General features: G+C 38.5%; 1 protein-coding gene across 11 annotated transcripts; it reads right to left on the bottom strand.

Annotated features, from left to right (window-relative positions):
• Window positions 1-111,291: 111,291 nt before the first annotated feature.
• CycD (cyclin D) lies at window positions 111,292-285,710 on the bottom strand. Of its 11 annotated transcripts, none has more exons than XR_011417264.1 (5): window positions 284,575-285,709; window positions 246,760-246,981; window positions 203,940-204,114; window positions 111,602-111,868; window positions 111,292-111,543 (listed from the first exon to the last, which is right to left on the bottom strand). XR_011417264.1 is itself a non-coding variant. In XM_002059969.4 (5 exons), the coding sequence occupies exons 1-5, from the start codon at window positions 285,169-285,171 to the stop codon at window positions 159,404-159,406; spliced, it is 1,380 nt and encodes a 459-aa protein (XP_002060005.2). In that variant the 5' UTR covers window positions 285,172-285,706; the 3' UTR covers window positions 158,913-159,403. The 11 variants fall into 11 exon arrangements, 8 of the variants coding, with proteins under 8 accessions (XP_002060005.2, XP_032289165.1, XP_070066982.1 ...); XM_002059969.4 differs by lacking the exons at window positions 111,292-111,543; window positions 111,602-111,868 and adding exons at window positions 158,913-159,643; window positions 159,709-159,854 and having other exon boundaries at window positions 284,575-285,706; XM_032433274.2 differs by lacking the exons at window positions 111,292-111,543; window positions 111,602-111,868; window positions 246,760-246,981 and adding exons at window positions 158,913-159,643; window positions 159,709-159,854 and having other exon boundaries at window positions 284,575-285,710.
• Window positions 285,711-288,358: the final 2,648 nt, after the last annotated feature.

The following is a 288,358-nucleotide window of genomic DNA, read 5'->3' as shown; positions in this document are numbered from 1 at the left end:
ATATCTGGTTCTCACCAGCAATATGGCGATCCGAATTTCGGAGCATGGAAGGAGAGAAGGAGAGATAAAAATAGGCCAATGGAAAGAATATGTAGGGCAAAAAAAAAACGAAGTTAAAGAAAAAAATGCGGAATAAGAATTTGACCATGCGGTTGCACTCTTTTGCCGAAAAAGAAAAAAAAGAAAAAAAAAGAAACTCGCACATAACTAATAAAATTATAAATTATGCGCTTAAGGCAACTTGACTACGCCCATGGCGTTCACAATAGGACTTATTCAGTTTTTTCACTTTTTTTGTTAGCTTAGCTAATTATTCATTTTTCCAGCAAAATAATAACACAAAAAAACAAAAAGGTTCGTTTCGCTTATATGAAAAAAAATGATTTCGCGACCAAGATAAATGTAGCTTGCTTTGACGACGTCAACCACCAGGGAACGATTTCCAACTAATTTTTGGAATTTCGGCGACGGCGATCGTCTCTTACTAATTCGTCTTTCGAATTCCCATTTTCGAGCAGGCTAGAGAGCACGAAACGAAACAACGATATTTGACGATGCGATAAAGCTGGACGCAGCTGATTAAGCTATTTACGACAAGGCGAATTAACGATGACAATTATAGGCGCTCTGCATATTTTGGGCTTCGGCAGGCAAAAAAAAAAAAGAAATGTTTGCCGCTGCTAATTGCAGAAAGTCGAAAGACTATAATATCTCATTATATTTTGTTGATGAGAATATTACGAAGCGCCATACCTGCAATAGACAGGTTGAAATATAAGTGCCTTTTAGTCTTTTGGTTCAACAAAAAAAAACTGTCTAGCAAAAATCTGACTTACCCCTGATTGGGTCTGGCACTTTTTTATTTTTAGTTTTCTCAATTAATTTGCGACCAACTGGCGGCTGAGAAGTGGTTCATCGATGCGGGCACTTAGATATTTTTTGGAATTACTTCTATTAAAAATGATGCTTCCGAAAATACTGTTTCTCAGAGGTTAAACGCGATTGTAAATAGGCGCACTTTCTTACTTTTTTTTTGAGTCAACCTTTACCACGGTGGACCAAAGGTAAAAGAAAGATCTGAGCTCCGATCGGCTTAAGGAAAGCTATTTACAGCGACACCAGGATAGACGCCATTTCCAATTATCAAATTAACATTCCTCTACTATTTTTTTTCTCTTTCACTCGTTACAAGCGATATTACCCCCGGGATGAGCCATATATGGCGAGATCTACTAGGGTAAGCAAGGTACAAAACGTTGGCTGGATTTACATTGTCTATTTTTGGGCTGTTTATTTAAACTCAAACAAATTGTTCTTGCTTCAAGCGCCACTACAAGGAGCACCTACATCAAAAATTTCAAGTCTCTAGCTCGTTTAGGTTCTGAGATCCTTGCGTTCATACATATGGACGGACGGACGGACGGACATGGCTAGATCGACTCGTCGGAGATGCTTCCTTCTGCCCGTTACATACATTTGGATTTCGCACAAATACAATATACCGTTATACCCATTTTTAATGGGTTCAGGGTATAAAAAGTGATGAAAACAGTGGTGATGAAGATATCCAAAATGATTATAACAATGGCGATGAAATTAACACCTATACTTTAATTGAAGGATTTAGCGCCATTAAATTGTTGAGAAGCCATTGCGTTCATCAAAATTGTAATGAATTCTTAACTCATCTCGTTTCTTTGGAAAATACATTTTTTAATTTAAAAATAAATGTGGGAAAATCGCAAAAAAAAGATAACTGATTACTTCTGAGCATTGATGCATGGTATCACTAACCATACAATGTATAGACATACCAAATGGCACTTTTAATCGAAACAAGAAAAATCGAATCGAGGCGACCCCAATGGTACCTGCGACCATTTTAGTGTGCCCAGACACTGCTGAGACTGCTGAGAGTGACAGCCGAACGCCGGCCTCAAAAGCCGAACGTTCAGTATGAAGCCGCATCTCGCTCAGCGCACAACGTCGCGGCTGATGCGTTTTCTTAATATATGTATGTATGCCATTTTTAAATCCTTACAGCCCAAAAACATATGTGTGTATGCATGTGCCTCGCTCATTGCTTTGCGCACTTGCGTCCATCTCTTTCTCCCTCCCCGAGATCTACAAACATTTCTGTTTGTGTTGTGTGGATGTGCGCACAAGTAGATCGCGGCGTTTGTCGCGAGCCAGAGGTTATTTCTTCAATTGTGTGCCTTTTGTGCCTGTGGTAGCAATAGGCACTCACATTTAAAAGCTCTATCATGTATTTCTTCGTCCAGTCAGGCATGATGAGAAGAATTTGATCCAATTTTTTTTTTAATGCACAATTAATTGACCTAAACAAAATATTTATATTTATTTTCTGTTTACTGTAGGGACCTATTTTGCTTAAAATACAAAAATATCTAAGTCGTATTTCTGCAAGGGTAATTCATCGTCGGCTTGTCGAAGAATTTAAGAAAAGACCAAAAATTGATGCACACTCTTTCAAGTAAGCAGTGTTGTGAAATTATTAAAGGGCTTGGCCTGTTCATGTGCAAAATTGCTATTTTCCATGCTTGTTGTAGGCGTAAGGGTACCTGATCGCTGGCGTGTGTGCATGATAACTTTTTGGGTCGTCAAACCACGCACACCGCAGGCATGTCAAAAAAACAAAGACCGTGCCAGTCGCCCGAATTTACGCACCCATTGATAAAAATATCTCTGCCTCACGACAAACCCTTGATCAGCTCATTCGCACACATTCGTGTGCGTTTATATGTGTGTGTGTAGAGTTCGAAATTCACAAATGCCAAAAACTTCAAATTTTGTCAAATTTGCATCGGGCAGGCAGACAGGCAACCAACACGCACACAAGCGCATAAATGCTTCTATTCATACACATAATATGCAAGTATGCGTGTATAGCGAGTCCATAATATTCTGAATGCACACATGGCAGCGCTTGGGTACCCTTACCAACGGTAGCGAGCTAAAATGCAAGAATTTCGCATCGACTGTGCAAACCCTTTCTCTATTTCATATTAGCCGTGCCTTCAAAAGGGTAGAAATGTCTCAGCATTTGAGAAAAATTGAATTTGTGCGCAGTTTTGCTTGTCGGACACATACACACACATTTTAACGATCCCTAAACATAGAGAGAGCATTGAGAGCTGAGAGAGGTGTTAGTTAGAGCGAGATAAAAGTTAACAGCGTTGCCGTTCTATCGCACAAATCATATGGAAGAGAGTGCGCCAATCACTTTCCTGTAGAGTAAGCGGTTTAAAAATACATCATATGTATATCTTACTCCCTTACTCGCGAGTTTGGACCAGATGCCACCGATACATTTTGTGTCTACTTCTGGTACTCATGTCTAGTCTATATGTTGTTTGGTTAGTGATGCAACTCAGCAGTTCAGCCGTTCCTGAACGATACATTCTTATGAGATGTTCAGTACTAAATAAAATAAATAAATAAAAGATAGCGGGATTTTAATTTCACTTTTGATTTGTATCTATTATCAATGGTACACTATAATAAGTAAAAAGTATAACATATATTTTGCAACTGAAAACTTGAAAAATAACTGAACAGAAATATAATCGTTCATGATTGACTGAATAACTGAACTAAGCTAATAGTTCATGACCGACTGAATTACTGAGCAGAATTCATCGTTCATAGCCGACTGAATAACTGAACGAGTGAACTTAATGACAGATTTAGTTCTCGGCCAGAAAATGAACGAGTAAACTTATTCAGCAAATTGAACTAGAAATCCCCACTGTACCAAATACCATGTGAAAAACTACATGAGATTTCAGGACGCTGTAGTCGTGCAGAATTTCTTCTAATTCATAGTTTATTTGTGACACTGCAATGTGCTTAGATCTATGGTTTTATTTCTGAGAATGTAACAACGATAATCTAAAATATACATAACTATTTGTTTCAGTGTATTGCTTCATTCTTAAATTTTTAATTATCTGTCACAATTGCACAATTGGACTAATTTAAATATACCTGCAAGAAGATGAAAGCTCTACTATGCAAAAGGTGTCATTACTAACAAAGCGAATTGTCTACTTCCCACATAAAAATGTGTTTGATATTCTGGGTATTATAAAAGTTTGTACATGCAATATTTATCCCCTATCCTATCCCCTAGCAATTTTGATTCGTTATATTGCTGGTACCTTCGGACGTAATTTACCCTTCGTATGCGTCTAGAGCAGATTTAAAGAGTCATTGCATCAACACAACGACACAATTAATGACCATGGCTGAACCAAGCTGTATCAAGAAGATATTTTAAACTGATATTGGCAAAGTTATATGAAATTGATGACCAACATAAAAACTCTATCAAATTTTTTGAAAATTTGGTCTAAACCTTATTAATATAGAGAAATTTGGACCCAAAGGCAGTTTGGCAATTGGCTTTTTTTCGTTCTTTGATAGTTCGACTTCGAGACTGCTCTCAGCAGGCGTTTAGGCACCTTTTAGCTGAGCTGTCGTTTTCTGGTCGATCCCAAAGAAACAAGAGGAAATGAATGGCCCACATTGTCCAGTCATATTGGCAGCACTGGGGATTCGTGTCATGGATCTGGCCGCTAGCTACCAGTTGGGTAGGCCTCTGTTAGATTTTGGGTCAAAGGTTAGTTTTCTCAAATAAGATTTGAAAATAAACTAATATTTGAATAGAAAAAAGTCTGGGGATCGGAAACGCAAATCTGCAGTTCGTCATATATTTCACACATCAATCGATTTTCGACGGGCTATAACTTGTCCGAAATTGGTTCGACGTCTATTGTGAGCGCTGGTTAAGACTCTATTGCTTATTCGTACGTTCTAGAAGTTGTAAGAAGTTTTAAAGTCAAGTTTGTAATGTATTTAGATGATTTGCGATAAGTCCTTTGCAGACGCAATTCTTCACTCTCTATCGGGTTCTTTAGTCTTGCTTGTAGAATTATGTGTAAAGTGCACCGTAAAATTCGATTAATTAAACATTTTTGACTTTGTGGGGATGCAGCCCAAAATTTTTGGACGCGTTTTGCAACACGTCTTGATTTGTCGCTCTATTCATTCGAGCATTCTGCATTCTTCGCAAATATTGCGACAATTTATCTCCAGGACGATATCAGCTAATTATAGCGCAAATTTTAACTATATGTACACAATGCTTAGAACAAATTTTTATGTAAAATAGCTGTTTTGTTTTATACATAATTCGTTAAAAATGGGTAAAAAGGGCATAATGTATTTGTGAAAATTCAAATGCAGAACAGAGACTTAAAATCACCGTAGACCCTTCAGTGCGCGCGATTTACAAGCTTGTAACATTTTAATGTTGATCCCAGCGACCTCCACTTGGCGCATACTCGTGGGTCTAGGCTATCCTCTCGTTTCACAGCTTCAATGACCAGGCGCCTCGTCATCCTGCGTCTGCGTAAGCCCGCACAAGCCTTCAACATTCTTCGGGTGGCCATCCCATCCAGATGTCGCTGGATTGCGCACCGTAAACAAAATGTTTCAGGCTTTCCGCACCTATAGCAGAATATCTTCCGCTCTTTGGACAGGTAGTCTCTAAAGACATGGTCGAACTGCTTACAATTCCAGCATACTAGCTGGGAAGACGTTCTGCCTCAAACCAAGGCCTCTTCTAGATCTCTAGGTGGGGTTTCCGCACGATGTGGTGTTACGTCAACCGTATCGACCCTAGAATGCCGCACGTGCAGCCATTACCACTTATCGTGCCCATAAGTCAGAAGCAGGAAAAAACCGCGCGGGACCTAATTTCACATGCATTGATATTGCCTTTGTAGAAACTTCAGCCGATACACCAAGTCCTCGATCAAATTTATTGCGTCCTCCCCGTCGAAATTGACCTTCCACCGCTCGAGTTTCAGGTATGCCGTTTCTTGTACGCTGGTATCTTCTTCTTCTTGCTGAAAGTCATCCGCTCTCCGGTCCTCTACTCGGAAGTGGTGATTATTCGGATTACACCAGTTCCTCGCGGCTGAATGCTCCGTGCGTGCCTTGTCTGTGTGTCTTCGGTAGCACCAGCATGAAAATGCCTCGCGCTGAATCCCTTCTCGCTCTTTCGAAATGGCGCCCGTTCCCGGTCCCGCAACGACAGCATCACCGCAGTGTTAAGTTCTTCATCATCTCCATGAAGTTTATTCGCATCTTCTCGTCGATGGGTTCGCTAATGCCAAATAGCAGAGCATGCAGATATGTCTGGTGGGCTTAAGCTATCGCCGCGTTCGCTCCCGTTGTAAGTCCTCGCTAGCTTTTGGGAACTCCAGGTTCCGTGGATGTCTACTTTATCGTGCCGATTCCTCCTCTACCTCTACCAGATAACCCTTCGCCGAGATCTGTCTCTCAGGAAATCCCTGGTAGTTCATTGGCGTTTGCACCAGGCCTCCTGCCGGACGCGGCGATGACAGTGACGACGCTCCGTCAGCGTCAGATGCTCAGTCCGACCCCTGCTCCTCAGCCATACTAATGCCTTATGAAAACTGTACCCCTGTCGTCTAAAAGGCTTACTAGCCTAATATAAGTCGAAACAAAACTTTTTATAAATAGCTCCTGTGCTCCCAGTCGCTGTGCGTTTTCCAAAATAATCAATCACAACTGTGTGTGTTTCAAAGTCTCAGGTACTCCCTATGATTTTCGTAATATGTTTTTGCTTAATAAATGTCGCGTTGTCACGTTGTCTTAACTGATGGCCGACATGAAAAAAGGAGACTCTAGTTTTCCTTCGAGCATGGCACACCCGCCGTTGACCGAATATGTCACGATAATCAGTCATGCAGCAGGTATGGGATCAACGGCCCACATGAAGGCCAAAGGTATTGGAAAGGGCATCCGATCCGCTCTCCTCCTAATCTCCCTATGAGCGAATCGGTTGCTCAATCATGATCGTTCAATTGCGTTATCCCTCCCCAACAATCGATGCGACCAATAATATCAAATGCAACATCACCACGCAGATTATTGTAAACAAACGGACGAAGTGCTTATAAATAATCTGCGTGCGCATTTTCTATATTTTTTCCCCCAGCCGGCTAATTAGAACGCCCAACTCAGGCCACAACCCTTACATTATGCTGACACCACAATCTTGGTCTATCCCAGTATATCCTTGTCATAAAACACACCTAGGGGCTTCCTTTTTACATCTTCTAGCAAGTATGAGTTGTTTCCTATCCGACGGACTACTCTGGCCTTAAGGAATTTCTTAGAAAATTTGGCGTTATAAGCCTTCCCGAAATCGCTCAGTACAAAGTTGCGTCTGTAAGCCCTTTTGGCCTGGTTTACACTGCCGATTAGTTCTTTCGTAAGCCTGGTATAACTGGCTTTGGAATCGCTGTCTAATATTTCGTCTGCTGATTTTAAATGAGAAATCTCATGAGCACCCAGAGATCTGATGAGCCAGGCGGCGCGGCTTAAAGGTAAACAAGCAGTTTAGTAACATGGTCATATTGGTAAACCACGTGGCAGTTAGTGAGCAGTTGTATTGTCAGTGTGCTATTATAATTTAGATTTTTTATCCATCAAAATCAAAGTGTAACTATAGCGAGCATTAAAGATTAGCTCTGCTTTGCTGCATTCAAATTGCTAATCTTTTATTAAGAGCTCATACAGTTCTTTACGCAATGATCAGTACAAATACCGCTTAACAGCTACTAATGTTACACAGCAGGAGGCAGTGTCAGTTAAACGTACGTGCACTGCTTGCATTCCACGAAGCAGCTGCCGATTGATTGAGCAGAGTAATGGTAGTATTGCCGAAACGAACAGAATTTTACGTATCGTGATATAAGTCCCTATTCAGTGGTGGTGAATTACTTTTCTGGATTTACTCTCCGCAGAAGTAATAAAACTTCCAGGTCATCTTAGCAAGGTATGTGAGTAAAAAGTGTCGTGAAGCCTTATTTCAAACTATTTTGACATTGTTCCTTGCCTGTGCTTTCATTCCTTTAATTTTTGTGTCTAAACATTAAATGCCTAATGTTGTGAAAAATGCGAAAGTATCATTACAATAAGCTGATATAGCAATGAAGGCAAGCGATTACTTTAAATTATAATTTAAATTTAAATAATCCCACAGTTTTTAACATTTAAAGATGGCCAAATCCCGCAAAGAGTCCATTAAATGGAGCCCATACTTTGAGATCGCATTATTTGCGTTTTGGAAAGAAAACTTTTGCGGTGCTTATGTAAATCAAAGTAATTCGATCATCTGTTTACTTAAAGAAGCGGTACTTTTCCCACTCACATGTTTCCTACAACCGATGGAACACCAATATGGGACACTTTAAAATGTGATATTTCTTAAGCCAGTGGAGGAACATTATAACCTAAAACAGACATGTCTGTCGTCTCAAACTCTATCCACAGTAGAGCATTAAAATCGAGAGTCCCAAACGAGCACAAGCCCCAAACTCAAATTATAAATATATTTGCTTTCAAATCAAAAGAATCAGGGACACCGCAAGGTCTTAAAAGGTGCGATCGAGGTCCCGCCTAACCGTTGGATATTTTAAACAGCCCGATCGATGACTAATGGACAACTTCCTTTCCTTGTTGCCTACTAGAAAAGTATAACAGACAACCTGGGTGCCAAACTTCAATGCTTCATGAGAGTTTGAAGCCCAATAAGTCCCCGAGCCTGGACCACATAATTTCGTCTTAAATCTCAATACAGGGGATAGAAACATAGCTTGTGTCTTATACCCAAACTCGCAGAGCCCAAAAGATTACTGGCCGATCATACTATCGTGTTATTTGCTAGTAGGTCTCCACCTATGAAGTAAAATCTCACAATTTCAATTCTCAATTTTGCAACAAGCCTATAGGATTGGCAGGTATACTGGAAGAGCTTTGCGTGCTGTTACGTCGGTCGTAGATAATTCGCTTTTACAAAAGAAATAATCACCGGCGAACTCCCAGGCTTGATCCTTGTTGACCAGTTGCTGATATGTAGAACTGTCAAGGCTTCACTGGGATCGTCGAGAATTTCTAGACTTGTAACTTGTAACCAGAGAAAACGGTTTATTTTCGACAGAATCAATAACGGCAAAAGAGAACACACTGGGTCCGAGCAAAAACACTTTTCGTTCTTTTTTTTCGCACATGTTCTTTCACGACCACTGAACAGAAAAAAAACTGCCGAATTGTCTTCTGTGGATATGCATGTTTTTGTTGTTGATTTTTTTTTTCTATTAATTATTTAATGGGCATTTGCTTATAGCTTTAAATATATACATGTACACATATACATCGTGTCCTCTTTCAAGAAAAGACACTTTTCGCTTCCACTTTTTTCGTTTTGCTCTTCGACAGACACTTATTTTCTGTGCGATCGGCCGAATGTGTTATGTTAAGATGTTACTGTTAGACAGAATAGTGTGTATTGCTCAAGCAAACGCACGAACAGAGTACACAAGCGCAACGAATGAACGTGTTCTATGGAAAGCGAAACTGAATCTGCTTCGTTTTTTTATTTTTGTTTTTTTTGTGTGCAGATCGCATTGAAAATAAGTATGGACTGTTATTTGCGACCTCTGCTTGTAACCCGATAGACGGCGCCATTTTACTTCTCTAATGCAACGGAACAGTCAACGAACTGCTATGCTGTATAGTAGCACTAACTTTACAATGCGTACACGGCACGGTTAATTTTTAATAATTATTTAATTCCAAAAACCCGTAATTTTATAGGGACAAAAGTATTGATAATTTTCAACATAATGTAATCTTAAAGAGTATTATTTTTGATATGGTCACACTTTTCTACGCCAAAATGCAAATCTGTAAGCACTGTTATTTGAAAATAAAACAAAATATAAAAAATTGTTGAGGGATAAATTTAATATTTTTTGCCAAAAAAAAAAAGCCGGTAAGAAGTGTGAAACCACGTAGAGTAGCGATAAATTATAATAATTTTACGCAAACACGGCAGATTCTATTAAGAACTTGGCGAGCAATAGGACAGAAGTTAATTAACAATTTGGAGCATAATCCGAAGATTTTCGGAATTTCGGCCGCCCACAAAAGGTTATGGGTCATCATCTCGCAAATATAATATGTAAGATCAAGAAAAACCCATAGATCGTATCATCCCAAATAGTATCACAGGTTAAAGAAGAGACATAATTCAAAGCGCAAATGTAAAATAACAATCAAAACTAAATATAGGCAAATATTGCGCTGTCAATTAATTCTTTGCCAAATGAAAACACAATTCGGAATTGAGCCCGAGCTACCTAGCGGTACTTCAAATTTGAAGAAATTTGAATGCGTGAGTCATTGATATGCAGTGTACGAATGCCTACTAAGCGACTTTGCGTTTTAAAAGTTCACATCTTCCATAATTTAGAGTATTTTGCAATGCCTGGTCAACGAATTAACGAAAATCTAATTCAATAAGTTTATTACACTAAGGGGAAATCCATGTTATATACCACTACAACAAGGGGAAATCGGCTAAAGAATTGGCGGAAATGTGCTCAATTAAGCTAAGAACTATTCATAATATTATAAGCCGCGCCAAAAAGGAAATAGGTTGGAACTTAAGCACTACGGAGGCAGACCTGCGAAACTCACTAAACGCGATCATGCAAAAATTTTAAAACAGATTAACGATCAACCTTAAACTAGCCTCCGACAATTGGACTTTAAAAATGACTGCAATAAGACAGTGAGCCACGAGACAAAACGTAAAGTCTTAAAAGTGCATAAATACTCCTAGGAAGAAGCCACTAGTGTCCGCTGTAGATATTCGGATGCGGCTTAATTTTTCTATTGCCAATGTCAACAAGCTCACAGAGTACTGGGATGACGTTATTTTTTGCGACGAGACTAAAATAATGTTATATTATCATGACGGACCCAGCAAAGTTTAAAGAACGTCCACTCCAACTCTGGAACAAAAGAATATAAAACCAACAGTAAAGTTTGGCAAGCTGTCTGTAATGGTGTGGGGCTGTATATCGTCGAAAGGTGTTGGTGAGCTGCTCATTTTCAATGATGTGATGACGAAAGAGTTTTTCTTGGAAAGAATGAATTGTCAAGGAGTGCAATAAAGTTTGGCTTTGCAGACCCCCAAAACCCCAATAAACAGAGATAGAAGTTTTATCAGGACAATGACCAGAAATATACACAAATAATTTTTGTAAATGTCTTGGCTACCGTATAATTGCAGTAAAGTCATTGACACCGCTGCCCAGAGTCCTGACTTAAACCCAATTGAAAATTTATGGGCTTTCCTGAAGAAGCGCGTGGGGAAACGGAGCCCAACTTATAAAAACACTCTCATCAAGGCCATTCAGGAAGAATGGATAAAAATACCCGAAATGTATGACCTGCATAACCTTATTCAGTCAATGTCTCGACGTCTGCGGGCTGTAATGGATGCTAATGGCCAATATACCAAATATTAGTACTACAAAAGCTACAGTTTCCTAGATTCAGTTATGTATATAGTAATAGTTTGCATCTTGCAAAGAATTAATTGACAGCGCAATATTTGCCTAATTTAAGTTTTAACTGTTATTTTTACATTTGCGTTATGAAATTTGTTATGCTTGTGCCTTATATATAAAAAGAAGAATAATTAGAATAAGTTTAGAAATGCATTTGTCTGCTGATTTTCATTTTGCTAGTAATTGACAAACTGTGTATGCAGTGATGCTGTAATGCTGAAAAAAATATTTATGGTTTGGTTTTATAAATCGCTTTTAATAACCTTACGTCGCCTAACGAGCTCTCTGGGGTGATCAGAGGCGATAAGATGTTTTACTTTTTTTTTTGTTTAATTTGCACCATTGTATAGTATATCTTCCTAGTTATGCACTTGCCTATTTGTTAATTTTATAGAGAGGTCGGCAGACGCAATTGAGTTTGGGGTCGCTCCCTTCCCATCACCGACAGTACTTATACATTTCCTCAATAAATTTGAAAAAGTAAATATATAAAATAATCTATATCGAATATTTTGTGACACAAGCAAATATTTGAAATTTAAAAATTACAAAAAAAATGCATCTCGATTGTAGGTGGAGCTGCCTCTGGACTGAGTCTGTAGGCTGCTGCTCGCCTCTTGCCAAGTATTTCAATTCAAGCCCGAAATCATAAAAAGGAAGGGCGCCTGTCAGACGCGTGCCAATGATGAATTTTCTTTTGCGCCCATGATTTGCCCATTTACACACATTTGGGTGTGTGTGTGTGTGTGATTAGCGCTCGAAATACAAAAATCACAAAAACTTCAAATTTTGTCAAATTTGCACGGGACAGACACACAGACAACCAACAGGCACACAAACGCATAAGTGCTCTACTCATATACAAAATATGCAAGTATGCATGAATTGCAAGTCCACAATAAGCTTAGATACCTTTACCAACGATAACGAGCTAAAATGTAAGAATTTCACAACGATGTGGCAAACCCTTTCATTATTTCATTTCATTTCATTATTTCATAAAATTTAAAATCTAAATATTTTAAAAAGTTTAAAAAGTCTGGTTCGTGTACAGACTTGGCTAAATATTCCATAACCAACCTTTTTGGGTCGGCAAACCACGCACACGAGCACACTTTTCTATATGGATGGAAGCATTAATGCGCATAAATGCTTCTATTCATACACATAATATGCAAGTATGCGTGTATAGCGAGTCCAAAATATTCTAAATGCACACATGGCAGCGCTTGGGTACCCTTACCAACGGTAGCGAGCTAAAATGCAAGAATTTCGCATCGACGTGGCAAACCCTTTCTCTATTTCATATTAGCCGTGCCTTCAAAAGGGTAGAAATGCCTCAGCATTTGAGAAAAATTGAATTTGAGCGCAGTTTTGCTTGTCGGACACATACACACATACACACACATTTTAACGATCCCTAAACATAGAGAGAGCATTGAGAGCTGAGAGAGGTGTTTAGTTCACTCGTTCAGTCGGTCACGAACGATGTATTCTGTACTTCTTGATACTCGCTCACTTGATCATGAACGTTGTATGCAACTCAGCAGTTCAGCCGTTCCTGAACGATACATTCTTATGAGATGTTCAGTACTAAATAAAATAAATAAATAAAAGATAGCGGGATTTTAATTTCACTTTTGATTTGTATCTATTATCAATGGTACACTATAATAAGTAAAAAGTATAACATATATTTTGCAACTGAAAACTTGAAAAATAACTGAACAGAAATATAATCGTTCATGATTGACTGAATAACTGAACTAAGCTAATAGTTCATGACCGACTGAATTACTGAGCAGAATTCGTCGTTCATAACCGACTGAATAACTGAACGAGTGAACTTAATGACAGATTTAGTTCTCGGCCAGAAAATGAACGAGTAAACTTATTCAGCAAATTGAACTAGAAATCCCCACTGTACCAAATACCATGTGAACAACTACATGAGATTTCAGGACTCTGTAGTCGTGCAGAATTTCTTCTAATTCACAGTTTATTTGTGACACTGCAATGTGCTCAGATCTATGGTTTTATTTCTGACAATGTAACAACGGTAATCTTAAATATACATAACTATTTGTTTCAGTGTATTGCTTCATTCTTAAATTTTTAATTATCTGTCACAATTGCACAATTGGACTAATTTAAATATACCTGCAAGAAGATGAAAGCTCTACTATGCAAAAGGTGTCATTACTAACAAAGCGAATTGTCTACTTCCCACATAAAAATGTGTTTGATATTCTGCGTATTATAAAAATTTGTACATGCAATATTTATCCCCTATAGGCTGAGAATTTTGATTCGTTATATTGCTGGTACCTTCGGACGTAATTTACCCTTCGTATGCGTCTAGAGCAGATTTAAAGAGTCATTGCATCAACACAACGACACAATTAATGACCATGGCTGAACCAAGCTGTATCAAGAAGATATTTTAAACTGATATTGGCAAAGTTATATGAAATTGATGACCAACATAAAAACTCTATCAAATTTTTTGAAAATTTGGTCTAAACCTTATTAATATAGAGAAATTTGGACCCAAAGGCAGTTTGGCAATTGGCTTTTTTTCGTTCTTTGATAGTTCGACTTCGAGACTGCTCTCAGCAGGCGTTTAGGCACCTTTTAGCTGAGCTGTCGTTTTCTGGTCGATCCCAAAGAAACAAGAGGAAATGAATGGCCCACATTGTCCAGTCATATTGGCAGCACTGGGGATTCGTGTCATGGATCTGGCCGCTAGCTACCAGTTGGGTAGGCCTCTGTTAGATTTTGGGTCAAAGGTTAGTTTTCTCAAATAAGATTTGAAAATAAACTAATATTTGAATAGAAAAAAGTCTGGGGATCGGAAACGCAAATCTGCAGTTCGTCATATATTTCACACATCAATCGATTTTCGACGGGCTATAACTTGTCCGAAATTGGTTCGACGTCTATTGTGAGCGCTGGTTAAGACTCTATTGCTTATTCGTACGTTCTAGAAGTTGTAAGAAGTTTTAAAGTCAAGTTTGTAATGTATTTAGATGATTTGCGATAAGTCCTTTGCAGACGCAATTCTTCACTCTCTATCGGGTTCTTTAGTCTTGCTTGTAGAATTATGTGTAAAGTGCACCGTAAAATTCGATTAATTAAACATTTTTGACTTTGTGGGGATGCAGCCCAAAATTTTTGGACGCGTTTTGCAACACGTCTTGATTTGTCGCTCTATTCATTCGAGCATTCTGCATTCTTCGCAAATATTGCGACAATTTATCTCCAGGACGATATCAGCTAATTATAGCGCAAATTTTAACTATATGTACACAATGCTTAGAACAAATTTTTATGTAAAATAGCTGTTTTGTTTTATACATAATTCGTTAAAAATGGGTAAAAAGGGCATAATGTATTTGTGAAAATTCAAATGCAGAACAGAGACTTAAAATCACCGTAGACCCTTCAGTGCGCGCGATTTACAAGCTTGTAACATTTTAATGTTGATCCCAGCGACCTCCACTTGGCGCATACTCGTGGGTCTAGGCTATCCTCTCGTTTCACAGCTTCAATGACCAGGCGCCTCGTCATCCTGCGTCTGCGTAAGCCCGCACAAGCCTTCAACATTCTTCGGGTGGCCATCCCATCCAGATGTCGCTGGATTGCGCACCGTAAACAAAATGTTTCAGGCTTTCCGCACCTATAGCAGAATATCTTCCGCTCTTTGGACAGGTAGTCTCTAAAGACATGGTCGAACTGCTTACAATTCCAGCATACTAGCTGGGAAGACGTTCTGCCTCAAACCAAGGCCTCTTCTAGATCTCTAGGTGGGGTTTCCGCACGATGTGGTGTTACGTCAACCGTATCGACCCTAGAATGCCGCACGTGCAGCCATTACCACTTATCGTGCCCATAAGTCAGAAGCAGGAAAAAACCGCGCGGGACCTAATTTCACATGCATTGATATTGCCTTTGTAGAAACTTCAGCCGATACACCAAGTCCTCGATCAAATTTATTGCGTCCTCCCCGTCGAAATTGACCTTCCACCGCTCGAGTTTCAGGTATGCCGTTTCTTGTACGCTGGTATCTTCTTCTTCTTGCTGAAAGTTATCCGCTCGCCGGTCCTCTACTCGGAAGTGGTGATTTTTCGGATTTCGCCAGTTCCTCGCGGCTGAATGCTCCGTGCGTGCCTTGTCTGTGTGTCTTCGGTAGCACCAGCATGAAAATGCCTCGCGCTGAATCCCTTCTCGCTCTTTCGAAATGGCGCCCGTTCCCGGTCCCGCAACGACAGCATCACCGCAGTGTTAAGTTCTTCATCATCTCCATGAAGTTTATTCGCATCTCCTCGTCGATGGGTTCGCTAATGCTAAATAGCAGAGCATGCAGATATGTCTGGTGGGCTTAAGCTATCGCCGCGTTCGCTCCCGTTGTGAGTCCTCAGTAGCTTTTGGGAACTCCAGGTTCCGTGGATGTCTACTTTATCGTGCCGATTCCTCCTCTACCTCTACCAGATAACCCTTCGCCGAGATCTGTCTCTCAAGAAATCCCTGGTAGTTCATTGGCGTTTGCACCAGGCTTCCTGCCGGACGCGGCGATGACAGTGACGACGCTCCGTCAGCGTCAGAAGCTCAGTCCGACCCCTGCTCCTCAGCCATACTAATGCCTTATGAAAACTGTACCCCTGTCGTCTAAAAGGCTTACTAGCCTAATATAAGTCGAAACAGAACTTTTTATAAATAGCTCCTGTGCTCCCAGTCGCTGTGCGTTTTCCAAAATAATCAATCACAACTGTGTGTGTTTCAAAGTCTCAGGTACTCCCTATGATTTTCGTAATATGTTTTTGCTTAATAAATGTCGCGTTGTCACGTTGTCTTAACTGATGGCCGACATGAAAAAAGGAGACTCTAGTTTTCCTTCGAGCATGGCACACCCGCCGTTGACCGGGTATGTCACGATAATCAGTCATGCAGCAGGTATGGGATCAACGGCCCACAGGAAGGCCAAAGGTATTGGAAAGGGCATCCGATCCGCTCTCCTCCTAATCTCTCTATGAGCGAATCGGTTGCTCAATCATGATCGTTCAATTGCGTTATCCCTCCCCAACAATCGATGCGACCAATAATATCAAATGCAACATCACCACGCAGATTATTGTAAACAAACAGACGAAGTGTTTATAAATATTCTGCGTGCGCATTTTCTATATTTTTTCGCCCAGCCAGCTAATTAGAACGCCCAACTCAGGCCACAACCCTTACATTATGCTGACACCACGATCTTGGTCTATCCCCGTATATCCTTGTCATAAAACACACCTAGGGGCTTCCTTTTTACATCTTCTAGCAAGTATGAGTTGTTTCCTATCCGACGGACTACTCTGGCCTTAAGGAATTTCTTAGAAAATTTGCCGTTATAAGGCTTCCCGAAATCGCTCAGTACAAAGCTGCGTCTGTAAACCCTTTTGGCCTGGTTTACACTGCCGATTAGTTCTTTCGTAAGCCTGGTATAACTGGCTTTGGAATCGCTGTCTAATATTTCGTCTGCTGATTTCAAATGAGAAATCTCAGGAGCACCCAGAGATCTGATGAGCCAGGCGGCGCGGCTTAAAGGTAAACAAGCAGTTTAGTAACATGGTCATATTGGTACACCACGTGGCAGTTAGTGAGCAGTTGTATTGTCAGTGTGCTATTATAATTTAGATTTTTTATCCATCAAAATCTAAGTGTAACTATGGAGAGCATTAAAGATTAGCTCTGCTTTGCTGCATTCAAATTGCTAATCTTTTATTAAGAGCGCATACAGTTCTTTACGCAATGATCAGTACAAATACCGCTTAACAGCTACTAATGTTACACAGCAGGAGGCAGTGTCAGTTAAACGTACGTGCACTGCTTGCATTCCACCAAGCAGCTGCCAATTGATTGAGCAGAGTAATGGTAGTATTGCCGAAACGAACAGAATTTTACGTATCGTGATATAAGTCCCTATTCAGTGGTGGTGAATTACTTTTCTGGATTTACTCTCTGCAGAAGTTATAAAGCTTCCAGGTCATCTTAGCAAGGTATGTGAGTAAATAGTGTCGTGAAGCCTTATTTCAAACTATTTTGACATTGTTCCTTGCCTGTGCTTTCATTCCTTTAATTTTTGTGTCTAAACATTAAATGCCTAATGTTGTGAAAAATGCGAAAGTATCATTACAATAAGCTGATATAGCAATGAAGGCAAGCGATTACTTTAAATTATAATTTAAATTTAAATAATCCCACAGTTTTTAACATTTAAAGATGGCCAAGTCCCGCAAAGAGTCCATTAAATGGAGCCCATACTTTGAGATCGCATTATTTGCGTTTTGGAAAGAAAACTTTTGCGGTGCTTATGTAAATCAAAGTAATTCGATCATCTGTTTACTTAAAGAAGCGGTACTTTTCCCACTCACATGTTTCCTACAACCGATGGAACACCAATATGGGACACTTTAAAATGTGATATTTCTTAAGCCAGTGGAGGAACATTATAACCTAAAACAGACATGTCTGTCGTCTCAAACTCTATCCACAGTAGAGCATTAAAATCGAGAGTCCCAAACGAGCACAAGCCCCAAACTCAAATTATAAATATATTTGCTTTCAAATCAAAAGAAGCAGGGACACCGCAAGGTCTTAAAAGGTGCGATCGAGGTCCCGCCTAACCGTTGGATATTTTAAACAGCCCGATCGATGACTAATGGACAACTTCCTTTCCTTGTTGCCTACTAGAAAAGTATAACAGACAACCTGGGTGCCAAACTTCAATGCTTCATAAGAGTTTGAAGTCCAATAAGTCCCCGAGCCTGGACCACATAATTTCGTCTTAAATCTCAATACAGGGGATAGAAACATAGCTTGTGTCTTATACCCAAACTCGCAGAGCCCAAAAGATTACTGGCCGATCATACTATCGTGTTATTTGCTAGTAGGTCTCCACCTATGAAGTAAAATCTCACAATTTCAATTCTCAATTTTGCAACAAGCCTATAGAATTGGCAGGTCTACTGGAAGAGCTTTGCGTGCTGTTACGTCGGTCGTAGATAATTCGCTTTTACAAAAGAAATAATCACCGGCGAACTCCCAGGCTTGATCCTTGTTGACCAGTTGCTGATATGTAGAACTGTCAAGGCTTCACTGGGATCGTCGAGAATTTCTAGACTTGTAACTTGTAACCAGAGAAAACGGTTTATTTTCGACAGAATCAATAACGGCAAAAGAGAACACACTGGGTCCGAGCAAAAACACTTTTCGTTCTTTTTTTTCGCACATGTTCTTTCACGACCACTGAACAGAAAAAAAACTGCCGAATTGTCTTTTGTGGATATGCATGTTTTTGTTGTTGATTTTTTTTTTTTTCTATTAATTATTTAATGGGCATTTGCTTATAGCTTTAAATATATACATGTACACATATACATCGTGTCCTCTTTCAAGAAAAGACACTTTTCGCTTCCACTTTTTTCGTTTTGCTCTTCGACAGACACTTATTTTCTGTGCGATCGGCCGAATGTGTTATGTTAAGATGTTACTGTTAGACAGAACAGTGTTTATTGCTCAAGCAAACGCACGAACAGAGTACACAAGCGCAACGAATGAACGTGTTCTATGAAGAGCGAAACCGAATCTGCTTCGTTTTTTTATTTTTGTTTTTTTTGTGTGCAGATCGCATTGAAAATAAGTATGGACTGTTATTTGCGACCTCTGCTTGTAACCCGATAGACGGCGCCATTTTACTTCTCTAATGCAACGGAACAGTCAACGAACTGCTATGCTGTATAGTAGCACTAACTTTACAATGCGTACACGGCACGGTTAATTTTTAATAATTATTTAATTCCAAAAACCCGTAATTTTATAGGGACAAAAGTATTGGTAATTTTCAACATAATGTAATCTTAATAAGTATTATTTTTGATATGGTCACACTTTTCTACGCCAAAATGCAAATCTGTAAGCACTGTTATTTGAAAATAAAACAAAATATAAAAAATTGTTTAAGGATAAATTTAATATTTTTTGCCAAAAAAAAAAGCCGGTAAGAAGTGTGAAACCACGTAGAGTAGCGATAAATTATAATAATTTTACGCAAACACGGCAGATTCTATTAAGAACTTGGCGAGCAATAGGACAGAAGTTAATTAACAATTTGGAGCATAATCCGAAGATTTTCGGAATTTCGGCCGCCCACGAAAGAAAAACCCATAGATCGTATCATCCCAAATAGTATCACAGGTTAAAGAAGAGACATAATTCAAAGCGCAAATGTAAAATAACAATCAAAACTAAATATAGGCAAATATTGCGCTGTCAATTAATTCTTTGCCAAATGAAAACACAATTCGAAATTGAGGCCGAGCTACCTAGCGGTACTTCAAATTCGAAGAAATTTGAATGCGTGAGTCATTGATATGCAGTGTACGAATGCCTACTAAGCGACTTTGCGTTTTAAAAGTTCACATCTTCCATAATTTAGAGTATTTTGCAATGCCTGGTCAACGAGTTAACGAAAATCTAATTCAATAAGTTTATTTCCACTACCACAAGGGGAAATCGGCTAAAGAATTGGCGGAAATGTTCTCAATTAAGCTAAGAAGTATTCATAATATTATAAGCCGCGCCAAAAAAGGAAATAGGTTGGAACTTAAGCACTCCGGAGGCAGACCTGCGAAGCTCACTAAACGCGATCATGCAAAAATTTTAAAACAGATTAACGATCAACCTTAAACTAGCCTCCGACAATTGGACTTTAAAAATGACTGCAATAAGACAGTGAGCCACGAGACAAAACGTAAAGTCTTAAAAGTGCATAAATACTCCTAGGAAGAAGCCACTAGTGTCCGCTGTAGATATTCGGATGCGGCTTAATTTTTCTATTGCCAATGTCAACAAGCTCACAGAGTACTGGGATGACGTTATTTTTTGCGACGAGACTAAAATAATGTTATATTATCATGACGGACCCAGCAAAGTTTAAAGAACGTCCACTCCAACTCTGGAACAAAAGAATATAAAACCAACAGTAAAGTTTGGCAAGCTGTCTGTAATGGTGTGGGGCTGTATATCGTCGAAAGGTGTTGGTGAGCTGCTCATTTTCAATGATGTGATGACGAAAGAGTTTTTCTTGGAAAGAATGAATTGTCAAGGAGTGCAATAAAGTTTGGCTTTGCAGACCCCCAAAACCCCAATAAACAGAGATAGAAGTTTTATCAGGACAATGACCAGAAATATACACAAATAATTTTTGTAAATGTCTTGGCTACCGTATAATTGCAGTAAAGTCATTGACACCGCTGCCCAGAGTCCTGACTTAAACCCAATTGAAAATTTATGGGCTTTCCTGAAGAAGCGCGTGGGGAAACGGAGCCCAACTTATAAAAACACTCTCATCAAGGCCATTCAGGAAGAATGGATAAAAATACCCGAAATGTATGACCTGCATAACCTTATTCAGTCAATGTCTCGACGTCTGCGGGCTGTAATGGATGCTAATGGCCAATATACCAAATATTAGTACTACAAAAGCTACAGTTTCCCAAATTCAGTTATGTATATAGTAATAGTTTGCATTTTGCAAAGAATTAATTGACAGCGCAATATTTGCCTAATTTAAGTTTTAACTGTTATTTTTACATTTGCGTTATGAAATTTGTTATGCTTGTGCCTTATATATAAAAAGAAGAATAATAAGAAGAAATAGTTTAAATCGGTAAAATATAAGTTTAGAAATGCATTTGTCTGCTGATTTTCATTTTGCTAGTAATTGACAAACTGTGTATGCAGTGATGCTGTAATGCTGAAAAAAATATTTATGGTTTGGTTTTATAAATCGCTTTTAATAACCTTACGTCGCCTAACGAGCTCTCTGGGGTGATCAGAGGCGATAAGATGTTTTACTTTTTTTTTTGTTTAATTTGCACCATTGTATAGTATATCTTCCTAGTTATGCACTTGCCTATTTGTTAATTTTATAGAGAGGTCGGCAGACGCAATTGAGTTTGGGGTCGCTCCCTTCCCATCACCGACAGTACTTATACATTTCCTCAATAAATTTGAAAAAGTAAATATATAAAATAATCTATATCGAATATTTTGTGACACAAGCAAATATTTGAAATTTAAAAATTACAAAAAAAATGCATCTCGATTGTAGGTGGAGCTGCCTCTGGATTGAGTCTGTAGGCTGCTGCTCGCCTCTTGCCAAGTATTTCAATTCAAGCCCGAAATCATAAAAAGGAAGGGCGCCTGTCAGACGCGTGCCAATGATGAATTTTCTTTTGCGCCCATGATTTGCCCATTTACACACATTTGGGTGTGTGTGTGTGTGTGATTAGCGCTCGAAATACAAAAATCACAAAAACTTCAAATTTTGTCAAATTTGCACGGGACAGACACACAGACAACCAACAGGCACACAAACGCATAAGTGCTCTACTCATATACAAAATATGCAAGTATGCATGAATTGCAAGTCCACAATAAGCTTAGATACCTTTACCAACGATAACGAGCTAAAATGTAAGAATTTCACAACGATGTGGCAAACCCTTTCATTATTTCATTTCATTTCATTATTTCATAAAATTTAAAATCTAAATATTTTTAAAAGTTTAAAAAGTCTGGTTCGTGTACAGACTTGGCTAAATATTCCATAACCAAGTCGAACTTCTTTCTGCTTAATTCTCAATGCTATGAGAATTATCTAACTCGTTGTAAAAGGCAAATTACCCAAAATCCGAGACAGATTTATAATTTTGTAAACTTGAAGCGTAAATCTTCAAGTTTGGGATGGATAAAACTAGCAATGACACTGATTCTTACTTACTGACACTGAACTCTTTAGTCTGTCCTAGTACTAATTCTTACCCTTTTACTATTTTTTTCGCTAGTTCAATACCTCCTCCCATTATTTCACACTCCTCTCTCCTATTAGCTATAAACTCTTTAAAATCTTCTTACTCTCCTGGGCCGGACAATATTCCTAGTTGTCTACTCAAGGAGTGCAGTTCTTCCCTTCTTTATCCACTGCTAAAGCTTTTTAATCTATCCCTTGAAACTTCTGTCTTTCCATCTCTCTGGAAAGAATCTTATATACAAGAAAGTCGGGAAGTCTGATATACAAAATTACAGGGGCATTGCAAAACTGTCCGCTATTCCTAAATTATTTGAAAAATTAATCACTTCTAATTTGCAGCATTTCTGCAAATCAGTTGTTTCCCCTGTTCAACATGGATTCGTAAAGAATCGGTCAACTTCGACCAATCTGCTTGAGTTTACGTCCTTGGCAAAAAAAGCTTTCCTTTCGAAAATGCAAACTGATGTCATTTACACTGACTTCAGTAAGGCGTTTGACTCTGTGCACCATGACATTTTACTTTTTAAACTTGACCGAATAGGTTTCCCTCTGTCCCTTTTACTTTGGATTAATTCTTATTTAAAAGGTAGGACCCAAAGAGTAATACTGAGGTTGACTACCTCTAAAAGGGTTCACGTTACTTCTGGTGTTCCTCAAGGTAGTCATCTTGGACCTTTACTCTTTACTCTTATTATAAATGATCTCCCCTCTGTATATTACATACCCGGGTACTCATGTATGCGAACGATGTCAAACTTTTTCTATCATACAATAATCCCATACATCATTCTCGTCTACAAGACGATTTGAACGCTATGCAACTTTGTTGTTCGGCCAATCAATTGCATCTAAATTGTTCAAAGTGTATGTTTATGACATTTAATCGTACTACTCCTTATCTTGTCAGTTATACAATCGACAATATCCCTTTGCAACATATACTAACAGTTAAGGATCTTGGCATTATTTTTGATTTTAAACTCTGTTTCAATCTTCACATAGATACCATCGGTAATGAGGCAAAAGGTGTACTTGGATTCATTAAACGATGGTCTAAATAGTTTAACGATCCTTTTATAACAAAACTTCTGTACATCTCTCATGTTCGCCCTATCCTTGAATACTGCTCTTGCATCTGGTCTCCGCAGTATAAGAATAGCCAGGATCGAATTGAAGCAATTGCTGCTTTTTGCCTTACGAGGTTTAAATTGGGAACTTAATCGTCGGTTGCGATCCTACTCCAGCAGACTGCTTCTTGTCAACCTTCCGTCTTTAACCAACCGTAGGACAATTCTCGGTGTTGTCCTTCGACATAAGTTGATTATTGGCGACATAGATTCTCCTTTTCTGCTAGGGCGTCTTTAATTCTCTGTTCCGGCTAGACCAACCAGAAATTATCGCCCCTTATTCCTATATACGTTCACAACAGACTACCCTATGCACAATCCTTTTCGCGTGCTATGTAAAAACTATAATAGTTTGCATCACGTTTTCTCTTCCGAACTTTCTCTACCCCTAATAAAATCGTTGCTTTCAGGATACCTTCGGAAAGTCGCTGACCATTCCCAGCTATGAGCAGGGGCATAGCTTGTCGGACAGGCTGAAAAATTTTCCCCCACCGGGTCGGTGATTTCCCATTACTTTTCTCTTTGTCCTATCTACTTAACACTCTTTATTTAACTTACATTGCTTAACTTTATTAACAATCTTCTTACTTTCTTTTTTCCTATTTATTGTATTTTCTTTATTAATAAAGCAAATTAAGATTATTTTTAATTTTACTTGAGAACACTCTTTTTCCTACTTACAACCTTCTGCTTTGATGTAGGCTCTAATAGCGTCACTGACAAAATTAGCTGTGAAAAGGGGCACAGCTGGCCGGACTGGCAAATAAAACACCTCCATCGGTTGGTGATGCTATTTAGAAAATTGTATTCTTTTACTAGGCTTTTAGCATATAATTATATTATCTTTTGTATAACCTATTGAATAATGAGGAAGACACTCGTTTGTCGACCACTAATAAATAAACATTACTCGTCCCTTCAAAAGGGAAGAGTAACCGACTTTTGAGAAAAATTGAATTTATGGTAACACAGATAGTAAAACCAAAGCCAATTTAAACACTAAGATGAGTAACGCCATACAACAAAATGCTACTATGCAGCTTGATATTTTGAAAATTGAGAACGAAAACGAAATCTGTAGCATTGCGCTCTCACAGCGAGAGAACGAAAAAGCTAAAAATAGAATTTGCTCACAGCTTCGGCTCTATGAGGGCCGTGCAAGCAATTATATTGGTATGCGTGTGAATATACATACATAACAGCATATTTGAATGTGTTGTTATCCACTGCTCTGGCAAAGTCTCTGGCTGGCAAAGAAGCAATTTTCTTAGTTTCTTAGCACAGATTACGACTTACTCAAAATTTCTGTTGATATATGAATGCATTTTGTGTACTGAGGTTGGCTCCGTACAAAAAAATTTGTATTTTTAAGTCGATGCAAATATTTATGTAATTTGTATACCCTTGCAGAGGGTATTATAATTTTGTCGTGAAATGTGTAACGCATAGAAGGAGACATCTCCGACCCCATTAAGTATATATATTCTTAATCAGCATCAACAGCCGAGTCGATATAGCCATGTCCGTCTGTCCGTCTGTCTCTTTCTATGTGAAGTAGTCCCTCAGTTTTAAAGCTATCTTAATGAAACTTTGCAGAACTCCCTCTTTCTGTTGCACGCAGCACATACGTGAAAACCAGCTGGATCGAACCACTATATCATATAGCTGCCATTGGAACGATCGGTCGAAAATTAAGTTTTTGTATGAAAAAACATTTTGTTTATCAAGACATCTTGACCAAACTCGGCATTTATTAGTTTTACTTTACTCTTCATATATATGCAAAATCCTATTAAGATCGGACCACTATATCATATAGCTGCCATAGGAATGATCGGTTGAAAATTAAGTTTTTGTATGTAAGAAACATTTTGTTTTTCAATATATCTTGACCAAACTCGGCATTTATTAGTTTTACTATGCTCCTCATATATATGCAAAATCCTATTAAGATCGGACCACTATATCATATAGCTTCCATAGGAACGATCGGTCGAAAATTAAGTTGTATGAAAAAACATTTTGCTTATCAAGATATCTTGACCAAACTCGGCATTTACTATTTTCCCGGTACTTCTTAGATAGGGGCAAAGCACTATGAGCATTATGAAAAGGTTGGATCTCCAAGGGTATTAGATCTTTGGCGTGCCGAAGATAGCCCTTCTTTATCGTTTATATTTGAAATTATTAATTAAATTATTATTATTTTTAAGTAATACAAAATAAATTAAGGAAATAAAAGTGCAAATTTGTTGTTTTCAAAGATACATTTAATTAATTTTTATTTTTTTTTTATTTTATTATTTTTTGTTCGAATTATAAAGAACAAAGTACGCAGGGAACACCGCGAGGAAGCCATTATAATTATAATGGGGTCATAACTAAATATGACCTTTTTGTCGACTTTAAATGTAATTGTATTTTTTAGCACTCTTTTATTTCTTAATTGGAGAATATAAATAATATTAATTTAATTTAAAGAAATTATGTAAATATTTGCATCGAAGTAGAAATACATATTTTCTGCGAAACCTACCTCAGTACACAAAATGCATTCATATATCAACACAAATTTGGGATAGGTTATGATCTGCGCTAGAAAACTAACAAAATTAATTTCTTGCCAGCTGAAGCCAGAGCAGTGAATAACAACACATACATACATACTTTAAAGTTCTTATGCATGTATAATTCACGCATACAACCGAAGGTGCACGCACGCTATTGGTTGAGACAAGAACTTTTGTCGAGCATACACTGTCCAAAAATAAAAGTGATATTAATCTATAACACATAGATATGTGTGCTATTTTCTTAACATAGCTATTGCGCAAGAAGCGCCTTGTGTAAAAATTATATAAGTTCTTAAATTTTCTTGTAAAATTAATCGTTAATATCTGGGGTAATATATCATTTAAATAAAGCATGCATTTCATGAATAAAGCACAAGCACTTTCCGTCGATCGTAAGTTCTAAACTTTTGTCGCTCAATGTACTTCGAAAACGAAGCGACGCAAAGCAGCACCGACCAGCTTTGCTGAAGGCAGGCTGGCGACTAACTTCGTAGCTCGTGTCAGCATCAGCAAGCCGCGACTTCGGCATTCGTTCGTCTGGTCTTTGGAGTAAGAACAACCAGTCGGCAGGCATGCCGTACGAAGCCTCAAAGGCCAGATGAAAGGCCAGGCTAGAAATTTTGCGTTGCATTCAAATGTATGGGCGTTACTCATCTTAGTGTTTATATTGTCTTTGCTATGACCCTGCTCATAGCTGGGAATGGTCAGTGATTTTCCGAAGGTATCCTAAATGTGTAACGCAAAGAAGGAGACATCTCCGACCCCATAAAGTATATATATTCTTAATCAGCATCAACAGCCGAGTCGATATAGCCATGTTCGTCTGTCCCTCTGTCTGTTTCTATGTGAAGTAGTCCCTCAGTTTTAAAGCTATCTTAATGAAACTTTGCTGAACTCCCTCTTTCTGTTGCACGCAGCACATATGTGAAAACCAGCTGGATCGGACCACTATATCATATAGCTGCCATAGGAATGATCGGTTGAAAATTAAGTTTTTGTATGAAAAAACATTTGGTTTTTAAATATATCTTGACCAAACTCGGCATTTATTAGTTTTACTTTACTCTTCATATATATGCAAGATCCTATTAAGATCAGACTACTATATCATATAGCTGCCATAGGAACGATCGGTCGAAAATTAAGTTTTTGTATGAAAAAACATTTTCTTTATCAAGATATCTTGACCAAACTCGGCATTTATTAGTATTACTATGCTCCTCATATATATGCAAAATCCTATTAAGATCGGACCACTATATCATATAGCTTCCATAGGAACGATCGGTCGAAAATTAAGTTGTATGAAAAAACATTTTGCTTATCAAGATATCTTGACCAAACTCGGCATTTACTATTTTCCCGGTACTTCTTAGATAGGGGCAAAGCACTATGAGCATTATGAAAAGGTTGGATCTCCAAGGGTATTAGATCTTTGGCGTGCCGAAGATAGCCCTTCTTTATCGTTTATATTTGAAATTATTAATTAAATTATTATTATTTTTAAGTAATACAAAATAAATTAAGGAAATAAAAGTGCAAATTTGTTGTTTTCAAAGATACATTTAATTAATTTTTATTTTTTTTTTATTTTATTATTTTTTGTTCGAATTATAAAGAACAAAGTACGCAGGGAACGCCGCGAGGAAGCCATTATAATTATAAGGGGGTCATAACTAAATATGACCTTTTTGTCGACTTGATATGTAATTGTATGTTTTAGCACTCTTTTATTTCTTAATTGGAGAATATAAATAATATTAATTTAATTTAAAGAAATTATGTAAATATTTGCATCGACTTAGAAATACATATTTTTTGCGAAGCCAACCTCAGTACACAAAATGCATTCATATATCAACAAAAATTTGGGATAGGTCATGATCTGCGCTAGAAAACTAACAAAATTAATTTCTTGCCAGCTGAAGCCAGAGCAGTGAATAACAACAAATACATACATACTTTAAAGTTGTTATGCATGTATAATTCACGCATACAACCGAAGGTGCACGCACGCTATTGGTTGAGACAAGAACTTTTGTCGAGCATACACTGTCCAAAAATAAAAGTGATATTAATCTATAACACATTGATATGTGTGCTATTTTCTTAACATAGTTATTGCGCAAGAAGCGCCTTGTGTAAAAATTATATAAGTTCTTAAATTTTCTTGTAAAATTAATCGTTTATATCTAGGGTAATATATCATTTAAATAAAGCATGCATTTCATGAATAAAGCACAAGCACTTTCCGTCGATCGTAAGTTCTAAACTTTTGTCGCTCAATGTACTTCGAAAAAGAAGCGACGCAAAGCAGCACCGACCAGCTTTGCTGAAGGCAGGCTGGCGACTAACTTCGTAGCTCGTGTCAGCATCAGCAAGCCGCGACTTCGGCATTCGTTCGTCTGGTCTTTGGAAAACGAACAACCAGTCGGCAGGCATGCCGTACGCAGCCTCAAAGGCCAGATGAAAGGCCAGGCTAGAAATTTGGCGTTGCATTCAAATGTATGGGCGTTACTCATCTTAGTTTTTATATTGTCTTTGCTATGACCCTGCTCATAGCTGGGAATGGTCAGTGATTTCCCGAAGGTATCCTAAATGTGTAACGCAAAGAAGGAGACATCTCCGACCCCATAAAGTATATATATTCTTAATCAGCATCAACAGCCGAGTCGATATAGCCATGTTCGTCTGTCCCTCTGTCTGTTTCTATGTGAAGTAGTCCCTCAGTTTTAAAGCTATCTTAATGAAACTTTGCTGAACTCCCTCTTTCTGTTGCACGCAGCACATATGTGAAAACCAGCTGGATCGGACCACTATATCATATAGCTGCCATAGGAATGATCGGTTGAAAATTAAGTTTTTGTATGAAAAAACATTTGGTTTTTAAATATATCTTGACCAAACTCGGCATTTATTAGTTTTACTTTACTCTTCATATATATGCAAGATCCTATTAAGATCAGACTACTATATCATATAGCTGCCATAGGAACGATCGGTCGAAAATTAAGTTTTTGTATGAAAAAACATTTTCTTTATCAAGATATCTTGACCAAACTCGGCATTTATTAGTATTACTATGCTCCTCATATATATGCAAAATCCTATTAAGATCGGACCACTATATCATATAGCTGCCATAGGAACGATGGGTCGAAAATAAGTTGTATGAAAAAACATTTTGCTTATCAAGATATCTTGACCAAACTCGGCATTTACTATTTTCCCGGTACTTCTTAGATAGGGGCAAAGCACTATGAGCATTATGAAAAGGTTGGGTCTGCAAGGGTATTAGATCTTTGGCGTGCCGAAGATAGCTCTTCTTTCTCGTTTATATTTGAAATTATTTATTAAATATTATTATTTTTCAGTAATACAAAATAAATTAAGGAAATAAAAGTGCAAATTTGTTGTTTTCAAAGATACATTTAATTAATTTTTATTTTATTTTTATTTTATTATTTTTTGTTCGAATTATAAAGAACAAAGTACGCAGGGAACACCGCGAGGAAGCCATTATAATTATAAGGGGGTCATAACTAAATATGACCTTTTTGTCGACTTGATATGTAATTGTATTTTTTAGCACTCTTTTATTTCTTAATTGGAGAATAAAAATAATATTAATTTAATTTAAAGAAATTATGTAAATATTTGCATCGACTTAGAAATACATATTTTTTGCGAAGCCAACCTCAGTACACAAAATGCATTCATATATCAACAAAAATTTGGGATAGGTTATGATCTGCGCTAGAAAACTAACAAAATTAATTTCTTGCCAGCTGAAGCCAGAGCAGTGAATAACAACACATACATACATACTTTAAAGTTGTTATGCATGTATAATTCACGCATACAACCGAAGGTGCACGCACGCTATTGGTTGAGACAAGAACTTTTGTCGAGCATACACTGTCCAAAAATAAAAGTGATATTAATCTATAACACATAGATATGTGTGCTATTTTCTTAACATAGCTATTGCGCAAGAAGCGCCTTGTGTAAAAATTATATAAGTTCTTAAATTTTCTTGTAAAATTAATCGTTAATATCTGGGGTAATATATCATTTAAATAAAGCATGCATTTCATGAATAAAGCACAAGCACTTTCCGTCGATCGTAAGTTCTAAACTTTTGTCGCTCAATGTACTTCGAAAAAGAAGCGACGCAAAGCAGCACCGACCAGCTTTGCTGAAGGCAGGCTGGCGACTAACTTCGTAGCTCGTGTCAGCATCAGCAAGCCTCGACTTCGGCATTCGTTCGTCTGGTCTTTGGAAAACGAACAACCAGTCGGCAGGCATGCCGTACGCAGCCTCAAAGGCCAGATGAAAGGCCAGGCTAGAAATTCGGCGTTGCATTCAAATGTATGGGCGTTACTCATCTTAGTTTTTATATTGTCTTTGCTATGACCCTGCTCATAGCTGGGAATGGTCAGTGACTTCCCGAAGGTATCCTAAGAGCAACAATTTTATTATTCTGTTGTGCACGTAGATAGGAATAAGGGGCTTGGTCAAGCTGGAACAGAAGATTGAAGACGCCCTAGCAGAAAAGGAGAATCTATATCGCCAACAATTAACTTATGTAAAAGAACAGCACCAAGAATTATCCTACGGTTGGTTGACGACGGAAGATTAAGAAGAAGCAGCCTGCTGGAGTAGGATCGCAACCGACGGTTAAGGTCCCAATTTAAACCTCGTAAGGCAAAAAGCAGAAATTGCTTCTGAACAAATTCAATACGATCCTGGCTATTGTTAAACTGTGGAGACCAGATGCAAGATCAGTATTCAATGATAGAGCGAATAAGAGAGATGTACAGAAGTTTTATTATAAAAGGATCGTTAAACTTTTTAGACCATCGTTTAATGAATCCAATTACACCTTTTGCCTCATTACCGATGGTATCTATGTGGAGATTGAACCAGATGTTAGAATAAAAAAGAACGCCTGTATCTTTTACTGTTAGTATACTTTACGAAGGCGTATTGTCGATTCTATAACTGACAAGATAAGGTGTGGTACTATTTAATGTCATAAACATACACTTTGAACAATTCAGATGCAATTGATTGGCCAAATACCAAAGCTAAATAGCTCTCAAATCGTTTTATAGACGATAAAGATGTAGGGGATAAGTGAATGATAGAATAAGTTTCACATCGTCCGCAACCATGAGTACACGGGCCTGTGATATAACAGAGGCTAGATAATTTATAACAAAAAAGAGGTTCTAGTCGGCAAATGCCGACTTGAGAATGTCCTGAACCCTCTTATTCCCACACCAAATAAATTAAAAACAAGTAAGAGGTTCCAGTTGAGAGCTCCCGACTAGGGAATACCCCGAACCCTCTTATTCCAATTCCAAATAATTTTGAAAAAAATTTCCCTTGGGAGGGTTCGAACTCGCAACTAACCGCATTACTTGGTGTCGAGTCTACTCAATAGCCACACCAGCAAAAAAAAAAAAAATACTTTCCCCGGTAGGGCTCTAACTCGCGACAGACCGCACCACTTGCTATGCCTCTACTCAGCAGCCATATTAATATTTAAGTACTTATGAGAAGACAAGTAAGAGCATCTACTCGGGAGCTCCCGACTAGGGAATACCCTGAGCCCTCTTATTCCAACACGAAATATGCACTACTTGCTGTCGACTATATTCAACAGCCACACCAGCAAACAAAACAAGTAATAGGTTCTAGTAGGGAGCTCCAGACTAAGGAATACCCTGAACCTTCTTATTCCAACACAAAATAAATTATTAAAAAAAAAATATCCCTTGGCAGGGTTCGAGCTCGCAACTGACCGCATTACTTGCTGTCGACTCTACTCAACAGCTACACAAGCGAAAAAAAAAATAATAATACTTTCCCCGGTAGGGCTCGACCTCGCGACAGACCGCACCACTTGCTATGCCTCTACTCAGCTGCCACACCAAAAATTAAGTACTTATTATTCAAAGAGAATCCAAAATAGCATTACAGAAAAAAGTCGCAATTATCATACATCTAATGTGTGTGTGTACATGTATACAGAAATTCTTAAAGTTTCGCTAGCTGCCCCATCCAATAGCGTAGTTACATATATGTAACTTTGGTTTTTTCTTAACCGATCGTTATGAAATTTTCTACAGTATATCTTATTGTGCCAACAATATTTGTGTATTCTCAAAAAGTCAATTGCATTCAAATTGTGGCTTAAGCTGGTTGGCAATAAAAGTTGGGTTATTAACTTGATTTTTAGCTCTTTGTCGGTAGCGGGGAGGTGGGTATAAAAAAAAGAAGATAATTGACATATATATAATATTATAAAAGCAACATACCATGTTTGGTGACTCTAGCTCTTATTATTTACCCTAGTTGCTTGGAAACGGAGTAAGTTATCATTTATCGGAAACAAACTCGATCTGCGCAGGCAATAGGAGCACCTACATCTAAAATATGAAGTCTCTAGCTCTTATAGGTTCTGAGATCCTTGTGTTCATACATACGGACAGATAAACAGACAGACAGACGGACATGGCTAGATCGACTCGGCGATTGGTGCTGAGCAAGAATATTTATACTTTATGGGGTCGGAGATGCTTCCTTCTGCCTGTTACATACATTTGTACTTTGCACAAATAAATTATGCTCTTATACCCATTTTTAATGGGTTCAGGGTATAATAACCGTACCAATGTTTTTACAGATTCTGATACTAGAGCTCAAATTATAAAAAATCAATAATTTTCTGGCTCAAATTAATATAGGCAACGCTAAAGTTATAATATCATACAAGCCTCCTATCCACAAAATAGACCTTACAAATGTTATAGACAATGTAAACAAATTCGAAATGGTCCTAAACGTTAAAACAGTAAAAACTAAATTGACCCAACTTAAATTACTTACTGCCAAAAAATATATAAAAAAGGGGCTAGTAGACGGTCTTTGTAGAATAATAGGATGTAAAATATTCAAAGAATATCGACGAAGAATAGATTATAAAAACCATAAACCAACAAATTGTATTATGCAAAGAACTAGCATTAAGATTCAAAAATATAGCTGAGCATATTAACCAAGAACAAGAAGTTATAAACAATTTTATAAAAACTTATATATATATGACCTTAAACGAGGAACACAACGAAATACACTTGTTACCTTATTTATCAAGAAATAATATAAATATCGATATTGCATACAATCATATTTATTATATTGCAGAACGCATCTTGCTAACAAAATTAAAAGTTGTTCCAAAATTTATTTTAACAAAAGAAGAACTCGAAATAATTAATAAACTAATAACCAAAACAAAACATTGTAATAAAACAAGAAAAACATATATTTAGATTACTAATAGCCTCTGTCCACTGGTTTAAGAAATGTCACATTTTCAAACTTCACATATTGGCGTTCGTTGTGTGGCAAAAGTATGGCTTCTTTAAAAAATAGCTGATCGAGTTGCTTTAATTTACATAAGCGCCGCAAAGTTTTCTTTCGAGATTTCGCCATGTTTAACTTCTAAAACTGTGGGATTATTTTAATATTTAATTACGGGGCGAATTTACAAATTTTTTAAAAATGTGACATTTTTTAAAGATGTGTGAGATGTGTTTTCTTATGGGGAAATGCACAGGGCGCATTTCACACATTTTGCAAAAGTGTGACATTTTGCAAAATTGTGACATTTTTAGAAATGTGCCATGTCCGTCTGTCTGTCTGTATGTTTCCATGCGAACTAGTCTCTCAGTTTTTGTAATGAAACTTTGAAGAAGTCCCTTTTACTGCAGCACGCAGCACATATGTCCAAACCAGCTAGATCGGACCACTATATCATATAGCTACCATAGGATCGATCGGTCGAAAATTAAGTTGTATGAAAAAACATTCTGTTTATCAAGATATCTTGACCAAACTCGGCATTAACTATTTTCCCTGCGCTTCTTAGATACGGCCAAAGCACTATGCACTATAAGCTTTATAAAATGTTGGGTCTGCAAGGGTATTAGATCTCCGGCTTGCCGATGTTTAATATACGACTATTCAGAATGCAAATATGAAGAAACAAATCAAATGTAAATCAACAACATCATTGAAGGCCTAAGCCTACACAACCTCCACCTACAAGCTTCAATTTACCCTAGACGGGAGCTCCCGACTAGAACCTCTTACTTGTTATAGTTTACACCCGGTTTGGGTTAACCGCTATAATAAAAGGATTAATATAGGAGTATGATGGATTCTTTCAGCCCGATCAGTTTTATTAAAAAGTGTTACGTGCCGAAGAAAATTAAATAAAAAGAAGTAAAAAGCAATCAAGCTGTTGAAAATAAAAAAGTAAACTTTAAATCAATGGAGTTATACTGTATTTATTTTTAATAAATAAAAAAATTTGAACAAATCTGACAGTGGTTGGTAACGAATCCATGAGGTATCCGATTTTATTGGGACAGGATTTTTAGTAAATTAAAATAAACTGTCGTAAATGATTAGAGGGAAACGTAAAGCATGGAATATGTAAGAAATTAAGAACTAATACGAAGAGAGAAAAGGATTTTAATCAAAACCCTCATTTTCGACCGATCGTTCCTATGGCAGATAATGATGTAGCAATCCGATGTAAATAAGATTTTGCAAAAATGAAGGGAGTATAGTGAAATCTTTAAATAACGACTTTAATCAAAATATCTTGAATGACAACAACTTTATTTTTGACCGATCTTTCCTATGGCAGCTATATGATAAAGTGTACTGATCTTGATAGGATTTTGAATATATATGAGGAGCATCGTAAAAGTAATAAATGACGAGTTTGGTTTTCATGTACCAACTTAATTTTCGACCGATCTTAAAAGGATTTTTCATATATATGTGGAGCATAGTAAAACTAATGAATGCCAAGTTTGGTCAAGATATCTAGATAAACAACTTTTTTTTTATACAACAACTTAACATTCCAGCGACCGTTCCTATGGCAGCTATATGATATAGTGGTCCGATCTAGCTGGATTTGACATATATCCTGCGTGCAACAGAAAGAGGGACTTCTGAAAAGTTTCATAAAGATAGCTTAGAAACTGACAGACTGGTTCGCATAGAAACAGACAGACGGGCAGTGGGACATGGCTATATCGACTCGGCTGTTGATACTGATCAAGAATTTATACACTTTATGGGGCGTTAGGCGTTCTAGGCGTTACACATTTCACGACGAAATTTTAATACCCTCTTCAAGGGTATAATCATGTAAATTAAAAAAAAAATGTAGATAGCTTTGAAATGCAAATACTGGAAATTGAATATGATGAAGAAAAATATGAATACCAGATAGCAGAACGGCTATATTTCAAGAAAAATATTAGTGTGGAATTATAAGACCTATTGAATCTGAATATGCCTCTCCCATAGCCCTAGTTAAAAAGAAAATAGGATATTTAAAAATGTGCGTTATCTTTAGACTTCTAAATAAAATAACAACAAAGAAAGAGTATCCGATATTGTAGATAGATGAACTCTTAGATTATACAGTTAATAAAAATATTTTCTCAAAGTAAGATCTCAAGAATGGATTTTACCACGTTTACAGGCATGAGCATTCAACAAAATACACCGCTTTTACAACACCTCTAGGCCAATTTGAATATCTCCGAATGCCATTCTGACTAACAAATGCAAATGCGGTTCATAAATAAGATATTTAACGATATGATAAAGGAAGGTAAATTAATAGTTTGCCTGGACGATATAACAATATCAACAAGTGATTTATACGATAATTTAGAAATATTAAAAGACATTTTTAAGCGATTAGTTCAAAATAAACTGCAACTAAGAGTCGGTGGTCTAGCTTATCGCATCTCGAACGATAGAAGTCACGAGACAGCCTCTGCTGGTGTTAATGAACCATAAGGTCTATGCTCTAAAATAATTAACGGTAAACAGCCTCCCCTTCTTAGCACGTCTAATGGGCAGGTAGAACGCTTTCACAGCACCCTACTGGCAAAAGCCAGATGTTTAAGGTTTCAAAGAGGTATAGTTGACACGGGCGATCATCGAGTATAACAGCTCAATCAACTCAGTGGTTGAGCAGAGGCCTGAGGACATCTTGCTGAACTCTTCGCCGGAAGGTACCCGCGACGTAGGGGTAGGATAGGAGGTGCCCAAATTTAGGAGAACGACAGGGTTAACCATACCGATCACGCACGGGCACATCTTTATATGGGACAGCCACAGATACTTACGTCACAATACCAACCTCACGGACTACAGGACAATAACCGAAGAGAGTATAAAACTAACGGGACTATTTCCACATTCCCATATGAGGATGTGCACTATCGTAAGGTGAGAAGCCTTAACTTCATGGAAACAGCTCTTAAGGTATTTTATGAAAATATAACTCACACATACGCAGTTGGCCACGCAAGCAATAGACAGATTTCCATAAATTCCGAATTTCCAACTGACCAACAGTGTTAACAAAATTATTAAATTCTCAAAAGATAAGCAGGCCGGCACAGGCCACCTTTTTGAGATCCTAAGCACACGCAACAGAATGATAACATAAATAATATAATTATGCTTACATTAACCCTAGAATTAAATATATGTAATAAGCCCAACAATAATTGATCACTATGACTTAATGAAGATTCTCACTGACAAAGTATCATAAATAAGATATTTAGCGATATAGTAAAGGAAGGTAAAGTGAAAGTTTACCTAGAATGGATATTATGATATCAACCAGCGATTTAGGCGACCATTTAAAAATATTAAAAAAAGTTTTGATGCGATTAGTTGAAAATACTCTGTGGACCTAAGTCTAAGTGTAGTTTTGTACAAAATGAGATAAAATATCTTGGTTATATTATCTCAAGCAATGGTATTAAGGCAGACGGAATAAAACTTATAAGTAATTTTACATTACCAAGCAAAGTGCAGGAGGTATTTCCTCATATTTTTGTAAATTTAGTAAGGACTTCTCAATAATTGCAAAACCTCAATATGATTTTACAAAAAAGGATCGAAAGTTTAGTTTTGGCCCCGAACAATTGGAAGCGCTCAATGTAAGAGAAGTAAAAAGTTCTAGTAGTTGAGTTCCTGACTACGGAATTCCCTTGACCCTCTTATTCCAACACCAAATGCAGTTCGCGAAACGCACTCATTTGAAGTAATAAAGATAAACCTAAAAAAAAAAATCCCTTGGCAAGGTTCGAAGTCGCAACTGACCGCATTACTTGCTGACTTCTCGACTCAACAGCCACATCAGCAAAAAAAAATTGAGAAATGAGCGAATTTAAATAGCAGCACAGAAAACAATCGCAATTGCATCAACTATTTTCCCTGTGCTTCTTAGATACGTCCAAAGCACTAAAAGCTTTATAAAATCTTGGGTCTGCAAGGGTATTAGATCTTCGGCGTGCCGATGTTTAATATACGACGATTCAGAATGCAAATATGAAGAAACAAACCAAATGTAAATCAACAACACCATTGAAGACCTAAGCCTACACAACTTTCACCAGCAAGCTTCAATTAGCCGAAAGGACATCATTCACATGAAAATCACCGCGACAAGCCACATTTTTATAGTTTTCACCCTGTTTGCGTTAACCTCTATAATAATAGGCTTAATATGGGTGTATGATGGACTCTTTCAGCCCGATCAGTTTTATTAAAAAGTGTTACGTGCCGAAGAAAGTTAAATAAACAGAAGTAAAAACTGTCGTAAATGATTCGAGGGAAACGTCAAGCGTGGAATATGTAAGAAATCAAGAACTAGTACGAAGAGAAAAAAGGATTTTAATCAAAACCCTCATTTTCGACCGATCGTTCCTATGGCAGATAATGATATAGTAATCCGATGTAAATAAGATTTTGCAAAAATGAAGGGAGAATAGTGAAATCTTAATTTTCGCCCGATCGTTCCTATGGCAGCTATATGATAAAGTGTACTAATCTTGATATGATTTTGTATATATATGAGGGGCATTGTGAAAGTAATAAATGACGTGTTTGGTTTTTGTATAACAACTTAACATTCCAGCGACCGTTCCTATGGCAGCTATATGATATAGTGGTCCGATCTAGCTGGTTTTGACATATATCCTGCGTGCAACAGAAAGAGGGACTTCTGAAAAGTTTCATTAAGATAGCTTAGAAACTGAGAGACTGGTTCGCATAGAAACAGACAGACGGGCAGTGGGACATGGCTATATCGACTCGGCTGTTGATACTTGTTTGTGGGGGTGGCGTCAAATAAGTTCTTTTCAGGGTGGAAGGAAACCAGTGGTTTTTTGTAGTGTCACTTTATTAGCAAATTAATTCAGCTGTATATAAAGAACTCTGAATTTAAAGTGGTTTTCATATTTTTTGGTTGGAGCTATGGAGGTGGAAAGGATACCATAAGGAGATTGCTGAGCTTAGTTGGGATCGTATTAGTTTATTATTAGTCTCTCTCAGTAAGTGAGTCTGTCTCACTCACTGAGTGAGGACCAGTCCATGCTATGTTCAGACTAGCAATGAACAGGCATGAACATTCTCCCCCCTCCCCCCCCCCCCTCCCTGGCAATATGCAGATTGCTAGGACTCCTATTGCGTGCATGTGCCAGAGAGTATCCATCCAAATTTAGAATTTTGAGCCATCGGCAGACCCCCTTGGCTCGGGAGGATAACTGGTAGAATGATGTCTGGGTAGACGTCGGCGCCGAGTACAAAAGGTACTGGAGATGGGCGGAACCAGTCGTTGTCCGCCCAAACTACGTTGCTGAGCGGGTCTTTCATGTCCGCTCTGATAGCTCGTGTTGGAGTTATGCAATTGAGTTGCGGGTTAGCCATCTCGAGATATCTGAGCTGTCTTGGAGCGTCGCACGGCTGTGCACACTCCTGCGCCAATGCGTGTGACGGAAAGGCCATAGGCCTTTGCCACGGTTGCATTAATGCGACTTACTGAACAACATGGATCGATTACGGCCCGAGTTTCAAGGGTCTTTTCCCCGGTGTCGAGGAGCACTATGGCGGTGGGCAGTATACTGACCCCCTTGTGCTGGAGAAGGGATGTAAGCGACGTGCGTATAGTAGAACGTTTCGGGCTTGGGGGTGATGTGCCGCTGGAGGGCGAGGAGCCAGAATCTCTTTTTGTGGGCCTGTTGGCTGACCGAGAGGGTCGAGCGCTACGGGGATCACGCATGTGGAGTAAGGTGTGGTGATCCTTTTAGCAAATATTGCACTTGGCTCTACTGCGACATGACTCCCCTGAGTGCTGATGAGCCAGGCAGTTGCAACAATATTTGTTAATTAAAACGGCTCGGAGGAGCTTCTCGGGCGTAAGCTTAAAAAAACGATGGCACCTGCGTAGCGCATGGATGCCTCTACACATTCGGCATCTAAAGGAGTTCGTTCCTTGGCGTTGGTTTGATCTCACTGTTGACGGTGTAATGCTGGTTCTCCACAGAGGAGTGAACTGGAGAATAAGATGTAGGAGAGGTGTTATTATATGATGGTTTTGTTTTTGAAAGAGGGATTAGTTGCTTTTAAGGGTTAGTCGGTGGTGTTATTTGCCTCAGTAAGAAGAAGGACCAATTTGGCTATTGATCTTCGGATGACCCCACGAGTGGTAATATATGTGCATATATCGAGGGTACACTGTACCAAGAACTCAGCATTAATATAACAGCAACACTTTGTTGTATTAACAAAACCAATTCAAGTGAGCGTGTAATATGATCGCCCACTTATGAACTACGCTAAGTCAGCAATCCCACGCTGACCATTCGTAGCACATATATACATACATGCAAATATGTACATAAGACTCTCTCTCTCCCGATTATGCTGATAAGACAAAATATGTATGAAGCCGCAACGCTGCTGGCGTAACCAAAAAGCTAAAGTCAAACGGCACAGACGTGCCCGTGTGTTGAACTACTTGAAATCGGTAATATTAACTACTAACTAATGGTAATATCCACTACGCGGACCTTGTCATCTGTGCCTGGGCAAGCCAGCTGGACTCGGCCAAGGCGCCATGCATTTATTGGTAGATTGTCTTCCTTGATAATCACCATATCACCGACTTGGAGGTCCCTTGTAGGGGACTTCCATTTATTTCGCTTATGCAGCTCTTTTAAATACTCATGCTTCCACCGGAAGCAGAATTGCTTGTGGAGCGCTTTGAGTCGCTACCAGCGGTTAATCATAGAAATAGCGTCTTCCTTTATTACTGGCTCGTTAATTGACAGAAGAGGGCCGCCAACTAGGAACTGGCCTGGACTAAGAGCCAATAAATCAGTCGGATCTTCCGACATTGGAGACATTAGCCTGGAGTTAAGACAGGCTTGAATTTTGGAGAGAAGCGTCGCGAACTCTTTTGACACCTGCTCCCCACAATCCGCCCATGTGAGGAGCGCCAGGAGGATTGAAATGCCAACACAAGTTTTGATGGCTGTGCTTGGATAAGATGAGCTCCTTGGTCGCTTGCAAGAAATCTCTCGAATGAACGGATGAGGCTCCCACAAATGTTTTCCCATTATCTGAGTTCATCTGTTGGGGAAGGTCACGTGTTGCTATAAATCGCGAAAATGCTGCCAGAAATCTCTCCGTCGTAAGATCTGTGGTGGCTTCTAAATGGATTGCTTTCGGGCTGAAACAAACGAAGACACAACCATAACCCTTGGTAATTTTGCATGCTCGACGAATGTAGCTCTTAATATCGAAAGGTCCGGCAAAGTCTACACCCGTGTGTGTGAAGGGTCGGGAAAAGGTTGATCTCGCCCTTGGGAGCTTGCCCATAAGTTGGGTCTGAAGTCGCCGACGGTGTATTACACAGACCTTGCAGGAATTTATGGTAGATTTCACCAGGACCTTGAGCTTTGGGTTCCAGTATTTGGCTCTTATGAGGCGCAATACCAACTGATTGCCTCCGTGAAAACAAATGAGGTGGTTAAATCGGACCAGGAGCCGTGAAAAATCACAATTGGCCGGAATGATGATGGGGTGTCGCTCATCATAGCCTAACGAGGTTGACGCTTTCACCCGTCCACAGGATCGCAGAATATCCCTTTGATCGATGAAAGGGTTTAATGTGCGAATGCTGCTTGATCCTTGAATTTGCTTCTTATCGAGCAAACAGCTATACTCCTTAGGATAAGCTTGGCGTGGAGTATACTCGTAAGTAGGAACTGAACTCTCGTAAGTTCTTCATTAAGGAGCTCGGCGGGCAGGTGGATCGCTGGATTTCTACAGCGCTGGATAAAGCGACAGACATATGCGATAACTCGCAATGCCTTGTCGAATATGGAGAATCGTTCCAGAAAGTTATGGAAGGGTAGCTGTGAGACATTGCACTTCACTGCGCGTTGTTCAACTGGCCATTGGTTTTGTGGTAATTGTAACCATTCCGGTCCATGCCACCACAAAGTGATGCCCAGTAGGTCCCGAGGATAAATCCCCCGACTAGCTAAGTCAGCTGGGTTATATTCGGATCGAACATGGGACATTTGCCATTGGTTGATGTTATCTTGGCCGGTTAGCCACAGAGGTAGACCATTTGCATGGAGGCTTATCCAACCAGGCAAGAACAATAGTGGAATCTGTCCCATTGAAATTTTCTCTACTCTGGATGGGGAGCTGAGGAATAAGAGCCGTGGTGAGCTCGGATAGAAGAACGGCGCCACACAGCTCTAAGCGTGGTAGTGATTCCGTCTTAACTGGCGCGACTCTCGTCTATGCTGCGAGAAGATGAGTGGAGATGCATCCGTTTATCTCAATGGGCAAATAACGTGCAGCACCATATGCGCGCTGGGACGCGTCGCAGAAGCCGTGAAACTGCACCTTTGCCTGTCGATCCGTCTTGGGATACGGATCTCTTCGAGAGACGGATAGTCGGTTAGGAAGTTGTGCCAACGTTGAACGAGATCTTCCGGCAGAGAATCATCCCACCCCAGTTCTTGGAGCCAGATCTCTTGCATGAAAATCTTTGCTCGAACTTTCACAGGTGCTAGCCAACCAGCAGGATCGAACAATTTCGCAATCTGTGATAGTACTTCACGTTTTGTAAGCGAAGGAGATACCATTTTGGACGGAGCAAAGAAAAACTGGTTAGTTGTGGCTTGCCATCGAGTGCCTAGCGTTTTAGCGAGGCTGGCCTCTTCGATTTCTTAGAAATCCGCACACAGTAAGTGGTCCCTTGGTATTCCTTTTAACACCTCCTTTGTGTTGGATGTAAACTTTCTCACAAGGAACCCAGCTCTGTCGAGTGCCATGCGGGGTTCTGCAGTGGCTGAAATCGCTTGTTGCTTCGTATGTGCCCCTGCTGGAACTTCATCGACATACATAAAATTTTCAATTAGATTGCGTGCGATGGGACATTGTTCTCGTATATCACGTGCAAGTTGATGGAGGAGCTGGATTGCGAGGTATGGAGCACAGTTTATCCCAAAGGTAACTGTATTGAGTTCGAAGTCGCAAAGTTCTTCATTCTCTTTGCGAAATAGTATTCGTTGGTAGGGCGTGTGTCTTGGATCGACCTGGATTTGCCGATACATCTTAGTCATATCGGCATTGAAAACGTAGCGGTAGAATCGCCACCTTAGTATCTGAATCGTCAGATCGGATTGGAGTACTAGTCCCGTGTGTAAAATATCATTTAGACTTTTGCCATTGGAGGACTAGCTGGAGGCGTTAAACACAACGCGAACCTTTGTTGTGTTGCTGTCGGGCTTAAAAAAGGCATGATGCGGCAAGTAAAAATTATTGGGGTTGCTGTTTGGAGAGACTTGTGTCATATGACCCAAGTCGAAATACTCCCGAATCACGGAGTCGTACTGCGCTTTCAAAGGAGGGTTTCTTTTTAAACGATTCTCGTTCTTTAGAAACTGAGCTAGTGCGATAGATATTGAACGTTTTAAGTCTATGTGATTAGGTTCCCGGAAAGGTAGGGTACTTCATATCTGCAATTCTCGTTCCTTGTTGTTGTTCGGATGAAATTACTCTCACAGAAAGAGTCGGAGCAACGTGCCACATATATTAACACGCGAGCCGCCTGTTAGTAGGGACGGTAGGATATATGCGCCAATCAGCACATCTATCTGCGACCTCTTGTGGAAATTAGGGTCAGCTAACTGGAGTTTTGGCAGAGTTGTCAATAAACTTTGGGTGATCGACCATGATGGTAGATTCCCTGCCAAATGTGGTAGGACGTATGCTGATGCCTCGATTTGGATACGGGGCTTTGAGGGAGAGCCAATAGTGAAATGACAGAGCTTGCGAGGCTGGGCTGCAACAGCTTGATTTAATCCTGATACTTGTGCCCGTACGGATTTGTACGGCAGCTTTATCTGGTGGAAGAGTCGCTCGGAAATAAATGTTGCTTCTGATCCCGAGTGGATCAGTGCACTAGCTGTATAATTTACACCCCAATGGCGAACATATATAACAGCCGTGCTTAGGAGAACACCGTGTTAATTGCAACATAATTGTGAACATTCGTTTGTTGGGATGGAGTGGACTGTATGGATTGATTGGAGGGAGCTGTTGCTTGTGGCATCGAGACTACCGTAGGGCCCAATTGTGAAATGTCACTACGATGCAAGAGCGTATTATGACGACCCTTGCACGAAAAACAAAAGTGTGCACTTGTGCAATCCCTTAACTGATGACCCTTAGTGAAACAGTTCAAACAAAGTTTTTGCTGTTTGATGTAAGTTGCCCGTTCGCTGACGGGCATTTGGAGAAATCGTGGGCACAGACGGATAGGGTGATTCTCCCTGGAACACAATTAGCAGGATTGCGGCTTGTTAGCGACCTTATTCTCAAATGAGTTAAGCCTTCTAGTGGAGCTTCTTTGCGAACAATTCTGGAGAGCGTCGGAGTATTTGCGCTTGGCTTAAGCTCTTCTATCGCTTCTAGAGTGCGATAGTGTTCTAAGAGAAAGGCGTTCATCTGAAGCCAAGATGAGATGTCGTTTTTTCTCGAGATAGACTGTTTCCATAAGGAAAGTGCTAATTTGGGTAATTGGGAGGAACATAGGAACACGAGGATACAGTCCCAGTTTTCTATAATAATTTCGGATATCTCCAGAGCTGTTAAGCAACCTTGAATGGTGCTCTGAAGTTCCATAATTGCCGTTCAAGACTCTTGGAAGATTGGCTGCAGGTTAAAAAGAACCTTGAGCTGGCTGTTGACTAACAATTTTCGGTTCTCAAAACGCTCAGTCAGATTGGCCCAGGCTGATCGGAAGCCATCGTTAGTCAACGGTTACTTCGATACAATCGCCTGAGCCTCACCGATAGTTTTCGCATTGAGAAGGAATAATTTCTCGACCTCTGATAACTTTGGATTATTTATGTAAATTGCGGTAAAGAGGTATCGAAATTTGGGCCAAATTATGTAAGTTTAGCGGCGCATCTCTCATATAACGAGTAACAATTGTCGTACTTGGACTGCATGACTGAAATGGTTTCCATTGAACCGTTGAACCGACCTCGTACTCTTTTTCAACCTTGTCCCATAAGGCTCGCACTTGGTCCCGACGGATCTGGCACGTATAGAGAGACGGGTCAGAGCCCTCAGGACTGTTTATTTTTGCCTCAAACTGACTTAGCCTGTCAGTGACAGCAATAAACTTGATTAAGGCCGCTGTCATATTTTGGGCCGTTTTGGTATTAGCTCGCGTGGAAATCGGACTAGATCTTGTGCTAATGGTTGCCTTAGTGCGTCCGACTGCCGTGGTCAGGGATGTTTCGCTTTTAACTTTGGACGGCGGGTGACTGATTTTTATCAGTGTAATAGGCCTCAAACTAAGAGGTGCCTTAACAATTCCCCTTGGCGTGGACGCAGATGATTCGCTTTAACTTTGGACGGCGGGTGACTGATTTTTATCAGTGTAACCCTTGGTAATTATGCATGCTCGACGAATGTAGCTCTTAATATCGAAAGGTCCGGCAAAGTCTACACCCGTGTGTGTGAAGGGTCGGGAAAAGGTTGATCTCGCCCTTGGGAGCTTGCCCATAAGTTGGGTCTGAAGTCGCCGACGGTGTATTACACAGACCTTGCAGGAATTTATGGTAGATTTCACCAGGACCTTGAGCTTTGGGTTCCAGTATTTGGCTCTTATGAGGCGCAATACCAACTGATTGCCTCCGTGAAAACAAATGAGGTGGTTAAATCGGACCAGGAGCCGTGAAAAATCACAATTGGCCGGAATGATGATGGGGTGTCGCTCATCATAGCCTAACGAGGTTGACGCTTTCACCCGTCCACAGGATCGCAGAATATCCCTTTGATCGATGAAAGGGTTTAATGTGCGAATGCTGCTTGATCCTTGAATTTGCTTCTTATCGAGCAAACAGCTATACTCCTTAGGATAAGCTTGGCGTGGAGTATACTCGTTAAGTAGGAACTGAACTCTCGTAAGTTCTTCATTAAGGAGCTCGGCGGGCAGGTGGATCGCTGGATTTCTACAGCGCTGGATAAAGCGACAGACATATGCGATAACTCGCAATGCCTTGTCGAATATGGAGAATCGTTCCAGAAAGTTATGGAAGGGTAGCTGTGAGACATTGCACTTCACTGCGCGTTGTTCAACTGGCCATTGGTTTTGTGGTAATTGTAACCATTCCGGTCCATGCCACCACAAAGTGATGCCCAGTAGGTCCCGAGGATAAATCCCCCGACTAGCTAAGTCAGCTGGGTTATGTTCGGATCGAACATGAGACCATTTGCCATTGGTTGATGTTATCTTGGCCGGTTAGCCACAGAGGTAGACCATTTGCATGGAGGCTTATCCAACCAGGCAAGAACAATAGTGGAATCTGTCCCATTGAAATTTTCTCTACTCTGGATGGGGAGCTGAGGAATAAGAGCCGTGGTGAGCTCGGATAGAAGAACGGCGCCACACAGCTCTAAGCGTGGTAATGATTCCGTCTTAACTGGCGCGACTCTCGTCTATGCTGCGAGAAGATGAGTGGAGATGCATCCGTTTATCTCAACGGGCAAATAAAGTGCAGCACCATATGCGCGCTGGGACGCGTCGCAGAAGCCGTGAAACTGCACCTTTGCCTGTCGATCCGTCTAGGGATACGGATCTCTTCGAGAGACGGATAGTCGGTTAGGAAGTTGTGCCAACGTTGAACGAGATCTTCCGGCAGAGAATCATCCCACCCCAGTTCTTGGAGCCAGATCTCTTGCATGAAAATCTTTGCTCGAACTTTCACAGGTGCTAGCCAACCAGCAGGATCGAACAATTTCGCAATCTGTGATAGTACTTCACGTTTTGTAAGCGAAGGAGATACCATTTTGGACGGAGCAAAGAAAAACTGGTTAGTTGTGGCTTGCCATCGAGTGCCTAGCGTTTTAGCGACACTGGCCTCTTCGATTTCTTAGAAATCCGCACACAGTAAGTGGTCCCTTGGTATTCCTTTTAACACCTCCTTTGTGTTGGATGTAAGCTTTCTCACAAGGAACCCAGCTCTGTCGAGTGCCATGCGGGGTTCTGCAGTGGCTGAAATCGCTTGTTGCTTCGTATGTGCCCCTGCTGGAACTTCATCGACATACATATAATTTTCAATTAGATTGCGTGCGATGGGACATTGTTCTCGTATATCACGTGCAAGTTGATGGAGGAGCTGGATTGCGAGGTATGGAGCACAGTTTATCCCAAAGGTAACTGTATTGAGTTCGAAGTCGCAAAGTTCTTTATTCTCTTTGCGAAATAGTATTCGTTGGTAGGGCGTGTGTCTTGGATCGACCTGGATTTGCCGATACATCTTAGTCATATCGGCATTGAAAACGTAGCGGTAGAATCGCCACTTTAGTATCTGAATCGTCAGATCGGATTGGAGTACTAGTCCCGTGTGTAAAATATCATTTAGACTTTTGCCATTGGAGGACTAGCTGGAGGCGTTAAACACAACGCGAACCTTTGTTGTGTTGCTGTCGGGCTTAAAAAAGGCATGATGCGGCAAGTAAAAATTATTGGGGTTGCTGTTTGGAGAGACTTGTGTCATATGACCTAAGTCGAAATACTCCCGAATCACGGAGTCGTACTGCGCTTTCAAAGGAGGGTTTCTTTTTAAACGATTCTCGTTCTTTAGAAACTGAGCTAGTGCGATAGATATTGAACGTTTTAAGTCTATGTGATTAGGTTCCCGGAAAGGTAGGGTAACAACATATCTGCAATTCTCGTTCCTTGTTGTTGTTCGGATGAAATTACTCTCACAGAAAGAGTCGGAGCAACGTGCCACATATATTAACACGCGAGCCGCCTGTTAGTAGGGACGGTAGGATATATGCGCCAATCAGCACATCTATCTGCGACCTCTTGTGGAAATTAGGGTCAGCTAACTGGAGTTTTGGCAGAGTTGTCAATAAACTTTGGGGGATCGACCATGATGGTAGATTCCCTGCCAAATGTGGTAGGACGTATGCTGATGCCTCGATTTGGATACGGGGCTTTGAGGGAGAGCCAATATTGAAATGACAGAGCTTGCGAGGCTGGGCTGCAACAGCTTGATTTAATCCTGATACTTGTGCCCGTACGGATTTGTACGGCAGCTTTATCTGGTGGAAGAGTCGCTCGGAAATAAATGTTGCTTCTGATCCCGAGTGGATCAGTGCACTAGCTGTATAATTTACACCCCAATGGCGAACATATATAACAGCCGTGCTTAGGAGAACACCGTGTTAATTGCAACATAATTGTGAACATTCGTTTGTTGGGATGGAGTGGACTGTATGGATTGATTGGAGGGAGCTGTTGCTTGTGGCATCGAGACTACCGTAGGGCCCAATTGTGAAATGTCACTACGATGCAAGAGCGTATTATGACGACCCTTGCACGAAAAACAAAAGTGTGCACTTGTGCAATCCCTTAACTGATGACCCTTAGTGAAACAGTTCAAACAAAGTTTTTGCTGTTTGATGTAAGTTGCCCGTTCGCTGACGGGCATTTGGAGAAATCGTGGGCACAGACGGATAGGGTGATTCTCCCTGGAACACAATTAGCAGGATTGCGGCTTGTTAGCGACCTTATTCTCAAATGAGTTAAGCCTTCTAGTGGAGCTTCTTTGCGAACAATTCTGGAGAGCGTCGGAGTATTTGCGCTTGGCTTAAGCTCTTCTATCGCTTCTAGAGAACGATAGTGTTCTAAGAGAAAGGCGTTCATCTGAAGCCAAGATGAGATGTCGTTTTTTCTCGAGATAGACTGTTTCCATAAGGAAAGTGCTAATTTGGGTAATTGGGAGGAACATAGGAACACGAGGATACAGTCCCAGTTTTCTATAATAATTTCGGATATCTCCAGAGCTGTTAAGCAACCTTGAATGGTGCTCTGAAGTTCCATAATTGCCGTTCCAGACTCTTGGAAGATTGGCTGCAGGTTAAAAAGAACCTTGAGCTGGCTGTTGACTAACAATTTTCGGTTCTCAAAACGCTCAGTCAGATTGGCCCAGGCTGATCGGAAGCCATCGTTAGTCAACGGTTACTTCGATACAATCGCCTGAGCCTCACCGATAGTTTTCGCATTGAGAAGGAATAATTTCTCGACCTCTGATAACCTTGGATTATTTATGTAAATTTCGGTAAAGAGGTATCGAAATTTGGGCCAAATTATGTAAGTTTAGCGGCGCATCTCTCATATACAAGTAACAATTGTCGTACTTGGACTGCATGACTGAAATGGTTTCCATTGAACCGTTGAACCGACCTCGTACTCTTTTTCAACCTTGTCCCATAAGGCTCGCACTTGGTCCCGACGGATCTGGCACGTATAGAGAGACGGGTCAGAGCCCTCAGGACTGTTTATTTTTGCCTCAAACTGACTTAGCCTGTCAGTGACAGCAATAAACTTGATTAAGGCCGCTGTCATATTTTGGGCCGTTTTGGTATTAGCTCGCGTGGAAATCGAACTAGATCTTGTGCTAATGGTTGCCTTAGTGCGTCCGACTGCCGTGGTCAGGGATGTTTCGCTTTTAACTTTGGACGGCGGGTGACTGATTTTTATCAGTGTAATAGGCCTCAAACTAAGAGGTGCCTTAACAATTCCCCTTGGCGTGGACGCAGATGATTCGCTTTTAGTCCGGGACGATATTTCCCGTTTGACTTTAAGGGCTGTTGTTGGAGACGGAGAAGTTCTGGAGGTGCTTGCGGACGGAACTGCTAATTGTTGCTTTGTTTCTTCCCCTTTGCCAATTAACATACTAGGTGGAAGCGATTGGGTAGAATAAACGTATGTGCTCGCTCCTGTTAATAGAAGTTGCGATGCTTAAAAACAAAAAAACACTGGAGTCCCGATACAAGCAAGTAATCGAGCTTATAATTCGATTGCAATTGAGAAGAATTAAAATACTTGTACTTCAAATCAAAATTTATTTGATTTGATAAATTTGTTTATAATTTTATTTGTTTTGATAAATTTACAAATATATAATTATTTATAAAACACAGGAAATAATAATAATAAATTTCGATGGAAATTTTCGAAAATTTTAATATGATATTGCTAATTCTTCGAATGCGGTAGCGGATAGCTTATTTTTACTCTCATGTGGTACTCATATAATACCTACTATCGTGGCTGAGTACACCGTTGACAAATGTGGAACCTGGACGTTAATGTGTAGGGATTTTGTACACTTATCATAAACAAATCGGACTATTGTTATTTTTGATTATAATAATTGTGTTTTTATTGCCACGTCTCGGAACAACAATAAGTATATTGGACTGTGTGCAATTGCATACAAAAAACGTTTAGGCAGAATGTGCAGTTTGAAAGCTGTTGGGTTTTACGTGTGTGTGTGTAAGTATGTATGTATGTATATACGCGCATATGCAGGTTGCATTTGCAAATTATAATTATAATATGTGCTGTATTATTTATTTTAAAGAATATTGGATTGTGCACTAAAATATTATATGTGGACACACATAGTACATATGATTTGTGGAATTGTTTATCGGATGTATGTACTATGTGGTTGCACAAATATGTTCGTTTGCACCATACAATAAATAATAAGTCCAGAAATTGAACTCGAGTTTGTGTTTATTTTTATTAAACATTACGAGATATTAATGATGGTGTGTATTCAAACGCATATTGGCAATTATATTCGGATATGTATGTATATGTATGTGTATGTACAATACGTGTTGGTGAACCCGGTTTATGTTTGGGTGTCGGACCAAGAACATGAATTAACAATATCAATTGGGAAACACTATTGTGAAGCAACTTGTCGGATTAAATGCGTAATTAACTCAACCTTTTTTTTTTTGTTTTATCGTTAGGAGAGTGCACGGGTGCGTACGTATGTATATACAAAAAATTTCGAAGTGGATTTACTCTGTAGTTGGAAGTAATTACCACAAAAATTAACTACACGTTTTTTAGTTTGGATCGGATAATATAAACTATATATATAAACTATATATATATATGTACATGTATATATATACAGAAGATCGCATATCATATTTCTTTGGAAAAAAATATGGCGGATACTGCCGAATATATGTATATAGGAATGAAATTTTGTATTTACTTATCATTGCCAAAAAACTTGTGTAGGGGCGACTGGCTGATAATATCCGGCTCGAAGGACCAATGTTTGTGTCAAAAAAGTTTTTTTCAGGGTTTGATGGAAGGAAACCAGTGGTTTTTTGTAGAGTCACTTTATTAGCAAAATAATTCGGCTGCATATAAAGAACTCTGAATTTGAAGTGATTTTCATATTTTTTTGGTTGGAGCTATGGAGGTGGAAAGGAGACCATAAGGAGAGTGCTGAGCTTTGTTGGGATCGTATTAGTGAGAGAGTGTCTCTCAGTGAGTGAGTCTGTCTCACTGAGTGACTCTCTCACACTGAGTGAAGCTCAGTCTATGCTATGTTCAGACTAGCAATGAACAGGCATGAACAATATTGATCAAGAAATAATACACTTTATGGGGTTGAAGATGTCTCCTTCTAGGCGTTACACATTTCACAACAAAATTATTACACCCTCTGCTGGAGTATAATAATGTAAATTAAAAAAAAATGAATATGATGATAAAAATTATGAATACCAGATAGCAGAACGGCTATATTTCAAGCAAAAATATTAGTTTGGAATTATAAGACCTATTGAATCTGAATATGCCTCTCCCATAGCCCTAGTCAAAAAGAAAAGAGGAGATTTAAAAATGTGCGTTATCTTTAGACTTCTAATTAAAATAACAGCAAAGAAAAAGTATCCGATATTGCTGATGTATGAGTTAATAAAAATATTTTCTCAAAGTAAGATCTCAAGAATGGATTTTACCACGTTTACAGGCATGAGCATTCAACAAAATACACCGCTTTTACAACACCTCTAGGCCAATTTGAATATCTCCGAATGCCATTCTGACTAACAAATGCAAATGCGGTTCATAAATAAGATATTTAACGATATGATAAAGGAAGGTAAATTAATAGTTTGCCTGGACGATAAAACAGTATCAACAAGTGATTTATACGATAATTTAGAAATATTAAAAGACATTTTTAAGCGATTAGTTCAAAATAAACTGCAACTAAGAGTCGGTGGTCTAGCTTATCGCATCTCGAACGATAGAAGTCACGAGACAGCCTCTGCTGGTGTTAATGAACCATAAGGTATCTGCTCTTAAATAATTAACGGTAAATAGCCTCCCCTTCTTAGCACGTCTAATGAGCAGGTAGAACGCTTTCACAGCACCCTACTGGCAATAGCCAGATGTTTAAAGTTTCAAAGGGCGATCATCGAGTATAACAGCTCAATCCACTCAGTGGTTGAGCAGAGGCCTGAGGACATCTTGCTTTACTCCTCGCCGGAAGGTGTCCGCGAGGGTAGGGGTAGTATAGGAGGTGCCCAAATTTAGGAGAACGCCAGGGTTACTTACGTCACAATACCAACCTCACGGACTACAGGACAATATCCCAAGAGCATATGAAACTAACGGGACTTTTTCCACATTCCCATATGAGGATGTGCAGCATAGTAAGGTGAGAAGCCTTAACTTCATGGAAATAGCTCTTAGGGTCTTTTATGAAAATAGAACTCACACATACGCAGTTGGCCACTCAAGCAATAGACAGATTTTCATAAATTCCGAATTTCCAACTGACCAACACTGTTAACAAAATTATTAAATTCTCAAAAGATAAGCAGGCCGGCACAGGCCACCTTTTTGAAATCCTAAGCACACGCAACAGAATGATGATAACATAAATAATATAATTATGATTACATTAACCTTAGAATTAAATATATGTAATAAGCCCAACAATAATTGATCACTATGACTGAATGAAGATTCTCACTGACCAAGTATCATAAATAAGATATTTAGCGATATAGTAAAGGAAGGTAAAGTGAAAGTTTACCTAGAATGGATATTATGATATCAACCAGCGATTTAGGCGACCATTTATAAATATTAAAAAAAGTTTTGATGCGATTAGTTGAAAATACTCTGTGGACCTAAGTCTAAGTGTAGTTTTGTACAAAATGAGATAAAATATCTTGGTTATATTATCTCAAGCAATGGTATTAAGGCAGACGGAATAAAACCCATAAGTAATTTTACATTACCAAGCAAAGTGCAGGATATGCAAAGTTATATTGGAGGTATTTCCTCATATTTTTGTAAATTTAGTAAGGACTTCTCAATAATTGCAAAACCTCAATATGATTTTACAAAAAAGGATCGAAAGTTTAGTTTTGGCCCCGAACAATTGGAAGCGCTTTATGTAAAAGAAGTAAGAAGTTCTAGTACTTCAGTTCCTGACTACGGAATTCCCTTGACCCTCTTATTCCAACACCAAATGCAGTTCGTGCAACGCACTCATTTGAAGTAATATAGATAAACTTACCAAAAAAAATACCTTGGCAAGGCTCGAAGTCGCAACTGACCGCATTACTTGCTGACGTCTCCACTCAACAGCCACACCAGCAAAAAAAGGGTATTATTGAGAAATGAACGAATTAAAATAGCAGCACAGAAAACAATCGCAATTGCAAAGCTATTGATAGAATTCGATGCGGACGCGCACGAATGTGTGCGCAGTATGTGTGGTTTTTCCTTAAGTAATCTTAATGAAATGTTGTACAGCACATCTTATAGTAACATAGAATATTCGTACATTAACAAAAAGTGAATTGGCGATAGCTATAAAATAAAATGTATATAATATATATATACTATTCTAGAAGCTACATGTTAAGTTTGCTCACTCTAGCTCTTATTTTTTACCCACCTAGCTCAAGAAACAGGATTTCGATATCGTTTTTTATCGATTACTACTTACGTGTCAAGCTATCGAATACCGGAAACAAACTTGACCTTCTCATGGACTGAGAAGACCCACAGCTAAAATTACAAGTCTCTAACTCTTGTATGTTCTAAGATCCTTGCGTTTATACATACGGACGGACGGACAGACAGACAGACGAACATGGTTAAATCGACTCGGTTATTGATTCTGATCAAGAATATATATACTTTATGGGGCGGAGATTCTTTCTTCTGCTTGTTGTATATATTTGCACATTTTCAATGGGTTCAGGTTATAATAAGAAAAGTTATTAAATGCCCTAATCCTTGCACTATATGACCCAACACACGAAACGGAGCTTCAATGCGACGCAAGTTCAATACGGTTCGGAGCAATATTATAACAATGAAAAAACGACGTCAAATTTCACGCAATTTTCTACCTATTAAAAGAACGACAGAGGCTGAATCTAGATACGAAAACTTCGGGTTGGAAACCTTAGCATTATATACGCTTTAAGAGGGCTAAGGGTATATTTACAGGGTATTACCTTTACAATTTTAACAGACTCTAATGCCCTAACATTGACCCTTTGTTAAAAAACTTAAGCCCACGAATAGCCATTAGAACTAAAAAATTATGATTTTAGATTGGGACATAGGGAAGGCAAAAGAATGTAGTAATATTATACTTGCAATATCACATTGGACGACAGTCTAGTAATATGTCAAGGCAGAGAAAGACAGCATCGAGTATCTCGGCATTATAGTGACTAAAGATGGTACAAAGTCAGAACCGGAAAAGGTAAAAGCCATTCGGCTATACGCTGAGCCGACTACGGTGTTCGGTGTAAGATCTTTTTTGGGTTTGGCAATCCATTACCACTGCTATATCCAAGACTTTGCGGCCATAGCGAAACCAATCTCCGATATCTTGAATGGAGAAAACAGGTTTATTGGCAAGTACAAGTCTAGAAAGATACCAGTATTATTACACAAGGACCAACGCTTTCCATAAACTAAGAAACATTTTAGCGTCAAAAGAAGTTTTACTAATGTAACCAGACTACAAAAAATCAATTGAGACTGCAGACGCCTAAGCCTGCGACATTAGCGCAGTTCTATCACAGAATAGCCGACCCATTACAAAGATATCCCAGTCTTTAAAATATATATACTAACGAGCGACAGTTGCTTGCATTGGACACTGGGTATTGGGCGAAACTTTCTTTATGGGGTTAGGGATATAAACATTCTCACTGACCATCAGCCTCTTACGTTCTCGGTATCTGAGAGCAATCTCAATGCAAGCACTGTAAAGCGCGCATTGATGAAACAGGTGCCAAGCTTTTCTGTAAGACTGGTAAATAAAATCATAAAGCGGAGGCGCTGTCACTCCAGAACGTAAACACCCTGCAGGCAATTGCGATGAGCCAGAATCTGACGCGGCTACGATTCACAGTGAATTGTCATTGTCTCATACAATACGATTGTATTAGAGGAAGCACGCTTTCCTCCAAAGGGGAATTTCAAATTTTTCAGCGAAAAAAACTCACCACATAATAAGGGCACGCCCTCATTGAAACAATACGGCCGGCATTAACCCAATCGTGGATAATGCATAACACTGTACTCTTCCAGCTTTGGCTAGTTTCCAACCCGTGTTTGTAAAGGTCTTTCTAACTGCGAAGTTTTATTTTTACAAAAACTTTGTAGCCGACGTGCTCGACATCAGTAATAGGAAAAACATCTCTAAAGAATACAATCGAGTCCATAGCGCGTTACAGGAGAATGCGAAACAGCTCATGTCGGATTACATTTCCCCTAAAATGACCAAATTGGCTAACGAGGTTTCCTTGAATTGTAAGATTTGTTAAGTATTGACATATTTCCACAGAAAAAAAATGTATCCTCACTTGCGTAAACAAATGCTCAAAGTTCGGTGGTTCAGCCTATCGCATCTCGAACGATAAAAGACACGAGACCGGCTCTGCTGATGATAATGAACATTTGCAAGTTGGCGCAGCCGGTGTATTTCTGCTATTGAATTATTAGGACGTAAGCGTGATAAACGTACCCTTCATAGAACATCTAATGGGCAGGTAAAACGCTTTCGCTCAGTGGTTGAAAAGAAGAAGCAGAAAACAACACAAATGCGTTTAATGCGGGTTTAGTCACTGCTGGTTGCACACAGCGCGACCCAGTTCCGGCAACATGCGCCTACTGCGGTTGTAACCAGAATGGCAGCAATGCAACAGCCGGCTTTGGGTATGCAAAGCAAATCCCTAACATTTTGACCGCGTTGCTATCCAAATGAACACACCACAGAAGGTGTTAATCTGGAATGTCAATGGCATTTCAAGTACAGTACTACAGTACTAGAGCTGGAGGCTCTAGTACAAATACACGCTATCGGAATAATTTTGCTGTCAGAAACTAGAACCAAGGGTCCTACTTTCCTCAGAATTGTTGGCTTCGAGGCGTACTCTGTACACTGGACTCAAAATCGCTCCGCTAGTGGCAGCTGCACTATCCTCGTCCAGAGTAACTTGGTTCACTTTCCTCAATTGAGAATTGCAAATCGTGTTTACCAATATTCGACTGTGAAAGTCTCCACAGATGTGTGGACTTTGGAGCAGACTATTGCAGGCCAAATGAGCAGACGTCGACTGATGACTTCAATGTCATAATCAGCTCAGCTGGAAGCAGATATCTAGTGGGAGGCAACGGGAATGAACATCCCCGGCAGTGGGGCGCAAATAGCAGCAATGCCTTCAACAAGCTAACAGCCTAGTGCATTGTCAAGCGATGGTTCTGGGCATCGGTTCTCCCACAAGATACCCGTACGGCAGCACAGGCATTCCGTGGTGGATAGACTTCACTATCTACCAGGGAATCCCTGTCCAGCTCCTCCCAAGCGCTGACGATTGGGACCTCCCGAGCGTCCACCTGACACTGATAGTTACCCTGAAGAGCAGGGCCAGAGTGGTTAGCGCAATACCAAGGCTGATCAACTAACGCAGTGATCTCGGTGTATTCCAGAGACAGATGAGTGATAGTATTCACCTCAATACTGATATTGGCACTGGACTGGATGTAGAGGACGCCATTAAGCTGCTTAACGCAAAGACGCGCAGCAGCAGCAGCAGCAGAAGCCAACCCCCCCCTCCCCCCTCCCCCCACCATTTGCCAAGCGGCTCGATAGTGCTGGCAATGGACTGCCTACAGGTATAGCCAACATGCTCAGGATCAAAAGGCGATGCACACGCAGGTTCCAGACTCAGCATCTGTGGGACAAGGCGGAGTGGCAACTCAAGGAGGCCCTTCGCAGACACAAAGACGCATCCTTTTCCAGAAGGCATGGACTATACCCATGACTCAGGATACTCGCTTTGGCGAGCAACTAAACACTTGAATCCCCAACTCTAGGGAACCGTTCCCTTTCTTCGTCGCAACGTAACATGCTGCCTTACAGGCGAAGAGCAGGCTGATACCTTCGCTGACCACTTGGAGGAACGGTTGAACGGATGAGACTACCCGAGCATTGGAGACTCCGCTTAAGATGTCACCACCTATCGGCCCTATCCGCGTGGAGTAGGTGATCAACGTCGTCAAAGTCTTTCCCAGGGCTAAAGCACCGGGCCATGATGGAATATGCCACATTACTCTATAGGCCGATCAGTCTCTTTTGGGAAGACTGACTGTCGTCCGACTTGCTTGGCTTATGGATCAAATGGCCATTATTCCAGATCACCGATTTGAGTTCAGGGGTGGGTATGGTATGGTACGTTGAACAGGTTTACAGAGTGATTAACCATATTCTTAAGGCTTACGACGGCAAAGACTATTACTATGGATTCTTTGTAGACGTTAAGCAGGCCTTCGACCGAGTCCGGATAGATTGCTCCAGAAAATCAAGATGAGTCTTCCCGCCCATTTCTTTCCACTTTTGCGCTCCTATCTAATGAGGCGTAAGTTTGAAGTCAAAGTCAGAACAGTAATCTCTCCGATTCACTTTATAAGAGCGGGTGTCCCTCAAGGCAGCGGACTGGCCCCCTTCCTACACAACTTGTACACGGCAGATATCCCACTCCGGATGACCCACATGAGTTCACCACCCCAGGCAAACACTTGATGGCCACATTTGCTGATGATGTTGCAATATTTTACACCACCCACTGTGAGTACGAAGCGACTGATAGGGCCCAGGAATACATCCACTTGCGTGAGAACTGTGCTAGCAGGTAGAACATCAAGCTCAATGCATATTGCATACCGTACAAATCGAAGACAAAACTTTGCCGGGCGCCGAATGACCGGTGCTGACTGATACGTCAGAAATTCTATAAACAATTGCGCATTTACATAAAAAAAACTTTGGATTTTTCTTATCCGATCTATATGAAATTTTCTACAGTATATCTTATTGTACCATTCAATATTTGTGTATTCCCAAAAAGCCAATTGAACATATCATGTTTGGTGTCGATGTCAAATGTCGATATGGATTCTTATCGATTGCTTGGAAACGGAGTAAGTTATCGATTATCGGAAACAAACTCGATCTGCGCAGAGGCACCTACATCTAAAATTTTAAGTCTTTAGCTCTTATAGGGTCTGAGACTCTCGCGCTTATGCATACGGCCAGAAGGACGGACAAACAGACGGACACGGCTAGATCGACTCGGCTATTGATGCTGATCAAGAATATTAATTTTTGGGGTCAAAGATGCTTCCTTCTGCTTGTTACATACATTTGCATTTTGCACAAATACAATATACGCTTATACCCATTTTCAATAGGTTCAGTATATAAAAAAAAAAAACAATAATCCACTGTTCTAGTTAACTGCATTTGTAAATCCAAATATCGGCTAGCATTATCTTCTGCAGGAGATCGCAGACAAAAAGTTACACTTTGGAACTGTCGCGCAATGTGACAATGTCCAAATGACCCGGTTACTGTAATCGTCAAAGGAATAATTATTACCAATGACGCAATCATACACGTCATGGATAGTAACGGGATCGGCCAGCAAATCTCCGGGACCTATTTGCTAACTTTCATCGACAAGGACTCTCTGAACAACACGATGTATGCTAACAACTATTGGGCTATGGCCCAAGTTAATGTTAAGAAACATCTAGAACGACTCAGTTTATCTTTCATTTACGCCGCAACACAAGAAAAATTACTAAGTAGACGAATCCTGAACAGCTGCACCGACCCTGGTCGTGGTTTTCTTACTCTACATAATCATTTACCTTCTTTGGCGCCGTCTGAATTTAATTTCTGAGGATGGCCTTCATTCAGAGTCGTCCTGTCTTGCACACCCTACAAAGTAGCTGATTCGTGCAACATACCAAACGGCGTAACATAACACAGGCATGCATGCGCCGAGTGACCAAGCTTAGAACGGTCTTTGTGAGGTAGTAAACGGGCATTGACGCCTATTACAGTTTATCAATTAAATTAAATTAATTTGTATATATATGTGCCAAAAAATTAATAAAGTGCAGCATTGAAATATGGAATTGGTAAGGTGCGATAGCGAGTGTTATTTAAGTGTATATAAAAAAAAGAATCTAATGATATTAATTCTGAGTTGCAGAAAAAGAAAACCGCACTAAATCTCGGATGACTGCTCCAGATCTCCGGCCTCTGCCTTTAACCTGCAAGGAGGAATGACTTCCCGGAACTAACTCACAGGTTCGATGCTGCCGATGTCTCGCCGCTGCTGCTCCTTGGGTCCGTCCTTCTGGTTTTACGCCGGGAAAAGATATGCCGGATATTCAGCCTGCGGCCTCAACGTGGATCCATTTGTGCCAGAACCAACTCTTTCAATTTGTTCCTTATTTAATGGTGTTTTCTTTAATTGTTTTTTTTTTTTTTTTAGGTTTTGATTGTTAATGTTTGTGTCGGCGAAACTTTCGGAAACTTAACCAATTCATTTCCTCATTGCCGTGGGCAGCATCGAAATCTGCTTACGTATTCGGAGATGTGAAAATTCTTGTAGAATTTGTCTGTCATTCACGGCAACAAATTCACTGTGAGCCATTTTCTTGAAAATTATAGATTGAATGATTGGTTGGAGGAGACCTTTGAAGAAGTGGCTTGGATCGCTTACTTTTCTTTGGAAGAAGGGGCAACCCGTTCACGGCTGAAGTATCTTCTTTTATCAAAGTATGTGGAAGTATTATTGACCTTCTGTGCTGTATTGCCCGAACGGAAAGCCGTTCTTTACTAGCCTTGTTGGTATCAATTAGCATAATTGGCTTCTAAAGAGCCTCAGACTTTGATAACAGCGGAGAAAAATAATCTCAAATATGAGGTGACAACGCAGTGAACAGTGGAACGCTGGAAACGGATGAACAAGTTTAAATTCGAAACAGCACTTGACCAAAGACAATCTGAACACTAATAGCCTCTGTCCACTGGTTTAAGAAATGTCACATTTTCAAATTTTACATATTGGTGTTCCACCGATTGGCGGTAACATGTGGTTGACGAAAGAACCGATTTTTAAAATAAACAGCTGATCGAGTTTCTTTGATTTACATAAGCGCCGTCTTCTTCCAAATCTCAAAAAGTAAGGGCTCCATTTTAGGTACTCTTTTCGAGATTTCGCCATGTTTAAGTCTGTGGGATTACTCTATTTCTAAATTTCTTATTTATTGTTGCCTCTTGCGTTCGTTGATATATCAGCTACTTATGTTTACGATACTTTACCATTTTTCACAACATCCACAGAAATCTCGATTAATCATCGCAATTTACACATTTCTGAAAAATGTGCCTTTTTGAGAGATGTGTGAAATGTGTTTTCTTATGGGGAAACGTACAGGGCGCATTTTACACATTTGTCAAAAATGTGACATTTACTGAAATGTGTTCAGTGGAAAGAGGCTATAAGATGAATAATACATTTGCATGCGATGAAAAATTTCTAGCCTGTCTTCCTAAACTGACATTTACAATTTCGCTTCTTTTGCGAAGTACATTGACCGAAAAAGTTTTGAACTATTACAGGAAAATTTAAGAATAAAATAACTTGTTCACAAGGCAATAATAAATAATGTGTTAAGAAAATATCACACACAGATTGATTTCACTTTTGTTTTCATTCATCAAAAACTCAAAAAAGAAGGGTGCGCGTCAGACGCGAGCGAATAATGTAGTTTCTTTGGCACCCATGATCAGCCCATTCACAGACATTTGTTTATGTATGTGTGTGTCTATGTGTAGAGGTCGAAAATAAGAAATCCCAAAATTTTGTTACATTTGCATCGGGTACAGGCAGGCAGGCAAGCAACAGGCACACAAGCGCATAAATGCTTCTATTCATATTCAAAATATGCAAGTATGAGTGAATAGCGAGTCCAAAATATTTTAAATGCACACATGGCAACGCTTGGGTACCCTTACGAGCGAGCTGAACTGCAAGAATTTCGCATCGACGTGGCAAACCCTTTCTCTATTTCATATTAGTCGTGCCTTCAAAAGGTTAGAAATGCCTCAGCATTTGAGAACAATTGAATTTGTGCGCAATTTTGCTTGTCAAACAAATACACACACACACACACGTATTTAAACGATCCCTAAACATAGAGAGAGCTGAGAGTAAGTGCGAGCGAGATAAAAGTTAACAGCGTTGCCGTTCTATCGCACAAATCATATGGAAGAGAGTGCGCCAAGCACTATCTTACAACCTTACTCGCGAGTTTGGACCAGATGCCTCCGATATATTTTGTGCCTACTTTCCGGTACTCATGTCCAGTCTATATGTTGTTTGATTAGTGGTAGAACCGAAGATGAGAGTACACCCTATTTTTAGCTTTCTTGCTCTCTCGGCTGTGAAAGCGCAATGGTACAATTTTCCAAAAATTAAGCTGCAAAGAAACATTTTGTTGTATGGCGTTACTCACCTATATTGTTTTTGACTTGACACAATAAGACAAAAATAGAACAAGTTAGAAGAACTCAGAAGTATACCTAAACAACTATTTATGGAAAAAGTTATATTTTGTATACAGGAAAACAGATATTTTAAATACGAAGCCAAGATATACAAGTTAACAGAGGCCAACGACACCAACTCCAGCTGCTGATATAGCACTGGGCCGGATGTGCTTACGAGTTAACAGGGATCAGCGAAATGCAGTTTAACACCAACCACAGATGCTGACATAGCTCAGAGCCAGATGTTCTTGCACGACGGCGCAAGCTGTGCATTCTAGCGGCGGTTGTGAAAAGCACTCAATAGCTTAGGTAATTTTGATCAAAATTTTATAAATATAGTTTTAATTCAGCTTTCACAGAGGCACATATGCCCAGTGGTTCTCGCATAAATTAATTCACTCGCTACGGCGTATCGGCCTAGTGTTTTACCCAAATAATAAAATAATCAAAATAAAGTCCTATAACGAAAATCCGCGAGGACTTCTTATTTAAATCTTAATTGGCGCCCAACGTTTTTCGGACAATTTTGTGCTGTAACTATTTTGTGTGCCGTACAGTGTAAAGAACTAATCTACCAGTATGAGACACTTCGCGCTGTGTAATAGCAATACCCAAACTACCAGTGGAAACAATAAAAGCTGTGCCTGATCTACATCAATTTACGTCAGCGGTACAAGTCCAATAAAAATCCATTTGATACACCGAAACCGCTGGAGCTCTTCGGGCAGCGACTTGTCACCAAGCCAGCGCGCAAGCGGGCTTGGGCAGCGAAGTAAACCAATAGACTTCAGAGAGGGATCATAAAAAAGCATTCGCGACTGCAGCGTGGGAAGCAGAAGTTTTAGACGTAGAGCATACAACCCTTGTAGGACTAAATAAAATGTAAGTGGGCCATTATTTGGCACAAACTTTTTTCAATTTGCGTGATTTATTAAAAAAAAATATTCAAAAATACATAAGTGGGAAATTTAAAAATTGCAGTAATTGTGTTACCAACTTACTTTGAGTAACACAATTTTTTCATTCATCAGCAATTTTCAATAAACTCTCCTCTGTTAGCATTCATTTAATTTACTGTTGTTGAGTTGCCCTTGAAATTGTGTTGTCATTATTGTTAACAGTATAGTCCATGAACAGCTCGTTTCTCAGGTACAGAGACCGCTCTGCGAGGGGATCTGAGTCAGACGAATCCACCACCTTAGATAGGGAAGCCATCCCGCAAAAAATCGCTGACAACAGGCTTAAAATAGGAATGGGGCCTGAGAATGTAGAACTGAGGGCTTCCTTAAACGCTCGGATACAAGAATACGCCGGCAGAATATCTGCCAGTAATATAGAAACACCGCCGGTCCAGGCATTTGAGCGGGTGGAAATCAGAAACGACGTCCAATATAATGAACAGCAACAAAGTCAATTTGAGCAACAGAGTGGTAGGTGGAACAAAGGTGGCGGGTCACAGGAACCAATGGACGTCGATCCATCTGTGTCAAAAATTCTACAACCATCGCAATCACCAGCCTACGATAACTCTAGCGCTCATCAAGCCTACAGAAGAACGGCCACGTCTGGGCATTTAAGCCTGATGAAGATTCAGGTTCGTATGCTAGCTCTGCAGCAGCAGCAGAACAGCAAATTGCCGACGACAATGGTAGCGGGTATGACTCAGACACTCAATTTTTTTGGGAAAGCAACCTGCTGCCCTACCTCAGTAGGAGAGTAGCAGGGATCCAGATGAGATTTCTCATCGACACGGGCGCTTCCAAGAATTATATCAGGCCACATAAAAATCTAAAAGGTGTGTGTCTAATAAATTCTTCCTTCTCTACCCATTCGATACACGGCACCACGAAGATCACCCATAAGTGCCTTATGTCTCTGTTCGGCAAAACTGCCACATTTTTTTTTACTCCCAGACCTGCCCACATTTGATGGAATTGTGAGGCTCGACTTGCTCACGCAAGCAGGAGCGTCGCTTTGTCTTTCTTGTGGCGCAGAAACTGAACAAAATGAATTCCACAGGTGCGCGGATGTTAACTTTACCAATGTTGACTGCGCCGACGCGCCCGATGCTGCAAAAGATGCATTCCTAAAGATGCTAAAAAGCAATCATAAGGCCTTCGCGGTTCCGGAAGAAGCACTTCCCTATAATATATCAGTGGTGGCCACTATCAGGACCACTGATGAACAACCAGTTTATGTCCGACTGTACCCCTATCCCATGGGAGCAGCGGAATTCGTTAATAAAGAGATTAAAAGTCTTCTGAAGAACGGTATCATCAAAAAATCTGATTTCCCCTACAAAAACCCCATTTGGGTGGTGGACAAGAAGGGAACAGACACGTTTGGTAACAAGAATATGGGCCTCGTAATAGATTTTCGCAAACTTAACGAGAAAACCATCACAGACAGATAGCCTATACCTTACATTCCAATGATTTTGGGGAATATTGGCAAAGCTAAATACTTTTCGACATCGGACCTAAAATCCGGCTATCATCAAATCACGCTAGCAGAGCATGACCGTGAAAAAACAGCCTTTGCAGGGGGTAAGTACGAATTTTGTCGACTTCCCAGCATCTTCCACAGAACTGTTCACGACGTACTGCGTGAGCACATCTGCAAATCTTGCTATGTCTATGTTGACGATGTCATCGCCTTCTATAAAGTCGAAAATTCTCATGTCCAACATGTAGAGTGGGTCTTAAAGAGCCTGTGCGAGGAAAATATAAGAATCTCCAAGGAAAAATCGGGTTTTTTAAAGAAAAGCGTAGGTTTTCTTGGTTTTGTGGTAACCAGTAATGGACCTACAACGAATCCTGAAAAGTAAAAGCGATTCAGGAGTTCCCGGAACCAAAGAATATATTCGAGATCAGATCATTTTTAGGACTGGCCAGTTACTATCGTTGTTTCATCAAAGACTTTGCCCCAATTGCAAAACCCGTTTCTGATCTTCTAAGGGGCGAGAATGGGCCAGTACATAAACATAGATCACGAAACATCCCGGTAGAGTTCTCTGAACTTCAGCGTCACGTATTCCAAAAGCTACGCAACATTTTGTCATCGGAAAATGTCAAGTTCAGATACCCTGACTTTAAGAAGCCGTCTGATCTAACGCCAGACACTTCAGCTTCCGGCGTAGGGGCAGTGCTTTCTCAAAAGGGTCGCCCCAGCTCAATGATTTTCAGAACATTGAAAGCTCGGAGGTGAACTACGCCACCAACGAGCGAACTTTTGGCTATAGTTTGGGCCCTTAGCAAGCTATGTCACTACCTATATGGGGTAAAAGACATTAACATTGTCACGGACCACCAACCGTTACCTTTTGCCGTTTCTGATTCAAACCCGATCGCCAAAATTAAAAGATGGAAGGCGCGAGTTACCTTCGTGGCCGTGGTCGATGGTAACAAAGTTGTAGGTGAAAAGGTTAAGTTCCCTTGTCCAGCGTTGGTTATATAGATATTAATTATGAATTTGAAAACAAAGACATGCACTTCTGTTCAGTTTGAATAGTAAATGCGATCTAGTTTATTCGACCAAGTGTCGTTCTTAAGTAGCCTAAGTATTACAACATATAAGAGTGTATGTATAAATGTGTGGTTGCCGTTGGTGGGTTCAACACTGATGAGTTGACGTCTCAAGTGGTCGCTAATGTTGATGTTTCTGCATCCTGTTGAAGTGCTGACATTGGTGATTATACAATGTGGGACAATATACTCTGGATCATGTGGTCATCGTCTTATTTGTATGTAGAGGCACGCGACCCCACCAAACGCCACTTCATTCTTTTCCGGGAAAAGAGGCGTCATGAAGTGAGCTTCACTGATCGCACAGCCCTTCTAGATGAACTCCTTGACTTGAGTAATCTAAATGCAGTTTATGCCCTCTATTGCAACCTGCACACACTAGCACAAGTGCAGGATGGCTTAGATCGCATGTTTCCAGGCACAAAATTCTGGCATTGCAAAAACTGAGTTGCAGATGTCTTCAACGTTGATGAACATAATAGAGCATCCACAGAGCAGCTCAAGAAAATATTAAGCAAGTGTTATCAGAATACTATTTCCCTAAAATGGCGAAGTTAGTTAAAGAAATTACGGAAAGTTGTAAAATCTGCTCAGCAGGCAAATACGATAGGCAACCGAAAAGACAAGATCTGGGAGAAATTCCGATCCCTAAGACTCCTGGGGAATTTCTACACATTGATATTTTTTCCACGGACAAAACATTTTTTTTTGACCTGTGGTTATAAATTCTCTAAATTTGCAGTCGTACAACCAATTCAGTCGCGCACTATCGGGGACTTAAAAGCTCCACTACTGCAGCTCATGAATTTTGTTCCACGAGACAGAACAATTTATTGCGACAACGAGCCTTCGATGAATTCTCAAACCATAAAGACCCTGTTGTTAAACAACTACGGAGTCCATATTGTTAATGCGCCGGCGCTGCATAGCACCTCCAATGGCCAAGTCGAGCGCTTCCATAGCACTCTAGCCGAGATTGCACGTTGCCCCAAGCTGGAGAGAAACATCAGTGACTCAGTCGAAGTCACAATGCTAGTCACGATTGAGTATAACAAGACAATACATTCGGTCATCAACAAAAGACCTGTTAATGCCCTCCATGTGCCCACAGGCGAACGTAAAGAGGAAATATCAGCAAAGTTAAGGAGTACGCAAGATGCGCTCCGGGCTAGGCTGATCGATTAGTGACAGAATAGTGTCTTTGAAGAAGGCGAAAAAGTAGTAGTCAACAAAAACCGCAGACATGGTAATAAACTCATGCCCTTATGTGAAGAGCGGATCGTGGAGGCAGATCTTCGCACAAGCGTTCTAATTGGAGGGAGAGTGGTCCACAAGGACAACCTTAAGTAAGGCGAGAGCTGAAATAAAACATCGATTCTATGCATTTTGAATTTAACTATAAGTTTCAACATTTGAGCCACAAGACTTCACCTGTATGTTTTAATATTTACGCCACGTAGAGACACGTAGGGAAAATTCTCAGTTGAGAGTACCTGATCCCGTCCCAGTTAATGAAACTGCCTCAGCCCCGTCAGCTCCTGGCCGCAAAGGTAGACCTGCGCGCAATCTTGCCCAGATTGTTAAAAACAATCATTGTGCCTTCTTTAGATCCTCCAACTCCTGTATTACCTGCAGCCCCATCAGCGCCTACTTTAACGGTAGTTGTCCCTCGTAGGCAAGTTTTTGTGTCTCGACTTTCGTCGGACACCACTTCTGAGCAAATCTTCTGCTACCGTGTCAATAACCAAACTAAATTTCTCCATCCCTCTATAAATATCATTCAAAATAAATGTTTCACATGATATGTTCCGAATTATTTGTGATCCCAAAATTTTGGCTTCCACACATGATTGTTCACGGGTTCAAGCCTAAAAAGCGTAACCAGCCTGTCACCCTTCCAGTCCCTTCAATACAGGGTACCATTTCTGCCCCAAAAAACTAACTTCATCTTCTGACCAAATCTTTATTCATTATCATAGTGTTAGAGGTCTCATTTCAAGGCTTAAAAATCTTTTCATGGCCAGCACTTCCTTCGACTCGGATATAATAGGTTTTATCGAATAACTATATACAAAATAGAAATGATCGGCCGACTGGAGGTGGTGGGGTGTTAATTGCCGTTAAAGCCGCTCTCCAGTCAAAACTTTTTATACCCTGAACCCATTAAAAATGGGTATAAGGGTATATTGTATCTGTGCGAAATCCAAATGTATGTAACAGGCAGAAGGAAGCATCTCCGACCCCATAAAGTATATATATTTTCTTGATCAGCATCAACAGCCGAGTCGATCTAGCCATGTCCGTCTGTCTGTCCGACCGTCCGTCCGGCCATATGTATGAACGCAAGGATCTCAGAACCTCTAAGAGCTAGAGACTTTTGAAATTTTAGATGTAGGTGCTCCTAGTTCCCGCGCAGTTCGAGTTTATTTCCGATAATCGATAGCTTACTCCGTTTCCAAGCAATCGATAAAAATCAATATCGATAGCTTGTTTTTTGGGCAATTTTGGTAAATAATAAGGGATAGAGTCACCAAACTTGACATATAGCTTCTAAAATATAATATATATATGCATTTGATGTTGTAGGAAGAGGGTTCAGGGTATCCCCTAGTCGGGAGCTCCCGACTAGAAACTCTTACTTGTTAGTTTTAGTATGCCTACTGACGCTGAGATTGTCTCAGTTAAGGTGTCTTTTTACTACACGGCATATCTATATGCTCTTATGTCCCTCCTTCTTCTGATATTCAAGTTTATATGAAACATATTACTTGTATTAGAGAACTTTCTTTGCACGTGAAGATAATGAACTATTTATGGTGTTGGGTGATTTTAATTTGCGGAACATCTCTTGGTCATTATTCACTGCCGAAAATTATCTAGTGCCCTCAGGACAGCACGATTTTACAGACTGCATGCTTGATCTTTTGTTGTTTAAAATCAATTCAATTTCTAATCATTTCACTAGAACACTTGACCTTGTATTTGTTAACAACAACTTCTTTAGAGATTGCAATGCTCAATTGTAATCCTTTCATTTCGTGCTCATCAGCCAGTAAGCCCCGCCATTGCTTTCGCAAAGGAAATTATTCATTGCTGAATCACTTTATTTATGCAACCGATTGGCATTTCTTATATGAATTGGTTGATATGAATACTGCTATCAATTTTTGTTGATAACACCCTAAACTGCCTCTTAGATGTGTGTATTCCCGAGTCAATTCCTTCGACTACTTCTTTAATACCACCCTGCTTTACTCCCAGATTGTTTCATCTAAAAAATTTAAAATCCAAATATTTTAAAAAGTTTAAAAAGTCTGGTTCGTGTACAGACTTGGCTAAATATTCCATAGCCAAGTCAAACTTCTTTCTTCTTAATTCTCAATGCTATGAGAATTATCTAACTCGCTGTAAAAGGCAATTTGCCCAAAATCCGAGACAGTTTTATAACTTTGTAAGCTTGAAACTTGTTTGCCATCTTCTTTTTCTTTCGGGATTGATACAGCTTGCAATGACTCTAAATCTGCTAACCTCTTTGCTAATTTTTTCCAATTAACTTACTCTTCAGTCTGTCCTAATGCTTATTCTTACCCTTATACTATTTCTTCCTCTAGTTTTATACCTCCTCCCATTATTTCACACACCTCTTTTCTTATGGCTATAAACTCTTCAAAATCTTCTTACTCTCCTGGCCCGGACAATATTTCTAGTTGTCTACTCAAGGAGTGTAATTCTTCCCTTCTTTATCCATTGCTAAAGCTTTTTAATCTATCCCTTGAAACTTTTGTCTTTCCATCCCTTTGGAACGAATCTTATATCATTCCTCTTCACTAGAAAGGTGATATACAAAATTACGGGGGCATTGCAAAACTATTCCTAAACATGCTATGCCACTTTGGTGTTCGGCCAATCAATTGCATCTAAATTGTTCAAAGTGTATGTTTATGACATTTAATCGTACTACACCTTATCTTGTCAGTTATACAATCGACAATATCGCTTTGCAACGTGTACTAACAGTTAAGGATACAGGCGTTAGTTTTGATTCTTAACTCTGTTTCAATCTTCACATAGATACCCTCGTTAATTGGGCAAAATGTGTAAATGGATTCATTAAACGATGGTCTAAAGAGTTTAGCGATCCTTTTATAACAAAACTTCTGTACATCTTTCTTGTTCGCCCTATCCTTGAATACTGCTCTTGCATCTGGTCTCCGCAGTATAAGAAAAGTCAGGATCGAATTGAAGCAATTGCTGCATTTTGCCTTACGAGGTTTAAATTGGGAACTTAATCGTCGGTTGCGATCCTACTCCAGCAGAATGCTTCTTCTCAACCTTCCGTCGTTAACCAACCGTAGGACAATTCTCAGTGTTGTCCTTCTACATAAGTTGATTATTGGCGACATAGATTCTCCAATTCTGCTAGGGCGTCTTCCATTTTCTGTTCCGGCTAGACCAACCAGAAATTATCGCCCCTAATTCCTATATACGTTCACAACAGACTACGCTATGCACAATCCTTTTCGCGTGCTATGTAAAAATTATAATAGTTTGCATCACGTTTTCTCTTCCGAACTGTCTCTACCCCTAATAAAATCGTTGCTTTCAGGATACCTTCGGGAAGTCGCTGACCATTCCCAGCTATGAACAGGGGCATAGCTTGCCGGACAGGCTGAAAAAATTTCCCCAACCGGGTCGGTGATTTCCCATTACTTTACTCTTTGTCTTATCTACTTAACACTCTTTATCTATCTTACATTGCTTTACTATATTAACAATCTTCTTACTTTCTTTTTTCCTATTTATTGTACTTTCTTTATTAATATAGCAAATTAAGATTATTTTTAATTTTACTTAAGAACACTTTTTTCCTACTTATAATCTTCTGCATTGACGTAGGTTCTAATAGCGTCACTGACAAAATTAGCTGGGAAAAGGGGCACAGCTGGCCGGACTGGCAAATAAAACACCTCCATCGGTCGGTGATGCTATTTAGAAAATTGTATTCTTTAACTCGGCTTTTAGCATATAATTCTATGGTATAATCTATTGAATAATGAGGAAGACACTCGTTTTATCGACCATTAATAAATAAATAAATAAATAAAATAAATAAACATATGTCAAAACCAGCTAGATCGGACCACTATATCATATAGCCACCATAGGATCGATCGATCGAAAATTAAGTTATATATCATTCTAGATATTTTGATTAAGCACGGCATTTAAAGATTTCACTATGCTCCCTTCATTTTTGCAAAATCTAATTAACATCGGACTGCTATATCATTATCTGCCATAGGAACGATCGGTCGAAAATTAGGTTTTTGATAAAAAACCTTTTTTGTTTTTTAAGATATCTTGACCAAACTCGGCATTAACTATTTTCTCTGTGCTTCTCAGATACGGCCAAAGCACTATAAGCTTCATAAAATCTTGAGTCAGCAAGGGTATTAGATCTTCGGCGTGCCGATGTTTAATATACGACGATTCAGAATGCAAATATGAAGAAACAAATCAAATGTAAATCAACAACACCATTGAAGACCTAAGCCTACACAACCTCCACCAGCAAGCTTCAATTAGCCGAAAGGACATCATTCACATGAAAATCTCCGCGACAAGCCACATTTTTATAGTTTACACCCTGTTTGCGTTAGCCGCTATAATAATAGGTTTAATATGGGTATATGATGGACTCTCCCGATCAGTTTTATTAAAAAGTGTTGCGTGCCGAAGAAAATTAAATAAAAAGAAGTAAAAAGTAAACAAGCTGTTGGAAATAATAAAAGTAAACTTAAAATCAATAGAATTATACAGTATTCATCTTTGTTCTTAAATAAAAAAAATTTGAGCAAATCTGACGGTGGTTGGTAACGAATCCGTGGGGTATCCGATTGTATTGGACAAGATTTTTATTCAAAGTAAAAAGAGGGAAACGGATAGAATGGAATATGTAAGAATTCAAGAACTAGTACGAGGAGTAAGTGAAACAAAAGTCGAAGAAAAAGAGTAAGAAAAATAAGTAAAGCAAAAACAAGTAAAAAACGAGAAGGATATCTATCTTCGGAAGACCGAAGATCTAATAGCCTTGCAGACCCAACCTTTTCATAATGCTCATAGTGCTTATGTAAAAAGCAGACTGTGTAAGAAGCGCAGGAAAAATGGTTAATGCCGAGATAGGCCTAGATTTCTTGATAAACAAAAAATGATTTTTATTAAAACCCTAATTTTCGACCGATCGTTCCTATGGCAGATAATGATATAGTCATTCGATGTAAATAAGATTTCGCTATTACTCAAGTGCCATATAAATTATTGTGAGTTATTATAATTAGTCGATTGCAAAATTTACAGATTACAATTTACAATTTACAGCGCCCAAAGTTCGCGTTCTTTCTTTTGTCTGGTCCAAGCTTATAGCACATACACCTGCACATGAGCTGCATTGTATGTGCTTACAGTTCATCATCTACGCAATTTTTTCTGTTCTGATTTATCGCCAGTGTGAAAGAAATAATGCAAGGTGAAAGAACAAAAATTATCCAAGTAAGAAGGGTATTGTTCAAGCGAGCTAAGGGTATTGGGAGGGATTTGAGAGAGCAATTGGTGGGGTCTGTCGCGGGTTCGAGCCCTACAGGGGAAAGTTTTTATTTTGCTGGTGTGGCTGTTGCGAGTTGCGAGTTCGAACCCTGCCAAGGGAACTTTTTTTTTAAATTTATATAGTGTTGGAATAAGAGGGTTCAGGATATTCGCTAGTCGGGAGCTCCCGACTATAACCTCTTACATGATTGGCTTGAGCTCGAGAGCGAGCTCATGAGTGGGGGCAAAATTTGGGATCACTAATGATTGGGAAAATATGTGAAACATTAATTTTAGATGGTGATATTTCATGAAGGATAGTGAAAGTCAATTTGGTTTTTGACACGCGAGTAGAAGATTTGCTAGCAATATAGGCTGAAAATGACTCATAAGTGGTGTCCGACGAAAGTCGAGACACAAAAACTTTCCTACGAGGGGCAGCAACCGTTAATGTAGGAGCTGGTGGGGCTGCCTTTAAAGAGGCACAATGGTTGTTTTTAACAATCTGGACAAGATTGCGCGCAGGTCTACCTTTGCGGCCAAGAGCAAAGAAAGAGTTCTCAGTTGAGAGAGATTGACGTATTTTACTTGTGCTCCAGGATTTTTATACATTTTTGCGCTTTAATGCTGCTTTTTATATCAAAATTTTGGATTGTCGGAGCTTTATTTAAAAAGCTTTTATAAATTGTGCAAAGTGTTACCTGTCGTGCAGCGGAAGTCTGGAAATTATTGCACATATAAAATGCGGCGTCAGTTCCGTGCTGTTGTTATTGCCTGTTGTGATTCTTTTGCTTTGGTGCTCCCCTGTGCAAACACTTGTTTGTGCGTGTGTTCGCTGCATACTTTCTGCTTCTGCATCTCACTCTCGCAAATTTGTTCTATTGCTTTTCGCTCCAAACAAATTTTTTGTGTACGAATAATTCTTTTTTGAGTGTTTACTGGATCTATTTTTGTGCATTGGTTCCGTTTTGCTCTGCGCTCTCTCAACTTTCCTACGCTTGTGATAATTCTGGCGTGCTGTAAGAAACCGTGCACGTTCAAGCAGGCTGATGATGGTCGTGCCCAGATTGCATCGACAAGTAAATTGATTTTTTAAGAATGTATAATTCTGTGAGAAATCAATTCTTAAAATTGAATAATGTGGCTAAGCAGCTCTCGAGTAATTTTGACTTGAGTTTCGAGTTGCTTGGCAAATATAAATTCGAATATCAAACCAATCGCCGGTTGGAGCCTCAACTTTTCCAATTGCCCTCTACGGCTGTTCTGACACCTACGCCTTTCTTGTCCCTTCGTAGCAACTTGGATGCATCTCCAATGTTGTCTTTATCACCTTCTCCAAGCGACTGTCCAATTGCCCCTGTTTCAACCCCCGTAGTAGTCCCAGAAGAGCCCGTACCTGATCCCGTCCCAGTTAATGAAACTGCCTCAGCTCCATCAGCTCCTGTTAGAAACAATCATTGTGCCTCTTTAGCTCCTCCAACTCCTGTATTACCTGCAGCCCCATCAGCGCCTACAGTAACGGTAGTTGCGCCTCGTAGGCAAGTTTTTGTGTCTCGACTTTCGTCGGACACCACTTCTGAGTCATAGGCAGCCTATATTGCTAGCAAATCTTCTGCTAGCGTGTCAATAACCAAACTAAATTTCTTCATTCCTCTTGAAATATCATTCAAAATAAATGTTTCACATGATATGTTCCGATTTATTTGTGATCCCAAAATTTTGGCTTCCACACATGATTGTTAACGAGCTTAAGCCTAACAAGTGAGCGGTTCTAGTCAGGAGCTCCCGACTAGGGGATACCCTGAATCGTCTTCTTCCAACATCAAATGCATATATACATTCTATTTTAGAATCTATATTTCAAGTTTGGGGACTCTAGCTCTTATTATTTACCAAAATTTCCCAAAAAACAGGATATCGATATCGATTTTTTTCGATTGCTTGGAAAACGGAGTAAGTTATCGATTATCGGAAACAAACTCGATCTGCGGAGGCACTAGGAGCACCTACATCTAAGATTTCTCTCTAGCTCTTATAGGTTCTGAGATCCTTGCGTTCATACATACGAACGGACGGACATGGCTAGATTGACTCGGCTATTGATGCTGATCAAATATATATATATACTTGATGGGGTCGGAAATGCTTCCTTCTGCCTGTTACATACATTTGGATTTTGCACAAATACAATATACCCTTATACCCATATTTAATGGGTTCAGGGTATAAAACGCGTAACCAGCCTGTCACCCTTCCAGTCCCTTCAATACAGGGACTGCCCCAAAAAACTAGCTTCATCTTCTGACCAAATTTTTATTCATTATCGTAATGTTAGAGGTCTCATTTCAAAGCTTTAAAATCTTTTCATGGCCAGCACTTCCTTCGATTCGGATATTAGAGCATTTTTAGAAATATGGTTCAACCATATCTGACTTTGAGGTTTTTTCGAATAACTTTATTTTGAATAGAAATGATCGGCCGACTCGAGGTGGTGGGGTGTTAATTGCCGTTAAAGCCACTCTCCAGTAAGAACTTTTCTGTTTTAGTACGCCTACTGACGCTGAGATTTTCTCAGTTAAGGTGTCTTTTCCTATACGGAATATCTATATAACATGCTCTTAAGTCCCTCCTTCTTTTGATATTCAAGTTTATATGAAACATAATACTTGTATTACAAGAAGTTTCTCCACACGTGCTTGATAATGACCTATTTATGGTGTTGGGTGATTTTAATTTGCCGAACAGCTCTTGGTCATTATTCACTGCATGCTTGATCTATTGTTGTTTAACATCAATTCAATTTCTAATCATTTCAATAGAACACTTGACTTAGTATTTGTTAACAACTATTTCTAATGTGTCTAGGTCCCCTCCTTTATCTCTTCCTGAGGATGTCTACCATCCTACTTGGAGATTGCAATGCTCAATTGTAATCCTTTCATTTCGTGCTCATCAGCCAATAAGCCCCGCCGTTACTTTTGCAAGGAAATTTTTTTTTTGCAGAATCAGCTTATTGATGCAACCGATTGGTCTTTTTTATATGACTCGGTTGATATGAATACTGCCATTAATTTTTTTTTTCCAAGTCAATTCCTTCGACTACTTTTTCAAAACCACCCTGGTTTACTCCTAGATTATCACATTTTATAAATGTAGAATCCAAATATTTTAAAAAGTCTAGTTCGTGTACAGAATTGGCTTAATATTCCATAGCCAAGTCAAACTTCTTTCTTCTTAATTCTCAATGCTATGAGAATTAAGGCAATTTGCCCAAAATCCGAGACAGTTTTATAACTTTGTAAGCTTGAAACTTGTTTGCCATCTTCTTTTTCTTTCGGGATTGATACAGCTTGCAATGACTCTGATTCTGCTAACCTCTTTGCTAATTTTTTCCAATTAACTTACTCTTCAGTCTGTCCTAATACTTATTCTAACCTTTATACTATTTCTTCCTCTAGTTTTATACCTCCTCCCATTATTTCACACACCTCTCTTCTTATGGCTATAAACTCTTCAAAATCTTCTTACTCTCCTGGCCCGGACAATATTTCTAGTTGTCTACTCAAGGAGTGTAATTCTTCCCTTCTTTATCCATTGCTAAAGCTTTTTAATCTATCCCTTGAAACTTTTGTCTTTCCATCCCTGGAAAGAATCTTATATCATTCCTCTTCACTAGAAAGGTGATATACAAAATTACGGGGGCATTGCAAAACTATTCCTAACCATGCTATGCCACTTTGGTGTTCGGCCAATCAATTGCATCTAAATTGTTCAAAGTGTATGTTTATGACATTTAATCGTACTACACCTTATCTTGTCAGTTATACAATCGACAATATCGCTTTGCAACGTGTACTAACAGTTAAGGATACAGGCGTTAGTTTTGATTCTTAACTCTGTTTCAATCTTCACATAGATACCCTCGTTAATTGGGCAAAATGTGTAAATGGATTCATTAAACGATGGTCTAAAGAGTTTAGCGATCCTTTTATAACAAAACTTCTGTACATCTTTCTTGTTCGCCCTATCCTTGAATACTGCTCTTGCATCTGGTCTCCGCAGTATAAGAAAAGTCAGGATCGAATTGAAGCAATTGCTGCATTTTGCCTTACGAGGTTTAAATTGGGAACTTAATCGTCGGTTGCGATCCTACTCCAGCAGAATGCTTCTTCTCAACCTTCCGTCGTTAACCAACCGTAGGACAATTCTCGGTGTTGTCCTTCTACATAAGTTGATTATTGGCGACATAGATTCTCCTTTTCTGCTAGGGCGTCTTCAATTCTCTGTTCCGGGCGGACCAACCAGAAAGTATCGCCCCTTATTCCTATATACGTTCACAACAGACTACGCTATGCACAATCCTTTTCGCATGCTATGTAAAAACTATAATAGTTTGCATCACGTTTTCTCTACCGAACTGTCTCTACCCCTAATAAAATCGTTGCTTTCAGGATACCTTCGGGAAGTCGCTGACCATTCCCAGCTATGAACAGGGGCATAGCTTGCCGGACAGGCTGAAAAAATTTCCCCCACCGGATCGGTGATTTCCCATTACTTTTCTCTTTGTCCTATCTACTTAACACTCTTTATCTATATTACATTGCTTTACTATATTAACAATCTTCTTACTTTCTTTTTTCCTATTTATTGTATTTTCTTTATTAATATAGCAAATTAAGATTATTTTTAATTTTACTTAAGAACACTTTTTTCCTACTTATAATCTTCTGCATTGATGTAGGTTCTAATAGCGTCACTGACAAAATTAGCTGGGAAAAGGGGCACAGCTGGCCGGAATGGCAAATAGAACACCTCCATCGGTCGGTGATGCTATTTAGAAAATTGTATTCCTTAACTCTGCTTTTAGCATATAATTCTATGGTATAATCTATTGAATAATGAGGAAGACACTCGTTTTATCGACCATTAATAAATAAATAAATAAATAAAATAAATAAACATATGTCAAAACCAGCTAGATCGGACCACTATATCATATAGCCACCATAGGATCGATCGATCGAAAATTAAGTTATATATCATTCTAGATATTTTGATTAAGCACGGCATTTAAAGATTTCACTATGCTCCCTTCATTTTTGCAAAATCTAATTTACATCGGACTGCTATATCATTATCTGCCATAGGAACGATCGGTCGAAAATTAGGTTTTTGATAAAAAACCTTTTTTGTTTTTTAAGATATCTTGACCAAACTCGGCATTAACTATTTTCCCTGTGCTTCTCAGATACGGCCAAAGCACTATAAGCTTCATAAAATCTTGAGTCAGCAAGGGTATTAGATCTTCGGCGTGCCGATGTTTAATATACGACGATTCAGAATGCAAATATGAAGAAACAAATCAAATGTAAATCAACAACACCATTGAAGACCTAAGCCTACACAACCTCCACCAGCAAGCTTTAATTAGCCGAAGGACATTATTCACATGAAAATCTCCGCGACAAGCCACATTTTTATAGTTTACACCCTGTTTGCGTTAGCCGCTATAATAATAGGTTTAATATGGGTATATGGTGGACTCTTTCAGCCCGATCAGTTTTATTAAAAAGTGTTGCGTGCCGAAGAAAATTAAATAAAAAGAAGTAAAAAGTAAACAAGCTGTTGGAAATAATAAAAGTAAACTTAAAATCAATAGAATTATACAGTATTCATCTTTGTTCTTAAATAAAAAAAATTTGAGCAAATCTGACGGTGGTTGGTAACGAATCCGTGGGGTATCCGATTGTATTGGACAAGATTTTTATTCAAAGTAAAAAGAGGGAAACGGATAGAATGGATATGTAAGAATTCAAGAACTAGTACGAGGAGTAAGTGAAACAAAAGTCGAAGAAAAAGAGTAAGAAAAATAAGTAAAGCAAAAACAAGTAAAAAACGAGAAGGATATCTATCTTCGGAAGACCGAAGATCTAATACCCTTGCAGACCCAACCTTTTCATAATGCTCATAGTGCTTATGTAAAAAGCATACTGTGCAAGAAGCACAGGAAAAATGGTTAATGCCGAGATAGGCCTAGATTTCTTGATAAACAAAAAATGATTTTTATTAAAACCCTAATTTTCGACCGATCGTTTCTATGGCAGATAATGATATAGTAATTCGATGTAAATAAGATTTCGCTATTACTCAAGTGCCATATAAATTATTGTGAGTTATTATAATTAGTCGATTGCAAAATTTACAGATTACAATTTACAATTTACAGCGCCCAAAGTTCGCGTTCTTTCTTTTGTCTGGTCCAAGCTTATAGCACATACACCTGCACATGAGCTGCATTGTATGTGCTTAAAGTTCATCATCTACACAATTTTTTCTGTTCTGATTTATCGCCAGTGTGAAAGAAATAATGCAAGGTGAAAGAACAAAAAATATCCAAGTAAGAATGGTATTGTTCAAGCGAGCTAAGGGTATTGGGAGGGATTTGAGAGAGCAATTGGTGGGGTCTGTCGCGGGTTCGAGGCCTACAGGGGAAAGTTTTTATTTTTGCTGGTGTGGCTGTTGCGAGTTCGAACCCTGCCAAGGGAACTTTTTTCTTAAATTTATATAGTGTTGGAATAAGAGGGTTCAGGATATTCGCTAGTCGGGAGCTCCCGACTATAACCTCTTACATGATTGGCTTGAGCTCGAGAGCGAGCTCATGAGTGGGGGCAAAATTTGGGATCACTAATGATTGGGAAAATATGTGAAACATTAATTTTAGATGGTGATATTTCATGAAGGATAGTGAAAGTCAATTTGGTTTTTGACACGCGAGTAGAAGATTTGCTAGCAATATAGGCTGAAAATGACTCATAAGTGGTGTCCGACGAAAGTCGAGACACAAAAACTTTCCTACGAGGGGCAGCAACCGTTAATGTAGGAGCTGGTGGGGCTGCCTTTAAAGAGGCACAATGGTTGTTTTTAACAATCTGGACAAGATTGCGCGCAGGTCTACCTTTGCGGCCAAGAGCAAAGAAAGAGTTCTCAGTTGAGAGAGATTGACGTATTTTACTTGTGCTCCAGGATTTTTATACATTTTTGCGCTTTAATGCTGCTTTTTATATCAAAATTTTGGATTGTCGGAGCTTTATTTAAAAAGCTTTTATAAATTGTGCAAAGTGTTACCTGTCGTGCAGCGGAAGTCTGGAAATTATTGCACATATAAAATGCGGCGTCAGTTCCGTGCTGTTGTTATTGCCTGTTGTGATTCTTTTGCTTTGGTGCTCCCCTGTGCAAACACTTGTTTGTGCGTGTGTTCGCTGCATACTTTCTGCTTCTGCATCTCGCTCTCGCAAATTTGTTCTATTGCTTTTCGCTCCAAACAAATTTTTTGTGTACGAATAATTCTTTTTTGAGTGTTTACTGGATCTATTTTTGTGCATTGGTTCCGTTTTGCTCTGCGCTCTCTCAACTTTCCTACGCTTGTGATAATTCTGGCGTGCTGTAAGAAACCGTGCACGTTCAAGCAGGCTGATGATGGTCGTGCCCAGATTGCATCGACAAGTAAATTGATTTTTTAAGAATGTATAATTCTGTGAGAAATCAATTCTTAAAATTGAATAATGTGGCTAAGCAGCTCTCGAGTAATTTTGACTTGAGTTTCGAGTTGCTTGGCAAATATAAATTCGAATATCAAACCAATCGCCGGTTGGAGCCTCAACTTTTCCAATTGCCCTCTACGGCTGTTCTGACACCTACGCCTTTCTTGTCCCTTCGTAGCAACTTGGATGCATCTCCAATGTTGTCTTTATCACCTTCTCCAAGCGACTGTCCAATTGGCCCTGTTTCAACCCCCGTAGTAGTCCCAGAAGAGCCCGTACCTGATCCCGTCCCAGTTAATGAAACTGCCTCAGCTCCATCAGCTCCTGTTAGAAACAATCATTGTGCCTCTTTAGCTCCTCCAACTCCTGTATTACCTGCAGCCCCATCAGCGCCTACAGTAACGGTAGTTGCGCCTCGTAGGCAAGTTTTTGTGTCTCGACTTTCGTCGGACACCACTTCTGAGTCATAGGCAGCCTATATTGCTAGCAAATCTTCTGCTAGCGTGTCAATAACCAAACTAAATTTCTTCATCCCTCTTGAAATATCATTCAAAATAAATGTATTACATGATATGTTCCGAGTTATTTGTGATCCCAAAATTTTGGTTTCCACACATGATTGTTAACGAGTTTAAGCCTAACAAGTGAGCGGTTCTAGTCAGGAGCTCCCGACTAGGGGATACCCTGAATCGTCTTCTTCCAACATCAAATGCATATATACATTCTATTTTAGAATCTATATTTCAAGTTTGGGGACTCTAGCTCTTATTATTTACCAAAATTTCCCAAAAAACAGGATATCGATATCGATTTTTATCGATTGCTTGGAAAACGGAGTAAGTTATCGATTATCGGAAACAAACTCGATCTGCGGAGGCACTAGGAGCACCTACATCTAAGATTTCTCTCTAGCTCTTATAGGTTCTGAGATCCTTGCGTTCATACATACGAACGGACGGACATGGCTAGATTGACTCGGCTATTGATGCTGATCAAAAATATATATATACTTGATGGGGTCGGAAATGCTTCCTTCTGCCTGTTACATACATTTGGATTTTGCACAAATACAATATACCCTTATACCCATATTTAATGGGTTCAGGGTATAAAACGCGTAACCAGCCTGTCACCCTTCCAGTCTCTTCAATACAGCGTACCATTTCTGCCCCAAAAAACTAGCTTCATCTTCTGACCAAATTTTTATTCATTATCGTAATGTTAGAGGTCTTATTTCAAAGCTTTAAAATCTTTTCATGGCCAGCACTTCCTTCGATTCGGATATTAGAGCATTTTTAGAAATATGGTTCAACCATATCTGACTTTGAGGTTTTTTCGAATAACTGTATTTTGAATAGAAATGATCGGCCGACTCGAGGTGGTGGGGTGTTAATTGCCGTTAAAGCCACTCTCCAGTAAGAACTTTTCTGTTTTAGTACGCCTACTGACGCTGAGATTTTCTCAGTTAAGGTGTCTTTTCCTATACGGAATATCTATATAACATGCTCTTAAGTCCCTCCTTCTTTTGATATTCAAGTTTATATGAAACATAATACTTGTATTACAAGAAGTTTCTCCACACGTGCTTGATAATGACCTATTTATGGTGTTGGGTGATTTTAATTTGCCGAACAGCTCTTGGTCATTATTCACTGCATGCTTGATCTATTGTTGTTTAACATCAATTCAATTTCTAATCATTTCAATAGAACACTTGACTTAGTATTTGTTAACAACTATTTCTAATGTGTCTAGGTCCCCTCCTTTATCTCTTCCTGAGGATGTCTACCATCCTACTTTGAGATTGCAATGCTCAATTGTAATCCTTTCATTTCGTGCTCATCAGCCAATAAGCCCCGCCGTTACTTTTGCAAGGAATTATTTTTTTGCAGAATCAGCTTATTGATGCAACCGATTGGTCTTTTTTATATGACTCGGTTGATATGAATATTGCCATTAATTTTTTTTTCCAAGTCAATTCCTTCGACTACTTTTTCAAAACCACCCTGGTTTACTCCTAGATTATCACATTTTATAAATGTAAAATCCAAATATTTTAAAAAGTCTAGTTCGTGTACAGAATTGGCTTAATATTCCATAGCCAAGTCAAACTTCTTTCTTCTTAATTCTCAATGCTATGAGAATTATCTAACTCGCTGTAAAAGGCAATTTGCCCAAAATCCGAGACAGTTTTATAACTTTGTAAGCTTGAAACTTGTTTGCCATCTTCTTTTTCTTTCGGGATTGATACAGCTTGCCATGACTCTGATTCTGCTAACCTCTTTGCTAATTTTTTCCAATTAACTTACTCTTCAGTCTGTCCTAATACTTATTCTTACCCTTATACTATTTCTTCCTCTAGTTTTATACCTCCTCCCATTATTTCACACACCTCTCTTCTTATGGCTATAAACTCTTCAAAATCTTCTTACTCTCCTGGCCCGGACAATATTTCTAGTTGTCTACTCAAGGAGTGTAATTCTTCCCTTCTTTATCCATTGCTAAAGCTTTTTAATCTATCCCTTGAAACTTTTGTCTTTCCATCCCTGGAAAGAATCTTATATCATTCCTCTTCACTAGAAAGGTGATATACAAAATTACGGGGGCATTGCAAAACTATTCCTAACCATGCTATGCCACTTTGGTGTTCGGCCAATCAATTGCATCTAAATTGTTCAAAGTGTATGTTTATGACATTTAATCGTACTACACCTTATCTTGTCAGTTATACAATCGACAATATCGCTTTGCAACGTGTACTAACAGTTAAGGATACAGGCGTTAGTTTTGATTCTTAACTCTGTTTCAATCTTCACATAGATACCCTCGTTAATGGGGCAAAATGTGTAAATGGATTCATTAAACGATGGTCTAAAGAGTTTAGCGATCCTTTTATAACAAAACTTCTGTACATCTCTCTTGTTCGCCCTATCCTTGAATACTGCTCTTGCATCTGGTCTCCGCAGTATAAGAAAAGTCAGGATCGAATTGAAGCAATTGCTGCTTTTTGCCTTACGAGGTTTAAATTGGGAACTTAATCGTCGGTTGCGATCCTACTCCAGCAGACTGCTTCTTCTCAACCTTCCGTCGTTAACCAACCGTAGGACAATTCTTGGTGTTGTCCTTCGACATAAGTTGATTATTGGCGACATAGATTCTCCTTTTCTGCTAGGGCGTCTTCAATTTTCTGTTCCGGCTAGACCAATCAGAAATTATCGCCCCTTATTCCTATATACGTTCACAACAGACTACGCTATGCACAATCCTTTTCGCGTGCTATGTAAAAATTATAATAGTTTGCATCACGTTTTCTCTTCCGAACTTTCTCTACCCCTAATAAAATCGTTGCTTTCAGGATACCTTCGGGAAGTCGCTGACCATTCCCAGCTATGAACAGGGGCATAGCTTGCCGGACAGGCTGAAAAAATTTCCCCAACCGGGTCGGTGATTTCCCATTACTTTTCTCTTTGTCTTATCTACTTAACACTCTTTATCTATCTTACATTGCTTTACTATATTAACAATCTTCTTACTTTCTTTTTTCCTATTTATTGTACTTTCTTTATTAATATAGCAAATTAAGATTATTTTTAATTTTACTTAAGAACACTTTTTTCCTACTTATAATCTTCTGCATTGACGTAGGTTCTAATAGCGTCACTGACAAAATTAGCTGGGAAAAGGGGCACAGCTGGCCGGACTGGCAAATAAAACACCTCCATCGGTCGGTGATGCTATTTAGAAAATTGTATTCTTTAACTCGGCTTTTAGCATATAATTCTATGGTATAATCTATTGAATAATGAGGAAGACACTCGTTTTATCGACCATTAATAAATAAATAAATAAATAAAATAAATATACATATGTCAAAACCAGCTAGATCGAACCACTATATCATATAGCCACCATAGGATCGATCGATCGAAAATTAAGTTATATATCATTCTAGATATTTTGATTAAGCACGGCATTTAAAGATTTCACTATGCTCCCTTCATTTTTGCAAAATCTAATTTACATCGGACTGCTATATCATTATCTGCCATAGGAACGATCGGTCGAAAATTAGGTTTTTGATAAAAAACCTTTTTTGTTTTTTAAGATATCTTGACCAAACTCGGCATTAACTATTTTCCCTGTGCTTCTCAGATACGGCCAAAGCACTATAAGCTTCATAAAATCTTGAGTCAGCAAGGGTATTAGATCTTCGGCGTGCCGATGTTTAATATACGACGATTCAGAATGCAAATATGAAGAAACAAATCAAATGTAAATCAACAACACCATTGAAGACCTAAGCCTACACAACCTCCACCAGCAAGCTTTAATTAGCCGAAGGACATTATTCACATGAAAATCTCCGCGACAAGCCACATTTTTATGGTTTACACCCTGTTTGCGTTAGCCGCTATAATAATAGGTTTATTATGGGTATATGATGGACTCTTTCAGCCCGATCAGTTTTATTAAAAAGTGTTGCGTGCCGAAGAAAACTAAATAAAAAGAAGTAAAAAGTAAACAAGCTGTTGGAAATAATAAAAGTAAACCTAAAATCAATAGAATTATACAGTATTCATCTTTGTTCTTAAATAAAAAAAATTTGAGCAAATCTGACGGTGGTTGGTAACGAATCCGTGGGGAATCCGATTGTATTGGACAAGATTTTTATTCAAAGTAAAAAGAGGGAAACGGATAGAATGGAATATGTAAGAATTCAAGAACTAGATCGAGGAGTAAGTGAAACAAAAGTCGAAGAAAAAGAGTAAGAAAAATAAGTAAAGCAAAAACAAGTAAAAAACGAGAAGGATATCTATCTTCGGAAGACCGAAGATCTAATACCCTTGCAGACCCAACCTTTTCATAATGCTCATAGTGCTTATGTAAAAAGCATACTGTGTAAGAAGCACAGGCAAAATGGTTAATGCCGAGATAAGCCTAGATTTCTTGATAAACAAAAAATGATTTTTATTAAAACCCTAATTTTCGACCGATCGTTCCTATGGCAGATAATTATATAAATAATTATTATAATTAGTTGATTGCAAAATTTACAGATTACAATTTACAATTTACAGCGCCCAAAGTTCGCGTTCTTTCTTTTGTCCGGTCCAAGCTTATAGCACATACACCTGCACATGAACTGCATTGTATGTGCTTACAGTTCATCATCTACACAATTTTTTCTGTTCTGATTTATCGCCAGTGTGAAAGAAATAATGCAAGGTGAAAGAACAAAAAATATCCAAGTAAGAAGGGTATTGTTCAAGCGGGCAAAGGATATTGGGAGGGATTTGAGAGATGCGTTGAGGCATAGCAATTGGTGGGGTCTGTCGCGGGCTCGAGCCCTACAGGGGAAAGTTTTTATTTTTGCTGGTGTGGCTGTTGCGAGTTGCGAGTTCGAACCCTGCCAAGGGAACTTTTTTCTTAAATTTATATAGTGTTGGAATAAGAGGGTTCAGGATATTCGCTAGTCGGGAGCTCCCGACTATAACCTCTTACATGATTGGCTTGAGCTCGAGAGCAATCATGAGTGGGGGCAAAATTTGGGATCACTAATGATTGGGAACATATGTGAAACATTAATTTCAAATGGTGATATTTCATGAAGGATAGTGAAAGTCAATTTGGTTTTTGACACGCGAGCAGAAGATTTGCTAGCAATATAGGCTGAAAATGACTCAAAAGTGGTGTCCGACGAAAGTCACGAGAGACACAAAAACTTTCCTACGAGGGGCAGCAACCGTTAATGTAGGAGCTGGTGGGGCTGCCTTTAAAGAGGCACAATGATTGTTTTTAACAATCTGGGCAAGATTGCGCGCAGGTCTACCTTTGCGGCCAAGAGCAAAGAAAGAGTTCTCAGTTGAGAGAGATTGACGTATTTTACTTGTGCTCCAGGATTTTTATACATTTTTGCGCTTTAATGCTGCTTTTTATATCAAAATTTTGGATTGTCGGAGCTTTATTTAAAAAGCTTTTATAAATTGTGCAAAGTGTTACCTGTCGTGCAGCGGAAGTCTGGAAATTATTGCACATATAAAATGCGGCGTCAGTTCCGTGCTGTTGTTATTGCCTGTTGTGATTCTTTTACTTTGGTGCTCCTGTGCAAACACTTGTTTGTGCGTGTGTTCGCTGCATACTTTCTGCTTCTGCATCTCGCTCTCGCAAATTTGTTCTATTGCTTTTCGCTCCAAACAAATTTTTTGTGTACGAATAATTCTTTTTTGAGTGTTTACTGGATCTATTTTTGTGCACCGGTTCTGTTTTGCTCTGCGCTCTCTCAACTTTCCTTCCGGAATTTGTTAATTTCTGGCTGTGTGAGAATATGACGCATTCTTAATGTGCAGCTCTCACTGGGCGTGATTGCGACAAGATCACTGCAATTGCCAAAAAGGACTGTGGCGGCTTGCGTTGGTCGTGCCCAGATTGCATCGACAAGTAAATTGATTTTTCAAGAATGTATAATTCTGTGAGAAATCAATTCTTAAAATTGAATAATGTGGCTAAGCAGCTCTCGAGTAATTTTGACTTGAGTTTCGAGTTGCTTGGCAAATATAAATTCGAATATCAAACCAATCGCCGGTTGGAGCCTCAACTTTTCCAATTGCCCTCTACGGCTGTTCTGACACCTACGCCTTTCTTGTCCCTTCGTAGCAACTTGGATGCATCTCCAATGTTGTCTTTATCACCTTCTCCAAGCGACTGTCCAATTGCCCCTGTTTCAACCCCCGTAGTAGTCCCAGAAGAGCCCGTACCTGATCCCGTCCCAGTTAATGAAACTGCTTCAGCTCCATCAGCTCCTGTTAGAAACAATCATTGTGCCTCTTTAGCTCCTCCAACTCCTGTATTACCTGCAGCCCCATCAGCGCCTACATTAACGGTAGTTGCGCCTCGTAGGCAAGTTTTTGTGTCTCGACTTTCGTCGGACACCACTTCTGAGTCATAGGCAGCCTATATTGCTAGCAAATCTTCTGCTAGCGTGTCAATAACCAAACTAAATTTCTCCATACCTCTTGAAATATCATTCAAAATAAATGTTTCACATGATATGTTCCGAATTATTTGTGATCCCAAAATTTTGGGTTCCACACATGATTGTTAACGAGTTTAAGCCTAACAAGTGAGCGGTTCTAGTCAGGAGCTCCCGACTAGGGAATACCCTGAACCGTCTTCTTCCAACATCAAATGCATATATACATTCTATTTTAGAATCTATATTTCAAGTTTGGGGACTCTAGCTCTTATTATTTACCAAAATTTCCCAAAAAACAGGATATCGATATCGATTTTTATCGATTGCTTGGAAAACGGAGTAAGTTATCGATTATCGGAAACAAACTCGATCTGCGGAGGCACTAGGAGCACCTACATCTAAGATTTCTCTCTAGCTCTTATAGGTTCTGAGATCCTTGCGTTCATACATACGAACGGACGGACATGGCTAGATTGACTCGGCTATTGATGCTGATCAAAAATATATATATACTTGATGGGGTCGGAAATGCTTCCTTCTGTCTGTTACATACATTTGGATTTTGCACAAATACAATATACCCTTATACCCATATTTAATGGGTTCAGGGTATAAAACGCGTAACCAGCCTGTCACCCTTCCAGTCCCTTCAATACAGGGTACCATTTCTGCCCCAAAAAACTAGCTTCATCTTCTGACCAAATTTTTATTCAATATCGTAATGTTAGAGGTCTCATTTCAAAGCTTTAAAATCTTTTCATGGCCAGCACTTCCTTCGATTCGGATATTAGAGCATTTTTAGAAATATGGTTCAACCATATCTGACTTTGAGGTTTTTTTCGAATAAGTTTATTTTGAATAGAAATGATCGGCCGACTCGAGGTGGTGGGGTGTTAATTGCCGTTAAAGCCACTCTCCAGTAAGAACTTTTCTGTTTTAGTACGCCTACTGACGCTGAGATTTTCTCAGTTAAGGTGTCTTTTCCTATACGGAATATCTATATAACATGCTCTTAAGTCCCTCCTTCTTTTGATATTCAAGTTTATATGAAACATAATACTTGTATTACAAGAAGTTTCTCCACACGTGCTTGATAATGACCTATTTATGGTGTTGGGTGATTTTAATTTGCCGAACAGCTCTTGGTCATTATTCACTGCATGCTTGATCTATTGTTGTTTAACATCAATTCAATTTCTAATCATTTCAATAGAACACTTGACTTAGTATTTGTTAACAACTATTTCTAATGTGTCTAGGTCCCCTCCTTTATCTCTTCCTGAGGATGTCTACCATCCTACTTTGAGATTGCAATGCTCAATTGTAATCCTTTCATTTCGTGCTCATCAGCCAATAAGCCCCGCCGTTACTTTTGCAAGGAAATTTTTTTTTTGCAGAATCAGCTTATTGATGCAACCGATTTGTCTTTCTTATATGACTCGGTTGATATGAATACTGCCATTAATTTTTTTTTCCAAGTCAATTCCTTCGACTACTTTTTCAAAACCACCCTGGTTTACTCCTAGATTATCACATTTTATAAATGTAAAATCCAAATATTTTAAAAAGTCTAGTTCGTGTACAGAATTGGCTTAATATTCCATAGCCAAGTCAAACTTCTTTCTTCTTAATTCTCAATGCTATGAGAATTATCTAACTCGCTGTAAAAGGCAGTTTGCCCAAAATCCGAGACAGTTTTATAACTTTGTAAGCTTGAAACTTGTTTGCCATCTTCTTTTTCTTTCGGGATTGATACAGCTTGCCATGACTCTGATTCTGCTAACCTCTTTGCTAATTTTTTCCAATTAACTTACTCTTCAGTCTGTCCTAATACTTATTCTTACCCTTATACTATTTCTTCCTCTAGTTTTATACCTCCTCCCATTATTTCACACACCTCTCTTCTTATGGCTATAAACTCTTCCAAATCTTCTTACTCTCCTGGCCCGGACAATATTTCTAGTTGTCTACTCAAGGAGTGTAATTCTTCCCTTCTTTATCCATTGCTAAAGCTTTTTAATCTATCCCTTGAAACTTTTGTCTTTCCATCCCTTTGGAAAGAATCTTATATCATTCCTCTTCACTAGAAAGGTGATATACAAAATTACGGGGGCATTGCAAAACTATTCCTAACCATGCAATTGCATCTAAATTGTTCAAAGTGTATGTTTATGACATTTAATCGTACTACACCTTATCTTGTCAGTTATACAATCGACAATATCGCTTTGCAACGTGTACTAACAGTTAAGGATACAGGCGTTAGTTTTGATTCTTAACTCTGTTTCAATCTTCACATAGATACCCTCGTTAATGGGGCAAAATGTGTAAATGGATTCATTAAACGATGGTCTAAAGAGTTTAGCGATCCTTTTATAACAAAACTTCTGTACATCTCTCTTGTTCGCCCTATCCTTGAATACTGCTCTTGCATCTGGTCTCCGCAGCATAAGAAAAGTCAGGATCGAATTGAAGCAATTGCTGCTTTTTGCCTTACGAGGTTTAAATTGGGAACTTAATCGTCGGTTGCGATCCTACTCCAGCAGACTGCTTTTTCTCAACCTTCCGTCGTTAACCAACCGTAGGACAATTCTCGGTGTTGTCCTTCTTCATAAGTTGATTATTGGCGACATAGATTCTCCTTTTCTGCTAGGGCGTCTTCAATTTTCTGTTCCGGCTAGACCAATCAGAAATTATCGCCCCTTATTCCTATATACGTTCACAACAGACTACGCTAAGCACAATCCTTTTCGCGTGCTATGTAAAAAGTATAATAGTTTGCATCACGTTTTCTCTTCCGAACTTTCTCTACCCCTAATAAAATCGTTGCTTTCAGGATACCTTCGGGAAGTCGCTGACCATTCCCAGCTATGAACAGGGGCATAGCTTGCCGGACAGGCTGAAAAAATTTCCCCCACCGGATCGGTGATTTCCCATTACTTTTCTCTTTGTCCTATCTACTTAACACTCTTTATTTATATTACATTGCTTTACTATATTAACAATCTTCTTACTTTCTTTTTTCCTATTTATTGTATTTTCTTTATTAATATAGCAAATTAGGATTATTTTTAATTTTACTTAAGAACACTTTTTTCCTACTTACAATCTTCTGCTTTGATGTAGGTTCTAATAGCGTCACTGACAAAATTAGCTGGGAAAAGGGGCACAGCTGGCCGGACTGGCAAATAGAACACCTCCATCGGTCGGTGATGCTATTTAGAAAATTGTATTCCTTAACTCTGCTTTTAGCATATAATTCTATGGTATAATCTATTGAATAATGAGGAAGACACTCGTTTTATCGACCATTAATAAATAAATAAATAAATAAAATAAATAAACATATGTCAAAACCAGCTAGATCGAAATTTAAGTTATATATCATTCTAGATATTTTGATTAAGCACGGCATTTAAAGATTTCACTATGCTCCCTTCATTTTTGCAAAATCTAATTTACATCGGACTGCTATATCATTATCTGCCATAGGAACGATCGGTCGAAAATTAGGTTTTTGATAAAAAACCTTTTTTGTTTTTTAAGATATCTTGACCAAACTCGGCATTAACTATTTTCCCTGTGCTTCTCAGATACGGCCAAAGCACTATAAGCTTCATAAAATCTTGAGTCAGCAAGGGTATTAGATCTTCGGCGTGCCGATGTTTAATATACGACGATTCAGAATGCAAATATGAAGAAACAAATCAAATGTTAATCAACAACACCATTGAAGACCTAAGCCTACACAACCTCCACCAGCAAGCTTTAATTAGCCGAAGGACATTATTCACATGATCAGTTTTATTAAAAAGTGTTGCGTGCCGAAGAAAATTAAATAAAAAGAAGTAAAAAGTAAACAAGCTGTTGGAAATAATAAAAGTAAATTTAAAATCAATAGAATTATACAGTATTCATCTTTGTTCTTAAATAAAAAAAATTTGAGCAAATCTGACGGTGGTTGGTAACGAATCCGTGGGGTATCCGATTGTATTGGACAAGATTTTTATTCAAAGTAAAAAGAGGGAAACGGATAGAATGGAATATGTAAGAATTCAAGAACTAGTACGAGGAGTAAGTGAAACAAAAGTCGAAGAAAAAGAGTAAGAAAAATAAGTAAAGCAAAAACAAGTAAAAAACGAGAAGGATATCTATCTTCGGAAGACCGAAGATCTAATACCCTTGCAGACCCAACCTTTTCATAATGCTCATAGTGCTTATGTAAAAAGCATACTGTGTAAGAAGCACAGGAAAAATGCTTAATGCCGAGATAGGCCTAGATTTCTTGATAAACAAAAAATGATTTTTATTAAAACCCTAATTTTCGACCGATCGTTCCTATGGCAGATAATGATATAGTAATTCGATGTAAATAAGATTTCGCTATTACTCAAGTGCCATATAAATTATTGTGAGTTATTATAATTAGTCGATTGCAAAATTTACAGATTACAATTTACAATTTACAGCGCCCAAAGTTCGCGTTCTTTCTTTTGTCTGGTCCAAGCTTATAGCACATACACCTGCACATGAGCTGCATTGTGTGTGCTTACAGTTCATCATCTACACAATTTTTTCTGTTCTGATTTATCGCCAGTGTGAAAGAAATAATGCAAGGTGAAAGAACAAAAAATATCCAAGTAAGAAGGGTATTGTTCAAGCGAGCTAAGGGTATTGGGAGGGATTTGAGAGAGCAATTGGTGGGGTCTGTCGGGGGTTGGAGCCCTTCAGGGGAAAGTTTTTATTTTTGCTGGTGTGGCTGTTGCGAGTTGCGAGTTCAAACCCTGCCAAGGGAACTTTTTTCTTAAATTTATATAGTGTTGGAATAAGAGGGTTCAGGATATTCGCTAGTCGGGAGCTCCCGACTATAACCTCTTACATGATTGGCTTGAGCTCGAGAGCAATCATGAGTGGGGGCAAAATTTGGGATCACTAATGATTGGGAACATATGTGAAACATTAATTTTAAATGGTGATATTTCATGAAGGATAGTGAAAGTCAATTTGGTTTTTGACACGCGAGCAGAAGATTTGCTAGCAATATAGGCTGAAAATGACTCATAAGTGGTGTCCGACGAAAGTCGAGACACAAAAACTTTCCTACGAGGGGCAGCAACCGTTAATGTAGGAGCTGGTGGGGCTGCCTTTAAAGAGGCACAATGATTGTTTTTAACAATCTGGGCAAGAATGCGCGCAGGTCTACCTTTGCGGCCAAGAACAAAGAGAGAGTTCTCAGTTGAGAGAGATTGACGTATTTTACTTGTGCTCCAGGATTTTTTTACATTTTTGCGCTTTAATGCTGCTTTATATAACAAAATTTTGGATTGTCGGAGCTTCATTTAAAAAGCTTTTATAAATTGAGCAAAGTGTTACCTGTCGTGCAGCGGAAGTCTGGAAATTATTGCACATATAAAACGCGGCGTCAGTTCCGTGCTGTTGTTATTGCCTGTTGTGATTCTTTTACTTTGGTGCTCCCCTGTGCAAACACTTTTTTGTGCGTGTGTTCGCTGCATACTTTCTGCTTCTGCATCTCGCTCTCGCAAATTTGTTCTATTGCTTTTCGCTCCAAACAAATTTTTTGTGTACGAATAATTCTTTTTTGAGTGTTTACTGGATCTATTTTTGTGCACCGGTTCTGTTTTGCTCTGCGCTCTCTCAACTTTCCTACGCTTGTGATAATTATGGCGTGCTGTAAGAAACCGTGCACGTTCAAGCAGGCTGATGATTCTGCACTGCCGGAATTTGTTAATTACTGGCTGTGTGAGAATATGACGCATTCTTAATGTGCAGCTCTCACTGGGCGTGATTGCGACAAGATCGCTGCAATTGCCAAAAAGGACTGTGGCGGCTTGCGTTGGTCGTGCCCAGATTGCATCGACAAGTAAATTGATTTTTCAAGAATATATAATTCTGTGAGAAATCAATTCTTAAAATTGAATAATGTGGCTAAGCAGCTCTCGAGTAATTTTGACTTGAGTTTCGAGTTGCTTGGCAAATATAAATTCGAATATCAAACCAATCGCCGGTTGGAGCCTCAACTTTTCCAATTGCCCTCTACGGCTGTTCTGACACCTACGCCTTTCTTGTCCCTTCGTAGCAACTTGGATGCATCTCCAATGTTGTCTTTATCACCTTCTCCAAGCGACTGTCCAATTGCCCCTGTTTCAACCCCCGTAGTAGTCCCAGAAGAGACCGTACCTGATCCCGTCCCAGTTAATGAAACTGCCTCAGCTCCATCAGCTCCTGTTAGAAACAATCATAGTGCCTCTTTAGCTCCTCCAACTCCTGTATTACCTGCAGCCCCATCAGCGCCTACATTAACGGTAGTTGCGCCTCGTAGGCAAGTTTTTGTGTCTCGACTTTCGTCGGACACCACTTCTGAGTCATAGGCAGCCTATATTGCTAGCAAATCTTCTGCTAGCGTGTCAATAACCAAACTAAATTTCTCCATACCTCTTGAAATATCATTCAAAATAAATGTTTCACATGATATGTTCCGAATTATTTGTGATCCCAAAATGTTGGGTTCCACACATGATTGTTAACGAGTTCAAGCCTAACAAGTGAGCGGTTCTAGTCAGGAGCTCCCGACTAGGGGATACCCTGAACCGTCTTCTTCCAACATCAAATGCATATATACATTCTATTTTAGAATCTATATTTCAAGTTTGGGGACTCTAGCTCTTATTATTTACCAAAATTTCCCAAAAAACAGGATATCGATATCGATTTTTATCGATTGCTTGGAAAACGGAGTAAGTTATCGATTATCGGAAACAAACTCGATCTGCGGAGGCACTAGGAGCACCTACATCTAAAATTTCTCTCTAGCTCTTATAGGTTCTGAGATCCTTGCGTTCATACATACGAACGGACGGACATGGCTAGATTGACTCGGCTATTGATGCTGATCAAAAATATATATATACTTGATGGGGTCGGAAATGCTTCCTTCTGCCTGTTACATACATTTGGATTTTGCACAAATACAATATACCCTTATACCCATATTTAATGGGTTCAGGGTATAAAACGCGTAACCAGCCTGTCACCCTTCCAGTCCCTTCAATACAGGGTACCATTTCTGCCCCAAAAAACTAGCTTCATCTTCTGACCAAATTTTTATTCATTATCGTAATGTTAGAGGTCTCATTTCAAAGCTTTAAAATCTTTTCATGGCCAGCACTTCCTTCGATTCGGATATTAGAGCATTTTTAGAAATATGGTTCAACCATATCTGACTTTGAGGTTTTTTCGAATAACTTTATTTTGAATAGAAATGATCGGCCGACTCAAGGTGGTGGGGTGTTAATGGACGTTAAAGCCACTCTCCAGTAAGAACCCTTCTGTTTTAGTACGCCTACTGACGCTGAGATTTTCTCAGTTAAGGTGTCTTTTCCTACACGGAATATCTATATAACATGCTCTTAAGTCCCTCCTTCTTTTGATATTCAAGTTTATATGAAACATAATACTTGTATTAAAAGAAGTTTCTCCACACGTGCTTGATAATGACCTATTTATGGTGTTGGGTGATTTTAATTTGCCGAACAGCTCTTGGTCATTATTCACTGCATGCTTGATCTATTGTTGTTTAACATCAATTCAATTTCTAATCATTTCAATAGAACACTTGACCTAGTATTTGTTAACAACTACCTTATTTCTAATGTGTCTAGGTCCCCTCCTTTATCTCTTCCTGAGGATGTCTACCATCCTACTTTGAGATTGCAATGCTCAATTGTAATCCTTTCATTTCGTGCTCATCAGCCAATAAGCCCCGCCGTTACTTTTGCAAGGAAATTTTTTTTTTGCAGAATCAGCTTATTGATGCAACCGATTGGTCTTTTTTATATGACTTGGTTGATATGAATATTGCCATTAATTTTTTTTTCCAAGTCAATTCCTTCGACTACTTTTTCAAAACCACCCTGGTTTACTCCTAGATTATCACATCTTATAAATGTAAAATCCAAATATTTTAAAAAAACTGGCTCGTGTACAGAATTGGATTAATATTCCATAGCCAAGTCAAACTTCTTTCTTCTTAATTCTCAATGCTATGAGAATTATCTAACTCGCTGTAAAAGGCAATTTGCCCAAAATCCGAGACAGTTTTATAACTTTGTAAGCTTGATACTTGTTTGCCATCTTCTTTTTCTTTCGGGATTGATACAGCTTGCCATGACTCTGATTCTGCTAACCTCTTTGCTAATTTTTTCCAATTAACTTACTCTTCAGTCTGTCCTAATACTTATTCTTACCCTTATACTATTTCTTCCTCTAGTTTTATACCTCCTCCCATTATTTCACACACCTCTCTTCTTATGGCTATAAACTCTTCAAAATCTTCTTACTCTCCTGGCCCGGACAATATTTCTAGTTGTCTACTCAAGGAGTGTAATTCTTCCCTTCTTTATCCATTGCTAAAGCTTTTTAATCTATCCCTTGAAACTTTTGTCTTTCCATCCCTTTGGAAAGAATCTTATATCATTCCTCTTCACTAAAAAGGTGATATACAAAATTACGGGGGCATTGCAAAACTATTCCTAACCATGCTATGCCACTTTGGTGTTCGGCCAATCAATTGCATCTAAATTGTTCAAAGTGTATGTTTATGACATTTAATCGTACTACACCTTATCTTGTCAGTTATACAATCGACAATATCGCTTTGCAACGTGTACTAACAGTTAAGGATACAGGCGTTAGTTTTGATTCTTAACTCTGTTTCAATCTTCACATAGATACCCTCGTTAATGGGGCAAAATGTGTAAATGGATTCATTAAACGATGGTCTAAAGAGTTTAGCGATCCTTTTATAACAAAACTTCTGTACATCTCTCTTGTTCGCCCTATCCTTGAATACTGCTCTTGCATCTGGTCTCCGCAGTATAAGAAAAGTCAGGATCGAATTGAAGCAATTGCTGCTTTTTGCCTTACGAGGTTTAAATTGGGAACTTAATCGTCGGTTGCGATCCTACTCCAGCAGACTGCTTCTTCTCAACCTTCCGTCGGTAACCAACCGTAGGACAATTCTCGGCGTTGTCCTTCTACATAAGTTGATTATTGGCGACATAGATTCTCCTTTTCTGCTAGGGCGTCTTCAATTTTCTGTTCCGGCTAGACCAATCAGAAATTATCGCCCCTTATTCCTATATACGTTCACAGCAGACTACGCTATGCACAATCCTTTTCGCGTGCTATGTAAAAAGTATAATAGTTTGCATCACGTTTTCTCTTCCGAACTTTCTCTACCCCTAATAAAATCGTTGCTTTCAGGATACCTTCGGGAAGTCGCTGACCATTCCCAGCTATGAACAGGGGCATAGCTTGCCGGACAGGCTGAAATTTCCCCCACCGGATCGGTGATTTCCCATTACTTTTCTCTTTGTCCTATCTACTTAACACTCTTTATCTATATTACATTGCTTTACTATATTAACAATCTTCTTACTTTCTTTTTTCCTATTTATTGTATTTTCTTTATTAATATAGCAAATTAGGATTATTTTTAATTTTACTTAAGAACACTTTTTTCCTACTTACAATCTTCTGCATTGATGTAGGTTCTAATAGCGTCACTGACAAAATTAGCTGGGAAAAGGGGCACAGCTGGCCGGACTGGCAAATAAAACACCTCCATCGGTCGGTGATGCTATTTAGAAAATTGTATTCTTTAACTCTGCTTTCAGCATATAATTCTATGGTATAATCTATTGAATAATGAGGAAGACACTCGTTTTATCGACCATTAATAAATAAATAAATAAATAAAATAAATAAACATATGTCAAAACCAGCTAGATCGGACCACTATATCATATAGCCACCATAGGATCGATCGATCGAAAATTAAGTTATATATCATTCTAGATATTTTGATTAAGCACGGCATTTAAAGATTTCACTATGCTCCCTTCATTTTTGCAAAATCTAATTTACATCGGACTGCTATATCATTATCTGCCATAGGAACGATCGGTCGAAAATTAGGTTTTTGATTAAAAACCTTTTTTGTTTTTTAAGATATCTTGACCAAACTCGGCATTAACTATTTTCCCTGTGCTTCTCAGATACGGCCAAAGCACTATAAGCTTCATAAAATCTTGAGTCAGCAAGGGTATTAGATCTTCGGCGTGCCGATGTTTAATATACGACGATTCAGAATGCAAATATGAAGAAACAAATCAAATGTAAATCAACAACACCATTGAAGACCTAAGCCTACACAACCTCCACCAGCAAGCTTTAATTAGCCGAAGGACATTATTCACATGAAAATCTCCGCGACAAGCCACATTTTTATAGTTTACACCCTGTTTGCGTTAGCCGCTATAATAATAGGTTTAATATGGGTATATGGTGGACTCTTTCAGCCCGATCAGTTTTATTAAAAAGTGTTGCGTGCCGAAGAAAATTAAATAAAAAGAAGTAAAAAGTAAACAAGCTGTTGGAAATAATAAAAGTAAACTTAAAATCAATAGAATTATACAGTATTCATCTTTGTTCTTAAATAAAAAAAATTTGAGCAAATCTGACGGTGGTTGGTAACGAATCCGTGGGGTATCCGATTGTATTGGACAAGATTTTTATTCAAAGTAAAAAGAGGGAAACGGATAGAATGGAATATGTAAGAATTCAAGAACTACTACGAGGAGTAAGTGAAACAAAAGTCGAAGAAAAAGAGTAAGAAAAATAAGTAAAGCAAAAACAAGTAAAAAACGAGAGGATATCTATCTTCGGAAGACCGAAGATCTAATACCCTTGCAGACCCAACCATTTCATAATGCTCATAGTGCTTATGTAAAAAGCATACTGTGTAAGAAGCACAGGAAAAATGCTTAATGCCGAGATAGGCCTAGATTTCTTGATAAACAAAAAATGATTTTTATTAAAACCCTAATTTTCGACCGATCGTTCCTATGGCAGATAATGATATAGTAATTCGATGTAAATAAGATTTCGCTATTACTCAAGTGCCATATAAATTATTGTGAGTTATTATAATTAGTCGATTGCAAAATTTACAGATTACAATTTACAATTTACAGCGCCCAAAGTTCGCGTTCTTTCTTTTGTCCGGTCCAAGCTTATAGCACATACACCTGCACATGAGCTGCATTGTATGTGCTTACAGTTCATCATCTACACAATTTTTTCTGTTCTGATTTATCGCCAGTGTGAAAGAAATAATGCAAGGTGAAAGAACAAAAAATATCCAAGTAAGAAGGGTATTGTTCAAGCGAGCTAAGGGTATTGGGAGGGATTTGAGAGAGCAATTGGTGGGGTCTGTCGCGGGTTCGAGCCCTACAGGGGAAAGTTTTTATTTTTGCTGGTGTGGCTGTTGCGAGTTGCGAGTTCAAACCCTGCCAAGGGAACTTTTTTCTTAAATTTATATAGTGTTGGAATAGGAGGGTTCAGGATATTCGCTAGTCGGGAGCTCCCGACTATAACCTCTTACATGATTGGCTTGAGCTCGAGAGCAATCATGAGTGGGGGCAAAATTTGGGATCACTAATGATTGGGAACATATGTGAAACATTAATTTTAAATGGTGATATTTCATTAAGGATAGTGAAAGTCAATTTGGTTTTTGACACGCGAGTAGAAGATTTGCTAGCAATATAGGCTGAAAATGACTCAAAAGTGGTGTCCGACGAAAGTCACGAGAGACACAAAAACTTTCCTACGAGGGGCAGCAACCGTTAATGTAGGAGCTGGTGGGGCTGCCTTTAAAGAGGCACAATGATTGTTTTTAACAATCTGGGCAAGATTGCGCGCAGGTCTACCTTTGCGGCCAAGAGCAAAGAAAGAGTTCTCAGTTGAGAGAGATTGACGTATTTTACTTGTGCTCCAGGATTTTTATACATTTTTGCGCTTTAATGCTGCTTTTTATATCAAAATTTTGGATTGTCGGAGCTTTATTTAAAAAGCTTTATAAATTGTGCAAAGTGTTACCTGTCGTGCAGCGGAAGTCTGGAAATTATTGCACATATAAAATGCGGCGTCAGTTCCGTGCTGTTGTTATTGCCTGTTGTGATTCTTTTGCTTTGGTGCTCCCCTGTGCAAACACTTGTTTGTGCGTGTGTTCGCTGCATACTTTCTGCTTCTGCATCTCGCTCTCGCAAATTTGTTCTATTGCTTTTCGCTCCAAACAAATTTTTTGTGTACGAATAATTCTTTTTTGAGTGTGTACTGGATCTATTTTTGTGCACCGGTTCCGTTTTGCTCTGCGCTCTCTCAACTTTCCTACGCTTGTGATAATTATGGCGTGCTGTAAGAAACCGTGCACGTTCAAGCAGGCTGATGATTCTGCACTGCCGGAATTTGTTAATTACTGGCTGTGTGAGAATATGACGCATTCTTAATGTGCAGCTCTCACTGGGCGTGATTGCGACAAGATCGCTGCAATTGCCAAAAAGGACTGTGGCGGCTTGCGTTGGTCGTGCCCAGATTGCATCGACAAGTAAATTGATTTTTCAAGAATGTATAATTCTGTGAGAAATCAATTCTTAAAATTGAATAATGTGGCTAAGCAGCTCTCGAGTAATTTTGACTTGAGTTTCGAGTTGCTTGGCAAATATAAATTCGAATATCAAACCAATCGCCGGTTGGAGCCTCAACTTTTCCAATTGCCCTCTACGGCTGTTCTGACACCTACGCCTTTCTTGTCCCTTCGTAGCAACTTGGATGCATCTCCAATGTTGTCTTTATCACCTTCTCCAAGCGACTGTCCAATTGCCCCTGTTTCAACCCCCGTAGTAGTCCCAGAAGAGCCCGTACCTGATCCCGTCCCAGTTAATGAAACTGCCTCAGCTCCATCAGCTCCTGTTAGAAACAATCATTGTGCCTCTTTAGCTCCTCCAACTCCTGTATTACCTGCAGCCCCATCAGCGCCTACATTAACGGTAGTTGCGCCTCGTAGGCAAGTTTTTGTGTCTCGACTTTCGTCGGACACCACTTCTGAGTCATAGGCAGCCTATATTGCTAGCAAATCTTCTGCTAGCGTGTCAATAACCAAACTAAATTTCTCCATACCTCTTGAAATATCATTCAAAATAAATGTTTCACATGATATGTTCCGAATTATTTGTGATCCCAAAATTTTGGCTTCCACACATGATTGTTAACGAGTTTAAGCCTAACAAGTGAGCGGTTCTAGTCAGGAGCTCCCGACTAGGGGATACCCTGAATCGTCTTCTTCCAACATCAAATGCATATATACATTCTATTTTAGAATCTATATTTCAAGTTTGGGGACTCTAGCTCTTATTATTTACCAAAATTTCCCAAAAAACAGGATATCGATATCGATTTTTATCGATTGCTTGGAAAACGGAGTAAGTTATCGATTATCGGAAACAAACTCGATCTGCGGAGGCACTAGGAGCACCTACATCTAAGATTTCTCTCTAGCTCTTATAGGTTCTGAGATCCTTGCGTTCATACATACGAACGGACGGACATGGCTAGATTGACTCGGCTATTGATGCTGATCAAAAATATATATATATACTTGATGGGGTCGGAAATGCTTCCTTCTGCCTGTTACATACATTTGGATTTTGCACAAATACAATATACCCTTATACCCATATTTAATGGGTTCAGGGTATAAAACGCGTAACCAGCCTGTCACCCTTCCAGTCCCTTCAATACAGGGACTGCCCCAAAAAACTAGCTTCATCTTCTGACCAAATTTTTATTCATTATCGTAATGTTAGAGGTCTCATTTCAAAGCTTTAAAATCTTTTCATGGCCAGCACTTCCTTCGATTCGGATATTAGAGCATTTTTAGAAATATGGTTCAACCATATCTGACTTTGAGGTTTTTTCGAATAACTTTATTTTGAATAGAAATGATCGGCCGACTCGAGGTGGTGGGGTGTTAATTGCCGTTAAAGCCACTCTCCAGTAAGAACTTTTCTGTTTTAGTACGCCTACTGACGCTGAGATTTTCTCAGTTAAGGTGTCTTTTCCTATACGGAATATCTATATAACATGCTCTTAAGTCCCTCCTTCTTTTGATATTCAAGTTTATATGAAACATAATACTTGTATTACAAGAAGTTTCTCCACACGTGCTTGATAATGACCTATTTATGGTGTTGGGTGATTTTAATTTGCCGAACAGCTCTTGGTCATTATTCACGGCATGCTTGATCTATTGTTGTTTAACATCAATTCAATTTCTAATCATTTCAATAGAACACTTGACTTAGTATTTGTTAACAACTATTTCTAATGTGTCTAGGTCCCCCCCTTTATCTCTTCCTGAGGATGTCCACCATCCTACTTTGAGATTGCAATGCTCAATTGTAATCCTTTCATTTCGTGCTCATCAGCCAATAAGCCCCGCCGTTACTTTTGCAAGGAAATTTTTTTTTTGCAGAATCAGCTTATTGATGCAACCGATTTGTCTTTTTTATATGACTCGGTGGATATGAATACTGCCATTAATTTTTTTTCCCAAGTCAATTCCTTCGACTACTTTTTCATAACCACCCTGGTTTACTCCTAGATTATCACATTTTATAAATGTAAAATCCAAATATTTTAAAAAGTCTAGTTCGTGTACAGAATTGGCTAAATATTCCATAGCCAAGTCAAACTTCATTCTTCTAAATTCTCAATGCTATGAGGATTATCTAACTCGCTGTAAAAGGCAATTTGCCCAAATCCGAGACAGTTTTATAACTTTGTAAGCTTGAAACTTGTTTGCCATCTTCTTTTTCTTTCGGGATTGATACAGCTTGCCATGACTCTGATTCTGCTAACCTCTTTGCTAATTTTTTCCAATTAACTTACTCTTCAGTCTGTCCTAATACTTATTCTTACCCTTATACTATTTCTTCCTCTAGTTTTATACCTCCTCCCATTATTTCACACACCTCTTTTCTTATGGCTATAAACTCTTCAAAATCTTCTTACTCTCCTGGCCCGGACAATATTTCTAGTTGTCTACTCAAGGAGTGTAATTCTTCCCTTCTTTATCCATTGCTAAAGCTTTTTAATCTATCCCTTGAAACTTTTGTCTTTCCATCCCTTTGGAAAGAATCTTATATCATTCCTCTTCACTAGAAAGGTGATATACAAAATTACGGGGGCATTGGAAAACTATTCCTAAACATGCTATGCCACTTTGGTGTTCGGCCAATCAATTGCATCTAAATTGTTCAAAGTGTATGTTTATGACATTTAATCGTACTACACCTTATCTTGTCAGTTATACAATCGACAATATCGCTTTGCAACGTGTACTAACAGTTAAGGATCCAGGCGTTATTATATTATTATATTATTATATACCCTCGTTAATGGGGCAAAATGTGTAAATGGATTCATTAAACGATGGTCCAAAGAGTTTAGCGATCCTTTTATATCAAAACTTCTGTACATCTCTCTTGTTCGCCCTATCCTTGAATACTGCTCTTGCATCTGGTCTCCGCAGTATAAGAAAAGTCAGGATCGAATTGAAGCAATTGCTGCTTTTTGCCTTACGAGGTTTAAATTGGGAACTTAATCGTCGGTTGCGATCCTACTCCAGCAGACTGCTTCTTCTCAACCTTCCGTCGTTAACCAACCGTAGGACAATTCTCGGTGTTGTCCTTCTACATATGTAAGTTGATTATTGGCGACATAGATTCTCCTTTTCTGCTAGGGCGGCTTCAATTCTCTGTTCCGGCTAGACCAACCAGAAATTATCGCCCCTTATTCCTATATACGTTCACAACAGACTACGCTATGCACAATCCTTTTCGCGTGCTATGTAAAAACTATAATAGTTTGCATCACGTTTTCTCTACCGAACTTTCTCTACCCCTAATAAAATCGTTGCTTTCAGGATACCTTCGGAAAGTCGCTGACCATTCCCAGCTATGAGCAGGGGCATAGCTTGCCGGACAGGCTGAAAAAATTTTCCCCCACCGGATCGGTGATTTCCCATTACTTCTCTCTTTGTCCTATCTACTTAACACTCATTATTTAACTTACATTGCTTTACTTTATTCTTCTTACTTTCTTTTTTCCTATTTATTGTACTTTCTTTATTAAAAATTGAGATTATTTTTAATTTTATTTAAGAACACTTTTTTCCTACTTACAATCTTCTGCTTTTATGTAGGCTCTAATAGCGTCACTGACAAAATTAGCTGTGAAATAAAACACCTCCATCGGTCGGTGATGCTATTTACAAAATTGTATTCTTTAACTAGGCTTTTAGAGTATAATTCTATTATCTTTTATATTATTTATTGAATAATGAGGAAGACACTCGTTTTGTCGACCATTCATAAAAATAAAATTAAAAAAAAAAAGGACACGGGGCTGAGACAGTTTAGATAACTGAGAGCACTACAGGGGATGAAACAGGGGTAATTGGACAGTCGCTCGGAGAAGATGATGACAACATTGGAGATAAATACAGGTTGCTAGGCAGGGAAAAAAGAGGCGTATTTGTCCGAACAGACGTATAGAGCAACTGCAGCCCTTCTTGGCAATTGCAGCGATCTAGACGCAATCACGCCCAGTGGGACAAGGTTTCTTACAGCATGCCATAATTATTACAAGCGTAGGAAAGTTGAGAGAGCGCAGAGCAAAACGAAAACGGTGCGCTAAAATAGAGCCAGTAAAATTTAAAAAAACAATTATTCGTACACAAAAAAATTGTTTGGAGCGAAAATCAATAGCGAAAATTTGCGAGAGTGCGATGCCCAAGTAGAAATATGCAGCAGCGAATACACAAACAGACAAGTTATGCACAGGGGACCACCAAAGAAAAACAATCAAAACCGCCAATAACAATAGCACGGAACTGACGCCGCGTTAATTTAGTGCAATAATTTACAGACTTTCGCTGCACAACAGATAACACTTTGCACAATTTATAAAAGCTTTTTAAATAAAGCACCAAATATACAAAATTTAGAAATAAGAAGCAGGATTAAAGCGAAAAAATATTTAAAAATCTTGGAGCATAAGTAAAACTCGTCAATCACTGTCAACTGAAAACTTGCTCTTTTCGACCCCTACCTTCTTTAAGGAAGAGCAGATATACAACAATATAACTTATTGCGCAAAGGCATTATAGGATCTTCATCCGTATTGGTGGTTTTTAAAAAAACGATGCTCCAAAATAAATATCGGTTAGTTATCGACAATAAAACACTTAATGCTGTAACAATTGTTGCATTTGACGTTATCGGCAGCACCGAGGGTTACTCAGTTGGTTGCGTGCGATATTATCGGCCACGCCGATATCTTTTTGGCATATGGTCGGAGTATGCGGGGTGAAGCTGGGCCCACGGCGGAGCCCAAAATTTTGAAGGGTGGCAACGCCAGACATGCGATCCACGGCGCCAAAAGCGACGATTGCTATTGGCCGCCCGTTTCGCTCTTAAAGGGAATACGAGGAGAGTGGATCGCATGCCCTTGGATATGCCCTTGGCCTTCATTTGGGCCGTTGACCCAAAAAAAATGCAGCTGTGCAGATGAGCAGCAACGGTGCCCGCCTCGCAAATGTATGCGTGTGCCGAAATTCGGTACCGATGGTGTGGCTGCCAAAAATGTCGAGGAGTTCGATTTGTTCAGCGGTTAACGGCGGGCGTGCCAGCTCGAAGTGAGCAAAAAAAGTTGGACATTGCATTTCTGCTTGACAGAGTAAAATTTTTTCCCTTCTGAAAAATTAAGCCGGCACATAATACCAATGGCTTAACAGACGAATAAAAGTTTTGTTTTTGTGTTCTTTGCCATGTAATAAATTTATATAAATCAAACCGCTCGAATCACAAAGAAAATATAATAAAAAAATTAAAAGAGACTTAAAAATTTAAGTGCGACGAGAGACGAACCAAATAAGCCAAAAATTAACGGCTCCGGCACCAAGGAGACCAGCTCGCGCACCAGAGAGGCCCACGAAATATTCAAGGCCAGGATTCAGTGCAGCGGCGCAAACCAGCCATATCCGCGACGCCGCCAGCAAGCGTCGGCGCAAACGTGAAGGCGACGAGACGAGCCACCAACGACCGGGCTCCAACAACGAAGAAGCGGCCACAGGCGAGACCCCGCCCACATCCACCGAGTGAGTCCGTTCCATTGTTTTGCCCACCCTCGTTCGAGCCCCTGGCAGAGTCAGATGAAGACTCCTAATTGCACTCCCTGAAAAGGAGTAGATTTTTTTTTATCGTTAAATTTGGTTAATTTGTATTTATAAAATATATTCATACATACATAGGCACTTACGCCGAGCTTCACTTTAGAGTGCGAACGGTGAGGAAAACTCCAACGGTGATGCATCTGCGCCTGTAAAATATAAAAAAAAAATCTAAAATTAACTCTTGCGCGAACTATGCCCACATACTTACCTAATTTGAATTTACGCATTTATATCGCCCCTTACCACCCCCAGAGAGCTCTTTAGGTAGGGTAAGGTAGAATTAAGCGATTTAATACATACAATACACAATACGTGACATACCCAGTTTTAAGTAATTGTGCGGGCCATTGTTCCTAAATCGGGGCAACGATTGCCTCTAAAGTGCCTCATTGCGCGTTTCTTTTGCGGCGACTAGCAATATCCCTGTAGTGTTTCGTCGCCTGTTCCATTCAGTGTTGTAAAAAAATAAAAAAGATTAATTCTATAAGATAAGAGAAAAATTTAGGAATTAATGTGCTGTGTCAATTAGTATAAATATATGCAGCAGTAATACGCACCTGTGAAGTTAATGAATTATCCGCTTGCATGAGATCCTAAACAGCTGCAAGATAAATGCCATAAGCAATGATTATGATTGTTATACATTTTAAGAAAACGCAACCAATTATACGCACCTATTGAAAGAAATCATGTCCGGCTAAAATAATATTGCTGGGGGAGAGTGGGCATTATGGCCGACACGGGCTAATATAGGCCATCTAGTGGCCAAAATGTGGGAGACGAGTGGAGGTGATCGTCTCATGGTAGGGCGGGTACGCTGGGTCCGGAACCGGGGCCCGATCTGGAAGAGTAAGGTGGATAAATAGTGTTTTTTTGTTAATTTATATTGAGTGTCTTACCTTTGTTGTTTACATTTTCATAGTTACAGCTGTGTATTTTGTTCATGAGTTAGTAGTTCCGAATATTTGTTATCGATTATGCGGTTCATTTTGAGTAGTGTTGTGTGAGTCTGTTTTGCTACAGACGTGTAGCTTTGTTGTTATCGATTGTGCGGACTGCGGGCCAGGGATGGGACCACACCCAGAGAATCCGATGAGCCAGCCGGCGCGGCCCACTGAGAAACAAGCAGTTCCGTAACAATATGGCGCCCAAATTGAAGAAGCACTCGGCTTCTTTGAAGTCGGTGTGTAATCAAAGAAAAATAAATACGATAAAAATGAAGGTACAGAGGAAAGGACTCCCTTGGCTTCAGGACCCACACCGCTGAAGTCTTATGTGGCACGAGTAGGTAGCTCATAATCGCGCAGCGTGTAGTGGAATCCGAGAAGCACGACGGAAGTAGAGGTTATCTGAATATCCATCCATAAGCATGAGGGGTTTTTTTTTGTAGTGGTTGATGGCCGTTCGCATGTTGGCGAAACATTTGCGACTATCCATCGTTCGCCTGGTGGTAGCCGCAACGACAAAGGCATCTCATGGTAAAAAAAATGTGATATTAGGGTAGTTTAGTCAGATGTTATTTATTCAATTAGTTGTTTTTGTCTCATTTTGTGTCAATGTTGGATGTATGCTGGCCGTAGTTATACGAGCTTCGGAGACCGGTGACCCAGGACGATATAGAGCCGAGCCTGCGCCGCATCTGTCACACAGCATATCCCAAGAATGGCCAGAAGAGCGACGGAGACGGATCTTGCCATGGTGTCCATTGACATGGGGTGTTTTCTTGTCGCGGTTGATGACGGTAAGTCACGTTTGCTAGTTGGTGAACGTTCGCGACCGTCAATCGTAGCCTGGTGGTAGCCGCCATGACAAAATAACCTGTGACGAAATGTGATATTAGGGTAGGTCTGACTAGAGTTTGTTTAATGTTTTCTATTTGTTTTGTCCCACTCTGTGTTAACGTTTGGTGTGTGCTGGCCGTAGTTAAATGAGCTTCGGAGGCAGGTGACCCAGGACGATATAGAGCCGATCCTGCGCCGCACCTGTCACACAGCATACTCTAAGGGTGCACAGAAGTGCGACAGAAACCAAATAGCCTTCAAGGTAGCGTTCCTTGCATGCCGTCCGTCAGTCAAACTGACGAACTGAGCATGGGACGAATGCTTAAGTGTTGTCCACTGTCCAGATTATGCGTAGATTATTTAGCCTGTGTTAGGATTTGTCTTCTCTCCCCCAAGTATTTGAAATTAATTAGAAAAAAAAAAAAATTTAATTTTGTGAGTGTTTTTGTGGTCGATGTGTATTAATTTATTATTCTTTATTAGTAAGATTTGTTAGTGGGTGTTTATTTATTTATTAATTTATTAGAAATATTAGTAAAGTTTTTATAAGGGTTGTAAGCCTTGTAGAAGAGAGGGGTACTGTTCTCAGAAGGGATAAGTATGGCTGAGGAACAGGTGTCTGATTGGGCTTCTGACGCTGATGGGGCGTCGGCTCTGCCACCGCCGCGCCCAGCTGGAGGGCTGGTGCGAACGCCAATGAATTTCCGGGGATTTCCAGAGAGACAGATCCCGAAAGAGGGTCACCTGGTAGACTTGGAGAAAGAATTGGCGCAACAGGATAGACCTCCACGGAACCTGGAGTTCCCAAAAGCCCCGAAAGACTCAGTGCTCAAATCGGCGGCAAACGCGGCGATCGCTCAGGCCCACCAAACATATCTGCATGCTCTGCCATCTGGCATCAGCGAGTCCATCCGCGAGGAGATGCGAGCTGGCTTCATGGAAATGATGAAGGGCATCATTGATGTGCTTAGGCCGCCAGGGAGCCAAACCGCCGAGACTAACACTGCGCCGAAGCCGCCAAGACATGTCGAGCCGGGACCGCGAACAGGCGCCATCCCGAAAGAACGGGAAGTGTTCCAGCGCGAGGCATTTCCACCACCGGTGCCACCGAAGCCACGTAGGCAAGGCGCACGAGGGGCGGAGTATTCGTCCAGCAGCCCAGTTTACGTGGCAGATGCTCAGTCGAGGAACTGGCGTAACCCGAATAACCGCCATTTCCGAGTAGAGGACCGGAGAGCGGATGATTTTCAACCGGAGGAGGCGTACGCCAACGTGCGAGAAACTGCGTACATGAAGCTCGAGCGGTGGAACGTCAAGTTTGACGGCGAGGACGCGATGAATTCGGTCGAGGACTTCGTGTTCCGCCTAGAGTTCCTGCAGAGGCAGTATCAGTGCCCGTGGAAGGAGGTCCTGCGCGGTTTCCACCTGCTCCTGACCGGCCGCGCCCGCGAGTGGTACTGGATGCACGTGCGGCATTCTAGGGTCGACAGCTGGATGCAACTGCGGCATGCCCTCTTGGACAGGTTCCGGGGCTACCAGACGGAACACGAGGTAATGCAGGAGCTTCTACAACGAGAGCAACAGGCCAGCGAAGGGGTGGATGATTATATCCACCACATGCGTCAACTCGCCGCGCGATTCCAGAAGCCGCTGAGAGACCGAGAGCTGGTGAGGATTATAAAGCGTGGTTTAAAAGAAAGTCTGGCGAAATATATTTATGCCATGGACGTACTCACCGTGGATGAGCTGCGCCAAGAGTGCCTAGAAGTGGAGAGGCACATGGGTCGCAGAAGCCGGACTGGGTACCTTCAGCCGTCGCGTTGTCCACAAGGAACGAGGCCCGTAGTCCACGAGGTTGAAGTTCCACCGCATCTTACAGAAACGCCACCGGGAGAACTGGAGGAGGCATTCGTGCGAAGCAGGAACTCATCCCGAATTGTATGCTGGAACTGCAGACAGTTCGACCACGTCTTTAGAGACTGCCTGTCCAAGGAGCGGAAAATATTCTGCTATAGGTGTGGAAAGCCGGACACTTTCTGCTCGCAGTGTGAAAACTGTCCGGGAAACCCCAGAGGGAGCGCGGTGATGGCGGGACAGACGCGTTCCGGGACGGCGACCGCGGGAAAGCAGGAGGGGGGCACCTACCAGAGCCAATAATCATTGGAAAGGAGACGGAGATTTGGAATAAGGATCAGGATAAGGCTAATTATAATAATAGTATAAGCAAAGGAGGAACACTTAGGGGCTTACCATACGAAGAACGTGTTCGGGCATACATGTCGGCCCGAAATAGAATTTTTGGTGAGCGACAGCTGGAGGGGATGACGCTAGCCACCCGGAGAATGGTGAAGGCACGTGCGCGCTTCCGCAGACGCAGGATTACCAGGCGCCAGGTCGTCGAAGCGGTGAGACGGGAGGAGAGTATAGACCCACGAGTATTCGCCGAAGTGGAGGTCGCTGGAGCCAAAATGAAAGGGTTGCTGGACACGGGGGCCTCAGTCAGTCTGTTGGGACAAGGATGCCGGGAGTTAGTGGAGAAACTGGGATGGGAAGCGCGGCCATACGAATCGATGGTGAGGACAGCGGCGGGTGCCAATCGCCCAATTTTAGGTCGCGTTGTTCTGCCTGTGAAATACGGGAATAGAACGGAAGATATCGTATTTTACATGTGCCCGGACCTGCGACAGGAACTATACCTGGGAATCGACTTCTGGCGAGCCTTTGAGATCGCACCAGAGCTGCTCGGTCCGGCCAGAAAGTCCGAAACACCACCAGAGGCATCTGAGGTAACGGTAGCGAACCCAGAGGTGGCTTATTACCGGGACGACGACGACTGCGTAACGGATCCGGAAATGTGGGACCTGGACAACGATCAGAGGAGTCAGTTGGAAAGCGTGAAGCGCAGATTTCTCCAATTTGAGAAGGATGGCCTAGGGAAAACTCACCTGCTGCAGCACCGAATTCAGCTGATCGAGGGAGCAGAACCCGTGAAAGACAGACATTATCCGCTGTCCCCGGCCAAACAGGAGATCGTGTGGGCCGAGGTGGATAAGATGCTAAAGTTAGGCATCATCGAGGAGAGTGACAGCCCCTGGAGCAACCGGACGACGGTGGTGATGAGGCCTGGGAAGAACAGGTTTTGCTTAGACGCCAGGAAATTAAACAGTGTAACGGTAAAAGACGCGTACCCGCTTCCATGCATCGAGGGCATCCTATCGCGAATCGACGAGACTCATTTTATCTCTAGCGTCGACCTTAAGTTCGCGTTCTGGCAAATAGAGATGGAGGAGAAGAGCAGGGCGTATACGGCGTTTACTGTACCAGGGAGGCCGCTGTACCAGTTCCGCCACATGCCATTCGGGCTCTGCAACGCCGCTCAACAGCTTTGCAGGCTCATGGACAAGGTAATCCCGGCGAATCTGAGGTCCAACGTATTCGTATACCTGGACGACTTGCTGATAATATCGGCAGATTTTCCAACGCACTTAAAATACTTGGAATTGGTGGCCGAGTGTCTGAGGAACGCGAACCTCACCATAGGCATGGCGAAGTCGAAATTCTGCTTCCGCAACCTAAACTACCTGGGTTTCATCATAGGCGGCGGGACGCTGCGCATGGATCCGGGAAGGGTAGAAGCGATCCGGAACATCCCGAATCCGAGGACGGTCAAGGAACTACGAAGCTTCTTAGGTACGGCGGGGTGGTACCGCCGATTCATAAAGAATTTCGCTGAGATATCGGTACCGTTGACTGATGCCCTTAAGAAGAGAACGGGTAGATTTGTGTTGAGCGACGAGGCCATAGAAGCCATAGAGAGCTTAAAGTTAGCCCTCACCACAGCCCCGGTGTTAGTTCACGCAGATTTTCGAAGACCATTCTTCATCCAATGCGACGCATCTCACTACGGAGTAGGAGCCGTGTTGTTCCAGCTAGACGACGAACAACAGGAAAGGCCGATCGCATTCTTCTCGGCCAAACTCAACAAGCACCAGATCAACTATTCGGTGACCGAGAAGGAATGCCTAGCCGCCAAACTGGCCATACATCGATTCCGGCCGTACGTGGAGATGATGCCGTTCACGGTAATCACCGATCATGCGAGTCTGCAGTGGCTTATGAGTCTCAAAGACTTGAGCGGGAGATTAGCCAGGTGGTCCCTCGAACTGCAAGCGTTCCCTTTCTCCATGCAGTACCGCAAGGGAGCCGACAACGTCGTCGCAGACACATTGTCCCGAAGCGTGGAAGAGGTCGAACTGACCCCGGAAGATCTGTTGGGATTTCAGACCCCGGAGTTCGATTTGTTCAGCGGTTAACGGCGGGCGTGCCAGCTCGAAGTGAGAAAAAAAGTTGGACATTGCATTTCTGCTTGACAGAGTAAAATTTTTTCCCTTCTGAAAAATTAAGCCGGCACATAATACCAATGGCTTAACAGACGAATAAAAGTTTTGTTTTTGTGTTCTTTGCCATGTAATAAATTTATATAAATCAAACCGCTCGAATCACAAAGAAAATATAATAAAAAAATTAAAAGAGACTTAAAAATTTAAGTGCGACGAGAGACGAACCAAATAAGCCAAAAATTAACGGCTCCGGCACCAAGGAGACCAGCTCGCGCACCAGAGAGGCCCACGAAATATTCAAGGCCAGGATTCAGTGCAGCGGCGCAAACCAGCCATATCCGCGACGCCGCCAGCAAGCGTCGGCGCAAACGTGAAGGCGACGAGACGAGCCACCAACGACCGGGCTCCAACAACGAAGAAGCGGCCACAGGCGAGACCCCGCCCACATCCACCGAGTGAGTCCGTTCCATTGTTTTGCCCATCCTCGTTCGAGCCCCTGGCAGAGTCAGAAGAAGACTCCTAATTGCACTCCCTGAAAAGGAGTAGATTTTTTTTTATCGTTAAATTTGGTTAATTTGTATTTATAAAATATATTCATACATACATAGGCACTTACGCCGAGCTTCACTTTAGAGTGCGAACGGTGAGGAAAACTCCAACGGTGATGCATCTGCGCCTGTAAAATATAAAAAAAAAAAAAAAAAAATCTAAAATTAACTCTTGCGCGAACTATGCTCACATACTTACCTAATTTGAATTTACGCATTTATATCGCCCCTTACCACCCCCAGAGAGCTCTTTAGGTAGGGTAAGGTAGAATTAAGCGATTTAATACATACGATACACAACACGTGACATACCCAGTTTTAAGTAATTGTGCGGGCCATTGTTCCTAAATCGGGGCAACGATTGCCTCTAAAGTGCCTCATTGCGCGTTTCTCTTGCGGCGACTAGCAATATCCTTGTAGTGTTTCGTCGCCTGTTCCATTCAGTGTTGTAAAAAAATAAAAAAAATTAATTCTATAAGATAAGAGAAAAATTTAGGAATTAATGCGCTGTGTCAATTAGTATAAATATATGCAGCAGTAATACGCACCTGTGAAGTTAATGAATTATCCGCTTGCCTGAGATCCTAAACAGCTGCAAGATAAATGCCATAAGCAATGATTATGATTGTTATACATTTTAAGAAAACGCAACCAATTATACGCACCTATTGAAAGAAATCATGTCCGGCTAAAATGATATTGCTGGGGAGAGTGGGCATTGTGGCCGACACGGGCTAATATAGGCCATTTGGTGGCCAAAATGAGGGAGACGAGTGGAGGTGATCGTCTCATGGTAGGGCGGGTACGCTGGGTCCGGAACCGGGGCCCGATCTGGAAGAGTAAGGTGGATAAATAGTGTTTTTTTGTTAATTTATATTGAGTGTCTTACCTTTGTTGTTTACATTTTCATAGTTGTTACAGCTGTGTATTTTGTTCATGAGTTAGTAGTTCCGAATATTTGTTATCGATTATGCGGTTCATTTTGAGTAGTGTTGTGTGAGTCTGTTTTGCTACAGACGTGTAGCTTTGTTGTTATCGATTGTGCGGACTGCGGGCCAGGGATGGGACCACACCCAGAGAATCCGATGAGCCAGCCGGCGCGGCCCACTGAGAAACAAGCAGTTCCGTAACACAATTTCGAACCGGAACCCAATCTCTGAAATCGGAGAAATAATCGCAGAGTTGGGCGAAAACAAATATTTTTCTGTCCTCAATATGAAGAGCGATTTGCGTCGAATTCTTAACTTTGCCAAAGATTCATGCAAACATAAAAATAAGTCGTTCACGTAGCCTAGCGAAACAGCTGCAAGCAAGGTTGGCAAGTCTCTCTTGCACTTGTCCTAGCTACTATGAAATGCACATTTTTCTTTTATCTCATCCACTGGTTCTAGTGTTGTTGATCAAGGCGAAGCACAGAAATTGATTTGAGCCACAGCTAAACAACTTTATAAACCAATATATAATTTTCGATTAATGGACGCATTATAACGTGCTGTTCTGAAACATTTTTTTAAAATTCTTGGCCCGATTTTAAAAAACATTGGCAACTCAACATTTGGAGGCCCCGACTAAGTTTAACATACAGTATTGCAGTCCATATAGTCAAATACGGAAGTGCTATTACCCAAGTGCCTTACAAATTATTGTGACATTTTAATTAGTCGATTGCAAAACGCCTCTGTGTGCTGACAATTTACAGCTTCCAAAATTCGCGATCTTTCTTTTGTCCGGTCCTAGCTTATAATACATACACTTGCACATTAGCAGCATTGTATGTGCTTAAAGTTCATCATCTTAACAATTTGTTCTGTTTTATCGCCTGTGTGAATGAAATAATGGAAAGTGAAAAAACAAATGATATGCAGGTAAAGAGGGTATTTTTTCTCAAGTACAAGATGGCTGCATTCTTCAAGCGAGCCAAGGATATTGGGAGGGATTTATCTAAGGAGAAATAAATATCTCATGTGCCGTTGACTTTGAAGTGCACTATTTCTAATGCAGCAAACTCTGACCTTAATGCCGCGCATAACTCGCTTGAAGAGTTGAATTTTAATGTCATCAGTATAAATTTACGCGATGATTTCGACCAGGTGATAGCCATGTTTGAAGCTCGCGTTCGCGTAAATATTCAGTGACGTCAATCTAACGTCCTCAATCTAAAGTGATCGTACGCGCTTGCCCGAGCTCAAACTACCTACATTTTCCGAGTTGGTCATCGATAAGGATACCGAACTGTCGACTATCCGAGTTGGTCATCGATAAGGATACCGAACTGTCGACTATTGAAAAACTGCAGCACCTCCGCTAGTGTCTGGCCCTGCATTGGGATCGGTTCGATCTTTGGAGTTTTCCAAGCCAATTATCGTGGGGCTCTGGATAATATAAATAAAAGATGAAGTAACAAACGTTCTGTTTTTAGACACACATTATTGGACTCAAGAGGGTAGATTCGGAGTCGGCTTGAAAACTGCGTGAGCTGCAGACTTTGGGCAGTTTGAAACAAAGTACAGGATGCATAATAGTGCATACGCTGCAGTTGGACACCCACACTCAGATCAAATAGGAGGAGGGCACAGCCTTTAAAATGGTCTCGACTGCTGATGAGTTCTTCTCATTTCTGGAAAGGCGTAGTCAAAAGCTGGAAAGCGTGCCACACGCCATATCATCTTAAGCGACCACTTCACAGGTGGGCAACTCCAAACATAATACTAACCCTAGCAAAAGGGCACTTGTAGTTGAGACTACCCAAAAGGACAGCAGTTTTTTTGATGCATTTGGTTACGGACTCTACACATGTAAAAAATTTGGATATTTGTCTCCATTCCTTGGACATTAGGAAGTTGAGAAACTAGACCTTTTCTTTTAACTGCCTGAAAAAGGGAGATCAAGCTCGGTTTTACAGCACTAGTTATTCACAAACTTGTGGAGAAAAGCATTATGCCCTGCTGAATCACATGCATTGTCCTGATTCTATGATTCGCTGGTTAGCTGCACATTTCCACATCCTGTTTTGCACAGAGGCTTCAGTTAAGAAAAGCCAATCTTCAGCAAGTGTCACGGATCTCGGAGACATAAGCGTAAGGATTCATATGAAGTCACTATTTTCTGATAATTGAGCCACCTTTGATGCTCTTGTGGCTCGAAAAATAACCGCTAATCAGCCTAGATTTAACATCGATACATCGGATTATAACATCCCTTTAAATATAAGGATGGCTGATCCTGCGTTGAATAAGCCACAACGGGTCAATCTTTTAATGGGAACGAGTCTCTTCTTTGAGCTTTTGTCTGTCGGACAAATTATGCTTTGCAAGCATTACCTCTTCTACAAAAGACTCGTATTGGCTGGGTCGTGACCGGTTGTTTTGAGCGACTGCGCAGTATCTCGTTGATGGCTGGTGGCCTCACTCACAGATGAAAGTTCGAAGAGCCTAAAGGCTAGCAAGGAAGAGTTGGAGTGTAAGCAGCAATTTGTTGCCATCCGGCGAGTATTCAGTGCGACTGTCTTTTTGAAGCGGAGCGCAGAGCTGCTAGGAGAGTCCTTTGGCCAGGTTTATCGTCGATTTCTCAGTCTTAAGGGAAAATTGGGTCGGCATTCGCATCTGACGGAGCAGTACTCGGCCTTCATCAAGGAGTTTCTGGGTCTGAATTACATGTCGTGAGTTAGTGCAGAGTTGAGCGGCTGTTGTAAATATTTCCTCACACATCATTGCGCCTTGAAGGAAGACATCATCACAACCAAGTTTTGTGTTGGGTTTGATATCCCTGCGACGATTAATTCTGAATATTCTCTTAATAATATACTGATGGAGGGCAAACATTCAATCAAGCAAACGTTCAATTAAATTTGTTCAAAATTGTCTCTTAGTACTTCAAACCTCAAGAGTGGCTTTCCAGTCACCAAATAGTCCTCGATGAAGCTGTTCAGGATAGGGAACAATATTTCAAGTTCAATGATAGAAGCGATATCAATAAGCTCTGGGCCTTCTTAGAGATTCTCGATAGACCAATTGCTATTATTATTTTCTGTTATATTCCACTGTTACGCCCTGTAGGCCTTCAAAATTTGCGATGTTACTGTGGAGGCCTATGGATCCGGCATTTACATGGTCGTATATTTTCTTCCAAGTCTCGTCTAGCGCCGTTAAAAACATTTACTGTCCTAAAGCTTGAATTATGTGGGACACGCTGTTGGCTAATTTGGTGCATTAGGTCAAGCTTACAGGCATCCTAGTCAGCCAGCTCCATTTCTGGTGTGAAATGTCTATCCTGGATAAGCAACTGCGACGGACAGAAATCCAGCTAACATCCTTTCCAGAGGCATAGTTTCCGACATCCTAGCTCAATCGGAGCTCTGATTTCATGGCTTATCGTATCCATTAGTTGGTTTCCACAATTGGCTGGTGGCTTGTCTTTCTGAAACTCCCATAATTTAATTTGGAAAAACTCATACGCAAGCGGCTTAGACGCTTGGATGCAAGCGCACAAACTAATTTGGGTCAATGAAGCTTATATTCGTCTATGTGTAAGCTATCACCAGCGTGTCCGACTGGGCAATCGAATGCCGTCTCAACAATGTTGCGACACCTGAAGAAGACGCTGGCAGTGGAGTACCGGCCCTTCAACGGCCAGCCCATAGAAATGTGATCCCTCACATGCGCGCGCTGAGTGGCTGCTGAAGAACGGCACGAAGCACAGAGTCAGTGTCAGTCTGCCCATGCCGCTGCCGGAACGACGCGTCTTCATTACAACTTAAAATATTATTGCAAATTCAGATTTCTCACACCCACGGTACAATCCAGACGGATTGGCGAAAAAATAACAATAATGCAACGGTTTTATCTTAATTTGTACAAATTCATAAAGCTTTTTAGACTTGTACAAAGAGCGAACTTGTGGGATAACATCAGGGAGATTCGTTCTCAAGGAAATGTGTAAAAATCCAGCTCCATCGCATGTCGAGCATGTGATGGAAAGTCTTTCAATGAATCGTCTAAAAACCGTTCGAGCGTTCATCGTGGACCTTTCTTCTATTAATCGGAAGTTCGTACGAGACGGCTATCAAGTGTTACGTTAGCGTCTTGATCTGCTTCACTGGGCACTGCACTTAGAGCTAGCGATGGACCTATCGACTGCAACTTTCTTGAGTTCCCTAAAACGGTCATCACTAATCGTGGCAAACCCAGCCAGATTTTACCCGACAACGCAACAACCTTACTTGGAGCAGAGAACTAGCTGATAGATTTAAAACGTGTCCTGTTTAGTGATCCCCCCATGGAAGCAGTTCAGCAGTTCTATCTCGCCGATGGAAATTTTTCCCCATTGTTTTTCGCACCTTGGAAGTCGGCAGTGGTCGCCATGCACTATTTCTATCATTCTGTCATATTCACCTTGTTTGCCAAATTACATCCATTGCTAACTCAAGACTATTACTCCAGCTTTCCGACAGCGCAACAAACTTAGTTGGAGCGAAGAACATACTGATAGATATAAAACGTCTCCTGCTTAGTGCTCGTCAAGAATGAAAACCTACCTCCTATGCGGTGACCGCTGGGTAGGGTAGTAAGTCTGATTTCTGGCAATGATGGAGTTTCTCGAGTAGCTGATGTAAGGATCACATCTGGAATCATTAGAAGAGCCGTGAACAAGTTGTGTCTCCTGCCTTTTAAGCAGTCTGTTGAAAGTCTGGCTCCCAACGGGGGGAGTATATTGGATTCTGCAGTAGTAGCATCGCATATATGTTTATATATGTTTACATCGGCGATATTATCGCCTTCAGTCAGTCCGATAACGATCACGCCAAACACAATTATCTACATGGCAAGGCGAAATCAGCTATTTAAAACTGAAGTCGGTTTTCTAAGATTTATAATTTCGGCAAACGCCGGAAAACCCAATTCCGAGAAAGTAAGGGCAATACAAAATTTTCCTATGCCCTAAATCTTCAAGGACTTTTTGGGTTTATCCAGTTATTGTATGCGATTTATTCGAGATTAGCAAAAAAAAAGGATCACCAAAAATATTTCTAGCAAAGCAAGTGTAACCCGGACGTATTCAATAAAATTAACACGACGCTCACCTCAAACGATATGATACTAACTTTCCCCAATTTCTAAAGGCAATTTAATTTAACAACCGACGCATCAAACCATCGGAGCAATTTTAGCGCAAATCGGTCTATCAAATACATATCGAGTACACTTTTAAAAGCGGAACAAAATTACGAAAGAAATGAGAGGGAAATGCTGATGTGTGAAAAGGAAGATGACGGCTGCACATAATTCGAAGATCTAGTATTTAAAGCTGTTCACTCCACAGTAAAGGCAAAGACCCACAGGTATTTTTTTCGGAACTAAGTACGCTATACTGTAGCATGTTACATGCAAATAAGCATATGCCCATATTGCAGTGTATACAATATGTTAAGTGGTCATATGCTTAATCTCAATGTTAGAGTATCAAGCGCATTGTTTACATAATACAACTACCGCCAAGTGCCGTAATATGATCAGCCACTTATACATATGTGGACTGGCCTGCAGCGTGAGATCTGCAGCGTAAGCACTATGACGTTTTGACCGTTCGGTCCCAAGCGCATTCCAATGTATGTATATGCCTTCTGCATGTACATATAACAACATATATACAAATACATATGGCATGCTATGTACTCCCGTTCTGCCGATACTTTGAGCGACAGAACTCCAAACTCTAGTATGTACTTTAGGCTAAGTCCATTTTAAATAAAGAGAGACGATTCATTTTGAATCTGACCAACAAGCGGATCAGAGTTTTTTAACATTCCTACAATACCTTCAGGAATTTTAAAATACAAGAATTAAAATCAGGAAAAAAATTAAGAAAAAACAGTGTGAAGATTTGGAATATCATAACAGCAAGAAAAAAATAATAAAACATTGTGTGGACAGGAGGCACAGTGTATGCCAATATAGATAACACATTAGGTGTAAAAATTACATTAAAGAACAGAAAAGGAGTAGTACAACCAAAAATAAAAATATAATATAGTTAAATAATTCACAAAAATAATAATACAACAGAATACAATATTTCACGGGTTATTTTTGCGGACTTGTTTCGGCTTAGCAGTTGCTAAGCCGCATACAGCTAATTCCGATAAAAACAGGCGGTGCGGTTGTACAAAATTGACACATAAAAATATGAAATGGCGTTTTGTAATCTATAAACCGATGAATCGAAACAGTAAGTTCACATCCATTTTCCCCGATCTTGCATTTGAACTTTCAAAGGCCGAAATTGAGCTACAAAGGGGCAAGAAATTGTTGGCCGGTACACCGAACCACAAAAAAGAATGAACAACTAGAAAATAATATTAATAAGTTATTGACTTGTAAGCAAAAGAATCAATGAATGAAAAAAAAGTAGCGAATAACAAAATAGCATCAAAAACAGAATACAGGACTTTTAAAGAAGAAAAAACCACTACAGGAAAGTAAAAACTGCCCACTGTCTCAGAACCTAGAAGATCTAGAGACTTGAAAATTTAGATGTCTGATGAGACTTTTTTCTGTAATGCTATTTTAGTTCGTTTTTTTCTCATAAGTACTAAATTAGTGGTGTGGTTACTGAGTAGAGGCATAGCTCACGAGATCGAGCTCTACCCGTAATGCGGTCAGTGGCAAGTTCGAACACTGCCAAGGGAATTTTTTTTATACCCTGAACCCATTAAAAATGGGTATAAGGGTATATTGTATTTGTGCAAAATCCAAATGTATGTAAAAGGCAGAAGGAAGCAGCTCCGAACCCATAAAGTATATATATTCTTCTTCGATCTAGCCATGTCTGTCTGTCCGTCTCTCCTGCCAAGGGAACTTTATTTTATTAATTTATGTGTTGTTGGAATAAGAGGGTTCAGGGTATTCCTTAGTCGGGAGCTCCCGACTGGAACTTCTTACTTGTTTTATTTTTATTTGGTGTTGGTATTCCCTAGTCGGGAGCTCCCGAGTAGACCCTATTACTTGTTGTCTCGTAATTTCTAATCTGGCTGCTGAGTAGCGGCATAGCAAGTGGTGCGGTCCATCGCGAGTTTTATTTATTTATTTATTTTTATTTATTTTTTTGCTGGTGTAGCTGTTGAGTAGAGTCAACAGCAAGTAATGCGGTCAGTTTCGAGTTCGAACCCTGCCAAGGGCATTTTTTTTTTTTTAATTTTTATGGTGTTGGAATAAGAGGGTTCAGGGTATTCCAACTATTCCGACTAGAAACTCTTACTTGTTTGTGTCTGGCTTACTCGGAACAGCACACCTTGATATCTGTAAAGTGTTAAATAAATAAATGATCAAACTTGTTAAAGTCCTTGTATAGAGTATAAAGATAGTAACATTAAAATTTGTTAGTTTAATACTCATTATTTTTTTTTTTTTTTTTTGTGGTCTGGCTGTTGAGTAGAGTCGAGGGTTCAGTGTATTCCCTAGTCGGGACCTCCCGACTAGATTCTCTTACTTGTTTTATAACTAGCGCCCGCTACATCCTTAGAGCTAATAAATCAAGTAAATAGCCCAACTTTTATTGCCAACTAATGCAAGCCACAATTTAAATGCAATTGACTATTTGAGAATACACAAATATTGTATAGTACAATAAGATATACTGTAGAAAATTTCATGAAGATCGGTTAAGCAAAAACCAAAGTTATATGTAACTGCGCAATTGGATGGGAACTAGCCAATACTTCAGGGATTTCTGTATACATGTACACACACACACATTCAAGCGCGCATGCCTCGCATTCTAACAGCATGGTAGTTGCAACTTTTTCTGTAATGCTATTTTAGTTCGTTTGTTTCTCATAAGCACTTAATTATTGGTGTGGCTGCGGTCAGTTGCGAGTTCGAGCCCTCCCAAGGCAACTTTTTTTTACTTATTTGCTGTTGGAATAAGAGGGTTCAGGGTATTCCTCAGTCGGGAGCTCCCGACTAGAGCCTCTTACTTGTTTTCTCATAAGTACTTAAATATTAATATAGCTGCTGAGTAGAGGCATAGCAATTGGTGCGGTCTGACGCGAGTTCGAGCCCTACCGGGGAAAGTATTTTTTTTTTTGCTGGTGTGGCTGTTGTAATGCGGTCAGTTGCAAGTTCGAACTCTGCCACGGGAGCTTTCTTTTTATACCCTGAACACAATAAAAATGGGCAAAAAGGGTATATTTTATTTGTCCAAAATGCAAATTTATATAACAGGCAGAAGGAAGCACATCCGACCCTATAAAGTGTATATATTCTTGATCAGCATCAATAGCCGAGTCGATCCAGGCATGTCCGTCTGAATGTCCGTCCGTCTGTCTGTCCACTTGTCCATCCGTCCGTATGTATGAACGCAAGGATCTCAGCACCTTTAACATCTAGAGAGTTGAAATTTTAGATGTAGGTCCTCCTGGTGCCTGCGCAGATCGAGTTTGTTTCCGATAATCTATACGAACTCCGTTTCTAAACAATCTGTTTTTTGAGCAAATTAGGTAAATAATAATAAGAGCTAGAGTCACCAAACATGATATGTCGCTTCTAGAATATTAAATATATGTCAAGTATATTTCTTTTATAAATCAAGTTAATAACCCAAGTTTTATTGGCAACCAATTTAAGCCGCAATTTAAATGCAAATGACTTTTTCAGTATACACTGTAGAAAATTTCATAAAGATCGGCTAAGAAAAAACCAAAGTTATATGCAACTGGGCAGTTGGATGGGGCAGTTAGCAAAACTTGAAGAATTTCGGAATACATGTACACATGCGTGTCTGCTTCGCATTCTAACAGCATGGTAATTGCGACTTTTTTCTGTAATGCTATTTAAGTTCCTTTTTTATCATAAGTATTTGATTGTTGTTGTGGCTGCTGAGTATAGAAATAGAGAATAGAGAAAGTATTTTTATACCCTGAACCCATTAAAAATGGGTATAAGAGTATATTGTATTTGAGCAAAATCCAAATGTATGTAACAGGCAGAAGGAAGCATCTCCGACTCCATAAAGTATATATATTCTCGATCAGCACCGATGGCCGAGTCGATCTAGCCATGTCCGTCTGTCTGTCTGTCCGCCTGTCCGTCCGTCCGTCTGTCCGTTGGTATGAACGCAAGGATCTTAGAACCTATAAGAGATAGAGACTTGAAATCTTAGATGTAGGTGCTCCTAGTGCCTGCGCAGATCAAGTTTGATTCCGATAATCGATAACTTACTCCGTTTCTAAGCAATCGATAAAAATCGATATCGATATCCTGTTTTTTTGGGCAATTTTGGTAAATAAAAAGTGCTAGAGTCGCCAAACTTGACATATAGTTTCTAAAATCGAATAAATATAGTGACATATGTACCACACCCACAACATATACTATAAGTACATATACACTCATCTATCCGAATACAGCACATAACATATGTCCACAGCACCTAATGGCAACCCCTTACACATAAGCCCTAGCAACTAAGCGCACCACATATGTAACATGAGACACCCCAATTTGTAAACAATAAACCCCAGAGCCCCAATATTATAAATTCTTGGTGACAATAACAATTCTGGCGTGGGACCGATCATAAAATCGAAAACCATTAGACATATACATCCGCCATAATCCTTATTCCCACCAAATGCCCAATTTGCCAACGCAGCTCAAATTCAGGCTCTTAGTATATTTTTGAAACTCATTAAAAGAATGAGAGTATTGTTAAAAGAGAGCGAGCTCATGATCTTCAGCCCCCAGCCGAGATTGGCTAAGCGTTGACAAAATTATACAAGTTGAGTTTTACTGAAGACGTTAAACCGTCAAGTTGCATCGTGCACAAACTGTAAATTCCAATAAGCCACGCTGGTCTAAATAAAGTTATATTTTTCTTAAACAACGCGTATTGGTTTATGTAATTGGCGCAGCCGGTGGGATGCGCCAGTGATATAAGACCTATAACGGACAATCGTTGCCCCAGGTCTTTAAAGCAAATCGTGGTCGGCGCTGATGATCGACGCGAACGCACAATCATTGGAAAATCGTATCCGCAAAAGAACACACGCGAAACTTGCCGCAAGTGCTCATTGACCTCTCAAGGATTATAAGATCCCAGGTCAAACAAAAACCCGACATTGCAATTTCATTGCAATTATCTAGTACTCTACCAAGCATTGATTCTTTGGACAATCGGAGTTACTAGGTAGTGAATTTTAATTCACAACACAAAAGTGAGTGTGCCCTTGGCCTTGCACATCCTTTGATCCCTGCAAGACACACTCATTGGTAACGCGCGCGAAATAACGCCATACCTAAACAAAAAAAAATTACACCAAGAACAAAAACAACAACAAAAGTGAAAAGTGAACACCATGGCGCAACCAAATGAGCCAGTCTTGAACTAAGCGAGCAACACCTTTCACAAGCACTAGGCCAAATAAGGCAAGTGCCAACATTTAATGGAGCCACCGAGGAGCTAAGCGCCCTATAAGGCGCATCGACTTCATCATGCAGTTATATCCAACGAGGGATATTGGCCAACACAGCGTCCTGTTCGCAGTCATCGAAATGCAAATAGGAGGAGACGCGTAGAGGGTCACGAAGCTATCCCCTGCCAACACCTGGACAGAATTGAGGTCGGAGCTCATCTCACCGGAAGTATTTGTAAGTATTCGTTATAAGTTAATACTAGAAGACAATCAGATGAATACCATGTTGTATACGAATGCATTAAAGAACACAGTTCAAGACGTTATTATGAGGAAGTTACCCGATAAGTTATTTATGACATTGGCTCGTCACGATATAACGACAGTTTCAAAATTAAAACAGGTAGATCAAAGAGAAGGCGTTTACGATGTAGTATTGTTCGATAGAAATAAAAACCCAAACAATCAAACCAATCCAGCTACTTCCTACAAAAATCGAGGTAACACTGAGTACAGGAAAACCCCAATTTTTTATCAATCAACAAAACAACAAAACTATAGTAACTATATACAAAAACCAAAATCCCAAGTTGGCTGTAGTCCACAGATTAACTTAGAATTTAATCCAAATCTAAACAAAGGCAGGGCACAAAACCCTCTTAATTACCAAAATCACCAAAAACATTCATCCGCCCCCAATCCGCCAACAACGCGATAGCGGTAGTGGTCAAATGAAAATGGACACGTCCGAAAATTTTCTTCAAACTGCCTCGGAGTCAGAAACCGAAGAAAAACCAACCCATTTATCGAACTAACCATGAATAATAAAATCCTAAAATGTGTAATATATATGGAGTCGTCTATTAACTTATTGAAAGAAAATGTCCTAAATTTCAACATAAGAACTTGCCAATTGGAAGTTCAAACAATTAAATCGCTGAAGCCCAGCAAACTTTGCCCTACTAATAAGAAATTTTATTTACATAATTTTTCACAAAATTATGACGTGTTATTAGATAGAGATTTCTTAGAGAGTACTCAAGCCCTAATAGACTTCAAAGATAAAAACCATACGAATAAGGGAATATACATTTACCATGCAAGACAATTCGAAAAGCGAATTGCCAGCGAATGAGTCAAAAATTGAGTACCCCGTTCCGCCCCCATCAGATGACGAACAATTTGTGTTCGCCATCAACAACGAACTCTCAGAGTGCAACGCATTCTGCCTTGATCATCTAAACGATGAGGAGAAAGGAAAACTAACAAAAATCTTACATGAATTTGGGGATATTCAAAACCGAGAAGGTGAAAATTTGACCTTTACAAACACGGTTAAACATGTCATCCAAACTACCCATGAAGATCTGGCTTATAAAAAACCATACAAATATGGCCAAGCATTCGACCAAGAAGTCGAAAACCAGATCAAAGATATGATCAAACGAGGGACAATTCGCAAGTCGAAATCCTCTTACTGTTCGCCAATTTTGATCATACCCAAAAAGAGGGATGCATCCGGCAAACAAAAATGTAGAATAGTCATTGACTATCGAAACTTTAATGAATTCACAATTGATGACAAATACCCCATACTAGCAATGGATAGCATACTGGGAAAATGTCAGTATTTTACTACTGACCTCGGTAAGGGCTTTCGCCAAATCCAAATGGATGAAAGTTCAATTCCAAAGACAGCTTTTTCAACTAAAAATGGACATTACGAGTACACTCGAATGCCGTTTGGCTTGAAAAATGCACCTGCAACGTGCCAACGCTGCATGAACAATCTTCTGGAAGATTTAATCTACACAGATTGTCTTGTCTATATGGACGACATAATTGTATACTCCACTTCATTGAAGGAACATATTTTGTTATTGAGGAGGGTAATCACGAAATTAAAAGAAGCCAATTTAAAATTGCAATTAGACAAATGTGAATTCATGAAAAAACAATCAATTTTAGAACTGCGGATTTTACCGAAAGTTCATCCCAAATTTTGCGAAAATAGAAAAACCAATGACGGCAAAACTAAACAAGTAAGAGGTCGGAAGCTTCCGATTAGGGGATACCCTGAACTCTCTTATTTCAACACCAAATTATATAAGCCAACAACACCAATTAATAAAAAAAAGTTCCCTTGGCAGGGCTCGAATTTGCAACTGACCGCATTACTTACTGTCGACTAAACTCAACAGCCACACCAGCAAAAAAAAATAATAATAAACTTTCCCCGGTAGGGCTTGAACTCGCGACAGACCGCACCACTTGCTATGCCTCTACTCAGCAGCCACGCCAATAATTAAGTACTTATGATAAAAAAGGAACTAAAATAACATTACAAATAAAGATGCAATTACCATGCTATTAGAATGCGAAGCAGACGCGCATGAATGTGTGTGTGTACATGTATACAGAAATTCTTAAAGCTGCTGCCCCATTCCATTCGCAGTTGCATATAACTTTGGTTTTTCTTAACCGATCTTTATAATAATTTCTACAGTATATCTTATTGTACCATAGAATTTTTGTGTATTCTGAAAAAATCAATTGCATTTTAATTGTGGTTTAAATTTGTTAGCAATAAAAGTTGCGTTATTAACTTGATTTATAGCTCTGGAGTGGTAGCGGGGAGGTGGCGATAGGTATGAAATGTAAGATACTTGAAATATCTATCATATTCCAGAAGCCACATATCATGTTTGGTAGCTCTATCTTATTATTTACCCAATTTGCTAAAAAAAACAGGATGTGGATATCGATTGCTTGAAAACGGAGTAAGTTATCGATTATCGGAAACAAATTCGATCTGCGCGGGAACTAGGAGCATCTACATCTAAAATTTCAAGTCTCTAGCTCTTATAGGTTCTGAGATCCTTAAGCTCATACATACGGACGGACGGACGGACAGATAGACGGACATGGCTAGATCGACTCGGCTATTGATGCTGATCAAGAATATATATACTTTATGGGGTCGGAGATGGTTCCTTCTGCCTTTTACATACATTTGGATTTTGCACAAATACAATATACCCTTTTAGCCATTTTTAATGGGTTCAGGGTATAAAAAGAGTGCAGTTATAAACATTAAAGATAAACTATACACGGAACAATTTGAAAAGTTAAAATTACTTATAAAGTCCGATCCGATAATTGTATGTCCCAATTTCGAGAAAAAATTCTCACTAACTACAGATGCCAGTAATATTGCTATAGGAGCAGTATTATCACAAGAGCATAAGCCAATCTGCTACGCAAGCAAAACACTAAATGAGCACGAAATTAATTATTCGGCAATAGAAAAAGAAATATTAGCTATTGTCTGGGCCACCAAATACTTCAGGTCCTATCTATTCGGTAGAAAATTCGGGATCCTTAGCGATCACAAGACCCTAGTTTGGTTAAATAACATGAAAGAACCAAATATGAAGCTACAAAGGTGGAAAATCAAGCTAAATGAGTTTGACTACTATATCAAATATGTCCCCGGAAAAGAAAATCATGTAGCAGTCGCTTTATCACGAATTAAAAAAGAGGAAAATCTATTAGGAGAAACTTCAGATAGCATAGCCTCAACCATACACAGTGCGCAAGAAGATAATGAAAACCATATTCCTATCACAGAAAGACCTATTAATTATTATAACAGAAAACTGGAGTTCATAAAAGCTAATATTAACACAGTAGAAACTATACACTACGTTCACAAAATAAAAATTAAAATTTCTTATCAGGAAATGACCAATGAATACGCTAAAGAAATGATTGAAGAATATCTATGCACTAAGTGTAATTTACTTCCAAACTTTAATATTTTCCAAAAGGCCAATGTTGAAATACTCAACCCAAATAACTTATCAAAAGTGATGAAAGAGAACAAGTTATAAAACCTATGCAAAGTTCAAGGAAATCATCTTTAAAAGTCGTAAGGACTTATTGCATCCAGGTATAGAAAAGGTCACAGCCCTTTTTAAAGAAAAATACTGTTACCCTGACCACCAAAAGTTAATGCAAAATATTATAAACGTATGCGAAATATGCAATATATCCTAAACAGAACATAGAAATACTAAACTTTCTTTTCAAACGACTCCAGAAACGTTTAACCCCCGAGAGAGATACGTCATGGATTTTTATATCATTGACAATAGACAGTGCATGGACATTTAATCCAAGTACGCAGCATTAATAGAGATAAACAGCAGAGATTGGCTCGAAACAAAACGAGCAATCCTCCAAATTTTCAACCTAATGGGTAAACCAATAGAAATTAAAGCAGATAAAGATTCAACATTCATGTGCGCAGCACTCCATCTATGGTTACAGTCCGAAAATGTCCAAATAACTATAGCTACTAGCAAAAATGGAATTTCTAGTATTGAGAGATTTCACAAAACAGTTAATGAAAAGCTTAGAATAATTAAGAGCGAGTCCGATCCAGAAAATAAATTATCAAAATTTAAAACGATGCTTTATACGTATAATCATAAGACAAAACATAATACAACTGGTAGAACACCAGCCGATATCTTTATATATGCCGTAACACCCGCATATAATACCCAAGAATATAAACGTAATAAAATAACAAATTCAAACGGAAAACGCCAAGAGTTTAAAATAGACAACAAAACTATAGTAACTATATACAAAAACCAAAATCCCAAGTTGGCTGTAGTCCACAGATTAAGAATTTAATCCAAATCTAAACAAAGGCAGGGCACAAAACCCTCTTAATTACCAAAATCACCAAAAACATTCATCCGCCCCCAATCCGCCAACAACGCGATAGCGGTAGTGGTCAACTGAAAATGGACACGTCCGAAAATTTTCTTCAAACTGCCTCGGAGTCAGAAACCGAAGAAAAACCAACCCATTTATCGAACTAACCATGAATAATAAAATCCTAAAATGTGTAATATATATGGAGTCGTCTATTAACTTATTGAAAGAAAATGTCCTAAATTTCAACATAAGAACTTGCCAATTGGAAGTTCAAACAATTAAATCGCTGAAGCCCAGCAAACTTTGCCCTACTAATAAGAAATTTTATTTACATAATTTTTCACAAAATTATGACGTGTTATTAGATAGAGATTTCTTAGAGAGTACTCAAGCCCTAATAGACTTCAAAGATAAAAACCATACGAATAAGGGAATATACATTTACCATGCAAGACAATTCGAAAAGCGAATTGCCAGCGAATGAGTCAAAAATTGAGTACCCCGTTCCGCCCCCATCAGATGACGAACAATTTGTGTTCGCCATCAACAACGAACTCTCAGAGTGCAACGCATTCTGCCTTGATCATCTAAACGATGAGGAGAAAGGAAAACTAACAAAAATCTTACATGAATTTGGGGATATTCAAAACCGAGAAGGTGAAAATTTGACCTTTACAAACACGGTTAAACATGTCATCCAAACTACCCATGAAGATCTGGCTTATAAAAAACCATACAAATATGGCCAAGCATTCGACCAAGAAGTCGAAAACCAGATCAAAGATATGATCAAACGAGGGACAATTCGCAAGTCGAAATCCTCTTACTGTTCGCCAATTTTGATCATACCCAAAAAGAGGGATGCATCCGGCAAACAAAAATGTAGAATAGTCATTGACTATCGAAACTTTAATGAATTCACAATTGATGACAAATACCCCATACTAGCAATGGATAGCATACTGGGAAAATGTCAGTATTTTACTACTGACCTCGGTAAGGGCTTTCGCCAAATCCAAATGGATGAAAGTTCAATTCCAAAGACAGCTTTTTCAACTAAAAATGGACATTACGAGTACACTCGAATGCCGTTTGGCTTGAAAAATGCACCTGCAACGTGCCAACGCTGCATGAACAATCTTCTGGAAGATTTAATCTACACAGATTGTCTTGTCTATATGGACGACATAATTGTATACTCCACTTCATTGAAGGAACATATTTTGTTATTGAGGAGGGTAATCACGAAATTAAAAGAAGCCAATTTAAAATTGCAATTAGACAAATGTGAATTCATGAAAAAACAATCAATTTTAGAACTGCGGATTTTACCGAAAGTTCATCCCAAATTTTGCGAAAATAGAAAAACCAATGACGGCAAAACTAAACAAGTAAGAGGTCGGAAGCTTCCGATTAGGGGATACCCTGAACTCTCTTATTTCAACACCAAATTATATAAGCCAACAACACCAATTAATAAAAAAAAGTTCCCTTGGCAGGGCTCGAATTTGCAACTGACCGCATTACTTACTGTCGACTAAACTCAACAGCCACACCAGCAAAAAAAAATAATAATAAACTTTCCCCGGTAGGGCTTGAACTCGCGACAGACCGCACCACTTGCTATGCCTCTACTCAGCAGCCACGCCAATAATTAAGTACTTATGATAAAAAAGGAACTAAAATAACATTACAAATAAAGATGCAATTACCATGCTATTAGAATGCGAAGCAGACGCGCATGAATGTGTGTGTGTACATGTATACAGAAATTCTTAAAGCTGCTGCCCCATTCCATTCGCAATTGCATATAACTTTGGTTTTTCTTAACCGATCTTTATAATAATTTCTACAGTATATCTTATTGTACCATAGAATTTTTGTGTATTCTGAAAAAATCAATTGCATTTTAATTGTGGTTTAAATTTGTTAGCAATAAAAGTTGCGTTATTAACTTGATTTATAGCTCTGGAGTGGTAGCGGGGAGGTAGCGATAGGTATGAAATGTAAGATACTTGAAATATCTATCATATTCCAGAAGCCACATATCATGTTTGGTAGCTCTATCTTATTATTTACCCAATTTGCTAAAAAAAACAGGATGTGGATATCGATTGCTTGAAAACGGAGTAAGTTATCGATTATCGGAAACAAATTCGATCTGCGCGGGAACTAGGAGCATCTACATCTAAAATTTCAAGTCTCTAGCTCTTATAGGTTCTGAGATCCTTAAGCTCATACATACGGACGGACGGACGGACAGATAGACGGACATGGCTAGATCGACTCGGCTATTGATGCTGATCAAGAATATATATACTTTATGGGGTCGGAGATGGTTCCTTCTGCCTTTTACATACATTTGGATTTTGCACAAATACAATATACCCTTTTAGCCATTTTTAATGGGTTCAGGGTATAAAAAGAGTGCAGTTATAAACATTAAAGATAAACTATACACGGAACAATTTGAAAAGTTAAAATTACTTATAAAGTCCGATCCGATAATTGTATGTCCCAATTTCGAGAAAAAATTCTCACTAACTACAGATGCCAGTAATATTGCTATAGGAGCAGTATTATCACAAGAGCATAAGCCAATCTGCTACGCAAGCAAAACACTAAATGAGCACGAAATTAATTATTCGGCAATAGAAAAAGAAATATTAGCTATTGTCTGGGCCACCAAATACTTCAGGTCCTATCTATTCGGTAGAAAATTCGGGATCCTTAGCGATCACAAGACCCTAGTTTGGTTAAATAACATGAAAGAACCAAATATGAAGCTACAAAGGTGGAAAATCAAGCTAAATGAGTTTGACTACTATATCAAATATGTCCCCGGAAAAGAAAATCATGTAGCAGTCGCTTTATCACGAATTAAAAAAGAGGAAAATCTATTAGGAGAAACTTCAGATAGCATAGCCTCAACCATACACAGTGCGCAAGAAGATAATGAAAACCATATTCCTATCACAGAAAGACCTATTAATTATTATAACAGAAAACTGGAGTTCATAAAAGCTAATATTAACACAGTAGAAACTATACACTACGTTCACAAAATAAAAATTAAAATTTCTTATCAGGAAATGACCAATGAATACGCTAAAGAAATGATTGAAGAATATCTATGCACTAAGTGTAATTTACTTCCAAACTTTAATATTTTCCAAAAGGCCAATGTTGAAATACTCAACCCAAATAACTTATCAAAAGTGATGAAAGAGAACAAGTTATAAAACCTATGCAAAGTTCAAGGAAATCATCCTTAAAAGTCGTAAGGACTTATTGCATCCAGGTATAGAAAAGGTCACAGCCCTTTTTAAAGAAAAATACTGTTACCCTGACCACCAAAAGTTAATGCAAAATATTATAAACGTATGCGAAATATGCAATATATCCTAAACAGAACATAGAAATACTAAACTTTCTTTTCAAACGACTCCAGAAACGTTTAACCCCCGAGAGAGATACGTCATGGATTTTTATATCATTGACAATAGACAGTGCATGGACATTTAATCCAAGTACGCAGCATTAATAGAGATAAACAGCAGAGATTGGCTCGAAACAAAACGAGCAATCCTCCAAATTTTCAACCTAATGGGTAAACCAATAGAAATTAAAGCAGATAAAGATTCAACATTCATGTGCGCAGCACTCCATCTATGGTTACAGTCCGAAAATGTCCAAATAACTATAGCTACTAGCAAAAATGGAATTTCTAGTATTGAGAGATTTCACAAAACAGTTAATGAAAAGCTTAGAATAATTAAGAGCGAGTCCGATCCAGAAAATAAATTATCAAAATTTAAAACGATGCTTTATACGTATAATCATAAGACAAACCATAATACAACTGGTAGAACACCAGCCGATATCTTTATATATGCCGTAACACCCGCATATAATACCCAAGAATATAAACGTAATAAAATAACAAATTCAAACGGAAAACGCCAAGAGTTTAAAATAGACAACAAAACTATAGTAACTATATACAAAAACCAAAATCCCAAGTTGGCTGTAGTCCACAGATTAAGAATTTAATCCAAATCTAAACAAAGGCAGGGCACAAAACCCTCTTAATTACCAAAATCACCAAAAACATTCATCCGCCCCCAATCCGCCAACAACGCGATAGCGGTAGTGGTCAACTGAAAATGGACACGTCCGAAAATTTTCTTCAAACTGCCTCGGAGTCAGAAACCGAAGAAAAACCAACCCATTTATCGAACTAACCATGAATAATAAAATCCTAAAATGTGTAATATATATGGAGTCGTCTATTAACTTATTGAAAGAAAATGTCCTAAATTTCAACATAAGAACTTGCCAATTGGAAGTTCAAACAATTAAATCGCTGAAGCCCAGCAAACTTTGCCCTACTAATAAGAAATTTTATTTACATAATTTTTCACAAAATTATGACGTGTTATTAGATAGAGATTTCTTAGAGAGTACTCAAGCCCTAATAGACTTCAAAGATAAAAACCATACGAATAAGGGAATATACATTTACCATGCAAGACAATTCGAAAAGCGAATTGCCAGCGAATGAGTCAAAAATTGAGTACCCCGTTCCGCCCCCATCAGATGACGAACAATTTGTGTTCGCCATCAACAACGAACTCTCAGAGTGCAACGCATTCTGCCTTGATCATCTAAACGATGAGGAGAAAGGAAAACTAACAAAAATCTTACATGAATTTGGGGATATTCAAAACCGAGAAGGTGAAAATTTGACCTTTACAAACACGGTTAAACATGTCATCCAAACTACCCATGAAGATCTGGCTTATAAAAAACCATACAAATATGGCCAAGCATTCGACCAAGAAGTCGAAAACCAGATCAAAGATATGATCAAACGAGGGACAATTCGCAAGTCGAAATCCTCTTACTGTTCGCCAATTTTGATCATACCCAAAAAGAGGGATGCATCCGGCAAACAAAAATGTAGAATAGTCATTGACTATCGAAACTTTAATGAATTCACAATTGATGACAAATACCCCATACTAGCAATGGATAGCATACTGGGAAAATGTCAGTATTTTACTACTGACCTCGGTAAGGGCTTTCGCCAAATCCAAATGGATGAAAGTTCAATTCCAAAGACAGCTTTTTCAACTAAAAATGGACATTACGAGTACACTCGAATGCCGTTTGGTTTGAAAAATGCACCTGCAACGTGCCAACGCTGCATGAACAGTCTTCTGGAAGATTTAATCTACACAGATTGTCTTGTCTATATGGACGACATAATTGTATACTCCACTTCATTGAAGGAACATATTTTGTTATTGAGGAGGGTAATCACGAAATTAAAAGAAGCCAATTTAAAATTGCAATTAGACAAATGTGAATTCATGAAAAAACAATCAATTTTAGAACTGCGGATTTTACCGAAAGTTCATCCCAAATTTTGCGAAAATAGAAAAACCAATGACGGCAAAACTAAACAAGTAAGAGGTCGGAAGCTTCCGACTAGGGGATACCCTGAACTCTCTTATTTCAACACCAAATTATATAAGCCAACAACACCAATTAATAAAAAAAAAGTTCCCTTGGCAGGGCTCGAATTTGCAACTGACCGCATTACTTACTGTCGACTAAACTCAACAGCCACACCAGCAAAAAAAAATAATAATAAACTTTCCCCGGTAGGGCTTGAACTCGCGACAGACCGCACCACTTGCTATGCCTCTACTCAGCAGCCACGCCAATAATTAAGTACTTATGATAAAAAAGGAACTAAAATAACATTACAAATAAAGATGCAATTACCATGCTATTAGAATGCGAAGCAGACGCGCATGAATGTGTGTGTGTACATGTATACAGAAATTCTTAAAGCTGCTGCCCCATTCCATTCGCAGTTGCATATAACTTTGGTTTTTCTTAACCGATCTTTATAATAATTTCTACAGTATATCTTATTGTACCATAGAATTTTTGTGTATTCTGAAAAAATCAATTGCATTTTAATTGTGGTTTAAATTTGTTAGCAATAAAAGTTGCGTTATTAACTTGATTTATAGCTCTGGAGTGGTAGCGGGGAGGTGGCGATAGGTATGAAATGTAAGATACTTGAAATATCTATAATATTCCAGAAGCCACATATCATGTTTGGTAGCTCTATCTTATTATTTACCCAATTTGCTAAAAAAAAACAGGATGTGGATATCGATTGCTTGAAAACGGAGTAAGTTATCGATTATCGATCTGCGCGGGAACTAGGAGCATCTACATCTAAAATTTCAAGTCTCTAGCTCTTATAGGTTCTGAGATCCTTAAGCTCATACATACGGACGGACGGACAGATAGACGGACATGGCTAGATCGACTCGGCTATTGATACTGATCAAGAATATATATACTTTATGGGGTCGGAGATGGTTCCTTCTGCCTTTTACATACATTTGGATTTTGCACAAATACAATATACCCTTTTACCCATTTTTAATGGGTTCAGGGTATAAAAAGATTGCAGTTATAAACATTAAAGATAAACTATACACGGAACAATTTGAAAAGTTAAAATTACTTATAAAGTCCGATCCGATAATTGTAAGTCCCAATTTCGAGAAAAAATTCTCACTAACTACAGATGCCAGTAATATTGCTAAGGAGCAGTATTATCACAAGAGCATAAACCAATCTGCTACGCAAGCAAAACACTAAATGAGCACGAAATTAATTATTCGGCAATAGAAAAAGAAATATTAGCTATTGTCTGGGCCACCAAATACTTCAGGTCCTATCTATTCGGTAGAAAATTCGGGATCCTTAGCGATCACAAGACCCTAGTTTGGTTAAATAACATGAAAGAACCAAATATGAAGCTACAAAGGTGGAAAATCAAGCTAAATGAGTTTGACTACTATATCAAATATGTCCCTGGAAAAGAAAATCATGTAGCAGTCTCCTTATCACGAATTAAAAAAGAGGAAAATCTATTAGGAGAAACTTCAGATAGCATAGCCTCAACCATACACAGTGCGCAAGAAGATAATGAAAACCATATTCCTATCACAGAAAGACCTATTAATTATTATAACAGAAAACTGGAGTTCATAAAAGCTAATATTAACACAGTAGAAACTATACACTACGTTCACAAAATAAAAATTAAAATTTCTTATCAGGAAATGACCAATGAATACGCTAAAGAAATGATTAAAGAATATCTATGCACTAAGTGTAATTTACTTCCAAACTTTAATATTTTCCAAAAGGCCAATGTTGAAATACTCAACCCAAATAACTTATCAAAAGTGATGAAAGTGAACAAGTTATAAAACCTATGCAAAGTTCAAGGAAATCATCCTTAAAAGTCATAAGGACTTATTGCATCCAGGTATAGAAAAGGTCACAGCCCTTTTTAAAGAAAAATACTGTTACCCTGACCACCAAAAGTTAATGCAAAATATTATAAACGTATGCGAAATATGCAATATATCCTAAACAGAACATAGAAATACTAAACTTTCTTTTCAAACGACTCCAGAAACGTTTAACCCCCGAGAGAAATACGTCATGGATTTTTATATCATTGACAATAGACAGTGCATGGACATTTAATCCAAGTACGCAGCATTAATAGAGATAAACAGCAGAGATTGGCTCGAAACAAAACGAGCAATCCTCCAAATTTTCAACCTAATGGGTAAACCAATAGAAATTAAAGCAGATAAAGATTCAACATTCATGTGCGCAGTACTCCATATATGGTTACAGTCCGAAAATGTCCAAATAACTATAGCTACTAGCAAAAATGGAATATTTAGTATTGAGAGATTTCACAAAACAGTTAATGAAAAGCTTAGAATAATTAAGAGCGAGTCCGATCCAGAAAATAAATTATCAAAATTTGAAACGATGCTTTATACGTATAATCATAAGACAAAACATAATACAAGTGGTAGAACACCAGCCGATATCTTTATATATGCCGTAACACCCGCATATAATACCCAAGAATATAAACGTAATAAAATAACAAATTCAAACGGAAAACGCCAAGAGTTTAAAATAGACAGTCGATTTTTAGCATCATTCCTTGTAAGATCTAAAACAACTCCATTCGAGAAAAAACAGGAAACCTCAAACAAATAGATGATAAGCATTACGAAGAAACGAATAGAGGTAGAAAAATCACACATTTACAAATCTTAATTTAAGAATCCGAGAAGTCCAACTCCAAAGCTTAGAAATCAACTCAACACAAGCTAAAAATGGCTACTTAATCTTTAAGACAGAAGTAATACACTTACCCGTAAACTACGAATACCATTATCTGTCTGTTAATATAACTAAAACAGAACAAACATATAACATAATCATGAGAGACATCCACAGATAAGATACTTAAAAGAAAAATTAGAATGAGAAATACATGGCATAAGAATAGCAAAACGTAGCAAACGCGGTCTTGCTAACATTATGGGCACAATTTTTAAATATCTATTTGACACATTAGACCAACAAGATATAGAAGACTTAGAATCTAAAATGAATAATATAGCAGAAAATATCGTTCAAGCAAATGAACTTAATCAAGTAATAAAAGCAGTTAATACAGGCATAGAAACCATAAATAACTTAAATCAAGCAGACGAGGAAAACCAAAGGTTAGCACTCCTTATATTCAACCTCCAAGAATACACAGAATACATAGAAGACATAGAGTTAGGTATGCAACTAACTAGATTAGGAATTTTCAACCCGAAATAACTAAAACATGACACTTTACAGAAACATGACACGTTTCAGAAAAATTATTAAATATCAAAACTTCGACTTGGTTAAAAACAGACACCAATCAAATTTTAATCATTTCCCATATTTCACGAGAGATAATCTAAACACCAATCTTTGAGATATAACCTTATCCAGATAACGATAATAATATATTAACAGAAGTCATCCATGACAAATACTTCATACAAAACAAACAAGCCTACACGGCAAATACAAAAGAATTAATTACAAATAAATGCATAACAGGAATTTTGATTTACAATTACATCGAGCCAAATATGCTCATTACTTGGAACCTACCCAAAACACTTTTGAGACAAAATTGCATCAATATAAAAATAATAATAGATGATAACAGCTTTATAAAAGCGTGAAACTGTTCAATCCAATGGGATGAAATAATAATCAGAAATACACTACTAAATTATACACAAACGATTTATGTAAGCAATAATGTAACCAAATTAGAACCACTGTCATACATTCAAGCTAAAGAAATCGTATAAAATCATACAAAAATGTACACCTTTTAAATTGTAACAATAACAACACTTTGCATAATTATAAGCGCTATAATATTATATATATTATCTATACGTTCAAAGCATTACTCCAAAGAATAATTGTAAACAAGTAAGAGGTTATAGTCGGGAGCTCCCGAATAGGGGATACCCTAAACCCTCTTCTTCCATCAAATGCATATATATATTCTATTTTAGAAGCTATATGTCAAGTTTGGTGACCCTAGCTTTTATTATCAACCAAAATTGCCCAAAAACAGGATATCTATATCGATTTTTATCGATTTCTTGGAAACGGAGTAATTTATCGATTATCGGAAACAAACTCGTTCTGCGCGGGAACTAGGAGCACCTACATCTAAAATTGCTTTTAGTATATAATTCTATTGTATAATCTATTGACTAATAAGGAAGACACTCGTTTTGTCGACCATTAATAAATAAATATGAGCTCTCAGCGATGAACCCAGCGACGGCGAGACTCAAATGCCAGGCCACGTGGGATGCCCATTATGGGCTCTGCCGACAGAAGAGACTTCGAAACATCAAGGTCTAACCTGTCTAAATCGATGGCACGCTGTCATGTCGCTCGAACGATAGTTCTGCTGGCAATGGTTAAATGAGTATGTGCTCGGACTCCAAGCTCGGACCAAATAGCACCGTCGCCTGCCAAACGCCATCGTGGACGAGCTGGTGGTCGTCGTTGAGGACGAGCTGCTGCCCTAGCAGTGGCTGATCGGCAGAGTGCCGGCAGTGCACGCAAGAGACGACTGCGTCTTTCGAGTCGCTGAAATTAGAACGACCAGTGGAACGCAATATTATAGCCCTGTCCACAAGTTACCAATGCTGCGCTTTCCAGTTTAATGAAGACAACAAGCCACTCACGGTGGCCGAAGATGACGCATATCTGCGCTTTCAAAAGTATAATTTGAATAAATTTGTAGTCTAGTGTTACTTAAGTTTGGGTGAAGCTCCTCGCTTCGCCATCGTAGCTTAATCTAGCCTTAAGAATGCATGGTCACTTAGTTTTCGAAATTATTGTTCCCTCTTACGCGAATAACCCGTTATTTATACTGCTCCAACAACCCTAAAACACTAATTTTCATACTTCTATTTAAGGCCTTGACATCCGCAAGATAAATTTAAGAAGAGGCGCACGGATAAATATCTCATGTGTGACGGGTCGCCATGGAAAATGATAGGTAAAAGCGAATGGCGACCGACACATATATCAATGTAGATATACTTCTTATAACAAAAATGTATTCAAATATTATTACCTGCTTATTCGATTTTTAATAGCATTGGGTTTTTTCGAGTTTTAATTTTTTATTAAATTATAATATATCTAACTAAATTATTTAAATTATAACAATATTTGACAGCTTTCAAATAACATATACGTTTATATTTCAGTCTCTGTCTTAGTACCCTGAACTTTGTGAAACTGGGAAAAAAAATAAGTATGGTGATTTTGTGCAAATGCATTTAACAAAATGAAGTGGAGAGCAACAGCTAGAGCTTTCAAAGTAAAGCATATTATATATTTGTATAGAAGATAGTTCGGCGCTTATGGCGTATTTGTATAGCTTTGGAAAAGGTAAGATAATGTGTAGAAAAATGAATCTCATATACATTTATTCTTGGTCTTCACCGAGATTCTAACCATTCCAGTCTGCCTGTATGTCCGAGATACAAGAGCTGGGGACTTAACATTTTGAACGTAAGTTCGCCTATTGCCCGTGCTGATCGTGTTTATTTTAAAGGATCGATAAAATGCCACGTTTCCATAAAATTGATTAAACTTGTTAAAGTCCTTGTATAGAGTATAAAGATAGTAACATTAAAATTTGTTAGTTTAATACTCATTATTTTTTTTTTTTTTTTGTGGTTTAGCTGTTGAGTAGAGTCGACAGCATGTAATGCGGTCAGTTGCGAGTTCGAACCCTGCCAAGTCAACTTTTTTTTTTAAATTTACTTGGTGCCACAAGCAAGCAAGCCACAATTTAAATGCAATTGACTATTTGATTATACACAAATATTGTGTGGTACAATAAGATATACTGTAGAAAATTTCATAAAGATCGGTTAAGAAAAAACCAAAGTTATATGTAGCTGCGCAATTGGATGGGAACTAGCCAATACTTCAAGAATTTTTGTATACATGTACACACACACATTCAAGCGCGTCTGCTTCGCATTCTAACAGCATGGTAACTGAAACTTTTTCTGTAATGCTATATTAGTTCGTTTGTTTCTTATAAGCACCTAATATTGGTGTGGCCAGTTGCGATTATGAGCCCTCCCAAGGCAACTTTTTTTTACTTATTTGGTGTTGGAATAAGAGGGTTCAGGGTATTCCGCAGTCAGGAGCTCCCGACTAGAACCTCTTACTTGTTTTCTCATAAGTAGTTAAATATTAATATGGCTGCTGAGTAGAGGCATAGCAATTGGTGCGGTCTGACGCGAGTTCGAGCCCTACCAGGGAAAGTATTTTTTTTTGTTGTTGGTGTGGCTGTTGAGTAGATTCGACAGCAAGTAATGCGGTCAGTTGCGAGTTCGAACCCTGCCACGGGAGCTTTCTTTTTATACCCTGAACACATTAACAATGGGCAAAAAGGGTGTATTGTATTTGTGCAAAATGCAAATTTATGTAACAGGCAGAAGGAAGCATCTCCGACCCTATAAAGTATATACATTCTCGATCAGCACCAATAGCCGAGTCGATCCAGCCATGTCCGTCTGAATGTCCGTCCGCCTGTCCTTCTGTCCGTCCGTCCGCCTGTCCATTGGTATGAACGCAAGCATATTACAACCTATAAGAGATAGAGACTTGAAATCTTAGATGTAGGTGCTCTTAGTGCCTGCGCAGATCAAGTTTGATTCCGATAATCGATAACTTACTCCATTTACAAGTAATCGATAAAAATCGATATCGATATCCTGTTTTTTGGGAAATTTTCAAGTTACTAAAATCGAATATATATAGTGACATATGTACCACACCCACAACATATACTATAAGTACACATACACTCATCTATCCGAATACAGCATATAACATATGTCCACAGCACCTAATGCCAACCCCTTACACATAAGCCCTAGCAACTAAGCGCATCACATATGTGACATGAGACACCCCAATTTGTAAACAATAGACCCCAGAGCCCCAAAATTATAAATTCTTGGTGACAATAACAATTCTGGCGTGGGACCAATCATAAAATCGAATACCATTAGACATAAACATCCGCCATAATCCTTATTCCCACCAAATGCCCAATTTGCCAACGCAGCTCAAATTCAGGCTCTTAGTATATTTTTGAAACTCATTAAAATAATGAGAGTATTGTTAAAAGAGAGCGAGCTCATGATCTTCAGCGCTCAGCCGAGATTGGCTAAGCGTTGACAAAATTATACAAGTTGAGTTTTACTGAAGACGTTAAACCGTCAAGTTGCATCGTGCACAAACTGTAAATTCCAATAAGCCACGCTGGTCTAAATAAAGTTATATTTTTCTTAAACAACGCGTATTGGTTTATGTAATTGGCGCAGCCGGTGGGATGCGCCAGTGATATAAGACCATTAACGGACAATCGTTGCCCCAGGTCTTTAAAGCAAATCGTGGTCGGCGCTGATGATCGACGCGAACGCAGAATCATTGGAAAATCGTATCCGCAAAAGAACACACGCGAAACTTGCCGCAAGTGCTCATTGACCTCTCAAGGATTATAAGATCCCAGGTCAAACAAAAACCCGACATTGCAATTTCATTGCAATTATCTAGTACTCTACCAAGCATTGATTCTTTGGACAATCTGAGTTACTAGGTAGTGAATTTTAATTCACAACACAAAAGTGAGTGTGCCCTTGGCCTTGCAAATCCTTTGATCCCTGCAAGACACACTCATTGGTAACGCGCGCGAAATAACGCCATACCTAAACAAAAAAAAATTACACCAAGAACAAAAACAACAACAAAAGTGAAAAGTGGACACCATGGCGCAACCAAATGAGCCAGTCTTGCAACTAAGCGAGCAACACCTTTCACAAGCACTAGGCCAAATAAGGCAAGTGCCAACATTTAATGGAGCCACCGAGGAGCTAAGCGCCCTATAAGGCGCATCGACTTCATCATGCAGTTATATCCAACGAGGGATATTCGCCAACACAGCGTCCTGTTCGCAGTCATCGAAATGCAAATAGGAGGAGACGCGTAGAGGGTCACGAAGCTATCCCCTGCCAACACCTGGACAGAATTGAGGTCGGAGTTCATCTCAGAGTTTAAAACGCAGACGCCATGCGAAGAGCTCTTAAGAAGAATCTACACTACCCGGATGTATTTGTAAGTATTCGTTATAAGTTTATACTAGAAGACAATCAGATGAATACCATGTTGTATACAAATGCATTACAAAACAAAGTTCAAGACGTTATTATGAGGAAGTTGCCGATAGGTTATTCATGATCAAAGAGAAGGCGTTTACGATGTAGTATTGTTCGATAGAAATAAAAGCGCAAGCAATCAAACCAAACCAGCTACTTCTAACAAAAATCGAGGTAAAATTGAGTACAGGAAAACCCCAATTTTTAATCAATCAACAAAATAACAAAACTATAGTAACTATATACAAAAACCAAAATCCCAAGTTGACTGTAGTCCACAGATAAGTTTAGTCCAAATCTAACCAAAGGCAGGGCACAAAACCCTCTTAATTACCAAAATCACCAAAAACATTCATCCGCCCCCAATCCGCCATCAAAAAGGCAACGCGAAAGCGGTAGTGGTCAAATGAAAATGGACACGTCCGAAAATTTTCTTCAAACTGCGTCGGAGTCAGAAACCGAAGAAGAACCAACCCATTTATCAAACTAACCATGAATAATAATATCCTAAAATCTGTAATATACATGGGGTCGTCTATTAACTTAATGAAAGAAAATGTCCTAAATTTCAACATAAGAACTTGCCAATTGGAAGTTCAAACAATTAAATCGCTGAAACCCAGCAAACTTTGCCCCACTAATCATAAATTTTATTTACATAATTTTTCACAAAATTATAACGTGTTATTAGATAGAGACTTCGTAGAGAGTACTCAAGCCCTAATAGACTACAAAGATAAAAACCATACGGATAAGGGAATATACATTTACCATGCAAGACAATTCGAAAAGCGAATACCAGCGAATGAGTCAAAAATTGAGTACCCCGTTCCGCCCCCATCAGATGACGAACAATTTGTGTTCGCCATCAACAACGAACTCATAGAGTGCAACGAATTCCGCGTTGATCATCTAAACGATGAGGAGAAAGAAAAACTAACAAAAATCTTACATGAATTTGGGGATATTCAATACCGAGAAGGTGAAAATTTGACCTTTACAAGCCCGGTTAACTACCCATGAAGATCTGGCTTATAAAAAACCATACAAATATGGCCAAGCATTCGACCAAGAAGTCGAAAACCAGATCAAAGATATGATCAAACGAGGGACAATTCGCAAGTCGAAATCCTCTTACTGTTCGCCAATTTTGATCATACCCAAAAAGAGGGATGCATCCGGCAAACAAAAATGTAGAATAGTCATTGACTATCGAAACTTAAATGAAATCACAATTGATGACAAATACCCCATACTAGCAATGGATAGCATACTGGGAAAATGTCAGTATTTTACTACTGACCTCGGTAAGGGCTTTCGCCAAATCCAAATGGATGAAAGTTCAATTCCAAAGACAGATTTTTCAACTAAAAATGGACATTACGAGTACACTCGAATGCCGTTTGGTTTGAAAAATGCACCTGCAACGTGCCAACGCTGCATGAACAATCTTCTGGAAGATTTAATCTACACAGATTGTCTTGTCTATATGGACGACATAATTGTATACTCCACTTCATTGAAGGAACATATTTTGTTATTGAGGAGGGTAATCACGAAATTAAAAGAAGCCAATTTAAAATTGCAATTAGACAAATGTGAATTCATGAAACAACAATCAATTTTAGAACTGCGGATTTTACCGAAAGTTCATCCTAATTTTGCGAAAATAGAAAAACCAATGACGGCAAAACTAAACAAGAGGTCTGAAGCCTCCGACTAGGGGATACCCTGAACTCTCTTATTTCAACACCAAATTATATAAGCCAACAACACCAATTAATAAAAAAAAGTTCCCTTGGCAGGGCTCGAATTTGCAACTGACCGCATTACTTACTGTCGACTAAGCTTAACAGCCACACCAGCAAAAAAAAATAATAATAAACTTTCCCCGGTAGGCCTTGAACTCGCGACAGACCGCACCACTTGCTATGCCTCTACTCAGCAGCCACGCCAATAATTAAGTACTTATGATAAAAAAGGAACTAAAATAACATTACAAAAAAAGATGCAATTACCATGCTATTAGAATGCGAAGCAGACGCGCATGAATGTGTGTGTGTACATGTATACAGAAATTCTTAAAGCTGCTGCCCCATTCCATTCGCAGTTGCATATAACTTTGGTTTTTCTTAACCGATCTTTATAATAATTTCTACAGTATATCTTATTGTACCATAGAATTTTTGTGTATTCTGAAAAAATCAATTGCATTTAAATTGTGGTTTAAATTTGTTGGCAATAAAAGTTGCGTTATTAACTTGATTTATAGCTCTGGAGTGGTAGCGGGGAGGTGGCGATAGGTATGAAATGAAAGATACTTGAAATATCTATAATATTCTAGAAGCCACATATCATGTTTGGTGGCTCTATCTTATTATTTACCCAATTTGCTAAAAAAACAGGATGTCGATATCGATTGCTTGGAAACGGAGTAAGTTATCGATTATCGGAAACAAATTCGATCTGCGCGGGAACTAGGAGCATCTACATCTAAAATTTCAAGTCTCTAGCTCTTATAGGTTCTGAGATCCTTAAGCTCATACATACGGACGGACGGACAGATAGACGGACATGGCTAGATCGACTCGGCTATTGATACTGATCAAGAATATATATACTTTATGGGGTCGGAGATGGTTCCTTCTGCCTTTTACATACATTTGGATTTTGCACAAATACAATATACCCTTTTACCCATTTTTAATGGGTTCAGGGTATAAAAAGATTGCAGTTATAAACATTAAAGATAAACTATACACGGAACAATTTGAAAAGTTAAAATTACTTATAAAGTCCGATCCGATAATTGTAAGTCCCAATTTCGAGAAAAAATTCTCACTAACTACAGATGCCAGTAATATTGCTATAGGAGCAGTATTATCACAAGAGCATTAACCAATCTGCTACGCAAGCAAAACACTAAATGAGCACGAAATTAATTATTCGGCAATAGAAAAAGAAATATTAGCTATTGTCTGGGCCACCAAATACTTCAGGTCCTATCTATTCGGTAGAAAATTCGGGATCCTTAGCGATCACAAGACCCTAGTTTGGTTAAATAACATGAAAGAACCAAATATGAAGCTACAAAGGTGGAAAATCAAGCTAAATGAGTTTGACTACTATATCAAATATGTCCCTGGAAAAGAAAATCATGTAGCAGTCTCCTTATCACGAATTAAAAAAGAGGAAAATCTATTAGGAGAAACTTCAGATAGCATAGCCTCAACCATACACAGTGCGCAAGAAGATAATGAAAACCATATTCCTATCACAGAAAGACCTATTAATTATTATAACAGAAAACTGGAGTTCATAAAAGCTAATATTAACACAGTAGAAACTATACACTACGTTCACAAAATAAAAATTAAAATTTCTTATCAGGAAATGACCAATGAATACGCTAAAGAAATGATTAAAGAATATCTATGCACTAAGTGTAATTTACTTCCAAACTTTAATATTTTCCAAAAGGCCAATGTTGAAATACTCAACCCAAATAACTTATCAAAAGTGATGAAAGTGAACAAGTTATAAAACCTATGCAAAGTTCAAGGAAATCATCCTTAAAAGTCATAAGGACTTATTGCATCCAGGTATAGAAAAGGTCACAGCCCTTTTTAAAGAAAAATACTGTTACCCTGACCACCAAAAGTTAATGCAAAATATTATAAACGTATGCGAAATATGCAATATATCCTAAACAGAACATAGAAATACTAAACTTTCTTTTCAAACGACTCCAGAAACGTTTAACCCCCGAGAGAAATACGTCATGGATTTTTATATCATTGACAATAGACAGTGCATGGACATTTAATCCAAGTACGCAGCATTAATAGAGATAAACAGCAGAGATTGGCTCGAAACAAAACGAGCAATCCTCCAAATTTTCAACCTAATGGGTAAACCAATAGAAATTAAAGCAGATAAAGATTCAACATTCATGTGCGCAGTACTCCATATATGGTTACAGTCCGAAAATGTCCAAATAACTATAGCTACTAGCAAAAATGGAATATTTAGTATTGAGAGATTTCACAAAACAGTTAATGAAAAGCTTAGAATAATTAAGAGCGAGTCCGATCCAGAAAATAAATTATCAAAATTTGAAACGATGCTTTATACGTATAATCATAAGACAAAACATAATACAAGTGGTAGAACACCAGCCGATATCTTTATATATGCCGTAACACCCGCATATAATACCCAAGAATATAAACGTAATAAAATAACAAATTCAAACGGAAAACGCCAAGAGTTTAAAATAGACAGTCGATTTTTAGCATCATTCCTTGTAAGATCTAAAACAACTCCATTCGAGAAAAAACAGGAAACCTCAAACAAATAGATGATAAGCATTACGAAGAAACGAATAGAGGTAGAAAAATCACACATTTACAAATCTTAATTTAAGAATCCGAGAAGTCCAACTCCAAAGCTTAGAAATCAACTCAACACAAGCTAAAAATGGCTACTTAATCTTTAAGACAGAAGTAATACACTTACCCGTAAACTACGAATACCATTATCTGTCTGTTAATATAACTAAAACAGAACAAACATATAACATAATCATGAGAGACATCCACAGATAAGATACTTAAAAGAAAAATTAGAATGAGAAATACATGGCATAAGAATAGCAAAACGTAGCAAACGCGGTCTTGCTAACATTATGGGCACAATTTTTAAATATCTATTTGACACATTAGACCAACAAGATATAGAAGAATTAGAATCTAAAATGAATAATATAGCAGAAAATATCGTTCAAGCAAATGAACTAAATCGAGTAATAAAAACAGTTAATACAGGCATAGAAACCATAAATAACTTAAATCAAGCAGACGAGGAAAACCAAAGGTTAGCACTCCTTATATTCAACCTCCAAGAATACACAGAATACATAGAAGACATAGAGTTAGGTATGCAACTAACTAGATTAGGAATTTTCAACCCGAAATTACTAAAATATGACACTTTACAAAAACATGACACGTTTCAGAAAAATTATTAAATATCAAAACTTCGACTTGGTTAAAAACAGACACCAATCAAATTTTAATCATTTCCCATATTTGATCGCAAGGATATCAGAATCTATAAGAGCTAGAGACTTTTTATTTTAGCTGTAGGTGCTCCTAGTGCCTGCGCAGATTGAGTTTGTTTCCGATAATCGATATCTTACTCCGGTTCCAAGCAATCGATAAAAATCGATATCGATATCCTGTTTTTTGGGCAATTTTGGTAAATAATAAGAGCTAGAGTCCCCAAATTTGACATATATTTTCTAAAATAGAATATATATATGCATTTGATGTTGGAAGAAGAGGGTTTAGGGTATCCCTCAGTTGGGAGCTCCTGACTAGAACCTCTTACTTGTTTAATTTGTTTGGTGTTGAAAAAAGAGGGCTTAGGGTATTCCATAGTCGGGAGCTTCCGACTAGAAGCACTTGTTACTTGTTTGTGTCTGGTTCGCTCGGAACAGCACACCTTGATATCTGTAAAGTGTTAAATACTCCTATTAAACGCATTAACACACTATCGACGTGGTCGTTGTGTCTCTTATTGTGTACGTCGGAGTCATAGTGACTCATTCGAACCCAAACAAAATTCTAAGCAAAACCGTTCATCACACAGAATGATTAAAAAATTGTCGAAATAGGTTTCTTTTTGCTTACTATTTTGGCGAATTAGGTTGAACAAATTGTTGATGTTTAAAAAAATGTTATTTTGCATCTAACGTTTGCATCTAGCGTACAGTTTTAAATTATATCCAATATGTCTTTTCTCACATCGCAAGTCACATTATTTTATTGAGACGATTACGATTAACTCCTTTGCTGCCGTCAAAAAAATATTCTTCGCTGAACGTTGTATTGTGGCTTTATTTTTGCGCGTAGTTTTTCTTGTCGATTTATTTCTCGAGTTCTCTTTTATTTTAAAAAAAGATATGACAAATAATTTTGGTAACAATAAGCAAAGCTAACCTAAGAGTACTCGTGAGTCTTCTTCGTGAGCGACTGTGAGAAAGTAAGTTTATGTATTCGTTGTTTTGAATGCAAGCCTCGTCTGCTAACACAAGTTATTAAAAATTTACCAGCAGATCGACTCCGAGCGTTCTGCCCATTCGCTATCCATGGCGTCGATTTGTGTTGCTCACTCAATTAGCACGACCTTTTGAATGCGTCGAAAGCCTACATATAAGTTGTGCATCGCATTATTAGTTTCCTTAGCTTCGTTTTATACTGACTTATCAACAAATACTTTTATAATCGTCGACCGTCGAGAAGTCACGTTGACCATCAATTGCGATAGCGCGATGATTTTAGTCGAAAGTTTCAGGAGTTGCGAGCTCCAATCGAGGAAGACGCCGACATAATTCGTGAAGCCACAGTAAAAAGCGTATGCGACAGGCTAGAGCTTCCAGACGACTCTAGTCGCGGTGGCAGCCGAGCTAAGTTCCAGGCCATATGAGCTCTCAGCGATGAACCCAGCGACGGCGAGACTCACACGCCAGGCCACCTGGGATGCCCATTAAGGGCTCTGCCGACAGAAGAGACTTCGGAACATCAGGGTCTAACCTGTCTAAATCGATGGCACGCTGTCATGTCGCTCGAACGATAGTTCTGCTGGCAATGGTTAAATGAGTATGTGCTCGGACTCCAAGCTCGGACCAAATAGCACCATCGCCTGCCAAACGCCATCGTGGACGAGCTGGTGGTCGTCGTTGAGGACGAGCTGCTGCCCTAGCAGTGGCTGATCGGCAGAGTGCCGGCAGTGCACGCAAGAGACGACGGCGTCTTTCGAGTCGCTGAAATTAGAACGGCCAGTGGAAAGCAATATTATAGCCCTGTCCACAAGTTACCAATGCTGCGCTTTCCAGTTTAATGAAGACAACAAGCCACTCACGGTGGCCGAAGATGACGCATATCTGCGCTTTCAAAAGTATAATTTGAATAAATTTGTAGTCTAGTGTTACTTAAGTTTGGGTGAAGCTCCTCGCTTCGCCATCGTAGCTTAATCTAGCCTTAAGAATGCATGGTCACTTAGTTTTCGAAATTATTGTTCCCTCTTACGCGAATAACCCGTTATTTATACTGCTCCAACAACCCTAAAACACTAATTTTCATACTTCTATTTAAGGCCTTGACATCCGCAAGATAAATTTAAGAAGAGGCGCACGGATAAATATCTCATGTGTGACGGGTCGCCATGGAAAATGATAGGTAAAAGCGAATGGCGACCGACACATATATCAATGTAGATATACTTCTTATAACAAAAATGTATTCAAATATTATTACCTGCTTATTCGATTTTTAATAGCATTGGGTTTTTTCGAGTTTTAATTTTTTATTAAATTATAATATATCTAACTAAATTATTTAAATTATAACAATATTTGACAGCTTTCAAATAACATATACGTTTATATTTCAGTCTCTGTCTTAGTACCCTGAACTTTGTGAAACTGGGAAAAAAAATAAGTATGGTGATTTTGTGCAAATGCATTTAACAAAATGAAGTGGAGAGCAACAGCTAGAGCTTTCAAAGTGAAGCATATTATATATTTGTATAGAAGATAGTTCGGCGCTTATGGCGTATTTGTATAGCTTTGGAAAAGGTAAGATAATGTGTAGAAAAATGAATCTCATATACATTTATTCTTGGACTTCGCCGAGATTCTAACCATTCCAGTCTGCCTGTATGTCCGAGATACAAGAGCTGGGGACTTAACATTTTGAACGTAAGTTCGCCTATTGCCCGTGCTGATCGTGTTTATTTTAAAGGATCGATAAAATGCCACGTTTCCATAAAATTGATTAAACTTGTTAAAGTCCTTGTATAGAGTATAAAGATAGTAACATTAAAATTTGTTAGTTTAATACTCATTATTTTTTTTTTTTTTTGTGGTGTAGCTGTTGAGTAGAGTCGACAGCATGTAATGCGGTCAGTTGCGAGTTCGAACCCTGCCAAGTCAACTTTTTTTTTTTAAATTTTCTTGGTGCCACAAGCAAGCAAGCCACAATTTAAATGCAATTGACTATTTGATTATACACAAATATTGTGTGGTACAATAAGATATACTGTAGAAAATTTCATAAAGATCGGTTAAGAAAAAACCAATGTTATATGTAGCTGCGCAATTGGATGGGAACTAGCCAATACTTCAAGAATTTTTGTATACATGTACACACACACATTCAAGCGCGTCTGCTTCGCATTCTAACAGCATGGTAACTGAAACTTTTTCTGTAATGCTATATTAGTTCGTTTGTTTCTCATAAGCACTTAATATTGGTGTGGCTGCGGTCAGTTGCGATTATGAGCCCTCCCAAGGCATCTTTTTTTTACTTATTTGGTGTTGGAATAAGAGGGTTCAGGGTATTCCGCAGTCAGGAGCTCCCGACTAGAACCTCTTACTTGTTTTCTCATAAGTAGTTAAATATTAATATGGCTGCTGAGTAGAGGCATAGCAATTGGTGCGGTCTGACGCGAGTTCGAGCCCTACCAGGGAAAGTATTTTTTTTTGTTGTTGGTGTGGCTGTTGAGTAGATTCGACAGCAAGTAATGCGGTCAGTTGCGAGTTCGAACCCTGCCACGAGAGCTTTCTTTTTATACCCTGAACACATTAACAATGGGCAAAAAGGGTATATTGTATTTGTGCAAAATGCAAATTTATGTAACAGGCAGAAGGAAGCATCTCCGACCCTATAAAGTATATACATTCTCGATCAGCACCAATAGCCGAGTCGATCCAGCCATGTCCGTCTGAATGTCCGTCCGCCTGTCCTTCTGTCCGTCCGTCCGTCTGTCCATTGGTATGAACGCAAGTATATTACAACCTATAAGAGATAGAGACTTGAAATCTTAGATGTAGGTGCTCTTAGTGCCTGCGCAGATCAAGTTTGATTCCGATAATCGATAACTTACTCCATTTACAAGTAATCGATAAAAATCGATATCGATATCCTGTTTTTTGGGCAATTTTCAAGTTTCTAAAATCGAATATATATAGTGACATATGTACCACACCCACAACATATACTATAAGTACACATACACTCATCTAACCGAATACAGCATATAACATATGTCCACAGCACCTAATGCCAACCCCTTACACATAAGCCCTAGCAACTAAGCGCATCACATATGTGACATGAGACACCCCAATTTGTAAACAATAGACCCCAGAGCCCCAAAATTATAAATTCTTGGTGACAATAACAATTCTGGCGTGGGACCAATCATAAAATCGAATACCATTAGACATAAACATCCGCCATAATCCTTATTCCCACCAAATGCCCAATTTGCCAACGCAGCTCAAATTCAGGCTCTTAGTATATTTTTGAAACTCATTAAAATAATGAGAGTATTGTTAAAAGAGAGCGAGCTCATGATCTTCAGCCCTCAGCCGAGATTGGCTAAGCGTTGACAAAATTATACAAGTTGAGTTTTACTGAAGACGTTAAACCGTCAAGTTGCATCGTGCACAAACTGTAAATTCCAATAAGCCACGCTGGTCTAAATAAAGTTATATTTTTCTTAAACAACGCGTATTGGTTTATGTAATTGGCGCAGCCGGTGGGATGCGCCAGTGATATAAGACCATTAACGGACAATCGTTGCCCCAGGTCTTTAAAGCAAATCGTGGTCGGCGCTGATGATCGACGCGAACGCACAATCATTGGAAAATCGTATCCGCAAAAGAACACACGCGAAACTTGCCGCAAGTGCTCATTGACCTCTCAAGGATTATAAGATCCCAGGTCAAACAAAAACCCGACATTGCAATTTCATTGCAATTATCTAGTACTCTACCAAGCATTGATTCTTTGGACAATCTGAGTTACTAGGTAGTGAATTTTAATTCACAACACAAAAGTGAGTGTGCCCTTGGCCTTGCAAATCCTTTGATCCCTGCAAGACACACTCATTGGTAACGCGCGCGAAATAACGCCATACCTAAACAAAAAAAAATTACACCAAGAACAAAAACAACAACAAAAGTGAAAAGTGGACACCATGGCGCAACCAAATGAGCCAGTCTTGCAACTAAGCGAGCAACACCTTTCACAAGCACTAGGCCAAATAAGGCAAGTGCCAACATTTAATGGAGCCACCGAGGAGCTAAGCGCCCTATAAGGCGCATCGACTTCATCATGCAGTTATATCCAACGAGGGATATTGGCCAACACAGCGTCCTGTTCGCAGTCATCGAAATGCAAATAGGAGGAGACGCGTAGAGGGTCACGAAGCTATCCCCTGCCAACACCTGGACAGAATTGAGGTCGAAGCTCATCTCACCGGAAGTATTTGTAAGTATTCGTTATAAGTTAATACTAGAAGACAATTAGATGAATACCATGTTGTATACAAATGCATTAAAAAACAAAGTTCAAGACGTTATTATGAGGAAGTTGCCGATAGGTTATTCATGATCAAAGAGAAGGCGTTTACGATGTAGTATTGTTCGATAGAAATAAAAGCGCAAGCAACCAAACCAAACCAGCTACTTCTAACAAAAATCGAGGTAAAATTGAGTACAGAAAAACCCCAATTTTTAATCAATCAACAAAATAACAAAACTATAGTAACTATATACAAAAACCAAAATCCCAAGTTGACTGTAGTCCACAGATAAGTTTAGTCCAAATCTAACCAAAGGCAGGGCACAAAACCCTCTTAATTACCAAAATAACCAAAAACATTCATCCGCCCCCAATCCGCCATCAAAAAGGCAACGCGAAAGCGGTAGTGGTCAAATGAAAATGGACACGTCCGAAAATTTTCTTCAAACTGCGTCGGAGTCAGAAACCGAAGAAGAACCAACCCATTTATCAAACTAACCATGAATAATAATATCCTAAAATCTGTAATATACATGGGGTCGTCTATTAACTTAATGAAAGAAAATGTCCTAAATTTCAACATAAGAACTTGCCAATTGGAAGTTCAAACAATTAAATCGCTGAAACCCAGCAAACTTTGCCCCACTAATCATAAATTTTATTTACATAATTTTTCACAAAATTATAACGTGTTATTAGATAGAGACTTCGTAGAGAGTACTCAAGCCCTAATAGACTACAAAGATAAAAACCATACGGATAAGGGAATATACATTTACCATGCAAGACAATTCGAAAAGCGAATTGCCAGCGAATGAGTCAAAAATTGAGTACCCCGTTCCGCCCCATCAGATGACGAACAATTTGTGTTCGCCATCAACAACGAACTCATAGAGTGCAACGAATTCCGCGTTGATCATCTAAACGATGAGGAGAAAGAAAAACTAACAAAAATCTTACATGAATTTGGGGATATTCAATACCGAGAAGGTGAAAATTTGACCTTTACAAGCCCGGTTAAACATGTCATCCAAACTACCCATGAAGATCTGGCTTATAAAAAACCATACAAATATGGCCAAGCATTCGACCAAGAAGTCGAAAACCAGATCAAAGATATGATCAAACGAGGGACAATTCGCAAGTCGAAATCCTCTTACTGTTCGCCAAATTTGATCATACCCAAAAAGAGGGATGCATCCGGCAAACAAAAATGTAGAATAGTCATTGACTATCGAAACTTAAATGAATTCACAATTGATGACAAATACCCCATACTAGCAATGGATAGCATACTGGGAAAATGTCAGTATTTTACTACTGACCTCGGTAAGGGCTTTCGCCAAATCCAAATGGATGAAAGTTTGCAATTAGACAAATGTGAATTCATGAAAAAACAATCAATTTTAGAACTGCGGATTTTACCGAAAGTTCATCCCAAATTTTGCGAAAATAGAAAAACCAATGACGGCAAAACTAAACAAGTAAGAGGTCGGAAGCTTCCGATTAGGGGATACCCTGAACTCTCTTATTTCAACACCAAATTATATAAGCCAACAACACCAATTAATAAAAAAAAGTTCCCTTGGCAGGGCTCGAATTTGCAACTGACCGCATTACTTACTGTCGACTAAACTCAACAGCCACACCAGCAAAAAAATATAATAATAAACTTTCCCCGGTAGGGCTTGAACTCGCGACAGACCGCACCACTTGCTATGCCTCTACTCAGCAGCCACGCCAATAATTAAGTACTTATGATAAAATAGGAACTAAAATAACATTACAAATAAAGATGCAATTACCATGCTATTAGAATGCGAAGCAGACGCGCATGAATGTGTGTGTGTACATGTATACAGAAATTCTTAAAGCTGCTGCCCCATTCCATTCGCAGTTGCATATAACTTTGGTTTTTCTTAACCGATCTTTATAATAATTTCTACAGTATATCTTATTGTACCATAGAATTTTTGTGTATTCTGAAAAAATCAATTGCATTTTAATTGTGGTTTAAATTTGTTAGCAATAAAAGTTGCGTTATTAACTTGATTTATAGCTCTGGAGTGGTAGCGGGGAGGTGGCGATAGGTATGAAATGAAAGATACTTGAAATATCTATAATATTCTAGAAGCCACATATCATGTTTGGTGGCTCTATCTTATTATTTACCCAATTTGCTAAAAAAACAGGATGTCGATATCGATTGCTTGGAAACGGAGTAAGTTATCGATTATCGGAAACAAATTCGATCTGCGCGGGAACTAGGAGCATCTACATCTAAAATTTCAGGTCTCTAGCTCTTATAGGTTCTGAGATCCTTAAGCTCATACATACGGACGGACGGACGGACAGATAGACGGACATGGCTAGATCGACTCGGCTATTGATGCTGATCAAGAATATATATACTTTATGGGGTCGGAGATGGTTCCTTCTGCCTTTTACATACATTTGGATTTTGCACAAATACAATATACCCTTTTACCCATTTTTAATGGGTTCAGGGTATAAAAAGAGTGCAGTTATAAACATTAAAGATAAACTATACACGGAACAATTTGAAAAGTTAAAATTACTTATAAAGTCCGATCCGATAATTGTATGTCCCAATTTCGAGAAAAAATTCTCACTAACTACAGATGCCAGTAATATTGCTATAGGAGCAGTATTATCACAAGAGCATAAACCAATCTGCTACGCAAGCAAAACACTAAATGAGCACGAAATTAATTATTCGGCAATAGAAAAAGAAATATTAGCTATTGTCTGGGCCACCAAATACTTCAGGTCCTATCTATTCGGTAGAAAATTCGGGATCCTTAGCGATCACAAGACCCTAGTTTGGATAAATAACATGAAAGAACCAAATATGAAGCTACAAAGGTGGAAAATCAAGCTAAATGAGTTTGACTACTATATCAAATATGTCCCCGGAAAAGAAAATCATGTAGCAGTCGCTTTATCACGAATTAAAAAAGAGGAAAATCTATTAGGAGAAACTTCAGATACCATAGCCTCAACCATACACAGTGCGCAAGAAGATAATGAAAACCATATTCCTATCACAGAAAGACCTATTAATTATTATAACAGAAAACTGGAGTTCATAAAAGCTAATATTAACACAGTAGAAACTATACACTACGTTCACAAAATAAAAATTAAAATATCTTATCAGGAAATGACCAATGAATACGCTAAAGAAATGATTGAAGAATATCTATGCACTAAGTGTAATTTACTTCCAAACTTTAATATTTTCCAAAAGGCCAATGTTGAAATACTCAACCCAAATAACTTATCAAAAGTGATGAAAGTGAACAAGTTATAAAACCTATGCAAAGTTCAAGGAAATCATCCTTAAAAGTCATAAGGACTTATTGCATCCAGGTATAGAAAGGGTCACAGCCCTTTTTAAAGAAAAATACTGTTACCCTGACCACCAAAAGTTAATGCAAAATATTATAAACGTATGCGAAATATGCAATATATCCTAAACAGAACATAGAAATACTAAACTTTCTTTTCAAACGACTCCAGAAACGTTTAACCCCCGAGAGAAATACGTCATGGATTTTTATATCATTGACAATAGACAGTGCATGGACATTTAATCCAAGTACGCAGCATTAATAGAGATAAACAGCAGAGATTGGCTCGAAACAAAACGAGCAATCCTCCAAATTTTCAACCTAATGGGTAAACCAATAGAAATTAAAGCAGATAAACATTCAACATTCATGTGCGCAGCACTCCATCTATGGTTACAGTCCGAAAATGTCCAAATAACTATAGCTACTAGCAAAAATGGAATTTCTAGTATTGAGAGATTTCACAAAACAGTTAATGAAAAGCTTAGAATAATTAAGAGCGAGTCCGATCCAGAAAATAAATTATCAAAATTTGAAACGATGCTTTATACGTATAATCATAAGACAAAACATAATACAACTGGTAGAACACCAGCCGATATCTTTATATATGCCGTAACACCCGCATATAATACCCAAGAATATAAACGTAATAAAATAACAAATTCAAACGGAAAACGCCAAGAGTTTAAAATAGACAGTCGATTTTTAGCATCATTCCTTGTAAGATCTAAAACTACAACTCCATTCGAGAAAAAACAGGAAACCTCAAACAAATAGATGATAAGCATTACGAAGAAACGAATAGAGGTAGAAAAATCACACATTTACAAATCTTAATTTAAGAATCCGAGAAGTCCAACTCCACAGCTTAGAAATCAACTCAACACAAGCTAAAAATGGCTACTTAATCTTTAAGACAGAAGTAATACACTTACCCGTAAACTACTATTATCTGTCTGTTAATATAACTAAAACAGAACAAACATATAACAAAATCATGAGAGACATCCACAGATAAGATACTTAAAAGAAAAATTAGAATGAGAAATACATGGCATAAGAATAGCAAAACGTAGCAAACGCGGTCTTGCTAACATTATGGGCACAATTTTTAAATATCTAGAACAAACATATAACAAATTCATTAAACAAGCTGAAGAATATGAGACATCCACAGATAAGATACTTAAAAGAAAAATTAGAATGAGAAATACATGGCATAAGAATAGCAAAACGTAGCAAACGCGGTCTTGCTAACATTATGGGCACAATTTTTAAATATCTATTTGACACATTAGACCAACAAGATATAGAAGAATTAGAATCTAAAATGAATAATATAGCAGAAAATATCGTTCAAGCAAATGAACTAAATCGAGTAATAAAAACAGTTAATACAGGCATAGAAACCATAAATAACTTAAATCAAGCAGACGAGGAAAACCAAAGGTTAGCACTCCTTATATTCAACCTTCAAGAATACACAGAATACATAGAAGACATAGAGTTAGGTATGCAACTAACTAGATTAGGAATTTTCAACCCGAAATTACTAAAATATGACACTTTACAAAAACATGACACGTTTCAGAAAAATTATTAAATATCAAAACTTCGACTTGGTTAAAAACAGACACCAATCAAATTTTAATCATTTCCCATATTTGATCGCAAGGATATCAGAATCTATAAGAGCTAGAGACTGAAATTTTAGCTGTAGGTGCTCCTAGTGCCTGCGCAGATTGAGTTTGTTTCCGATAATCGATATCTTACTCCGGTTCCAAGCAATCGATAAAAATCGATATCGATATCCTGTTTTTTGGGCAATTTTGGTAAATAATAAGAGCTAGAGTCCCCAAATTTGACATATATTTTCTAGAATAGAATATATATATGCATTTGATGTTGGAAGAAGAGGGTTTAGGGTATCCCTCAGTTGGGAGCTCCTGACTAGAACCTCTTACTTGTTTAATTTGTTTGGTGTTGAAAAAAGAGGGCTTAGGGTATTCCATAGTCGGGAGCTTCCGACTAGAAGCACTTGTTACTTGTTTGTGTCTGGTTCGCTCGGAACAGCACACCTTGATATCTGTAAAGTGTTAAATACTCCTATTAAACGCATTAACACACTATCGACGTGGTCGTTGTGTCTCTTATTGTGTACGTCGGAGTCATAGTGACTCATTCGAACCCAAACAAAATTCTAAGCAAAACCGTTCATCACACAGAATGATTAAAAAATTGTCGAAATAGGTTTCTTTTTGCTTACTATTTTGGCGAATTAGGTTGAACAAATTGTTGATGTTTAAAAAAATGTTATTTTGCATCTAACGTTTGCATCTAGCGTACAGTTTTAAATTATATCCAATATGTCTTTTCTCACATCGCAAGTCACATTATTTTATTGAGACGATTACGATTAACTCCTTTGCTGCCGTCAAAAAAATATTCTTCGCTGAACGTTGTATTGTGGCTTTATTTTTGCGCGTAGTTTTTCTTGTCGATTTATTTCTCGAGTTCTCTTTTATTTTAAAAAAAGATATGACAAATAATTTTGGTAACAATAAGCAAAGCTAACCTAAGAGTACTCGTGAGTCTTCTTCGTGAGCGACTGTGAGAAAGTAAGTTTATGTATTCGTTGTTTTGAATGCAAGCCTCGTCTGCTAACACAAGTTATTAAAAATTTACCAGCAGATCGACTCCGAGCGTTCTGCCCATTCGCTATCCATGGCGTCGATTTGTGTTGCTCACTCAATTAGCACGACCTTTTGAATGCGTCGAAAGCCTACATATAGGTTGTGCATCGCATTATTAGTTTCCTTAGCTTCGTTTTATACTGACTTATCAACAAATACTTTTATAATCGTCGACCGTCGAGAAGTCACGTTGACCATCCATTGCGATAGCGCGATGATTTTAGTCGAAAGTTTCAGGAGTTGCGAGCTCCAATCGAGGAAGACGCCGACATAATTCGTGAAGCCACAGTAAAAAGCGTATGCGACAGGCTAGAGCTTCCAGACGACTCTAGTCGCGGTGGCAGCCGAGCTAAGTTCCAGGCCATATGAGCTCTCAGCGATGAACCCAGCGACGGCGAGACTCACACGCCAGGCCACCTGGGATGCCCATTAAGGGCTCTGCCGACAGAAGAGACTTCAGAACATCAGGGTCTAACCTGTCTAAATCGATGGCACGCTGTCATGTCGCTCGAACGATAGTTGTGCTGGCAATGGTTAAATGAGTATGTGCTCGGACTCCAAGCTCGGACCAAATAGCACCATCGCCTGCCAAACGCCATCGTGGACGAGCTGGTGGTCGTCGTTGAGGACGAGCTGCTGCCCTAGCAGTGGCTGATCGGCAGAGTGCCGGCAGTGCACGCAAGAGACGACGGCGTCTTTCGAGTCGCTGAAATTAGAACGGCCAGTGGAAAGCAATATTATAGCCCTATCCACAAGTTACCAATGCTGCGCTTTCCAGTTTAATGAAGACAACAAGCCATTCACGGTGGCCGAAGATAACGCAGATTTGTGCTTTCAAAAGTTTAATTTGAATAAATTTGCAATGTAGTGTAACTTAAGTTTGGGTGAAGCTCCTCGCTTCACCACCGTATCTGAATCTAGCCTTAAGAATGCATTGTCACATAGTTGTCGAAATTATATGAAACTTTAATTTAAAAAGCCATAAAATATTTTGGTTTAAAATTGGTTTTTTAAAATTGGCCCCTGATATCTGTCGTAACCTGGCATGTATGCCTTTCAGTCCTAGTTTAAAGGTAACCTTTTAAGTCTAAACTGATTTTATGAAAGCTAGCGACTTTGTCTCTCCAAATGGTTTCTTACCCACTTTACAATATTTATATCTCTTGTCTGTCCTATTCTTTAGCTACGCTCTTGTGTTTTTGCAAGAGAATTCCTTTTTTTTGCCCTTCGTGAGTTAAACTTAAGAATGATATTCGGTAATTATCGAGCATCATATTCCAAAATACACCGTTTGATTAATTGAAATTGACTTAACTGGGTTCACATTCTTTTTGCCACAACCGCTTTATTCTTGTGCTTTAAGAGTAGGCATATAAAATATTAATATTATTAGTATTAGTACTTTGCTTACTCAATAAAGCTATAATAAAATCGTTTTAGCGTCTTGCGGGGCATATATTGTCTTAAATTCCTATATTGTCCCATCTAACGCGAATAACCCGATATATATACTGCTCCAACAACCCTAAAACACTAATTTTCATACTTCTATTTAAAGCCTTGACATCCGCAAGATAAATTTAAGAAATGGCGCACGGATAAATATTAAATGGAAAATAGCTAAAAAGGAATGGCGACAGTGACATATATCAATGTAGATATCCTACTTATAACAAAAATGTATTCATATATTATTACCTGCTTATTAAATTTTTAATAGCATTGGGTTTTTTCGAGTTTTAGGTTTTTATTAAAGTATAATATAACTAACTAAATTATTTTAATTATAACAATATTTGACAGCTTTCAAATAACATTTAAGTTTATATTTCAGTCTCTGTCTTAGTACCCTGAACTTTGTGAAACTGGAAAAAAAAATAAGTATAATGATTTTGTGCAAATGCATGTAACAAAAAGTTGTCGAGAGCAACAGCTACAGCTTTCAAAGTTTCACAAAATTATATTATATATTTGAATAGAAGGTAGTTTGAATTAGTACCGGCAGCTCGGCGCTTATCTGGCTTAAAATTGCCGGTTTCTTAGCAAGTATTCATTTATACGCATATATATATATATATACATTAAAAAATAGTTAATATATGAAATATGTATATGAATAATATGCCCCTCAAAAAACAAAGTTTATCAATAACAAAAAAACAAAAATAGTCTTATGTCCATTGTACGTGTACTAAAAACCATTACTGAATATAATATTTGTTTCCATACTAGTTATAAATGATATATCGCGTTGTAGGTTAGCCTACAAACATACTTATATACAGTTGTCTTTATAAAGCTATACATATATAGACTTTGATAATATATATTTATACTCAGATAAGTCCAGATGACATCCTTCTATCTACGATATAAAAAAATCATGGGAGGCATATATTAATATAAAATAGGAAAAGCGTATAAATTATCTTCAAAGTTTTATTTCATGTAAATCCTTTTTCGTATGTGCCTGCAGTTTACAAGTCTGCGCGATCTTGGGCAAAACGGACATTAGGCGCTTCTGATGGTGCTGATCACTTTGAAGATATGGGCTATTATAATATGCATTAAATGGTTGCTGTTTATCAATGCCGAGAAAATATGGTTGTATTGTATGGCTTTGGTCATTATATAAGACTTCCATTTGTATCGTGCATTGATGCAGTTGATCCTATAAATGAAAGAAAACTTAATTCATTAAAGGAATTTGTTGCTACTTTGTATTGTTAACCAAACCTGTCCCACACTTGTTAAATCCGTGAAAAAGCTGAAGAATATATGTATGTTTTCACACGTACATAGCTGGCATTTAAGTCGATTCATTGCTGCAACAATACTTGATGCCGCTATAGTACTTGCGGTATACTTGGAAAATGTATATTCTGTGAATAGTACAAGAAATTGGTTACATTGGATGGTGTATTTGTATAGCTTTGGAAAAGGTAAGATAATGTGTAGAATAATGAATCTTATATACATTCATTCTTGGTCAATGCCGAGATTCTAACCACTCCAGTCTACCTGTATGTCCAAGATATAAGAGCTGGGGACTTAACATTACATAACAGTTCGCCTATTGCCCGTGTTGATCGTGTTTATTCGATAAAATGCCAAGTTTCCATAAAATTTATCAAAATTGTTAAAGTTCTTGTATAAAGTATACAGATAGTAACATTAAAATTTATTAATTTAAAACTGATTAGATTTAAAAAAGCCGTCAGACTCCCTAGCCACTGTAGTTTTCTTATAGCGGTGACGACTGCAATACAAGAGTCATTCAATGTGTTGACTTAACTCAGAGAAAGCGCATTTGTTCAGTCAAGCGAGCAGCTATCAAATCGCTTTAAATGAAATCATCTTACTCACTATCTGATTACAATTGTCCGAAATCCCTTTAGGAAATGCGTAAGCAGTTTACTTCCTATGGGAAGCGGGCAGGACTGGGAAACCAAATCCCTTCTCAGCGATAAGAAGAACATTAGCAAACCAATAGCCAATATGCCCTAAATCAGAAAAAATTCCATTCTGCGGTTACACAGCCTGGCATCCACAGATAAAGGTAGGATCGGCCGACAAGCCCCACCATCGATGAAATATAAATCAAATAAATATAAATTATAATTGGAAGTACAGCAACAATATTAAGTTTCGCGCTTTTTTCGAATATACGAGTATTCTATGGTACATTAAAATCTCTTCCAGCTTTCTTAAAGAGTGGTTCAGAAACATCAGATATTAAAAAGAACCCACCGCATACTTGTGCGTACATATATTAACACGCGGGTATTCTTGAAAACAAAATTCAATTATTAGTATGGTGATAAGGTATTAAACGATAGCAATTGATTTATTCTCTAAATAGGGGCTAGTTATATACCTAATCAATTTAATTAAATAAAAAAATATGAGATTATATTTATAACTAAAACGACCGCGAAGTTCTTTTTACGTGTTAATGTATGTGTGGATACATATTTCAAGTAAATCAACCAAATGCAAATGTATAAATTAACCACTGACTATTGGTATTTGCTGGATATGTCGCAACTATGTTGCCAGCCGCGATGGTCATGTGACATCATACACGAGGCGCAAACGCTGTATCTCTGAGGACAGCGACGGCGACTCCGCGGCAGCGATGGCGACTCCGCGAGAGCGACGGCGACTCAGGCTAGCTTTGCTCATTGTAACCAAAATTATGTCATAAGTCTAAGTTTGGATACGAATAAAGCGTCGCGTACCGCTCTCTTGCATAAATCACTCTTCTCATTTAACTCAACCGCATTTTTAAATGCATCTGACCAAAACGATATAACTGCATTTATAAATACACTAATTGACGCGTATAAAACCCACAAGTGAAATATAAAATAACTCAAGAAATATATCTACAAGAAAAACTAGCTTTGGTTTGAAGAATGCAGCGAGCATTTCTTAAAAAACCATAGATGACGTTCTTCGCGAGCAGAATGTTTACGTCGAACATGTCATCATATTTTCGGAATACGAGTCGGATCATGTCGGGCATGTCGACTGGGTTTAAAAAAGTCTTTTAGACGCGAACATGCGCGTGGCACACGAGAAGAGACAATTTTTTAAAGAAAGCGTGGAGTACCTCGGTTTTATAGTGACTAAGGATGGTGCGAAGTCAGTTTCAGAATATGTAAAAGCCGACTACAGTATTCGGTGTTAGATTTTGTTGGGTTTGTCAAGCTATTACCGCTGCTTTATCAAAGACATTGCTGCAATAGCAAAACCGATCTCCGACATCCTGAAAGATACCAATACAGTTCAACCAGGCTCAGTCAATCCGTTCCAGAAACTTTAAAAAATTTTAGCAAAAAAAAACTCGCCACATAATAAAGGCACGCCCTAATTGAAACAATAAGGCCGGCATTAACCCTTTTTGAAACAATAAGGCCGGCATTAACCCAATCGTGGATAATGCATTTCACTGTACTCTTCCAGCTTTGGCTAGTTTCCAACCCGAGTTGGTAAAGGCCTTTCTAACTGCGAAGTTTTGTTATTACTAAAACTTTGTAGCCGACGTGCTCGACATCAGACATCCATAGCGTGGTTCAGGAGAATGCGAAACATGTCATGTCGGATTACATTTCTCCTAAAATGACCAAATTGGCTAACGAGCTTTCCTTGAATTGTTTGTTAAATATTGACATATTCCCACAGACAAAAAATGTATCCTCACTTGCGTAAACAAATGCCCAAAGTTCGGTGGTTCAGCCTATCGCATCTCGAACGATAGAAGACACGAGACCGCCTCTGCTGATGATAATAAACATTTGCAAGTTGGCGCAGCCGGTGTATTTCTGCTATTGAATTATTAGGACGTAAGCGTGATAAACGTACCCTTCATAGAACATCTAATGGGCAGGTAAAACGCTTTCGCTCAGTGGTTAAAAAGAAGACTAAGGACATGTTGCTTAACTCTTCGCCGGAATGTACCGGAAGGTACCCTAAGTGTTAGGGGCAAGATATAGGGAATCCAAATTCAGCAGAGCGCCAGGATTAACCAATGGCTACAGAACATTTGGCATGTTATAGCGAACACAGTACGTTCGAACTATAGAGTGGATGACAGAAAGCTGCGTATATTAATTTGCAGCAAGGTCAAAGGCAAAGAACAAGAATGGATGTTCTCAAACCCAATCTTCATGGACAAGACTATAGACGATCTGTTAAACGATATTGGCAACGTGTTCTTGTTCAAGGAGTCGACCATGCTTTACATGTGCAAAATTAGGGTATGAAGGCAACAGCTGCAGCCTTTATAAGATGCAAACAACTAGTCAAGAGAAAAATGAATATGTAAGCTTTTTGAAATTATTTTATTTTACAATGCCAACACCGAAATATCCCCATTTATAAAATGTACGATGGATTCTGGCAGCCCGATCAGTTTTATTAAAAAGTGTAGAGAGTAAACATTCGATCGATGAAGCTATACAGCATTCAATTTTGTTCTCAAATATAAAAATTTGAACAAAACTGACGGTGGTTGGCAGTGAATCCATGGGGCATCCGATTGTATTGGGACGACATTTTTAAATCAAAGTAAATTCAATTTAATTCTCCTAAATGATTCGTGGGCAACGGATAGCATGCAAAATGTAATAAATATAGAAGTGGTACGAAAAGTAAGTGAAACAAATGTAAAAGAAATAATAAGTACAGCATTCACTTCTTGTCTACGAAGTGAACGAACGTTCTCGCGGAATAAATTCAAAAATAGAAATTCGCTGAAAGAACAAAAAATTCAATTTTATTCATACCAGTTGCAGGAGAAAAAGCCCTACCGCGTAGTCATCAAAGGTTTTACCACTCCCGCTCTTACCATCAGGAAGCTGTGCAAGCAGGAGGTCAAGGTGAAGACTGCTCGAAGAAGCCAGGACATGGTGCAATGCCGTTGATATCAGAAGTACGGGCACAAGGCCACATTCTTCAGAAAACAACACAAATGCGTTTAATGCGGGATTAATCACCGCACTGCTGATTGCACACGGCGCGACTCAGTTCAGGCAACGTGCGCCTACTGCGGTGGTAACCACCCTTCCAACTATAAAGGCTGCGATAGGTTCACCGAATATACAAAGCGTGCGGGAGCCCCAAAGCCCACCAAAATGAAAAATCTCCCACTGACTCAAGCGAACCGAAGCGGCAGCAATAAAGTTCATGGGCCCACACCTGTCGATTTCCCCCGTACAGCACCCTCTGAACAAGTAGAAGGGCTTCTTAACGCCGCTGCCTCCAGAAAAAGACTAGCTGCATTCAGCAAAGAGAACAAAACTACCCGCTAGCCAGCGAGAAGGACCAGCGCAAGTTAGACTACATAGATTGCTGAGGGAACAGCAACAGAAGTCTGACTGCGCAACAACAGCAACAGCAGACATCTGGAAACGGGGAAAGACTTTCCTATGCCATCAAGGACATGAGCCGAGCTATCGAAAGAATGGCAGTAATGCAACAGCCGGTTTTGGGTATGCAAAGCAAATCGTTAACATTTTGACCGCGTTGCTATCCAAATGAACACACCACTAAAGGTGTTAATCTGGAATGTCAATGACAATGTCAAGTACAGTACTAGAGCTGGAGGCTCTAGTACAAATACACGCTATCGGAATAATTTTGCTGTCAGAAACTAGAACCAAGGGTCCTACTTTCCTCAGAATCGTTGGCTTCGAGGCGTACTCTGTACACTGGACACAAAATTACTTAGCTAGTGGCAGCTGCGCTGTCCAGAGTAACTTGGTTCACTTCCCTTTATTGAGAATTGCAAATCGTGTTTACCAATATTCGACTGTGAAAGTCTCCACTGATGCGTGGACTTTGGTGCAGTCTATTGCAGGCCAAATGAGCAGACGTCGACTGATGTCATAATCTTCAATGTCATAATCAGCTCAGCTGAAGGCAGATATCTAGTGGGAGACGACGGGAATGCACATCCCCGGCCGTGGGGCGCAAATAGCAGCAATTCCTTCAACAAGCTAACAGCCTAGTGCATTGTCAAGCGATGGTTCTGGCCATCGGTTCTCTCACAACGGTTCTCCCGCTGACGATTGGGACCTCCCGAGCGTCCACCTGACACTGATTGTTACCCTGAAGAGCAGGGCCAGAGTGGTTAGCGCAATACCGAGGCTGATCCACTCACGCAGTGATCTCGGTGCATTCCAGAGACAGATGAGTGATAGTATTCACCTCAATACTGATATTGGCACTAGACTGGATGTAGAGGACGCCATTAAGCTGCTTAAAGCAAAGACGCGCAGCAGCAGCAGCCGAAGCCATCCCCCCACCAGTTGCCAATCGGCTGGATAGTGCTGGCAATGGACAGCCCACAGGTACAGCTTACATGCTCAGGATCAAAAGGCGGTGCACACGCAGGTTCCAGACTCAGCATCCGTGAGCCAAGGCGGAGTGGCGAAGAGCGGAGTGGCAACTCAAGGAGGCCCTTCGCAGACACAAAGACGCATCCTTTTCCAGAAGGTTGGAGAGCATGGACTATACCCATGACTTAGGATACTCGCTCTGGCGAGCAACTAAACACTTGTAGCCCCAACTCTAGAGAACCGATCCCTTCCTTTGTCGCAACGTAACATGCTGCCTTACAGGCAAAGAGCAGACTGATACCTTCGCTGACCACTTGGAAGAACGGTTCACATCCTTCGATTTGGCCTCCCCAGGAGAGCTCGATGAGAATACCCGAGCATTGGAGGCTCCGCTTTAGATGTCACCACCTATCGGCCCCATCCACGTGGAGTAGGTGATTAACGTCGTCAAAGTCCTTCCCAGAGCTAAAGCACAGGGCCATGATGGAATATGCCACACCACTCTGAAGGCCAATGCGCGCGCACCCTTTTATAACGTTGATCTTCAACGCCATATTGAGGACGCAAAACTTCCCTGCCCAGTGAAAGTTAGCGAGGATTCATATGATCCATAAGTCGGGCAAGCCGGACTATGACCCTGAGTCATATGGGCCGATCAGTCTCGTTTGCGAAGACTGACCGTCGTCCGACTTGCTAGGCTTATGGATCAAATGGCCAATATTCCAAATCACCGATTTGAGTTCAGGGTTGGGTATGGTATGGTACGTTGAACAGGTTTACAGAGTGATTAACCATATTCTTAAGGCTTACGACGACAAAGACTATTGCTATGGATTCTTTGTAGACGTTAAGCAGGCCTTAGACCAGGTCCGGATAGATTGCTCCCGAAAATCCTTTCTAATGAAGCGTAAGTTTGAAGTCAAAGTCAGAACAGTATTCTCTCCGGTTCGCTATATAAAGGCGGGTGTCCGTCAAGGCAGCGGACTGGGTCCCCTCCTACACAACTTGTACACGGCAGATATCCCACTCCATATGACCCACATTTATTTATTTATTAATGGTCGACAAAACGAGTGTCTTCCTTATCATTCAATAGATAATACATAAGAATTATATGCTAAAAGCCTAGTTAAAGAATACAATTTTCTAAATAGCATCACCGACCGATGGAGGTGTTTTATTTGCCAGTCCGGCCAGCTGTGCCCCTTTTCACAGCTAATTTTGTCAGTGACGCTATTAGAGCCTACATCTAAGCAGAAGGTTGTAAGTAGGAAAAAGGGTGATCTCAAGTGAAATTAAAAATAATCTTAATTTGCTATATTAATAAAAAAAATACAATAAATAGGAAAAAAGAAAGTAAGAAAATTGTTAATAAAGTGGATAGGACAACGAGAAAAGTAATGGGAAATCAAATTTTTCAGCCTGTCCGGCAAGCTATGCCCCTGTTCATAGCTGGGAATGGTCAGCGACTTCACGAAGGTATCCTGAAAGCAACGATTTTATTAGGGGTAGAGACAGTTCGGAAGAGAAAACGTAATGCAAACTATTATAATTTTTACATAGCACGCGAAAAGGATTGTGCATAGCGTATTCTGTTGTGAACGTATATAGGAATAAGGGGCGATAATTTCTGGTTGGTCTAGCCGGAACAGAGAATTTAAGACGCCCTAGCAGATCGCCAATAATCACCTTATGTAGAAGGACAACACCGAGAATTGTCCTATGGTTGGTTAACGAAGGAAGGTTGAGAAGAAGCAGTCTGCTGGAGTAGGATGGCAAACGAAGATTAGGGTTCCAATTTAAAGCTCGTAAGGCAAAAAGCAGAAATTGCTGCTGAAAAGATTAAATACGATCCTGGCTATTGTTATACTGCGGAGACCAGATGCAAGACCAGTATTCAAGGAAAGGGCGAACAAGAGAGACGTACAGAACTTTTGTTATAAAAGGAGCATTAAAATCTTTAGACCATCGTTTGATGAATTCAAGCACACCTTTTGCCTCATTTACAATGGTATCTATGTGAAGACTGAAAGAGAGTTTAGAATCAAAAATAACGCCTAGATCCTTAACTGTTAGTATACGTTGCAAAGGGATATTGTCGATTGTATAACTGACAAGATAAGGTGTAGTACGATTAAATGTCATAAACATACACTTTGAACAATTTAGATGCAATTGATTGGCCGAACACCAAAGTTGCATAGCGTTCAAATCGTCTTGTAGACGAGAATGATGTAGGGGGTTAGTGTATGATAGAAAAAGTTTGACATCGTTCGCATACATGAGTACACGGACATGTGATATAACAGAGGGAAGATCATTTATAATAAGAGTAAAGAGTAAAGGTCCAAGATGACTACTTTGAGGAACACCAGAAGTAACGTGAACCCGTTTAGAGGTAGTCAAGCTGAGTATTACTCTTTGGGTCCTACCTTTTAAATAAGAATTAATCCAAAGTAAAAGTCACAGAGGGAAACCTATTCGATCAAGTTTAAAAAGTAAAATGTCATGGTGCACAGAGTCAAACGCCTTACTGAAGTCAGTGTAAATGACATCAATTTGCATATTCGAAAGGAAAGCTCCTCTTACCAAGGAAGTAAACTCAAGCAGATTGGTCGAAGTTGACCGATTCTTTACGAATCCATGTTGAACAGGGAAAACAACTGATTTGCAGAAATGCTGCAAATTCGAAGTGATTATTTTTTCAAATAATTTAGGAATAGCGGACAGAAGTTTCAAGGGATAGTTTAAAAAGTTTTAGCAATGGATAAAAAAGGGAAGAACTACACTCCTAAAGTAGACAATTAGGAATATTGTCCGGCCCAGGAGAGTAAAAAGATTTTAAAGAGTTTATAGCTAATAGGAGAGAGGAGTGTGAAATAATGGGGGGAGGTATAGAACTAGCGGAAGAAATAGTATAAGGGTAAGAATTAGTATTAGGACAGACTGAAGAGTAAGTTGATTGGAAAAAATTTTCAAAGAGGTTAGCAGAATCAGTGTCATTGCTAGCTTTATCCATCCCAAGAGAAAAAGAAGATGGCAAACTTGAAGATTTACGCTTCAAGTTTACAAAATTATAAAACTGCCTCGGATTTTGGGCAAATTGCCTTTACAACGAGTTAGATAATTCTCATAGCATTGAGAATTAAGAAGAAAGAAGTTCGACTTGGCTATGGAATATTTAGCCAAGTCTGTACACGAACCAGACTTTTTAAACTTTTTAAAATATTTGGATTTTACATTTTTTAGATGTGATAATATGGGAGTAAACCAGGGTGGTTTTGAAAAAGTAGTCGAAGGAATTGTCTTAGGAATACACACATCTAAGAGGGAGTTTAGGGTGATATAAAAAAAATTAATGGCAGTATTCATATCAACCAATTCATATAAGAAATGCCAATCGGTTGCATAAATAAGCTGATTCAGCAATAATTTCCTTTGCGAAAGCAATAGCGGGGCTTATTGGCTGATGCGCACGAAATGAAAGGATTACAATTGAGCATTGCAATCTCTTAAGTAGGATGATACACATCCTTAGGAAGAGATAAAGGAGGGGAACTAGACACATTAGAAATAAGGTAGTCGTTAACAAATACAAGGTCAAGTGTACTATTTAAATGATTAGAAATTGAATTGATTTGAAACAACGAAAGATTAAACATGCAGTCTATAAAATCGTGCTGTGCTGAGGGCACTAGATAATTTTCGGCAGTGAATAATGACCAAAAGATGTTCCGCAAATTAAAACACCATAAATAGTCCATTATCAAGCACGTTTGAAGAAACTTCTTTAATACAAGAAATACCAGCGATCTTATCGCAATCACGCCCAGTGAGACCTGCACATTTAGCATGCATCATATTCTCACACAGCCAGCAATTAACAAATTCCGGCAGTGCAGAATCATCAGCCTGCTTGAACGTGCACGGTTTCTTACAGCACGACATAATTATTAAATGCGTATGCAAGTTGCGAGAGCGCAGATCAAAACGAAAACGGTACACAAGATAGAGCAAGTAAACACTCTAAAAACAATTATTCGTACACAAACAAATTGTTTGGAGCGAAAAGCAATAGAAAAAATTTGCGAGAGCGCGATGCACAAGCAGAAAGTATGCAGCAAACACACGCACAAACAAGTGTATGCACAGGGGAGCAACAAAGCAAAAGAATCAAAACAGGCAATAACAACAACACGGAACTGACGCCACGTTTTATAAATGCAATAATAAACAGACTTACGCTGCACAACAGATAACACTTTGCACAGTTTATAAAAGCTTTTTAAATAAAGCACAGGGCCATAATGGAATATGCCACACTACTCTGAAGGCCAATGCGCGCGCACCCTTTTATAACGTTGATCTTCAACGTCATATTGAGGACGCACAACTTCCCTGGCCAGTGAAAGTTAGCAAGGATTCATATGATCCATAAGTCGGGCAAGCCGGACTATGACCCTGAGTCATATGGGCCGATCAGTCTCTTTTGGGAAGACTGACCGTCGTCCGACTTGCTAGGCTTATGGATCAAATGGCCAATATTCCAAATCACCGATTTGAGTTCAGGGTTGGGTATGGTATGGTACGTTGAACAGGTTTACAGAGTGATTAACCATATTCTTAAGGCTTACGACGACAAAGACTATTGCTATGGATTCTTTGTAGACGTTAAGCAGGCCTTAGACCAGGTCCGGATAGATTGCTCCCGAAAATCCTTTCTAATGAAGCGTAAGTTTAAAGTCAAAGTCAGAACAGTATTCTCTCCGGTTCGCTATATAAAGGCGGGTGTCCGTCAAGGCAGCGGACTGGGTCCCCTCCTACACAACTTGTACACGGCAGATATCCCACTCCATATGACCCACATTTATTTATTTATTTATTTATTAATGCTCGACAAAACGAGTGTCTTCCTCATCATTCAATAGATAATACAATAGAATTATATGCTAAAAGCCTAGTTAAAGAATACAATTTTCTAAATAGCATCACCGACCGATGGAGGTGTTTTATTTCACAGCTAATTTTGTCAGTGACGCTATTAGAGCCTACATCTAAGCAGAAGGTTGTAAGTAGGAAAAAGGGTGATCTCAAGTGAAATTAAAAATAATCTTAATTTGCTATATTAATAAAAAAAATACAATAAATAGGAAAAAAGAAAGTAAGAAAATGGTTAATAAAGTAAAGCAATGTAAGTTAGATAACGAGTGTTAAGTGGATAGGACAAAGAGAAAAGTAATGGGAAATCAAAATTTTCAGCCTGTCCGGCAAGCTATGCCCCTGTTCATAGCTGGGAATGGTCAGCGACTTCACGAAGGTATCCTGAAAGCAACGATTTTATTAGGGGTAGAGACAGTTCGGAAGAGAAAACGTAATGCAAACTATTATAATTTTTACATAGCACGCGAAAAGGATTGTGCATAGCGTATTCTGTTGTGAACGTATATAGGAATAAGGGGCGATAATTTCTGGTTGGTCTAGCCGGAACAGAGAATTGAAGACGCCCTAGCAGATCACCAATAATCAACTTATGTAGAAGGACAACACCGAGAATTGTCCTATGGTTGGTTAACGAAGGAAGGTTGAGAAGAAGCAGTCTGCTGGAGTAGGATGGCAAACGAAGATTAGGGTTCCAATTTAAAGCTCGTAAGGCAAAAAGCAGAAATTGCTGCTGAACAGATTAAATACGATCCTGGCTATTGTTATACTGCGGAGACCAGATGCAAGACCAGTATTCAAGGAAAGGGCGAACAAGAGAGACGTACAGAAGTTTTGTTATAAAAGGAGCATTAAAATCTTTAGACCATCGTTTGATGAATCCAAGCACACCTTTTGCCTCATTTACAATGGTATCTATGTGAAGACTGAAAGAGAGTTTAGAATCAAAAATAACGCCTAGATCCTAAACTTTTAGTATACGTTGCAAAGGGATATTGTCGATTGTATAACTGACAAGATAAGGTGTAGTACGATTAAATGTCATAAACATACACTTTGAACAATTTAGATGCAATTGATTGGCCGAACACCAAAGTTGCATAGCGTTCAAATCGTCTTGTAGACGAGAATGATGTAGGGGGTTAGTGTATGATAGAAAAAGTTTGACATCGTTCGCATACATGAGTACACGGACATGTGATATAACAGAGGGAAGATCATTTATAATAAGAGTAAAGAGTAAAGGTCCAAGATGACTACTTTGAGGAACACCAGAAGTAACGTGAACCCGTTTAGAGGTAGTCAAGCTGAGTATTACTCTTTGGGTCCTACCTTTTAAATAAGAATTAATCCAAAGTAAAAGTCACAGAGGGAAACCTATTCGATCAAGTTTAAAAAGTAAAATGTCATGGTGCACAGAGTCAAACGCCTTACTGAAGTCAGTGTAAATGACATCAATTTGCATATTCGAAAGGAAAGCTCCTCTTACCAAGGAAGTAAACTCAAGCAGATTGGTCGAAGTTGACCGATTCTTTACGAATCCATGTTGAACAGGGAAAACAACTGATTTGCAGAAATGCTGCAAATTCGAAGTGATTATTTTTTCAAATAATTTAGGAATAGCGGACAGAAGTTTCAAGGGATAGTTTAAAAAGTTTTAGCAATGGATAAAAAAGGGAAGAACTACACTCCTAAAGTAGACAATTAGGAATATTGTCCGGCCCAGGAGAGTAAAAAGATTTTAAAGAGTTTATAGCTAATAGGAGAGAGGAGTGTGAAATAATGGGGGGAGGTATAGAACTAGCGGAAGAAATAGTATAAGGGTAAGAATTAGTATTAGGACAGACTGAAGAGTAAGTTGATTGGAAAAAATTTTCAAAGAGGTTAGCAGAATCAGTGTCATTGCTAGCTTTATCCATCCCAAGAGAAAAAGAAGATGGCAAACTTGAAGATTTACGCTTCAAGTTTACAAAATTATAAAACTGCCTCGGGTTTTGGGCAAATTGCCTTTACAACGAGTTAGATAATTCTCATAGCATTGAGAATTAAGAAGAAAGAAGTTCGACTTGGCTATGGAATATTTAGCCAAGTCTGTACACGAACCAGACTTTTTAAACTTTTTAAAATATTTGGATTTTACATTTTTTAGATGTGATAATATGGGAGTAAACCAGGGTGGTTTTGAAAAAGTAGTCGAAGGAATTGTCTTAGGAATACACACATCTAAGAGGGAGTTTAGGGTGATATAAAAAAAATTAATGGCAGTATTCATATCAACCAATTCATATAAGAAATGCCAATCGGTTGCATAAATAAGCTGATTCAGCAAAGAATAATTTCCTTTGCGAAAGCAATAGCGGGGCTTATTGGCTGATGCGCACGAAATGAAAGGATTACAATTGAGCATTGCAATCTCTTAAGTAGGATGATACACATCCTTAGGAAGAGATAAAGGAGGGGAACTAGACACATTAGAAATAAGGTAGTCGTTAACAAATACAAGGTCAAGTGTACTATTTAAATGATTAGAAATTGAATTGATTTGAAACAACGAAAGATTAAACATGCAGTCTATAAAATCGTGCTGTGCTGAGGGCACTAGATAATTTTCGGCAGTGAATAATGACCAAGAGATGTTCCGCAAATTAAAACACCATAAATAGTTCATTATCAAGCACGTTTGAAGAAACTTCTTTAATACAAGAAATACCAGCGATCTTATCGCAATCACGCCCAGTGAGACCTGCACATTTAGCATGCATCATATTCTCACACAGCCAGCAATTAACAAATTCCGGCAGTGCAGAATCATCAGCCTACTTGAACGTGCACGGTTTCTTACAGCACGACATAATTATTAAATGCGTATGCAAGTTGCGAGAGCGCAGATCAAAACGAAAACGGTGCACAAGATAGAGCAAGTAAACACTCAAAAAACAATTATTCGTACACAAACAAATTTTTTGGAGCGAAAAGCAATAGAAAAAATTTGCGAGAGCGCGATGCACAAGCAGAAAGTATGCAGCAAACACACGCACAAACAAGTGTATGCACAGGGGAGCAACAAAGCAAAAGAATCAAAACAGGCAATAACAACAACACGGAACTGACGCCGCGTTTTATAAATGCAATAATAAACAGACTTACGCTGCACAACAGATAACACTTTGCACAGTTTATAAAAGCTTTTTAAATAAAGCACCGAAAAATTCAACATTTTGAAATAAAAAGCAGGATTAATGCGCAAAAATATATACAAATTTTGGAGCACAAGTAAAACACGTCAATCACTCTCAACTGAGAACTCTCTCGATGAGTTCACCACCCCAGGCAAACACTTGATGGCCACATTTCGGATGATGTGGCAATATTTTACACCATCCACTGTAAGTACGAAGCGACTGATAGGGCCCAGGAATACATCCACTTGCGTGAGAACTGTGCTAACAGGTGGAACATAAAGCTCAGTGCATCGAAATGCCAGGCGGTCAACTACACACTGAGGCGTGGCAGGGTTCTAGCAGTCGGGATAGATGGCAGCCCCCTTCACCCTGGCATAAGCGCCAAGTTTCTTGGAATTGTACTGGATACGAGGCTTACCTTACCATCGACGGCCTTCGCGAGCAGTGCCGCTTTAAGATGGCAAATGCCAACTGGCTACTAAGCCCCAACAGCCCATTGCCACTTCGCTGTAAACAGGCAGTTCACATAGTCGTGGTGGCGCCAACTTGGAGATACGGTATCTAGGTTTGGGGAATTGCATACCGTACAAATCGAAGACAAAACTTTGCCTTGCGCCGAATGACCGGTGCTGACTGTTACGTCAGATGTTCTATAAACAATTGCGCATTTACATAAAAAAAAACTTTGGATTTTTCTTATCCAATCTATATGAAATTATCTACAGTATATCTTATTGTACCATACAATATTTGTGTATTCTCAAATAACCAATTGCAAGTTGGGTTATTATCTTAATTTATAGCTGTGGGGCGGTAGAGGGGTGGTGGCGATAGGTAGATAGATGCTGGACAGATATATAATATTCTAGAGGCAACATATCATGTTTGGTGTCGATGTCAAATGTCGATATAGATTCTTATCGATTGCTTGGAAACGGAGTAAGTTATCGATTATCGGAAACAAACTCGATCTGCGCAGAGGCACCTACATCTAAAATTTAAAGTCTTTAGCTCTTATAGGTTCTGAGACTCTCGCGCTTATGTATACGGCCAGAAGGACGGACAAACAGACGGACACGGCTAGATCGACTCGGCTATTGATGCTGATCAAGAATATTAATTTTTGGGGTCAAAGATGCCTCCTTATGCTTGTTACATACATTTGCGTTTTGCACAAATACAATATACGCTTATACCCATTTTCAATGGGCTCAGGGTATAAAAAAAAAAAACAATAATCCACTGTTCTTAGTTAGCTGCATTTGTAAATGCAAATATCGGTTAGAATTATCTTCTGCAGGAGATCGCAGACAAAAACTTACACTCTGGAACTGTCGCGCAATGTGACAATGTCCAAATGACCCGGTTACTCTAATCGTCAAAGGAATAATTATTACCAATGACGCAATCATACACGTCAAGGATAGTAACGGGATCGGCCAGCAAATCTCTGGGACCTATATGCAAACAACTATTGAGCTATGGCCCAAGTTAATGTTAAGAAACATCTAGAACGACTCAGTTTATCTTTCATTTACGCACTGAGGATGAAAAAGCCGCAACACAGGATAAATTACTAAGTAGACGAGTCCTCTACAGCTGCACCGACCCTGGTCGTGGTTTTCTTACTCTACATAATCATTTACCTTCTTTGGCGCCGTCTAAAGATCAGACGACAAACAGAGCTGGCAGAATCATTAAAATTTAATTTCTGAGGATGGCCTTCATTCAGAGTCGTCCTGTCTTGCACACCCTACAAAGTAGCTGATTCGTGCAACATACCAAACGGCGTAACATGACACAGGCATGCATGCGCCGAGTGACCAAGCTAAGAACGGTCTTTGTGAGGTAGTAAACGGGCATTGACGCCTAGTACAGTTTATCAATTAAATTAAATTAATTTGTATATATATGTGCCAAGAAATTAATAAAGTGAAATATGGGATTGGTAAGGTGCGATAGCCAGTGTTATTTAAGTGTATATATGCATGCAAATGTGCATTGTTCTGGCATGTATTTAATATTTAATTTATTATAATGTTTTTAAATTGAACTATATATTTAGGTATATAAAGGCATAAAAAAATAAAAAAAAATAATCTAATGATATTAATTCTGAGTTGCAGAAAAAGAAAACCGCACTAAATCTCGGATGACTGCTCCAGATCTCCGGCCTCTGCCTTTAACTTGCATGGAGGAATGACTTCCCGGAACTAACTCACAGGTTCGATATTGCCAATATCTCGCCGCTGCTGCTCCTTGGGTCCGTCCTTCTGGTTTTACGCCGGGAAAAGATATGCCGGATATTCAGCCTGCGGCCTCAACGTGGATCCATTTGTGCCAGAACCAACTCTTTCAATTTGTTCCTTATTTAATGGTGTTTTCTTTAATTGTTGTTTTTTTAGATTTTGATTGTTAATGTTTGTGTCGGCGAAACTTTCAGCATCGAAATCTCCTTACGTATTCGGAGATGTGAAAATTCTTGTAGAATTTGTCTGTCATTCACGGCAACAAATTCACTGTGAGCCATTTTCTTGAAAATTATATATTCAATGATTGGTTGGAGGAGACCTTTGAAGAAGTGGCTTGGATCGCTTACTTTTCTTTGGAAGAAGGGGCAACCCGTAAACGGCTGAAGTATCTTCTTTTATCAAAGTATGTAGAAGTATTATTGACCTTCTGTGCTGTATTGCCCGAACGGAAAGCCGTTTTTTACTAGCGTTGTCGGTATCAATTAGCATAATAGGCTTCTAAAGAGCCTCAGACTTTGATAACAGCGGAGAGAAATAACCTCAAATATGAGGCGACAACGCAGTGAACAGTGGAACGCTGGAAACGGATGAACAAGTTTAAGTTCGAAACAGCACTTGACTAAAGACAATCTGAACACTAATAGCCTCTGTCCACTGGTTTAAGAAATGTCACATTTTCAAATTTTACATATTGGTGTTCCACCGGTTGGCGGTAACATGTGGTTGACGAAAGAACCGATTTTTAAAATAAACAGCTGATCGAGTTTCTTTAATTTACATTAGCACCGTAAAGTTCTTCTTCCAAATCTAAAAAATTGCGCTCCCGAAGTAAGGGCTCCATTTTAGGTACTCTTTTCGAGATTTCGCCATGTTTAAGTCTGTGGGATTACTCTATTTCTAAATTTCTTATTTAATGTTGCCGCTTGCCTTCGTTGATATATCAGCTGTTTATGTTTACGATACTTTACCATTTTTCACAACAGCCATAGAAATCTCGATTAATCATCGCAATTTACACATTTCTGAAAAATGTGCCTTTTTGAGAGATGTGTGATATGTGTTTTCCTATGGGGAAACGAACAGGGCGCATTTTATACATTTGTAAAAATTGTGGCAGTTTCTGAAATGTGTCAGAAATGTGTTCAGTGGACAGAGGCTATAAGATGAATAATACATTTGCATGCGATGAAAAATTTCTAGCCTGTCTTCCTAAACTGATTTTTACAATTTCGCTTATTTTTCGAAGTACATTGAGCGAAAAAGTTTTGAACTTTTACAGGAAAATTTAAGAATTAAATAACTTTTTTACAAGGCGCATCTTGTGCAATAACTGTGTTAAGAAAATATCATACACATATTGATTTCACTTTTGTTTTTGGACAGAGTATGCTCAAGAAAAGTTCTTGTCTCAGCCAATGGCGTGCTAGCACCTTTGGTTGTATACGTGATTTACGCATGTATAAGAACTTAAACATATGTATATGTGCCTTGTTATTCACTTCTTTGGCTTTAGCTGAAAGAAATTAATTTAGTTAGTTTATTAGCGCTGATTATGACTTACCCTAATTTTGCATCCACATATGAATGCATGTGGTGTACTGACTCCGTAGAAAATAAGTATTTTTAAGTCGATGCAAATGCTTATAAAACTTGTTTAAATCAAGTTATTAATTAAATTAATATTAGTTTTAAGTAATACAAATTAAATTAGGAAATAAAAGATCATAATTGTTGTCTTGAATATATATTTATAAATTGTATTTTTGTATTGTATAAATCACATAGTAACTAAATTTTGGGTCCAAATTCACATTTATTTATACAAATTAATGTTTGATTTGTATTTCTTAGCACTTTTTTATTTCTTAATGGGAAAGTAAAAATATTATTATTTTATATATTTAACTTAAAAATAAATAATTTTTACGAAACCAACCTCAGTACACAGCATGCATGTCAACTCAAATTTGGGATAGGTCATGATCAGCGCTTAAAAACTAAGAAAGTTATTTCTTTGTCAGCCAGAGACTTTGCCAGAGCAGTGGATAACAACACATTCAAATATGCTGTTATGTATGTATATTCAAACACATACAAACATAATGGCTTGCACGGCCCTCAGTAGAACCGAAGATGAGAGCACACTCTATTTTTAGCTTTCTTGCTCTCTCGGCTGTGAGAGGGCAATGGTACAGATTTCGTTTGCGTTCTCAATTTTCAAAAAATCAAACTGCAAAGAAACATTTTGTTGTATTGTCGTTGACTTGACACAATAAGACAAAAATAGAACAAGTTAGAAGAACTCAGAAGTATACCTAAACAACCATTTATGGTACAAGTTAAATTTTGTATGCAGGAAAACAGATATTTTAAATACGAAGCCAAGATATACAAGTTAACAGAGGCCAACGACACCAGCTCCAGATGCTGATATAGCACTGGGCCGGATGTGCTTACGAGTTAACAGGGATCAGCAAAATGCAGTATAACACCAACCACAGATGCTGACATAGCGCATGGATGTTCTTGCACGACGACAGCGTACGAGGCGCAAGCTACGCATTCTAGCGGCCGTTGTGAAACGGCTTAGGTAATTTTGATCAAAATTTTATAAATATAGTTTTAATTCAGCTTTCACAGAGGCATATATGCCTGGCGGTTCGCGCATAAATTAACTCACTTGCTACGGCGTATCGGCCTAGTGTTTTACCCAAATAATAAAATAATCAAAATAAAGTCCTATAACGAAAATCCGCGAGGACTTCTTATTTAAATCTTAATTGGCGCCCAACGTTTTTCGGACCATTTTGTGTTGTAACTATTTTGTGTGCCGTACAGTGTAAAGAACTAATCTACCAGTACAAGACACTTCGCGCTGTGTAATAGCAATACCCAAACTACCAGTGGAAACAATAAAAGTTGTGCCTGACCTACATCAATTTACGTCAGCGGTACAAGTCCAATAAAAATCCATTTGATACACCGAAACCGCTGGAGCTCTTGAGGCAGCGACTTGTCACCAAACCAGCGCGCAAGGGGGTTTGGGCAGCGAAGTAAACCAGCACCAATAGACTTCAGCGAGGGATCATAAAAAAGCATTCGTGACTGCAGCGTGGGAAGCCGAAGTTTTAGACGTAGAGCATACAATCCTTGTAGGAACAAATAAAATGTAAGTGGGCCATTATTTGGCACAATCTTTTTTCAATTTGCGAGATTTATTTAAAATAATATCCAAAAATACATAAGTGGGAAATATTAAAATTGCAGTAATTGTGTTACCAACTTACTTTGAGTAACACAATTTTGCATTCATCAGCAATTTTCAATCAACTCTCCTCTGTTAGCATTCATATTATTAACTTTTGTTGAGTTGCCTTGAAATTGTGTTGTTATTATTATTAACAGTATAGTCCATGAACAGCTCGTTTCTCAGGTACAGAGACCGCTCTGCGAGCGGATCTAAGTCAGACGACTCCACCACCCTAGATAGGGAAGCCGTCCCGCAAAAAATCGCTGACAACAGGTGTAAAATAGGAATGAAGCCTGAGCAGCTAAGGGCTTTGGTGCGGGCCGGAGTGGCCTCCGCCTTAAAAGCACATAGCGCAGTATTAAAGCAAAGAGATGTAGAACTGAGGGCTTCCTTAAACGCTCGGATACAAGAATTCGCCAGCGGAATATCTGCCAGTATTTTGAGCGGGTGGAAATCAGAAACGACGTCCAATGTAATGAACAGCAACAAAGTCAATTTGAGCAACAGAGTGGTAGGTGGAACAAAGGTGGCGGGTCACAGGAACCAATGGACGTCGATCCATCTGTGTCAAAAATTCTACAACCATCGCAATCACCAGCCTACGATAACTCTAGCGCTCATCAAGCCTACAAAAGAACGGCCACGTCTGGGCGTTTAAGCCTGATCAAGATTCAGGTTCGTATGCCAGCTTTGCAGCAGCAGCAGAACAGCAAATTGCCGACGACAATGGTAGCGGGTATGACTCAGACATTCTCAATTTATTTGGGGAAGCAACCTGCTGCCCTACCTCAGGAGGAGAGTAGCAGAGATCCAGATGAGATTTCTCATCGACACGGGCGCTTCCATGAATTATATCAGGCCGCATAAAAATCTAAAAGGTCTGTGCCTAATACATTCTTCCTTCTCTACCCATTCGATACACGGCACCACGAAGACCACTCATAAGTGCCTTATATCTCTGCTCGGCAAAACTGCCACATTTTTCTTACTCCCAGACCTGCCCACATTTGATGGAATTGTGAGGCTCGACTTGCTCACGCAAGCAGGAATATCACTTTGTCTTTCTTGTGGCGCAGAAACTGAACAAATCGAATTCCACAGGTGCGCGGATGTTAACTTTACCAATGTTGACTGCGCCGACGCGCCCGATGCTGCAAAAGATGCATTCCTAAAGATGCCAAAAAGCATTCATAAGGCCTTCGCGGTTCCGGAAGAAGCACTTCCCTATAACACATCAGTGGTGGCCACTATCAGGACCACTGATGAACAACCAGTTTATGTCCGACTGTACCCCTATCGCATGGGAGCAGCGGAATTTGTTAATAAAGAGATTAAAAGTCTTCTGAAGAACGATATCATCAAAAAATCTGTTTTCCCCTACAACAACCCTATTTGGATGGTGGACAAGAAGGGAACAGACAAGTTTGGTAACAAGAATATCCGCCTCGTAATAGATTTTCGCAAACTTAACGAGAAAACCATCGCAGACAGATAGCCTATACCTTACATTCCAATGATTTCGGGGAATATTGGCAAAGCTAAATACTTTTCGACATCGGACCTAAAATCCGGCTATCATCAAATCACGCTAGCAGAGCATGACCGTGAAAAAACAGCCTTTGCAGTTAACGGGGGGAAGTACGAATTTTGTCGACTTCCCAGCATCTTCCAAAGAACTGTTCACGACGTACTGCGTGAGCACATTTGCAAATCTTGCTATGTCTATGTTGACGATGTCATCGTTTTCTCAAAAGTCGAAAATTCTCATGTCCAACATGTAGAGTGGGTCTTAAAGAGCCTGTACGAGGCAAATATGAGAATCCCCAAGAAAAATCGCGTTTTTTAAGAAAAGCATAGGTTTTCTTGGTTTTGTGGTAACCAGTAATGGACCTACAATGGACCCTGAAAAAGTCAAAGCGATTCAGGAGTTCCCAGAACCAAAGAATATATTCGAGAGCAGATAATTTTTAGGACTGGCCAGTAACTAAACCTATAGTATAGATGAAACGCCTGTTTCATCAAAGAACTTGCCTCAATAGCAAAACCCATTTCTGATCTTCTTAAGGTCTAGAATGGGTCAGTAACTAAACATAGATCGCGAAACATCCCGGTAGAATTCTCTGAGCTTCAGCGTCACGCATTCCAAAAGCTACACAGCATTTTGTCACCAGAAAACGTCATGCTCAGATACTCTGACTTTAAGAAGCCGTTTGATCTAACGACAGACGCTTCAGCTTACAGCATATGGGCAGTGCTTTCTCAAGAGGGTCGCCCCATCTCAATGGTTTCCAGAACATTGAAACCCCCGGAGGTGAACTAATGCCACCAACGAGCGGGAACTTTTGGCTATAGTTTGAGCCCTTAGCAAGCTACGTCACTACCTATATGGGATAATAGTCATTAACATTTTCATAGACCACTAACCGTTAACTTTTGCCGTTTCTGAGTCAAACCCGAACGCCAAAATTAAAAGATGGAAGGCACGCATTGAGGAAACGAATGCGCGAATATTTTATAAGCCAGGCAAGGAGAATTTAGTAGCTGATGCGCTATCGCGACAACAGCTTAACGCTCTTAATCGTCATGCATGATTCCTGCGCTGCCACAGTGCACAGCGAGCTGTATCTGACCTATACAATTGCGTCAACCGAAAGGCCATTTAATTGTTTCCAAAATAAAATTGTCAGTGAAGAGGCATGCGTCCCCACCAAACGCAACTTGATTTTTTTCGGGGACAAGAGGCGTCATGAAGTGAGTTTCACTGATCCCACAGCCCTTCTAGATGAACTCCTTCCTTGACTTGATTAATCACAATGCAGTTAATGCCCTCTAATGCAAGCTGCACACACTAGCACAGATGCAGGATGGCTTAGTTCGCATGTTTCCAGGCACAAAGTTCTAGCACTGTAAAAACCGAGTTGCAGATGTCTTCATCGTTGATGAGAGAAGAGAAATTCTCGTTTCCGAATATAATAGAGCGCATAGAGCAGCTCAAGAAAATGTTAAGCAAATGTTATCAGAATACTATTCCCCTTATTTGGCGAAGTTGGCTAAGGAAATTGCGGAAAGTTGTAGAATCTGTTCAGCAGCCAAATACGATAGGCACCCGAAAAGACAAGAGCTGGGAAAAACTCCGATCCCTGAGACTTCTGGAGAATTTTTTCACATTAATATTTTTTTCACGGACAACAATTTTTTTTACCAGTGTTGATAAGTTCTCTAAATTTGCAGTCGTACAACCAGTCGAGCGCTTCCACAGGACTCTAGCCGAGGTTGTACGTTGCCTCAAGCTGGCGAGAAACATCAGTGACTCAGTCGAAGTCATAATGCTAGCCACGATTGAATATAACAAGATAATACATTCGGTCATCAACAAGAAACAGCAATCTCGGAGTACGAAAATATGGTAAACGAAACAATTGAGCTATGTGAAATGTTTCCGCAGTCACAAATGAGAAAGCTTCTAAGCGTAGATGCGTCCCACCTCAGAGATCTGTTAGAAGCTCTTGGCGTGCACCACAGGGTGGTAGGAAGATTAGATTTATTTGGCACATCAAAATGGCTTGCAGAAAGGTGATGCTGTATTCAGCTGCATAATAATTGGGGTCTGATCAACGACATTAAGTATTTGAATCGCAACAACGTTCAGAGTAAATTCTTCGGCATTGCGGCATCTCCCCTCTGAACGTCACCGGCCACCAAGTCTCACTTACCTTCATCGCTTGAATGGACGAAATTGGAAGCGTCGACAGCGTGGTAAAAGCCTTCTTGTTGGGTTCTGTGTGTTGCACCATAATTTGCATCGAAGTCACCTACCGTCAGTTCACCAAAAAAATGTCATCGGCCAAGGCGATTAAGTAGGTGATCGCCGAGATAGGAGCGGCCTTTAATTAAAAGGTGAGCAGTTAACAGAGGCCAATGACACCAGTTTCAGATGCTGATATAGCTCTGGGCCGGATGTTCTTGCACGACGGCAGCGCACGAGTCGCAAGCTAAGCATTCTACCGGCCGTTGTGAAAAGCATACAATAGTTTAGGTAATTTTGATTAATCTTTTGTAAATTTAGTTTTAATCCGGCTTTCACTCAGGCACATCGGCCCAGCAACTTCCCGAATAAAGTAACTCACTAGCTACGGCGTATCGGCCCAGTGTTTTATAAACCATATAACGTTAATTAATTTTGAAAATCCGCGAGGTCTTCTTATTTAATTCTTAATTTGTACATATATGCAGCCGTTCCGCTGCTGACGTAACCGGCAACGCAGCTATGCGGCCTTAGCCTTGAGTACTTATGTACATAGGCTAAGCGTACTTAAAGACATATTCAATAAAGCATTCTAAAAACCAAACTCAAGCATCACTGACGTACTAGATTCGTTATCTCGTACTCTCGAGATTACACACGATTGCTTGTGTAAATGTAAACAAAAATATGCGATTGCAACACCCTTTGGCAATATTATAGCATATGTGACATCTATTATGTTCGAAAATAGAAAAAGAACATCTCAATGAGCATAGACCAAGAACTCTGAGACTACATTTATATTCCGATGAGAGTGACGACCAGGCTGAAATTGCTGCTGATATAACTATATGGTTTAAATAAAAGCTGTATCCACTCCAAGTCGGAGACTTATACACACAATTTTCAAAAAAGCCAATTGACCTACATAGTTTGGAAAACGAAACATAATAATGGGTACTGCGAGCATTGCTCTTTCATTGATAATTAATAATTTTCATTGACCAATTAATCAATTAAAATTAAAGATCATAATATAGCTATGAAAAATGATTTCACGTGTTTCGGATTCATTCATCAAAAATAGCCAAAATTGCCATGTACCAGGATAGAAAATTACAATTGACGAGCAAATATTCCAAACAAAAGCAAGATGCAGATTCACTCAACACATGTCAAACAAACCAAATTAGTTTGGAATTTAATTTTGGTTAGCATCTGATCTTAAAAATAAATATGCTGCTATTGGGTTCCATTATTTGGGAATGGACGAAAAAATGAATTGAACCGTTTAATTTTTCTGGTAGAAATGTAACGACTGACAACTTTTTTACCTGCTTATCACTAGCATCTACGTTATTGGAGAAACAGTCTACGTTGGTTGGAACTATCCCCACAAACAAAGGGGAATTATCGAAAATTGCTAAGCAAAAAATGCATATTACCTCTATATTGACCTGTAATTTATAGAACTAATAATGCTTCATTGTATGTATATAAAAGTTAGCTAACGAAAAAGGGCATGATGCTGAGTACGAAACATAATTCGGTCAAATGTACTTTGAAAAATATATTCATTTGCAAAAATGCGGCAATCGAAATGTATCCTTAAAAAATATATAATATTTTTTCTGATTATACTTATAAATATTTATGCCATGTTCTTTCCATTGTAAAATGTAAAATATTTAAATTTTCTTTAAAGCAACAGAAGTGTCATTTTGACCGGTTGGTAAAAATTGGTATAGAGGAAATGCTGGTACTTCTATCGTAAATAAGTGAGCTCCAGGGTCCCCACGGGTCTGTCCAACCCACTTCGGTTAATTTGTACAACATATATACAGAAAGCGAATATTGCATTCGCTTGCTGCCTCAAACTCGTGGCCAGCCGAAGACCATTTCTTTAATAACTTCTGTTTCTTAACCGATCTTGATGAAATTATCAACAGTAGATCCAGTTGTACTATAGTGTATTCTGAAAAATGAATTGCATTAAAAGTGTGGCTTATACTGGTGGAAAATACAAACTGGTTTATTTTCATGATTTATAGCTATGGTGCGGTAGCGCGGTGGTGGCGACAGAGGGGTGGCGGCAATAGATATTAAATGAAAGATACTTGATATATATATACTATTCTAGAAGTAACATTTCAAATTTGGTGACTCTAGCTCTTATATCTTACGAAATTTTCTCAAAAAACAAAATGATTTCGATATCGATTTGATCGATTACTTGTGCACGGGGCAAGTTATCGATTTTCAGACAAAAACGTTATCAAAAAAATCGAATTGAACACTTTCCTTCGGACCTATTCCCTCTGATACCAATAAGTTAGCAACCCTTAAATAATTCTTTTTTTTTTTCTTAAACCATTGATTATGATTATTCTCGGTTTATTTTTTTTTCTGTTATCGCGAGTGCACGCTTGTGTCCTGCGCATTTTAAACATATTAATATTGTTAGTTTTAAACTAGTTTTCTTGTGCATTTTTGTTTGTGCGCTTTTGTTTTTGGCTATTTTTTTACACTTGGCCGCTTTGTTACAGTAGAGATCCTTAATAATGGATTATAAAATTGTCTGCTTCAAAAAAGTTGGCCAAAACCATATAACGGATAGCGTAGTGAGGGATGCTATTGCCGAAAGTAATGGTTTGCACTATAGTTGCTAGTCGTGTAGAAAGACTAATTGCGAAATGCGAGCGTTTATGCGTCAGACCAGGGCTGGCTTTATGGTTCTGATTGTTGATTTTCACCAACTAAACTATGAGATCACAGCCCTGGATAAATATGTGACCCAGTACGAGAGAGAACAATTGAATTATCGGAATCGTCCGCTGTCGTAAAAGTTCGTACAAAGCGAAATTAACAATTAAATTTTCAGCGGCTGCTGGATCGTCCGGACTACCGGCTGCTTTGGGTACCACAGCTTATAGTGTTTCCAGTTGTGGCGTCTAAGCCTCTATTGGGCGTTCCGCCGAATATACATTTTTATTTCTGGGCTTGCCCCTGATTTTTCATTGGATGATGTAAAAGCCTTTATACAGGCAAATATTCAAGCCCCAGGTATAACTCAGATATTTTGTAAAGAGTTTTGGTCGGAACATTCAATTCAAAGAATGTAAGGCAAAAAAAATTCGGATTCTACATTGAGCTTCCCGTATCTAGGAAGGAGTATTCATAGCTGTTGAGGTTGCTCTTTCTCCGGAACGCATAGAACTTCCCATTTTGAAAATCAATTGGTGTCTAAGAGTTGTATTTGGAAGTTTCCGTATCTTTATTTCACGTTTCTATATTCCGCATACTATTTAACAAACCCGTCTACCAAAGCCATCTTAACGCTATTAAATCTATCTCATCCTTACTTTTCGATAAGGACCTCTAAGTCGTGCTTAGGAACCTGAATTTCCCAGATGTTAATTGGTCATCGGTAATGAATTCAAATTCTGTTGTCCTTTATTAATGTATCGATGGTCTACATGAAATGTCCTAAAGGCAGGTTAATCAGGTGCGTAATTTAATATTCATAATAGAACTCCTGATTTGATCTTGTTGCTTACACTTCCTGAACACCTTTTTCATAAGTAGGTAGGCCGACTTTATGGAAAGAATTATTTACTATCCTTCTCTATAAGAAAGGGAGTAAGGTCGATTTGGAAAACGTTTATGTAGCTCTATTATTTAACTATTCACCAGTCGTGAAGCGCAGGTCTATAACCACTAATCTTCTTGAGTTTACATCATTAATAATTGATAGTTTTAAGAAAAGAATGAAAACTAAGTAGTCTACACTGACTTAATGCTTCATAATTTATGGCTTCTTGGTTCCCAGTCAATCTTTTAAACTGGATCTCAGAGTCGTTACAGAGCCCAGAAGGTTATTTTCAGAAATTCTTTTTCGAAATCTACTCATGTGATTTTTCGGTGCTCCTCAGGATAGTCATCTTGACCAGCAACTTTTTATCTTTGCAGCAATGACCTTCCCTCGATACTGTCTCTCTTTCGAGTATTAATATACGCTGATGGTGTGAAATGATGCCTTGCATATAAACATATTGCATGCTATATTTTACAAGCCGACACTGATCCGTTTCAGTCTTAGTGTCAAGTCAACATGTTAAATTTAAACTATTCGAAATCTAAGATAATGACTTTCTATAGAAGCCCTCCTCATCTGGTTTCTTACACACTTAATAGCTTACTGCTCAAGCGTGTAAACAGTACTTGTAATAAATTTTAAGGACTAGGTGTCATTCTTGATGATAAACTTAAAATCGACTCTCGTGTTAAAACCGTGATCAATAGGGCAAAAATTTTCTTGGGTTTCATCATGAGATGGTCAAAGGAGTTTTACGATGTGTACACGTCAGCATTTATATTCGGAATTTCCCGTTGGCCTGACTTGTCACGAAAGTCCGCTTAAGTCCGAAAATGACCCTCCTTTATTCAACTATGCGAGTCCTTATAAAGCAAGATTCAAAGGAGCGAAGCTGATGTTTCCGTTCGTAATAGCACAATGATTAAGGACATGAGTATTCATCCATTCTATGCAGCTAGTTTGCTTCTCGCTACGAGAACAACCTGATTGTTGAAATGTACTCGGCATTTGGATAAATTTTTGCAGACTACAGCATATCAATACATGGGCCATCTCCTATCTACTATTTAATTCAGTCCAAATGGCCTCATCTTTTCTGTATTCACTTTGCTCAATTATTAATTATTTTACTCTCTATCTCATATGTAAAAACATATATTGATTGTCAGGAGCATAGTTCGTTGAGTGGGATATGGCTTATGACAGGCTTACTTTTTTCGAAATTTTATTTCATAGATGGGATTGGTTAAGAGGTTGTTTTTTTAATGCCGCTAACCTTTTTTTTTGTTTATGCCAGTGCCGTCCCACTAAGGGTGATGAGCGTGTTATGACAATGGTGAGCGCAATCGAACCAAACAGAGGTCTAGGGATGTTTTTGTTGTTAGAAATTTAAACTTCAGAAATTCTGGTAGTTTGCATACCCATATCCATATTCCAGATTCGTTGCCTACATTTTCTCAATCGTCCTGGATGATGGCAGTATCAGTTCCGCCCTTTCTTATATAGAGCACAAAAGCAGCAGCTGCCGCTTTGCAGTGAAACGAGTTCAATTTGAAGAAATCTTAACGATAGTTAAGAGCACCAAAAGTTTTACCTGAATTGCAGCCCAGCGGATCAAACTGTTCTCAAATGATATCGTAAACTGGTCAAATGCGAGACATAACCCGGCAAATCTCACGCAAGCGCATCGGAAAACGATTGCAATATGAATCATATGTCGTTCAGTTTGTGGCAGTTAACATTTCATTTACAACTGTCGCAAGAAATACGACAAGCGAGCGTTTTGTGATATTTTAAAAAGTATCTTAAAAGATATCTCAAAAGGCTCGCATGAAATATGTGTTGCAAAACTTTTTTTGGTTCCATGCCCATTTTGTTCCCACAGAAATGTTTGCTGCTGTTTTTATACCCTGAACCCATTAAAAATGGGTATAAGGGTATATTGTATTTGTGCAAAATCCAAATGTATGTAATAGGCAGAAGGAAGCATCTCAGACCCCATAAAGTATATATATTCTTGATCAGCATCAATAGCCAAGTCGATCTAGCCATGTCCGTCTGTCTGTCCGTCCGTATGTATGAACGCAAGGATCTCAGAACCTATAAGAGCTAGAGACTTGTAATTTTAGATGTAGGTGCTCCTAGTGCCTGCGCAGATTGAGTTTGTTTCCGATAATAGATAACTTAATCCGTTTCCAAGCAATCCATAAAAATCGATATCGATATACGATTTACAATTAGGCATACTGGGATATACGGCATATTTATGTATGAAAATATAAATGATTTTATACAATCATAAACGAACAATTATCAAGTTTTATCCTGACTACAATAAACTTCTTAAGGCCCAGAGCGAGTGCCAGAAAAATTTGATTGCGCTCTCGCTCCGCCCTAAACCTAACTTACAATAGACTTCAACTTTTTAATCAATTTTATTATTCAATCAAAGATCTGGGGCAACATTGTACATTATGAAAGAGAACACAAGACCACAAAAGAAAAATGATTATTATTATTATAATTATAACTAATGAAGTTTTTCAGAGGTATAAGCTGATGAAAAACGAGGCCATCCATTTAGGATACATGGATTACCAAAGAGCACGTATACAAATAAATTAGTTAAGGAGCTCGTAGGTACCGATCGAACTATTTACTGTCGAAAATTCAAGTAACTCTACAAAACATAATTTCTTATAGTGATAGCAAGTTCTACTCCCTTAAATCGCTGACATTGTGTCTCGTGCATGGTGTCGGCCGGAACATTGTTGCCATTCTACGCTCGCAAAAGCCGCAGACCACTCATCGCAACATGCCACTTATAGGTGCTTGTTTAGTGTTCTTGAAACCTCTTGAAACTATCAGTGTCGCTTCTTGTATAATCTGAAAAGGGTATAGCAAGAGACAAGGCAGATATTTAGGGGGCTCTCGACCATCGCTCGGCAAAGAGATTTCTTCACATAACAAAAATGCAAAAAGAAATAGTATTAAGTACTATTCCTGGTATATAAGTAAAATCAGTAATTAAAGAACACCCAATATTAGGCAGAACGATCGATTTTGTAACATTAGTACTAACACAACAATTAGAACACTATTTTAGGACCTACCGACATTTTTATTGTTTGTTCGCACAGATTAATTAAAAATGTCTATAAATGGAATGGCCGCAAATCGTTACCATTCATAGGAAAAACGTGAGGAGTTTAATAAATCTTTCAAGTGCCTTGTCAAAAGAGCACCTGTCTCAAACGAGACAAAGTTAAACAAGTAGGAGGTTCTAGTCGGGAGCTCCCAACTATGGGATACCCTGAACATTTTCTTCCACCATCATATGTTAAGTTTGGTGACTCTAGCTCTTATTATCTACCGAAATTGCCTAAAAACAGGATATCGATATCGATTTTTATCGATTGCTTGGAAACGGGGTAAGGTTCCGATTATTGGAAACAAGCTCGATCTGCGCAGGCACTAGGAGCACCTACATCTAAAATCTAAATTCAAGTCTGTAGCTCTTATAAGTTCTGAGATCCTTGCGTTCATACTTACAGACAGACGGTCATGGTTAGATCGACTCGGCTATTGGTGCTGATCAAGAATATATATACTTTGTGGGGTCGGAGATGCTTCCTTCTGTCTGTTATACCCGTATACCCATTTTTAATGGGTTCAGGGTATAAAAACTTCTTGTAGATTCTTACAATATCAGCCGTCAACTTATAAGTGACAGTGCAACAAAACTAAAAGATTTGCATTTAACACAGCCCTTTGAAGCATTAAGCACGTTAAGAAAGAGCATTAGACGAATTTTGGAAAGGCATTATATAACAATGTTCCTTCCACATTCTCTTAACACTTCAGCGTCATTCGACGAGAAACAACTTTCCGTGTCAGCTGATACTAGGCCATCACAATGAAGCAAACAGCTATGTTTTCTCAAACTAGCCTCATCGCTCCTACCAGAGTTTGATGGAAAGGCAGAAAGCTTACAAGGCTTCAAAGATGCTTTGAGTCTTATAGACTCACTAAAAGAAGACCATGAAGCAACAGCTGTCAGTCTTATAAAGACAAAACTAAAAGGCCACGCACGAAACTTGATAAGCGATGAAAAAATAATCGCCGAAATTATATCAAAATTATCAAAAACGGTAAGGAGAATCAGCTAAACTCCTAAGCCTGCAAAAGAGCAAAAATCCCAACACTTATACACAAGAAGCTGAGAAATTAGTAAAAGCTCTAGCAGGTGCGTATATTAATGATGGCTTAAATTCAGATTTAGCTACTAAATATAGCACAGCCCAAGCTGTAAAGGCCATGACAAAGAACTGCGCTATAGATAGGGTAAAACTTATCATGCAGGCAGGTATATTCAATAACATGAATTATGCCGTATCTAAATTTGTCGATAGTTGCACAGAAGTAACCGGTCAAACTAATACTATCCTTTATTACCGAAATTTCTCTCCTCGTGGTGGAAACCGCGGCAAAGGTAAATAAAGAGACTGTCTATACAACAGAGGCGCCTACAGAAATAACAATAATAATGGTAATAGAAACAATGATAACAGAGGGCGACTCATATAGAGGCGGCTCAGAGGACCCAGACAGCAAAACCAAATCTGACAAATGAAGATACAGTTCTTATACTAACCCAGGTAACCAGGTAATATCGCAATAGTCCGTATATTAAATACAACTAGCAAAAATATAATAAATTCAAAATCCCAAAATAAAATTTGAGTCACTAGAAAAATGTGAAATCAAAATAAATAACATTAATACCAGCAATAGAACAAATTAAGTCGTAAATAAATTAAAATTCCCCGACTAACTTAAAAACATGCTTACTGATTTATGTACCAAATATTGTGACATATTTGGCCTAGAAACAGAGGCAATTGCAAGTAATAATTTTTACAGACAAAAATTAGGATTATCAGACAAAACACCTGTATCTATTAAAAACAGAAAGCCAGAAATTAACAGGCAAGTCGAAAAAACTAATAAAATATGGTATGGTAGAACCATCTATCTCAGAATTCTATAGCCCACTTCTCTTGGTACCCAAGAAATCTCTCCCAAATTCAAAGAAATACAAGTAAGAGGTTCTTGTCGGGAGCTCCCCACTAGGGGATACCCTGAACCATTTTCTTCTAACATCAAATGAAAATATATATTCTATTTTAGAAGCTACATGTCATGTTTGGTGACTCTAGCTCTAATTATTTACCAAAATTGCCCAAAAACAGGATATCGATATTGATGTTTATCGATTGCTTGGAAACGGGGTAAGGTTTCGATTATCGGAAACAAACTCGAATAGCGCAGGCACTAGGAGCACCTGCATCTAATATTTCTCTAGCTATTATAAGTTCAGTTATCCTTGCGTTCATACATACGGACAGACGGACAGACAGACAGACGGACATGGCTAGATCGACTCGGCTATTGATGCTGATCAAGAATATATATACTTTATGGGGTCGGAGATGCTTCCTTCTGCCTGTTACATACATTTGGATTTTGCACAAATATACAAATATACCCTTAAATACTTTAAAATTAGCGCTACTAATAAAGGTGACACAAATCTTTTGATGAGCCTTCGCAGCGTTCGGTCGTGTTTTTCTCTTCCGTTATGACGTTTCGCATTTGTGTTGAGTGCAATACTGAGGTATCAGCTCTTCGATTTGCGTCAGTTTTTATACCCTAAACCCATTAAAAATGGGTAAAACGGGTATATTGTATTTGTGCAAAATGCAAATGTATGTAACAGGCAGAAGGAAGCATATCCGACCCCATAAAGTATATATATTCTTAATCAGCATCAATAGCCGAGTCGATCTAGCCATGTCCGTCTGTCTGTCCGTTCGTGCGTTTGTATGAACGCAAGGATCTCAAAACCTATAAGAGCTAGAGATTTGAAATAAGATGTAGGTGCTCCTAGTGCCTCCGCAGATCAAGTTTGTTTCCGATAATAGATAACTTACTCCGTTTCCACGAAATCGATAAGAATTGGGCCATTTTGGTGAATAATAAGAACTAGAGTCACCAAACTTGATATATAGCTTCTAAAATAGAATATATGTATTTGTGCATTATATGTTGGAAGAAGAGGGTTCAGGGTATCCCCTAGTCGGAACCTCCCAACTAGAACCTCTTACTTGTTTATCATAAGTACTTAATTATTGGTGTGGCTGCTGAGTAGAGGCATAGCAAGTGGTGCGGTCTGTCGCGAGTTCGAGCCTTAACGGGGAAAGTAACAAACTTGCCAAATCTAGTAAGGCAGCGTGATTATTGTGTCGTGTCTAATGATTCTCACTCTAAAATTGATGATCTTAGTGCTAAAGTCCTAAATCTTGAAAAACTTTATGACGGTCTAAAAGCAGCAATAGAGCAGAATTGTTTTGCCAAAACTGTTCCTAAACTTGCTCCTTAGCATATAATTAATACATTGACTCATCAGCGCGTCGTCGAAAGTGATCGACATTCTGTCTCAATAGCTGCAGGGGGCACCAACCTCGGTCACTTACCCGTCTATGCAGATGAAATGCATGCAGAGATTGAGAGCGAATGTTCCGATTCGAAAAAAATCTAAAGAGGAAACGGGCAAGCAATAACAACAAACTTGGTTGGCGAAGCGCCTAATTGCTCTGAGCTTGAATTAAAGCATAGCTTAAAATACTCACATGTTGGTAAATTCTTAACCAAAACGCAACCAGAGGCGTTGTTGAGATATGTTGCTAATAATCTCAAACTTAATATATCTATGCGCTTACGTGTTTCAAGCTGGTTAAATTAAATGTTGATTTATCATCAATGCGATCTGTCAAACCTCACTGTCAAAAACCCCAGTGATTGACGCCAGTGGCATTAGTAATGCTGTTGTTGTAGCGGCTAATCTAGAATTGCTTTTTCGTGAGACCAGACTACTACGCATTTCGTCATTTCAACAACTTTTTCATCTAATTTCGCTGCACTCGGCTCCCTTCGACAATTGCTGCGCCCAATGGATGACTATCCTGTTGCGTACTACAGCTACTCTTCACTCACGCTCTTTATCAGAGTGCTGCACTTATTTTCAAGTTGCGCTCTCTTCACCGGACTGCGTTTTGACAATCGGCAAGAGGCACTACGATTATCTTATAAGGCCATCACCTCCCATGCGTTCCTCACTTGAAAGATTTGGAATTCTGGATCGCTTTGCTTGGGCTACGATTTGCTGTCTTTTATCGGCGCCAGATGGCCACATGCCGATGTGATTTTAATGTCATAGTACTAGTTGAGACATGGCTCAACTCGGATTTCTATGACGTTGAATATTTTAATACCAGAACCTTTTGTGTCTTTCGTAAAGACAGACACGCTGTGAAACTACAGCGCTCGAGAGGGGGTAGTATTATAATACTTAGCTGTGAGACACATTTCGCTGTGAAACGCTACGGCTAAATTTCGATGACTCTACACTGGAAAAGCGGCAATGGCACTATTTTTATATGTGTCTCATATATACCGCCTAATAGCCCTTTTGACCTATACAAATCGCATGTGGTCAATATTCGCAGCATTCACCCAAGTATGGACGTCCAATGTTCGCTATGTGTTATGGGAGATTTCAACCTTGGCAAACTGACATGGTTGTTCTTCCCTAATTCCACATCCTATCTGCCTTCCAATGCTCATCACCCATACGAAATTGTTGTAATTAATGAATTACGTAGTATGGGCTTATACCAAATTAATATAATTTTCAAGCAATTGCATAAAATATTAGATCTAATACTTCTAAATTTAGACGTTAATTTTAACTAAGGTAAATGTTTAAGCCCTCTAACTAGTAGTGACATGCATCATGTTCCTATCCTATTGTTAGTCAAATTTTATACATGGTTGCCTCTTACACAGTCATATAACATATATGACTATAATCTTACTCACTGCAACTTTAATAAGTATTATCAATAAATGTTTTTTTACTCTCGATTCGCAGAGAATCCTATCGCATAGCAATTTGGATTCCTACTTTGATAACTTCATTTGAACTCTTTCATAATGTTCTGCATGATCATGTCCCACGGAAAAGGCAGGGTTTGCTTGGTTTGCCTTGGTACACAAAGGGTCTTAAAACACTGAAAAACCTACGCAACAAATTTTGTAAGAAATTCTGTAAATATCGGAGACTCTCTGATTGGGAAAGATATTCTCTACATACGCGAGAGTTTGCGTTTTTAAACTAATTTCTCTATAACCAATATATACTCAATATCGAGGATGGGATTAATACTTGCCCAAAAAAGTTCTAGTCGTTTGTCAATTCGAAAAGAATAACCTCATCGATTCTGGTAATTATGACACTTGGAACGCTATCAACTAATTCGGATTCAGATATGCAGATCTCATTGCCTTTCAACAATGTTATAATTGCTCTTTCCTTGGCTCCATTCCTAACATTTTAAATCAAGGAAATATTATATTTTCAAGTGAAGATTTCTATACAGCCGCTAAAAGCCTTAATAGCTCTTCACAATCTGACTGTGATGGTATATCAGCACTTTTACTAAAATCGTGTATAACATCTCTCTATCAGCCTTTACAAATACTTTTCGCAAAATCCCTCACTGCAGAAGTATTTTTAAAAGAGTGGAAAAATCCTACAATTATACCAATTTTTAAAGATTGTAGAAAATGCGATATTCGTAATTATAGGTGCATTGCAAAACTAAGTATTATCTCTAAATTATTTGAGAATGGTCGCCAATAATATCCCCTTTGTAATTTAACCATATATGAATCCTAGACAGCATGGCTTCTCGCCGGGCAGATCTACAGTGACCAATTTAGCGATTTTTACAATGTTTGCATCCAGAGCTTTAAGTGTCGTTGTGAGGTTGATGCAGTGTATACTGACTTTTCTAAAGCCTTCGATAAGGTCAGTCGCGTCGTTCTCATAAGGAAACTGTCTAGGCTGGGGTTTCACTCTTCTTTATTTAGCTGGTTAAAATCTTTTCTGGCTGATCGTTATTATCGCGTACGTGTTAACAATACTTATCGCATCTTCGGGGTTACCCCAGGGGAGTTGTCTTGGTCCGCTTTTATTTAACTTGTTTATTATTGATATATGTAGTTGCTTCCGTTCGTCCGAATATATATTATTTATTTGTTTGCCATCAAATCGCATTTAGCAAATGTGTTTATGGCATTCTGTCTTCCTGTTCCATTAATGGGCAAAAAACGTATTCGTAAGTCAGAAGCGTTGGATTTAGGAGTCATTTTCGACTCTAAGTTATCTATCTATCTTATGCCTAAGTCGTATGCGATGTTTGGGTTAGTTAGGCGCAATTCTACCCAGTTGAAAGACCCTTTTACAAGATTATATTTATATTCGGACTTTGTGCAGTCAATATTAGAGTACGACTCTTATATTTGGAGCCTAGCCGCAATTGTCCACACAAATAGGATTGAAAGGCTACAAAAACAGTTTTTAAAATTTAATCTCCATTGCCTTAACTTTGTTGATCCCTTACCACCATACAGAGCTAGGTGTCGATAACTACATATGTCATCTCTGGAAGATAGGAGAGACCGCCCTTCCCTTCTAGCACGCGTTTACTTCAATGTGCCGAGCAGATCACATAGAACTGCTTATGCAAGCCTATCAACATATCTTCTAAGCTTTATAACAGTCTTCCAACTGAAACGCTCTTTTATCTTTATGCAAATAGTGCTCATATTAAGCATACGGTTTAAAAATTCTTTCTTTAAAACTAATTAGTTTTACATTTTCTTTAAGTTTATATTTTCTGTTTAGTTAGTTAGTTAGTAATTAAATGTAATATTTTAAAGTTGAGATAACCTGAAAGCTACCAGCATTGGTTAATAAATAAATATAAAATATATATAATAATGACGAAAGTCAAATAAAAGCAACACTGTCGAAATACTACGATGATCCTATAGAGGGAGGCCATACAGGGATTAAATGTACCTTGTTAAAAATTAAGGAATACTATTACTGGCCCCAAATGACTAAGAACACTACAAAGTATGTGAAAGCTTGTGTAAAAGCCCCAATGATATTAACGAATACTCCAAATACTCCATTCGATACTGATTTAATAGACACAATCGGTTCGTTACCTCGTACAGATTGATAGAATCAACATAAAAGTAGATGAAGGAAATAAGAAACCCCAATTAGTAAATAAGAACAGGTAATAGTTATTCAACATATTACATTTTAAACCTGATGAGCCACAAAGTAACTATCAATATATAATTACAAACAAAATAAAATAATAATATTTATATATATATATATATATATATATATATGTAATTATATATTGATAGTTACATATATATATATATATTAATAATATATATATATATATATATATATCTATATATATATATATCATGACCTACAGTTTTTTTTATTATACATTCCTTGTACAATTGGGAAAAAGCATATATGGATACATGCATTAAAAATATATTTTTTAAAGTGTAAGTCTAATATTTATAATAATATTTAATAATATTTATAAAAAAATAATAATCATATCTATAAAAAAAATAATGGTTATGCATATACAAATTTGAATATAACAAAAACAAAAAAAAAATATAATAAAAATTTGATTTTTCTTCATTAACTCACTTATCATTCATCAAGACCCCGTTTAGTCTATTGATACCATATATACTTATATATAAATATAACTTTAACTTAACTTTATATATATATATATATATATATATATATATATATATATATATATATATATATATATATATATATATATTTATATAAAGTTAATTGAACAACAACATTGTATTACGTTATTCTTCTTAATGGGGAGGTGTAGTGTGTATATACAGTAACTAACACCCTGTATTTAAATACATACGTATGCGACAATTTCTTGCATACAATAACAAACAAATAACAAACTTAAGGCCAAAAGAGCAAGGCCACTTGAGTTTATTGACTAAGGCTCATATGTCGCAGCGCGGACCGTTAGTACTCTAGCTGGTCGTTTAAGCTGAAGGCGCATATCCCACGCTTGACTTATATACCAAAAGTGCTATATATGTACTCACAAATGCATGCACATACCACACATATGCTCTTTTTTAGTTATGCTCTGCTACGACAGAGCTATACATATACATATACACATATCTTAGGTTTTGAAGAAGACAGCGTTTTGAATAAGGAACATTCAAAAAATTATTATAAACCTGCACTGACGTGCATGAACTTTTTCTCAACACTTCACACACCACTGGCCACTAGCTCGCGTGAGTGCACACCTTTGTTAGCCAGACAAGTAGCGTTGCATTCGAAGCACAGGGTAGACTATTTGCAATGAAGGTTTTCCATTTGCATTGTAATTTGCTAATTCAGACTAGAATATAGTAGAGTCTAACCACTAGAAAAGCTTGTCTTTCGACAGGCAGCTGTAAAAATACAACGGACACTTCCATAATAAGGACAGCGTCACACAACTCTAAACGAGGCAGGAAGATGAGGCTCATAGTATTGACCCTGATTTTTCCTGGATCTAACTATCCCGCTGGTCCGAGCAACTTGCCGAAATCACGTCGTGTTTCGTGTATGCCTGCATTACTTCGAGTTCTATCGGAGGGGGAGAAGAGAAACTCATCGGTGTCTCCTTTCTCTGTTGCTCGGATATTGTGAGCGAACGCCTATGGACAGTTGCTGTATAAGCCGAACTGCAAGGCGACAATTTTAACCTTATAATTACAGAGGTCGCCATCACTATTCCGGTAGAGGATTCTTTGAAATGGAGTGTGATTTGGGTGATGACGTCGGCATTGAAAAATTTCAATATCTGAATGGTTAGATGGGACTAGAGAACTGGTCCTGTGTGTAGGAGATTTACCAAAGTTTTGAAATTGAAAGCGTTTAGTACTACGCGAACGTTTGTGTTGGGCTTTCTGGTTTAAATACACCGTAATGAGGGATATAGAAGTTATGGAAGTCGTTACTAGCAGGGGCTTGACTCATATGATAAAAGTCCAGGAGCCGTACTTGCTCACGGAGTCGTACTACACTTGCAGTAAAATTTCTGTTTAAACAACTTTCTTTTACAGAAACTGAGGGAGTGTTTTGGATCCAGAATATCCCAAACTGATCTGATTAAAATTCTTGAAGGGTAACGTAGCTGTATATCTTCCTATCTTAGCAATTTTGGATTTACGAGTGAAGCTATTTTGGCAGATGAAGGTAGACTCTTGCCAGTGAAGCTTGCAAATCTAAAGTCGTGGTTCTGGACTGACTGGAATTCTTATGGAAAAGCATATTTTCGCGGCATTGAACTTAACTTTTTAATCGCCGAGGACGGTCTCCCTGCCCTTTGTTTTTGTTGGAAAGCTAATATTAGCGACATAACTTCTGAGAGTTGTCTAAGATAAATTGACTTAAACCACTCAATTCTGCATGAACAAGTTAGAAATGAAGTTTCTTAGGATTGAAATTCGTTCAGACACGAACGAAGCTTCCGATCACAAATCGATTAGGGTACGTGCCCTGTAACAAGTGCCCAAATGAACAATCAATTGTGATGTGGCGATCCTAGTCGTAAAAAAATTATTATTGATTTATGAATTCTTTTTTTTGCTGCTTGATGAACTAACCAACAGACATCTGCAAAACACGGGGGCACAAGTGCGCTGGATGGTTGATATTTGACCAAAGCTTGCATGTTTGCGTATTGACGAATATTTTAAGACTCTGTAAACGATTTGAAGTTGGCTGTTAACCAACAGTCTCTTATTTTCAAATCGATCAGTCAACTCATCGCATCGAAAACATAGTTTGTGATCTTGTCTTTGAATTGATGTGACATTGATTCTCAAACCCTGTCTGCCTTGTATTGGGATTGTAAACTTCCGCGAAAAGACCTCAGGAAGTAAACCTGTTGAGTTGACTTTGTTCTTTTGCAACTGTTTTAAGAACTATAGCCAATAGTTGGCATTTCACAACAGCACGTTATAATGCGTTTAATCTCGAGGATTTTATAAGAAAGACACAAGCTCCGTATAGATATTGGAAATGTCGGTTGAAGACTGAAAACCGTTAGGAACCACCCTAAATGCACAGTTAGCTGGAATAAAGTGCACCCCATTGTGTTCAAGCCTGCAGAGGGTGCATTTTAAACAAGATATCCTGCGCGAAAACTACTCTGTAATCTTTAATCGAAAGTCATTTGTTACAATATTGATCACAGTAATGGGTTTTTAAGATAGGTATCAGTGTTCCAGCTTACACTTTAAGTCTTCGAACAGCTGCTTTCTTTTATCTCTAAAACGTCAGTTTGTAGTAGCACTACTTTAAGTGTCTGCACCAGCGAGCATATCGTACATTTACATAAATTCGCGAACAAACATCAACGGACAGGTGCTAAGAGAATCTAATTACAAGGAAAGAAACACAGTTGACTCCAAAAGTGACGGTGTTCAAAAAATGAGTCTTCGAAATGAGGTGTTTTAATAAATTTTGGTTATGTCGGCATTATAAGTGACACGAAAAAAAAATTATTTCGACTACCTTTGTGGTAGTCCTGAATGGTTTAAGTATGGGGAGGACTTGTCTTACGTGAATAAACATACCAATAAGTACTAAATATAGATATTCAGAATAGTGCTTAATCACGAGTTAATGCTGATATTTTTGTTGAACATTTTTCTTAAAGCGACATTCAGTCCAAGACTTGGCGGACCTAAAGCGTTTAGAGCGAGCTTTAATATTTGGAAATTGAAATGCCTGTCAGTCACGACAATAAATTAACTGTTGCACGAATGGTTGAAGGACCTGTTTACGAAATTTTCTGACCCTTAGCGGATACCTTTGAAGAAATTTTTTTATCTGAGGTTTAAGTATATCTTTCTTTCGGCGGACACGGAAGTTATTTTAATCATCTGTCCAGTGTTATTGGAACGGAAGATCGTTGCTTTCTGCCTACCTGGCTATCAAATGAAATTTTTTTTCACGCGAACCCCGATGCAATATACTGCATCTCACGACACGAGTCGCGAAGTAAAAAACGAATACAAGCTTCGACTATATACAAAGACTATCTACTTAATAAATCGTTTAGAATAGAAGACTTTATACGATGAAGAGAAGACTCTGAGCAAAATACTCTATAATGCATGTTATAATCATCATAGAGAACCCTGAACGGTTCTTGCAAGGCATAGTTAGTTGAGCAAATTGCAGCGACAAAGGTGTAAAATTACCAAGCGTGGTTTTACGATTAATTACAGTAGGCAGATTAATCATAAGAAGTCTGCTGGAGTTTGATAGTAACCGCACACGAGCCCCCAAGTACAAACAATGAGAATTGTTTCTGTACAGATTTAATTCTGTCTCGGTGAATAGAATATAGTGGCAACCAGATACATGAGGCATAGCCTAGAATAGGTCGGACTAAAGATATATAAAGGGTCTTTGTCGTGTAAGGATCGTAAAACTCCTTTGACCGTCGCTTGATGAAACCCAAGACAATTCATTGCTTTATTGACCACAATTTTAACATGAGAGTCGATTTTAAGTTTATGATCAAGAATGACACCTAGATCATTAACCTCATTACAATTACTATCAAGTGTGTAAGAAACCAGATGGGGAGGGCTTATGTGGAAAGGCATTATCTTAGATTTCGAATAGTTTAAATTTAACAGGTTGACTTGACACTAAGACAAACACATCAGTGTCGGCTTGTAAAATATAACATGATGCAATATGTTTATATGCAAGGCATAATTTTACACAATCAGCATGTATTAATACTCGAAAGAGACACAGAATCAAGGGAAGGTTATTGATGCAAAGAGTAAAGAGTCGCTGGCCAATATGACTACCTTGAGGCGCACCGAAAATCACATGAGTAGAATTCGAAAAGGAATTTCTGAAAATAACCTTCTGGGCTCTGTTACGACTCTGAGATCCAGTTTAAAAGATTAACTGGGAAGCCAAGAAACCATTAATTATGAAGTAGTAAGGAGTGATTAACGAAGTCAAAATCTCTACTGAAATCAGTGTAGACGACGTCAGTCTGCATTCTTTTCTTAAAACCATCAATTACTAATGAAGTAAACTCAAGAAGGTAAGTGGTTTTAGATCTACGCTTCAAAAATGATCAAATGGTGAATGGTTAAATAATAGAGCTACATAAATGTTTTCCACATCGACCTTACTCCCTTTCCTATGGAGAGGGATAGTCAATGATTTTTTCCATATAGCCGAAAAAGATTAAGTGCTTACAGACAATCCAAAATGTTTTCACAGGGGTTTACATATTGCTGTAGCACAACAGAAACAGGAGGCCTATTAGGACCTTGCTGGGTAATTAAGAGGGACGTGAGTACAAAGAAGTAGGTACAAAGAATCATAAAAAATGAAATGAAAACAATTATGAACAAGTACGAGTTTCTAGTCGGGAGCTCCCAACTAGGGAATACCCTGAACCCTCTTATTCCAACACCAAATAAATTTAAAAAAAAAGTTTCATTGGCAGGGTTCGAGCTCGAAGCTGACCGCATTACTTGCTGTTGACTCTACTCAACAGCCACACCTGCAAAGAAAAAAAACGAGAAAGAAGGGCTATCTTCGGCACGCCAAAGATCTAATACCCTTGCAGACCCAACCTTTTCATAATGCTCATAGTGCTTTGCCCCTATCCAAGAAGTACCGGGAAAATAGTAAATGCCGAGTTTGGCAAGATATCTTGATAAACAAAATGTTTTTTCATACAACTTAATTTTCGACCGATCGTTCCCATGGCAGCTATATGATATAGTGGTCCGATCTTAATAGGATTTTGCACATATATGAGGAGTAAAGTAAAACTAATAAATGCCGAGTTGGTCAAGATATCTTGAAAAACAAAATGTTTTTTCATACAAAAACTTAATTTTCGACCGATCGATCCTATGGCAGCTATATGATATAGTGGTCCGATCTTAATAGGATTTTGCATATATATGAGGAGCATAGTAAAACTAATAAATGCCGAGTTTGGTCAAGATATCTTGATAAACAAAATGTTTTTTCATACAAAAACTTAATTTTCGACCGATCGTTTCTATGGCAGCTACATGATATAGTGGTACGATCCTGATAGGATTTGCCATATATATGAGGAGTAAAGTAAAACTTATAATGCCGAGTTTAGTTAAGATATCTTGATAAAATGTTTTTTCATACAAAAACTTAATTTTCGACCGATCGTTCCTATGGCAGCTATATGATATAGTGGTCCGATCCTGATAGGATTTTCCATATATATGAGGAGTAAAGTAAAACTAATAAATGCCGAGTTTGGTTAAGATATCTTGATAAACAAAATGTTTTTTCATACAAAAACTTAATATTCGACCGACCGTTCCTATGGCAGCTATATGATATAGTGGTCCGATCTTAATAGGATTTTGCATATATATGAGGAGCATAGTAAAACTAATAAATGCCGAGTTTGGTCAAGATATCTTGATAAACAAAATGTTTTTTCATACAAAAACTTAATTTTCGACCGATCGTTTCTATGGCAGCTACATGATATAGTGGTACGATCCTGATAGGATTTGCCATATATATGAGGAGTAAAGTAAAACTTATAATGCCGAGTTTAGTTAAGATATCTTGATAAAATGTTTTTTCATACAAAAACTTAATTTTCGACCGATCGTTCCTATGGCAGCTATATGATATAGTGGTCCGATCCTGATAGGATTTTCCATATATATGAGGAGTAAAGTAAAACTAATAAATGCCGAGTTTGGTTAAGATATCTTGATAAACAAAATGTTTTTTCATACAAAAACTTAATTTTCGACCGATCGTTCCTATGGCAGCTATATGATATAGTGGTCCGATCCAGCTGGTTTTCACATATGTGCTGCGTGCAACAGAAAGAGGGAGTTCTGCAAAGTTTCATTAAGATAGCTTTAAAACTGAGGGACTAGTTCGCATAGAAACAGACAGACGGACATGGATATATCGACTCGGCTGTTGATGCTGATTAAGAATATATATAGTTTATGGGGTCGGAATAGTCTCCTTCTATGCGTTACACATTTCACGACAAAATAATAATACCCTCTGCAAGGGTATAAAAATTCCCCCGACAGGGCTCGAACTCGTGACAGACCGCACCGATTGCTATGTCTCTACTCAGAAGCCACACCAATAATTAGGTACTTATGATACAAAAAATACGAACTAAAATAGCATTACAGAAAACAGTTGCAATTACCATGCTGTTAGAATACCAAACATACGCACATGAATGTGTGTGTGTACATGTATACAGGAATTCTTAAAGCTGCTTCTTTAAGCTTTGGTTTTTTCTTAACCGATATTTTTGAAATTTTCTACACTATATCTTATTGTACCATAGAATATTTGTGTATTCTGAAAAAGTCAATTGCATTTAAATTGGCTTAAATTGGTTGGCAATAAAAGTTGGGTTATAAACTTGATTTACAGCTGTGGGGTGGTAGCGGGGAGGTGGCGATAGGTATTCAATGAACGATACTCGACATATGCATAATATTCTAGAATCAACATATCATGTTTGGTGGCTATAGCTCCTATTATTTACCTAATTTACTCAAAAAACAGGATGTCGATATTCATTTTTATCGGTGATACATGCATATTCAAATTGCTATAAGAAAATTGAATACCACTTACATATTCAAAATTAGTAATATGACCCAGGCATGGCCGGATAGTTTTTTCTGGTATATTAAACAACAAAATTTAATAACTATGCTATAATTGCAGTATGTCACAGCCTTACGCCGGAAGGCTACATTAATTTCCTTGAGTTGGGGCCCCTGCCTGATTAATGAAAACATTATTTTCTATGGTAAATTTTTTTGTTTTAATTTGAAATTTCTTTAAGATCAGAAAATAGGAAAATTTGAGAAGCTTTACGAAATACCACCTAAGTTGACTATGTTTTAATAAAAATGAATGCTTTTTTTGATTCAATACAATAAACATATACATAAAAAATAAATATCATAAATAAAAAAAATAAAAAAAATTAATTTCGATTTTAGGGGAACGCAAGAAAAAGGGGTTCGATTTGTTGCATAGTGTTAGCTGTTACTAATCTTACCTTTTGCTGCTAGACATATAAAGGCCTGAGCGAGGTGGCGTACTTTCTCGGTGTTCAGGTCAGATAAGTCCTTACACTTCATAGGTAGACGTATAATCCAGAGCTCCAAAAAATCTAAGGGCGTCACTGATGAAATATCCCAGCCTAGACGGCTTAACACGTAAAGCTCCCATTTCTGATAGTGAGTAAGATAGTGTAAAGCATTTTAAAATCTATTGTTGTTATAACGACGACCACTTAATAATTTTTCAAAACATCTTCGATAGTCGAGATTGCTCGACTAACGGATAACTAATATGGATTGTTACATAACTTTTTCTTCGTAAAAAGCTGGCATAAAAATAATAATAAAAGAACTTTGTTGGATTATTTTTATTTTTTTTTTTTGATAAAGATTAAATAACCTTAAGGTTAATATGACTTGAGCAAGATATTTTGAGTCAAAATACAGATAATCAAAATTTTATCAAATTCAAATATAATGAGAGGATAATCTTTTGTCACATTGCACTCGCTGTATGGCTTCACGTTTTCTTTATTTTGTGCAGACCTTCTTTTGCTTGTTAAGGAATTTGATTACTTACAAATCAGAAGGTTCAAATGCAAAAATATGATCAAAGCCCATACATTCGATGCAACAATATTTCTAATGTGGTATTGCCAGCCAAAAGTCTCTACACTATCCAAAAGCGACACCCACGATTGCAGAATTATCGGTTCAAGAAAATTAAAATCAGGCGCCAGTTTTATGCTTGCTGCTTAGTATTTGATATATATTCCCCTAAAACATATAGATATTTCGTCACTTGTAAAATATATTGAAAAAAATTCGGTTTGGTAAACAGCCTTTTAAGCCTAGCTCAAAATTGAAAAGTGTAGGCTCTCGTATAGTATGCACAGATTAGGGACACAGATTGGGCCTACCTACCACAGTTTTAATGCTGCTGAATTTTTGGTTAATTTAGGAATGTTCTATTAACAAGGGCAACTGCAGAAAATATCATCAACAAGCTTAAGAAACATACAAATTACTACAGCCACGTGGCAGCGAGAGCGACGAACATACATACATTCATATTTTGGTTGTTGTAACTAACTATTTTTCTTTTATTTATATTATAAATGATATTTATTTTATTTATATTACATATATCTTCACACATTAAATAAATAAAAATAAAAAAAGAGTAAGGCTAAGGCAAACTATCGCGTAATGCGGTCTGCATTTGACGTTAGCAGAAGTAGTTTCATGGTATCCTTTATTCGAACACTACCGAAGAAGAGTAATAAACAAATGGAAGTATCTTCGCCCCAATAAAGTCTATATTTTCATGTTTAACATGCTCAGCTGTTATGGGAATGATCGGACGAAAATTAATTTATCTAATGAACAACTTCTTTAATATTAATATATTGAGATGCGGATTTTTTCGAAAATCTTGTAGGTTTTAAGAGCTTGCTCATAGTGCGCCGCATGGGAAGCTAAGGGGCAAGACAATGCACTCTGTATAATTATTTGCAGCTGTTCAGCGTTCGTTTAATTTGGTCTTTCCTTAGCTTCTGGTGCTTGTATAGTGCGACTAGTATTAACTATCCAGTGACCAACATTTTTTATTTTCACTGTCGTAATCACTAACAATTTGTTGTAATGGGACAGCGAGATCCGTCATTAAATCGGGCTTCACAGACAATGTTTTTGTTTGTTCAGGACAGGCAGGGAAGAAGAAGGCAATTGTTCTTAAGTCTTAAACCATTGAAACTAAGAGGCTGTTAGTCAATAATATTCAGTCAATAGTCAACTTCAATTTCTATTTAATCTTCAGTCACTTTTGCAAGAATGTAGATATACTTTCAAATATCTTCAGAGACATAAGTGTTCTCCCCAATATGGTATGTAGTTTGTCAAGAATCTAATTGGCTGACTCCTTACTCCACACGTGCTCCCAAATTGTCGTGGTATAAGAAGCAGACATCATTCCGTAAATCCTCCTCGCCGGCACACAACCATACAAATGCTGCATGGAGACCTGGAGGCATGGAGGCATGGAGGCATGGAGACCGTCTTCGGCAGTTCAAAAGTTAAGCTCAGTGCTGCGAGAATATCCTATTCCACAAGAATTCCAGTCAGTCCAGAAACACGACTGGAGATTTGCAAGCTAAACTGGCACAAGAGTCTACCTTCATCTGCCAAAATAACTTCACTCGCAAATCCAAAATTGCTAAGGAAGATATCCAGCTACGTTACCCTTCAAGAATTTTAATCAGATCAGTCTGGTATATTCTGGATCCAAAGCAGTCCCTCAGTTTCAAGAAAGTTGTTTAAAGATAAAAGTGCACGGTGAGCTGGACTTTGATCATATGAGTCAAGCCCCTGCTAGTAACGGCGTCAATAAATACTATCTGCCTCAACACGCCAGAAATCACAATGGATCGCGTTGTGCTAAACGCCTCGAGCCCGTCCTTAAGTGGCAAAACTTTGATAAATGTCCTAAACACAGGTCCAGTTCTCTAGTCCGATTTAACCATTCAGAGCTTGAAATTCCGTTTCTTCCGCTACGTTTTCAATGCCGATATTACCAAAATGTATTGACAACTCTGTGTTGACCCAAAACACATTGAATTTCATAGAATCCTTAATCGGAATAGTGATGGCGACCTCTGTGATTATAAGGTCAAAACTGTTAATTTCGCTAGCTGCCCTGCAGTTCGGCTTATACAGCAACTGTCTATAAACGGTCGTCCACAATAGCCGTTGGCGAGCAACAGAGAAAGCAAACATCGGTGAGTTCCTCTTCTACACGAAACACGAGGAGATTTTGCTAAGTTGCTGTATCCAGCGGGATAGTTCCACCATTTTTTGTGCGTGCTAAGATCTGACTTTATGACATAGAATCTGATCATCGAAAGCTATTTAACTGTCACTGAGATATGCATCCCTACATGGGTTAAATTTTCCCCTAAGGTCAAGTTGCTGCGGAGCAGTATTATATAGCTGTATTCAAACTGTATAGAAAGATTTTTTCAAAACTGTCCACAGTACTCCATTCACACCTGTCCATCGAAAGCCAGGAGCTTTTCTACGGGATCGACTCTACATATATATAGTCCTAGCTCAGCTTAGTAACCGACTATGGAAATGGACGACTTTCCTGGGTAATATAGATTACTCAGTCCACCAACTGTGGTATATAATCTCACGTGCGCTTCGAATACAACCCTATTTATCTAGCTAGCAGATGCGTTCCCTCTCTCGAGACCTTGTGGCTAATTATCTGGCATGGACCAAAATGGCTACTATTGCCGCAATCCGAATGACCTGCCCCTACCAAATCCTTCCATGAGACCGAGGAAGAACTCTATGATTTCATATACAAGTAGGCAAAGTTGCCTTCAAAGCCCAATATCGTGGTCCATGTTTATCGTTTCATCACTTACTTATACCAAGTTTAAGTGCTATCGCTTATCGCGTTTATCTGTGAGCGTTTTGAAGTTTCTAGTCTCTTAAAACATCCGACCCTCCTCCCATATAAGAACTCATACATTCACACCTCTCTCCAAGGTGAAAACCAATTTTCCTTTTTTTTGCTTTCCATTCTGCGCTTTACGCGTAATTCGTTGCACTTGCGTATCAAGCCAATTTAAAATCACATGATCAAAGCTAACGCTTAGAACAAAGTGATACGGCATTGTTTATCCGGTTATTGTTTTCGTCTAAATCATCTGAGTCGAATGTATTATCGGGTGTATCAAGCAAGCGAAATAAACACTTCATAATCAGATATTTGCCATCCTTTTGCCTAATTATCAAGTCAATGATACAACGCACTATGCCCGAGGCGCAATACATGCTTGGATCAATCTGCGTGGCAAGCACGTGCGGCTTAAGCTGCTGGGTGTCCGAAATACCACGAATTATCACGTGGATTAATACACGATACATAACCCAGCTTTAGCTGATCAGAACCAGCTAGCACAGTTTGTATTGTCTAGTTTGCAAGCATTGCTTCTCAGCTCGTTGGCTACCACGGGGACGCGTTGAGTATCCAGCTTCGAATCCCATTCCTTTATTAGTTTGATGGACAACAACTGCGGCTCTCCACATGACGTTTGCATTTCCCATTTCTTGAAGCGACAGCCTTCACTGGCCACCTGTATGTCCTTGCTTCGCAAATGAAGGGATTGGTTTCATTGGTTTCATTCAGGGAAATTCATCTCTTCAATGGATCTAGTCTAGACCAGTAACTCCCTGTCGAGTGTGTATAGTAATCGCAAGCAGATGCAAACTCAACTCATGGGTGACTTGCCCGACGAACGAACCACGTTCTCCTGACCGTGCATGCATATAGGCTTCGGTTATGCTTAGTCATTCGACATCCAACATTGATCGAGAATGCTTTATTATCAAGGACTATGTATACGGCTATTTATGCTTCAGGAAATAAACGGCTCATTTAAATAAATTTCTGTCCCTTTTTACTCGATTAGTTTCTCGACAACGGCAGAACGTTTGTTGAAGCATCCAAGGCGCGGTGACATAATTATCGTCAAGGAAGATAACCTTAACTCCAATAAACAGCTTCTCGGCAGAATCCAAGCTAATTATGTAGGTATGGATCACATGGTCCGCATGATAGATGTACTTACCCCCCGCAGCATCATCAAGAAGCCCGTTACTAAACTTATTCGTCTTCTAATTGACTCCAATTTCAGTATCCCGTAGTTACAAAATTCCAAGCTAACATAACTGTCGCTCTTAGTGTTTCAATTCTATATCCCCAAACACCGTATCTCTTTTCCTACTTTTGCAAAATGGTTTTCCGCCCAAGCAGCGCCAACTAGCCTCGCCAACAACTTCGAGGAGTGTGGTCCTGCAGTTAACAACGGAATCATAGACCCGTGAGCCCAACCCAAGGTCGAGTGCCTTACACACCAAGCCGTAGAAATCGACGACAGAAATGGAACTCGAACCAAAAGCCCCTAAGCGCTTCGCATCCACTTTGGCCACCATATCAGTAGCGCTGTACTCCAATTCTTCAGCGCCAGCTAGAACGCTTTCTTCGTGTCTCCAGCGCAGGAGCATCAGCATAATGCCTGCTGCATTGGTGCACCTTAATAACTGTGTAACATCCTGTGAGACTTCAGCGCTAATCGATCTGTGCATTCAGATTAGCCGCATAAATGTATCCTTGGCAGCAGTCCTCGGACTTTCCGCCACTCGCCTTGGTATAGGGAGGCGTGTAGCGCTTATGTCAGCCTATCCATCAAGGGGCCCGAGGACACGAAAATAGAAGTTGATCTCAAAACCGAGAATCGATTTTTGATTTTTAAGCATTAAAATATAAACTGAAGAAAAAACTGGGATCCTTGCGTTCATATATACACACACGGACAGACGGACGGACAGACGGACGGACAGACAGACGGACATGACTATTATATAGTCTCGGTTCGTGATGCTGGTCGGGAATATATGTACCTTATGGGGTCGGAAATGCTTCCTTCTACATGTTACATACATTTGCACAAATACAATATACATATACAGCATTGGTTTTAGGACCGAAAACTAGGGAATAGTCAAAATTAAACCGATCTAATATTTTATCCAAGGGTTTTTATTCAATGAACTTTGACAATGCAACCGTCCAACATGCAATTAAGGCGATGATGACTTACAAACGTCGGTGAATGTAAATTTGTAAACGACGTTTTTCTACTACGTTTCAAAGCAAGTAAGAAGTTCTAGTCAGGATCAAATGAATATATATATTATATTTTAGAAGCTATTTGTCAAGTTTGGTGACTCTAGCTCTTATTTTTTACCAAAATTGCCCAAGTAACAAGAAATCGATATCGATTTTAATTGATTGCTTGGAAACGGAGTAAATTATCGATAATCGGACAAACTCGATCTGCGCAGGTACTAGGAGCACCTACATGTAAAATTTCACATCTCCAGCTCTTATAGGTTCTAAGATCCTTGCGTTCATAGATACGGACAGACGGATAGGCGGACAGACGGACATGGGGAGCTATATATACTTTATGGAGTCGGAGATGCTTCCTTCTGCCTGTTACATACATTGGGATTTTGCACAAATACAATAAACCCTTATACCCATTTTTAATGGGTTCAGGGTATAAAAATAAGTAAGCGGTTCTACTCGGGAGCTCCCGACTAGGGAATACCCTGAACCCTCTTATTCCAACACCAAATGCAAAATTAAATTAGAAACATAATTTTCTTTTTACCCATTTTTAATAGGTTCACGGTATAAAAAGAAACGTTCCATTGGTAGGATTCGAACTCGTACCTGACCGCATTACTTGCTTTAGACTCTACTCAGTAGACCACACGCCAGCCATAAAAAAGAACGGTTTCTCCGGTAGTACTCGAATTCAAAATGGACATAGAAAACGAGAGGAAAAAAAATAAAATAGCAGCACAGACAACAATCGCAATTTCAATGCTGTTCATGGAATTTGAAGCAGACGCTCATGATTGTGTGTACATGTATACAGAAATTCTTGGAATCTGTGCCAGAAGCTAGCTGGGTTATTCTTAACCGATATTTATGAAATTTTCAACACTACTGTAACATACAGTATTGTACCATAACATATTTGGGTATTCTCAAAGCCAATGGAATTAAAATTGCGGCTTAAATTACTGGGCAATATAAGTTGGGTTATTAACATGATTTATAGCTCTGCGGTGGTAGCGGGGAAGTGGTGATAGGTATAAAATGAAAGATATTTAATATATATGTATAATTTTAGAAGCAACATATCAAGTTTGGTGATTCTAGATCTTTATATTTACCCAATTTGCTCACAGAACAGGATGTCGATATCGATGTTAATCGATTGCTTGGAAACGGAGCAAGTTATTGGTTATTGGAAACAAACTCGATCTGCGCATGCACTAGAAGAACCTTCACCCACATTTCAAGTCTCTAGTTCTTATAGGTTCTGATATTCTTGCGTTCATACATACGGACAGACGGACAGACAGACAGACGGACATAGCTATATCGACTCGGCTATTGATGCTAATCAAGAATATACGTTTTTACCCATTTTCAATTCAGGGTTCAGGGTATAAGAAGTTGAGGTTATAATATTTAAACGGGAGTAAACAAAATTACGCCTCTACTAGACTGCCATACCAACAATTCACCATCGATAATAAAAAAAATAATTAAAATAGTAGGACATGCACATGGCTCAGAATACAATACAATTGCAATTGCAATGCCGTTCTTAGAATTTAATAAAGACGCCAATGAATGTCCGCAAGCTGCCGAAAAAAAGGTATCAAAAGCTCACGTTTTCTTGAATAACTTCTATGTTTCTCAACCGATCTTAGTTACATTTTCAGCAGTAGATCTTGATGCGTTAAGTGAGTAGTTTCAATTTATTAATTTATTTTACGTATAGCTAGGGGATATTGACAGGAGTAAAAGATACTTTGCATGTCAAGTTTGGCTACTCTAGCTCTTTATTCTTAAGAGACTTAGTCATTAAACATGACTTTGACTATCGGAAACAAACTAATATTGAGCGTGTACTACGTTCAAAATTACGGACAGACGGACGGACAGACCGACGGACGGTCGAACAGACGGACGGACATGGCTAAATCGACTCGGATGTTGATGATAATCAAGAATTTATATACATTTTCACATTACACCCTCTTTAAATGGGTTTCGGGTACACAAAACGGAAAAGGCACTGCTTAACTAGGAAATTGCAACAGCTCACGGAAGAATGAGAGAACGATATTCCAGTTTATGAGTTAAGCTTTCACTCTCCTATTCAACTTTTAGAACTCCACTGCCTTCTTCCTTCTTCCCACCACAAAGCAACAGCAACAAACAAGTAAGAGTTTCTAGTCGGGAGCTCCCGACTAGGGGATACCCTGAACCCTCTTCTTTCAACATCAAATGCATATATATATTCTATTTTAGAAGCTATATGTCAAGTTCGGTGACTCTAGCTCCTATTATTTACCAAAATTGCCCACAAAACAGGATATCGTTATTTTTATTTTACGTATAGCTAGGGGATAGAGACAGGAGTAAAAGATACTTGGCATGTCAAGTTTGGCTACTCTAGCTCTTTAATCTTAAGAGACTTAGTCATTAAACATGACTTTGACTATCGGAAACAAACCAATATTGAGCGGGCACTACGTTCAAAATTACGGACAGACGGACGGACAGACCGACAGACGGTCGAACAGAAGGACGGACATGGCTAGATCGACTCAGCTGTTGATGATAATCAAGAATATATATACATTTTCACATTACACCCATTTTAAATGGGTTTCGGGTACACAAAACGGAACGGGCACTGCTTAACTGGGAAATTGCGACAGCTCACGGAAGAATGAGAGAACGATATTCCAGTTTATGAGTTAAGCTTTCACTCTCCTATTTCACTCTCCTATTAGAACTCCACTGCCTTCTTCCTTCTTCCCACCACAAAGCAACAACAACAAAAAATATGTTAACTGTTTGCTTCTCATGCGCTATCTGTGTGTTCAATTATACTTCGTCGATATACCAAAGTCTCAAAATTGGATGTGTATTTTTTTTAATATAAGCTAAAATACTAAAATACTGCTTAAATACTACTAGATAACAATTAGCAACTTTTGGGATGTGGCTTTACGATAAGGAATGACACCCAGATTATTTACCGATTCATTAATTTGAGGAAAGTTTCTAAAGCGTCACTACCTTACATTTGATACCAAGTAAGAAGGGCGTCTAAGTCGGCTTGTAATAAATTATAGGGATCATTTTAATATATGCAAATCACAGCATCATCGGCATACATTTGCACTTGAGAGTAAGACAATATCGAGAAAAGGCCATTGATAAACATAGTAAAGAGTAGCGGGCCGAGGTGAATACCTTGGGAATCGAAACATTTGTAAGGCTCAGTGTAAATGACGTCAAACTTACATTCTTTCCTAAATTCATTAATTGCTATAGAAGTTAATTCGAAAAGGTAAGTGGTTGCAAATCTACGCTTATGAACTCCTACTGGGATGATAATATAATAAGTACAGCTTCATAAATGTTGCAATTGTGATATTACGATTTTCTCAAACTCTTTAAGAATTGCGGATAATTTAAAATTCCCAGATTTACTCCATTCGTTCGTTTCATAAAACCATGATGGGATGGTCACCGAATAGAACTGCATAAATTTTGTAGTTGACATAAAATTTGGATACAACATTCTAAATTAAATCACTTTATACGGAGGAATTACAAGCGATTCTTTTCATATGACCGTTAGCAATAAAGCAATCATATGTCTTTTGTTCGGTCCTCACGCTCTAATCACCAAAATTTGCCGAAGATGAAAGAATAGATGCCTTACGGTTGGAGCTTAAAATGTTAAAAAATTGGTAGGATTTTGTTAAAACTAATGTAGACAACGGCGTATGATACCTAATAACATGCAGAAGTTAGCATAGAAAAGATTTGTCTTACAATTGCATAGCGGAAAAAATCTGGCTGATTTACCGATTTCTTAAACTTTTTATAACACCTCGACTTCAACACTTTGAATCTCATAAGTTTCCTTGAGAACCAGGGGACCTATCAGACCGCGCTGGGTAATCAAATAGGACGCGAATATAAAACACCGAGTACAGGGTATCATAAAAGATTTTAATGTTAACATTAATTTCTGCTCAATTGTACAGTTAGGAGCAATCGACTTGCAGAATAAGATCATTGAGCTTATAAAAATTAATCCATACGAAAACAACGGACACGACTAGGGGATACCATGTACCCCCTTCCACCTAATCCAAATGCACTTCCGCTACGAGCTTGTTTGCTTTGGCAGTAATAAATATAAATACATAAAAAATTTCAATCGAATTTAAGCTATTTATACAGGACAGCCATACCAATTATTCGAATAAGAATTCCATTCCATGAATAATAATTCATTTTATTTGCCTTATGTGATGGAGATGCACGCTAGAAGGGTTTTTTTTTTTGGGAAATTCCACCAGAAGGTGTCTAAATATAAAAATCGCGAAAAAAAAACTTTGTATTAAACATATTTGTTTTTAAAGATCTTCGCTCAAATTTATTTGAGAGGTGTTTCTCACTTTTCGGAAAATTTCCAAAGATCTCCACAAAAATTATTTGATATTGCTTCATTATATAATGACTAATTGAACACGTGGTTCATTCTTACATTTTTACGCGAATGTCACATATTTGAAAAATGTGTCCTGTATGTTAAATAGGCTAACTTTATATACCCTATTATTCTTGACCAGGCCTGTTCGATCTCCTTAATAAGCTACGATTTTATAGATTATACCATTTAAGTCAGGAGAGTAAGGAGAGCAACTCATTAAAGTCACATTCTTCCGATCCAGCCAAACTTTCGCGGTGTAGATTTGGGCTTTATCATGTTGAAATTTCCACTGCAAGGTTCTAAAATTAACTGCTTGCCTCACGAAAAGACTTTTCCAAAACGATTTTTTATCACTGCGTTCATTCTTGTAGTTAAAAATTATAGTTGGAGCGTCGCATAATAAAAACATCCCAAAATCATTACGCCGCCCACTCGACAATGCAATCGGTCAGGTTTATGCACTTCCATCCTTAAATCATAAAAGTAAAAGTCATGAGTTATTTTTTCTCGCCGAAGAATACAAAGCGGTCATATTGGCTCCACAAAACCATCGCAGCACTGTTCAGTGGTGGTGATGCCGACCCCAGCCACGAAGTTAGCCGCCAGCCTGCCTTCAGCAAAGCTGGTCGATGCTTCTTTGCGTCGATTCATTTTCGAAGTACCTTGAGACAAAAAGTTTTTAACTTACGATCGACGCAAACTGCTTGTGCTTTATCCATGAAATTCATGCTTTATTTAAATGATATATTACCATAGATACTAACGATTAATTTTACAGGTAGATTTAAGAATTAAATAATTTTTACACAAGGCGCACCTTGTGCAATATATACGATAAGGAAACAGCACACATAGATTGATTTCTCTTTTGTTTTTGAACAGTGTATTCTCGAGAAAATTTCTTGTCTCAGCCTATGGCGTGCAAGCAGCTTTGGTATGCGTGAATTACACATGCATAAGAACTTTAAAGTATGTATATATGTGTTGTTATTCACTGCTCTGGATTTAGCTGGCAAGAAATTAATTTTGTTAGTTTTCTAGCGCAGATCATGACCTATCCCAAATTTATGTTGATATATATGGAATGCTTTTTGTGTACTGAGGTTGGCTCCGTAGAAAAATATTTCTAAGTCGATGCAAATATTTACAAAATTTCATTAAATTATATTAATATTATTTTTATTCTCCAATTAAGAAATAAAAAAGTGTTAAAAAAAGTCAATAACTTATTTATTTGTACAAATAAATATGACTTTTGATTTTTGATTTAGTTAGATATTATATTAATTCAATTTGGATTATTGCGCTTGGGATAGGGGGTAGGTCGTGATCTGCGCTAAAAAACTAACAAAATTGTTTCTTTGCCAGCCAAAGACTATGCCAGAGCAGTGGATAACAACACATTCAAATATGTTGTTATATATGTATATTCACACGCATACAAACATAAATGCTTGCACGGCCCTTATAGAGCCGAAGCTGATAGCACATTCTATTTTTAGCTTTTTCGTTCTCGCGGCTGTGAGAGCGCAATGCTATAGATTTCGTTTTCGTTCTCAATTTTCAAAAAATCAAGCTGCATAGTATCATTTTGTTGTATGGCGTTACTCATCTTAGTGTTTATATTGTCTTTGCCTGAGCCCATTAAAAATGGGTAAAAAGGGTATAATGGTTTTGTGCAATACCATAAAGTATACAAATTCTTAATCAGCATAGTTGAGGCCATTTAGCCATGTCCAACTGTCAATCCGCCCGCTCATCTGTAAGGATCTCAGAACCTATAAGAGCTAATGGCTTGAAATTTTGAATGTAGGTCCCTCCTAGTGCCCGCGCAGTTCGATTTTATTCCGATAATCAATAACTTGCACCATTTTCATTATTGTCACCAAAATTAGCATTTAGCTTCTAGAATAGTATATATAATATATATATCAAGCATCATTCATTTTATAGCTGTCGCTACTTCCCTGTAATTACCACATAGTTGTGGCTAGGGAGTAGAGACAGTGGCAAGTAGTGTGGACCGTACGTGCTCGTATTCGAAGGGGAGGAACCTTTTTTTTTTTATTTTAAAGCAAACGAAGGACATTAAATTTCAAGTCTTTAGCTCTTATATGCTCTAAGATCCTTGCTTTCCAACATACAGACGAACGAACAGACAGACGGATATGACTAGGTCAACTCGGCTATTGATGCTGATCAATAATACATATACTTTATGGGGTCGGAAATACTTCCTTCTGCCTGTTACATACATTTGGATTTTGCACAAATACAATATACCCTTATACCCGTTTTTAATGGGTTCAGGGTATTAAAAAAACAAGTAAGAGGTTCTAGTCGGGAGCTCCCGACTAGGGAATACCCCGAACCCTCTTAATCGAACACCAAATAAATTAAAAACAAGAGGTTCTAGTCGGGAGCTCCCGACTATTGTTGGTGTTATATTTTTCGGTTCCAGACTTGTATAGTACAACATTATTTTTGTCTCGCCGCAAAAAATAACGTCAACCCACCATTCCGCGGTCTTGTTAATATTGGCAATATACTTGATCGCCGGCACTACCGACGACAGCATCAAAATAACAGATATGAAGTTGGTCAATGCACAACACAAACACAGATAAACCCATCCTGTTGATTGATTGACAACGTCAACCATCCAAAAAAAAAAAACAGTTTCTCCGGTAGGAATCGAACTCGCGTTAAACAGAGAAAAAGAGAGAGCACAGACAACAATCGCAATTTCAATGCTGTTCATAAAATTCGAAGCAGACGCTCATGATTGTGTGTGTACATGTACACAGAAATACTTGGAATCTGGGCCAGCAGCTAGCTGGGTTTTTCGTAACCGATATAAATGAAATTTTCAACACTACTGTAACATACAGTATTGTACCATATCATATTTGTGTATTCTCAAAAAGCCAATTGAATTAAAATTGCGGCTTTTATTATTGGGCAATATAAGTTGGGTTATTAACATGATTTATAGCTCTGCGGTGGTAGCGGGGAGGTGGTGATAGGTATAAAATGAAAGATATTTAATACATATATATAATTCTAGAAGCAACATATCAAGTTTGGTGATTCTAGATCTTTATATTTACCCAATTTGCTTACAGAACAGGATGTCGATATCGATACTTATCGATTGCTTGGAAACGGAGTAAGTTATTGGTTATTGGAAACAAACTCGATCTGCGCATGCACTAGAAGAACCTTCACCCACATTTCAAGTCTCTAGTTCTTATAGGTTCTGATATTCTTGCGTTCATACATACGGACAGACGGACGGACAGACAGACGGACATAGCTATATCGACTCGGCTATTGATGCTAATCAAGAATATACGTTTTACCCATTTTCAATTCAGGGTTCAGAGTATAAGAAGTTGAAGTTATAATATTTAAACGGGAGTAAACAAAATTACGCATCTACTAGACTGTCATACCAACAATTCACCATCGATGATAAAAAAAATAATTAAAATAGTAGGACATGCACATGACTCAGAAAACAATACAATTGCAATTGCAATGCCTTTCATAGAATATTATAAAGACGCCAATGAATGTGCATACAGAATCTTCAATTTCCCCTAGATGGCGCAAGCACGTATCAAAAGCTCACGTTTTCTTGAATAACTTCTATGTTTCTCAACCGATCTTAGTTACATTTTCACCAGTATATCTTGATGCGTAAGGAAACCCCATACATTAAATATGTGAGTAGTTTCAATTTATTAATTTATTTTGCGTATAGCTAGGGGATAGAGACAGGAGTAAAAGATACTTGGCATGTCAAGTTTGGCTACTCTAACTCTTTAATCTTAAGAGATTTAGTCATTAAACATGACTTTGACTATCGGAAACAAACCAATATTGAGCGGGCACTACGTTCAAAATTACGGACAGACGGACGGACAGACCGACAGACGGACGGACATGGCTAGATCGACTCAGCTGTTGATGATAATCAAGAATATATATACATTTTCACGTTACACCCATTTTAAATGGGTTTCGGGTACACAAAACGGAACGGGCACTGCTTAACTAGGAAATTGCGACAGCTTACGGAAGAATGAGAGAACGATATTCCAGTTTATGAGTTAAGCTTTCACTCTCCTATTCAACTTTTAGAACTCCACTGCCTTCTTCCTTCTTCCCACCACAAAGCAACAACAACAAAAAATATGTTAACTCTTTGCTTCTCATGCGCTATCTGTGTGTTCAATTATAGTTCGTCGATATACCAAAGTCTCAAAATGGGATGTGTATTTTTTTTAATATAAGCTAATTTTAATTGTTAATGTATCTGCTTAAATACTACTAGATAACAATTAGCAACTTTTGGGATGTGGCTTTACGATAAAGAATGACACCCAGATTATTTACCGATTCATTAATTTGAGGAAAGTTTCTAAAGCGTCACTACCTTACATTTGATACCAAGTAAGAAGGGCGTCTAAGTCGGCTTGTAATTAATTATAGGGATCATTTTAATATATGCAAATCACAGCATCATCGGCATACATTTGCACTTAAAAGTAAGACAATATCGAGAAAAGGCTATTGATAAACATAGTAAAGAGTAGCGGGCCGAGGTGAATACCTTGGGAATCGAAACATTTGTAAGGCTCAGTGTAAATGACGTCAAACTTACATTCTTTCCTAAATTCATTAATTGCTATAGAAGTTAATTCGAAAAGATAAGTGGTTGCAAATCTACGCTTATGAACTCCTACTGGGATGATAATATAATAAGTAGAGCTTCATAAATGTTGTAATTGTGATATTACGATTTTCTCAAACTCTTTAAGAATTGCGGATAATTTAAAATTCCCAGATTTACTCCATTCGTTCGTTTCATAAAACCATGATGGGATGGTCACCGAATAGAACTGCATAAATTTTGTAGTTGACATAAAATTTGGATACAACATTCTAGATTAAATCACTTTATATGGAGAGGAATTACAAGCGATTCTTTTCATATGACCGTTAGCAATAAAGCAATCATATGTCTTTTGTTCGGTCCTCACGCTCTAATCACCAAAATTTGCCGAAGATGAAAGAATAGATGCCTTACGGTTGGAGCTTAAAATGTTAAAAAATTGGTAGGATTTTGTTAAAACTAATGTAGACAACGGCGTATGATACCTAATAACATGCAGAAGTTAGCATAGAAAAGATTTGTCTTACAATTGCATAGCGGAAAAAATCTGGCTGATTTACCGATTTCTTAAACTTTTTATAACACCTCGACTTCAACACTTTGAATCTCATAAGTTTCCTTGAGAACCAGGGGACCTATCAGACCTCGCTGGGTAATCAAATGGGACGCGAATATAAAACACCGAGTACAGGGTATCATAAAAGATTTTAATGTTAACGTTAATTTCTGCTCAATTGTACAGTTAGGAGCAATCGACTTGCCGAATAAGATCATTGAGCTTATAAAAATTAATCCATACGAAAACAACGGACACGACTAGGGGATACCATGTACCCCCTTCCACCTAATCCAAATGCACTTCGCGCTACGAGCTTGTTTGCTTTGGCAGTAATAAATATAGATACAAAAAAAATTTCAATCGAATTTAAGCCCATTTCAGAACGCAGGACATGCTATTTATACAGGACAGCCATACCAATTATTCGAATAAGAATTCCATTCCATGAATAATAATTCATTTTGATTGCCTTATGTGATGGAGATGCACGCTAGAAGAGTTTTTTTTTTTGGGGAAATTCCACCAGAAGGTGTATAAATATAAAAATCGCGAAAAAAAACTTTGTATTAAACATATTTGTTTTTAAAGATCTTCGCTCAAATTTATTTGAGAGGTGTTTCTCACTTTTCGGAAAATTTCCAAAGATCTCCACAAAAATTATTTGATATTGCTTCATTATATAATGACTAATTGAACACGTGGTTCATTCTTACATTTTTACGCGAATGTCACATATTTGAAAAATGTGTCCTGTATGTTAAATAGGCTAACTTTATATACCCTATTATTCTTGACCAGGCCTGTTCGATCTCCTTAATAAGCTACGATTTTATTATACCATTTAAGTCAGGAGAGTAAGGAGAGCAATTCATTAAAGTCACATTCTTCCGATCCAGACAATCTTTCGCGGTGTAGATTTGGGCTTTATCATGTTGAAATTTCCACTGCAAAGTTCTAAAATTAACTGCTTGCCTCACGAAAAGACTTTTCCAAAACGATTTTTTATCACTGCGTTCATTCTTGTAGTTAAAAATTATAGTTGGAGCGTCGCATAATAAAAACATCCCAAAATCATTACGCCGCCCACTCGACAATGCAATCGGTCAGGTTTATGCACTTCCATCCTTAAATCATAAATGTAAAAGTTATGAGTTAATTTTTTCTCGCCGAAGAATACAAAGCGGTCATATTGGCTCCACAAAACCATCGCAGCACTGTTCAGTGGTGGTGATGCCGACCCCAGCCACGAAGTTAGCCGCCAGCCTGCCTTCAGCAAAGCTGGTCGATGCTTCTTTGCGTCGATTCGTTTTCGAAGTACCTTGAGAGAAAAAGTTTTTATCTTACGATCGACGCAAACTGCTTGTGCTTTATTCATGAAATTCATGCTTTATTTAAATGACATATTACCATAGATACTAACGATTAATTTTACAGGTAGATTTAAGAATTAAATAATTTTTACACAAGGCGCACCTTGTGCAATATATACGATAAGGAAACAGCACACATAGATTGATTTCTCTTTTGTTTTTGAACAGTGTATTCTCGAGAAAATTTCTTGTCTCAGCCTATGGCGTGCAAGCAGCTTTGGTATGCGTGAATTACACATGCATAAGAACTTTAAAGTATGTATATATGTGTTGTTATTCACTGCTCTGGATTTAGCTGGCAAGAAATTAATTTTGTTAGTTTTCTAGCGCAGATCATGACCTATCCCAAATTTATGTTGATATATATGGAATGCTTTTTGTGTACTGAGGTTGGCTCCGTAGAAAAATATTTCTAAGTCGATGCAAATATTTACAAAATTTCATTAAATTATATTAATATTATTTTTATTCTCCAATTAAGAAATAAAAAAGTGTTAAAAAAAGTCAATAACTTATTTATTTGTACAAATAAATATGACTTTTGATTTTTGATTTAGTTAGATATTATATTAATTCAATTTGGATTATTGCGCTTGGGATAGGGGGTAGGTCGTGATCTGCGCTAAAAAACTAACAAAATTGTTTCTTTGCCAGCCAAAGACTATGCCAGAGCAGTGGATAACAACACATTCAAATATGTTGTTATATATGTATATTCACACGCATACAAACATAAATGCTTGCACGGCCCTTATAGAGCCAAAGCTGATAGCACATTCTATTTTTAGCTTTTTCGTTCTCGCGGCTGTGAGAGCGCAATGCTATAGATTTCGTTTTCGTTCTCAATTTTCAAAAAATCAAGCTGCATAGTATCATTTTGTTGTATGGCGTTACTCATCTTAGTGTTTATATTGTCTTTGCCTGAGCCCATTAAAAATGGGTAAAAAGGGTATAATGGTTTTGTGCAATACCATAAAGTATACAAATTCTTAATCAGCATAGTTGAGGCCATTTAGCCATGTCCAACTGTCAATCTGCCCGCTCATCTGTAAGGATCTCAGAACCTATAAGAGCTAATGGCTTGAAATTTTGAATGTAGGTCCCTCCTAGTGCCCGCGCAGTTCGACTTTATTCCGATAATCAATAACTTTCACCATTTTCATTATTGTCGCCAAAATTAGCATTTAGCTTCTAGAATAGTATATATAATATATATTTATATTTTATATTATATTATATTTATTTATTTATTAATGGTCGACAAAACGAGTGTCTTCCTCATTATTCAAAATTGTACAATATAATTATATGCTAAAAGCCTAGTTAAAGGATACAATTTTCTAAATAGCATCACCGACCGATGGAGGTGTTTTATTTGCCAGTCCGGCCAGCTGTGCCCCTTTTCACAGCTAATTTTGTCAGTGACGCTATTAGAGCCTACATCTAAGCAGAAGGTTGTAAGTAAGAAAAAAGTGATCTCAAGTGAAATTAAAAATAATCTTAATTTGCTAAATTAATAAAGAAAATACAATAAATAGGAAAAAAGAAAGTAAGAAAATTGTTAATAAAGTAAAGCAATGTAAGTTAGATAAAGAGTGTTAAGTGGATAGGACAAAGAGAAAAGTAATGGGAAATCGCCGACACGGTGGGGGAAAATTTTTTTTTCAGCCTGTCCGGCTAGCTATGCCCCTGCTCATAGCTGGGAATGGTCAGCGACTTCCCGAAGGTATCCTGAAAGCAACGATTTTATTAGGGGTAGAGACAGTTCGGTAGAGAAAACGTGATGTAAACTATTATAATTTTTACATAGCACGCGAAAAGAATTGTGCATAGCGTAATCAGTTGTGCACGTAGATAGTAATAAGGGGCGATAATTTCTGGTTGGTCTAGCCGGAACAGAGAATTGAAGACGCCCTAGCAGAAAAGGAGAATCAATGTCGCCAATAATCAACTTATGTAGAAGGACAACACCGAGAATTGTCCTACGGTTGATTAACGACGGAAGGTTGAGAAGAAGCAGTCTGCTGGAGTAGGACGGCAACCGAAGATTAGGGTCCCAATTTAAACCTCGTAAGGCAAAAAGCAGAAATTGCTTCTGAACAGATTCAATACGATCCTGGCTGTTGATATACTGTGGAGACCAGATGCAAGAGCAGTATTCAAGGATAGGGCGAACAAGAGAGATGTACAGAAGTTTTGTTATAAAAGGATCGTTAAACTCTTTAGACCATCGTTTAATGAATCCAAGTACACCTTTTGCCTCATTAACAATGGTATCTATATGAAGATTGAAACAGAGTTTAGAATCAAAAATAACGCCTAGATCCTTAACTGTTAGTATACGTTGCAAAGGGATATTGTCGATTGTATAACTGACAAGATAAGGTGTAGTACGATTAAAAGTCATAAACATACACTTTGAACAATTTAGATGCAATTGATTGGCCGAACACCAAAGTTGCATAGCGTTCAAATCGTCTTGTAGACGAGAATGATGTAGGGGGTTGGTGTATGATAGAAAAAGTTTGACATCGTCCGCATACATGAGTACACGAGCATGTGATATAACAGAGGGAAGATCATTTATAAAAAGTGTAAAGAGTAAAGGTCCAAGATGACTACCTTGAGGAACACCAGAAGTAACGTGAACCCTTTTAGAGGTAGTCAATCTCAGTATTACTCTTTGGGTCCTACCTTTTAAATAAGAATTAATCCAAAGTAAAAGGGACAGAGGGAAACCTATTCGGTCAAGTTTAAAAAGTAAAATGTCATGGTGCACAGAGTCAAACGCCTTACTGAAGTCAGTGTAAATGACATCAGTTTGCATTTTCGAAAGGAAAGCATCATTTACCAAGGAAGTAAACTCAAGCAGATTGGTCGTAGTTGACCGATTCTTTACGAATCCATGTTGAACAGGGGAAACAACTGATTTGCAGAAATGCTGCAAATTCGAAGTGATTATTTTTTCAAATAATTTAGGAATAGCAGACAGTTTTGCAATGCCCCTGTAATTTTGTATATCAGACTTCCCACCTTTCTTGTGAAGAGGAATGATATAAGATTCTTTCCAAAGAGATGGAAAGACAGAAGTTTCAAGGGATAGATTAAAAAGCTTTAGCAATGGATAGAAAAGGGAAGAACTACACTCCTTGAGTAGACAACTAGGAATATTGTCCGGCCCAGGAGAGTAAGAAGATTTTAGAGAGTTTACAGCTAATAGGAGAGAGGAGTGTGAAATAATGGGGGGAGGTATAGAACTAGCGGAGGAAATAGTATAAGGGTAAGAATTAGTATTAGGACAGACTGAAGAGTAAGTTGATTGGAAAAAATTAGCAAAGAGGTTAGCAGAATCAGTGTCATTGCTAGATTTATCCATCCCAAGAAAAAAAGAAGATGGCAAACTTGAAGACTTACGCTTCAAGTTTACAAAATTATAAAACTGTCTCGGATTTCGGGCGAATTGCCTTTTACAACGAATTAGATAATTCTCATAGCATTGAGAATTAAGAAGAAAGAAGTTCGACTTGGCTATGGAATATTTAGCCAAGTCTGTACACGAACCAGACTTTTTAAACTTTTTAAAATATTTGGATTTTACATTTTTTAGATGTGATAATCTGGGAGTAAACCAGGGTGGTTTTGAAAAAGTAGTCGAAGGAATTGACTTAGGAATACACACATCTAAGAGGGAGTTTAGGGTGATATAAAAAGAATTAATAGCTGTATTCATATCAACTGAGTCATATAAGAAAGACCAATCGGTTGAATAAATAAGCTGATTCAGCAAGGAATAATTTCCTTTGCGAAAGCAATAGCGGGGCTTATTGGCTGATGAGCACGAAATGGAAGGATTACAATTTAGCATTGCAATCTCTAAAGTTGGATGATAGACATCCTCAGGAAGAGATAAAGGAGGTGACCTAGACACATTAGAAATAAGGTAGTCGTTAACAAATACAAGGTCAAGTGTTCTATTCATATGATTAGAAATTGAATTGATTTGAAACAACGAAAGATCAAGCATGCAGTCTAAAAAATCGTGCTGTGCTGAGGGCACTAGATAATTTTCAGCAGTGAATAATGACCAAGAGATGTTCGGCAAATTAAAATCACCCAACACCAATAATAGGTCATTATCCCGCACGTGTGAAGAAACTTCTTTAATACAAGTAATATGATTCATATAAACTTGAATATCAGAAGAAGGTGGGACATAAGAGCATGTTACATAGATATTCCGTGTAGGAAAAGACACCTTAACTGAGACAATCTCAGCGTCAGTAGGCGTACTAAAACAGAAAAGTTCAGACTGGAGAGTGGCTTTAACGGCAATTAACACCCCACCACCTCGAGTCGGCCGATCATTTCTAAACAAAATAAAGTTATTCGGTAATATCTCAAAATCAGATATGGTTGAGTTTAACCATGTTTCTGAAAATGCTATTATGTCCGAATCGAAGGAAGTGCTGGCAGTAAAAAGATTTTTTAGCTTTGAAGTGAGACCTCTGACATTCTGATAATGAATAAAGATTTGGTCAGAAGATGAAGCTAGTTTTTTGGGGCAGAAATGGTACCCTGTATTGAAGGGACTGGAAGGGTGACAGGCTGGTTACGCTTTTTAGGCTTGAACTCATGAACAATCATGTGTGGTGGCCAAAATTTGGGATCACAAATGATTGGGAACATATCATGTGAAACATTTATTTTGAATGATGATATTTCACGAGGGGTGGAGAAATTAAATTTAGTTATTGACACGCTAGCAGAAGATTTGCTAGCAATATAGGCTGCCAATGACTCAGAAGTGGTGTCCGACGAAAGTCGAGACACAAAAACTTGCCTACGAGGGGCAACTACCGTTAAAGTAGGCGCTGATGGGGCTGTAGGTAATACAGGAGTTGGAGGAGCTAACGAGGCACAATGATTGCTTTTAACAATCTGCGCAAGATTACGCGCAGGTCTACCTTTGCGGCCAGGAGCTGACGGGGCTGAGGCAGTTTGATTAATTAGGACGGAATCAGGTACGGGCTCTACTGGGTCTAGTACAGGGCTTGAAGCCGGGGTAATTGGACAGTCGCTTGGAGAAGGCGATAAAGACAACATTGGAGATACCTCCAAGTTGCTAGGAAGAGACAAGAAAGTCGTAGGTGTCTGAACAGACGTAGAGGGCAATTGCAAAAGTTGAGGCTCCAACCGGCGATTGGTTGGGGACTCAAATTTATATTTGCCTAGCAACTCGAAACTCGAGTCAAAATTACTCGAGAGCTGCTTAGCCACATTATTTAATTTTAAGAATTGAATTCTCACAGAATTATACATTCTTGAAAAATCAATTTACTTGTCGATGCATTCTGGGCACGACCAACGCAAGCCACCGCAGCCCTTCTTGGCAATAGCAGCGATCTTGTCGCAGTCACACCCAGTGAGACCTGCACATTTAGCATGCATCATATTCTCACACAGCCAGCAATTAACAAATTGCGGCAGTGCAGAATCGTCAGCCTGCTTGAACGTGCACGGTTTCTTACAGCACGACATAATTATTAAATGCACAAGCAACTTGCGAGAGCGCAGAGCAAAACGAAACGAAAACGGTGCACAAGTAAGCACTCAAAAAACAATTATTCGTACACAAACAAATTGTTTGGTGCGAAAAGCAATAGAAAGAATTTTGTGAGAGCGCGATGCACAAGCAGAAAGTATGCAGCGAACACACGCACAAACAAGTGTATGCACAGGGGAGCACAAAGGCAAAAGACTTAAAACAGCCAATAACAACAAACACGGAACTGACGCCGCGTTTTATAAAATGTAATAATTAACAGACACGCTGCACAACAGATGACACTTTGCACAGTTTATAAAAGCTTTTTAAATAAAGCACCGAAAATGCAAAATTTTGAAATATAAAGCAGGATAAAAGCGCAAAAATATATAAAAATCTTGGAGCACAAGTAAAACACGTCAATCACTCTCAACTGAGAACTCTCTCTGAAAGCATCAAGCATCATTCATTTTATAGCTGTCGCTACTTCCCTGCAATTACCACAAAGTTGTGGCTAGGGAGTAGAGACAGTGGCAAGTAGTGTGGACCGTACGTGCTCGTATTCGAAGGGGAGGAACCTTTTTTTTTTGATTTTAAAGCAAACGAAGGACATTAAATTTCAAGTCTTTAGCTCTTATATGCTCTAAGATCCTTGCTTTCCAACATACAGACGAACGAACAGACAGACGGATATGACTAGGTCAACTCGGCTATTGATGCTGATCAATAATACATATACTTTATGGGGTCGGAAATACTTCCTTCTGCCTGTTACATACATTTGGATTTTGCACAAATACAATATACCCTTATACCCGTTTTTAATGGGTTCAGGGTATTAAAAAAACAAGTAAGAGGTTCTAGTCGGGAGCTCCCGACTAGGGAATACCCCGAACCCTCTTAATCGAACACCAAATAAATTAAAAACAAGAGGTTCTAGTCGAGAGCTCCCGACTAGGGGATACCCTGAACCCTCTTCTTCCAACATTAAATATATATATATATTAAATTTTAGAAGCTATATGTCAAGTTTGGCGACTAGCTGTTATAATTTTCGAAAATTACTCAAAAAACATGATATGGATATCGATTTTTATGGAATGCTTGGAAACGGAGTAAGTTATCGATTATCGGAAACAAGCTCGATCTGCGCAGGCCCTACTAGCACCTACATCTAAAATTTCAGTCTCTAGCTCTTATAGGTTCTGAGACCCTTGCGTTCATACAAACGGACGGACGGACGGACGGACGGACAGACAGACGGACATGGCTAGATCGACTCGGCTATTTTGGATTTTGCACAAATACAATAAACCCTTATACCCATTTTTAATGGGTTCAGGGTATAAGAAACAGACAAGACTTATGTTCGACATTTACTGCACTGTCAATTAATTCTTTGCAAAATTAGAACTATTACTGTATAAATATATCTAAATCTAGGAAACTATAGCTGTGGTTGTACTAATATTTGGCATATTGTTGGTGTTATATTTTTCGGTTCCAGACTTGTATAGTACAACATTATTTTTGTCTCGCCGCAAAAAATAACGTCAACCCACCATTCCGCGGTCTTGTTAATATTGGCAATATACTTGATCGCCGGCACTACCGACGACAGCATCAAAATAACAGATATGAAGTTGGTCAATGCACAACACAAACACAGATAAACCCATCCTGTTGATTGATTGACAACGTCAACCATCCAAAAAAAAAAACAGTTTCTCCGGTAGGAATCGAACTCGCGTTAAACAGAGAAAAAGAGAGAGCACAGACAACAATCGCAATTTCAATGCTGTTCATAAAATTCGAAGCAGACGCTCATGATTGTGTGTGTACATGTACACAGAAATACTTGGAATCTGGGCCAGCAGCTAGCTGGGTTTTTCGTAACCGATATAAATGAAATTTTCAACACTACTGTAACATACAGTATTGTACCATATCATATTTGTGTATTCTCAAAAAGCCAATTGAATTAAAATTGCGGCTTTTATTATTGGGCAATATAAGTTGGGTTATTAACATGATTTATAGCTCTGCGGTGGTAGCGGGGAGGTGGTGATAGGTATAAAATGAAAGATATTTAATATATATATATATTTTTAGAAGCAACATATCAAGTTTGGTGATTCTAGATCTTTATATTTACCCAATTTGCTTACAGAACAGGATGTCGATATCGATGCTTATCGATTGCTTGAAAACGGAGTAAGTTATTGGTTATTGGAAACAAACTCGATCTGCGCATGCACTAGAAGAACCTTCACCCACATTTCAAGTCTCTAGTTCTTATAGGTTCTGATATTCTTGCGTTCATACATACGGACAGACGGACGGACAGACAGACGAACATAGCTATATCGACTCGGCTATTGATGCTTATCAAGAATATAGGTTTTTACCCATTTTCAATTCAGGCTTCAGGGTATAAGAAGTTGAAGTTATAATATTTAAACGGGAGTAAACAAAATTACGCATCTACTAGACTGTCAATTCACCATCGATGATAAAAAAATAATTAAAATAGTAGGACATGCACATGACTCAGAAAACAATACAATTGCAATTGCAATGCCTTTCATAGAATATTATAAAGACGCCAATGAATGTGCATACAGAATCTTCAATTTCCCCTAGATGGCGCAAGCACGTATCAAAAGCTCACGTTTTCTTGAATAACTTCTGTTTCTCAACCGATCTTAGTTACATTTTCACCAGTATATCTTGATGCGTAAGGAAACCCCATACATTAAATATGTGAGTAGTTTCAATTTATTAATTTATTTTGCGTATAGCTAGGGGATAGAGACAGGAGTAAAAGATACTTGGCATGTCAAGTTTGGCTACTCTAGCTCTTTAATCTTAAGAGATTTAGTCATTAAACATGACTTTGACTATCGGAAACAAACCAATATTGAGCGGGCACTACGTTCAAAATTACGGACAGACGGACGGACAGACCAACAGACGGACAGATATGGCTAGATCGACTCAGCTGTTGATGATAATCAAGAATATATATACATTTTCACATTACACCCATTTTAAATGGGTTTCGGGTACACAAAACGGAACGGGCACTGCTTAACTAGGAAATTGCGACAGCTTACGGAAGAATGAGAGAACGATATTCCAGTTTATGAGTTAAGCTTTCACTCTCCTATTCAACTTTTAGAACTCCACTGCCTTCTTCCTTCTTCCCACCACAAAGCAACAACAAAAAATATGTTAACTGTTTGCTTCTCATGCGCTATCTGTGTGTTCAATTATACTTCGTCGATATACCAAAGTCTCAAAATGGGATGTGTATTTTTTTTAAAATAAGCTAATTTTAATTGTTAATGTATCTGCTTAAATACTACTAGATAACAATTAGCAACTTTTGGGATGTGGCTTTACGATAAAGAATGACACCCAGATTATTTACCGATTCATTAATTTGAGGAAAGTTTCTAAAGCGTCACTACCTTACATTTGATACCAAGTAAGAAGGGCGTCTAAGTCGGCTTGTAATTAATTATAGGGATCATTTTAATATATGCAAATCACAGCATCATCGGCATACATTTGCACTTGAAAGTAAGACAATATCGAGAAAAGGCTATTGATAAACATAGTAAAGAGTAGCGGGCCGAGGTGAATACCTTGGGAATCGAAACATTTGTAAGGCTCAGTGTAAATGACGTCAAACTTACATTCTTTCCTAAATTCATTAATTGCTATAGAAGTTAATTCGAAAAGGTAAGTGGTTGCAAATCTACGCTTATGAACTCCTACTGGGATGATAATATAATAAGTAGAGCTTCATTAATCTTGTAATTGTGATATTACGATTTTCTCAAACTCTTTAAGAATTGCGGATAATTTAAAATTCCCAGATTTACTCCATTCGTTCGTTTCATAAAACCATGATGGGATGGTCACCGAATAGAACTGCATAAATTTTGTAGTTGACATAAAATTTGAATACAACATTCTAAATTAAATCACTTTATATGGAGAGGGATTACAAGCGATTCTTTTCATATGACCGTTAGCAATAAAGCAATCATATGTCTTTTGTTCGGTCCTCACGCTCTAATCACCAAAATTTGCCGAAGATGAAAGAATAGATGCCTTACGGTTGGAGCTTAAAATGTTAAAAAATTGGTAGGATTTTGTTAAAACTAATGTAGACAACGGCGTATGATACCTAATAACATGCAGAAGTTAGCATAGAAAAGATTTGTCTTACAATTGCATAGCGGAAAAAATCTGGCTGATTTACCGATTTCTTAAACTTTTTATAGCACCTCGACTTCAACACTTTGAATCTCATAAGTTTCCTTGAGAACCAGGGGACCTATCAGACCTCGCTGGGTAATCAAATGGGACGCGAATATAAAACACCGAGTACAGGGTATCATAAAAGATTTTAATGTTAACATTAATTTCTGCTCAATTGTACAGTTAGGAGCAATCGACTTGCAGAATAAGATCATTGAGCTTATAAAAATTAATCCATACGAAAACAACGGACACGACTAGGGGATACCATGTACCCCCTTCCACCTAATCCAAATGCACTTCGCGCTACGAGTTTGATTGCTTTGGCAGTAATAAATATAGATACAAAAAAAATTTCAATCGAATTTAAGCCCATATCAGAACGCAGGACATGCTATTTATACAGGACAGCCATACCAATTATTTGAATAAGAATTCCATTTCATGAATAATAATTCATTTTGATTGCCTTATTTGATGGAGATGCACGCTAGAAAGATTTTTTTTTTTTTGGGAAATTCCACCAGGTGTATAAATATAAAAATCGCGAAAAAAAACTTTGTATTAAACATATTTGTTTTTAAAGATCTTCGCTCAAATTTATTTGAGAGGTGTTTCTCACTTTTCGGAAAATTTATAATATCTTACTTGAAATGGGAGTTTGGGATTGGTGGATAAAGTTTCAGGTTCAAATTAATTTCCAAAGATCTCCACAAAAATTATTTGATATTGCTTCATTATATAATGACTAATTGAACACGTGGTTCATTCTTACATTTTTACGCGAATGTCACATATTTGAAAAATGTGTCCTGCTTTTCCGATCCAGCCAAACTTTCGCGGTGTGGATTTGGGCTTTATCATGTTGAAATTTCCATTGCAAGGTTCTAAAATTAACTGCTTGCCTCACGAAAAGACTTTTCCAATACGATTTTTATCACTGCGTTCATTCTGGTAGTTAAAATTTAGAGTTGGAGCGTCGCATAATAAAAACATCCCAAAACCTTTACGCCACCCACTCGACAAGGCAATCGGTCAGGTTTATGCACTTCCATGCTTAAATCGTAAAAGTAAAAGTTATGAATAAATTTTTTCTCGCCGAAGAATACAAAGCGGTGCCCCTCCCGCCGTCTGGTCATATTGGCTCCACAAAACAATCGCAGCACTGTTCAGTGGTGGGTTTTATACCCTGAACCCATTAAAAAGGGTATAATGGTTTTGTGCAATAGCATAAAGTATACAAATTCCTAATCAGCATAGTTGAGGCCATCTAGCCATGTCCAACTGTCAATCCGTCCGCCCATCTGTACGTATGTATGATCGCAAAGATCTCAGAACCTATAGGAGCTAATTGCTTGAAATTTTGAATGTAGGTCCCTCCTAGTGCCCGCGCTGTTCGGTTTTATTCCGATAATCAATAACTTGCTCCATTTTCATTATAGTCCCCAAAATTAGCATTTAGCTACTATAATAGTAGGTATTATATATGTATATATATATATATATATATATATATATATATCAAGCATCTTTCATTTTATAGCTGCCGCCACTTCTTGCAATTACTACAAAGTTGTGGCTAGTGAGTAGAGACAGTGGCAAGTAGTGTGGACCGTACGTGCTCGTATTCGACGGAGAGGAACTTTTTTGTGCTTCCTACACAACGAAGGACATAAAATTTCAAGTCTAGCTCTTATATGTTCAGAGATCCTTGCTTTTGAACATACGGACGAACGAACAGACAGACGGATATGTCTAGGTCGACTCGGCTATTGATGCTGATTAAGAATATATATACCTTATGAGGTCGGAGATGTTTCCTTCTGCCTGTTACATACATTTGGATTTTGCACAAATACAATATACCCTTATACCCGTTTTTAATGGGTTCAGGGTATTAAAAAACAAGTAAGAGGTTCTAGTCGGGAGCTCCCGACTAGGGAATACCCCGAATCTTCTTAATCGAACACCAACTAAATTAAAAAAAAAAAAGTTCCCTTAGCAGGTTTCGAACTCGTAACTGACCGCATTACTTGCTGTCGACTCTACTCAACAGCCACAGCAGCACAAAAAAAAAAAAAAACTTTCCCTGGTAGGGCTCGAACTCGCGACAGACCGCACCGCTTGCTATGCCTCTACTCAGCGGCCACACCAATAACTAAGTAAGAGTTTCTAGTCGAGAGCTCCCTACTAGGGGATACCCTGAACCCTCTTCTTCCAACATCAAATGCACATATATATTCTATTTCAGAAGCTATATGTCAAGTTCGGTGACTCCAGCTCTTATTATTTACCAAAATTGCCCAAAAAACAGGATATCGATATCGATTTTATCGATTGCTTGAAAACGGAGTAAGTTATCGATTAACGGAGACAAACTCCATCTGCGCAGGCACTAGGAGTATCTACATCTAAAATTTCAATTCTCTAGCTTTTATGGGTTCTGAGATCCTTGCGGACGGACGGACGGACAGACAGACGGACATGGCTAGATCGACTGGGCTATTTTGGATTTTGCACAAATACAATATACCCTTATACCCATTTTTAATGGGTTCAGGGTATAAAAAACAGACAAGACTTATGTTCGACATTTATTGCACTGTCAATTAATTTTTTGCAAAATTGATTACTGTTACTATTACTGTATATATAACTAAATCTAGGAAACTATAGCTATGGTGGAACTAATATTTGGCATATTGGCCATTAGCATCCATTACAGCCCGCAAACAACGAAACAGGTCATACATTTTAGGTACTTTTATCCATTCATCTTGCATGGCCTTTATGAGAACTTTTTTGTTAGTTGGGCTCGGTATTCTCTCAACCAACTCCTGTACAGAAACGACGTGTGTTTGGGGTCATTGTCCTGATAAAATTTGTACGTCTGTTTATTGGTTTTTTGGGGGTCTACGAAACCAAACTTTATTGCAGTCCTTCACAATTCATTCGTTTGAATGTCGTTTCGTCATCACATCATTGAAAATGCACAGCTCACCAACACCTTTCGACGATATGCAGCCCCACACCATTACAAAAAGTTTGCCAGGCTTTACTGCTGTTATATTTTTCTGTTTCAGACTTGTATTGGGTTTTCTTAAAACTTTGTTGGGTCCGTCGAGATAGTATAACCCAAGACAATATAAACACTAAGATGAGTAACGCCATACAACAAAATGATACTATGCAGCTTGATTTTTTGAAAATTGAGAACGAAAACGAAATCTGTAGCATTGCGCTCTCACAGCCGCGAGAACGAAAAAAGCTAAAAATAGAATGTGCTCTCAGCTTCGGCTCTATAAGGGCCGTGCAAGCATTTATGTTTGTATGCGTGTGAATATACATATATAACAACATATTTGAATGTGTTGTTATCCACTGCTCTGGCAAAGTCTTTGGCTGGCAAAGAAACAATTTTGTTAGTTTTTTAGCGCAGATCACGACCTACCCCCTATCCCAAGCGCAATAATCCAAATTGAATTAATAAAATATCTAACTAAATCAAATAACAAAAGTCATATTTATTTGTACAAATAAATAAGGTATTGACTTTTTTAACACTTTTTTATTTCTTAATTGGAGAATAAAAATAATATTAATATAATTTAATGAAATTATGTAAATATTTGCATCGACTTAGAAATATTTTTCTACGGAGCCAACCTCAGTACACAAAATGCATTCCGTATATATCAACACAAATTTGGGATAGGTCATCATCTGCGCTAGAAAACTATCAAAATTAATTTCTTGCCAGCTAAAGCCAGAGCAGTGAAGAACAACACATACATACATACTTTAAAGATCTTATGAATGTATAATTCACTTAACATAGTTATTGTGCAAGAAGCGCCTTGTGTAAAAATTATATAGGTTCTTAAATTTTCCTGTAAAATTAACCGTTAATATCTAGGGTAATATATCATTTAAATAAAGCATTCATTTCATGGGTAAAGCACAAGCACTTTGCGTTGATCGTAAGTTCTAAATATTTTCTCTCAATGTACTTCGAAAACGAAGCGACACAAAGAAGCATCGACCAGCTTTGCTGAAGGCAGGCTGGCGGCTAACTTCGTGGCTCGTGTCGGCATCAGCCAGCCAAGACTTCGGCATTCGTTCGTCTGGTCTTTGGAGAACGAACAACCAGTCGGCAGGCATGCCGCACGAAGCCCCAAAGGCCAGAAGAAAGGCCAGGCTAGAAATTTTGCGTTGCATTCAAATGTATAGGCGTTACTCATCTTAGTGTTTATATTGTCTTTGGTATAACATCATTTTTGTCTCGCCGCAAAAAAATAACCACCGAATGGTGGGATGGCGGGCTTGTTAACATTGGCAATATACTTGATCGCCGGCACTACCAACGAAAGCATCAAAATAACATATCTGAAGTTGGTCGATGGACAACACAAACACAGATAAACCTATCCTGTTGATTGGTTGACAACGTCAACCATCCAAAAAAAAAAAACGGTTTCTGCAAAAGGACTCGAACTCGCGTTTAACAGAGAAAAAGACAGAATAAAAAATATTGAAATAGCAGCACAGACAACAATCGCATTTGCTATGCTGTTCATAAAATTCGAAGCAGGCGCTCATGAATGTGTGTCTACATGTATACAGAAATTCTTGGATCCTGCGCCACCAGCTAGCTGGGGTTTTCTTAACCGATATTAATGAAATTTTCAACACTACTGTAACATACCAAATGAATTAAAATTGCGGCTTTTATTATTGGGCAATATTAGTTGGGTTAATAACTTGATTATTAGCTCTGCGGTGGTAGCGGGGAGGCTGTGATAGGTATAAAATGAAAGATATTTAATACATATATATAATTCTAGAAGCAACATATCAAGTTTGGTGACTCTAGCTCTTAATATTTACCCAATTTGCTTACAGAACAGGATGTCGATATCGATGTTTATCGATTGCTTGGAAACAGAGTAAGTTATTGGTTATTGGAAACAAACTGAATCTTAATTAATTAATTTCTGCTCAATTGTACAGTTAGGAGCAATCGACTTGCAGAATAAGATCATTGAGCTTATAAAAATTAATCCATACGAAAACAACGGACACGACTAGGGGATACCATGTACCCCCTTCCACCTAATCCAAATGCACTTCGCGCTACGAGCTTGTTTGCTTTGGGAGTGTCGCGTGCCAAATGAAGGTGGAGTTGCAATTTGAACACTGCAAGTTTACGCCTGGCCCCCGGCCATGTTACTCCGATGTTACTAGAGACAGCGTAATGCAAAACGTGCTAGTGCAAGTGTTTTATTCTAAACGGATTACATAGGTTAGAACTTAGATATATATTCCCTCCGAATCTTACCGCAGTCTTTCCTCCTACGGCCTTCGAACTCACGACAATAATGAGCTTAACATTTAAGTAATGGCGGCAACAAGCCAAATACAGTGTGCCCGTACATTCGGAGGGCAAATATACATACTTTCAGAATATACTTAATACTAAACAATCGATAAATTAATTCGTCCCGCAACATCCCCGCCCCCGTGAAGGCCCTGCTTCACTCACATCCAGTATGGCTAGTTTAGCCACGGGACGAGTCATCAGTCGCACTCGGTTGTTGTCCGCCACGCGGATGTTGGCGCGTCGAGGCACTGCATCTGGTCCAGGGTAGAGCTCCTCCACTATGCCCCTTCGCCACTCTCTGCGTGGCACGGCCGGGTCGCATATAAACACCATATCACCATGGCGTATCGGCTCAACGCGCGCACACCATTTCACGCGTCGCACAAGTGTAGGCAGGTACTCTAAGACCCACCGCTTCCAAAAACGGTCTCGTAACAGCCGCGCCATGCGCCACTGCTTCCTCGTGACGCATCTCTCGTTCGGCTGCTCGTGGATAGCGGGCGTGTCAGGCAGATTGGCCACTCCTTTGAGTAGATCGTTCGGTGTTAGGGGGACTTCTTGGTCCACAGACACCGGCAAGTGGGTAAGCGGGCGAGAATTCACAACGTTCTCGGCCTCAATCAGGAAACTCTCCAGTACGTGTTGCTTTGGTGCCACTTCCTTTACTGTGTGGCGTAGCACTCTCTCGACACACTGCACCATCCTTTCCCAGGCTCCCCCTTCAGCTGGGTTCGCTGGGCAGTTGAAGATCCATTCAATGCCTCTAGAAGATAACTCACCCTGAATCTTCTCCGGCTCGAATACATCTATTAGCCTTTTGGCTTCTCTGTTAGCCCCAACAAAGTTCTTTCCATTGTCACTGCGCAACCTCAGTACAGGTCCGCGACGGCAAAGAAAGTTCCTGATTTCGATTATACAGGAATCAGTTGACAGGTCATGTGCCAGCTCCAAATGTATGGCCCTTGTCGTCAGACACGTAAACAAGGCGACCCATCTCTTTTCCTTTCGACGTCCGATCGTCACAAGGAGTGGTCCAAAATAGTCCAGACCCGTAAACTTAAATGGCCATCCATTGGCCTCCAGTCTGTCCTCTGGCAAAGGACCCATTATAGGTGGCGCTGGCTGCGCTCTATGTAGTTTGCACACACTACATCCAGATATTACTGTACGCAACAGTCGACGCAGCTTTGTTATCCAAAATCTGGTCCTGATGTCACCTATCGTTGCATCCACGTTTTGATGCTTCATTTTCACATGGTAGTGATACACAATCAGTTCCGTCAGTGCGTGCCGGTGTGACAATATTATTGGCCTTCTCGCACTATGCGGTATACACAGTGCGACATCGATCCTGCCATACGCACGAAAGACTCCATTGTCATCCAAGTATGGCGCCAGCCCTCTTATTTCGCTTCGATGACCGACTGATTCTTCATTGTATGAGGCTCGAACCTCGTCAGGGAACGCTTCGCATTGCGCTCGCCGTATCAGTAAGTTCTCAGCGTTCTCACACTCCGTCGCGGTGAGGCCGAATCTCTCAAGCTCAGTCCTCTGTCCACGGCTCCAGCGCGTAAGCCTTAAAACCCAAGCCGTCGTCCTCACCAGCCGACTGTAGCTAGAGAATCTCTGAAATGAAATGAAAAAGCTATTTGCTGCAACTAAGGCAAATTCACTCGGCATCTCTTCTTCATCTTCGTAGGATGAGTGTTCCGTGCCCGGTTCGGACTGCGGCCAGCTGCTTTCTGGCTGCCGCAAAAATGTTGGCCCGTCTAACCATCGTGACCGTTGGCTGAGGTCTACGTGGCAATGCGGCCTCGTTGCGTCGTCTGCTGCATTTTCAGCAGTAGGTACCCATCTCCATTGGGAAACCTTTGTTGACTCCAAAATTTCTCCCACTCGATTTCCGACGAACTGCTTATATCGACGGTGGGTGCTGCCTATCCAACGCAGCACAGTTTTGGAGTCAGTCCATAGTATAGCGTCGCTGATCGCTATACTGTGCTCCTTTTTGACAGTGTCCATCAGCCTCGTTCCTAACACGGCTGCTCTCAATTCCAGTCGTGGAATTGACATCGTCTTCATTGGGGCACACTTCGTCCTGGCACATACGAAGCATACTCGCACGTCGTTGTTGTCGTAGGTGACCCTCAAGTAAGTCACGGCTGCGAATGCTGACTGGCTAGCATCGACAAAAACGTGCAGCTGTATTGCCCGCACAGGTGTTGGGCCGAAGTAATGGCGCGAGCTCCGAAATCCTTCCACGTTGTTCATATCCTGAAACCATTTGCTAAAGACCCGGGCGATCTCATCTGGTAATGGTTCATCCCATTGCACATTTCGTCGCCAAATCTCACGCATTAGTAACTTTCCAGTTATCATGAGGCAGCTAAGAAATCCCAGAGGATCGAATGTTGACATGATCAAGCTCAAGAATTCCCTCTTCGTAGGAATTCGCTCCAAATTTAGCACACATCGGGGTACTTTGTGGTACTTCATGTTGAATTTGAAATCGTCCGTGGCTGGTTGCCAACACATGCCTAGAATCTTTTCTTCAGCTTCGCCCCATCCGATGCTCCTCGCAGTCCCATGTTGGCCCAGCGCGTCAGCTACAGTTGGCGAACTGGAAGTAAACTGACACAATTCGAATCCAGCATTTGCATGTATTTCTCTTATTCTTGTCGATATGGTGATGGCTTCGCCTTCACTATCAAAACTATCCACATAGTCGTCCACATAGTGGCATTCAAGAATAGCTTTAACCGCGCGAGGGTCTGAATCCTGAAACTGCAGGGCATTCAAGGTCTTCACATAGTGTGCGGCGCTTGGCGAACATGCTGCTCCAAACGTCATTACCCTCATCTCATAAACATCAGGCTCCCGGCGATCATCGCCGTTTCGCCACAGGAATCGCTGCGCGCATCTGTCCTGCGGTCGAATCAACACTTGATGGAACATCTCTCGGATGTCTTCACAAACGCCAACGGCACCTTCCCGAAAATGGAAGAGAACAGCCGGCAGCGACTTATAGTGCTGCGGCCCCTTGGATAATGCCGAATTCAATGAAATATCACCAACCTTTGCTGCCGCGTCGAACACCAGTCTTATCTTACCGGGCTTATTTGGATTTTCAACTCCAAAGTGCGGAAGATACCAAAGTTTGTCGCTGTTGGCTAAAGCGACCTCATGCTGCTTCAATCGTCGAGCATATCCTTTGTGAACATAATCGTCCATAATTTTCATATAGGCTTGTTTAAACTGATCGTTACGCGTCATCTTTCTCTCAATGTTGACCAATCTTTTGTATGCCATATCATAGCTTCGTGGCAATTCAACATTATCACGGTTCCATAATAAACCCGTCTGGTAACGTTCTCCTATTTTCACCGTGGTGTCTTCGAGTATCCTCTGTGCTCGTGCATCGTCGCTGGCTGCGACTGGTGGCGTAAGCTTCACCCCGAAGTTTTCGATATCAAAATAGTCGTTTACCATCTTTTGGATTGCATCCTCCTGCGACACTGCTAGGAGCCATGACTTTGATGACGTTGCCGTCGGTTGATCTCTTGCCGGCCCAAAAACCACCCATCCAAGTTCGGTGGCTGCGGCATATGGTCCCTGTGGTGCAAACCTTTTTGTTTGCATTGGCAGTCCAAGATGCGCATGGTCAAGTCCAATCAGAAGTTTTGGTACCGTCCCGCGATACGGTTTCATTGGAAGACGTGCACCGTTGCCCCACATTTGGACGTCACGTTGATGCAGGCTTTGCATTGGTAAGCTGAGGTTGGACACGGCGTACACATTTCGCAACACATGCCGTTTGCGCTTGTCCGCTCCACTAACTTCCATGCTTACCACTGTGGTCGGCTCTCTGGTTGCTCTTCCACCAAACCACTGTATATTTAGTTGCCTGCGTTCCCCTTTGATATCTAGATCGCGCAGTAGTTCGTCGTCGATCATCGTTACAGACGAGCCCTCGTCGAGGAGCGCGTACGTATCGATCCGCTTATTGGCCCCGTGCAATGTCACTGGCAATATGCGGAATAGTAGGCGTTCTCCATCCGAATCGACACAACTTAAGTTCCTTTGTTGCGTCGATTGAGCATCCGCTGGCTGCGGTGCCCTTGTGTGAGGATCCGCTGGCTGCGGCATCCGTCCAGTATTCATCACTCTATCACCTGCTGGTTGCGGTGCATTGTGACTCATAGCATCATGATAATGTAAGAGTCGATGATGTCTCTTCCGGCATCCATTAACTTGGCATTCGTTGGCCCTATTTCAGACTCTTGCCATGTGGCCAACTCGTAAACACGAAAAACAAATCCGGTGCCTTTTCACGACTGTCCACCTCTTTAGCGGAGAGGCTAAGTTAAACTCGTTGCAGTCCCTGACTGCGTGTTGTCCATTACAGATTGGACACTGTTTGGTGCGACCTCGGTGACGCCCTTCATTTTTCTGGTCAATGCTGGCATGCAGCACTCTATGTCTTTGCTCCTTACTATCGACGTCCACAATCGTACATACCCCATTGGCGTAGTCCGTTAACCACGCGCTAAAATGTACGACCGTCGGGAAAGGCCTAATCGTAGCTGTATGTCTGGCCCATTCCACCCTCTTGCTTGGTGGTAATTTAGCGACCAAATCCTCCATCAGTGTAGGATTCGCTAAATGCTGTTCCCCGTTAGCCGATTGTAGAAAGGCGGCAAGGTTACTTACGCGTGTAGCATATGGCACGATTTTAGCTATGCTGTGCTCCTGAATTGGCTGCACCTCTCGAATACTAATTAGCTGGCTGCGTATTAGCTGTTCTGGGCGGCCGTATCTAAAACGTAATTGTTCAATTACGTTGTTCACATTCCTGGGATGTATGAGCAACGACTTCACAGTGTCACGTGCTTCGCCTTTGAGTGCCTTCAACAATCGCTGGTTATTCTCCAGATTTGTACAGTTGTACGCCAAAGTTGTTTCCGTAAACGCGCAGAAGAATATAGGCCAATCCTCAGGTTGACCTCCAAACTCGGGTAGATCTGGTAATTTGCGTGGCAGGCATACATCGTTCCTGGGAGTCGTCCATGCGAAGTTCCCAGTTGCCTGCGTTGGCTCCAAAATTATCGTTTGTTGGTTCTCCTGTGCCGGAGTGTAGCTGAGCGTTGGCTGTGCAGTGCCTGCAAAGCAATATGGCGTCGAGCGGCTTGACGTTGTAGAGCAGTTATCCATAACTGTAGCCCGTTCTACCGTTTGCAACTGTGTTCCCAAATTTCCACTCAATGACGTAGGCAGTGCCTCACTCAAAGATGGCGATCTGCTCAAAATGGTAGTTCCACTCAAAATTGCAGTTTCACTCAAACTTACTTTTGAATTTGGGACTACACTCATAGTTGCAGTTTCACTCGAACTTCCACTCGACGATGGCTCTCCGCTCTCCGCTCCGATCAAAGATGGCGGCAGGTTAGCTGTACCACTCATGCCAGCAATACTCAACTTAACGGGATCAGTAACTGTACTCACATGTGCTTGACCAGTTTTTGACCTCTGCAACTCGTGCTCTAGCACAGCGACTCTCTTTATCAAATCCATGACTTGCGTACTTGAAAGTTGCGTGCTTGGGCTTGGCGCTCCTGTCAATGTGCTGGCTCGTGCACTCACTCCCGCGGCCACAGTGCCGGCAGGTTGTACACTTGTGCCCGCATCCACGGTGCTGGGGCTTTGTGGTGCGCTAACAGCGGGAACTTGCATTTGTGATACAGTGCTCACCATTCTACTTGTCCGCTTTGTCTGCGTCCCACTCGCCGTGGTAGCTATCTCCTGGCCATCGTTTAAGCGTGGGCTTTTCCTAGGTGACCGTTGTGTCATCCTACTCAGCTCGGAGATGGTTTCTGCTATATTTTACGCTGGCTGCGTACTAATGGTGACTCTATAACTGGGTGGAGGCCCTGCCTGTGCTGTATCTATGTACACACACTGTAACACCAATGTTACACCACGTCTTGTCTTCAGCGCAAGTCGCCCTTGCAGTTTCTTACAATAAGAACTGCGAATAAAAGATCATGTCGAGTGCCAAATGAAGGTGGAGTTGCAATTTGAACACTGCAAGTTTACGCCTGGCCCCCGGCCATGTTACTCCGATGTTACTAGAGACAGCGTAATGCAAAACGTGCTAGTGCAAGTGTTTTATTCTAAACGGATTACATAGGTTAGAACTTAGATATATATTCCCTCGGAATCTTACCGCAGTCTTTCCTCCTACGGCCTTCGAACTCACGACAATAATGAGCTTAACATTTAAGTAATGGCGGCAACAAGCCAAATACAGTGTGCCCGTACATTCGGAGGGCAAATATACATACTTTCAGAATATACTTAATACTAAACAATCGATAAATTAATTCGTCCCGCAACAGGCAGTAATAAATATAGATAAAAAAAATTTTAATTGAATTTCAGCCCGTATCAGAAAGCAGGCCTTTTTGTTTATACAGGACAGCCATACCAATCGAATAAGAATTCCATTCCATGAATAATAATTCATTTTGATTGCCTTATGTGATGGAGATGCACGCTAGAAGGGTTTTTTTTTTTGGGAAATTCCACCCGAAGGTGTATAAAAATCGCGAAAAAAAACTTTGTATTAAACATATTTGTTTTTAAAGATTTTCGCTCAAATTTATTTGAGAGGTGTTTCTCACTTTTCGGAAAATCTATAATATCTTACTTGAAATGGGAGTTAGAGATTGGTGGACAAAGTTTCAGGCTCAAATTAATTTCCAAAGATCTCCACAAAAATTATTTGATATTGCTTCATTATATAATGACTAATTGAACACGTGATTCATTCTTACATTTTTACGCGAATGTCACATATTTGAAAAATGTGTCCTGCTCTTCCGATTCAGCCAAACTTTCGTGGTGTGGATTTGGGCTTTATCATGTTGAAATTTCCACTGCAAGGTTCTAAAATTAACTGCTTGCCTCACGAAAAGACTTTTCCAAAACGATTTTTTTATCACTGGGTTCATTCTGGTAGTTAAAAATTAGAGGTGGAGCGTCGCATAATAAAAACATCCCAAACAGGTTTATGCACTTCCATGCTTAAATCGTAAAAGTAAAAGTTATGAATAAATTTTTTCTCGCCGAAGAATACAAAGCGGTGCCACTCCCGCCGTCTGGTCATATTGGCTCCACAAAACAATCGCAGCACTGTTCAGTGGTGGGTTTTATACCCTGAACCCATTAAAAAGGGTATAATGGTTTTGTGCAATAGCATAAAGTATACAAATTCCTAATCAGCATAGTTGAGGCCATCTAGCCATGTCCAACTGTCAATCCGTCCGCCCATCTGTACGTATGTATGATCGCAAAGATCTCAGAACCTATAGGAGCTAATTGCTTGAAATTTTGAATGTAGGTCCCTCCTAGTGCCCGCGCAGTTCGGTTTTATTCCGATAATCAATAACTTGCTCCATTTTCATTATAGTCCCCAAAATTAGCATTTAGCTACTATAATAGTAGGTATTATATATGTATATATATATATATATATATATATATATATATATATATATCAAGCATCTTTCATTTTATAGCTGCCGCCACTTCTTGCAATTACTACAAAGTTGTGGCTAGTGAGTAGAGACAGTGGCAAGTAGTGTGGACCGTACGTGCTCGTATTCGACGGAGAGGAACTTTTTTGTGCTTCCTACACAACGAAGGACATCAAATTTCAAGTCTAGCTCTTATATGTTCAGAGATCCTTGCTTTTGAACATACACACGAACGAACAGACAGACGGATATATCTACATGAACACCAACTTAATTTAAAAAAAAAAGTTCCCTTAGCAGGTTTCGAACTCGCAACTGACCGCATTACTTGCTGTCGACTCTACTCAACAGCCACAGCAGCAAAAAAAATACTTTCCCTGGTAGGGCTCGAACTCGCGACAGACCGCACCGCTTGCTATGCCTCTACTCAGCGTCCACACCAATAACTAAGTAAGAGTTTCTAGTCGAGAGCTCCCTACTAGGGGATACCCTGAACCCTCTTCTTCCAACATCAAATGCACATATATATTCTATTTCAGAAGCTATATGTCAAGTTCGGTGACTCTAGCTCTTATTATTTACCAAAATTGCCCAAAAAACAGGATATCGATATCGATTTTATCGATTGCTTGAAAACGGAGTAGGTTATCGATTATCGGAAATAAACTCGATCTGCGCGGGAGCTAGGAGCACCTACATGTAAAATTTCAAGTCTCTAGCTCTTATACGGACGGACGGGCAGACAGACGGACATGGCTAGATCGACTCGGCTATTGATGCTGATCAAGAATATATATACTTTATGGATACATTTGGATTTCGCACAAATACAATATACCTTTATAGCCATTTTTAATAGGTGCAGGTTATAAAAAGGAACTAAAATAGCATTACTGTCGCAATTACCATGCTGTTAGAATGCGAAGCAGACTCGCATGAATGTGTATGTGTACATGTATACAGAAATTCTTAAGGCTGCTACCCCATCCAACTGCGTAGTTGCATATTACTTGGTTTTTTCTTATCCGATTTTTATGAAATTTCCTACAGTATATCTTATTGTACCATAGAATATTTGTGTATTTTCAAAAAGTCAATTGCATTTAAATTGTTGCTTAAACTGGTTGGCAATAAAAGTTGGGTTATTAACTTGATTTAAAGCTATGGGATGGTAGCGGGGAGGTGGCGATAGGTATAAAATGAAAGTGCTTGGCATATATATAAATTGTTCTAGACGCAACATATCATCTTTGGTTGCTCTAGCTCTTATTATTTACCCAATTTGCTCAAACAACAGGATTTCGATTTCGATTTTTATCGATTGCTTGAAAACGGAGTAAGTTATCGATTATCGGAGACAAACTCCGTCTGCACAGGCACTAGGAGCACCTCTAGCTCTTATAGATTCTGAGATCCTTGCGTTCATACGGACGGACGGTCGGACGGACGGATGGACAGACGGACATGGCTAGATCGACTCGGCTATTGAGCCGGGAGTAGGGATCTCCCGACTAGAACCTCTTACTTGTTTTTAGCTATTTTCTAGGGGTGTTACTGCAATTTTAAAACTTAAGGATCTGATATGTGGCTGACTGTCTTCTTGCAGTCATTTTTAAGTTCGATGACAACTGTGTGAGGCTAATTTGAGGATTTACTTTGATCTATTTATAAATTTTTGAATGATCACGTCTAGTAGCTCCGCTGGTCCGCCTCCGGAGTGTTTTATTTAAAACCTCCATTCTATTACGGCGCGGTTAATATTATAAATAGTTCTTAAACTAATTGAAAACATTTCCGCTAATTGCTTAGCAGGTTATCCCTTGTGATAGTGGACATAAGCTAAACACTTGCAAAAATTACTCAATTAGGTAATGTGTATACTGCTTTAAACCCAAAATCGCTAAGAAGGCATGTAACCATGGTGTTCACATTGGGAGATATAAGGGATTACACCATTTACTGGAAATGGCTCTTCAGTCATCGATGAGCGGTTCCAAAAGTTCGAAGTAAATGCGTTAACGGTTCAGTGAACCAAGCATCTATTGTAATGTGCGTAATCGGGACCGGAGTTTGCGTCGGATTCTGACCAGTTGTCTCCTGTTAATTTGGGTAATGTTATTAACGCAGGAATGGTTGCTTTTCGACTAGTATTCCTCCGTAAGATCTAATATTCTTTGTCTGTCGACTCTTGTTGTTCACTAGTTTCGATCGTCAGAGGGGTTATCTAAATATATATACCGAATGTGATTGATTTAGTCTTTCTCGGTTCTCATGTACTGGTGTTCGTGTTTCATTAAATCATTCTGCTAGTATTGTAGTGTGTTGATTAATTGTTTCGGTCTGAACAGACCTACTTTAACTCATAAAAATTATATTTATATATTTGTAAGATTTGTCATAAGTACCACTGATATCCATATTTAATACATAAATATGTTAATGTTGATTTTGCCACCATATTACTATTTTTGCAAATGTATGTACATGACAGAATGAAGCATAGTGTATATATATTCTTAATCAGCATAGCTGAGTCGATCTAGCCATGTCTGTCTGTCAATCCGTCCGCCTGCCAATACGTAAAAGAGCTAAAGTCTTGAAATTTGTAATGTAGGATATCCTAGTATCGATATCGAAATCATGTTGATTGAGCAAATTTAGAAATTTATAAGAGGTGGAGTCGCCAAAATAAGCATTTAGCTACTAGAATAGTATATGTATATATCAAGTATCTTTAATTTTATAGCTGTCGCCATACATCAAGACACCTTGACCAAATTCGGCATTTTTTATTGTTTATATGCTCCTCATATGGTTGCCATTTTTGTATCGAAAACTTTTATTTTTCAAGATATCTTAACCACACTCGCCATTTATAAGCTTCATTTTGTAAGCATTTTGCCTACATTTATGCAAAGTCTTATTTATAAATAAAGTTCTATGGAAACCTTTTTCGTTTAAATATTCTCCATATATTTATGAAAAATATTCTTTACATGGGACGAATATACTAGCTGTCATCAGAACGATCAGTCGAAAATTAAGTTGTTTTATTGAAAACTTGTTAAGTTTTTCAAGATATCTTAATCGTACGCGGCATTAACTATTTCTCCTGCGCTTCTTAATACGAGTAAAGCATTATGAGCATAAGGAAAAGGTTTGAACTACAAGGGTTTTAATCTTCGGCATGATAAAGCCCTTCTATCTTGTTTTTTAATGATGATAACAACACAATTTGAACCCAGTACATTTTGTATCCAAACAAGTGTTTATTATAAATGATGACGATTACTTACAATTAAATCATCTTTATATACGCTGTTGTCCGTATAGAATACAAGAAGCTCTGCAGAAAGCGCCCGACAGGTGGGCTCACGTATCTTCGAAGCAACCAATAAACAGGCGGCAGCTAAGATTTGTAAGTGAGTTTTTCGAACAGATTTTGTTGACAAAAAGCGATCCATGTAGTTAATTGCAAGCAAAACTACCTCATCCTGACATTTCTCCTCAGCACAAACCTTAAACGATAAAAGTAAACATGGTTTTAAGTTTTAGTACTAGGGTTACCAATTTCGACATGTATATTTTAGAATATATCAATTACCTTTAATTTTGTATATATCATCACATTTAAGAATAATACTTGTTGAAATTAAAAATTCGTTCGCTGTAGCAGGGAATACAAAATATTTAAAGCAAAACTAAGTTCCTCATCGGATACGAACCCGTACCGACCACACTACTTGCCACTGTCTTTACTTACCACTCACAACTATGTGGTGATTGCGGGTTGTGGCGACAGCTCTTAAATGAAATATACTTGGTATATATATATATATGTATATATATATATATATATATATATACTATTCTAGTAGCTAGTTGCCAACTTTGGCCACTCTAATGAAAATGCGGCAAGTTTTTGATTATCGGAAACAAAGTCGAACTGCGCGGGCACTAGGAGGACCTACATTCAAAATTTCAATTCATTAGCTTTTATAGGTTCTGGGATCCTTGCGTTTATACATACGTACAGATGGACGGACAGATTGACTGATGGCTAAAACGTGGCAGCTATGCTGATTAAGAATATATCTACATTATGGGATCGGATGCTTCCTTCTGTCTGTTACATACATTTGCACAAACAGTAATATGGTGAGAAAATCAAAATTAATAACATATTTAAGTATTAAATATGGAATGGCAACAATTGAATGTCATAATCAATCATACTTTTGACAAATCTTACAGATGAATAAGTCAAAATAAGACCAAAACAATGGACAAAGACATCACAATACTAGTAGAATGCTTTAATGAAGCACGAACACAAGTACATGAAAACCGAGAAAGACTGAATCAAGCACATTGGTAATATATATCTAAATTATTGATGGGATTTCGATCAAATTTGGTGTCAGTCAAAAGAAGGTATAATTTGGAAATATCGATACCGACAATCCTGAATACCCCTTCTACGATCGAAACTAGTGAACAACTAGAGTCGACAGACAAAGAATATTAGATCTTACGGAGGAATACTAGTCGAAAAGCAACCATTCCTGCGTTAATAACATTACCCAAATTAACAGGAGACAACTGGTCAGAATCCGACGCAAACTCCGGTCCCGATTACGCACATTACAATAGATGCTTGGTTCACTGAACCGTTAACGCATTTACTTCGAACTTTTGAAACCGTTCATCAACGAGTGAAGAGCCATTTCCAGTAAATGCTGTAATCCCTTATATCTCCCAATGTGAACACCATGGTTACATGCTTTCTTAGCGGTTTTGGGTTTTAAGCAGTACACATATTGCCTAATTAAGTAATTTTTGCAAGTTTTTAGTTTATGTCCACTATCACAAGGGATAATCTGCTAAGGAATTAGCGGAAATGTTCTCAATTAGTTTAAGAACTATTTATAATATTATTAAAATTAAAACATTCCGGAGGCGGACCACCGGAGCTTACTAGACGTGATCAGTCAAAAATTTAAAAACAGATCAAACAAAATCCTCAAATTAGCCTCACACAGTTGACATCCCTAGAAAATAGCTAAACAAAAAACAAACGCCATTACAGTCTGCAGTAAATATTCAGAAGCGGCTTAAAATGGGTATAAGGGTATATTGTATTTGTGCAAAAGCCAAATGTATGTAGCAGGCAGAAGGAAGCATCTCCGACCCCAAAAAGTATATATATTCTTGATCAGTTTCAATAGCCGAGTCGATCTAGCCATGTCCGTTTGTCTGTCTGTCCCTCTGTCAGTAAGTATGAACGCAAGGATCTCAGAATCTATAAGAGCTAGTGACTTGAAATTTTAGATGTAGGTGCTCCTAGTGCCCGCGCAGATCGAGTTTCGATAATCGATAACTTACTCCGTTTCCAAGCAATCGATGAAAATCGATATCGATATCCTGTTTTGTGGGCAATTTTGGTAAATAATAAGAGCTAGAGTCACCAAACATGATATGTTGCTTATAGAATATATATATATATATATGCATTTGATGATGGAAGAAGAGGGTTCAGGGTATCCTCTAGTCGGAAGCTCCCGACTATAACATCTTACTTGTTTTTTTTATATATTATAAAAAACTTATGTACTTATGTACAATTGAGCGATATTAAAGTTGCCCGATTAGCGTGTGGCTTGAAAACCATACAAAAACTAGGTAGGAAAACATAAAACAAAAATATTTGAAGCAAAGTAAAGAATGGTTGTATCAAACAAAGACATTAAACTAATATTTAAATTTAATTTAATATATGAATAACAATAACAATTAGCAAATCTGTCGAAAATATTGAAACATTCGAACATAATAAATATATACTATACACAATACCCACAAAAATGACAGTACTAGATGTAAAAACAGTGGATTCCACTGCCAATATTATTAATTATATAGAAAACACAGATGTAACAATAATTACAACGTTACTGATAGTACTAGTTATAATAATGATCGCCAATTTATTCTTTAAAGTATACAAAGTACACAATAAGTGTTTAAAAAAGAAATTCTTGAGCAGGGCGAATGATCTCGACTAGATCCAAATAATATCAATTACAGTCAGTAACGACGTTTAAAAATATATACGAGAAATAAAAATATATATATACAAGAAATGCAATTAAAAAAAAATAAACGTCATAGATAAAGAACTATGGAATGGAGTGAATTAACTAAACAAATAAATAACTTTAAAGATAAATTCGCAAAATCCTATAAGTATGCTAATTTAGGTGGTGAATTATACTACTACAACTATAGTAATCTCAAACTATAATATAGTTAGACTCTTCATAAGTAAAGAAATAATCCATCTGTAAGCCCAGCATAGAATTCAATGCCAAAAAAATAATAAAATCACTTGGGACTAGATTATTAAATATTAGCACAAAGCATAATATTAACATAAACATCCCAAAAGATTAAAAATAATGGCAACTTTTGACTCAGAACAGCTTAAAGACGAATCTAAACCAACACTAATAAGTGACACTGATATTGAAGGTGATAGCGACATTGAGCCACTTGAATTATCAGAACCAAATGACGGACCAATTAGCCAATTGCGAATATGTAAAACAAATATCGTCTACAATTCCAGAATTTGAAGGTAAAAAACTATCACTAACTAGATTTCGAACGGCTTTAAGACTTGTAGAACGTACTAAAGGTACGCAAAAAGACTTGGCCGTAGAGGTTATAAAATCTAAAATAATTGGCCCAATTTTGTACAAAGTAAAAAAATGAGACTTCTATTATCGGCGAGTCCACTGACGTTATTAAAGCAAAATTGCTGAACAGAGAGCAAAAAGGGAAGTCAGCTTCGCAATATACTGCTGAAATTGACAGTTTGCGTAAGCAACACGAAGCAGCCTATAAGGACGATGGCCTGGACTTTGATAACGCCGAAAAGTTTGCAACGAAAGAAACAATATCAGCTATGACCGAAAATTGCGAATGCGAGAATGTCCAATGTAGCACTGAAGTGACTGGAAGCCAATGTACAATATTGTACTATAAAGGGAAAAATTATCGTGGAAATTACAACCGAAATAACCCAAGAGGTAGAGGCAATGGCCACGGTAATGGTAATTTCTACAACAATAACAACGGTAACAATAGAGGTAATTTCAGAGGAAATTACTGAGGTAGCAGCAACCGATGAAGAAATAATTAACACCGAGGTGGCAACCAAAACCAAAATAAAAATAATAGAGGTAATGTCCGAGTAACTGAAGGTAATTCGGAAAACTAACAAGACCCCACAGATGTTCAGAGCCAATAATGGCACAATAAAAACCATCAACCTCAGCATATTGGTAAAAATTAACAATAAAAGAACAAGTAAATCCTTTAAACCCTGGTGCAGATATAGCTATATTAAAAGAAAATGTAGATATATTTGAAAACGTAAACGAAAGAGTTACTACCCAAATATCGGGAATTGGCGAAGGTACAATTTGTTCAAAAGGCTTGGCCTTTATAGAACTCACTACAGGTAAATACATAATTCCGCATAGCTTCCACTTAGTCGATCAAAATTTCCCAATATCTAGTGATGGCATACTAGTCATAGATTTCATAAAACAATATAATTGCTAATTAGATTTCACTCAGACTGGCGACTTACTAATTCTCCGCCCAAGCAACTTAAATTATCCGATTAAATTACAAATACTTCAAACTTGTGACAATAATGCCACAGTACTTCCAGCTCGTTCCGAAGTTGTCCATGAAATACAAATACCCTCAATAAAAAATCAAATTTTGATATTAAATCATCATGGAGGAGTTTATATCGCAAAAACCATGTCCAACCACAAAAATACTTATGTCCGAATTTTAAATACAACAAATACCAATAAGATCGTCAATTATATATGAAATGAAATGAAATGAAATATAAAACCTTAAATGATTATGAAATATTAAAAGAAACTAACGAAGAAAGAGACAACTTCGTTATGAATAAAACAATTAAAAATTTTCCGCCTTTTTCCAAAAATCAATTAAAAGATTTATGTACCAGATATACAGATATATTCGGACTAGAAACCGAATCAATAACAAATAATTTTTATAAATAAAAGCTTAGACTGAAGGATGAGGGCTCATCATCTCATAAAAAATTATAGGAGTCCTCATAGCCAAGTACAAGAAATTCAAGCCCAAGTACAAAAATTAATAGACGTTAAATAGTCGAACCGTCAGTCTCAAAATATAATAGCCCACTCTAACTAGTCCCGAAGAAGTCTCTTCTGGACTCTGAAAAGAAAAAATGGCGATTAGTAAATTAATAAAAAGCTATTGTCCGACAAATTTCCACTACCTAGAATTGATGATATTATAGATCAACTAGGTAGATCCACCAAATTGAACTTGAAAAAAGTTCTAGAAATATAACGTCATTCTCAACAAGCAATGGCTCATATCGCTTCACGCGATTACCATTTGGCTTAAAAATAGCCCCAATCTCATTTTAAAGAATGATGACAATTGCATTTTCTGGTCTAGATAATCTAATAGTTATCGGTTGTTCCGAGAAACATATGGTCAAAAACTTAACTGATGTTGGAAAATAAACCTGAAACTACATCCGAAAAAAAAGTTCTTTTTTCATGCATGAAGTCACATTTTTGGGACACAAATGCACTGATAATGGAATCGTGCCAGACGACAAAAAATACGACGTGATAAAAAATTACCCAGTCGCACACGATGCGGACAGTGCAAGACGATTCGTTGCATTTTGCAATTACTATAGCCGCTTTATAAAAAACTTTGCTGACTATTCACGTCACATAACAAGATTATATAAAAAGGACGTAAAATTCAAATGGACGCCTGAATGCCAGAATGCCTTCGATAATCTCAAAACAGCACTAATAAATAAAACCTTGTTACAATATCCAGAGTTCACCAAAGAATTCTGCATAATAACAGATGCAAGTAAGCAAGCGTGTGGAGCAGTTTTAACTCAAAACTATAATGGACTCTAACTTCCAATTGCATATGCATCAAGATCCTGAAAGAGAAAGTAACTGGGCAATAACACACTTTCGACCATATATATATATATATATGGTAACCATTTCACGGTAATAACGGATCACAGACCACTAACATATCTATTTTCAATTGTCAATCCATGTTCAAAATTAACACGTATGAATAGGAATATAACTTTACGGTAGAATATCTGAAGGGTAAAGACAATAACGTAGCAGATGCGTTATCGAGAATAACCATCAAGGAGCTACAAAATATAAGAGGAAACATAATGAAAGTCACTACAAGACAAGCAAGTAGACAAGAATTCTGCGCAGGAGAAAAAGAAATAGAATTGCCTAGGCAATCTATAGAAAAAGCTTCAAAGCCCAAAGTGTACCAAGTCATTAACAATGACGAGGTACGAAAGGTGACCTTGCATGTAAACAATATAAAATGTTTTTTTAAACATGGCAGAAAAATTACAGCAAGTTACGACGTTAGCGATTTATATACCAATGAAACCATTGATTTAGATCAATTCTTTCAAAGACTTGAAACATAAGCCGGTATATATAAAATCAGCCAACTCAAAGTGGCACCGTGGAAAAATATCTTTGAATACGTTTCAATGGATAATTTCAAGAAAATGGGCAATCAAATATTAAAATCATTAGGAGTAGCGCTACTCCACCCGGTGGCCCAAATAAATTCTGAAAAAGAAAAAAAAAAGCTATCTTGTCTAAACTACATGTTGATCCAATACTAGGAGGACATAGAGGCATTATAAAAACCTTGGCCAAGGTCAAACGACATCAGTTTTGGAAAGGAATGTCTAAACAAATAAAAGACTACATCCGAAAATGTCCAAAATGCCAGAAAGCAAAAACTACAAAGAACACAAAAGCTCCTCGAACAATAACAGAAACACCAACATCCGCTTTCGACAGAGTAATCGTTGACACAATAGGTCCATTACCTAGATCAGAGAATGGGAACGAGTATGCAGTTACACTCATTTGTGGTTTAACGAAATACCTCGTCGCCATTCCGATCCCAAATAAAAGTACAAGCACTGTCGTTAAAGCTATATTCGAATCTTATATTCTGAAGTACGATCCAATGAAGACGTTCATTACGGACATGGGTACGGAATATAAGAATTCAATTACAAACGATTTGTGCTAGTATATGAAAATAAACAACATAACATCAACTGCACATCATCACCAGACAGTTGGATCAGTAGAAAGAAGTCACAGGACTTTTAACGAATACATACGATCATATATATCAGTTGATAAAACTGATTGGGACGTATGGATCAAATACTTCGTATACTGTTTTAACACCACCCCCTCTATGGCACACAATTATTGTCCATATTAGCTAATTTTTAGTAAAACACCCAATTCACCAAAAGATTTTAATAATATGAATAGAATAGACGCACTATATAATGTATAAAATGATGCAAAAGATGTTAAGTTTAGATTAGAAATAGCATATAAAAGGTCTAGGATAATTCTTGAAAAATATAAAGCAAAAAGTAAGGAACTTTTTTGATAAAAAAGTTATGGATTTTCAAGTGAAAATAGGAGATAGTCTTATTAAGTAAATAAAATGGCCATCAATTGGATCCAGTATATATACCCCAGATACAATAGTTAACATAGAAAATAGGGATAACATTCTAATTGAAGATAACAAAAAAAGGACCCAAAAAGTTCAAAATTAAATTAAATTATTAAAAATGTTTAACAGTTTAATCGTTCGAGTTTTTAAAACAAAGTAAATATTTAAACTTATATTTTGCCCCAAAAATCCAATAATAACGGCCTAATCAGCCGACACAAATTATAAATAAAATAACATATTTTTATATACAATTTTGATTCTCATATGTATTCTTATTGTAAACTTAAAAACACAAAAAAAAAAATTTAATTACAAAAATTTTAATAAAGTAAAAAAAAAAAAAACCAATAATAATAATACATACATAAATAAATTTAAGTAAAATAACTCCACTAAGTAGCGTTATTTTTCAAAAGGTAGATGTAGTATGTGCATATATTGAGGGTACGCTGTACCAATAAAGTAACATCGGTTAAGCATAAATATATCAACAACACATTGTTGCAGTACAGAAACAAAATCATTTCAAGTGAGCGTGTAATATGCCCACTTATGAGCTACGTTAAGTCATCAGTCCCACGCTGACCATCCGTAGCACGTATATACATATATGCAAATATGTACATAAGACTCTCTCTCCCGATTATGCTGATAAGACAAAATATGTATGAAGCCGCTCCGCTGCTGGCGTAATCGGCAGTGCAGCTATGCGGACTTGGCCATAAGAATATATTGAATAAAACATTCTGAAAACTAAAGTCAAACGGCACAGCCGTGCCAGTATTAAATCAAATTGAATGTTACGATATTACAAAGATATGACATTTCAATGTATATATATATATATATATATATATTTTTAATATATATATATATATATATATATATATATATATATATATATATATATATATATATATATATATTAAAAATTCGTTTGCTTTAGCAGTAATAAAAAATATTAGAAGCAAAAATAAGTTCCTCCCCATCGGATACGAACCCGTACCGAGCACACTACTTGCCACTGCCTTCTACTCACTAGCCACAACTATTTGGTGATTGCTGGGCTTTGGTGACAGCTATAAAATGAAAGATACTTGATATATATATATACTATTCTTGTAGATAAATGCCAATTTTGGCGACTCTAGCTCTTATAACTTGCCAGATTTGCTCTATAAACATAATTTCGATATCGATTACTTGAAAATGGGGCAAGTTATTGATTATCGGAAACAAGGTTGAACTGCGCGGGCACTTGGAGGACCTACATTCCAAATTTCAAGACATTAGCTCTTATAAGTTCTGAGATGCTTGCGATCATACATACGTACAGACGGGCGGACGGATTGACAGATGGAAATGGCTAGATCGCCTTAACTATGCTAATTAAGAATATATATACATCATGGGACTGGATGCTTCCTTCTGTCAATTACATAGATTTGAACAAATAGTAATATGGTGAGAAAATGAAAATTAATAACATATAAAAGTATTAAATATGGAATGACAACCAGTGAATGCCAGAATCATTCAACTCTGAAGAACTTTTGACAGATCTTACACCACAGTACTAGCAGAATACTTTAATGAAGCACGAACACTAGTACAACAAAACCGAGAATGTTTAAATCAACCACATTGATAATATATATTTAAATTATTGATGAGATTTCGATCAAATTTTGTATCAGTCAAGAGAAGGTATGATTTGGGAATATCGATACCGACAATCCTGAATACTCATTCGACGATCGAGACTAGTGAACAACAAGAGTCGACAGACATAGACAAATAGGATTTTACGGAGCAATACGAGTCGAAAAGTAACTTTGATCCTGACATAAAAGAAAACAATCTACACGATCTAACCATTACTGCGGTAACAATATTACCCGAATAAGCAGGAGACGCAAACTCCGATCCCGATTACGATTACGATTACATTACAATAGACGCTTGGTTCACTGAACTGTTAACGCATTAACTTCAAACTCTTGAAACCGCTCATCGATGACTGAAGAGCCATTTCCAGTAAATGCTGTAATCCCTTATATCTCCCAATGTGAACACAATGGTTACATGCCTTCTTAACGATTTTTCATTTTAGACAATACACATCTTGACTAATTGAGTGCTTTTTCCAAGTTTTTAGTTTATGTCCACTACCACAAATGGTAATCTGCTAAGGAATTTGGGGTTAAGAACTATTTATAATATTATTAACAGCGCCGTAAAAGAAAAGATGTTTGAATTAAAATACTCTGGACCACCGGAGCTTATTAGACGTGGTCATTCAAAAATTTAAAAACAGACAAAGAAAATCCTAAAATTTGCCTTAATAATACCCCTAAAAAATAGCTAAATAAAAAAAATATTCAGAGGCGGCTTTATTTTTCTATTGCCAATGTTAACAAGCCTGCGGAGTACTGGGAAAACGTAATTTTTCGGCGGGGCAGAAATAATGTTTTACTATCATGATGGATCCAGCAAAGTTTTAAGAAAACCCAATACAAGTCTGGAACAGAAAAATATAACACCAACAGTAAAGTTTGGCAAACTTTTTGTAATGGTGTGGGACTGCATATCGTCGAAGGGTGTTGGTGAGCTGTGCATTTTCAATGATGTGATGACGAAACGACATTCAAATGATTGAATTGTGAAGGACTGCAATAAAGTTTGGTTTCGCTGACGTCCAAAACCCCAATAAACAAACGTACAAACTTTATCAGGACAATGACCCCAAACACAAATCGTTTCTGTGCAGGACTTGGCTGCTGTACAACTGCAGCAAAGTCATTGACACCCCTGCCCAGAGTTCTGAATTGAAACCAATTTTGTAGACTTTCTTCAAGAAGCGCTTGCGGATACGCAGCCCAACAAACAAAAAGGCTCTCATCAAGCACATGCAAGATGAATGGATAATATATACATGTATATATATATATATATCGCAAGTGTGTTATCCTGGTATAACCTGGCTCGCATTTTGAAAATTGTTCATACAACATTTTGACACTATAGAAACACCAGCCGCCGTGTTTTCAAATATGCTGAAAAGCCGAACGACTGATGGCTGGAGTCTTGCAATCCATGCAAGTCGCATAGTTCCTGAACTAGCGAAGAAATGGCGCCAAATGAAAATGGAAGAAATTGTTGTATACGTTGTTGTCTAAAGAGTTTAACGATCCTTTTATAACAAAACTTCTGTACATCTCTCTTGTTCGCCCTATTCTTGAATACTGCTCTTGCATCTGGTCTCCACAGTATATCAACAGCCAGGATCGTATTGAATCTGTTCAGAAGCAATTTCTGCTTTTTGCCTTACGAGGTTTAAATTGGGACCCTAATCTTCGGTTGCCGTCCTACTCCAGCAGACTGCTTCTTCTCAACCTTCCGTCGTTAACCAACCGTAGGACAATTCTCGGTGTTGTCCTTCTACATAAGTTGATTATTGGCGACATAGATTCTCCTTTTCTGCTAGGGCGTCTTCAATTCTCTGTTCCGGCTAGACCAAGCAGAAATTATCGCCCCTTATTACTATCTACGTGCACAACAAATTACGCTTTGCACAATTCTTTTCGCGTGCTATGTAAAAATTATAATAGTTTGCATCACGTTTTCTCTACCGAACTGTCTCTACCCATAATAAAATCGTTGCTTTCAGGATACCTTCGGGAAGTCGCTGACCATTCCCAGCAATGAGCAGGGGCATAGCTTGCCGGACAGGCTGAAAATTTCCCATTACTTTTCTCTTTGTCCTATCTACTTAACACTCTTTATCTAACTTACACTGCTTTACTTTATTAACAATCTTCTTACTTTCTTTTTTCCTATATATTGTATTTTCTTTATTAATATAGCAAATTAAGATTATTTTTAATTTTACTTGAGATCACTTTTTTCCTACTTACAACCTTCTGCTTAGATGTAGGCTCTAATAGCGTCACTGAGAAAATTAGCTGTGAAAAGGGGCACAGCTGGCCGGACTGGCAAATAAAACACCTCCATCGGTCGGTGATGCTATTTAGAAAATTGTATCCTTTAACTAGGCTTTTAGCATATAATTCTATTGTACAATCTTTTGAATAATGAGGAAGACACTCGTTTTGTCGACCATTAAGAAATAAAATAAATAACGTAACTCTTGCATAGCTAGCAAGAATTGTCAGCCGACTGCAGAGCGTTTAAGTTTTACATCATATCATTTTACATCGAACCAGAGGCGATTTACAGTCCAAATTAAAAGTGTTCACTTTTAAAAAGAGGAAAAGTGGCTTTGTGCAGCAACAATTTGATGTTTATCCTAAACGGCAAAACCAATTAAAAATAGAATGCCATTTTTGTGGAAAATTGGGACATAAAATGTTTGAATGCAGACTCAGAAATTAACAACACATCATTGCAAATGCCAAAGAACGACATTGCAGTCAAGATGAACATCAACGTGGAAAATCAAGCATAACCTGCTACAAGTGCGGAGACCGGGGTCACATATCAACCCAATGTATACAGAAGAAAGCTGCTGAGAAGACATTCATCCGAGAAAAGCGAGTAGAGCAGTGCAGCCTTGCAGAACCAAAGGGGTACATGAACCATAGAGGCCACATGCTTGAAGTAACCTTTGATTCCAGAGCAGAATGCTCACTGTTGAAAGAAAAGCTAAAAGGCATAGGCAGTAATGAAATATAGTAACGTAAAAATTGATGATAAGTGTATTGAGATTTTGTTTTATGTAATAGACGATGATTACATGCAAAACGATGTTGTCATTGGCCGTATAATACTCAATCAGGGTTTTGATATTGTCATTTCATCATACTGAACTTGAGGGACAAGATAAAATAAAACTTAATTCATTGTTGGCAAAGAACTTAAGTAGTTTTATAAAAGGTATTCCATGTACGAAAGTTAGAGTCGGCAAAATGAAAATTAGATAAATTTATCCAAGAAAAACAGTTCAAAGAATGCCATATCGATTGAGTTCATGCAAGCAAAATTTAGTTCGAGAAAAAATAGATGAGCTGTTAAAATGCATAATTTAATAGGACCAAGCTGTTCACCTTATGTAAGCCCTATATTATTGGTTTAAAAAATGGTTTGGATTGACTGTGTTGACCTCAGAGAGCTAAATTCAAATACAATCGCAGATAAATACCCGCTGCCACTTATACAGGATCAAATAAATAGATTTCGAGGAGTTAACTATTTCACATGTGTAGATATGGCTAATGGATACTATCAAATTCCCTTAAACGCAGATTCTATTGAGTATACAGCATATACAGCGTTTGCGACGCCAGATGGGATATATGCATTTTTTTCTATGCCATTCGGACTTCAAAACTCGCCCTGTTTTTCAACGCTTAGTAATGCTGCCGCGACTAAATGGATGACATTATGATAACTGCTGCAACACAATGTGAGGCGTTAGAAAAAATAGAGATTGTTCTAACTATCCTGACAGAGGCTGGGGTTCCTTCCTTTTAATATTACAAAGTGTTCTTTCTTGAAAACATCAGTTCAATATTTAGCCGTCAGTGTAAGTGGTGGTGAAATTCGTCCGAACCCTCAGAAAATTGTAGCGTTGATTGCTCTTCCGCCTCCACAGTCAGTCACATCACTTATGCACTTTATTGGATTGGCATCTTACTTCCGGCAGTTTATTATTAAGGGTTTTTCGCAGTTACCTTCAGACAATGATAAATTTATTTGGAAAACAAAAAATGAACAGATACGGAAGAAAGTTATTTCTACTCTTACTGATAAACAAGTCCTTGTTATTTTTAACCCTAATTATCCAATTGAATTGCATACACATGCAAGTTGCAGTGGATGCGGTGCAATTTTTTTACACAACAATTTATAATAAGCCCCAGGTAATAGAATACTATAGCAAAATTACTTTACCTGCAGAGTCGTAATACCCCTCGTATGAGTTGGAAACTTTAGCAGTTGAAAAGCCATAAAACATTTTCGACACTATTTGTTGGGTAGAAACTTTATGGTTTATATCGACTGTAACTCACTGAAGGCGTCAAGAAATAAACGAGGCTTGACCCCTAGAGCACAGCGCTGGTGGGCTTATTTGCAGTCATTTACAATCGACGTTCAGTACAGAGAAGGAAAAAGAATGGCCTATGTTGAGAAATCCCATCTTTCCAAAGACTACTTCTGCTGTGAAGGCGATTGAAGAGAAGAGAGTAGACTTGGCTGAAATTTCAAGCAATTGGCTAATTGCTGAACAGCGTCGAGACTCAGACATAGCCAAAATTGTGAGTAAATTTAAAGTTTTTTCTTTTTTACAGAGAAATGGCAGAACGCGCTGTTTACCAGTGGTGCCGTTATAAACCAAGGTTTCGAAAAGACATTCGATAAAGTTTACGATTTTTACTGGTTATATATTTAAAATATATCAGAAAATTTGTAGACAACTGCATCACTTGCAAAATTCTTCAGCTTCAGGAAAAACTCAGGCTAAAGTGCATCCAATCCCGAAAGTCTATATTTCTTGGCACACTACCCACATCGAAATAACTGGGAAATTGGGTGGCAAGAGTGACCAAAAAGAGTACGTTATTGTTCAAGTAGATGCGTTTACCAAGTATGTCTATCTATATCATACCCTTAAATCGCTCTTCAATCCGCTGCTTCGTTGTTTGGAGTACCAAACCGAATAATAGCCGACCAGGGAAGATGTTTTACGGGAGAAAATTTAGTAGATTCTGTTCAGATCTGTTGGAATGAGTGTTGAAATACACACAAACACTCATTCATACAATAGGTACAATGACCAAGTAGGCTTTTGTAATTTTCAGTTTTAACGTGCTCAGAAAAGTAAATAAATAAATACTGAGATCAACTAAACCAACTAGTATTTTATTTAATTGTGTACATTTCAATAAGATCATATAATAAACTTGCACTTGATTGCCACCGGTGCCAGTCGAGCTAATAGCCAAGTGGAACGGACAATGAGCACGTTGAAAAATATGTTAACGGGGGCTAAAACTGGAATGCTAGGAGAGGTGCAGTTGGCAATCAATTGTACAACTAACCTTGTGACAAGGGCAAGTCCTCTAGAAATGCTATTGGGAAAGGTAGCATGCCCTTTAGGATTATTTCCACCTAGTGACATAGAAAATGAGATTGATTTGTCAAACGTAAGAGAAAAGGCTGAAAAGAATGATTTAGTTACTGCAGTTTATGACAAAAAACTATTTGATAAAAGGCAAAATTACTTAAATACAAAGTTGGACATTTTGTATTATAGTCTCTGTCCACTGGTTTAGGAAATGCCACATTTTCCAATTTCACATATTGGTGTTCCACCGGTTGGCGGTAACATGTGAGTGGCAAAAGTACCGCTTCTTTAAATAAACAGGTGACAAGTTTTTCTTCCAAAACTCAAAAATTGCGTTCTCGAAGTAAGGGCCCCATTTTAGGTACTCTTTTCGACATTTCGCCATGTTTAAATTCAAAAGACAGTGGGATTATTCTAATTTTAACTATCTTATTTAAAGTTGCCGCTTGCCTTCATTGATATATCAGATTTTTATGTTTACGTTACTTTTACATTTTTCACATCATCGATAGAAATCTCGATTAACCATCGCAAAATACACGAAATGTTCGGGGCGAATTGACACATTTTTCAACCATGCTTTTTTGAAAGATTATTTAAACTATTATTTAAAAGCGAAGAGAGGCATCAAACCAAGTTAAGTCAAAAAGTCAAGGGTCCTTTTAAAATAACGCAGGTTTTAGAGGGTGACAGGAACATTTTGAATTCCTTAACCAATAAACGAAGTTACAAATATGCACATAAAAATTAAAGATAATTGCCAGAAGGGGAAGTACCCGAGAAGCTAAATGTGTGTGATGATTATAATAATAGAGTTGAAAGTGAAAATGAAAATATTGAGAATGTCAAATTTTCTGAAGAACGTGAAGAGCCCCAATAGGGTGAAAGGTGTTGAAAATGCTGGCCAAAGGAAAATAACAGAGTACGTCGACCGTGTAATATAATGCAAGCACAAGTGCAAAACATACTGATGTTTGCTTTGATCATGGCGTGTGGGGCATTTGATTCATTTCAGAAAAAAAGAAACCAAACAGAATGGTAAAGATTATGTTAAAGTATGCTTTCAGGAGGCTTTTTACGATTTTGCGAAATCGTAAGAATGATAAGTCCTTATGAATTAAGAAATTAAAATTTGCTTTTGGTGTGGAAATATTTGTTGGCAATAAAAAGAAAAGAAAAAGCAAAGGGGCAACTGGAATTAAGGACTTTTGTACACGAGGACGTGTTAGAGTTAGAATGGCCGTGTCGGCGCATACGGAATGTCTATGTGGTTGCACTTGGAATGTCATAATAATATTGGGAATGTCAAGATATTTGGTAGTTCACAATGATTGGGAATTGCCACTTCCAAGTTGAAGTTGTCGCTTTGCTTAGAACTGTTAGGGCGAGGAACATTGTCGCCGAGTGTGGTTCGATGGGATAAAAAGGGAAACGGAAGCACGTTGGGTTCTGTTGCTTCCGGAGACGTACACAACGAAACACACTGCGCTCCAAAGCCTTATAGAATGGAGAATAATTCGCAGACTTCGACATATATATATATATATATACTATTCTAGTAGCTAAATGCCAATTTCGGATTTTCTTTCTCTTATAACTTGCTAGATTTACTCAATAAACAGAATTTTGATATGGATTACTTGAAAATGGGGCAAGTTATGGATTATCGAAAATAAAGTCGAACTGCGCGGCCACTAGGAGGACCCACATTCAAAATGTCAAGTCATTAGCTCTTATGGGTTCTGAGATCTTTGTTCATACATACGTACAGACGGGCGGACGGATTGACAGATGGATATGGCTAGATCGGATCAACTATGCTGATTAAGAATATATATACATTATGGGATCGGATGCTTCCTTCTGTTTGTTACATACATTTGCAGAAATAGAAATATGGTGGAAAAATCAAAATTAATAACATATTTATGTATTAAATATGGAATGGCAACAATTGAATACCAGAATCATTCTAATTAGTACTTTTGACATATTTTACAAATGTATAAGTCAAAATAGGTATATTCAGAAAGAAAAATTAACAATGACACCACAATACTAGTAGAATTCCTGACTAACCGTTTCTGCGGTAATAATATTACCCGAATCAGCAGGAGACAATTGGTCAGAATCCGATGCAAACTCCGGTCACAATTACGCACATTACAATAGATGTCTGAAGTAAGGATTCAGAACATTATGATAACTGCTGCAACACAATGTGAGGCGTTAGAAAAAATAGAGATTGTTCTAAATATCCTGACAGAGGCTGGGGTTCCTTCCTTTTAATATTACAAAGTGTTCTTTCTTGAAAACATCAGTTCAATATTTAGCCGTCAGTGTTAGTGGTGGTGAAATTCGTCCGAACCCTCAGAAAATTGTAGCGTTGATTGCTCTTCCGCCTCCACAGTCAGTCGCATCACTTATGCACTTTATTCGATTGGCATCTTACTTCCGGTAATTTATTATTAAGGGTTTTTCGCAGTTAACTTCAGACAATAATAAATTTATTCGGAAACCAAAAAATGAACAGATACGGAAGAAAGTTATTTCTACTCTTACTGATAAACAAGTCCTTGTTATTTTTAGCCCTAATTATCCAATTGAATTGCATACACATGCAAGTTGCAGTGGATGCGGTGCAATTTTTTTACACAAAAATTATTAATAATAACCCCCAGATAATAGAATACTATAGCAAAACTACTTTACCTGCAGAGTCGTAATACCCCTCGTATGAGTTGGAAACTTTAGCAGTTGAAAAGCCATTAAACATTTTCGACACTATTTGTTGAGTAGAAACTTTATGGTTTATATCGACTGTAACTCACTGAAGGCGTCAAGAAATAAACAAGGCTTGACCCCTAGAGCACAGCGCTGGTGGGCTTATTTGCAGTCATTTACAATCGACGTTCAGTACAGAGAAGGGAAAGGAATGGCCCATGTTGAGAAATCCCATCTTTCCAAAGACTACTTATGCTGTGAAGGCGATTGAAGAGAAGAGAGTAGACTTGGCTGAAATTTCAAGCAATTGGCTAATTGCTGAACAGCGTCGAGACTCAGACATAGCCAAAATTGTGAGTAAATTGAAAGATTTTTCTTTTTTACAGAGAAATGGCAGAACGCGCTGTTTACCAGTGGTGCCGTTATAAACCAAGGTTTCGAAAAGACATTCGATAAAGTTTACGATTTTTACTGGTTATATATTTAAAATATATCAGAAAATTTGTAGACAACTGCATCACTTGCAAAATTCTTCAGCTTCAGGAAAAACTCAGGCTAAAGTGCATCCAATCCCGAAAGTCTATATTTCTTGGCACACTACCACATCGACATAATTGGGAAATTGGGTGACAAGAGTGACCAAAAAGAGTACGTTATTGTTCAAGTAGATGCGTTTACCAAGTATGTCTATCTATATCATACCCTTAAATCGCTCTTCAATCCGCTGCTTCGTTATTTGGAGTACCAAACCGAATAATAGCCGACCAGGGAAATTGTTTTACGGGAGCAAATTTAGTAGATTCTGTTCAGATCTGTTGGAATGAGTGTTGAAATACACACAAACACTCATTCATACAAAAGGTACAATGACCAAGTAGGCTTTTGTAATTTTCAGTTTTAACGTGCTCAGAAAAGTAAATAAATAAATACTGAGATCATCTAAGCCAACTAGTATTTTATTTAATTGTGTACATTTCAATAAGATCATATAATAAACTTGCACTTGATTGCCACCGGTGCCAGTCGAGCTAATAGCCAAGTGGAACTGACAATGAGCACGTTGAAAAATATGTTAACGGGGGCTAAAACTGGAATGCTAGGAGAGGTGCAGTTGGCAATCAATTGTACAACTAACCTTGTGACAAGGGCAAGTCCTCTAGAAATGCTATTGGGAAAGGTAGCATGCCCTTTAGGATTATTTCCACCTAGTGACATAGAAAATGAGATTGATTTGTCAAACGTAAGAGAAAAGGCTGAAAAGAATGATTTAGTTACTGCAGTTTATGACAAAAAACTATTTGATAAAAGGCAAAATTACTTAAATACAAAGTTGGACATTTTGTATTATAGTCTCTGTCCACTGGTTTAGGAAATGCCACATTTTCCAATTTCACATATTGGTGTTCCACCGGTTGGCGGTAACATGTGAGTGGCAAAAGTACCGCTTCTTTAAATAAACAGGTGACAAGTTTTTCTTCCAAAACTCAAAAATTGCGTTCTCGAAGTAAGGGCCCCATTTTAGGTACTCTTTTCGACATTTCGCCATGTTTAAATTCAAAAGACAGTGGGATTATTCTAATTTTAACTATCTTATTTAAAGTTGCCGCTTGCCTTCATTGATATATCAGATTTTTATGTTTACGTTACTTTTACATTTTTCACATCATCGATAGAAATCTCGATTAACCATCGCAAAATACACGAAATGTTCGGGGCGAATTGACACATTTTTCAACCATGCTTTTTTGAAAGATTATTTAAACTATTATTTAAAAGCGAAGAGAGGCATCAAACCAAGTTAAGTCAAAAAGTCAAGGGTCCTTTTAAAATAACGCAGGTTTTAGAGGGTGACAGGAACATTTTGAATTCCTTAACCAATAAACGAAGTTACAAATATGCACATAAAAATTAAAGATAATTGCCAGAAGGGGAAGTACCCGAGAAGCTAAATGTGTGTGATGATTATAATAATAGAGTTGAAAGTGAAAATGAAAATATTGAGAATGTCAAATTTTCTGAAGAACGTGAAGAGCCCCAATAGGGTGAAAGGTGTTGAAAATGCTGGCCAAAGGAAAATAACAGAGTACGTCGACCGTGTAATATAATGCAAGCACAAGTGCAAAACATACTGATGTTTGCTTTGATCATGGCGTGTGGGGCATTTGATTCATTTCAGAAAAAAAGAAACCAAACAGAATGGTAAAGATTATGTTAAAGTATGCTTTCAGGAGGCTTGTTACGATTTTGCGAAATCGTAAGAATGATAAGTCCTTATGAATTAAGAAATTAAAATTTGCTTTTGTTGTGGAAATATTTGTTGGCAATAAAAAGAAAAGAAAAAGCAAAGGGGCAACTGGAATTAAGGACTTTTGTACACGAGGACGTGTTAGAGTTAGAATGGCCGTGTCGGCGCATACGGAATGTCTATGTGGTTGCACTTGGAATGTCATAATAATATTGGGAATGTCAAGATATTTGGTAGTTCACAGTGATTGGGAATTGCCACTTCCAAGTTGAAGTTGTCGCTTTGCTTAGAACTGTTAGGGCGAGGAACATTGTCGCCGAGTGTGGTTCGATGGGATAAAAAGGGAAACGGAAGCACGTTGGGTTCTGTTGCTTCCGGAGACGTACACATCGAAACACACTGCGCTCCAAAGCCTTATAGAATGGAGAATAATTCGCAGACTTCGACATATATATATATATACTATTCTAGTAGCTAAATGCCAATTTCGGATTTTCTTTCTCTTATAACTTGCTAGATTTACTCAATAAACAGAATTTTGATATGGATTACTTGAAAATGGGGCAAGTTATGGATTATCGAAAATAAAGTCGAACTGCGCGGCCACTAGGAGGACCCACATTCAAAATGTCAAGTCATTAGCTCTTATGGGTTCTGAGATCTTTGTTCATACATACGTACAGACGGGCGGACGGATTGACAGATGGATATGGCTAGATCGGATCAACTATGCTGATTAAGAATATATATACATTATGGGATCGGATGCTTCCTTCTGTTTGTTACATACATTTGCAGAAATAGAAATATGGTGGAAAAATCAAAATTAATAACATATTTATGTATTAAATATGGAATGGCAACAATTGAATACCAGAATCATTCTAATTAGTACTTTTGACATATTTTACAAATGTATAAGTCAAAATAGGTATATTCAGAAAGAAAAATTAACAATGACACCACAATACTAGTAGAATTCCTGACTAACCGTTTCTGCGGTAATAATATTACCCGAATCAGCAGGAGACAATTGGTCAGAATCCGATGCAAACTCCGGTCACAATTACGCACATTACAATAGATGTCTGAAGTAAGGATTCAGAACATTATGATAACTGCGGCAACACAATGTGAGGCGTTAGAAAAAATAGAGATTGTTCTAAATATCCTGACAGAGGCTGGGGTTCCTTCCTTTTAATATTACAAAGTGTTCTTTCTTGAAAATATCAGTTCAATATTTAGCCGTCAGTGTTAGTGGTGGTGAAATTCGTCCGAACCCTCAGGAAATTGTAGCGTTGATTGCTCTTCCGCCTCCACAGTCAGTCGCATTACTTATGCACTTTATTGGATTGGCATCTTACTTCCGGTAATTTATTATTAAGGGTTTTTCGCAGTTAACTTCAGACAATAATAAATTTATTCGGAAACCAAAAAATGAACAGATACGGAAGAAAGTTATTTCTACTCTTACTGATAAACAAGTCCTTGTTATTTTTAGCCCTAATTATCCAATTGAATTGCATACACATGCAAGTTGCAGTGGATGCGGTGCAATTTTTTTACACAAAAATTATTAATAATAACCCCCAGATAATAGAATACTATAGCAAAACTACTTTACCTGCAGAGTTGTAATACCCCTCGTATTAGTTGGAAACTTTAGCAGTTGAAAAGCCATTAAACATTTTCGACACTATTTGTTGGGTAGAAACTTTATGGTTTATATCGACTGTAACTCACTGAAGGCGTCAAGAAATAAACAAGGCTTGACCCCTAGAGCACAGCGCTGGTGGGCTTATTTGCAGTCATTTACAATCGACGTTCAGTACAGAGAAGGGAAAAGAATGGCCCATGTTGAGAAATCCCATCTTTCCAAAGACTACTTCTGCTGTGAAGGCGATTGAAGAGAAGAGAGTAGACTTGGCTGAAATTTCAAGCAATTGGCTAATTGCTGAACAGCGTCGAGACTCAGACATAGCCAAAATTGTGAGTAAATTGAAAGATTTTTCTTTTTTACAGAGAAATGGCAGAACGCGCTGTTTACCAGTGGTGCCGTTATAAACCAAGGTTTCGAAAAGACATTCGATAAAGTTTACGATTTTTACTGGTTATATATTTAAAATATATCAGAAAATTTGTAGACAACTGCATCACTTGCAAAATTCTTCAGCTTCAGGAAAAACTCAGGCTAAAGTGCATCCAATCCCGAAAGTCTATATTTCTTGGCACACTACCCACATCGACATAATTGGGAAATTGGGTGGCAAGAGTGACCAAAAAGAGTACGTTATTGTTCAAGTAGATGCGTTTACCAAGTATGTCTATCTATATCATACCCTTAAATCGCTCTTCAATCCGCTGCTTCGTTGTTTGGAGTACCAAACCGAATAATAGCCGACCAGGGAAGATGTTTTACGGGAGAAAATTTAATAGATTCTGTTCAGAATGAGTGTTGAAATACACACAAACACTCATTCATACAAAAGGTACAATGACCAAGTAGGCTTTTGTAATTTTCAGTTTTAACGTGCTCAGAAAAGTAAATAAATAAATACTGAGATCATCTAAACCAACTAGTATTTTATTTAATTGTGTACATTTCAACAAGATCATATAATAAACTTGCACTTGATTGCCACCGGTGCCAGTCGAGCCAAGTGGAACGGACAAAAATATGTTAACGGCGGCTAAAACTGGAATGCTAAGAGAGGTGCAGTTGGCAATCAATTGTACAACTAACCTTGTGACAAAGGCAAATCCTCTAGAAATGCTATTGGGAAAGGTAGCATGCCCTTTAGGATTATATCCACCTAGTGACATAGAAAATGAGATTGATTTGTCAAACGTAAGAGAAAAGGCTGAAAAGAATGTTTTAGTTACTGCAGTTTATGACCAAAAACTATTTGATTAAAGGCAAAATTACTTAAATACAAAGTTGGAGATTTTGTATTATAGTCTCTGTCCACTGGTTTAAGAAGTGCCACATTTTCCAATTTCACATATTGGTGTTCCACCGGTTGGCGGTAACATGTGAGTGGCAAAAGTACCGCTTCTTTAAATAAACAGGTGACAAGTTTCTTTAATTTACATAAGCGCCGCAAAATTTTTCTTCCAAAACTCAAAGATTGCGTTCTCGAAGTAAGGGCCCCATTTTAGGTACTCTTTTCGACATTTCGCCATGTTTAAATTCAAAAGACAGTGGGATTATTCTAATTTTAACTGTCTTATTTAAAGTTGCCGCTTGCCTTCATTGATAAATCAGACTTTTATGTTTACGTTACTTTTACATTTTTCACATCATCGATAGAAATCTCGATTAACCATCGCAAAATACACGAAATGTTCGGGGCGAATTGACACATTTTTCAAAAATGCTTCTTTTTTGAAAGATTATTTAAACTATTATTTAAAAGCGAAGAGAGGCATCAAACCAAGTTAAGTCCAAGAGTCAAGGGTCCTTTTAAAATAACGCAGGTTTTAGAGGGTGACAGGAACATTTTGAAGTCCTTAACCAATAAACGAAGTTACAAATATGCACATAAAAATTAAAGATAATTGCCACAAGGGGAAGTACCCGAGAAGCTAAATGTGTGTGATGATTATAATAATAGAGTTGAACGTGAAGAGCCCCAATTGGGTGAAAGGTGTTGAAGTGCTGGCCAAAAAAAATAACAGAGTACGTCGACCGTGTAATATAATGCAAGCACAAGTGCAAAACATACTGATGTTTGCTTTGATCATGGCGTGTGGGGCATTTGATTCATTTCAGAAAAAAAGAAACCAAACAGAATGGTAAAGATTATGTTAAAGTATGCTTTCAGGAGGCTTGTTACGATTTTGCGAAGTCGTAAGAATGATAAGAATTAAGAAATTAAAATTTGCTTTTGTTGTGGAAATATTTGTTGGCAATAAAAAGAAAAAGAATAACAAAAGGGCAACTGGAATTATGGACTTTTGTACACGAGGACGTGTTAGAGTTAGAATGGCCGTGTCGGCGCATACGGAATGTCTATGTGGTTGCACTTGGAATGTCATAATAATATTGGGAATGTCAAGATATTTCGTAGTTCACAATGATTGGGAATTGCCATTTCCAAGTTGAAGTTGTCGCTTTGCTTAGAACTGTTAGGGCGAGGAACATTGTCGCCGAGTGTGGTTCGATGGGATAAAAAAGGAAACGGAAGCACGTTGGGTTCTGTTGCTTCCGGAGAATAATTCGCAGACTTCGGCATATATATATATATATACTATTCTAGTAGCTAAATGCCAGTTTCGGATTTTCTTTCTCTTATAACTTGCTAGATTTACTCAATAAACAGAATTTTGATATGGATTACTTGAAAATGGGGCAAGTTATGGATTATCGAAAATAAAGTCGAACTGCGCGGCCACTAGGAGGACCTACATTCAAAATGTCAAGTCATTAGGTCTTATGGGTTCTGAGATCTTTGTTCATACATACGTACAGACGGGCGGACGGATTGACAGATGGATATGGCTAGATCGGATCAACTATGCTGATTAAGAATATATATACATTATGGGATCGGATGCTTCCTTCTGTCTGTTACATACATTTGCAGAAATAGAAATATGGTGGAAAAATCAAAATTAATAACATATTTATGTATTAAATATGGAATGGCAACAATTGAATACCAGAATCATTCTAATTAGTACTTTTGACATATTTTACAAATGTATAAGTCAAAATAGGTATATTCAGAAAGAAAAAATTAACAATGACACCACAATACTAGTAGAATTCCTGACTAACCGTTTCTGCGGTAATAATATTACCCGAATCAGCAGGAGACAATTGGTCAGAATCCGATGCAAACTCCGGTCACAATTACGCACATTACAATAGATGTCTGAAGTAAGGATTCAGAACATTATGATAACTGCGGCAACACAATGTGAGGCGTTAGAAAAAATAGAGATTGTTCTAAATATCCTGACAGAGGCTGGGGTTCCTTCCTTTTAATATTACAAAGTGTTCTTTCTTGAAAATATCAGTTCAATATTTAGCCGTCAGTGTTAGTGGTGGTGAAATTCGTCCGAACCCTCAGAAAATTGTAGCGTTGATTGCTCTTCCGCCTCCACAGTCAGTCACATCACTTATGCACTTTATTGGATTGGCATCTTACTTCCGGCAGTTTATTATTAAGGGTTTTTCGCAGTTAACTTCAGACAATAATAAATTTATTCGGAAACCAAAAAATGAACAGATACGGAAGAAAGTTATTTCTACTCTTACTGATAAACAAGTCCTTGTTATTTTTAGCCCTAATTATCCAATTGAATTGCATACACATGCAAGTTGCAGTGGATGCGGTGCAATTTTTTTACACAAAAATTATTAATAATAACCCCCAGATAATAGAATACTATAGCAAAACTACTGCAGAGTCGTAATACCCCTCGTATTAGTTGGAAACTTTAGCAGTTGAAAAGCCATTAAACATTTTCGACACTATTTGTTGGGTAGAAACTTTATGGTTTATATCGACTGTAACTCACTGAAGGCGTCAAGAAATAAACGAGGCTTGACCCCTAGAGCACAGCGCTGGTGGGCTTATTTGCAGTCATTTACAATCGACGTTCAGTACAGAGAAGGGAAAAGAATGGCCCATGTTGAGAAATCCCATCTTTCCAAAGACTACTTCCGCTGTGAAGGCGATTGAAGAGAAGAGAGTAGACTTGGCTGAAATTTCAAGCAATTGGCTAATTGCTGAACAGCGTCGAGACTCAGACATAGCCAAAATTGTGAGTAAATTGAAAGATTTTTCTTTTTTACAGAGAAATGGCAGAACGCGCTGTTTACCAGTGGTGCCGTTATAAACCAAGGTTTCGAAAAGACATTCGATAAAGTTTACGATTTTTACTGGTTATATATTTAAAATATATCAGAAAATTTGTAGACAACTGCATCACTTGCAAAATTCTTCAGCTTCAGGAAAAACTCAGGCTAAAGTGCATCCAATCCCGAAAGTCTATATTTCTTGGCACACTACCCACATCGACATAATTGGGAAATTGGGTGGCAAGAGTGACCAAAAAGAGTACGTTATTGTTCAAGTAGATGCGTTTACCAAGTATGTCTATCTATATCATACCCTTAAATCGCTCTTCAATCCGCTGCTTCGTTGTTTGGAGTACCAAACCGAATAATAGCCGACCAGGGAAGATGTTTTACGGGAGCAAATTTAGTAGATTCTGTTCAGATCTGTTGGAATGAGTGTTGAAATACACACTAACACTCATTCATACAAAAGGTACAATGACCAAGTAGGCTTTTGTAATTTTCAGTTTTAACGTGCTCAGAAAAGTAAATAAATAAATACTGAGATCATCTAAACCAACTAGTATTTTATTTAATTGTGTACATTTCAATAAGATCATATAATAAACTTGCACTTGATTGCCACCGGTGCCAGTCGAGCTAATAGCCAAGTGGAACTGACAATGAGCACGTTGAAAAATATGTTAACGGCGGCTAAAACTGGAATGCTAAGAGAGGTGCAGTTGGCAATCAATTGTACAACTAACCTTGTGACAAAGGCAAATCCTCTAGAAATGCTATTGGGAAAGGAAGCATGCCCTTTAGGATTATTTCCACCTAGTGACATAGAAAATGAGATTGATTTGTCAAACGTAAGAGAAAAGGCTGAAAAGAATGTTTTAGTTACTGCAGTTTATGACAAAAAACTATTTGATAAAAGGCAAAATTACTTAAATACAAAGTTGGAGATTTTGTATTATAGTCTCTGTCCACTGGTTTAAGAAATGCCACATTTTCCAATTTCACCTATTGGTATTCCACCGGTTGGCGGTAACATGTGAGTGGCAAAAATACCGCTTCTTTAAATAAACAGGTGACAAGTTTCTTTAATTTACATAAGCGCCGCAACATTTTTCTTCCAAAACTCAAAAATTGCGTTCTCGAAGTAAGGCCCCATTTTAGGTATTTTTTTCGACATTTCGCCATGTTTAAATTCAAAAGACAGTGGGATTATTCTAATTTTAACTATCTTATTTAAAGTTGCCGCTTGCCTTCATTGATATATCAGATTTTTATGTTTACGTTACTTTTACATTTTTCACATCATCGATAGAAATCTCGATTAACCATCGCAAAATACACGAAATGTTCGGGGCGAATTGACACATTTTTCAAAAATGCTTCTTTTTTGAAAGATTATTTAAACTATTATTTAAAAGCGAAGAGAGGCATCAAACCAAGTTAAGTCCAAAAGTCAAGGGTCCTTTTAAAATAACGCAGGTTTTAGAGGGTGACAGAAACATTTTGAAGTCCTTAACCAATAAACGAAGTTACAAATATGCACATAAAAATTAAAGATAATTGCCAGTTGGGGAAGTACCCGAGAAGCTAAATGTGTGTGATGATTATAATAATAGAGTTGAAAGTGAAAATGAAAATATTGAGAATGTCAAATTTTCTGAAGAACGTGAAGAGCCCCAATAGGGTGAACGGTGTTGAAGTGCTGGCCAAAGGAAAATAACAGAGTACGTCGACCGTGTAATATAATGGAAGCACAAGGCAACTGGAATTATGGACTTTTGTACACGAGGACGTGTTAGAGTTAGAATGGCCGTGTCGGCGCATACGGAATGTCTATGTGGTTGCACGTGGAATGTCATAATAATATTGGGAATGTCAAGATATTTGGTAGTTCACAATGATTGGGAATTGCCATTTCCAAGTTGAAGTTGTCGCTTTGCTTAGAACTGTTGGGGCGAGGAACATTGTCGCCGAGTGTGGTTCGATGGGATAAAAAGGGAAACGGAAGCACGTTGGGTTCTGTTGCTTCCGGAGACGTACACATCGAAACACACTGCGCTCCAAAGCCTTATAGATTGGAGAATAATTCGCAGACTTCGACATATATATATATATATACTATTCTAGTAGCTAAATGCCAATTTCGGATTTTCTTTCTCTTAGAACTTGCTAGATTTACTCAATAAACAGAATTTTCATATGGATTACTTGAAAATGGGGCAAGTTATGGACTTATCGGAAATAAAGTCGAACTGCGCGGGCCCTAGGAGGACCTACATTCAAAATGTCAAGTCATTAGCTCTTATGGGTTCTGAGATCTTTGTTCGTACAGACGGGCGGACGGATTGACAGATGGATATGGCTAGATCGGATCAACTATGCTGATTAAGAATATATATACATTATGGGATCGGATGCTTCCTTCTGTCTGTTACATACATTTGCAGAAATATAAATATGGTGGAAAAATCAAAATTAATAACATATTTATGTATTAAATATGGAAAGGCAACTATTGAATACCAGAATCATTCTAATTAGTACTTTTGACATATCTTACAAATGTATAAGTCAAAATAGGTATATTCAGAAAGAAAAAATTAACAATGACACCACAATACTAGTAGAATTCCTGACTAACCGTTTCTGCGGTAATAATATTACCCGAATCAGCAGGAGACAATTGGTCAGAATCCGATGCAAACTCCGGTCACAATTTCGCACATTACTATAGATGTCTGAAGTAAGGATTCAGAGGCAGAATTATTTTTTATTGCCAGTATTAACATATACAGTAATGGTTTTAATTTTGCAAAGAATTAATTGACAGTGCAATAAATTTTAATTTTTAGGTCCTTCTAGTGCTCGCGCAATACAATTTTGTATCCGATAATCGTAAACTGTTTCGCAGGTAGCTGGCTGCTGTTTGGTTGATAACGTCTCTTACCATAGGAACCTTAAGTTCCTTTAAGATGTCTCGTGTAGAAATATATCATTCGGCTCCAGAGAATTATCACATGGGTTGGTCTGGATGATGAGAAGTTCGTTGAGCGTCTCCTCGGCAATTCCGTACACCTGGCCCATAACGGCACGCAGGGGCAAGTATTACCTTATATATAAGGACGTTTTTTTAAGTGAGAGTTTGTTAGTTGGGTTTAGCAGCCTGCTTAGACGCCTGATTTTTAAGTTGTTGGTTACCTCGGTGACATGTTTTTGGAACGTAAGTTGTCTGCTGAGTGTGATCCCTAGGGTCCCTCAAAGAGTTCGCCATGGAGAAAAAATGCGTGGCAGGAGTTCTTGCTTAGGGTGTGAGTGACCGTAGCACAATGGGGGTTCACTGAGAAATTCTACCCACAAGCCCAGTTTTCGGAGCGCTTGGCAAGGATTGCCGTGTCAGCAAACGTAGCCACCTGGAGATCCTGCCGAGTGTCAGGGGCCAATTCGTTTGCCATGGGTAGAGGCTACAAAACACTACCTTGTGGAACGCTCTTATGCGTTTGGTATGAGAGGCTATGCCATCCTGTATCACTCAAAATGTCTTTTTGTTCAGGAAGCTCGCAATGATGTTGAAGAGCTGCGGAATTAATTTGCGCTTTATCTTGGAGAGGGGTCACTCATGCCGTCCAAAATATAGTTTGTGATGGAGTTGCTCAGAGGTACCGTGTTTGAGCCGAAATCCAAACTGGGACTTCGGGATTGAGCAATTTATTTCCGGGGTATCCAGGCTCCTTCTAAGGATGCAACTGTCCAGTATCTTGCCAAAGGCTGCTGATGTGGCGATAGGATTCCAGTTGATTAGGGGCTTTCCGCTCTTGTGCAACATAATGATATGTGCCTTTTTCCAGGCCAAGTGACCTCGCCGAAGAGCTGCATTGAAAAAAGCGACGAGAAAAACACCGCCTTGTATGACAGTAGCTTAATTGTCTGCTTGTCCAACCGTCTAGTTTTCCACCGCAGCACCTCCTCTGGCACGACTTGCTGGGTGATACGCACGGTATAGGTCGGCGAGTAGGTGGGTTTCTGAGACAAGCTGATGTCCATTTAATGTTTTCTCAGAAACAGTTTGAGTTCGTTTGCGTTTTGTATGATGCTGCGAGCGTACCACGAGTCCGGGAGTCCTCGGAGGATGCTTCCGAGGGACGTGTCTTGCCCCTGAGATGGATTCGGTGGGTATTCTGGCTGTATTGTTTTAGCGGTGGACTGGTTTGTGTACATGGGGGGTTGGCACGCTTGTTCATGTTGCTGGTAAGTGTTGCGTCCTTGCCGCAATGCATCAGCATACGACAGGCCTTGTTGCCTTGGCCGGTTGTTTGCCATTAAAGCGCTGCTGGTATGCTTTTCATCCTTTAAAAGCTGCATGGTTCCTGTCACAGTTTGAGCTTCGAAGGCCTGCCACCGTTTTGGCCTGGCGTTACTCCGAGTTCGTCCGGGGGAGCTGGCCGCACCGTCCGCATTTGACCTTTTTGAGGCAATAGTTTTTAGTGTGGTCGAACTTATAGCAGTGATAACATTGATAACAGTGATAACATTGATGCTTTTATTCTTTCTTCTGCCTTGCTGGTTTTCCGTTTTTTGTGGACTGGAAGGGTGACAGGCTGGTTACCATTTTTTGGCTTGAACAATCATGTGTGGAGGCTGGGATCACAAATGATGGGGAACATATGTGAAACATTTATTTTGAATGAAGATATTTTACGAGGGGTGGAGAAATTAAATTTGGTAATTGACACGCTAGCAGATTTGCTAGCAATATAGGCCGCTTATGATTCAGAATTTGCTTCAGAAAAAAAGCGGGACACAAAAACTTGCCTACAACGGGCATGTTACCGTAATTGATATTGCTGACGCGTAAGTTTGATGTCACTTCTGCCTGCGTAGGCAGGTCAACAAAGCCTATTATGAAGCATACTGACTGTGTCTAATTGAAAGAATGGGGCAATTTTTCCAAACATTTTAAAATAAATTTTTTTTACCTTACTGGAGCGGCGCTGGAACTCACAGCTTATTAAATTTCTTTAAGGGTTTCACATACTTTTTTCTGCACCAGTATCAATAATTATTTCTAATATTTTGCCAGCCAACAGCGTTCGAAATGATATCAGTAATTACGGCTGCGGTTTTATACCCTTTGAGTGACATTGCCTACTTTCTGGCTCTCTGCTGGGTCTCTGTCCCGTCATACGTGACGTGTTCTACCTTTTTTGAGCTTGTGAAGCTTCGGCATGTGCACCAGTAGTACGGGGCTTTGCTGTGTTGGTAGGGTGTCTATATATTTTTATGACCATGGTTCCATGGGATCTTGATTCTGTTTCTGGGTTTTTCTGGTTCGGATCCATTTCTGATGTGGTTTGATTTTATGTTTGAGCACTATATTCGAATTCCTATCTGATTTAACGGCTTTGTCCGGAGAATAAATGGTATAATTACGAAAGCTGGTGCTCTGTGTAAACGGCAAATTTAAACTGAAATCTACACTTATTATGAAACTAGCTACAGCCGACATAGCTGGCTTACAGAAACAATAAGCTGAACGTTTCCGCAAGGCATCGCCGGCAGCATAAGACAAAACACTGACCTTGAGCCTCGTGCAGAATATTACGGTATCTCTCTTACTTACAACTAAATTGGCATTACATACGCAAGCACTAGGTCGATCGATTTTATCAAACGAAAAGTGGAAGCGAAGTTCACGGAACATGTAAACATTATTTTTTCTACCGTTCTTGTATATCAGATATAATTTGATTATATAATTTGAGAAGAGCATTCTACTTAGTGTTAACAAGTTAAGCTTGTCGCTGCAATGAGCGCTGCAAGATACCGCTGCGGGGAAAGACCTGTGAGCGCTATGTGTACCGACCGGTATAGGATGGAAACCCTCATTGGTGGTTTTGGGGCGTGTTCCAATGGGCTCCAATGCGGCACAGCTTGTATCAGTGCAGGCCGGGGTCCTGCAACCGCTACTGATGGACGCGGTGGTTGCAGTTGTGGTTGTTGTTGTGCTCAAGATGTCGTATTGCTGGAGTAGTAACTGGTGCGTCTGTCCCCATCTTTCAGAGGTGTACAGATGCCCCTCGACCTTATTAATAGGTGAAAATCTACTTGCAACAATGAGCGGGGCTGGCAGACCCTGCACTGAATTGCTGTTGATTTCGGAATAAGCTGGTGGTGGGATGTTGCTTTTTGCTACATGACTGGTGTAGGTGTTGCTGCGTGTGTTGTATGCATAGGAAGCAGGGAAGGGTCTGTTTTTAAGTTTTTATTTGCTATGGCAGCCTGACAGTTGTTAAAGCTGGCTGCTACTTCTGTAGGCAATTCGGCATTGTCATTGGCAGCACTGACTTGGACAGCTCCCAGTTTTAGCTTGTGTGCAAATTACACATTTGCAGTTTTGATTTTTAGCTCTTTCTTTATTTTAGGCACTTTTTTTGGTGTTAAATTTACTTTTACATGTATTATTATGCCACAGTTGGGTGGGCTTGTCCGTATTTTGTCACAGTTTTTCAAGATTTTATATAATCAAAAAGGGCTTATTAATAACTACACTATTAGGTGCCCTTTCAGAATATTATTCAACATTTGCGCAATGAGCTATTTAAAAATACGAAAGACATAAAAAAAAAAAATTAGGAAAATTGTGAAAATGGCTTAAAAAAGACATAGCAGGCAATATATTTTCAAGGCTCGGCATGTGTAATGAGTCGCAGAAAAAATTGAAGTTGTTAAAAGAAATGAAGTAAAATTTGAATCTAATTCATTATTTTCAGATAGCAATGAATATTTATCTACAGGATATTCCAGTTCAACCGAGTTTAATCTTCACTTAGCGTAGTCGCTTTCCGCGAAAAAAAAGAGCAGGCCATGATTTGCTTTTGCTGTTGGGCGAAAATATTCCTGGCTACGGTACTGTAAAACTTAGTGTTGAGTCAGACGAGTATGATATAAAAGACGCGTTAACAGATTTCCTTAACAATTTACTTATTTATCTCCCAATATAAGATTAAATATTAATGAAGTCGGGCTTTTATTATGTAAAATCACAAAAGAATAAACATAGTCCATTTTGATAAACGTCAATGTTACAAGGGCATTATTTGTAGCTGAAATGTTTTTTTTTGGCATAGATAACATGATATTTCACAAAAACAAATTCGCCGGACTGCACCTTCCTTTTGGGTGTGAACTATTACTACGGGTTTTAATAATGTAACTATTGCGTTCAGAAGAAAGAAATTTTGAATATGCAAGTACTATTTTGAGAATCGTGCAATCCATCACGAACCAATGATAGCTTCCGAAACCGACTTCAACCAACGCACTACAACATACAGAGCTACTCATACTTGAAAATTTATTGGTAAATCGAGAGCCAAAGGTTATATGTATTCTTTCAATCGGCACTCCCTTACTTCTTTTAATAATTAACTGATGTATTTAAAAAAATGTTTTCATAGGGAAGTTAGACTTTTAGATAGTTCCGATAGATTTAAGGCTACCGAGTTTCGTACTTTTTTTTATACACTGTACCAATTATCTTGAAAAACATTATAGGTTTAATGTTTATACAATCATTTTATATCAATTAGCTTAGAAATAAGACTTCTTCTTCGCAAGGAGTATTCTGTCACACAAAACTCTCTAGCATCTAGTTTACTAATTGACTTTCTTAGTCAGGTGCCTACTTTCTATATGTTTCCTATGCTTACATTTAATTTTCATGGTTAACACATTTCGGAAAACAAACTTTACAATATGGTTCTCTGCAGACCTGCTGATTTCCATTCGAAAAATATTTGGGTCATCTCAAAACAAAATTGTGAAAAAGTCAGACCATACAACCGAACAGTATTTCAATAGTCGTCATTGAACAAAATACTTCAAATTTCAATGGATCCAACGGTAAATTTATATATAAGCACGGGTATTTGGATCGAAAAGATCGCGATTGTTTTTATTTTTTCCTAAAGGGTGGCAACAGTTATGGAAATTAATACAAAAATATTGAGTTTAAAAAAAAATTGCATAGCCGATTAATTATTGGCCTAGAACCCTTTTTGCTTATCCACAAACTCAATTTCGACTAGAAAGTAGTACTACATAATGTTGAAAATATATCAGAAAAATATTTAATTTTGAAGACAATGGTATACACAGTCTCCTTTATTTGACTAAATTTAGATAATAATGAGCTGTCGTACAATTTTGTTTTGATGTCAGCGAAAATGGATTGAGCTACGAAAAAATTGCAAATTACATAATAACATGTTATTTGGTTAGCACTAACATGATATAACTTTTCAGATATATTCTATTCATTTTTGCTTCATCTATTTTCAGACTTATCTAATATTTCTTATATTTCTTTAAATTATCAAAGAAATAGTATTTCAAATAATCAGTACGATAAATCGGATAATGTATTTAGAAAATTCCGCATTCAATACATATGTATTAAATAGATTTTTATACACTGAACCGATTAAAAATTGGTATAAACGGTAAATTGTTTTGGTGCAAATGTATGTAAAAGGCAGAAGGAAGCATCTCTGACCCCAGAAAAGGACATATATTCTTGATCAGCATCAATATCCGAGTCGACCCAGCCCGTCTGTCCGTATGTATGAACGCCCGGATTCCACAATCCAACATTTTAGCGGCTCTCCTGTGCCTGCGCAGATCGAATTTGTTTGATAAAAATCTATGTCAACATCCTGTTCTTTGAGCAAAATGAGTAAATATTAAGATTTAGAGTTACCACACTTGATATGTTGCTTCTAGAATATTATATATATATCAAGTATTTTTCATTTGATACCTATCGCTCCCCGCTACCACCGCAGAGCTATAATTCAAGTTAATAATGCAACTAAAAAATATACTTTGGTAATGAAAATAACTTAATTGCAGAAGAGCAAGAAAAAAAGTTTACATGCAGATTTGCTTATCTATTATTTAACTTTATTTAACAAACAAAAATATGTTTAATATGTTTAATAATCTAAAAGTTATGAGGAAAAAACAAAAATAAGGCACGTTTTTGGCTCCTATTAAGTCTTCGTACACCATACTATCAATTCACTTAAGCTGCATATGAAATGCAAAAAAGGTAACGGTAGTTTTTGAATGTGTACATAGGCATTTTTGGCAATTTTTGGAAGCAAGTTTCTGAAAATTTTTTTTAAATTTGTTTAATATGTGGTTAGATATTGCTTAAAAATGGCTGGAAAATATTTAAGCATTGGGGAACGTCAGTTAATATTAAATATGATGCTTAACGTGCAGCAAAAATCATATGCAGAAACTGCGAAAAGTATATATCGCAGTCGTTCCACCGTACAATCTGTCATTGGACGGTTTAAATATGAAGGGCGTGTGGAAAATAAGGCAAAATCTGGCCGCCCACAAAGTTTGACAAACAGCGATCGGCTAGCTATAAAGCGAATGGTTGCCTCGGATCCATTTATAAGCGCCAATAATATAAGCTCATTGCTTCTACGATCAAACCAGAAGCAAGTGCACCCCGAGACGGTTAGAAAAGCCGTAGTAAATGCCGCGTACAAGTCACCCACACCCAGACGAAAGCCTTTTGTGAACTCCGTCAATATACAGAGACGCTTGCACTTCGCAAGAGTACCAAAATACGCGTCCAGAGTTTTGGCGTAATGCTATATTTTCGGACGAGTCTAAATATAACATATTTGGCTCAGATGGACGCCTTCGAGTGTGGAGAAGAACCGGAGAGGCGTATAGCCCAAAAATTACTATTAAAACAATTAAACATGGTGGTGGTGGAGTGATGGTATGGGGTTGTATGGCTGCAAGAGGCGTCGGCTGCTTGGAAATAATTGAGGGAATGATGGACCATCGTCTATATATTGATATTTAAAAGAAAATTTGAGGCCAAGCGTGGAAAAATTGAGCGTATCAAGCTCGTTTTATTTTTAACAAGATAATGACCCCAAGCATATGGCTTACAATACGCGGATGTATCTTGCATATAATACGCCAAACTTACTCAAGACGCCACCCCAGAGTCCTGATTTAAATCTCATGGAGCATTGTTGGCACATGTTGGAAAAAAAGATCAGGAATCACCACATTAGCTCAAAAACCAAGCTCATAGCGGTGTTGAAAGAAGAGTGGACGAAAATCGATTAATCCTACACCGAAAAACTTGTTTTGTCCATGCCAAATCGGCTAAAGACAGTCATAAAAAAAGAGGATACCCTACCAAATATTAGTTTTAAGTTATTTACCTTTTAAGAATAATTTTAAAGTAATTAGTTTAAGTGTCGAAGAGTTAATTGGAGCCAAAAATTTGAGCCCTATTATTGTTTTTTTCTTATAACTTTTAGATTGTTAAAAATATTGAATTATTTTTTTTTTTGTTAAATAAATGTAATTAGTTGATGAAGAAAACTGCATTAAAATTTCTTTGTTGCTTACCTGCTAGTAAGTTATTTTCGTTACCAAAGTATATTTTAGTCGCTGTACGAAGACATTATCGGTACACTGTATATTACCCACCAATTTAAGCCACAACTTTAATGCAATTGACTTTTTGGTAATGATTGTACAATAAGAAATACTGTAGAAAATTTCATAAAGATCGGTTAAGAAAAACCCAGTTATGTTTTACTTTGAAATTGGATGGAGCGCAAATTCCAAGAATTTCTGTATACATGTACACACACACATTCATGCGCGAATTCTATCAACAGCTTGCAATTGCGATTGTTTTCTCTGCTACTATTTTAATTCTTTTTTTTTCAGGCAACAGTAGAGGTATAGTAAGTGGTGGGGTCTGTCGCGAGTTCGAGCTTTCTTCCTTTTTTTTCCTTTTCCTTTCTTTTGGCTGGTGTGGCTGTTGAGTAGAGTAGTCAGCAAGTAATTCGGTTAGTTGCGAGTTGTAACCCTGCTAAGGGATGTTTTTTTATTTAAAGTGTATCTTTATTATGACAAACGAAAGCGTTGCGCGACTTGCATTTGGTGTTGGAATAAGAGGGTCAGGGTATTCTCGAGTCTTGAGCTCCCGACTAGAACCTCTTACTTGTTAAAAATATATTTGCAGAAATACTGAACCTATTAAAAATAAAACGTTGACAATATAAAAGAGATAACGAAAATCTCCCCTCGTCGAGGGGCAGAAATTATTTTAGTAAAAAATAAAATATCTATTAACGGACGAGTTAACGGAGAGGCTCACAAGGCAAAATTGACGCTGCCAAGTGCACCAACCGCTACACTTGGGGACTTTAAATAATTATTATATAATTTTCTATTCGCTTGTATATCTCACGTTTTTTCCAAAAACATTTAATTAGTGGCAGATCCAAAAAACGGACGACAAATTTATCAGGAGCTCTTGGCGCCAGATGTTAACAGACCATGTTGCTAAACAATGATCCTGCCGTGGGACGGAGCAAAAATGTGTGTTAGTGGCCTTTAAACCAACCACATAAGTTTGTAGCCTGTATATGCGCAATTTAATATTACTTTGTTGTCTACAGGTGCATTTAGAAGAGAAGTTTGAGCTGGAAGACGCCGATTTTGACCGCGTAACACAAAAATATTTTGAGTACGCGCAGGACAGTCGTGTGATTAGAAAAGCCAAATGCCAAATATATGATAATATATATTTTTTTGTCTTTAATTTATAGTTGATAAACATATTTTATTAATGTATTAATCTTTGTTATATTAAAAAGTTGCCAAAGAAATTGTCTCAATTTTAACTTAAATAAAAGGTTATTTATTTTGTAAATAAAAATGGGAACAAATGGGCATGAAACAAAGAAAACTTTCGTAAACCATATACATATCATGTGAGACATTTTCCATATCATTAAAGAGACTTTGTTGATATTGCTACCGGTTTAAATAAAATACTTTTTAATAATATTTTGAATTAAAAACGTATCACAAGAAATATTTAATCCGACTCGTTAGAAATATCAAAATAGGCTCGCAAAACATATCTTTACAGGTTCGCGATTTATTTATTTAATTTATAGTCATGTTGCGGAGGCGGTGTGACGTCACCGTTGCTGCCTATATGCACAGCTGCATATGTCGGCCGGGTGGCGTTGCCACCCTCACGCTTATTGGGTGCTCCTGGGTGCTTGACGAATACCCCAATCACGCAACAAACAACTATCAATCCTGCCGGTAACACCAAATGCTACATAAGGGTATTTTAGCAGTTTTTACAATTGTTTTTAAGTCTCTTTAAATGAAATATAGCTTGTCAGTAATTTTCGTTTACAGAACGAATGTGTAAACGGCTAAAACGGCTAGTCAGTTCTACTGATATGTGTATATATTTCATTATCAGGTATGTCTCTCAGGCAATTTCTTTGGTTGTCGTTAACCATGCTATTTTGGATTTGAAAAGTTAAGTTTTACATATCATACGGTTAGGCAAATAGACATTTCCAGATCATCTGTACCATTGATTGTTGATTGTATAAATATATGTACATATGTACCTTCATGTAAATTACATATTAAATTGTGCACTTTATAAATCATGTATTCAGACAATGCACCTTCGCAATTTATAAGAATATATAAGGGTGATATGGGCTACTTACCTCCATCATCCATTCAGCAACAATTTTGCGCATAGGCGGGGTTATGTCCTTTTGTACTGTCTTTAAATATGTTCCGAGAATCTGAGCCTTTACCTCCGACTTTATGGCATTTTCTAAACAGCGATCCGATTTAAAAATGGGATCTGTAACGATCACATGTGCATTTTCATACACAAAACGCTTATCGCCTACAGCTTCTGTTTCATTTGTTATTGCAGTCAATTTGGAGTTATTACATTGGTGATGCGTAGGTAGTTGATACAGTAGTTGATCATTATTTAACTGTGTCTGTTTGAGTTCTTTTGTTGATAGGGTCGGAGTTGTAGGTGTTGCCACTGAAGATATTACATACACCAGCTTACCCATATTGCAAGCAGAAGGTACTCTGACAGAGACTGCTGGTATACTGTCGGTTGTAGCATCTGTTTCTGTGTTACATTTTGCAATGGTTGAGAAGCATATTGATGAACAAGTTATGCAGTTGCAATTGATGTTAAAATCATTTGTAATTTGTTGTTCAGTAGGCGTTTTTTTTTTAAACCTATGTAACGACCGTTCGGAATGAGTAACTATACTTTCAGTACACAGTAAATCCATATTTAAATCAATTGGTATTTAAATAACTAGGCTTAACTATATAATTTGTGACATATAGTGTAAAATTGCATTACAAATTTCAAATTTGGCTCACATTGAAATATGCACGTGGTATGTGGACAACATTCAAAATATTTTTTTTAAGCGATAGCGACAAGGCGATACACCCAACAGGTCAAGCAAGTCATAATAATATCCGAAAATCATCGTGATTGATGTTAGAGCGTACATGTGTAAAGATTTACAACTGTTAGTCAATTTACATTTAAATGTGCTATTTTCTTATTATTAAATTAATGTAATAATACATTAATGCACATATATTTGAGTTGAATATCTGGGTATTATATCATAATATATATTTATTTTCTTTTATACTATATTCCGTTTTATATGTGAATTATGTAGCCAGTTGCCAAATATATTAATACACATGCACATTTTTCATTTATCACACCAAAGCAGCTCAAAATTATTAGAAAAATGTGTATAAATAAAACATAATAAATGGTTTTGAATTCCGGTGAACGTACGCACATCTAAATTTCACTTGAAAACAAGTAGCGATAAGTATCGTAGACTTGGGATAAGTAGTGTATTTTTACTTAGCTTGCGTCTGCCATCACATCCAAAAAGTAGAAGCGAGCTTAAACCCTACATAAAAGTAGCTGCTATAAGTAATTCTTTTTTTTTTCCACATTGGTGAATTAATGTAGGTCTTCAACTGTGCTATTGACCGAGAGATGCATCTGTGAATATAGTCGGTGACAAAAATTCGGAATGCGTGTGGAATGCGTTGTTGTCAGATGTAGGGGGAGTCCGACTGTGTTTGCGGTGAACGACGGAAATAAAATAAAAACGAAGGCTTTCAGATAATACATTAATATCTCTACGGACAAATTTGAAAAAAAAAAAAAATCAATTGTGCTAAACATATTTTGTTGCAATTGACGTTGTCGGCCGCATCGATATGCCCAGTTGGGTGCGTTCCTTATTATCGGATTTTCGGGGTGAAATCGGGCACACAGCGGCGCCCAATTTATTGAAGAGTGGTAACTCCGGATCCGCAGAGACAGAAGGGGCGATTGCTACTGGCTGCCCGATTCGCTCCCAAAGAGATAAAAGAGAGAGTGGATCTCATGCCCTTGGATATGCCAGTGGCATTCAATTCGTCCGTTGAGCCAAAAAAAATGCAGCACTGATATGGGCAGCAACGGTGATCATATTTGAATGTATGCGTGTGCCGAAATTCGGCACCTTTGATGTTGCTGCCCAAATGTACAGCCCGGAGTTCGATTTTATCAACGGTCAACGCCGCGAGTGCCGTGCGTAAGGCAGTTTCAAGTTAAGATATTTATTTTCTTCTTGCATGTCGGCCCCATACAAAAGTTTTCTTAAAATGTTTCTAACCTAATTAAGCCGAAGTCGTTTGAAAAATCCTGAAACTTTAATTAATCAATGTGACGAAGTATAAGAAACTGAAAACTTTAAACGCACATGCGTCATGGAACGAACAATAAAAGACAAGCTAATAAATAAAATAAAAAACGGCCAGCGGTTCCGGCAACGAAGGGACCAGTCCTCGGTCCAGAGAGGAAGACAGAAATAGCCAGTCCAGGCTTCGGCTCAGCGACACATCTCTGCCATGTCAGCGGAGCACGTTGGCCGTACTCCACGCAGTGGTCATCGACGCAACCATCACGACGGCGAGACGAGCTAGCACAGACGGACCTCCAACAGCGAAGAAGCGGCCACAGGCGAGACCACGCCCACCTCATCCGTGTGAGTCTGTTCCACTTCGTCGCTTTTCGCCCAAGTTATTGGCAAAGTCAGACCTAGATTGCTAATGGTGCTCCTTGAAAGAGAGCAGTTTTTTTTTTGTTATTGTCAAACTTAGCTTTGTTTTGTTTGTAAATTATATATATATATATATATATATATATATATATATATTTATTTCGATCATTAAGACATAACGAGTGCCTTCCTCGTTATTCAATAAATTATACATACAATAGATAATGGAATTATATGCTAAAAGCCTAGTAAGAGAACACAATTTTCTTAATAGCATCACCGACCGATGGGTGGATGTAGGAAAAAAGTATTCTTGATTAAAATTAAAAATAATCTAAATATGCTGTATTAATTAAGAAAATATAATATATAGGAAAAAGACAGTAAAAAGATTGTTAATAAAATAAAGAAATGTATGCTAGATATATAAACTGTTAAGTTAAGGAAAAAGAGATAGTAGAGGGAAATATATATATATATATATATATATATATATATATATATATATATTTCCCTCTACTATATATATAAATATATATATATATATATATATATATATATATATATATATATATATATATATATATATATATATATATATATATATATATATATATATATATTGAGTAATGGGAAATCACTTACAGCCTGTCCGGCAAGCTCATAGCTGGTTTACAGCGGAAACCAAATGCAAGAGCAGTATTCAAGGATAGGGCGAACAAGAGAGTTGTACAGAAGTTTCGTTATAAAAGGAGCGTTAAACATTTTAGACCATCGTTTAATGAATCAAAGTACACCTTTTGCCCCATTAACGATGATATCTAAGTGAAGATTCTAACGGAGCTTAGAATCAAAAAGAACCCCTAGATCCTTAACAAAGGGCCTAGATCGTTGCAAAGGGATATTGTCGATTGTATAACTGACAAGATAAGGTGTAGTACGACTAATGTCATAAACATACACTTTGAAGAATTCAGAAGCAATTGATTAGCCGAACACCAAAGTTGCGTAGCGTTCAAATCGTATTGTAGACGAGAATGATGTTGGGGATTAGTGTATGATAGAATAAGTTTGATATCGTCCGTATACATGAGTAGCCCGTCTACTGTGATATGTGATATAACAAAGGGGATATCAATTATAAAAAGAGTAAAGAGTAAAGGTCCAACATGACTACCTTGAGGAACACCAGAATTAACGTGAACCCGTTTAGAGGTCGTCAGCTTCAGCACTACTATTTGGGTTCTACCTTTTAAATAAGAATTAATCCAAAGCAAAAGAGACGGAGGGAAACCTATTCGGTCAAGTTTAAAAAGTGAAATTCCATGGTGCACAGAGTCAAACGCCTTACTGAAGTCAGTGTAAATGACATCAGTTTGCATTTTCGAAA

Source organism: Drosophila virilis, unplaced genomic scaffold, assembly GCF_030788295.1.
Source record: "Drosophila virilis strain 15010-1051.87 unplaced genomic scaffold, Dvir_AGI_RSII-ME tig00001562, whole genome shotgun sequence".
NCBI classification, from domain to species: Eukaryota; Metazoa; Arthropoda; class Insecta; order Diptera; family Drosophilidae; genus Drosophila; species Drosophila virilis.
The sequence above is the reverse complement of the archived record's forward strand: the minus strand, read 5'-3'. Positions and strand labels throughout refer to the sequence as shown.

Bases quoted from the DNA above. Each gene is read 5' to 3' on its own strand.
- CycD (XM_002059969.4), bottom strand. From the start codon at position 285,171: ATGGATTTACTGTGTACTGAAAGTATAGTTACTCATTCCGAACGGTCG. The intron at 204,115-246,759 runs GTAAGTAATCGT...ACTCACTATCAG, and splicing joins TATATAAAGATGATTTAATT to AAATGGGAGCTTTACGTGTT. The intron at 159,855-203,939 runs GTAAGATTAGTA...TACTATTCACAG, and splicing joins TATATGTCTAGCAGCAAAAG to AATATACATTTTCCAAGTAT.